The sequence below is a fragment of the Aedes albopictus genome, chromosome 1, assembly GCF_035046485.1.
Source record: "Aedes albopictus strain Foshan chromosome 1, AalbF5, whole genome shotgun sequence".
Taxonomy (NCBI): domain Eukaryota; kingdom Metazoa; phylum Arthropoda; class Insecta; order Diptera; family Culicidae; genus Aedes; species Aedes albopictus.
The window spans coordinates 206,562,796-206,809,936 of NC_085136.1; the positions used below are offsets into that span (position 1 = coordinate 206,562,796).

General features: G+C 39.7%; 1 protein-coding gene and 1 long non-coding RNA gene across 3 annotated transcripts; one reads left to right on the top strand and one right to left on the bottom strand.

The window, feature by feature from the left end:
* Positions 1 to 25,551: 25,551 nt before the first annotated feature.
* LOC109430297 (protein Skeletor, isoforms B/C) lies at positions 25,552 to 241,302 on the top strand. 2 transcript variants are annotated; one of them, XM_029867020.2, is made up of 11 exons: positions 25,552 to 27,526; positions 132,743 to 132,816; positions 132,896 to 133,047; positions 180,566 to 180,677; positions 231,913 to 232,332; positions 232,421 to 232,441; positions 232,515 to 232,878; positions 232,937 to 233,417; positions 233,481 to 233,611; positions 240,511 to 240,680; positions 240,743 to 241,302. In XM_029867020.2, exons 1-11 carry the CDS (start codon positions 27,343 to 27,345, stop codon positions 240,911 to 240,913), a joined length of 2,280 nt encoding a protein of 759 aa, XP_029722880.1. In that variant the 5' UTR covers positions 25,552 to 27,342; the 3' UTR covers positions 240,914 to 241,302. The 2 variants fall into 2 exon arrangements, with proteins under 2 accessions (XP_029722880.1, XP_029722881.1); XM_029867021.2 differs by lacking the exon at positions 232,421 to 232,441 and having other exon boundaries at positions 25,553 to 27,526.
* LOC134286490 (uncharacterized) lies at positions 224,174 to 226,721 on the bottom strand. The gene is made up of 2 exons (XR_009996900.1): positions 224,672 to 226,721; positions 224,174 to 224,533 (listed from the first exon to the last, which is right to left on the bottom strand). It is a non-coding gene; the product is annotated as an uncharacterized LOC134286490 (long non-coding RNA).
* Positions 241,303 to 247,141: the final 5,839 nt, after the last annotated feature.

Consider the following 247,141-nt stretch of genomic DNA (forward strand, 5'->3'; position numbering starts at 1 on the left):
ATCATCAAAGAAAAACGACGCCGCGGGCGTGTAAGAGAGACGACTATAGTGGGGTGGCAAAAGTGGGGAGAGCAATTTTTCCGGGAGGATAGTTCGGAATTTGGGTGAGCACGAGAGTGGATCCACCACCTCATACCGATGCATCGGTGTGGTAATATTAGAGCTTGGGTGGCAAAGGAGCAAATTGTTCATTAGTATTGGTGTGGGGTTGGTTCTAGTGGATGCATGGGGTGAGTTACAGCTCCGTTCTCTAGCTTCAATGTATGGCAACACGTGTGTTTATTTGCTGTTCGAATATGTATGTATATAGAATATAATATCGCAGAGTGTTAGTTCAGTGACGAATGGAAATTAGTAGAGTTATTGGAAACAACAATGGGATGAGACCAAAATCCGTTTTCGCAGTGAAAGGCGACATCATATTTGTAGTAATATAACTTTTGAAGCACACACAAACATACGTAGCACTCTAATAATTCCTATCGAACACCAATTCAACGGTCTATTCAAACGTATGATAGTTGGTAAACTGTCCATCCTGGGCGCTCGCATCGTTTTGGTTCGAGTTCGACGTTTGCCCACAACTGCAATCTAGTTCATATAGGCCAAACTCAGTCCGTTTAGCATTGAGCGAACATGACTTCGTGACTATGAGTTGAAACGAACAATGTTTAAAGTGTTACGTCTGTTTGTCTATGTTTGAAGCGTTGACTTATTACCATTTATTTGATATATTTGGAAAGTTTCATAAATGATTTTTCTACAAGAACCATTGATCGATTTGAAATAAGGGGACAAGGGGCGACCTCTGGGCTTTTTTATCTGAAAGTGGAACTTTTCCCATAGTAAATCCTATGAAAACTTTGAACCGCTTGCGCTAAATAATAGTTTCACCGATTGCGCTGAAATTTTGCACAGTTCATATGGGACCTAAATGGAATCAAAAAAGTCAACTGGAGCGAGAATTTGATGTTTGTCCCATACTAATGGTAGTATTTAAGATAAATACCTTGATATGTTATTCACTTGTTATTTTCTTCTGCTCGGGTACTCTCACAAGAAATTTAACGCTTGAGCGGTGTTGGCACCTTCCTGTGAAAGTAAGATATTTTGAAAACAACAAGGCCATGAAACGACACAATCACAATGCAGTGCCCTATACTAGCTATCCTCGGCAAATTTTGTTTTGCCTACCCAAGAAATAATTATTCATTTAAGAAATCTTTCTCAAAGCAGTGTTATTAAACCATAAGTTGTATTATATTTGGTTTAGTTTTAATCAAACCGTTGTTAAACTCTTGTTAGTCCAGAAATGGAGAATCTGTTAAACTACTACCGTTCTATAGGCATTGTGAAATTTATGTTTATTCAATTCAAAAAACAATGATATGTGATGCTTTTTTGTACAATTGTCTAATACAGGTCGTAGACACTCGTCGTGCAACTAGCTGTTTAGATCATAATAAAAAGTTTTCTACGGCAATTATTCCACTACAATACAATCAAAACATAAGGAACCATTTCTATTTATAGGTTTGATTGAATTGATGCTACAAAAATGTTTCTTAAACGTTTTAATTATTTCTGGATCAACAAATTGGCGAAAATGTATTATTTTTGTTCATTTTTACACAGCAAAAAAAAATCTTGTGATATCACATCACTTTCGCTGCACATCAGTCGCGTCGTAAAAGTGATGTACAAATTACATCCTTTCTACACAGCAAATTAGCCGCCGTAGCTTGATGAAAGTGAGCCTAGCAATCTCTAGAACCGGAACGATTGATGAATCATATATTAGTAAAATATTGGCATGGATTCGTACACTGATCCGTTGATTGTAAGGCATATCCCTTACTTCTCGGCTATTTCACCGAACTAGAAGGTGGGTGATAAAAATGATACTGTTTCTAGGTATCTGCTGGAGTAGGTTTGACACTTTCCGGTGCCAAATACGGTGCACATGGTGAGTGTGATAATTGTTGGAAAACGATGTATCTGAGTAAGATTACGTTCGGAAATGGATACATCGCCAGAAATTACGCGCCTGGAAATTACAAAATTATTTACTGTGTACATGTGTATTTAAATTAATACAATTTCATATGACATATAAATAACAACGCATTTTAAATTACATTTTTATGGAACAACTCACAACAATGACAAGAATCGAACCTGGAACCTTCTCCATAACTGTCGTCTGCATCTGCGCTTCTCCAATCCGGATCACATGAATAGGTAGATTTGAAGCAATATTTAAATATTGAATCAAATACGTTCCCGTTCATGCGTTGTTTAAACATCGCTTATGTTTTTTAATCTACTAATTGTCCAAATCAACATTGAAGCTGATCGATGCACAATGGGAAAAAATAGGTATAAAACGCGAATAAATTCAATATCTCTGCTCGGAGTGGATGGATTTGAATGAAATTTTGACACAAACTGCAAAAAACTCTACAGTTTCAGATAAGGAGGGGGTCATACGCCGCACGATGCTGGAAATCAGTGTTGTTAAACTTTTCAGGAAGCTATGTTCATCTGCCGCGCTACAAAAGCTTAACAGTTCATTTGTATAGCTCACATACATGTTTTGTAAACAGAACGGCTCTTCTAACATTTGTTTGATTTCGAACACACAAACAAGTGAGTTTTGCGTAGTTTGTGTTACTTTTAATGTGTGTCGGAAAAAATTGCCTATCACTCGTGTGAAATCATCCCGGTATTAAGGACAAGGTATTTGGAGTACATTGCTCAAAATTTCTAGAGCACCGTTTTTTAGAACCTGTTTACTACGCCTCTAGCGTAGATGCGCATCGTCCCATCTAATATCTCCATCCACACACACTAGCCCACGCAGGCATGGTACGCTACTTTCGTTCCTGAGGGCGTTGATCGAACGTCATGAGGTGAGGTATTATAGGTAGGTAGAACAATGAAAAGTCATAGCAGAAAAAACAATATCACGTGTAAGTTGTGAACTCTATCCTTCAGTGAAAGCTAAAATTTTGTAATATCTCTAGCTATTATTTAACTAAACACTTCCTTACTGTAGTGCAAATTTAAGCAGGTAATATGAGTGAAATTGAATTATGAATCAAGTTATATTAGGTAAAAGTGAATTCTCTACAGTATTTATAGAACCTGTTGAGCCTGTTGTGGAGTGCTCTAATTGTAAATTATATCTTAAAAGTAAACCTCCATGCAAAGGTAAAATACTATTTAATAAAATCTAATGAAATACTAATGACTAGATTGTTTAGTACGGTACAGATATAATACGGTAAATTTGTGACTAGAACGACTAAGACTAGACACGGACACAATCGACCTTTGTGAACCCACGAACATTCGCACAGCGGGACTAAACGTAAGTCACAAGGGACAAAATACTAATTGAACATTTATCTCAACACTAATGAAACACATATTTATTCTAAGATCAAAACATGAAACTAATGTAAAACATGTATACAATCAATTGCAGGAATATAATAATATCCACTTTAAACGTAAATCCCATACCTCCGGTCGTTTGTGGTATTATTTATTTGGAAACACCCCCTTGTGCTATTATATGTTGGCAAATTCCCAACAGAACCGTTGAACGGATTTGGATTAAAATGCATCACGCTGTTGACAACCACTGAACAACTAGCGTGATGCATTTTCATCCAAATCCGCTCTACGATTCTAAAAACCGGTGCTCTAGAAATTTTGAGCTATGTACTCCTAATACCTTGTCCTTAAATGGATCCTGTTCCCGGTCGAGATTGATTCGATTTTAAGGTTGATACATGGTGAAGGATTGAACCGATGGGAGAACTCCTCGTCGATGCCAGTAATCGCAGCTGCTTCAGCTGCCGTTTTCAGGCTGGTTTCGCTGCCCAGTTTAGTATATAAGGTTAGTACTGATGTTTTCAAAGCGTAATATAATTATTTGTTGCTGCAAGACTCTTATTTTAAATATCACAGGACATCTTTTTGTCCTGAGCAGCTGCGACTTATAATTAGCAACCATGTTGCAAATAATAACATGGCGAACAATGACAAATGAGGGTTACTATAACACTACTAATCAGCAGCTGAACAAAATATTTAAGCTACTGTTGTTAAACTACGTTTCAGCTACTTATTCCACCGTGAATCATATGTGGAATAACGGCTTCTAATTCTAATGTATTGGAAGCAGCTTGTTTTCAAGCATTATTACAACGCTATTAAGCATCGAACAGAAATACTTAAACAACTTTCTTTAAACTTCTGTTTGACTTGTTATTCAATTAACAGTTACATGTTGAACAAAAGTGTTGTTTTCACTGATTGAAATGTTTATTCGTCACTTGATAAACACATTATCTTGTTCAACTATCGGCACTATTGTAGAACATTTGTTAAACTGGCATGCTTATTAATGGTTCTGAATTGTTACTTAAGTAGTGCGGTTTTTGACGTTCCAAATCAAGGTGCCCGTTTGCAATGTATGATGGAGCTTGGAGCATCGTAGCCGTGCGGTTAGGGTCACCAAGCTTCTAACCGCTCCATGCTATGGGGTGAGGGTTCGATTCCCGCACTCCGGGCGATGAAACTTTTCGTGAGGATAGTTTTTTCTCCGTTTCCACTGGTGCATGCTCCGTGTGTCCGTTGTCTGGGGGATTGTCTGAGGGAGCCCCTGAAAATGGTACGAGCCTTGTGTTAGGTAAATAGGCTACGAAGAGGGGAGAGGGATTGGAAAGTAGCCAAAAAATGCTACGTAATATATGGAAGGCCCCCTAGTGTAAAGTTTCATTCAGTTTGTACAGTACAGCCTCTGGCTGAAGACGATGTCCGTGTCTTTAAGGTGAAACATCAAGAAATCCCGTTGCAATTTTGCATACAAACTTTAGAGGCACAAATCTGACGAACGAAGCATCGAACCAAGCCGCACCTTATTATCCTGGCTTTGCTCACTTGCAAAAAGAGGCAGCTTTTCCAAATCGAGCACATTTGTTTACGAATTTTTAAGATTTGTGCTCTTGAAAATGTGAGTAGGGGTCCAAGTCGGCCATTGTGGCAGCCATATTGGTATTCTTTGAAGTTTCTCCTTAACTCCTAAACTACCAAGGGTCCAAAAAAAGTCGGAAGTCCAACTTTGACAAGGCATTTCTCGGCCGTTTTTCAACCGATTTCAAAACTTTTTTTTGCGATGCAACCGGACAGGTTTCAAGATCATCGTCCATTTAAAAAAATATAAAATAGATGCGTCTACCTAAAGTTATTAAGCAAAAGGCACTTCCTAGTTTTTTTGAAGGCGCATTTTTTGCGCACGTTGATCAATAAAACAAAATTTAAAGCGATGACATATGGTTTTTTCGACTCTTAATCATGCGTACAGCTGGAGTGAACACGTTTATGCAAAATAAGTGATTTTTCAGCACACTGATAATTTACCTTACTCAAAAAACTGCTAAAATACCCTATTTTTCACATAAAATAAGCAATAAATCAAAATTCAAAGCGATGACATATAGTTTTTTTGGTCTTAAATTGTTCGTAGGATTGTACTCGACATTTTTGATGAACAATAAAAATGTTCTAATTACACTCTTATTTTGTTTTACCCGGAAAACTACGAAAATTCCATACTTTTTACACAAAGTAGTCAACAAAACTAAATTTAAAACGATAACATGTAGTTTTTTAGCCTTGAAATATTCGTAGCAGTTTGGGGGACATACTTGAAGAATAATAGTGATGTTTTCATTACACTCAAATTTTGATTCACTCAAAAATCAACGAAAGTACCACATTTTTCACGCAAAGTGGTTAACAAAAATGATGGCTTACAATGCAAAGTAGTATTTTACCTTTAAATTATTCGGGAAAGCGTACTGGACGTTCTTGATAAGTAATAGTGACGTTTTCATGACACACTTAATTTATTTTACTCGAAAAACTACAAAAATACCATAATTTTCATACAAAACAGTCAATAAAACAAAATTTAAAGCCATAACATGTAGTTGTATAGCCTTAAATTTTCCGTTACAATGTTCTGGACCTGTTTTTGATAAAATGTTGATGTTTACATTACACTTATATTTTGTTTTAGAAAAAAAAGGTACGAAAATACCACAAAAAAGCGAATAAGCCAAAATTTAAAGTAATGATATGTAGTTATTCAACTTTGAATTTATCGTATTCAGAGATGTCCATATCCTCAGTGTGGGAAAGAGAAATAGAAAATACACCACTCACGCTGTGCATCTGAACAGGAGCCCTTCTCTTATATGTGGATCCACCACTGCGATTCGGATGTGCGCAAGCTTGGTGGGTAGAAATAAATCTCTTAGCTCCCTGAGCACTAGGCCACACAACAGTGCGGCGAGAGCGATTTAAAATTCTCTTCGGTGAAAGTGTAAAAAATCACCCGGGTGCGCGCTCCAGTGAGGTTCTTGCGCCAGAGTGCGCGCTGCGGTGAAACACCGGAGAGTTCTCGCCCCGGCGACACCATGGTGATAATTCGGTGACTGCTGGGTGAAATCACGGGAGAGCGCCGGAGAGCGATGCGCGCGAAAGAGTGAGCCACACTCGATCCCAGGCGGACGAGCAAGAGCACGCACTAGCGCTTGGTCTACCTACCACCCAAAACAAGAGAAACTGGCTTCTTGGTGTGGTGAAAAATGTTCTTATCCCCAGTGTGGTCGATAAACTGACGCCGCAGTGAATCGCTACGGTGAAATGCCATCTCTGATCGTATTAGTTTAGTGGATTTGAATCCTAGTGAATTTTTTATTACACTAATATTTTATTTCACTCGGAATATTAGGAAAATACCACATTTTTCACACAAAGTAGTCAACAAATAAAAATATAAGGCAATGCATTCTGATTTTTTGGCTTGCATTTTTTCGTGTAATGATGAACGTTGAACAATAATACCGCCTTCATGACACTCTTAATTCATTTTACCAAACAAGTTTTTAAAATACCATAATTTTCTTACAAAATAGTCAATAAAACAAAATTTGAAGCAATGACATGTAGTTGTTTAGTCTTAAAATTTTCTGCTGGAATGTACTAGACATGTATTTGATAAAATTTTGACGTTCACATCACATCCGTTTTGTTTTAAATACTAAAAAATCACGAATGTGCCATATTTTTCACACAAAATAGCCAATAACACAAAATTCAAAACAAACTATTACTGACTTTTTTGTACCAGTTTCAGGTTATCTAATACCTGAAAAAAATACAAGGCAAACTGAAAATTCACCAGGGATTTTTTTATTTGAGTCCATTTGCGTCTCCTGTAGTAGCAATCACTAAAAAATGTCTAATGTCTTTATTAGAGAGATTTTCAGCCTTCTTTCATTCCTGTTTCTTGGGATTCCTTTTGAAATTCCTCTCGGAGATTCTTTCGTATTCCTATCAACGTTTTTACCCTAGATTCAAACAGTTCTTTCCGGAAAAAATCCTGAAGAATATTCCAGGATTTCTGAAATCCAAATATTGTCTCCTGAAGACTCACTTGAAGTGCAAATTTTCGGTAATACCAATTCGTGTGGTCAAATTATGAAATTCAAATAACTCAACGTACCTATGTACAGATGGGTAAATTATTTATTAAATTGGGAAAAAATCCACAGCTCAGGTGAGATTTGAACTCACGACCCTTATTCGCTAGACAAGTGCTTTACCAACTAAGCTACCGAGCCAGTTAATGACCCGGCAACTTAGTTGTCATAAGGTTCAATTCTAATCTCATCGATCTATATCATCTTCCCCTAAACCGCAAATATAACCATCTCTGTTGTACATATGTACGAAGAGCGAAAGCGATTTGTTTATTGTTTGAAACTGTTTGCCTATCGTACAGGCAACGCTTCCTCAACCACTTGTAGAGGAAGAACAATGCTACCTGGAAGGCGATCAAATGCGTCGTTCGCATTCTATTTGATACGACGGGTAACTACGTAGAGGTAGATGCTCGAAAACGACGAAAACGAACCCCTAAATAAATTCCGCATGAGTCCTTGATGTTTTTAAAAATATCCCTGAAGGAATCTCTGGAATATTTTTGAAAGATTTTCGAAAAGAACCAACGACAAAATATTTTGAAAGAATCTTTGAAAGATATCATAAAATATAAATGCACCTTTTGAGAAATTTCTGAAAACAAATGTATATAGAAGAGTTTCTGATGCAATACCGTAAAACGGGGTAGCTTTGATAGTTTTTCAGCAAATTTCCCTAATATTATTCCATGTATTTTTCCTGATTTAATAATTTTAAAACAAGTACTGGTGTCTCAGATATAATTGCAATGTAAGGATTGGACAGTTTTAATTTTTTTGGGTGATCAATATAATTTTTTCATATGAGCGAGAATCACATTTTCATTTTGGGGAAACTTTGATAGTGCTCTGACGCACAAATTAAATCCCAAAAAATATTACAGATTGCAACGCAAAGAGTATCAGCATGATGGAAAAGTCGTATGAAACAAGATAGTTTCATCAAAACATGAAGAATTTTATAAAATTATAAATAACAAATTGAGTCAGTACTCCACCTGAGTGAAAATCTGTCAAAAATAATTATCTGTGTAAAAATATATTTTTTTACGGTACATCAACATGTGACTATAAGCAGCGCATAGTAAGTTCTCTTAATTTGAGTTGTTTTTCATTTTTTATAAACAAATTTAGAAAACAACGAGTGTAATTGAAAGATCCTAATTGTTTATCAAACAAGTCTAGTACTTTTTTTACAAATAATTTCATGGCAAAAAAAAACTATAATGCATTGACTCCAATTTTTATTTGATGACTACTTTGTGTGAAAAATGTGGTATTTTCCTAGTATTCCGAGTGAAATAAAATATGAGTGTAATAAAAAAACCACTAAGATTGTTCAAATAAATCCACTAAACTACTACGATAAAATCAAAGTTGAATAACCACATATCATTACTTTAAATGTTGGCTTATTCGCTTTTTTGTGGTATTTTCGTACCTTTTTTTATAAAACAAAATATAAGTGTAATGTAAACATCAACATTTTATCAAAAACAGGTCCAGAACATTGTGACGGAAAATTTAAGGCCATACAACTACATTTTATGGCTTTAAATTTTGTTTTACTGACTGTTATGTATGAAAACTATGGTATTTTTGTAGTTTTTCGAGTAAAATAAATTAAGTGTGTCATGAAAACGTCACTATTACTTATCAAGAACGTCCAGTACGCTTTCCCGAATAATTTAAAGGTAAAATACTACTTTGCATTGTAAGCCATCATTTTTGTTAACCTCTTTGCGTGAAAAATGTGGTACTTTCGTTGATTTTTGAGTGAATCAAAATTAGAGTGTAATGAAAACATCACTATTATTCTTCAAGTATGTCCCCCAAACTGCTACGAACATTTCAAGGCTAAAAAACTACATGTTATCGTTTTAAATTTAGTTTTGTTGACTACTTTGTGTAAAAAGTACGGAATTTTCGTAGTTTTCCGGGTAAAACAAAATAAGAGTGTAATTAGAACATTTTCATTGTTCATCAAAAATGTCGAGTACAATCCTACGAACAATTTGAGACCAAAAAAACTATATGTCATCGCTTTGAATTTTGATTTATTGCTTATTTTATGTGAAAAATAGGGTATTTTAGCAGTTTTTTGAGTAAGGTAAATTATCAGTGTACTAAAAAATCACTTATTTTGCATAAACGTATTCACTCCAGCTGTACGCATGATTTAGAGTCGAAAAAACCATATGTCATCGCTTTAAATTTTGTTTTATTGATCAATGTGCGCAAAAAATGCGCTCTCAAAAAAACTAGGAAGTGCCTTTTGCTTAATAACTTTGGGTAGACGCATCTATTCTATATTTTTTTAAATGGACGATGATCTTGAAACCCGTCCGGTTCCATCGCAAAAAAAAGTTTTGAAATCGGTTGAAAAACGGCCGAGCAATGCCTTGTCAAAGTTGGACTTCCGACTTTTTTTGGACCCTTGGTAGTTCGCGGGAGTTTTTACCCCCTCGGTAGTTTAAGTGTTAAACCAGTTTTCAAAATACATATCTCTATTTTCCCATTTTTTTTGCCTCATAAATCTTCTTTGGGTGAAAACTAACATTACATAACATAACATAACATTACAAAGACCACGCAAATCGGACGTTCCTTAATGCACGGCCCCGCGTATGCAATCACATTTTTTATAGACACAGGCTCAGATTAAGGACTGTGAGGGCCCGAGCGGATGCGGAGGCCCCTTGGTGATGGGCATAAAAATATTTCTTTGTTTTCAAACAGTATTTGAGCAATATGAAACAAAAAGTTGATGTGTAATAACCAAAAAAGGTCATTGTGGGGGCCCCTAAAATGTGGGGGCCCTAGGCCCCTAACCTAATCTAATCTAATCATCATTTCCTCCCCATCCCCGCTGATCGTAAGGACCTGGCTAGGTGTCGTACAAAGAGGTCGTTCAATGAAAAGTCTATCAAACCTCAGGTAGCTTTTCTGGCGCATTAAACGTCTCTATCGACAGTCACCTGGGCTGCAAAACGGTAAGTCGAAAAGGAGAGCGTCCAACATAGCTCTGGTCCTCACAAGTTCCTACCTCATGCTTCCACGAGTCAAGCGATGACAAAGACCGCCAGCTAAGAGTTCGACAATGATTTTTCATAAGGGCCTGACTGACTTGATCGATTTCTCTTCGTCGACTCTCTCGATCGTTAATAACTTGATCAAAACGAACAGAATCATTACTCTTTTTGTTTCTATAGCAAGATGTAGTTATCTCCTTCGCATTTCAATCAAAAAAAATTTGAGAAAACTCAATACACATTCTGTAATAACACAAAGAGAGGATCGATGAAGAGAAATCGAAAATGTCATTTAGACCCTAATGAAGAATCAGTGTCGAGTTGTGTGCTTAGCTGGTAGTGCAGCCTGGGCACTGTTGTCCTTCTGACTTCAGCTAGGTTGAGGAGGTACGTCTTGAGCGTCTGTTCACCAAGGAGGTGCGGCTCAAACAGCGTCTGTACTGGCATCCAGCGGCTGAGTATGAAATGCTTCTCCACCGGAAACTATACCTAAGGTGACAGTCCCACCACGGTGGATAGGGGACCTTAGGCCAACAACCTACTGTCTCCGAAACCCAAAAAAAACCTTACTGAAACCGAAAATGAAATATTACGAACTGATTCAACGGCAACGACTTTTAGCGCGAAACAACGGACAAGAATTGGAACTTGGAATGTATTAACCCTAGCCCAGTAGGGTAAACTGGCACAACTAGCCAATGAGGCATGCCGTATGAAGCTTGAGATTCTAGGACTGAGCGAAGTCCGTCGGCCGAACTTTAGAGAACACAGATTGGCGTCCGGTCAAATTCTGCTATACTCTGATCTGCGAGGTGAACACGCTCCTCGCCACCGTGGAGTTGGTTTCCTGCTCAGCGCTCACGCCCACGCTGCGCTCATGAAGTGGGAACCTATTAATGAGAGGATAATTGTAGCCAGATTCAGAACACGGGTTCGAAACCTTACCATGATCCAATGTTACGAGCCAACCGATGCTTCCGAATTGCAAGACAAAGAGAACTTTTACAGTCAACTGAATGCTGTCGTGGACAAGACTCCGAAAGGTGATATCAAGATCCTCACGGGCGACTTCAACGCGAAGGTTGGTTCCGACAACTCGGACGCCATGGGACGCCATGGTCTCGGAAAAATGAGCGAAAACGGAGAGCTGTTTTCAGAGTTTTGTGGCAACAACGATATGGTGATTGGGGGATCGCTCTTTCCTCATCGACCAGTGCACAAAGTGACATGGGTTTCCCGTGATGGCGTCACGGAAAATCAAATCGGCCACATCTGCATCAACCGAAAATGGAGACGAAGCCTTCTTGATGTGCGGAACAAACGTAGCGCCGACATTGCGTCCGACCATCATCTCCTAATCGGCGAGATCCGACTGCGCATTGCCAGGATCCAGCGACAGGAGGAGAAAATCGGGCCCTTCATCGCCACCGGCGAGAATAATTTGGGTGAGCTACGCACCCGAAGAAAGCAGTGGATCATAGATGATAGGAAGATAGAGGAGCGAAGGAACACCAAAGCCGCGATAGAGCGAGCGAAAACACGAGGAGCCAAAGCCGTAGCCCGTCAGCGCTATTCGGCTCTCGAGAAGGAAGTGAAACGCTCATTTGGACGGGGCAAAAGAGCGTGGGCGGACTCCCTAGCCGACGAAGGCGAGAAAGCCGCAAACACAGGCGACATCCGTCTCCTCTACGATGTCTCACGCCGCCTTAGTGGGACTAAGATGAATGCTACGATGCCAGTTAAAGACACGTCTGGACAAATACTTACCGACCCGGCTGACCAGCTGAAACGCTGGTTCGAACACTTTGGAAGCCTTTTTCAAGTATCGGTCACGCCATCAACACCACAGCATGATCTACCAAGGGTTCGACGCATTACCCGTGTCAACACCGAAGCTCCATCAGTGCAGGTAGGGATGTAGTACCGGTAGTACCGGTACCAAAAATACCGGTATTACCGACCAATTTTTGGTACCGAAATACCGGTACTGACTGAACTTTGGTACCGGTACTTACGGTACAGTAGACGTTCGATAACTGCAACATGTTTACGTTTCACTTAGCGAACGAAATTCGGTAACTGCAACGACTGACAGATGTCAACAAGTTGTCAAACGACAAAAAATAACCGTGAACGTGATCCGACTGTTCATTTGGGCTAACATGGCGCACCATTTTGACGTTTGGCGGTGCGATAACTGCAAATTTGTTGCACTTACCGGACTTGCAGTTAAAAAGCATTGCAGTTAAACCGTTTGCACCGACCGAACGTCTACTGTACCGTGAAATCTCTCCCAAAGTGCTGAAATCCGGTCATTAGTATAGCCAATTTGCAATGGAAATAAACGAAAACATTCAAAACCAAGTACTTTGATAAACACCTATTTCATATCCCTTTCGTGACGAACCAGCACAATTGTGCTGTTGAGCGGTAACAGTTATGCATATTTTTTTCATCTGTTTAGACTTTGTTCCATGCGATGTAAACTGTTTCTATAATGGATCACTAAAATAACTAAAACGGCCGCTATGAAATGAACAGATAGCGCCACCGTAGTCTTGTGTGTTTGACGTAACTCGACTGCTGTCACTGTGTTACAGTCCATATACGGTGGCTCTTTTGTTGTGATGCGGTGAGTAGCGGAAAAGTTGGCTTCAATGATCCATTCAGTTATTACTTATACTTGTTTGTGTGTAAACAAACTTTTGTTTACTTTGCCTGTGAGATTTACCACAACAAGGTAAACAAAAAGTGGACAAAATCCGTAAAACATGAATAAGTTTCATCTGTCGCATATTTTTTATTTCCGATTTATCTAGGTAGTCAAAGCTAGAAATCGAAAGATAAAGAGTAGTTCTTTCAAATGAGGTAAAATAATTGTTGTTTTGTTGAGAAATCTTGCAGTTCTGGAGAGCTAAAGTTGAGCCATTTGTATGGAGATTTCACTTTTTTGCGCTCCGTCACGAAAGGGATATACATATGCAAAGTTTCTGCAAATCTAGCAATGATTGGTTTAATGAATGTTGAATTTTGGATAACGATTTACTAGATTAGAATCAAACTGCTGAAATTTCTTGTTATCTCTTCAGTTTTTAGAATCCATTTGAATGTTCCTCAATGATGCTATATAGAGGAAGAATCAGTCAAATATTATACTGTCTTCACCTACCAGCTAGCTATCTGATTTTGGTACATATAAAGTTGTTCCTTTTCATTTTAGACTGACTGCCTGAAACAGTGCAGAAGCTAAACATTGGCTCCAAAAACAGTTTAATTTCATGTCTAATTGTCTATCTATATATTGTTTAGTTTAGTATTTTATGGTTAGCTTTTGTGACATCCCTGAAAACCGGAATTCACAAATGCCTGAAAAATTGTAGATTGTTTGTGCAAAATAGATTACTTTTCATTTTAGTGAAAAATTTCCAGTACCGATACTTTACCGGTACTACCCAAGGTACTACCGGTACTGCTTACCCCAGTACCGAAATACCGGTACTCACAAAAAGTGGTCGGTACTGCGACCCCTAAGTGCAGGAGATAGAAACAGCCATCCGTAGCATGAAATCGAACAGAGCCCCAGGGGACGATCGCATATCAGCTGAGATGCTCAAAGCTGACCCCGTAGTATCCGCACAACTACTGCATCAATTATTCTACAACATATGAGAAACCGCGACATTTCCGGCCGACTGGATGCAAGGCGTCTTAGTAAAGGTACCCAGAAAGGGTGACCTGACTGTATGCGATAATTGGCGGGGCATCATGTTGCTGTGTATCGTTCTCAAAGTCCTTTGCAAAGTGATCCTTAACCACATACAGGAGAAGATTGACGGAACTCTCCGATGGCAGCAAGCAGGATTCCGTGCCGGACGATCCCGTGTGGACCATATTGTCACGCTCCGTATCATTCTGGAGCAAATCAATGAATTCCAAGAGTCTCTCTACCTGGTGTTCATTGATTACGAAAAACTTTCGACCCTCTCAATGGTGTCAGGCCATTCGGCCGAAGGTCATTAGGCCGAAGGCCATTCGGCCGAAGGTCATTAGGCCGAAGGCCATTCGGCTGAAGGTCATTAGGCCGAATGGTCATTAGGCCGAATGGTCATTAGGCCGAATGGTCATTAGGCCGAATGGTCATTAGGCCGAATGGTCATTAGGCCGAATGGTCATTAGGCCGAATGGTCATTAGGCCGAATGGTCATTAGGCCGAATGGTCATTAGGCCGAATGGTCATTAGGCCGAATGGTCATTAGGCCGAATGGTCATTAGGCCGAATGGTCATTAGGCCGAATGGTCATTAGGCCGAATGGTCATTAGGCCGAATGGTCATTAGGCCGAATGGTCATTAGGCCGAATGGTCATTAGGCCGAATGGTCATTAGGCCGAATGGTCATTAGGCCGAATGGTCATTAGGCCGAATGGTCATTAGGCCGAATGGTCATTAGGCCGAATGGTCATTAGGCCGAATGGTCATTAGGCCGAATGGTCATTAGGCCGAATGGTCATTAGGCCGAATGGTCATTAGGCCGAATGGTCATTAGGCCGAATGGTCATTAGGCCGAATGGTCATTAGGCCGAATGGTCATTAGGCCGAATGGTCATTAGGCCGAATGGTCATTAGGCCGAATGGTCATTAGGCCGAATGGTCATTAGGCCGAATGGTCATTAGGCCGAATGGTCATTAGGCCGAATGGTCATTAGGCCGAATGGTCATTAGGCCGAATGGTCATTAGGCCAAATGGTCATTAGGCCGAATGGTCATTAGGCCGAATGGTCATTAGGCCGAATGGTCATTGGGCCGAATGGTCATTGGGTCTTCTTCTTGCCGTTATGTCCCCACTGAGACAAAGCCTGCTTCTCAGCTTAGTGTTCTATGAACACTGCCACAGTTATTAACTGAGAGCTTCCTCTGCAAATGACCATTTTGCTTGTGTGTATCGTGTGACAGGCACGAAGATTCTTTATTGATGCTGAATCTACTGATATTTTATCCATGAATTTTTCCTTCTTTCAAACATAGGCTGTTCTTTCTAGTATCATTGCTAAAATAGTTTTTGGCGCTGAAACTGCTGATATTCAATTCATAATTTTTTCCTTCTTTAAAACATAGTCTATTTTTCTAATTTCATTGTTAAACTAGTTTTTGGCGAAAATTGTTGGAAAAGGTAAAAACAAAGGCTAACTTTCAATTCGTCCTGATGACCATTCGGCCTAATGACCATTCGGCCTAATGACTATTTGGCCTAATGACCTTCGGCCTAATGACCCAGCATCAGCATTTTCGTGCAGAGTACTGCACAACGGTGTTTTGTCCGATCCCATCCGGGTCGTTGCTGGAGTGAGGCAAGGATGTATACTATCACCGCTACTGTTCGTCATCGTAATCGACGAGATCCTGGTTAATGCGATTGACCGTGAACCAAATCGTGGATTGCTTTGGCAACCCATTACCATGAAGCACCTAAATGACTTCGAACTGGCTGATGACGTTGTTCTCCTAGCTCAACGGCGCTCTGATATGCAGAGCAAGCTCGATGATCTTGCCAATCAGTCCTCAGCGGCAGGTCTTACTATGAACGTCAACAAGACCAAATCGTTGGATGTAAACACGGTCAACCCTCCAGCTTTACGGTAGCTGGGCAATCAGTGGAGAATGTTGAAAGCTTCCAATATCTTGGTAGCTAAATGGCGGTCGATGGCGGTACCAAGATCGACATAGATGCACGGATCAAGAAGGCGAGTGCTGCTTTTGCGAGTTTAAAAAATGTATGGAAAAACAACCAGATTAGTCGGCGTACCAAAATCCGAATTTTCAACTCGAACGTGAAATCTGTGCTGCTATACGCTAGTGAAACATGGTGTGTATCAGTGGAGAACACTCAACGGCTGCAGGTCTTCATCAATAGATGCCTGCGGTATATAATTCGTGCATGGTGGCCTCACAATTGGATCTCCAACGTGGAGCTTCATCGTCGATGGCATTAAAAGCCGATAGCGACAGAAATTTTGGATCAAAAGTGGAGGCGGGTGGGCCACACTCTACGCAGGGGCGGAAAAGTAGAATAACTAGCCACAGAAGTCCAATGTCGCGACTATTCATGTGACTAACATCTAGTTTGCCACGCCCTTACAGCTTCAGCAGCGGTACTAGAAGTGTCAAGTTAAGTTTGTTTACCAAAATGAAAGGTCCTCTACAAGATGGCCTCTTAAAAATAGTAAGTTATTGCAATTAAAGTTATAAAAATAATTAAATGAGAAAAGTGACTACAGCGCCATTGGAGTTCTAGTGTATTTCTATTGGCGGAAACGAAATCTGCAAACAAGCGTTAGACTGAAACCCAGCAGGACATCGCAGCAGAGGCAAACCCAGAGGCTCATGGCGGAGCAGCCTCAATAACGAAATCAAGCAAGTCGACAGAAATTTGACCTGGCCACAGGTCAAGTATCAGGTATCAGAAGGCCGGCTCCAGAGGCACGTTATCCTCCATTTGGGACATTTGTGCCATCGCCAAAATAACAGCCTATTTCATCATCTACCTGAGGGAAAAGGAAGGAAAAAGGATTTGGATGGGGATAGGGACAGGTAGGGAAATAGGAAAAATACCCTGGAAGAGGGTACTAACGCACAAGCGTACCACAATGGGTTCAAACAGCGCCCTGAAAAGGGCACTGTAATAACGCATAAAGCGAAAGAGAGCCTATAGCTCTTTACCACAGCGGGTTAAGAACAACAGAATATCCTGAAGATTCAGGTTTCTGAAGTCAGTTTCACTTAATAAGTGTTTACCGAATACTCGGAAACGCAGTTGCGCGAAAACTGGACAGTTACATATCAAATGATACGAAGTTCCATAATCGGATTCACAGCTATCACAGGCAAATGAATCAGCTTGCTGAATATTCGCCATGTGATAGCTGAGTTGGCAGTGGCCAGTCAATGCTTTGACCAGCATGCTGCAATTCTGCTTAGACAGATTAGTTAGATACTTCGCCACCCGTAGAGATGGCTCAGCACTATACAATTTGGTTTGACGACATGACTCCAAACTATTCCAATATTGTCTGTGTTGAGTGACAGCCCAGGTGTGAATCTGAAGCTTAATCCAACACTTCGATATCGGAATAGCTGGCTCAGGGCCAATGAAGTCATGTGATGCTCCAGAGCGAGCTAACTCATCAGCCAATTCATTTCCAGCGATGGAAGAATGACCAGGTACCCATAGAAGGTGAACAGCGTTTGCTGAATTCAGCTCCTCGATTTGAGTTCGACAAGCGATAACTATCTTCGACCTGGAGTTGACCGAAGCAAGTGCTTTAATAGCAGCCTGGCTATCTGAACAGAAGTATATTACTTTGCCCATTACGTGCTGCTGAAGTGCTGATTGCACTCCGCACATAAGAGCAAAGATTTCGGCCTGAAAAACGGTACAGTGTCTACCAAGTGAATAAGACTGATACAGCCTTAGCTCACGAGAATAAACACCAGCACCTGCTCGACCTTCGAGAAGGGAGCCATCAGTGTAACATACGATGCCGTCTGAAATACTTCTTTCCAGATAACCAGATGTCCACTCATCCCGGGAAGGGAATTTCGTGGAAAATGTCCTATATGGAAAATTACAAGCAATTGTAAGATCACTTGGAGCAAGGACAATTTTGTCCCAATTCACCAAAAGTGGAAACAACGAGGTGTGTGTTGAACTGCGGTTCACAGGAGTTTCCTCTAGTAGACCGAGTACCCGTAACCGGTAAGTGCAAGAAAGGGCTTCTTGTTTGAGATGAATGTGTAGTGGGGCAACGTCAAAGAGAACTTCTAGCGCTGCCGTAGGAGTTGAAGAGAACGCTCCAGACATCGCCATTAAGCACATCCTTTGGAGATGGCCTAATTTTGATTGGACCGTTCTCACTTCACCCTTTTGCCACCACACAAGACATCCATAAGCCAATATTGGCCGAACCACAGTTGTGTAAATCCATTTGATATACTTGGGTTTTAGACCCCAAGTTGTACCAAAAGTACGCCGGCATTGCCCGAAGGCCATACAAGCTTTCTTGATTCTGAACTCAATGTGAGGTGTCCAGGAAAGCTTGGAATCAAGAATGACTCCAACGTACTTTACCTGTTCAGTCACATCGATTTCAGAATCAAAGAGACGCAAAGGTCGAACGCCATTACGGTTTCGCCTTTCCGTGAAAAGAACAATAGATGTTTTACTCGGATTAACCGAAAGGCCATATTGGCGACACCAACCCTCAACTACCTGAAGGGCGTTTTGCATCAGGTCGAAAAGGGTGCTGATGCACATACCAACTAACAATGTTAGGTAGTCGTCGGCAAAACCATAAGTAGGAAAACCGCTATTATTGAGTTGCCTCAATAGCGTATCTGCTACGAGATTCCACAAAAGCGGTGATAAGACTCCCCCTTGGGGGCATCCACAAACACTCAATTTCCTAATCCCTGCTAGACGCAATGTCGAGAAGAGATATCGGTTTTTGAGCATTTGGTGAATCCAATTGGAAATCATTGGAGATATACCATGACTCCGTGCGGCTTCCAATATGGCATCGAAAGGCACGTTGTCAAAGGCACCCTCGATATCTAAGAAAACACCCAAACAAGATTGCTTTTGAGCGAATGCTTTCTCGATATCGTAAACAACCTTGTGTAAAAGAGTCACAGTGGACTTACCAGATTGGTAGGCATGTTGGTTCACATGAAGAGGCACGTTGGCCAGATGAACATCACGGATATGATGATCCACAATGCGTTCTAAGCATTTCAGAAGAAAAGAGGTCAAACTGATAGGTCTGAAACTCTTTGCTTCTTCATACGACGCACGACCCACTTTCGGAATAAACTTTACAGTAATATCCCTCCAGGATTTGGGAATATACCCTGTAGCAAAACTGCAAACAAGTAGTTTTTTCAAAACATGTTTGAAATAATCAAATCCCTTCTGAAGCAAAATAGGATAAATCCCATCTGCCCCAGGAGATTTGAAAGGAGCAAAGCTATTGAGAGCCCACTCAATCGATTCTATAGTTACAATACTCCGAGCCGAAGCTAAAGAATCATAACTACAAGAAAAGACATCAGGATCATCCGAAGATGTAATATCCACACATCCAGGGAAGTGTGTGCTGAATAAGCATTCCAGAACTTCCTCATCAGAGGAAGTCAGATCGCCATTTGGCAAACGAAGTTCGTTCACCCGGAAATCCTTAGATTTCGCAAGGATTTTGTTTAACCGACTGACTTCACTCAAGCTGGAAACATTTGTACAAAGGTTTTTCCAGCCGGATCGTTCAGCAGACCGGAGAGCTTTCCTGTAGGCCTTGCGAGCCGACCTGAAAGCCTCCGAACCAGCCGAACGTCGTCTGTTCCAACTCTTTCTACATTGTTTCCTGAGTTTCGCCAGATCAGAGTTCCACCAAGGGGTTCCTCTTGTGATCTTCACAGACCGTAGAGGGCATGCTTCTTCAAAAGCTTCCATGATGAATGTCGTTGTAGTATCAACGGCATCATCTAAATCACTTGGAGTGTCAATGGATGGTGAATATCCATGAAATTTGGCTGCAACCAAATCAGTATAAAGATCCCAGTTTGTTGACCGAGGATTCCTGAAACGCAATGTTTGCGAAGTAACATTTAAATGTTCAAAAAAGATATAGCGATGGTCAGATAAAGATTCTTCATCTGACACATGCCAATTGGTCAGCTCGTGACTAATTCTGCTAGAGCAAAGCGTTATATCTAACACTTCCTGTCTAGCAGATACCATGAAGGTTGGGCGGTTGCCTATGTTAAGTAATGCAAGATCTGTACTACTTAAGTACTCCATCAAACTGGAGCCTCTCAAGTTAATGTCTGAGCTGCCCCAGATGATATGGTGAGCATTAGCATCACTGCCAACAATTAGCGGAAGGCCTTTTGAAGTGCAGTATGCGATGACTTGTTTGAAAGCATCCGTAGGGGATGGTTCATCATGTGGTAAATACACAGAACAATAGACGTATTTCCTGTTGAGGTTTCCAACAGATACATCAATTGTGATAGCACATACATCTCTGGTGGTTAGTTCAGAGATGAGTGTAGCAACTATTGCGTTGTTGACAAGCACACAGGCGCGAGGCATGACACGCGAGTTTGCCATTTCATGTTTACTGAAAGCGGCAAACACCGGGTTCACAAGGTTTCCTAGATAGAAATTTCCCTTACGAAAGTAAGGTTCTTGTACCAAGGCCACTTGGGCTGTACCATTTTGCATAAGTCTGCAAAGATTGATCGTTGCTGTTCTTTTATGCTGAAGATTGATCTGAGCTATCCTAACCGTAGCCACTACCCAAACTAGGCAAGATTAAACTCTTCGCAACAGCAGCACAACAAAGAACAGCAACAATAAAACCAAATCGGTATCGATTGGAAAACGCCACAGGCGAGGATACACAGAATACACTGTGTAAATCGCATAATGCGAAACCATATAGGTGAAAATTTAAACTAATTAACAACATCTTCATAATCCCGCCCTTATTTAGCCTCAAGTGAGACTAAAGAAGGGCAGCTGATTGTCTCGGAGAAACACAAGGTCCACTGCACCATTGCTCCGGTTAGCGCAGTAAGGGCTACATACTGTGGAGGGCGCCCTGGTACTCCACAGGCTCCGTTAGCGGTTAGGTTTTTATTAGACCCCCCTAGCCATCCATTCCTAGGCACGGTAAGCATAAAGCCGCATCACACCATGAATTAGGGGTCACCTGTTGGTGGATTCTTACCACCGGAACAGGCGGTCCGTAGTGTTATTCTTAGCCAATTGAGACAATCGCTACCGACACTACACAGCTATCTAGGCTGATCGAGAAAAGAAGTTAATATTGATGATCAACTTCATACGGACTCGAACAGCCGACAGCGATGGCTGGCAATCGCCCAGGATGGAAATCTTTCAATTCGGCTCTCTGCACCACCTTGGGTGCCCAGGACTGAAAGTAAGTAAGTAATCGACAGCCACCCCAGGATGTGTACGGTCGTCTATGCTACACAGTTCGAAAAAAAAACCTGTAAAATTATGACGGATCGAATGTAACAAAAGGACCCCGTCATATATGATGGAAATTTTTGTGCGATCTTAAAATTACATTGCAGCTGTTAGAAAATATAAAGTAGAACTGAGCTCCGAGCGAGAATTGAACTCAGATCCTAGGGGTGTGAGTAGCATGCTCGAGCTCTCTCGGCTATTTCAGCTTGAGGAAAAGTGAACAGTCAAAGTTAAACTGCTTCTACCATAATGCACGAATTCCCGACATTCTTCGGCAGCTGCAGGAGTACTGAGAGAGGCAACGGGGAAACCACCACAGCTGCGAGCAGCCGTTCGTTTAGCTGATGACGGAGAGTGGCTGACATGATTTATAGCAGATGCATGCAAATTTAAAGCGAATATGCTTTAAAAACTGTAAACAAGCCGTCTGACCTGCGAGCATTTTTCTGAAGTAAGTTTCAGTTGATCTTCAATTTACGTGCTGTTTAATTTTCATAATTTTTTGCTGTGTATGCTATGCTATGACGAAGCGTGACATGGTTGTACTTACCTTACCGATCAGGTTAAGGCCGGGGTGGCCACATAGTAGCCGTCTCCATTCCACTCGGTCCATGGCTGTTTGTCTCCAGTTCCGCACTTTGCGTAGGGTCCGCAGATCGTCCTCCACTTGGTCGACCCACCTAGCTCGCTGCGCTCCACGTCTTCTAGTACCGGTCGGATGACTCTCGAAAACCATTTTAGTCGGGTTGCTATCCGACATCCTGATGATCCGCCTACCGTAGCCTCCTGATTTTCGCAGTATGGACGATGGTTAGTTCTCTCAGCAGCTGATGCAGCTCGTGGTTCATTTGCCTTTCTCCAAGTCCCTTCTTCCATCTGCACTCCGCCGTAGATGGTACGCAACACCTTCCGTTCTAAAACTCCAAGGGCGCGTTGGTCCTCTGCACGTACACTGAACGGCGGCTTGATTACTATTCTGAGGGTCAATTTAAATACACAACGCCACTAAATTTGTGCAGATTGAGTTTCGTTTCAATTCAACAGAATTATGTTTTCAATTTTACCATGGACTCGATTTTCAATTTAAAAAAAATTCTGTTGGCAACCGGATTCGAACCAAGAACCTTGACATCACCAGGCTCGCACGCTACCACTCGGCTATCGAACCGGATGGTGTAAGAAGAAACAAAACGCACACAAGAAGCGTTGGTGGTTCGATGATCATGTTTTCCCATGGTAAATTTAAAACCATTTTTATGCTTGTCATTACTGCAAGGCGCCTTTCAATGTAGGGTCAATGTTTCGTGCCCATAGAGGACGACCGGTCTAATCAGCGTTTTGTAGATATTAACCTTCGTGTTACGGTGAACTTTATTCGATCGTAGAGTTCTGCGGAGTCCACAGTAAGCACGATTTCCTGCCACAATGCGCCTCTGAATTTCTCTGCTGATGTCATAACCGTCGATATAAATTCGGGATGGCAGACGTGGTGATTCCGCCCTGGAGCCCTTTGCCATCATGTTCTTTATCTTCGACACATTAATGACTAATCCGATTCGCCTGGCTTCATTCTTTAGTCGGATGTACGTTTCCGACATCGTCTCAAATTTGCGAGCAATGAATTCAATATCATCAGCGAAACCAAACAGCTGAACTGACTTCGTAAAAATCGTTCTATTCGTGTTTATCCCCTATCTCCTAATTACACCTTCTAAAGCAATGTTGAACAGCAAGCACGAAAGACCATCACCTTGCCGTAACACCCTCTGCGAGATTCGAAGGGACTCGAGAGTGTCCCTGATACTCGAACTACGCACATCACTCGATCCATCGTCGCCTTGATCAACCGTATCAGTTTATCCGGGAATCCGTATTCGTGCATAATCTGCCATAGCTGTTCTCGATCGATTGTATCATACGCCGATTTGAAATCGATGAACAAGTGGTGTGTGGGCACGTTGTATTCGCGGCATTTCTGCAACACCTGGCGGATGGCGAACATCTGGTCCGTTGTAGCGCGTTCGCCCATAAATCCAGCCTGATATTGCCCACAAACTCTCTTGCAATCGGTGATAGACGGCGGCATAAAATTTGAGAGAGTATCTTGTAGGCAGCGCTCAGTAGTGTGATCGCGCGGTAGTTCCCGCAATCCAACTTGTCGCCCTTTTTGTAAATGGGACACACGATACCTTCCATCCACTCCTCCGGTAATACTTCCTCTTCCCAAATCTTGGTAATGACCCAGTGTAGTGCTCTCACCAATGCTTCTCCACCGTATTTTAGAAGCTCGCTTGGTAGTTGATCTGCTTGATCAGCGGCTTTGTTGTTTTTCAACCGGCCAACCTCTTCCTCAATCTCTTGAAGGTCAGGGGCCGGAAGTCTTCCGTCCTGTGCACATACTCCTAGATCTGTTACCACGCCACCTTCGGTCCTTGCAACGTCCCCATTGAGGTGCTCATCGTAATGCTGCCGCCACCTCTCGACCACCTCACGCTCGCTCGTGAGAATATTCCCGTGATTATCTCGGCACATGTCGGCTTGTGGCATAAAGCCTTTGTGCGGGCAGTTCAGAACATGGTTGTAAACAAGGTAATTATTGGCACATTGATGGATTTTGTTATTGTTTGAATCCTTTAAATCATGTCCTCTCTATCGATTAAATACAACGTCCAGCCTAAATTTGCCCGACGAAAGTTTTAATTTCAAAACAATATGGAAGTTATCGTCATGGCGCTTGATTATTGCGAACAGTGTACGCAGAATACGCCACCGCAAGCGAAAAATAGGCAACAAAGAAGGCAGGGCAACAACGCTTTGTTTTTTTCGTTAGCAGATAATGACAAAATCGCTCCCGAGTTTGTTCACAACAAAAACGGTAGGATTAATTGTCTCGTTCTTTTCACATCGTCATTTTTGCAACTGAAACTCGACTCTGAGGTTTGCAAGAGTCTTAATTTGTCCAAATCCTTATAAATTCGATGACGTGGGACGAAAATTTCAGCAGAAAAGCCAGAATGTCGGCACACGCAAGGCAAGCGATGTTTGTTTTATTGCTCTCATCGCCTGACATGCGTTTGTAGCGGAGCGCTTTTGTTACCAACATGCACCGCTTAGGACAAAGCGTTTATTATTCGGCGTGATCCGTTTTTCGTACGCTGATTGCGAAATGACATGACTAGGTGCGTGACTGCTCGTTTCATTTTGTGACGATGAAAAGGCCTACTTGTTCATCGTCATGGGATGGTCACGACCAATAGCATCTCCACTGCTTCACGCATTCATCCTGGAATTCATCTAGGGATTGCTCCGGGAATTCTTCCAAAGGTCCCTTCCAGAATTCCTGCACGGAATACGTCAATTGACATTTCTTTAAGGTTCACTTTTGTTTCAATGATACACTTTCAAGCAACATTTGAATGAGCCACTTTATCTGTTTGACAAACTAGGGTATGTGTGCCATCAGTAATCTCATGCTCCCATTTTCATCCTATTCGAAAACAAGCGATTACGGCACCAATTGACTCCGTTCTTTTTGTTTTCATGGGTGCTCACTTCTAACAAAAAATACAAAAATAAGAAACAAAACCAACAGCGCTTCAATCTATTGTTTTTCGTGGGATGAAAATGGGAGCCACATGCTTAATAAGGGAACCAATACCCTATTTGAGTCTTTCGTTTCGACTTGGAAAACGTTCTCATTCATCATAGCACTCGGTAGTCTCTCTGCTGGGTCGCGTTGCTTGCGCTGTTGAATATCAATTGGCATTTTCGAAGGTAGTCCGTGACATTTCCCTTTAATATTAAAAAAAGTACGATTTTTCCATGACTTTCTTGTAGAACTGGTCTTGTCGCACAAGTTTTTTATATACCATATTCTCAGGTTCAGCTTCTTAAATGAGCTGTAGGTGGTTGAATTTATGCTGCAGGAAGGAGTGTTTGTTAACTGCATAGGGGTGCACTCTAAAACATTCAAAAACAAAAAAAATAATAAAGCATAAAAACAATATTTTTTTACAATTCTGTTCAAGCTTTGGCGCACCGCGCAAACTACGCCGATACAATCACTGTTTTAAATGAGAGGGAAAGCATTCCACCACATACCATCGACCAACCACACATCCCACAGCGGTTGCGGCCACAAAGAGCACCCCATCCCTGGTGGTGACATGAGAAAATACCGTCAACCATAAACACCAAACCCCCTTTGCCGACCCGGGCGCAAAATCAGAACCGGGATAGGTTTACAGCAAACCACCCTCCTCCGGTGAACTCGTGGGACTTCTGAATGGTTTCCATGCCTTCGATGATGCAACGGGTTGAATGAGGGGGTCACAGCATAGCGTAGCACAGTCAGTCAGTGTTTTCGCTCACTTTCGCTCTGAATCCTCTCCGTCGTCGTCGTCGGGTGGCTGGCTCTCGCGCAAAACTCCGCTTCTTGCAACAACTGTGATAATGGCATGGGGGGACAAGCACCGAGCGAGCGAGCGCGGCTACGCATAACTCCAAACCGCGAACGAGACTCAGTCCGAGACGAGAATCCCTGGCGAAAGCACATTTCCACACGGTTCCCAGAGTCTGCCTGGCCTCGTTGACGATCCGGTAGTGTGTGGTGCAACGTGGGGGCTCCAAAAGTAGCTTTCTCCAAAATAGGAACCCCCAATTTTTTTTTCGGAACGGCCTGCAGTGAACGATTTAGTGTGTGAAAAATCGGTTTTGGGGGCGACCAGTAGAGTCGTCCGGTTTTTTGGCGGGGGCGCCGTGATTTGTTTGGATATATTTGGCGATTTGCTGCTTGGAATTCAACGCACATTACCTTACGGAACAATTTGGATTTTGGTAACACGCGCGCGACGCGGTTGTCAGTGCTACTTTGTGAACATTATTTTTATGCATCCTTGCACTATTGTGCAATCAAGAGTGAAAGTGCTGCAAACTCAGTCAATTCGGTGCATCGTTCAGTAGATTTAAAAAGCTCTGGTGCAATCCTAATAGCACATGAGAATGAAGAGTTCTCACATCAGTAGTTCAAATCCACAAAGAGGAACTGGGCGCGGTGCTATGTCAGTTCTTTAGATCTAATGGATAAGTTTGGGTGATGAATCTGCTAAAATATGATCTGATTTCAAGAAACGAAAAATAGCGGAGTTTAAAATACTAACATTGCTGAATGGTTAAAACAAGTTGTATAAAAATGTCGATTATGTGACAGTGCAGTGAACCAAATGATTTCATTTTCATTTTAGTTTTTTGTTTCGTTTCTACGCAATGGAAGTGATGAAAGTGAAAGCTAGACAATAATCAACTACAACACAATTAAAATGAAGAATCAAAGTCTGTGATATGTCTATGACAATAATCGTGAAAGTGTATAAAAGTAGAATTTTGAATATGTGCATACAAGTTAGCTAGTTCTAATAACCAACCTTCAAACATAAAAGCAGAAATCATTCGACATCAAAGAAAATTCAATTACCAACCAGTATACCAGTGAATTATTGAAAATAATCGGCTCAAAAACCAACGTAGAAAATTTTCCGCGCCCGACAGAACCCCAACTGGATGTGACCGCCATTTTGGAAACGCAAGGATATTTTTCTCCGAAGCCACACACCGAGTTACTCAGCACTCTCGCACACAGTTTTCGTTACTCGGTTCCTGGGGAGGAATCCTCCAACCATATAGCTAAAACCAACGAACGCCATCATGCTAACCATCGAGGAGGAGCAGCAACATCAGCAGCAGCAGCTGGGGAGACCCAGCGAAAAGTTTTGCCAATGGCGCCCCCAGCCACAGAACAACGGTCGGATTATTGGTACTTTCGCTTGGAAAGCAGCCAGGGATTTGGTCCTAGCGGGGCTTGCGGTGGCCCTTCTACTAGTCGCTAATGGTGAGTACCACAACCATTTGTATTATGAGAGTCGGATTGACGATGAACTGTTCAATGATAGTTTTCTAAACTATTCCAACGTTGTATTTCTGAATCAATTGAAATCACTCAAAAAGTAATTATAAAGGAACAAATCCAGAATAGGAAGAATAATTAAATCTAGCGGTTTTGCAAAGGTTGGCCGTTTTTTTAGCACTAATTTGAAAGTTTAGTTTTTCTTAAAAAAAAACATTCTGCTAGGAAGAAAAATCCGAATAAACTAAATTCACTGTACGTAATTCATTGCTTCTTGAGATTTGGCCCTCAAAATTTCTTTTCATGTTGAAATGAGAATCCGACATGTTTGAAGCTCATCTGCGAGCAATCTACATACACTTTTCACTATCCTATATGTTTTTTTAAGAACATCTCACTATTGAATTGCCAAAATAAACTTAGTCTTGTTCATCCTAAGTCCATGTGCAGTTGAGTTGTTGCTAATGCACTGCTAAAGATGCACATGGTATTCTAAGGCAGGGATCTTCAGGCTCTTTGTCTCGCGGTGAACTTTTTGAAAATAAAGGGTGCACTTGTTAAAAAAATTCAAAATATGAAATTCGAAGTTTGTGGGCTTTAGCGGCGTCAGTCGTTTCGGAGTGAGGGTTCGATTCCCGCTTCAGCCGGAGGAAACTTTTCGTCGAACGAAAAATCCTCCACTGGTCCACTGAGTGTTCCGTGTTGTCCGTTGCCTAATGTTAGTGATTGGTTCAGTCTGTGCAACCTCTGGTTGAAGACTGTAAAGTGTCTTTTTTTATTTTGCTAAAAATGGTAATGTGTTTTCCGACGTAAGTATTGGTATTTCTGCACACAGATAAGGTTGTGAAAATGACTTGTAATTTTTAGAAATTTTTGGACAAGGCACACACAATACGCGACGCGACACAAGACAACACTTATCGTTCTTACAATCGTCAAGAAAAGATTTAAAAAAAATACCTTTTGTCGACCGGTTTCGGGCGAGATCTAGCCCATCTTCAGGACAATGTCCGAAGAGACACGATGCGATGGGAGGGTCATCCTCATTCATCAATTGCTTTTTCGACCCTGTGATGAACATGGACTCCCATGCATTCAAATGCGAAGATTTGTTGACACATTTGAGCAGTTTCGCTTCTTTCCAGTTGATGTTGTGATTACTGCTCGCTGTATGAACTGCCACGCTGGATTCGTTTTGTTTGTTTGTGTCAACGACATTCTTATGTTCCCTGATTCTGGTTTTGAATTTCCGGCGTGTCTGACCTATGTAGACAGCTGGACAGTCCCTGCACGGAATTTCATAAATTCCTGACTGCTCATCGGGGTGAACCTTATCCTTCAGATTGCATAGTAGTTCACGTAACGTATTGGCGCTTTTGAGCACTACTTGCAATCCATGTCGTTGAAGCTTAGATTTTATTGGGTTGGTTACTTTAGGGTAGAACGGTAGGCTAATCCTTTTTGTTTGTCCTGCTATTGGCTCCAGCGTTGTTATGTTCTGACGGTGTTTTTTGCGTTTGTGTTTTTGTAGAATTTTGTTCTGTTGTGATGATGATGATGATGATGATTGTGTACCCACCATCAGCGCAAGGATTACCTATGGCTGCAGAGTCATACCGGAACGGAATGATCTACCTGATGGTTTGTTGTAGCAGGGTAAGCTAAATTCACTGGAGACCTTCGGAAAACAACATGATAATTGTTATCTCGTGACAAAGTCTGGCCACCCCACGAACATTTGCCCGGAAACCAGTTCATTTAACTTCCTTAGGCTACCCCTCCAAAATCCCCATATATGTCATGTTCAAATATAAAAAGTAATAATAAGGAACGAACTCACCGGGTAATCCTGACCAGCTGGTTTTCTATGTTTGGCTTTGGTCTCAGCATGCAAACGGTCCAACCATATTAAATATGCACTCGTTCACACCACTCGCTGATTCTCCGATCGTCCATCGAAGAATCCGAAAAAAATACATAAGCGAAAATACCCGACGCACTGAAAAACAATCTCTTGGATACTAGCATTTCCGAACTCGGAATAACGACGAACACGAGCACCACGATGCGGGCAATAATGGTCTCTTGCCACCGAGCCTTGTAGAATTTTGTTCTGTTCTATCCATTAACCTCGGCTGCAGCGTAAATTCGATTTTGTTCTTCCTTGAATTCTACGCTATCCAACGGTTGTAGAGCCGGTAAGCCATAGAATGGAAGGCGGCTTGTTTTTGGGCACCAAAGTGGTTGAAATCGGATGTTATGTACCGGTCTGTGCTAGTTGGTTTGCGATAAATCCCAAGTTTCAGAGTGTTATCCTCGTTTCTACTAATCATCAGATCCAAGAAAGGCAGCTTCCCGTCTACTTCCTTCTCAATCGTGACTTTGATAGTTTCATGTTGTGAATTTAGCATGCTAAGTGTCTGGTCTACGTACCGTTCCTTCACCGGGGCGAAAACATCGTCTACGTAGCGCCACCACACTCGGGGAAAAAGCTTCTGTTTCTGGGCTTCATTTTCTAGATCGCTCATAAACAAATCGGCCAGAAGTGGTGAGAGCTTACTACCCATGCTCAGGCCGAAGGTCTGTTTGTAGTATTTTCCCCGGAAGTTGAAAAAAATTTTGGTTCATACAGACCTTATTGCCTTAGACCTTACCTTAGACCATATCGCATCGTGTCTCTTCGACCTAGCAATCTTGACGATAGAGTAACTTCTCTTCTTTTGGACGTATACGAACAACGTAAGAAACACAACGCAGTCAGTCGGACATTGTCCTGAAGATGGGCTAGATCTCGCCCGAAACCGGTCGACAAAAGGTAATTTTTTTAAATCTTTTCTTGACGATTGTAAGAACGATAAGTGTTGTCTTGTGTCGCGTCGCGTATTGTGTGTGTCGTGTAGTTCTTACGTTAGTGCAACTGTAAAGTAAATTGTGTTTTGGACAAGGCTCTTTGCAAATTCATAGCGAGTCAGAATCCAACTTCCGGTGAACTTAGTGACTGCTGAATAGAAAATTTTCAATGGATTTCTGGCGATAACCTAAACAGATTCCTTTTGAGATGCTTAGTAAAATTTCTTGATATTTTCATGTCCGCAAGATCCTTGGTAGATCTTTTTCGCCATTCCTTGGAAATTTATTATACATTTCACTGTACATTTAATTATAAACTTTATTTGCGGCAGCGATGCGTTGCACTTATTTACTTGAATGTTTCAGATATTTCATTTTTAGAAACAATATTCGTATAAAATTGCTATCTATCACTCACGTTGTTAGTCGATTTATATATTTATCATGTATGTTTCATCAAACTTCTAGCTTTTTCACAATCAAAACAAAATAAAACTCACGATGCACTTGTCAAGGCTTTGCGGTGCACCAAGTGCATTGCGGTACACCATCTGAAAACTCTACTCTATGGGGCCACTTAGACATAAAATGAGGGGCCCAGAATCAAAAGGGTGTAAGTGACCATTTTGTCGTTTTTGTGCTGGACATACCATAAAATTCTTCAGATTTCAAGCTTTCATGATCTTTTTTAAGATTATTTCTACGATGATTGGAAAAATTATAATAAATCAGAGAAAATTGGGTTGATTTTGAAACTCTATACATTTTGTATGGAATGAAAAATTGGTAAAAAAAACTTTGAACCTCATTTACTCGAAAGTGAGTTTTTGTCACTCACACCCCTTTGCTTCTAACCCCCTAAAATATCTTGACATTTGACCCCTCTCTGCTTCCTCGTTGACAAACTTAGACATTGCTAGGATTGCTAGAAAACAAAATGCTGACAACTTAAGTAACAATTTCGTAGTGTCATTGACTTAGCTGTCTCCCAGTTGCAGTTCCTCGTTTTTTTGCTGAGTATTCGCCAGGCTTGTTATCTACGAAAAACTCACTTGATTAGAAGATAATCGAGAAATTGCTGAGAGAAGATGAAATAACGTAATGTAATTCAACTAGGGGGCTGTCCACTTATTATGTAAGGGAATTTTCACGACCTTACGTAATTAATGGAAAGCCTTTAGGGAGACCCAAACAAGTACCTTGAAAGCTGTTTTTAACGTTTTTTTTTTACATGATATTCTCGAAGTTACGCGGCTTATTTACGCAATTTGGTAATTTGTGGAGGGCAAATCGTGTAAAAAAAATCCCTTGGATTTTTTTGTGCGATTTCTCGAAGTTACGCGATTTTTTTTTACACGAACTTTTTTTTTTGCGTGGACGCATCCATCGTGTAAAAACAGAATCGAGTGTACCAGAAAATTTTAAGCTAAAATATACGTTTCACCACCAAAATTAAGGACAATCTCGTAAGAATCCCATGATGACCGCCACAGTGGCTGGTTTTTGTATTTACATACTCATGATTATAAGCGCACAAATCTCATGAGAAACTAAAACAGCACACTGGACATTCTTATTTTATGCTTATCTCACGCGAGCAAGAGCAAAATAAAAATTTTACTACCTTTAGACGTGTACTTCTTAAGATTTGTGCATTTAAGGTACTGGTGCAATCTTGAACTGAGATTCGAAGATGTTTGTCCTTTAATTACCACAAGCGAAACTAGGTCATCGCTCTAGGGGAGGGCAAGGCCACATCGATAGATTTTTTGATACTTAAAAGATACTTTTTGCCTGAATTGTGTGATTTTTTTTTCGAAATGGATTGTTCTGGAGGGAGACCCTATTTACCCCCTCTTTACGCCAATATTAATTACCACCTTTAATTACGTAAAGGTTCCACCTGAACATAAGTTTTACCACCTAAATTTACTGTTTGAGAGCAACTGTGGAATATTACACTAAATTCGCCGTTTTCTACACGATTTTCTCAAAATTACGTGATGTGTGTTTAAATCGATTCTTCTCTACTGGTCGCTATTTCTTTCCGACAGGGCTCAAATTTCTACCAGATATCTCTCTCATCATCTTTGATATCCAAAATATAAAACGGATCCGATAAATAAAATTTCAAAAACTTTTTTCTACGCAACAATTGAAAAAAAAACAAAGGGTGACTGAGGGGCAACCTGTTCAGAATAGAAATTAAAGTTTTACAATGACGAAAAAACATATATCAAGTAAAAAAAGCTTTTAGCAAGTGAGTTTAGAGCCCATATATTACGGTATAACCGAATTTCCTCATTTCCATTAGCGTTTTGACGGAAATCCGATTTTTGACCGATTTTTACCATTTCTTTTTACGAAATTCTTGAAATACTGCCAAGATCTAGTATGATTTCTTCACAAATTTCTTCTTTTATTTGCTAGGAAATTCACGAGAAAATAATATCACATAAATCAGAAAAAAAGTCTCTCTAGAACTCAACCATACTGCTTCTATAAAATTCGGGCCAAAAATCTTAAAATTCAATCCACTTTGATTCCTGCTCTAATAATTCATAATTCATACAGGAGTTCCTTTAAAAAATGCTTACATAATCTAATATTCTTTTTCAGCAGGTTATTAGTTTGTTAAGGTAAATCTAGCTCCAGAATTCGTAGGTTTTGTGCCTTTTGATTCCCACTCCAGGAGAAAACTTCTCGGCAAACGAAAAATTCTTCATTTGAGCGCTGAAACCGTTCAGTATGTACAGTAGCATGGGTCATAGGGGTCGTTTTTTTTTTATTTAATTTCGGATCCTAATTGAATGTAAAAAACTTAAGCGCGATCAGTTATGCCTACACTTTGCGTATCGCGATTGAAATTTGTATGGGATTGTATTTGGGTTAACTAACTTTTTTGCATTTTCATTACAAAAGAATAAAATTATTCTGAAAGTTTGTAATCGATTATGTGAATGTATAGCCTCAGTCTCCTGAAAAACTTTGCCGAAGACCGTGAAGCGATCCGAGTCTTGTGACAAAAGTTATATCCTACGTCTCAGTGTGCTTAACATTTAACATGTAAAGGAATAACATCAACACGCAGAAAAAAGCATGGTAAAATCAAAAATATTCCAGGTAAACTCAAATGAATTGTCAATTTGTTCTGGCAACAAAAATAAAACTGTTTGGAGCAAATCGAACGTCACATTTGAAGCAAATTCAATCCATTTTTGAAACAAACATGTATCTTCTGACTGGTTATGTTAGAAACAAATGTAAATTTTTTTGTTTTTTTTTTTTGTGGCAGGTCGGCCCTACGGAAATATTTGTTTTCCAATTATATTTACAAAATTATTTCCTTCTCTAGGAAAATCCACTCGTGGCACTTTCAATGCCAACATCATGTAGATAACATACGCTCCCGAAATCAATGGGATTTCGTGGAAACTTTTGGTGAAACTTGCCTTTTTTGCAAGAGGAAAACTTGTTTGGTGATGCAGCTGGAACTTGAGAGTTTTGTTTATGTTCTCGACGGCGGATCGGGGGGCTCTTCAATGGGTATTGTAGAAATCAATATGTAATTGAGTTTGTTTAAAAAATTAATATTTTAGTTTTAAATATTTTATCAGTTTACTGAATAAACATGATTTTTTTTGTTTCAAACGAACGAAATTTGTCTCCGTCAATAATAAAATATCACTTTTTGACAAGAACTGCCAAGAGTTTTTTTTCCCACATGCATCGGATCGCTTTGCGGTATTCGACAAAATTTTTTGGCACATCCTGGGCTATACTTTTGCACTATATGGTATAGGACAATTTCGAGCAACGTTCAATAAAAACACAAAACAGCATGTTTTCCTATGTAAAATTTCTTACAAACTTCAATCGCGATGTACAAAATGTAGGCCAAACCAATCATGCACAAATTTTATACAGAGCATCTAAAAAACTTTGATCTGATTGAATCTGATCAATTTTAAATTTTCTCATGCAACGATGAACCGCCCTGTTGTGAAACCTCTCCAACAGAAGCCGCTAGTGTGAAACGTCAAACCCGAAGTAAAACGATGAACGTGCCTCTGGTTTTGAGCTTCAGAGCTTAGAAGATTTAAAATGATCGTTAAAATAATTGCCGATGGAAATGTTGCCAGTGCTATGTCCGTCTATTCACTTATTATGCGAACAGATGCGAACCTGTAGCACACTATGCCACGGGCCTTGGTTCCCTGATTTTTATGTAATTAAAAAAAAAAAACAAATTGATTAGGCAAGAGTAGGCATAGTATCGGATTAGAATGTTCAGGTTAAGAAAATATCCTAAAAACTGAGAAGAGTCGCTGTTTTAAAAGCACTAATCTCAACGGTTTTTTGAACATCATTGCTAAACTTACAGAAATATACTTTTCGTCACAAACCAGCAGAATTGTGCTATTCGTCAATGACAGTTATGCAGAAGTTTTTCAAATGTTTGGTCTTTGTTTTTTTGTGATGAATACTAATTTAATAATTGAGCCATTCCTTAAACTTGTAAGTGTACAAACAAACTGTTTCTTTCGTTATACGAGATTTACCAAAACAAGTTAATCAAAAAGAGAACAATAACCGCAAAGCATGAAAAAAAATGTCTGTCACATTTTTTTTTTGAAAATTGAATTATTGTGAGTTTTCTTGGCCACTGGATTTGAAGATCGATTCGACAGCCTATTTCAAACGCCCTTTTCTACGAACCTCGTTAATTAGATGTCTCCTTGCTACCACTTTTACGCAAACTACCTCGTTTTTTTATGCGACCTTCTGCTGTCATCGTTGAAAAAAGAAAGAGAGCGAAGATGAAATGTGAGTGAGGCAGCAAAAAAAGCACATGCCACTCTGTCACTTTTGATACATTCGGCTGTGAAACCAAGTGTGAAGGCAAAAACGGACGATTTTAGGGACCGTTCGAAGCACGAACGTTCTGAACCGTCGTTTTCGATTAGGGAATACCTGCACAATAAGTACTGTTCCTTTTAATACCAATAACAAATTGCATCCTCGACCTCAACTGTAAGGTCGTCTTCAGTGTCTTGTACTTGACTCGACTACAGGTCGACGGTGTAGTGACATGCCCAAGTTTATCATCATTTTATTTCCTGTTCATCTAGATACGCAAAGCAATAAATCGGGAAATAAAGAGTAGTCTTCCAAATGGGAAGAGAAGTATTGCTTTTTGGAAAGTCTACGAGGTATAGAGAGCCATGAGTCATTGCTTTGGAAATTTTACTTTTTTGTGCTCCGTCCCGAAAGGGTTATCAGCCTGCCAGTCAAGCGTAATACATGAATAAATTTCGCTACAAAAATCTGAATTGTCATTTTAAGCATGTTCTAAGTTGTCCGTGTAGCGTGACTAATTTAACCTCGCAGCGAGGCAATTTGGTCTAATGACTAAGTTTCAATATCGGGTTTCATTGTTCGAATTGGTACAAGATTATTATGCTCTTTTCTGTCCACCAGGCTACAATAGCATTTTTTTACAATTGTTGAACTACAGATGCGTACTCGGGTCTGTATTTTTTATAAAATAACTGCCAAAAATTTGATCATCATAACGATCTATGACGAGTATAGAAAGGTTGCATTTCAACCGATGACGTCCAATTTACTCCAATTTACTTTACTTAAGGAGTTATGTACAGAAGACTGAAACACGAAAGGCTGAAATTATAAAACGCTGAAAAACGAGAGGCTTGAAGTAAAGAGACAATTCAATTCACATCGTCTTCAGCCAGAGGCTGCACAGACTGAACACATTACTTACACTTGACACAGTGTTGTCGACAGAACACCCAGTGGCCCTGTGATGTATTTTTCGTTTGACGAAAAGTTTTCACCGACTGGAGCGGGGATCGAAGCCACACTCCGAGGCTTACGATACATCTAGACGACTGCCGCCGCTAACCGCACGGCCACGAAGCCCACAAAAGGCAGAATAAAATAAAAAAATAACACAGGCAAACAGGCGTAACACTTTAATTATTCCAGACGTATACAGATATAGCGGTCTTTATGAAAATTTTCACGTTGATGCACTACCCAGCAGAGGCATTCGCGAAGTTATTTTTACTTATTTAATGTTTGTCGTTCAATAATCGATCAGTTCTAAGTCATTTATCATCGGGCGAATATGCTTCCAAAGATATGTGGAACTTGACTTGAACGAACAGCTTATGCTCAAAGAAGGAAAAATCCGGAAAGCATATCTAATTTAACTATCATCATTCACTTATTGTATGTCACACACTCAATCCTGAATTGAATGTTCAGAACTTTTTTGACGAATAGAACAGCAGAACTATTTTGGTAGCTTCGGTAATCGGTTTTACTGAGGCTCAGTACACTAACTGTCAAAACCGGGTGAAAAAGGTAAACAATTCAGAATAACTGTATTCAGCTGTTCTATTTTCGTCAAAAATTTACCGAACACGGCATTTCAAATTAAGTGCGTATGTATCATAACCCCATTCGCTAAGCACAATTCTATAACTAGGGACCATCGCAGACAACCAGTAATCGTATAAGATGTTGAATAAGATGATAAAGTGGAGGCTATATGCGTGCATGCCTCCATCTAGGAGCATGTAAAAAGGTACGCATATCGCCTCCACTTTAACATCTTATACAACATGTTATACTATCACTGGTTGACTGGGATATAGCCGATGCGGTAAGCGTAAGGTTATTGATGAAGACCTCACTGAAGGAGACGGCTCGATTGCTCATTTAAAAAGCTGAATCTGAAAATATGCTATATAAAAAACTTGTGCGGCTAGACCAGTTCCACAAGAAAATCCCGGAAAAACGCTGCATCTCCAATATTAAAGGTCAATGTCAACGACTATCTTCGGGACATGCCAATTGATAATCATGATGAATAAATAATGTTTTTGGGCATATTGAAGATTGTAATTTCATATCGTTGATTATGTGGTTGAAGAAAACTAGAAGCCCAGCAATGATGATATGTGCCATATTTATGGGCCCCATCGTCAGAGGAACATCCTAGACAAATTTAAATGAAGTAGGCAGCTCCCCCGAAACCTTAAATTACGCATCACATATTTACGAAAGGCAGTTCTCTGTTTTTTTGGTGAATTCGATAACCCTCCCGGAAAAACCATTGCTGTAATCGATGTAGGCCTGTCCACTTGTTTTTTATATACATATATTCTTCAATTTTCAAGTCCACCCCTTATTTTAATTGGCTTCTAAAATAAACTCACCAGTACAAAATTAAGCTAAACAAAATATGGGTTCTTTAGAGGTATCCAGATTTTTTCATAATCGGATTCTCCGCCCAACAAATAGTCGAAATCCATAAAATTTCAGCTTTGATGCTGCCTGGGAACTTTTTTTTAAATCCATTTAAAATTCGTTTGCAGATTTTTTGTTTACTTTTCTTCAGAATTCGTTCCAGAACACCGCAAGGGGCTGAAGATTAATTACGTAAGGATTTATGGAGGTAAGGGGGGTTTGGATAAGCTTACTAGTCATATAAAAATATTTAATGTTCCATACAAAAAATCCTGCAAGGTGGGGTGAAATTTGCCTTGCGTAATAAATGAACAGCCCCTAATATACACTCCCGATCAAAAGTTTGGGGTCACCCACTCAAAAACATGTCATTTTTTTAGGCCCATATATTCGCCAATTTGCGTCCGATTTCAAAACCCTATGTCTCATTCAAAAGATAATAAGTCAAAGAAACTTTGAACATGATTTAAAAAAAAATTTCAAACAAAATTGCACGAAAACTGAACCCAAAGTTGTCAAATTTTCTAAAAAAAATGAATATAAACTTACGGCAGTGTCGCTGGAAATTGGGTCGACCAAATTTTAAGATGAGAGCGGTAATATGACCCATTTTCTATTAGCTTTCAACTGCTTTTTACAGAAAACAAAAGCTTTCAAGTAAATTAATCCTTGATGTCATCGACTAAAAGTTTGGGGTCACCCCTCAAAATGATGTATCGGCCAAAAGTTTGGGGTCACTATCGTAAAACATGGAAAAGTGATTTGTTGATATCTTTGTCATCTTTCATTCAATTTTAATTCTTCTTGGCTTATTTGAAACAAAATAAATGATACTTACTGCAAAGACATTAAACCACACATATTTGTTGAAATTTACATACTAAAACTTAACGAAAAGTTGCCTCATTTTTTAAATGTGATGAAATGTGTTAACTTTTCATAACATTTTTATATACAAAAATCGTTAAATACGTTAAGTTAAAGACATCAAACGTAAATTTAGTTAATTATCTTTGAAATGAGTCAAAAAAAATTAAAATGGAACTATAGATGACGAAGATATTACCAAATCACTTTTCCATCCCGAGCAGAAGGGCATGCCTTACAAATACCATGCGAAGAACAACATGTGCTCTAATACTCTAATAATGTCATCGACTAAAAGTTTGGGGTCACCCCTCAAAATGATGTATCGGCCAAAAGTTTGGGGTCACTATCGTAAAACATGGAAAAGTGATTTGTTGATATCTTTGTCATCTTTCATTCAATTTTAATTCTTCTTGGCTTATTTGAAACAAAATAAATGATACTTACTGCAAAGACATTGAACCACACATATTTGTTGAAATTTACATACTAAAACTTAACGAAAAGTTGCCTCATTTTTTAAATGTGATGAAATGTGTTAACTTTTCATAACATTTTTATATACAAAAATCGTTAAATACGTTAAGTTAAAGACATCAAACGTAAATTTAGTTAATTATCTTTGAAATGAGTCAAAAAAAATTAAAATGGAACTATAGATGACGAAGATATTACCAAATCACTTTTCCATCCCGAGCAGAAGGGCATGCCTTACAAATACCATGCGAAGAACAACATGTGCTCTAATACTTAAAATTTGTTATTGCTGCGTTATTGTACGAAATGTTATGAGAACACACCAAAATTCAGGTATTCGTTTTTGTTATTTTGCCTCTTATTACCACCTAATGAAGTGCATATCAAGGTATGGTAGTATTTAAGATAAATACATTGATATGTTATTCACTTGTTATTTTCTTCTGCTCTGGATGTTTTACGACAGTGACCCCAAACTTTTGGCTGATACATCATATTGAGGGGTAACCCCAAACTTTTGGTCGATGACATAAAGAGTTAATTTACTTACTTTTTTATTTTTTTTATTTGCTTTTTTCTAGATTTTTTAGCTAAGTTCTGTAAAAAGCAGTTGAAAGTTAATAGAAAATGGGTCATATTACCGCTCTTATCTTAAAATTTGGTTGACGATTTCCAGCGACAAAGCCGTAAGTTTATATTTATTTTTTAGAAAATTTGGCAACTTTGGATTGAGTTTACATACATTTTTTTTTTTTGAAAAAGTTTCTTTTAAATCATGTTAAAAGTTTCATTGACTTATTATCTTTTGAATGAAACGTAGGGTTTTGAAATCGGGCGCAAATTGGCGCAGATATGGGCCTAAAATAATGACATGTTTTCGAGGGGGTGACCCCAAACTTTTGATCGGGAGTGTACGTTTTACGGCATTACCTTCTCTTGAGTCTTATGGTTAAATATTTGCTTCTTTGAGACCAATCCCAACCAATACGAAGTGGTATATGATGTAGAATAGGATGTTAAAGTGGAGGCCATATGCGTACATGCTTCCACTTAGCCGCGTATAAAATGTACGCATATAGCCTACTTTAGCATCTTATTCAACAGCATATGCGATCGTGTGTTGGCTGGGATGTTCTAGAAAGTGAAATGCATCCCAAAAACTAGCTTTCCGGAGGATTTCCGGTTCAAAATTATCGGTAAAAGTGTAGTCGATGTAAATTTGGCGATCTAGGATAGAACTTTTAACATTTCCAACTTTTGCAAAAATAGAGAAAACCAAGTGATAAATAGCCATTTGATATAACTAGATATTTCTAGTCTTTCGTTTCGTATTCTAACCTTCCAGGCGAGGCATCGTTGTAAAATGTATAACACTCTCTGAGAAACTGCGCGGTGAATTTTTAGCCGCGAGTTGACACTTGTCCCCAAAGGTAAAAAAAAGTTTATATGAATTCTCTCATTTAAGTAAATGTCTGCTTAAAATACCAAGACTTTCATAACTTGCAAAAGCGGCTCATGAATTGTTTGCTGAAATGATATAATTCTAAAAGCAAATGTCATTTTCCAAGTTGCAGCCACAAACAACGTCACTGAACATTGGATTCACAAAGTGTTATCATGACATCGGTTGGTTGGATGGAAAGTTTAATTGAATTCATTCATCCCGTTCTTTTGTCGCATTAAACCTCAAACCAAACCAACTAAAGTGCATCGTTATTAAAAATCTTTGAGAAATGGCAAAACTTATGCGCCTGAGCGACGAGCGTCTTTCAGTGCAACACTACTACCTACTAGACACAGCCCTGCACCGGCATGTTACTCCAGCTTAACGTTGCAAACCGTTGAAGCAGTAAGTAGGGTAGATGCACTTGTAGCTTTGTGGCTTTTCTGGAAATTGTTGCACATTTCATGAGGCCGCACAGCATCGATTCATGGATTGATTTTTATACATATTTTGCAGCATGATATCCTCGAGAATTGATAACCGTGTGACATAAGCTCAGCGATTTCGGCAATCCTGGAATTATTCTAGCTTGCATCATTTTGCGATCTTTTGGCTACTCTCGTAAATTTGTCGTATGAAATGATTAAAGTTACGGCTATTGCATAAATTCATAAGACATTTTTAAATTTTAATTCGTAACTTTACTTAGTTGCCAAGACTTCCAAGCAATTATGAAAAAAATAAAATGGTGCTTAACCATTTGGAGACGGAATTTTCGTCTTTCTGGATAGAACCTCGCTGGTCTAGAACACGTTTGTAATGGTCAGTTTTCTTTGCTGGGCTGATGTGACCCATCCGTCTCCAAACGGTTAAGTTAATTCACGATTTTCAACTCATGACTTTATTTACAATTGGCTATTATGTTGTACTATTTTAAATATTGAGTCGAACATACGACTTGACGCTCCGAAGTTTTTTTTTCGATTAATTTTGAACAAAACTATCGTCTATATGATATATTCATTGATTTGGTTTAAAAAGCATCTATCAGCACCGTAGCTACTGGCACGCTAACCCTAGTCCGGCGAAAGAAAGCGAAAACTTGATAACGACGCGGTCAGGCCGGTTTTTGCCGGTAGTATCCGTTCGGCGGCGGCGAGACTTACCTACGGTGTGCTGAAAACACACATTCATTGCGTAATCGCCATCTTTAGATACTTTTCTTTGGTTTGATTCTTTTTTTTGTTTTTGCCAAAGAGAAGGCAGTGCTATAACGAGTTTGGTTTTATAGGCCCAATCAGATATACTGCCATTATTTTTTGCATAAACTTCCATGTAGACAAGAGCTGATGTTGAAGAGTTGAGAATAAAGCTCAAGTTCTTCTGTCTGGTGTTATGCCGGATCAAATAATATTTTTTGGAATTACGTTTCGAAAGTGTTCATTTTTCAATCGGCGAAAAGGCAGCAGGCCTACTTTTCCACACTGAAATATTCTAAGGCACTCCTGTAGAAACCCTTCTTGGGGGCCGTCCATATACCACGTGGACAGAAAATTCATGGTTTTTGACCCCCTCCCCCCTCCCCGTAGACTAGCGTAGACTTTTCATTGACACCTACCCCCCTCTCAAAATGTCCACGTGGACATCCGATTTTTTTTTTACATTTTTTTTTCTAATTAAATGGAAAAGGTGATTTTGAAAAAAAATCGTAAACAATGTCTAAAATATAATTGAAAACTTCATAAAATACGAATATTCTATAGCTTTACATACAGGGGATAGACAAAATGATCGGGACAGGCAAAATTTTCACTTTTAAAAAAATATTCAACTAGCTGTAACTTTTAGAAAAGTGTATCAAATATTCTTAATTTTTTACTGTAAGTTCAGTTGTGTATTAGTGTTCAAAATTTGGGAAAGATCGGGCCATTCTCCACGAAGTTATAAAGATTCTTGAAAAAGGTAAAAAGATCTGATAGCCATATTTGAGCTGTTATATCTCCGGATTCAATGAACCGAATGTAATGAAATTTTGACCACTTATGACTTATATAGTGAGCTATGAAAAACCGTTGACGCACCTTGAAATTCTTAACACGGAAGAAAATTATAACGTTTACATTATTTTTCTAATAAAACACCAAATTATCCAAAACTTCAACATCGTTTCAAAATTCAAGATGTAAATTACAGTTCATTTAATTTCCCTCTAATTGACTTATATATAAATGTGTTTTAAAGGAAAGTAACAACATAGCCGCCAATAAATTGAAAAAGTAATGGAATATATATTAAAAATAGACCAATTTGCTAAGAAATCGTAAAAAAAATAAAATCGCTATAACTTTTTCTCTTGTTAAAAATTTCAAATTACGTCAAATGTTTTCCAGAGTTCATTATATAAGTAATAAATGGTCAAAATTTCATTGCAATCGGTTCATTAAATCCAGAGATAGAGCAGCTCAAAGTTGGCTATCGGATAATTTTACCTTTTTAAGAATCTTTATAACTTGGGCCGATCTTTCCCAAATTTTGACCACTGATACACAACTTATTAATAAACTTACAGTAAAAATTTGAGAATATTAGATGCACTTTTCGAAAAGTTACAGCTAGTTGAGCATTTTTTGAAAAGTGAAAATTTTACCTGTCCCGATCATTTTGTCTATCCCCTGTACTGCCTTTATAAGCATAGTTGTCCCATGTTACTTTTTGACGATTTTGACTTTTTTGCACCAGGCGCTCTATTTACACGTATATTTTCATATAACATCAAAAAATAATATACTTTGTTCGAAGACTCAATGAAAAGCATGTCAAGTCAAATTGTCCCACTGTTGAATTTCTACGCATGTCTGTCCCACAACTAAAATTCTACGCATAACAGTCCCACTATGAAATTTCTACGTAAAACCGATACTTTAAGCGTTTTTTAGTAACTTACTTAACTCAATAGCATGACTATTTCAATACTGCATGGTATAAACTTTTATGTTGGCATTACGCTCCAACTGGAACGAAACTTGTTTTCCAGTTAAACAAAAACTGTCATTTCTTCGCAACTTGCACTTTCAATCTAAACTCAAATATTGCTGCAATGCGCGTTAAGCTCATAAACCAAACATACACATTTTAACTTAATTAAGAGGCTCAAATGTCGTGAAGCATGACGAAGCCGATTCAATATAATGACAAAGAGGTTGCTGAATTGAATGACTAAGTGAGTGAGTGACTTGGTGAGCGAAATTTTGTAAGTGTATGGGTTGATTTGTAAACGAGTAAGATGATAAACGAGTGATTTGATAGGTGAGTTTTGAATGAATGTTTTAATGAGTTATTGAGTAACTTGATAAACAAGTAACCTAGACGCTCAGAGACTTGATGAGTAAGTGAATTCTTGAGTAATCCTAGATAAGCGGCTTTCTGTTTATATGTAAAATAAATGATAGAGCCCAAAAGCATTATATTCTTATTATTGTATTTGTATTAAAAGTGAACATAGTACCGTAACTGCTTGTTTTCGAATAGGATGAATATAGAAACGTATCATTACCAACGGCATTCTGACCCTTCATATTCAAATAAAGATACATGAAGCATGAAGCCTCTAATGGCAAATAACTCCCAATCTTTGCTGGGGCTCTTATTCATATGACCCATACAAGCAGAGGAAGGCATGGAGCAGAATGTTTTGAAAACTTCAGCTGTTGTATTTTAATACATATTTTATTTCAATGATATGTATGTACATATTTCTTGTCATTAAAAATTAATACAAAAGCTTTATCAGTTATATGCTTTGTTGGTTATTAGGCAAAATAGGCCATTAGGCCGGAAAGGTCATTAGGCCGAAAAATTCATTAGGCCGAATAGGTAATTAGGTCGAAAAGGACGTTAGGGCCGAATAATTCAGGTATAGAACAAGGTCATTTCGCCAAGATCTGGCCAAAATACCATTTCGGCCTAAAGACCTTTTCGGCCTAAAGACCTTTTCGACCTAAAGACCTTTTCGTACTGTAAAGACCTTTTCGTACTGTAAAGACCTTTTCGGCCTAAAAACCTTTTCGGCCTAAAGACCTTTTCGGCCTAAAGACCTTTTCGGCCTAAAGACCTTTTCGGCCTAAAGACCTTTTCGGCCTAAAGACCTTTTCGGCCTAAAGACCTTTTCGGCCTAAAGACCTTTTCGGCCTAAAGACCTTTTCGGCCTAAAGACCTTTTCGGCCTAAAGACCTTTTTGGCCTAAAGACCTTTTCGGCCTAAAGACCTTTTCGGCCTAAAGACCTTTTCGGCCTAAAGACCTTTTCGGCCTAAAGACCTTTTCGGCCTAAAGACCTTTTCGGCCTAAAGACCTTTTCGGCCTAAAGACCTTTTCGGCCTAAAGACCTTTTCGGCCTAAAGACCTTTTCGGCCTAAAGACCTTTTCGGCCTAAAGACCTTTTCGGCCTAAAGACCTTTTCGGCCTAAAGACCTTTTCGGCCTAAAGACCTTTTCGGCCTAAAGACCTTTTCGGCCTAAAGACCTTTTCGGCCTAAAGACCTTTTCGGCCTAAAGACCTTTTCGGCCTAAAGACCTTTTCGGCCTAAAGACCTTTTCGGCCTAAAGATCTTTTCGGCCTAAAGACCTTTTCGGCCTAAAGACCTTTTCGGCCTAAAGACCTTTTCGGCCTAAAGACCTTTTCGGCCTAAAGACCTTTTCGGCCTAAAGACCTTTTCGGCCTAAAGACCTTTTCGGCCTAAAGACCTTTTCGGCCTAAAGACCTTTTCGGCCTAAAGACCTTTTCGGCCTAAAGACCTTTTCGGCCTAAAGACCTTTTCGGCCTAAAGACCTTTTCGGCCTAAAGACCTTTTCGGCCTAAAGACCTTTTCGGCCTAAAGACCTTTTCGGCCTAAAGACCTTTTCGGCCTAAAGACCTTTTCGGCCTAAAGACCTTTTCAGCCTAAAGACCTTTTCAGCCTAAAGACCTTTTCGGCCTAAAGACCTTTTCGGCCTAAAGACCTTTTCGGCCTAAATACCTTTTCGGCCTAAAGACCTTTTCGTACTGTAAAGACCTTTTCGTACTGTAAAGACCTTTTCGGCCTAAGGACCTTTTCGGCCTAAAAACCTTTTCGGCCTAAAGACCTTTTCCGGTTTAATGACGTTTTTGGCCTAATGACTTATTTGGCCATATAAATATATAATTTGATGTATGTAACAATATTTTGCGGTCACACGACGTTTTTCCGACCAAACGATTGTTGGTCTGGCGACCTTTTCGACCTAACAACATTTTCGGCCCAATGACCTTTCCGACCTTATAACGTTTTTGGCCTAACGTTCTAATCGCTTATTTCGATAATACTGTATATATTTCGACGTAAACTGCGATGGAAGAGCTATTTAAGTAAAAAAATGAATTCATTTACGTAATGAATTCATTTAAATATCCCCGACTTATTTATTTGATGAAGATTTGTGGCCCAAATGTTCGTTTGATGGAAAGTTTCCTCAGACTGGAATGAGAATCGAAGTCACACTACGTGGATATCAATACGCCTGAATCATGGCTGGCGTTGCTAATAGCACGACCACGAAACCCATACTTTATAACTCACTTACTAGCTCACTAATTCACTTACTAATGCACTCACTCCTACGGAACGGATCTCACATACTCATAAACCAACAAACTCACTTACTCACCATGTCACTCACTGACTCACTAACTCATTTACTTACTATTGCACACACACTCACAAATTTAACAATTCTCTTACCAACACATGAAAATTAACGGGGCAACTCTCTGTAAGCTGTAACTTTCCTAATTCATAACTGACTCGCTCACCAACTCACTTAACCTTGGAGTACCTCACATTCATCCTCTCATCAATTCACTAATCAACTTCTTATTCACCAACTCACTCACCTAGTTCCTACTTACCCGATTATGAAGAAAGTGCTAAAATGTGATGTCACTCTTATGTTGTCTTTCGGCTCCGTTTTGCCTCGAGACATTTGAGCCTTATGCATGAGAGTCTTATAATGTTATAAGAGAAGCTAACATAGTTTGTTGTTAAAAAATATAACAAAAAAAGTACAGAACAGACTACATCGAGCGTGAAAAGAAACGACTAATTATCGTGGGACTGATATGCGTAGAAATTTCGCCAACAGGACTACATTTCTAGGCATAACAGTCCCACTAATCTTTTTTTTTGCTAAAAACACTATATTTTAAAAAAATATTTGATTGGAAATACTTCAGGCATGAAAATATAAGCGATTTCTAACGATACTATGAAAACTTAAATCCGATTTGTTGCACCATTTGGCCAAAAAACATAAAAAACCTGTTTGAAACTTCAATCGCGATTTTCTCAGCTTCAAGTTTTTCAACATGGGACAACTATGCGTAGAACGGCAGTGTAGAATACAAACAAGTAGTACAAAACAGATATCTACAAGTTTTCAACATTGTTTTTAATTCAGCTTAATGTTTGTGAGAGAGTGGGTTCGATTCCCGCTCCAGTTGGTGAAAAATGTTCGTCAAAGGGAAAATTCTTCACTGGGTGTGTTTCGTGTGATGTCTATCGCCTAATGTTAGTGATTGTTAAATGTTCAGTCTGTACAGCCTCTTGTTGAAGACGGTGGTTTTTTAGAATGTTTGTTCAATCTATGATTGTCTGATTGTTTTGTTGAGATAAGGTCATTTCAAATCTTTGATCTTTGTTAAGATATAATTATATTTCTTACAGATTTACAGAAACTAAACTGTATTGTTGAGGTTTAGACTTTAATATCCATAAGAAACATCTTAAATTTTAAAGGAACCTACAAAAAAGTTTTTGAGATAAGCCTGCTAATCCCTACATATATTTTGGAACTTGGAAGTAGTTTAAAAATTTGATACGACACTTCGAGAAATCCATACAGAACTTCAATGAAAATTTTCTTACTGAAACACCAACATTTGCATGGTCTACACTCCATTTTAAATCTCCAGAATATTCCTCGATGAATAAAACCTGAGAAAGAGGAGACTGGCTTCGATTGCGTGCTACTTAATGTCATGGAGGACCTGTCACAAACTGTCACCGAAAACCGAGCTGAACATCGCAAATTGATGGTGTGAATGGCAACATATCCAAAAAATCTTATAAATATTTTACTCCGCTTGTTGCAATTAAAATGATAAAATAATGATGGTCCGTTTTCCTCAACCACAGCAACGAATTCATTATTTTCCCATGCTCTGTCGCAGCGAACTCAATATACAAATCATTTTTGACCAATATTTTATTTTCAAACCATTGTGCGGCACTCAAAGTTGTAAAAAGAAGTAAGAAGAAGAAATGTAAACATTGTGGGTGTCAGTGAGCTGTCTTCTAAGAAGTAACTTACAACTAAAAGACAATATATAATAAAATAAAATGTATGAAAGAACTGTTGAAGAGAATCCCAATATCGACAAATTTGTTTCGTTTGTAGATTCTTGTTTCCTAATTTTTATGTCAATGTTGTCCACGTGGACATTTGACGAACCCCCACCCCCTCCACGTGGACAAGCGTGGACTTTTCGCAAACCCCCTCCCCCCTCCAAGCTGTCCACGTGGTATATGGACGGCCCCTTGGGAGGATTTCCGAAAAAATCTCAGATTTTTTTTTGAAATTTCTGAATATTCTGAAAATTTATGGGAAAATTCCTGAGATCTCTTGTTGATATTCATTAAAAATCGTTAAACTACCAAAGAGTCTCTGGAGATATTTATGAAGGGATTCCCGAAGAAGTTTCATAAGGAATCCATAGAGGAATTTCTAAACGAATCCCTGGAAGAATATCTGAAAGAATCTCACGGAAATTCGTGAAGAATTTTAGCTGAAGTTGCTGAATAAATTCATGGAGGAGTTTCTGGCAACAATCCTTGAGGAATGCTCAGTGGAACTTCTATAAGATTTTCTGCAAGATTTTCCGGAAGAATTCGTGAACGTATTTTAGGAATCCCTGAAAGAAAGTCTGGAGAAACACTTAATTCCTAGAAAAATTTCGTGAGTAATTTACAAAGAAATTTCTGTATAAGTTTAGACAGAGGAATTATTTTTAAAGAAATTTCTGAAATATCAATAAAGAATCCTAGCGAAAAAAAAACTTTGGAAGAGATCATTGAGAAATTTGTGATATGGAGTAATACCTAGAGAAACTCCTGAAGGATTCTCTGAATTAATTTCTGCGAAAATCTTCGAAGGAATAGCTGCTGGAAACACATAAAAAACATGAAAGATCTACGACGATCTACGAAGATGAATCCCTGAAAAAATGATTTGAGGAACCGATGGAGGAATTTTTGAAAGAATTCCTGGATTACTTTATGAGAAGAATTCCTTCAGTTATTTATGGAGGGCTTCAGAAAAGTGTGACAACCCATACACAAATTCCAGAAGTCCAATACAAAAAGTGTGCCATATGGTGGACAAGGGTTGAAAATGGACAATTTTTGTGTGACCTTATATATAGACTTTCCAAGGCATCAATAGATCAATTTACAAAGCTTTTCAATTGAAATTCTTAAGAAAAAATATGGAGAAACTTAAAGCATCCCAGAAGATCACTTATGGAGGAATATTTGGATTTTTTTTCGAAAATCCACGAAGAAATTACTGAAAGAATTCTGAACTCTTGATTTTTATTTTAAAAAATCGCTGTAAACCAGTCCGTGGGTGGTTTTCTTTAAGAAACCTCGGAGAGATTTCTGAAATAATCCACTGAAGAATTTCTAAAAGAATTCCTTATGAAATTTCTGAAGATTCTTCTTGTGGAATTTCTTATTCCTTCAGAAGAAATTTCTGCAAAATTAAGGAAGAAATCCATGAAAAATTTTCTGAAAGAAATCTCAGAACAAGGATCGGAATCGAATCATCCGTCATCAGATTTTTTTTTCTATTAACCCTTATGTGGCCGACAGGGTACCCGGGTACCCAGCGCCCATTTGAATAACACGGTGTAGAAAAAAAGCAAAAAGTTTGTCGGACACATAACGGTTAAAGACGTTTTAACCACAACGCGGGTCATTCGCGTCTGAGTCATCAGATAGGCGATTCAAAGCCTCAATCATTTGGATAAATGAAGTTTAGCCGGTAATCGTAAAGAAGTTACCAATAAAATCGACGGAATCCTCAAAGATCGTCTCAAACGTAATGTTATACAGGGTGTTAGGTTCGTGAGTGCCAACTTTTTAAGGGATGATAGAGGGGGGTCTCCAGTTAGCCTAGTGGTTAAGGCTATGGATCGCCAATGCGGAGACGGCGGGTTCGATTCCCGTTCTGGTCGGGAAAATTTTCTCGACTCCCTGGGCATAGTGTATCATTGTACTTGCCTCACAATATACAAATTCATGCAATGGCTGGCAAAGGAAGTCCTTCAATTAATAACTGTGGAAATGCTCAAAGAACACAAAATTGAAGCGAGGCAGGCCATATCCCAGTGAGGACGTAGAGCCAGAAAGAAGAAGAAGAAGAGGACCATGAATGATGAAAAAATTGTTCTACGCATATGGTCAAATCTCAACCGTTACGCAGTTATTGAACTTTCCATGTTTTTGGCTATCAGTGCCTTAAACTGGCTTTAACTTGAAAATGGTCAAACTTGTCGCAATTTGTTTACCCTTATTCGAAAGATTATTAAATTTTCTATCAAAGGATATCTTTGAATTGATTGGTTCAGTTAAATAGTTATCTAGAGAAAAAAAGCTCACAAGTAGTGTGTTTTAATTTGTTTTTGTCTGAAAGTCTCTTAAATAAAGACAAATCAATCAATTGTTTTTGTCAAATATCTTTGAAAAATGCGTAGTAAATTAAAATTCTCTCGTAGGCAAAGTTGGGACCCTTGCTCTGCTCTACAATTCGTTCTTTGACACCAACTAGCTCTTTTCGTTTTCTTGTAATTTTGATTTAAACCTCGCATTTCAGATCGTAAATTTGCAACTGTACAAGTAAGCACTTTTTTGCACACTGTGCCGCTGAAGCTGACGCACGTTGTCGTCTTGTTTTGCACCGCACATAGCCTTGATCACCTGTCGAACAACAGTTGCGGCGCTTTCCCCATTCATAGTCCTCTCTTAAAAAGTTTGCACTCACGAACCTAACACCCTGTATGTAGGCAAATGTTTTTGTGGACCTCATGAGAGTACTGCCAAGAATTTTATTGATAGTAAAGGTTTACAGAAAAAACTTGCCTAGTACTTAAAGAAAGGAAAATATCTGAGGAAAAATACGCTAAATATTTACAAGAAAATTCAACAAATTGCTCAAACATTGCGATCAGGTTTAATCAGATGGTTCGTCAAGTGCTGGCGATAAAAATAAATATTTTTATTTTCTCATCGGCATAGGAAATTTTGTTTATACTAATAAAAATTCCTTCCTGTCACCCGACTGTCACCGTGGAAAAGTAGAGGTAATCTCGGTCTCTAGTAGCAGCACACGTCATACTAACATTCCTTCCCTTCCTCGATGATCGTAAGGACGTGGCCGGGGCCTTTATTGACTTCATAAAGTTTGAAATTCTCGAAAGTGACCATTGAAAACGGTAAGGTAGGGTATCGCGCCACTTGGGCGGTGGCTTCTATATTCGTCTGTTTTCCACTATAACTCAGTCAATGAACCAGTTGGCTTGAAATGTTGTTCACCTATACCTATCTCACCGCATTCCAAAAATTGTATCAATTGGTTCAAATTTGACTGAGTTATAGCGGAAAACAGACGAAAATAGAAACCACCGCCCGAATGGCGCGATTCCCCACTCCCAAAGCTCCGTTCGTTGGTTGCAATTTCGATAGTTCTGGTCAATCATGGAGTAGCAACGACGAATTGTACGATGCAGGGTCATTAGGCCGAAGGCCATGAGGCCGAATGCCATAAGGCCGACGGCCATAAGGCCGAAGGCCATTAGACCGAAGGCCATTAGACCTAAGGTCATTAGGCCAAATGGTCATTGAGCCGAATGATGATAAGGCCGAATGGTCATCAGAATGAAACCAGTTATGAAACTGGAAACAGATCTGTTTTTTTTTATCTTCTTTGACACTTATTGCCAAAAATTAGGAAAGTGCATCCTATTTTGGGCACTTTTCTGCTATAACTCAGCCAATTCTGAACCAATTGACACAATTTTTGGAACGCGATGAGATACGTAAAGTAACTAGCCGTGTACAAAATTTCAAATCAATTGGTTTGGATTTGACTGAGTTATACCGAAGAGTGCCCAAAATACCGGCCGCTGCCCAAGTGGTTCGCTACCCTATTTCAACAATGAAACTAGAATGAATAGCCTATGTTTAAAAGAAGGAAAAAAAAGTATGATTTGAGCATTCCCGGTCGGTCCAGGAACTTTTCATAAAAGAAATTTCCTTGACTTCCTTGGTTATAGTGTATCTTCGTGCCTGCCACACGATATATTTAGAGTGGGTCAACGTTGTATGGAGAAACTTTTAATTTGATCGTAAGGGGATTAGGGACATAATGGACACCCGGGGCGAAATGGACACTCCTGTTTTTGCCGAAACCGTTGACTTTTATGTAAAACTTTTAATGCATAAGTGTAAAGGAACAAGTCATGGTTCTATTTTACAAAAGAACCATTTATGTTGCTCTAAAATAACCTAAATATGATTGAAATTGATAAATGTTTTTCATATGGTGAAATTCTTATAATTTCGAAGCAGCATCAAATAAGGTATTCCGAGTGTTGGAGTTTGTCCACCATAAAAACAAGTGAATTGTTACCTTATCTACATGTATACGAAAATTTAGCAATGGGTGAAGTATTTTATTTTTGATCAGACTTTACTTAAAATATCAATTTTAATGTTGTAGTCGATTCGGGGCGAAATGAACACTGGCAACTACGAATGGATGTACGCGCATTGCATACTGTTAGGCGTTTTAGAGAGTTTGAAAAAAATCAATCCGATTATTTTAGTCTAAAGCTTATTTAATTAACTTTGATGTTATATAAACTCGTCTAAGATGGAGTATTACATCGTGGTATCGATCTCCGTAGGCAAATTACTTGACTGGTCGATGTAACTAAACAATTAGCATAAATTATGCAAGGGTGTCCATTATGTCCCGATGGGTGTCCATTTCGCCCCGTACCTTTCCTGCCAGGCCTGAAAAACACACGGTTTACAATTCATTATTTCTTCACAATAAAGACATTCTACCTGCTGTAAATGATTGAAAGACGTAGGAAACAAGTTAAAGTTCTAAGTCAACTGATAATATGTTAAGTTTTACACTGTTATTCATGCCTAACGTACTCATTTGCTTAGGGTGTCCATTATGCCACTAATACCCCTATCAACCCGGAACAAAGCTTTTTCAAACTATATTAGCGTCCAAAATAACTGTGCAAAATTTGGGAGCGATTGGTTTCTTCCCCGTATTCCGCTTTGCTATTGAAATTTGTATGAAAATTAGTATGGGAAAACGTACTTTTTTGCATTACACTCATAAGTTGAATTCTTTTGTCTTATACCATGTAACTAATGACGTTAAAGTATAGCCTAGGATATACCAAAAAAACTTTGCCGAAGACCGCAAAGTGATCTGACGCATGTGAAAAAAGTTATACGCCTGGTAACTTAGGCCAAAAATTGAGATTTTATTATTGATGTTATTCCTTTACATGTTAAATGTTAAGCACTACCGGCCAATCTGTACGTTATAACTTTTTTCACAATTGTCGGATCACTTTGCGGTTTTCGGCAAAGTTTTTCGGCATACTAGGCTATACTTTAACGTCATTAGATAGATTGTTTTAGACGAAAAATTTCAATTTATGAGAAAAATGCAGAAAAGCATGTTTTCCCATACAAAATTCCATACAAATTTCAATCGCAAAGCGGAACCAATCGCTCCCAAATTTTGCACAGTTGCTATGAACGCCAAAATGAATCGAAAAGGCTTTGTTCCGAAAAATCGACTTTGTTGACCCAGTCTAAACATGCAACGTGGCCATTGGCAGCGGAAGCTCTTAGGTATGAACTGTGGAAGAGCTCATAGAACACAGAGCTGGGAAGCAGGTTTTGTCCCAGTGAGGACGTAACGGTAAAAATAAGGCCCAATGACCATTCGGCCTAGTGACCATTCGGTCTAATAACCTTCGGCCGAGTGGTCTGACACCGAATTTCACGGTCATCTATGCTAATGCTCGCTCATACTCAGTAGTTCCATGTGATAGAATTGTACGGGCTGGAAAGCAATAAATCCATGAATTTAACAAAGATCGATCCTACCAACACTCACTGATCAACTTAACAAACATTGGTGAACGGGTAGCGCAGTTCCGTAAAAGTGAAGGTGATTTGAATGAAAGGCTGCGATGTGATCGCATTGAACGACCATCCAAAGTCATCCAAAGCAACGGCTCACGTGTTCCTCTTTGTATCGTTTTTTTTCCTCTCTGCCGGCTTTGGTGGTGAGCTGGCGATGACAACATACATACCTAACTACATAGTCAGCTGGACTCCAGTCCAGTCATCGCGCAGACAGTTAGTGCACGAATTGCTAGTTCATCATCGGTGATCGGTTCAAGATGAAGTAGAATGTGTAATTGCACCGTGCTGCTTGCTGCAACCTTGACATCATTTTCAGCGGCATATTTGCGGTTGTGTAGCATCACTCAGAACAGGACAGGAGGTGGGCATTTGTCTATCTCGCACAAGTGCAAACTGCGCAAACATTTGCGGTGAGGCAAGGTAAAAAAGTGTTTGGCGAAGTGCTGGATCCGGGTTTGGGAATTGCAATGTATGCCTTAGTTGAAAAAATAAAACAGCGTAATTCACGAGAGTTTAATGACATTTAGTATAAATTAAGCAACGCCAAGTATGAAAACGACAATTTTCTGGAAAACAATAAACTCCACTGCGAAGGAGCCCTCGGCCGCCATAAAATTTCCATTGAAAGGGAAATGGAAGGTGTCAGACACCGGCTACAACTGCCGGTTATGCGTCGTGCACCCACTCGTGGCTGCTACATAGCTAATAACGATAAGTGAAGCGAAGCGCCGCCGCCAACATCTTGTTGTGTTGTGTGCATAAGCACAATTGGAATTACCGTGAGAAACTCAACATATCAAAAGAAGTGACCTTAATTGTGTATACACATAATTTATAATGGGTTGACGTGGCGTAGACTAAGTTCATTGTTGTTTCTTACTTCTTTTGCAAGTATGTATTGGGTGGAAGCTTAAGACAATAATGGATTTTTTTTAGGGGAACTTTTCGGCTTATTACCTAGACTGTTCTTGATAACCAACTAATAAATGCTAGACAGTTTTTCCTAGTCTACCGTGTTGTATAATTTACATGATATATAATTACATAGTAATGAAGAGATCCCTTCTGGATCAACCAGACATTGAAATTGCACCTATTGACCAGTTAAGTAGAAGCCATTGCTATTCAGAAACGAAACAAAAAACGGTGTCTGTTTTGGAATTTCATTTATTCGAAAGGGAATTCACTGAACAGCGTAAGTAACTGCGTTAGCCATGATTATCTGATTATTAAAATGTTTTATGCAATTCAGTACCATAATTTACATTTTATATAACTCATTTTGGTATCATAATGGCCAATTTTTCCGAACTGGCTCATTCTTCTTCTTCTTCTTTATGGCTCTACGTCTCAATGGGACTTGGCCTGCCTCGCTTCAACTTAGTGTTCTTTGAGCACTGCCACAGTTATTAATTGAAGGGCTTTCTTTGCCAGCCATTGCATGAATTTGTATATTGTGAGGCAAGTACAATGATACACTATGCCCAGGGAGTCGAGAAAATTTTCCCAACTGGAACGGGAATCCATCCCGCCGTCTCCGGAGTGGCGATCCATAGCCTTAACCACTAGGCTAACTGGAGACCCATTATGAACATTATGCAACTCAAATGGGTTGCATTATGAAAAAATCCTTGCATAATAGTTATTTATGTAACGAGTTGCAAAAAGTTGATTTTTTCAGCACGAGTCGTACATTTATCCAACGAAGCTTGCCGAGTTGGATAAATACGAAGAGTGCTGAAAAATCGAGTTTTAAAACGAGTTCCATACAAAATTTTATGCAATGATTTTTTTCATAATGCAACCCATTTGAGTTGCATAATGTTCATAACGCAACTCAAATGAGTTGCATTATGAACATTATACAACTATTTTTCATTATGCAACTCATTTTAGTTGCATAATGAGCCAGTTCGGAAAAATTGGCCATTATGATATCAAAATGAGTTATATAAAATGTAAATTATGATACTGAATTGCATAATAGTTATTTATGCAACAAGTTGCAAAATTATGATTTTTTCAGCACGAGTCGTACATTTATCCAACGAGGCTTACCGAGTTGGATAAATACGACGAGTGCTGAAAAAATCGAGTTTTGCAACGAGTTGCATACAAAATTTTTTGTAATTACGAAAAATACACATTCAGTATGATCTTTTCTCGGTAGGGTCAAGTGGGGTAAAATGCCATTTTTCAAACTTTCATCGTTTTCAATGATAATTAGCCTCATTTGTTAGGCTTTCAAAGTGGTAACAGCAACTAGACAATATTTGCTCGATATTTCAGCAAAACTAGTCACTAAACTATTGCATTTTCATAGATTTTTAGCGATTTTAAAAACTGATTCGTAAAACGGAAGTGGTGCAAAACGACCATCTGCCATGGGGTAAGATGCCACTTCATGAAAACATTCAAAAATTGCGTCCATCAGTTTTCGGGCATTTCCGACTCCTTTCCACCCTCTGTCCAGCTTTTTCGGTATACTCAATAAATGGAGTGTTACCCCCCTCCCCGCAAAACGATGATCGTAATATTTGAATGACCCCTAACATGGAAATCGTAGAAATCAACAACCATGCGTCTCCATGTGTGCCTCAATCTCGTTGGAAACACTTGGCTGGTAACAAAATCACCAGAAAACCTTAATTGCAAGCACGTAAAACCGGAAGTTGCCAATTTTCATTGAGAAATGAAAAGAATTTTCGTGGGTTTGGTGGCGTAGCTTCTAGAAGAATATTCGATGCAAACATATCTTGACACCATTCACCTATAGTAATGAACTAGTCCCATTCATGAATGATTTTATGAGTTGGGCCATTTTACCCCATCTTGGCATTTTGGGCTTTGTTCCCCTACACAAACATGCATCAGGAGGAACCACGTGCGACCATCCATGCTCGGCAGTTTTTTTTGTATCAGGTACATAGGCTATGGTATGGTGTAGCCTGTGAACGAGAACCCGTTGTCAAACAATAGTGTGTGTGTGATCAATGTTACCCCAAATCAACAAAATCAAAAATTAGATTAAAAAGCCTATTTAAACATGTTTAAAAGTTTTACAGTACTTTTTTGAGTAGCTTATCACATAATCAGAGAGCCAGTACTTGTTTTAAAAGCATAAAACATGTAACATTTGCTTTAACAAGAAAATTATTCAAGAAAGATCGAAAATTCTGATCAATGTTACCCCGGATTACGATAAATGTAAAATCAGCTGGAAGAACTTCTTGAAGAATCTCTTTAGATTTTCTAGAGGACTTTCTGAAGAAATTCCAGAGAAAGCATTCGGTGAAGGTTCTGAAAAACAAAAACCAAGAAGCTTGTGAAGGAATTACCGGCGGAATTTATTTTGAATCTGTTTAGGAATATCTGCAGAAATGGAACTTTTGAAAGAATAGTTGGAGGAATATCTAAAGAAACTCCAGGAGGAGTTTCTTGAGATTTATTTAGATGAATTTCTAGCATAAACAAAAAAAAATCCTAGAAATTCTTAATGAATTCTTTCTGAAACTCATCCAATAATTTCTCAAAGAATATTGTTCAAACAGTTATTCTTATGAAACTCTTTTTATCAGTTTAGCAAGAATTTATCCAAAGATATCTCCAGCTTTTCATAAAACTTGGATTTTTTTTTTCTTATGATGCGAAAAACTAAGACCGACTGCAAGCCATTTCATCGAGAATTGTACATAAAAGAAACGCTTATAAGCTTATATTTTATAGCTTATAAGCTTGGGTGTTTATTATAAAGAGTTGTTGACCAGATTCGGAATAATCTTCTTAATAATGTATTTGAAATTGGTCAAGCGATTAAAAATATATCGGGGCCTTAAGTTATTTTTTTTTTTTGTAAAAAGAAGAAAAAAAAATAAAAATAAACTCATATAGGGGAACTTAGGTATTTTCGGCCGTTTTGTTCTCTTCGTCATGGATTTTATTTTAATCTGTCGATCTCAAAATTGGCCTCACATCCTTCCCAACCAAGCTGAGTTATGTGCCCAAATTTCAGGCAATTTGGACCCCAAAAACCCCCCATGACGAAAAGCACAAAATGTTTTGCAAGTTTATTCAAAAATAAATGTTTATGAGAGATTTATGAAAAAGAATTAAAATTAGTTTTAAATTGAAAAAGTTAGTTTCGGCACACTTGTTCAAGTGTGCAAAAGTAGGCCATTTTGCTGCCTTTTCGCCGATTGAAAAGTAAACACTTTCGAAACGTAATTCCAATAGTTATTTATGTAACGAGTTGCAAAAAGTTGATTTTTTCATAATGCAACCCATTTGAGTTGCATAATGTTCATAATGCAACTCAAATGAGTTGCATTATGAATATTATACAACTATTTTTCATTATGCAACTCATTTCAGTTGCATAATGAACCAGTTCGGAAAAATTGGCCATTATAATACCAAAATGAGTTATATAAAATATAAATTATGATACTGAATTGCATAATAGTTATTTATGCAACAAGTTGCAAAATTATGATTTTTTCAGCACGAGTCGTACATTTATCCAACGAGGCTTACCGAGTTGGATAAATACGACGAGTGCTGAAAAAATCGAGTTTTGCAACGAGTTGCATACAAAATTTTTTGTAATTACGAAAAATACACATTCAGTATGATCTTTTCTCGGTAGGGTCAAGTGGGGTAAAATGCCATTTTTCAAACTTTCATCGTTTTCAATGATAATTAGCCTCATTTGTTAGGCTTTCAAAGTGGTAACAGCAACTAGACAATATTTGCTCGATATTTCAGCAAAACTAGTCACTAAACTATTGCATTTTCATAGATTTTTAGCGATTTTAAAAACTGATTCGTAAAACGGAAGTGGTGCAAAACGACCATCTGCCATGGGGTAAGATGCCACTTCATGAAAACATTCAAAAATTGCGTCCATCAGTTTTCGGGCATTTCCGACTCCTTTCCACCCTCTGTCCAGCTTTTTCGGTATACTCAATAAATGGAGTGTTACCCCCCTCCCCGCAAAACGATGATCGTAATATTTGAATGACCCCTAACATGGAAATCGTAGAAATCAACAACCATGCGTCTCCATGTGTGCCTCAATCTCGTTGGAAACACTTGGCTGGTAACAAAATCACCAGAAAACCTTAATTGCAAGCACGTAAAACCGGAAGTTGCCAATTTTCATTGAGAAATGAAAAGAATTTTCGTGGGTTTGGTGGCGTAGCTTCTAGAAGAATATTCGATGCAAACATATCTTGACACCATTCACCTATAGTAATGAACTAGTCCCATTCATGAATGATTTTATGAGTTGGGCCATTTTACCCCATCTTGGCATTTTTGGCTTTGTTCCCCTACACAAACATGCATCAGGAGGAACCACGTGCGACCATCCATGCTCGGCAGTTTTTTTTGTATCAGGTACATAGGCTATGGTATGGTGTAGCCTGTGAACGAGAACCCGTTGTCAAACAATAGTGTGTGTGAGGTTCGGAAAAAGTCGGAAAAGTAGGTTCAGCAGCTGCTTTTTCACTCGATTTGCAGTTCGGTTAGGAATAAAAACCGTCCAAATTGGGATTCCAGCTGGTCAATTAATGTAATAGCAAGTGAATCTACGAAAGACACGGAAGTTTGAAAAAGTGTGAGCTGGCGAAGGTGCCGAAAAGTGCTACTTTTCAGCACTCTTAAGAGCAGTGCTGAAATAGTAGTTTACGCAACAAGGTGCAGAATGAAGATTTTTACAGCACGAGTCGTACATTTATCCAACGAGGCTTGCCGAGTTGGATAATTACGATGAGTGCTGTAAAAATCGAGTTCTGCACCGAGTTGCGTACAACGTTTTATGCAATTTCATAAATTAGCACTTGGGGGATAGTTTTTTACAATTTTTTTCATCAAACTGCACACTGATGTTTATATCCATGTTTACGAAAGACTGATCATAGCAGGTTATGCTGTGCAGTTGTCACAAACTTTCAAACTTGCGTCCAGAAAGCATCAAGAAGTTGATCAAAACTGAAAACAGTGCTGTAATGGTTCATTACGCAACGCCAATGGTTCATTACAGCACTGTTGATTTGGTGTGGGAACGTAGGCCTTTTCCTGTCAGATTTGCGTGAGGTAAAACAGCCTATTACGATGGGAAATTGCAAAAAAAATCATTTCGTCATATCTAAATTCAATCACCTACAGCTCATTTTAGAAGCTGAACCTGAGAATATGATATATGAAAAACTTGTGCGGCTAGACCAGTTCTTCAAGAAAGTCACGAAAAAACCGCCATTTTTCAAATATTTAAGGTAAATGTCACGGACAAGGGGGAGTCGCTGAGCACATCTTTACTTGCGCCAATTATTTTCAGTGTGCCACCGGGTATTGAATTGTGCCTCAGTGTGCCCCGAAGTGCCACTGCTTGATGATTCAGATTTTGCTTAGCAACTACCAAGACAACCAACTGTTTGTTTTTATTTTGCAGGTCAAATGGACATGGTTGCCTAGTTTTTCACCCAAACTCAAGTGTCAAAATTGTGCCACAGAGTGCCTCGGTGTGCCACACAGCGTATAAGACGGTGTGCTTGGCACCTCTTGGCACAATGTTCCAAGCGACTAGCCCCTTGGTCACGGACTACCTTCGAAAAATGCCAATGATATTCACGGTGAATATCATTTGGCATTTTTTAAAGATAGTCCGTGACATTTACCTTAAATATTCGAAAAATAGCGGTTTTTCCGTGACTTTCTTGCAGAACTGGTCTAGCCGCACAAGTTTTTCATATACCATTTTCTGAGGTTCAGCTTCTAAAATGAGCTATAGGTGGTTGAATTTAGATATCCTCCTCTCCTCTTGTTGGCGTAACGTCCTCACTGGGACAAAGCCTGCTTCTCAGCTTAGTGTTCAATGAGCACTTCCACAGTTTTTAACTGAGAGCTTCCTCTGCCAATGACCATTTTGCATGTGTATATCGTGTGGCAGGCACGAAGATACTCTATGCCCAAGGAAGTCAAGGAAATTTCCTTTACGAAAAGATCCTGGACCGACCGGGAATCGAACCCGTCACCCTCAGCATGGTCATGCTGAATACCCGTGCGTTTACCGCCTCGGCTATATGGGCCCTTAGAATTTAGATATGACGAAATGAAATTTTCAGCACTGCTTAAGAGTGTCGAAAAGTAGTACTTCTCGGCACACTTGCATCACTAGTAAAAAGTATGCCATTTCTGCACACTTCAGGCAATTGAAAAGTGAAACAACGTAATTACAAAAAATATTGTATGGAACTCGTTGCAAAACTCGATTTTTTCAGCACTCTTCGTATTTATCCAACTCGGCAAGCCTCGTTGGATAAGAGATCGCAGCAGTCCGCGAGCGCGTGCGGGTGTTTAAATTTTGCGCTGTCATTTTTTTCGCTTCCGCGAGTTTTTGATTTAAGGGCTGTTATAAGAATAATTAATGAAGAAAATGTCAATTAGTTCCGTGGTCGAGAGATAAATCGTCGTAGGGGATTCTGGGGTAATACGCACCACTTAAGGAAGATGCGTCCAAATGCATATAAAAAGGCAATAATTTATTGGTTTAATGCATACATTCATTGCATATACTTTCATTCTAAGAGAAACCAAACAAAATTTCAGCCTTAATACAGTTCAGCTCTTGAAAATAAAGTTTTTTGTAAAGACTAACATCACGGCTTCGTATGTTTATGCGGGGCAGTATGCACCCTTGCTCGGGGTAAAATGCACTACAACAATGGGGCAGGATGCACTCAAACAAAGGGGCAAGACGCACCACAACATTGAGGCAAGATGCACCGTCGAGTTTAGAAATCTTTTTACTTCTTAGACAAAATGCATGTTTTATAAGGTTTTAAGACAAACAATAGCTCAATTTTGTTTGCGATTACTTACAGAGCACTCATAGATATGATTACAGCTTGTTTTCTATAGGTGCGTTTTGCCCCAACCAATGGAGTGCATATTGCCCCAATCAATAGCAAAAAATAAAATAGTTTAAAACATATAATTTACGTAGATTACTGTTTAAGTTATTTTTCCTATGCTTAGCATTGCCCTCAATGAACTGAATAAACACAACAGCATTAGATGTTTGGTCGATTTTTACCATCAAATCATTCGACAAACGATCGGGAAAATTACATCAGAATCGTGCTTTTCAATTTTATTCATTTTTCTCACTAATTACGTAACGCAGATGTGTAAAATTTTCCAGATGCTCATTTATTAAGACGTTCTATTAGACTGATAAGGTTTCAAAGCTCTAAAACCGATAATCCCTGAAAAACAAAGAGGGTGCGTTTTGCCTCGACATTGCGTATTACCCCAGATGCCCCTACATGGTTGCATCGTGCCATGGCTCTGGCTCTACCGAACTAAAATGGGATACCGGTAACGAAATCTGCCGAAAGTGTGCTTCGCAACCGCACATCCGGGAAGTGTTCCACAGTGATTCAACCGTCCGTGACAAAATGAAGAGTGCTTCTGGACCAATTCTGGACATCCACTGCTCTTGGTCTACCTGTGTGCCTGAACGTTGCCCAACCGCATCCTTTGGAGTACCCTGCCACTAACTACACCTAGAACAACACCCATATCCCCTTGACACCTCCCAAGTAACACCGAAAACATAATCCGAAATAGCAAAATATTTACTTTGTCCTACAGCAGTTGTTATGAAGTTTCTCGAAACATATTATGTCATGGATATGTCGTTTTCATGATACCTAAAACTTATACACAGTGATCTTCTATGTAGAAGTCTTATTAAAGAATATATTTTGTTTTCTCAAACAAACGTTGCATGTTGTTATCGATTATGTTGGGTATGTTCTATTTGAGTACACTTTGTTTGTTACCATACATACTTAGTATGTTCTATATGTCATATTAGAGTAACATTTGCAGTTTCTTGTTTAAGACTTGTTTTCAATCATGTTTAGACAAAACATAATATGTTTCGTATGTTTATAATTAGTCGAATTTTGGTTTTCTGCAGTATGATAGAAAACATGTGTAACATGAACTTAATTCATTTTTTTGAACAGGGACATGCTACACTACCGATCATAGAAATGTAGAATCGATTTTTATTTCCTACTTAAAAAATATACTCCTGACAGAATCTTTGCTATGAATACCTATATAAAAAAAAATGACAAGAATATATGTTACCACAACATATATAATTTTCTATAAGGGCCGATTTTACCGAGCATAATGCTCTTTGAGCCACTTCAATGTATGAACTATGATAATTATTTGATACTTGATATTTGTTGTCTTTCCAAATTGTGACAGATATCAAACCGTTCAAATACCAAACCAAACATGAGAACCAACAACAACCACAACAAAATTATCCACAAAAACAATTTTGACTCATATCTCAAAACATGTATCATGCCATGCCACAGACTGCCATTTAATTTTATTTCTAGATTATTAAATATTCATCATATATTCTATTATGTTTCAATAATTTGTGATATGTATGTATAAACTTGACAAATTCTTGAGAAAAATAAAGCATGTTTGAGTTTTTGTGTTAAAATAAGATGAATGCTATTAATTTATTTTGATGCAAAATTCTTCAAAAATACTGATTTATAAGGCGCATTAATTTTATCGGGGTACAATAGTCTATTTCACCGTAAAAAATGATTGGCATTAAAATGTATTACCACAGTATGGCAATTAGGCGTTAAAGTGGCTTGATATAATTATTGACGCACGTCGATTTTCACAGTTGTCGATTTTTATTATTGACATTTTGAAACTTAATTATTTACAGTAATAAAACATCTTGACTGCCAAGGCACTGTTTTCTAGAATTTGTTGAAAATATATAATGGAAAACATACTAAGATACATAATTAAGTATGCTCAGATTCATATAGAACATGAATATGACATCACAAAGATGTTGCGCAGGCTCCACCTTCTGCGCTTTTTCAGTCGTATAGCAGTCTGCAAATCGGTTTTATTGCTTCAAACCAAAACTTTGTAACTGGTCATATTGGAGTCGAAATAATTTCTATAAGACATGTTGTGTTACTTGGGCTAGGCCTGAGAGGTCGTAGAACTTTCTACGTCTTTCTTAGGTGTCTAACTAACCATCCTTCCATATTCCTCAGCAGTCGCAAGGACGAGGCCAGGACAACTCTCGACTGTTGGAGAATTGTGTCAGTCTTGTCGAGAAGTCAGAGATAAGTCTCCAATCTTTGTTTTTTTGGTATCCGACGGGAAGGAGGCAATCCTCATAACTATGGTCTAGGGTTGTACTGCCTACGAAACTTGTGCGACTTGCTTAATGCTAATGTTTACTTTTTCAGTGGTAACCAGGTAAATGATTAAACCATAACAATTTCTCATACGCTTTTTCGCCAAGGAAAGCACCCCATTAAACCCTATCCAATTTCCAACTCCAGATATCTATGAAGTGGGTCAAGTTCTTGGACACATTCTGAGTAGATATCTAACCAACATTTCCTCCCCATCCCCGCTGATCGTAAGGACCTGGCCAGGTGTCGAGAGTTCGTTAAATGAAAGGTTTGTCAAGTCCCAGGCAACTTTTCTGGCGCATTAAACGTCTCTATCGACAGCCACCCCAGGATGTGTACGGTCGGCTATGCTATGCTATGCTATGCTATGCTAACTCGGCAAGCCTCGTTGGATAAATGTTCGACTCGTGCTGAAAAAGCAACTTTTTGCAACTCGTTACATAAATAACTATTATTAAATTGAGAATTTCATAATCAAAGATTGTTTTGGTGATCCTAGAAGGAATACACACGACTAGCCAAAATAAGCAATATGTTTCTATGTCGGTTAGTTCTTCTTTCAATGCAGAAACCAAGTATTGGCCCAGTTTATTTGAATTTCCCACAAAATATAGTCTAAAAGCTTTTATTTAAGATAATATGTAGTGCCTTACATAGGTTTGGTGATAATTGTTTAATCAATAATTGTCCTTAACCTTCCGTAACTCTCGCGATTGTCCACCATCACCGCTGAACACAAAAAGCAAGATTTTTTCAACTAGGGTAAAAACACTACACTTCGTCCCCTAAAATTCTGTTCTAATCTTCGCCACTTCATACATAAAAAATGGAATTTGTATGGAGGGGGCGAAGACTAGAGCAGTGGCGAAGTCTAGTGCTTTTACCCTACTTACTGTGTTTCAGTCCTGGGCACTCACGGTGGCGCAGAGGGCCGTATTGAAAGATCTCTATCCTGTATACTGTGCTGTGTAGTGTGTTTCAATGAGACCGATCATTTTCTCAGGGAGACCCTTGCGCCTGAGGGCTTCCCACATGTTTTCGTGATTGAGACGGTCGTAAGTTTTTCGTAATCAATGAACACAAGGTAGAGAGACTCTTGGAATTCATTGATTTGCTCCAGGATGATACGAAGCGTGACAATATGGTCCACACAGGATCGTCCGGCACGGAATCCGTCGGAGGTTTGCGTCAACTTTCTCCTGTATCCAGTTAAGGATCACTTTGCGGAGGACTTTGAGAACTATACACTGTAACATGATGCCCCGCAAATTATCGCATACAGTCAGGTCACCCTTTTTGGGTAACTTTACTAAGACGCCTTGCATCCAGTCGGCCGGAAATGTCGCGGTTTCCCATATGTTGCAGAATAAATGTTGCAGTAGTTGTGCGGCGGATACTACGGGGCCAGCTTTGTGCATCTTAGCTGATATGCGATCGATCCCTTGGGCCATTGGCGTAGCTAGCTTTCTCTTTTATCTCGCTCACTCTCCTAAACAAACACGGGAAAGAGAAGGATGAAAGAGGGGGCACAGGCCCCCTCTTGCATTCCACTCTTTCTTGTGTTTGTTTAGGAAAGTGAGTGAGAAGAAAGAAAAAGCTAGCTACGCCAATGCCTGGGGCCCTGTTCGATTTCATGCTACGGATGGCTGTTTCTAAAGTGCCCCACACAATGCATACGTTTGCGTTTGCGTGACAGTAGTTTGACACATTTCCCATGGGAAAACTGTCAGAAAAACGCAAACCTCGACGGAACGGACGCTATGTGTTCCAGGCTTAACTCCTGCAGTGATGGAGCTTCGGTGTTGACACGGGTAATGCGTCGAACCCTTGGTGGATCGTGCTGAGGTGTTGATAGCGTGGCCGACACTTGAAAAGGTTTTCCAAAGTGCTCGAGCCAGCGTTTCTACTGGTCGGCCGGGTCGGTCAGTAACTGTCCTGACGTGTTTTTCACGGGCATCGTAGCATTCATCTTAGTCCCACTAAGACGACGTAAAACATCGTAGAGGAGACGGATGTCGCCGGTGTTTGCGGCTTTCTCGCCTTCGTCCCGTCTACATGAGCGTTTCACTTCCTTCTCGAGAGCTGAATAGCGGTGACGGGCTACGGCTTTGGCTCCTCGTGTTTTCGCTCGCTCTATCGCGGCTCTGGATATCCAATCTAGAGGTTTGGTATCTTGAGAGATTTGTCTTGTAAGAGTTTGCACTAAAATCTGGTTACATGATATCTGATCCAGACAAGTTACAACTGATCTAGATCACTTTTAGCTTTTTATAGAAGCGTCCTACAAGAAAACTTTCTTCTGCAAAGTTGTTCATTCTGCTATTTTTGACATTTCTTCCGAGGACACTTATACTGTAAAATGCACACAAAAGGCACAGTGGGGTACACATATTGATATCACCTTTCGGAATCTTGTCCACGACAGCATTGAGTTGACTGTAAAAGTTCTCTTTGTCTTGCAATTCGGCAGCATTGGTTGGCGCGTGTTCTGAATCTGGCTACAATTATCCTCTCACTAATAGATTCCCACCTTATGGGCGCTGCGTGGGCGTGAGCGCTGAGCAGGAAACCAACTCCACGGTGGCGAGGAGCGTGTTCACCTCGTAGGCCAGAGTATAGCAGAATTTGACCCGACGCCAATCCGTGTTCTCCAAAGTTCGGTCAACGGACTTCGCTCAGTCCTAGGATCTCAAGCTTCATAGGGGCCGTCCATATACCACGTGGACAGCTTGGAGGGGGGAGGGGGTTAGCAAAAAGTCCACGCTTGTCCACAGAGAGGGGGTGGGGGTTCGTCAAATGTCCACGTGGACAACATTATTATATAAATTAGAAAACAAGAATCAACAAACGCAACACATTATGTCGCATTATTGATGAGATTCTCTTCAACAGTTCTTTCATACATTTTATTTTATTATACATAAAAATTATGGTACTGATTCACAGACTAATTTGTTTTAAATTAAAAAAAGGAGGTGTAGACCATGCAAATGTTGGTGTTTCAGTCAGAAAATTTTCTTTGAAGTTCTGTATGATTTGTTCTAAGTTTCATATGATTTTTTTTTAAGCTACTTCAAAGTTTCAAAATACATGTAGGGATTTGCAGGCTTATTTCAAAAACTTTTTTTTGTAGGTTCCTTTAAAATTTAAGATGTTTCTAATGGATATTGAAGTCTAAGCCTCACCAATACAATTTAGTTGCTGTAAATTTTGGTTTTTGTAAGAATCTAAGAAATACAATCTTATCTCAACAAAAAACAAAGATTTAAAATTACCTTATCTCAACAAAACAATCAGACAATCATAGATTGAATTAATATTCTAAAAAATACCGTCTTCAACCAGAGGCTGCACAGACTAAACATTGAACAATCACTAACATTAGGCGATATACATTACACGAAAAACACCCAATGAAGAATTTCCGTTTGACGAAAATTTTTAATCAACTGGAGCAAGAATCGAACCCACACTCTCACAAACATTAAGCTGTATTAAAAACAATGTTGAAAACTTGTAGGTACCTATTTTGTGCCACTTGTTTGTATTCTGTGTAAAGTTATAGAATATTTGTATTTTAGAAAGTTTTCAATTATACATGATTTACGAAAAAAATTTAAAAAAAAAACTTTTCAAAATCACTTTTTCTATTTTTTTAGAATTGTGAAAAAAAAAAATTCTGATGTCCTCGTGGACAATGGGGGAGGGGGGTAGGGGTCAATGAAAAATCCACGTTTGTCCACGGGGAGGGGGGTGGGAGTCAAAAACCATGAATTTTCTGTCCACGTGGTATATGGACGGCCCCATACGGCATGCCACATTGGCTAGTTGTGCCAGTTTACCCTGCTGGGCGAGGGTTAATACATTCCAAGTTTCAATTCTTGTCCGTTGTTTCGCGCTAAAAGTTGTTGCCGTTGAATCGGTTCGTAATCTTTCATTTTCGGTTTCTGTAACGGTTTTTCGGAAACAGTAGGTTTTTGGCCTAAGGTCCCCTATCCACCGGCTGCCACCTTACGTGTAGTCTCCGGTGGAGGAGCATTTCTTACTCAGCCGCTGGGTGCCAGAACAGACGCTGTTTAAGTCGCACCGTTCCTTGGTGAACAGACGCTCGAGACGTACCTCCTCAATCTAGCTAAAGTCAGAGGGACAACAGTGCCCAGGCTACACTACCAGCTGAGCACACAGCTCTTAGCTGGCGATCTTTGTCATCGCATGAACCGTGGAAGCATGAGGTTAGAACTTGTGAGGACCAGAGCTATGTTAGACACTCTCCTTTTCGACTCACCGTTTTGCAGCCCAAATGTTCGACTGGTGTTGTAAAAATCATATTTTTGCGGTTCATTGCATAAACAATTAACTATTTTTTCATAATCTGGTGGTGAACTTTTCCCCATCGATCAATTTGTGTAAGGACAAGCTACCACAAATGACACGTCTTTTCGCACTTAATCACATGTAACAATTTGAGGTTTGCCTGATTCTAATGCCTGAATCGATCTACTTGAATTTGATTCAGAATCAATTATATGTACTACAAAATCACTACTCTATGTTCAAGTTTTCAACAAAACTCTAGGAGGCTCTAGGGAATATTACCCCCACCCCATTAAAACTAGGAATAATTTTCCTTTCTATGATACGAGCTAATAATAACTTTTATCGCAATCACTGTATCAACATTCAACAAACGGTCTTCCGTGAATTACCGTAACAAAGTGCTTACAAAACTGGGGAGAAATCGATCGTCCATCCACGTTCAGAGGTAAGATGAATCCATCCTAGCTGTCTGCCTTGTCGAGATGAAGCGACGACGACTCGACGTAGAACGGTGGGGTGCTGACTGCGATTTTTATTTATGACTTAATTTGAATACGAGCATGGTTATCAGAGAGCGCACGTGGCTCATCGCATGGGGAAATGATTCAAACCGAGCAAGGAAGGGTGGAACGGACTCACCGAAAGATGGTTCAAATTTAGTCGGCATCGCGTTCAATTCGGAAAATTGACGGGGGTGGGTCCCCTTTTGGAAAATTTGGGAAGTTCATAAAATGCTATGAAAAGGGATGTATCACGTAATAATAATCTCGACCGTCGTCGTCGGCGACCGTGCGATCAACGGAGATATTCCGGGGAAGATAGTGACATTATTGTTTATTATCATCAATGTCGTCTGCAGCACAGAAGCGGCTTCCCCCGGTAATCTCTTGCTTCCCTGCTTGGTTGTTTGATGGATTTCAATGGTGTGTACATTGTGCAATTACATAAAAGCAAATTGATAGGTAATGATATGTGTGCGGGACAAGGAGAAATGTGCGGTGGATGTCCTTGCACGGTATTTATAAACATTTCGGAAAAGCATGACACATGGATTAAAAGCCAGTTTCTGCAATAATTCTGACACGAAAACACGTCTAGTCTAGTCTACACATACAAAGCCACTTATTGAAAGAAACCTGGAAAATGATAGAACCGATTACTTTTACCATTGTTCTTGTCTTAATTAATGTTTACAGTGCATCAGAAATGCATTACGAGCATTAAAGCGGCCAGGCCTAGTGTGCAGCGGTATTGGTTTGACAATAAAGCTATTGGGTGGGGACATCTCGTACCAACCGCTCAGCTTTTGTAAAATCGGTGACGATGCTAAGAAGGTTAATGTCACCCCTTCAGTAGGTCGGCTCTAGAGGCACGTTCTCCTCCATTTGGGAAATTTGTGCCATACAATGTCACCCCTTGGTCCTATGCTTCCTGTTGTTAAAAGTAGACCACTTAGACCAATAAACCCTAGAATATTAGTTTGCTAATCCATATAATCGGGATATTGGCAGCAGAAAGCGACCATTGGCATTTTTTAGTAAAATGAATAAATTGTTCATCTTCGCACATCTTCGGCTTAAATATAAAAAGTTTAACTTTCAAAGTAGTTCCTACAAGCTTACTTATAAACCTTTCGAATGACATACCAGACGTAAAAAAGTTGATTGTAAAACTATTAAATGATGCCACTTTAAAACAACGTATCATATTCAAGCTAATATTTGTACATATCGTTATACATTATAAATGACCGTTTCATCTAAATAAATGAATGATGCGCCCGTTCGACAATGGATGTGTTCGATTGCTGTATGAACAACTTTATTGTTTATTGATGGATTAATAAACAATAATTATACTTAACTATCACGCCGAGGACCTGGGATCGAATCCCACTCCCGACAAACTCACAAAATGTGATTTCTTTTTTTGGAAGGGAAGTAAAGCGTGGGTCCCGAGATGAACTAGCCTAGGGCAAAAATCTCGTTAATACAGATAAAAAAAAAACAAAACAATAATTATGTGTAAAAGTTGTGAAAACCCATTCACTACTCTGGGAGTTATAATGTCATGAAATTAAAAAAAAAAACATGGAAAAGTGTAAAAAGAAGCCCCTCACGACGACGGTATACAAACCGTTCCATACAAAAAAAAAGTTTCGCAAACTTTCGCTTCGTAACTATTTCTATGTCTTTCTCCTTACCTGGGATACATTGAATTCAAATTCGACTGCTACAAGCTGCTATTCTGCAATTCCAATCAAGTTGTTGACGATAATTGAGTTATTCCAACATAAAATCACCCTATTGTTCATTAAACACCTCTGAGGAAACATTTGCTCGTCATGGCCGCTTTTCTCGGTAGATCAATCATATTAGAATCTAAATCTGGTCTTGGACCTTTTAGCAAAGCGTGTTTTTTACGTATTGGAATCTACTTTGTAAATTGGATCACATATTCTTATACACAGATAAATGCCCTTGTAATTTGAAGCTGCGTAACTGTTATGTTGAAAAAAATATTTATTTAAATTTCTAAAACCCCTCAAGTAACACTAGTTTACAGCATTTTTGAACTCGGTAAGCTGATGATTATTTTTGGTGTAGAATCATGCTCTGAGTTCGAAAACGCGAAGGAAAAAAATTACAGTAGAGAGGGATTTTTTTCGACTTTCCATACAAGGTTAATTTTTGTTCTATTTTTAAGCAAAGTCGTTCACTTCACACATCTCATTCTCCGTAATCAATGCTCCGATTGAGCTAAACGCAAGATATTTGAATTTTATTAAATTCCATATTTTAAAAAGTTGTAAAACTCGATATTGAGCTAAAACTCAAAAACTGTTCTACTTTAAATTTTTTGAAACACGGTTTCGAAATCAGCGCTAAATTATGCTTCAAAAATTTTGGTTCAACAGTTTTTTGACAGCTCGAAATGACATTTAGGGTATTTCAACATTCTTCTATTAGTTTTAAATTGAAAGATTGAAATTTGTTACGATTTTCATGGTGTAAATCCGAAGAGCAGAATTTTCTTGCTCTCAATAACGACAGCCTGATTGTAGATACAATGGCTTATATTTCATGGAGTTCTTGGAAGATCTGTACCATCTATACAGTTCAATACAATACTCTATTTACTTGTTAGAAGGGTCATTGGTCTGTGTCGTATAGAGTAATCATGCGTAGTACACTAGTTTCGCTTGTTGGTTCTGTACCTACATTTCAGGAACTGTTGGGACAACCGGGAACATCCGTGGTACTCAAAACAGTAAAACTGTGGTAGAAATCTTCAAAACATATACCTGCCTTGCACCTTCACTTGCACTCTGAAATAAAATAAAAAGATTAATGGCGGTGGGCGATTATTGCGCTTAGCATGAAAAATTTTAGTTTCACACTTTTACCGATCTGTCAGTCCGTTGTGCGCAAGGGTGAATCTCATATCATGGGCAGTATCCATATTTGCATTACTTAAAACATACCCAACCGGTATCAACCTCGTGCGATCAGTACAAGACAGAATGCAACAAATAATGGCACAATCAATCGAATCAGCTACTATTCCAGAAAATATTGTTTTATTTCCGTTTCATTAAAACAATCTCGAAAGGGACCATAATGAGTTAACTTACCTTTCCACGCAAGTTATCAAAAACAACGATCAGCCGGTGGACGTGCATCGATGTTTGTTTTGGTCGCAGACAATTGAAAAGTGCTGCGTGTAGCTTCAGCGCACAACGACGTCGTCTGCTTGCTTGCTCCTGATTGGCTGCGCACAACTGGAGTGGAGCTGCGCGTAACTTTCACAACGCCCGGCGCGTAAATTTCACAACGAAAGAAAAACTATACAAAATATTCGCAATAGTGTCTTTACAAAAAAAAATCGAGATGAACTAGCCTACACACTAATTTTAGAGTTGCTTGTTCAGCTGTTCTATTTACCGATTATTCGGATTACCGAAGTTCAGCACAGTTAATTTTTACCGAACGTTCGGTAAGCATTACCAATGATTCGGTAGAGTTCACCGAGCGTTCGGTAATTTTTTGTCGAACTTCGATAGTGTTTTGCTGAACATTTGTTAACCTGAACTTTTACCGATAATAGAACAGCTGAATACGGTACTTTATTTTAAGTGTATAGGGCTAAAAATATCGTTAATATAGACAAAAAAATAAAGGTTATTGAACGCCTCCACAAGAGTAAAAAAAATAAAGTTGTCTGAAACGATCTCACCAAATTGTACGGAAACTGAAACTCCAAAATCATCCGAGCTGTTCGCTAGCCTCGTAATAGTTATTTATGTAACGAGTTGCAAAAAGTTGACTTTTTCCGCACGAGTCGTACATTTATCCAACGAGGCTTGCCGAGTTGGATAAATACGAAGAGTGCTGAAAAAATCGAGTTTTGCAACGAGTTACATACAAAATTTTATGCAATGATTTTTTCATAATGCAACTCATTTGAGTTGCATAATGTTCATAATGCAACTCAAATGAGTTACATTATGAACATTATGCAATTATTTTTCATAATGCGACTCATTTCAGTTGCATAATGAACCAGTTCGAAAAAAATAATCATTATGATACCGAAATGAGTTATATAAAATAGAAATTATAATACTGAATTGCATAAAATATCTTATGCAATTGAGTATCATAATTTCAATTTTATACTACTCATTTCAGTATCATAATGACCTATTTTTCCGAGTTGCATAATGAAAAAAAGTTGCATAATGTTCATAATGCAACCCATTTGAGTTGCATTATGAACATTATGCAACTAAAATGGATTGCATAATAAAAAAATATCATTGCATAAAATGTTGTATGGAACTCGTTGCAAAATTTGATTTTTCAGCACTCTTCGTATTTATAAATATACGACTCATGCTGAAAAAGCCAACTTTTTGCAACTTGTTACATAAATAACTATATCAGGGATTCACAAGATAATTGAAATGTCAATGTTTTAAACTGTTAAATTTTCACTTAAAACATTCAGTCTAATAAAAACCTAACTGCTAACGGAGCGTGCTAACGCCCTCCACAGTATTTTGGCCTTACTGCGCTAACCGGAGCAATGCAATGGTCGATCTGAGGCAAAGCACCCACCAGAAGATTGAACTATTCTTGATTCCAAGCTTTCCTAGACACTTCGCATTGAGTTCAGAATCAGGAAAGCTTGTATGGCCTTTGAGCATAATGCCGGCGAAGCTTTGGTACAACTTGGCTAAGGGATCGTCCATAAATGACGAAGCATTTTAGGAAAGAAGGGAGAGTCCTAGAAATTGCTACGAGCCATGTATTAGGTATGGGAAAATAGGCTTCGACGAGGGAGGGGTGTTGAAAAATGCTACGTCATTTATGGACGGCCCCTAATGACGTCAACATATTTCTGAACTCTTGCAATTTTTTATAGCTTCAAAAATTGATCTCCGTGCCAAAACTTTTCAAATGGGTAGTAATAATATACGATGCAAAATATCCGGCCAAACTAGAGTATTTAAAATAAAGAAAAAACATATCTTTGACTGTTCAACCATTTTTCGAACGTTTTTGTCATCATAAAATTAACACCATAAAACAATTTCTCTAGCGTGATTACTCTTCCTTCACTAAAAGGTAATTCATCATTGAACCGTCAATTAACGACCGGTTCCAATTAGCTAACACCCGCAACTCACCATGCAAAACTGTTCCACCCCTCGAGAATTATTTTCCCCCAACACGAAACCGGGGAAGCAGGCGTGATGGAATCGGGTAACTCACCCCAAATATCACATTCCATAGTGGTATGTAGTAGCATGAAACCATCAACCATCATGATGGAGGGAAAGCGCAAGAAAAAAAAATCACCGGAACCTATATTTTCCTGTTGCGGAAAACACTTCATTAAAAGTTATTAGTTTGGTGGCACATCATATTTTGCTGGCTGCGATGCGACTTTGTGTGACTCTGTGCGGTATGTACGAAGTCACGACCCCTATTTCGTAGACTGATCCCTTCACCTCCTCGGTACCATATCTGCCGGGCAAAACTGCAAGAAAGCAGAATGTAATAAATAAACCGTGAAGCAAAAGTTGATTGTGCAGTACATTTCCAAGGGATAAGAGAAATAGGGTGGCGGCGAGTGAACGATGATGTGTTCCTCGAACGTGCGATTACTTCATCGGGGACAATTTCGGGAAGATTGTGTGCAAATCTACTTCGTTGAGCAGTCTACGAATTTTCTATTTAGGTGAGTGATCCCGGGTAAACTTATATTTGACTCAGCTTGAATTTCCTATAAACGTCGGCGGTATTGATTTATCTGTTCACTTGCGTCACCCGTCGGTAGGGTAGCAGCCTCCACAATCTGCATCCAAATTACTACAAAAGCAGACTATTTATTGTACTCATGGAATTCATAATTGAGTGCGTTCTAGGATATGGAATGTAAGCAACATTTCCTTCAGTTACTGATAATATCCTCTTTCAATCGAGTCGCTATCCTGCCTTCCGATTTTCACGTTGTGGATGATGGATGGTTCTCTCTGCAACTGATGAAGCTCGTGGTTCAATCGCCATTTCAAAGTCGGTACCGTCTTTCATCCGCACTCCGCCGTAGATGGTACGCACCTTCCGTTCGAAAACTCCACGGGCGCATAGAGTCCATGTTTCATGCCCATAGAGGACTACCGGTCTAATCAGCGTTTCATAGATAATTAACTTCGTGTGACGGCGAACTTTGTTCGATCGTAGAGTTCTGCAGAGTCCAAAGTAAGCTCGATTTCCTGCCACAATTGGCTCTAAATTTCTCTGCTTATGACGTTGTCGGCGGTCACCAGTAAACTCAAGTACGCGAATTCTTCAACCGCCTCGATTTCATCACCGTCGATAGAAATTCGGGGTGACGGGCTCCAAGAGCCCATTGTCATCATGTACTATGTACTTTGTCTTCGACACATGAATGGCTAATCCGATTCGCCTGGCTTTATTCTTTAGATGGATGTACGTTTTCGCCATCGTTTCAAATTTGCGAGCTATAATATCAATATCATCAGTGAAACCAAGCAGCTGAACGGACTTCATGTAAATCGTTTTATTCGTTTTTATCCCCGCTTTACTTATTAAACCTTCTAACGCAATGTTGAAAAGCAAGCACGAAAGACCACCTTGCCGTAATCCTCTGCGAGATTCGAAGGGACTCGAGAGTTTCACTGACACTCGAACTACGCACACAACTCGATCCATCGTCGCCTTGATAAATCGTATCAGTTTATCCAGGAATCCGTATTCGTACATAATCTGTTAAAGCCGCGACTGACGACCACTCTGATGGGGCTACCACTTTGGATGTAGCTGGGCGTGACAGGAGCAATGGACCTTGTGTTTCTTCCTTCTTTAGTCTCAAACTTGAGGCTAAATAAGGACGGGGTTATTAAGATGTTGGGTATATGCACCATTCCTTGGCCTAATTTGCAAGCCGCCTTGACAATTTTGACCATAACTCATGAATTAACCCGTTTCGGTCCTAGTTGGGAATTTAATTTCAAAAAATCACTGTAACTTCATTTCCCAACCGAATTTTACAAAATTTTGAACGAAGATCGCGCTACACCTCAAGTTGTATGGAAAAATATTAAAATGGTATTTTGGTCCTTAAGGTCTGAGTTATTGAAGAGGTTATATAGGTCAAATCGGGTCAAAAATGGACCAACTTCCTTTTAACCCATGATTACTTGTAAAAAACATCTGCAATATGATTGCAAACATGTTCAATTATCTTTTTATTATTACAGACGCATAGTTTGAGTAAATTGGGATTGTCTGGTTTTGGTTCCGGATGTTCCGGGTCGCGTTTGGGGTGCGTCCGGAGGACACTTCTCACACGTTCCCTACACATGACATTTTTTCTCGCATAATTCTAAAAACAGGCTTATCATGATTCATTCTTCATAATTTTGTATAGGGTGGGTGTACCAATTATGGCTCTACCTAAGGAAAGCTATTTATACAAAAATAACGAGAAGACCAACGAATGTTATCAAAAAGTTAAAAGACAGCTAAGTTTCCATATTTTACAGGAAAAATATAGAAACGGAGCCAAAACTACTTTTAGTATTTATTACAGCGTGTGCCAAAGATAGGAACCCTGTACTAGTTATGGTTACATTTTTAAACTTCGGTTCCTTTTCGCACTATTTGCATGCATTCCTTATGGTGCTTGCCATAACTGGTACACTATGGCGAAAAAGGGTGCAAGGAAGCCGAAATTTTAAGGAAAATTATTTATTTCTACCATGATTTGAGGAAAATGTTGAGTTTAAATGAGTGCGACTATCTTTTGTAAACGTGATCTGTTGTTAGCAAAATTTTTATTGCTGATTTACATCGTTAAAGGGCGAAAATCAACTATGGCGAATAATTGGTACTATAGCCATAATTGGTACACTTTACTTAGTATGTTGAAGGAATATTCAAAGGTTTTTTTTTTTACATAGTGGCCGCCATCCCGGATGTTCCGGGAACCTGGAGCCACCCGGGAAGTGGCCATTTTCCAAATTGTTATGAAACATGGATTGCGACATATCAATCTTCATGATTTTGCAAAACAAGTGTGCTAGAGTAGAATTCAGAGATTTTTGGACATATTGGCCACCATCCCGGATGTTCCGGGAACCTGGGACCACCCGGGGAAGTGGCCATTTTCCAAACAGTTATGAAACATGGCTTGCAACATATCAATCTTCATGATTTTGCAAAACAATTATGTTAGAGGAGAATTTAGACGTTTTTGGGCATATTGGCCAGAATTCCGGATGTTCCGGGAACCTGGAAACACCCAGGAAGTGGCCATTTTCCAAACAGTTATGAAACAGTTATGCGACATATCAATCTTCATGATTTTGCAAAACAAGTATGTTAGAGGAGGATTCAGAGGTTTTTGGACATATTGGCCACAATTCCGGATGTTCCGGGAACCTGAAATCACCCGGGGAAGTGGCTATTTTCCAAATTGTTATGAAACATGGCTTGCGACATATCAATCTTCATGGTTTTGCAAAACAAATATGGTAGAGGAGAATTTAAAGGTTTTTGGATATATTGTCCACCATCTTGGATGTTCCGTGAACCTGGAACCATCTGGGGAAGTGGCCAATTTCCAAACAATTATGAAACAAGGCATGCGACATATCAATCTTCATGATTTTGCAAAACAAGTATGTTAGAGTAGGATTTAGAGGGTTTTGGACATATTGACCACCATCTTGGATGTTCCGGGAATCTGGAACCACCCAGAGTAGTGGTCATTTCCCCAAACAGTTATGAAACATGGCTTGCGACATATCAATCTTCATGATTTTGCAAAATAAGTATGGTAGAGGAGAATTTAGAGGTTTTTGTACATATTGGCCACAATTCCGGATGTTCCTGGAACCTGGAACCACCTGGGGAAGTGGCCATTTTCCAAACAAATATGAAACAAGGCATGCGACATATCAATCCTCATGATTTTGCAAAACAAGTACGTTAGAGGAGGGTTTAGAGGTTTTTGGACACATTGGCCACAATTCCGTATGTACCGGGAACCTGGAACCACCCGGGGAAGTGGCCATTTTCCAAACAGTTATGAAGCATGGCTTGCGACATATCAATCTTCATGATTTTGCCAAACAAGTATGTTAGAGGGGAATTCAGAGGTTTTTGGACGTATTGGCCACCATCCCGGATGTTCCTGAAACCTGGAACAACCCGGGAAAAGTGGCCATTTTCCAAACAGTTATGAAACCAGGCTTGCGACATATCAATCTTGATGATTTTGCAAAACAAATATGTTAGAAGAGAATTCAGAGGTTTTTGGACATATTGGCCACCATCTTGGATGTTCCGGGAATCTGGAACCACCCAGAGTAGTGGCCATTTCCCCAAATAGTTATGCAACATGGCTTGCGACATATCAGTCTTCATGATTGTAAAACAAGTATGTTAGAGTAGAATTCGAAGATTTTTGGAAGTATTGGCCACAATTTCGGATGTTCCGGGAACCTGGAACCACCCGGGGAAGTGGCCATTTCCATAACAATTATGAAACATGGCTTGCGACATTTCAATCTTCATGATTTTGCCAAACAAGTATGTAAGAGTGGAGTTCAGAGGTTTTTGGACATATTGGCAACCATATCTGGATGTTCCGGGAAAATGGCCACTTTCTTGGATGGATGCAAGTTCCCAGATCATCCGGAGTATTATCCAATATGTCCACAACCATCTGAATTCTCCTCTAACCTACATAATTTGCTAAATCATGAAGATTGATATGTCGCAAGCCATGTTGCATAATTTAATGGGGCATGGTCACTTTCCCGGGTGGTCCCCGGTTACCAGAATATTCAAGATAGTTGCCAATATGTCCAAATCCCTCTGAATTCTACTCTAACATACTTGATTTGCAAAATCCCGAAGATTGATATGTCGCAAGCCATGTTTCATAACAATTTGGAAAATGGCCACTTCCCCGGCTGGTTCCAGGTTTCCGGAACATCCAGGATGGCGGCCAATATGTTCAACAATCTCTGAGATCTACTCTAACTTACTTGTTTTGCAACATTATGAAGATTGATATGTCACAAGCCTTGTTTCATAACTGTTTGGGGAAATGGCCAGGTTCCCGGAACATCCGAAATTGTGGCCAATATGTCCAAAAACCTTTGAATTCTACTCTAACATATTTGTTTTGAAAAATCATGAAGATTGATATGTCGCAAGCCTTGTTTCATTATTGCTTGGGAAATGGCCACTTCCCCGGCTGGTTCCAAGTTCCCGGAACATCCGGGATGGTGACCAATATGACCAAAAGCGTCTGAATTCTACTCTAACATACTTGTTTGTCAAAAACATGAAGATTGATATGTCGCAAGCCATGTTTCATAACTGTTTGGAAAATGGCCACTTCCCCGGGTGGTCCCAGGTTCCCGGAACATCCGGGATGGCGGCCACTATGTCAAAAAAAACCTTTGAATATTGCTTCAACATACCAAGTATACAAAATTATGAAGAATGAATCATGATAAGCCTGTTTTTAGAATTATGCGAGAAAAAATGTCATGTGTAGGGAACGTGTGAGAAGTGTCCTCCGGACGCACCCCAAACGCGACCCGGAACATCCGGAACCAAAACCAGACAATCCCAATTTACTCAAACTATGCGTCTGTAATAATAAAAAGATAATTGAACATGTTTGCAATCATATTGCATATGTTTTTTACAAGTAATCATGGATTAAAAGGAAGTTGGTCCATTTTTGACCCAATTTGACCCATATAACCCCTTCAATAACTCAGACCCCAAGGACCATTTTAATATTTTTCCATACAACTAGAGGTGTAGCGCGATCTTCGTTCAAAATTTCGTAAAAATCGGTTGAGAAATGAAGTCACAGTAATTTTTTGAAATTAAATTCCCAACTAGGACCGAAACGGGTTAATAGCACTAGAAATAATATGTTGACCCTACTACACACTCTAGGCAATGCATGTTTCACCAATTGGAAGTAAACTAACATGAATATTCAAGAATTTACTTAATTAAGTTGAAAAGATCTGATACGATGGTATGCAACGTTGGTCTATGGTACAAAAATTGGCCTATTAGTGGATACAACGTTGGCCTATTGCTTTCTATGCACTAGAACCACTTATTATCTCATTTTTTCAATATTTCTGCTGGAGTATTATCTCTGTTTGTTCACCAATCTTACTTGTAAATTACATTTTCGGAACCAAATTTCCAAAAAACTGTAAATAAATTACTTAAACTAAAGTTCTTTCTTAGTTTATTAACGAAAGCAACGCAACCCTATTATTGTGTTATATTTTTACAGTCACCGTACACAAAATCTTTCTTCCTGTTCGTTCTTTCTGGTTCTTACGCAATCAATGTTGTTGACGTCACTTTATCGGTGTTATTGACGTCACTTTACTGATGGGCCAAGATTTGGATACATAGCGAAAAAAATGTCCTCAATATTCGACCAACATTCAATTTGTAAAATATTTATTATTCGTTGAAAACAAATATACAAGTACAAAATAGCGTGTTTGCCCGTCGCATTAAATGTTCAGTTATTGAAAAGTCAGTTCGAAAAGTTCCAGAATCATGCCATTAATGATCATGTGTATAGACTACCCACTAAGCCGAAGAATCATGGCGTCTACAAAAGTTAAACAAAGTGACATTTTCATTCAATATGAATGCTACAAAGTGCTAAAATTGAAACGAAATGTTACAGTTGTTTGGCGCATAGCTTTTCAGATATCCAGTTATGCGTGTTTGTTTGAGCTTTTGGTTAACGTTGAGATAGGCCGAACGAGGGGACTATGCCAACGAAGCATCCCGATACCCTTGTTAATTAATTTCAGTTTCCATTATGTGATTTACATAGTGAATTCTGTGTATCCTCGCCTTTGGCGTTTTCCAACCGATGCCGATCTGGGTTTATTGTTGCTGTTCTTTATTGTGCTGTGATTGTAAGGAGTATGATCTTTCCTAGTTTGGGTAGTGGCTACGGTTAGGATAGCTCAGATCAATCTTCAGCATAAAAGAACACCAATGATCAATATTTTCAGACTTGTGCAAAATGGTACATCCCAAGTGGCCTTGGCACAAGAACCTTACTTTCGTAAGGGGAAATTCTATCTTTGAAACTTTGTGAACCCGGTGTTTCAGTAAAAATGAAATGGCAGACTCGCGTGTCATGCCTCGAGCCTGTGTGCCTGTTAAAAACGTTGTTTTTAATGCCTCGAGCCTGTGTGCCTGTTGTTGCTACTCTCATCTCTGAACTAACCACCAGAGATGTATGTGCTATCACAATTGATGTATCTGTTGGAAACCTCAACAGGAAATACGTCTATTGTTCGGTTTATTTACCGCATGATGAACCATCCCCAACGGATGATTTTGAGCAAGTCATCACATACAGCACTTAAAAAAGCCTTCCGCTAATTGTTGACAGTGATGCTAATATCATCTGAGGCAGCTCAGACATTAACTTGAGAGGCTCCAGTTTGATGAAGTACTTAGGAGGTACAGATCATTGATAGGCAACCGCCCAACTTTCATGGTATTCATGTGTCAGATGAAGATTCTTTATCTCGCCCTTGAACTGACCATCGCTACATCTTTTTGTACACTTGAATTGAATGTTACTTCGCAAACATTGCGTTTTAGGAATCCGCAAACATTGCGTTTCAGGAATCGCAAACATTGCGTTTCAGGAACCCACGGTCAACAAACTGGGATCTCTTTAGTGATTTGGTTGTTCCCAAATTTCATGATGCCATTAATACTACAACGACCTCCATCATGGAAGCTTTTGAAGAAGCCTGCCCACTACGGCCTTTGAAGACCACAAGAGGAGCTTTGATCTGGCGAAACTCAGGGAACAGTGTAAAAAGAGTTGGAACAAACGACGACATTCGGCTGGTCCGGAGGCTTTCAGGTCGACTCGCAAGTTGTAGGCCCGGTCTTAGTGAACGATCCGGCTGGAAAAAACTTTGTGCAAATGTTGCCAGTTTGAGAGAAGTCATTGGGTTAAAGAAAATCCTTGCAAAATCTAAGGAATTCCGAGTGAATGAACTTCGTTTGCCAAATGGCTATTTCACTACCTCTGGTGAGGAAGTTCTGGTTTGCTTTTTCAGCACACACTTCCCCGGATGTGTGGATATTACATCATCGGATAAACCAGATGTCTTTTCTTGTACTTATGATTATCTGGTTTCGGCGCGGAATATTGTGACTAACGAGTGAGTGGGAACAAAACAGCTTTGCTCCTCTCAAATCTCCTGGAGCAGATGGGATAAATCAAATTTTGCTTGTGATGTTCATCTGGCCAACGTGCCTCTTCATGTGAACCAATATGCCTACAAATATGGTCTCGACTCTTATATATCGACTCTTTTACACAAGGTTGTTTACGGTGTCGAGTAAGCATTCGCTCAAAAACAATCTTGTTTGGGTGTTTTCTTAGATATCGAGGGTGCCTTTCGATGCCATTTTGAAAGCCGCACGGAGTCATGGTATATCGCTAATGATTTTCAATTGGATTCACCAAATGCTCAAAAACCGATATCTCGACATTGCGTCTAGTAGCGATTAGGAAATTGAGTGTCTGTGAATGCCCCCAAGGGGGAATCTTATTACCACTTTTGTGGAATCTCGTAGCAGATACGCTATTGAGGTAATTCAATAATAGCGGTTTTTCTACTTATGGTTTTCCGACGACTACCTAATATTGTTAGTTGGTATGTGCATCAGCACCCTTTTCGACCTGATGCGAAGCGCCCTTCAGGTAGTTGAGGGTTGGTGTCGCCAATATGGCTTCTCGATTAATACGAATAAAACTTCTATTGTTCTTTTCACGGCAAGCAGAAACCGACCTTTGCGTCTCTTTGATTCTGAAATCGATGTGACTAAACAGGAAAATTACGTTGGAGTTATTCTTGATTCCAAGCTATCCTGCACACTTCACATTGAGCTCAGAATCAGGAAAGCTTGTGAGGCTTTCCGGCAATGCCGGCGAACCTTTGGTACAACTTGGGGTCTAAAACCCAAGTATATCAAATGGATTTACACAACTGTTGATCGACCAATTTTTTCCTATAAATGTTTTGTGTGGTGGCAAAAGGACGAAATGAGAACGATCCAATCAAAAAAAGGCCATCTCCAAAGGATGTGCTTAATGGCGATGTCTCGAAGTTCTCTTTGACGTTGCCCCACTACACATTCATCTCAAACAAGAAGCACTCTCTTGCACTTACCGGCTACGGGTACCCGGTTTACTAGAGGAAACTCCTGTGAACGCACATCAATCCAATTTTGGTGAATTGGGACAATGTTGTCCTTGCTCCAGGCTTGGCTGCAGGTGATCTTACAGTTGTGGAAAAGTGGACACCTGGATATCTTACTTACCTTACCGATCAGGCTAAGGCCGGGATGGTTTCTGCTGTACATAGTAGCCGTCTCCATTCCACTCGGTCCATGGATGTTTGTCTCCAGTTCCGCACTCTGCGTAGGGTCCGCAGATCGTCCTCCACTTGGTCGACCCACCTAGCTCGCTGCGCTCCACGTCTTCTTGTACCTGGATATCTGGAGATAAGTATTTCAGACGGCATCGTATGTTGAACTGATGACTCCCTTTTCGAAGGTCGAGTCGGAGCTTGTGTCTACATTCGTGAGCTACAGTGACCGGCACAAAAAATATCCATCATATAGTGATTACAGTTTCTAATAAAAACTACATGCAAAAGTTCTGCTATTTGAAGTAGTTTGCTGAATCTGGAACATCTCTCACGAATTTTGGAATAGTTTGTATTGACATTTCCATAGGGATCACAGATAATAGTTGAATATGTAATGGACACATTCAACCGTGACGTTACAACGTTTTGAGGCCTTCTCTGTCAGATTTTCCACTAGGGATAACTTTTAAATTCGACCGTAAACCCTCAAATATTTTTACATATTTGGGTTCCTTGTATAATTTCTAATAAGTTTAATCTGTTTAACAGTTATTTTTTATTCGAAAAGTATGTTAAAAATGGCAATTAGTAGCGTCACGTTACAATGTTGTTACGTTGATACGTTACAATGTTACGACGAGTGCTGTAAAAATCGAGTTCTGGACCGAGTTGCGTACAACGTTTTTTGCAATTTTATAAATTGCCGCTTGAGGATAGTTTTTAACAAAACTTTTCCATCAAACTGCACACTGATGCTCATAGCCATGTTTAAATCAAGGTTGCAACCATTCATTTACAAAGATTTACATTCATTTTCTATTGTCTCAGTTCAGGAGCATGCTATCGAAAAACAATGCATGGATGAATTTAACCTTGTAGTTTTATCTGAAAGTTTGCCGAATAACATTGGGGTCGCACACGCATCCCAAAGTCGTGAGCGAGCTGTGAAGGCAACTTTCCACAGCGTGAATGAAATTTACATTCACCGCGTGGAGAGTTGCCTTCACAGCTCGCTCACGACTTTGGTATACGTTTGCGACCCCAATATTATTCGGCAAACTTTTAGATAAAACTACAAGGTTAAATTCATCCATAAATTGTTTTTCGATAGCATGCTTCTGAACTGAGATAATAGCAAATGAATGTAAATTTTTGCAAATGAATGGTCGCAACCTTGGTTTAAATAAGTCGGATCATAGCAGGTTACCCGAGCAAAGTTTCATAACAATCGGATAACATAATGTGTTATCGGATATCAAAAATAATTTACTAAATTTGTTCTCATTTTGACTGAATAAGCAGGCAACATAACAAACATGATAACAACCAAGTCTACCCGTGATATCATTGAAATATCTCATTGTGTTATCATCAAAGGCACCCTGATAACAACTTCTGTAAATCATTCCATTGTATCCAATTGAAAACTCATTTTGTTATCAGAAAGATATTTGCAACGGGTCATTGATAACTAACTTCCGCTGTTGTTGTCGTCGATGATGCCCCCAGTTTGACAGGTATGGTAGCATGAATAATCAAGTTGATAACTCAAAATTGTAACATGAGTTCTGGAGCGAACACTAGTTATCAGTTTGTTACTGATCAGTTATTGTGCTTTGCTCGGGTATACTGTGCAGTTGTCACAATTTTTCAAACCTGCGTCCAGAAAGCATCAAGAAGTTGATCAAATCTGAAAACAGTGCTGTAATTATTCATTACGCAACGCAAATCAGTGCTGTAACAAACCATTACAGCACTGTAAATTTGATATGGGACAGTAGGCTTTTTCCTGGCACATCTGCGTGAGGTACAACAGCCTATTACGATAAAAAATTGCAAAAAAAAAAACAAATTACAGTGTATATTGGTTCACCAGACCTCCCTATTGCCAGGTGACGCAAATCTCTTTCGTTCCATAAAACATTTTCCAAATTTCCATATTAAATTTTTAATGTCTCACCATTCTTTGCAACTGTGAGGTGACACAACACACAAGGATGTGTTAGGTGTTTTATGTATGCTTACTGTTACATGTATCTATGCAACCGCAAGTTATTTGTCAAAATAGGACACACAGCATCATATATTTTTGCAACAATTCAGGAGTTCCACAAGGCAGCAATTTAGGCCCCCTTTTATTTGCTACCTTTTTCAATGGCGTTGTTTACTCCCTCGAGGCTGTAAACTAGTATACGCTGATGATTTGGAACTGTACCTTCAAATACGTTCTGATGAAGACTGTCAACAGCTACAATGTTTACTTGACTTGTTTGCTTCATGGTGTGTTCGTAACCTTTTAATTGTTAGTATTTCTAAATGTTCAATGTCAGTTTTAGCCGTAAGTGAACTGTCATTGAATTTCCGTATAGCATACATAATCAGCAATTGACGAGTGTAACGGAAATAATGTACTTAGGCGTAATTCTTTACAAAAAGTTGACTTTCCAGAATCAATATATCCACATTACAGTCAGGTTTTTTTACGCGGGGGATACGTACCGCGTAAAAAAAACTCAGTTCAAAATTCGAAAAACCGCGTAAAAAAAGTCTCACCATTTCTCGACGAATCATGCAAAAATAAGACGATGAATTTTTTTTTATATGGAGTTTTTGCGTAAATGAAAACCGCGTAAAAAAAGACCTGACTGTATTGCAAAAGCTAATAAGAAGCTAGGATTCATCATGCGTGGTGCTAACCAATTTCGCGACCCGTATTGTTTGAGAGCACTTTATTATGCACTTGTCCACTCTATACTGGATACAAACCCAGTTGTGTGGAGCCCACATGCAGTGGCGTAGCAAGGGGGGTGCGATGGGTGCGGTCCGCACCAGGCCCCCGAATTCAGGGGGCTTCCAAATCAAGGAAGGTTTCTAACACTAGTTTGAATAAAATTCTTAAAATAGCGAAAGTTTCCTATAAGTATAAGTTAAGTACTTCGCAGAACTGCTGATAGGTATGTGGGGCCCTTTTGTGATTATCAAGAGTTTTTGGAATGGGGCACATAGATGGCCCCAAAATTACAAGAAAAATGTGTTATAAATTAAAATGGGATTTTGGAGGTAAAATTTGGAAGTAAAATTCATGAGCATTGTGAAAACGCCCCTGATACCCTAATAACAGGACCAAATATAGTTGTTGGCTAAGCTTAAGGTAGCAGCTAAAATTCAAGGGCCGCATTTATGAAAATTATGATCTCATGGAAAGTATTAATGATGAATTTCTGAGATCATGCTTGATCAGGTATGGCTCCTGAATAATTCCTAGTGAGATTTTCTAAAGGAATTTCGGAGGAATTCCCGGAAGGATCCTTGTAGAAATGCTTGCAGGAATTTTTGGAGGCATTTTTAAAGGAATCCTCGAAGAATCTTCTAGATGAACTTTAAGATGTATTCGGAAAGTCTCATTGAGTATGAAGTAGTAGTAGAAGTACTAGAAGTACTATGTGGAATTACGTAGAATTACTGAAGAAATTTTAAATGCAAAGGGATTTTTGGAAGAATTAATTATGAAATGACTATATTATTTTTCAAAGAAATCAATAGCATAAACCCCCAAGAATTCCTCTCAAATTCGTTGATGCATACCAAAAAACAATTTTAAAGATATTTATAGATTTTTGTGGGGAAATTTCTGCAGGAAGCCTTGGGGGAATTTCTTTAACAACCCTTGAGTGAATTGGTGCAGGAATCGTTTGGGGATGAATGTGTTCGCCCTTGATTATCTGAAGAAAGCTTTGAGAAATCTCTGAAAAAAAAATTGTAACGTAGCTTGAAAAAAATCCTTGGAAAAAAATATGAAGTCTTTACTGGAATTTCTTATAGGATTCATGAACGAATTGCGAAAAAGGAATTGAATAAAATGCCTTATGAATCTTTGGACGATTTCATACAGCAATTATTGGAAGAGTTTCTGAAGAAATCTTTTTAATGCTTGAGCAATGCTTCGTAGGAAATCCTTGAAAGGAATTTAAGAAAAACTATTTGAGGCATTTCAAAAAGAACCCTTGCAGAAATTTCTGAAAACAATTCTTGATGGAATTCCTAAAGGATTTCTCTGGGAAATTTGCTCAAGGGATCATGTGGGGTAGCCCCAAAGGAATCGTTTCTTGAAATCTTAAAAAAAAACTCTTTACTGAAGAAGGTGCTTCAGAAACACTTGGAGGAGTTCCCGAAGCAATCGCTGTAGCAACTATCGAAGTACATCTTGGAGGAATTTGTAAAGAAGTTCTTGAAGTGATTCCTAGATGAATCGTAAACGATATCTAAGAAAAAGTTCTTGTAGTTTCTCATTTGGAACAAATGTTTGATGAAATCGATAGAAAAAATCGTGAAGGAGATCCGGATGAAATTGGTGTTATCGCTAAGTAAATCTTTAATGGTATCAATAGGTGAAAACCTTGGAAGACTATCTAAAGAATTTATTGATAGAATTTCAATAACATGTCTTGGACGAATTTCTGTGAGAATTCTTGAAAAAAATCTTGCATTTGTTCATTAGATTTTTCATTCGGAAATTTCTTTTGGATCCTTTTCAGTAATTATTATGGAAAACCGTGCAGGAATTCCCTTAAAGAATATCTTTGAAAATTTACTTGGAAACTGCTTCGACAGATACTCCGAAAATTTTCTCAGGAAATTGGTTTGAGAGTTGTTTTTTTCTGTATTCATTCTTCATTATTTTAAAAGAAATTCTTTGGCATTTCATTTGAACATTGTCTCAGCTATCTTATGATTTCCGGCAACGCAGTCTTTATTATATTAAACGAAATTTAAGCTATCTGCCCGACGTTTCGACACTGGATTGGTGTCATCTTCAGGGGGTAAATATTCGTTTCGTTATATGTCCAATGTTTAGTCTAACGGTAACTGTCGTGGTTGTTGGTTTTAGGTACATACTTTCTGAACTCAAACTGTAAAAATTATTCTTTTTTCTCGCACAACTTGTATCGGCAATGACACAAATTTTCATGAATTTTTTAGCCCGGAAACCTATTTAAAAATCAATTTGAAGTTTGTATGGGAGCGATTTGTCGAGTCACCCCTCGTCGGACTTTGTACCGAGCGGAGCTGTCAAGCAGTTGCCCAGCTGTCAAAAGGTGATTTGAATCAATCTTTTTGAAATTGATTTTTGGTATCAAAACAAAGTTCTAAAAATCTGAGGAAATCATAGAGGCTTAGAAAAAGGTGCTCTTTTGTTTAAACATATAAAATCATTGAACTTTTCCAAATTTAAAATCTCAATTCCTTTGGTAGCAAGTTACAAGTTTCATTTCTGTTACAAGTTTCACTGAAAATTCCTACGGAAATTCTTTTGAGAAATTGTTAGGCAAATCTTTTGTAAACTTTTTTAATCAGTTCTCGGCAATGCCTCAGCAATGCCTTCGCAAACTTCTTCAGAGTTTTTTTTTGCAAAGCCTTTGGAAATCCTTCTAGCCATTTTTATTGGATTTTATCCTAAATTTCCTATAAGATTATTGTAGGGATTTTCTTGGACATTTTTTTTTAAATCTATTTCGGCAATTCCTTTGAAATTTGGTTCGGTAATTCATTCGGAAATTTCTTGTCAATAATATTCGAAATTGATTAAGGTTTTCATTTTTGAAAATATCTACGGCATTACTTTAGAAGTTTCACCGGCAGTCCCTTTGCCAATATACCTAACAATTACTTTTGTAATTCTTTGAATAGTTCCTTTCGACCCATATAGCCGAGGCGGTAAACGCACGGGTATTCAGCATGACCATGCTGAGGGTGACGGGTTCGATTCCCGGTCGGTCCAGGATCTTTTCGTAAAGGAAATTTCCTTGACTTCCTTGGGCATAGAGTATCTTCGTGCCTGCCACACGATATACGCATGCAAAATGGTCATTGGCAGAGGAAGCTCTCAGTTAATAACTGTGGAAGTGCTCATAGAACACTAAGCTGAGAAGCAGGCTTTGTCCCAATAAGGACGTTACGCCAAGAAGAGAGAGAGAGAGAGAGATAGTTCCTTTCGAAATTCATTCGGCAAGTACTTTGAAAATTCCTTAGTTAATTAAACGAAATTTAAGCTATCTGCCCGACGTTTCGACACTGGATTGGTGTCATCTTCAGGGGGTAAATATTCGTTTCGTTTTATGTCCAATGTTTAGTCTAACGGTAACTGTCGTGGTTGTTGGTTTTAGGTACATACTTTCTGAACTCAAACTGTAAAAATTATTCTTTTTTCTCGCACAACTTGTATCGGCAATGACACAAATTTTCATGAATTTTTTAGCCCGGAAACCTATTTAAAAATCAATTTGAAGTTTGTATGGGAGCGATTTGTCGAGTCACCCCTCGTCGGACTTTGTACCGAGCGGAGCTGTCAAGCAGTTGCCCAGCTGTCAAAAGGTGATTTGAATCAATCTTTTTGAAATTGATTTTTGGTATCAAAACAAAGTTCTAAAAATCTGAGAAAATCATAGAGGCTTAGAAAAAGGTGCTCTTTTGTTTAAACATATAAAATCATTGACGCGAGTCGCTAGTCATCAGTCGTGGTTTCTGTGCCGGTCGGGTTTTTTTTGTTGGTTTATCGAGTCGATTATTGAAAATAATATTTCCGTGTCGTGCATCCGATAGTGTGGAGTGTGATTTAGCGAAGTTAAGTGAAGGATAGTGCGAAAAGTCTATTTGAATAGGAAAATTTTCAATTTCTGAATCCACTCGATGTGAGATTTGAAATCGGCCATATTTTTTCTCCTTAGTGATACGTTTTCTGCGTTGAAGGTGTTGCGCGTTCTATAGAGGTAATCACGTTCAAATGTATGCGTGCCTTTTTTGTAGATGTAGTTGTGAAACTGCGAGGAAAATATTTGCACTCTTGCCCCGGACGTTAGTTTTATCATTATTTACCCGTTTTACCCAATTCGATTGGGTAATATTTGCATATGCAATCTGAATAGCCTTTCAATCGGCGTGCACTTTTGTGTGAGGAAAAATTTGCGTTAGTGTTCGTGTGTTGAAATGTCACTTATCTCTATACGAAGTACCTACGTGTGTCTAGATGTGTGTAGTGTAGTGTTGCGTGGAAACAAGTACAGTGCATGAATAGCCTTCGCTTATGTGTGCCTATGTGTGCAAGCATCTGCTGCGAGCAGCTGCTTACCGCTTTGCGTGTATGGTCGAGCGATGACTGCTGAAAAAAGGCAGGTGCTGGGTTGCGGCGCGGGTGCGAACGTGACAGTGCGAAACAAAGCAATGTGGACTTACGGGAAAAAACTATAGTAGGGGATATGTGGGAAGTGCCGTGCAAGGTTTGTGTGGGGTGGCGTTCATTCTGTTATTGCGGTATGGTGGTCTCCAGAGCTCAGGCGCTGCTGCAAAAGCAACCTTGATTATCTTCGAAAAGCAGTATGGTGGCAAGTGGTGGTGTGTGTAAATAGTGAAGTGAACATGATAAAGTTGTTTTGAAAATCATTGAAAATCTAGTGATGTGTGCTAGTGTTAGTTTAACCGATATGACGTCAGTTGTTGCAGTGCAACGGAGATGTGACGCAGACAAGGGCTGCCAGTTCAACAAAACTTTTGAAGAAGAAAATATTTTTCAAAAAAAAAGAAAATAGCGGTTGTTTCTTCTATATCATTAAGTGACATAAATTTACGTTAAGTTCCCGATATTGGATCTGTCAAGGCGAAGACAGATTTGATGCGATCAGATCAGTATGTAAACGTTTCTTCAGTGGCAGTCAGCCGCCCCATACCAGAGGATTACGGGTGAGATTGTTCTGATTATACATATTTATTACAACAACTAAATAAGCGTTAGTTCCAAAGAGACATCTTGGGATCAGAGATTGTGCCTGTACTGTACTGCCTATTTGGTAACGATAATACATGCATGTGGGGCGTGTTGTGGGTAAGCGTGAGAGTGACTTCGAGATGGACGTGCCTTGGGTGGGTGGATCACTGAATCTCCAATGGAGCGAGCGGTATCCTTCCGGCTCCCGGGCTTAATGTATCTGCAAACAACTTAAAAACAACATTGCAGAGGGCTTTCTTACGTTACATTACTGCCACACATACACACACAGCGGGAGCTAATCGATAACTTCTACTCAGCGGTAGATAACTGTATTGCGCTTTTAAATTTTTCTTTGTTTTCTGCATGAATTTTTATCGAGTATGATTTCTCTATTTTTATAATCATTACACATCGTATTTTTTTTATTCATTAAATGCATTTTAGGTAATTTAGATGGGAGGCGTCCAGGCGTCGATCATTAAGTCTGATGTATTAAGGATTGAACTGTATTGTGCATCCTGAAAACTTCATTTTATTTATTTATCTTCTATTTTCTTTGCTAAACTTTATAACAAATAAATTACACGTTTAAGCCTAGTTGCCAAAAAAAGAAACATTATTCCAGGACGGTTGGTTGAATGAAATTACTCTTGCAATTTTCAATTTTGATCAAAATATTTGATAGCAACCAGACTTCAAGGTAGATTTGTTTTTTTTTATCCAAAGGATCCAAACATCAAAAGTTCGGAATCAATATAAAAAACCCAGATTAATCCACCTAGTGGTGATAGTGCCTTTCTCGTCGAATATGTACTCAAGATTTTTCCGTCGCCATAAGCCGAAGTGTTTCTGAATTCTGAGAATTCTCTAGTACGGAATAAATCTCATTTACTTCTTTTGTCACATTGCTCGTTGACTCGTCAATGAGGGTGGGGGTGGAGTTGATAAATAAGGAATGTATTTGATGGAAAAATACTCAATTAAGCAAAACTGCTTAACTCATCGGATTTGATAAGATATTTTCTGGAAGACTATAATTTCACATTAAAATAAAAAAAATATATTGGTTTATTTAATTGTGCCCTTCCTCTAAATGTTAAATTCCGATCAAAATTTCCAAGGGGGACCCCTCTTGACTTAAGAGAAAATCGAAATTTGTGTCAGACTTATTCAGAAAAGCAATAATTTTATCAAAGTCATAATCGAAGTTGGAAACTTATTGATGGCTCTTATTCCGACGCTATGTTAAACGTATAGGCAGAGCTGAAAATATCAAACCTCTCAGTTGACTGCTTGACCACCTTCACTAGCACTGGATACCGATCATTACGAAGATATTTTGGAGATTTTTTTTCTGCACACTTTAGCCACAGACAAACAGATGTCTTACTCTACATACCCATCGTTTCCCTTTGTAACTGATTATTCAAATATTCCGTAGTTCGCAAATCGCTCGCTCAAAGCGCTCGCAACGTTTTTGCTCCTGTTTGACGTTTGGTCACTACCGCCATCTACTCAGTAGATTTGCGAACCACAGCGTAATTAGCATTGGGCGATTATGTTTTCGTGACGATGATTTTTATCGCCTTTTGTTTCAAGTGATACGTCTGTTTGTCTGTGCTTTAGCCTATCCCCGACGCGAATGCCTACTATGGTAAAGTGCCGTAAATAAATAATAAAAATAATAATAATAACTGAAGGACAATGTATTTGGAGTACATAGCTCAAATTTTCTAGAGCACCGTCTTTGATGCATTTTCAGCCATATCATTTCAAAGGTTCTAAAAAACGGTGCTCTTTAAAATTTGAACTATGAACTCCAAATACCTATATTTTATTATCATTGGTCATAAGATTCATGAAAAATTTGACAAAAAAGTGCAAGCAAGCGAAATTTCCCATACCCATTCAAATTTCAACCGTGTTACAGAGCGCGAGGGCTCAACCAGATGCATCAAAATTGTTTGCAGTAATTTTAGACGCAAAAGGGGACTGGTGCTATAAAATTTCAATTTTTCCATACAACGCTGATCCATCCTACTGTATAATGACGCCTCAGGAATCTAAAATTGTGTGATTTGACAAGATCGCTTAAATTGTTATCAAGATTTTGTTTTTTACACATATTAATCACTTGCATCGATTTTGTTCACCTTCGTAATTTCAGTGTTGCATCCATTCCTGATTCTGCTACACTGCCGGTAATCTTAGGCGTGGTCAGAGCCTATTTTCTTGCTGCTTGTTTATCGAACATATTTGATGATTTGATGTTTCGCATGCACGGGATTGGTTCAGTTTTTTATTGGTCACTTCCGACGGGACACCTGAAACCGGTTCCGGAACACAACCGGTTCAGATATGGTCTGACACTATTTTCCTGCTTACCGTTCATCTGGTTATCGAAAAAGCCGCTCTTTGATGTGCCGCATGCAATGGTTTGGTTCACGTTTTTAATTGGCCAATTCCGGCGGGACACCTGAGACCGGTTCCGGAACACAACCGGTTCGGATACGGTCTGATACAATTTTCCCGCTTACCGTGCATCTGGTTATAGAAAAAGCCGCTCTTTGATGTGTCACATGCCTGGGTTTGGTTCACTTTTTTAATTGGCCACTTCCAGCAGGACATCCGGAACCGGTTCCGGAACACTACCGGTTCAAACATGGTCTTAAATTATTTTCCTGCTTACCATTGAACTGGTTATCGAAAAAGCCGCTATTTGACGTGTCGCATGCGTGGGTTATGTTCACTTTCTTATTTGGCCACTTCCGGTGGGACACCGGAACCGGTTCCGGAACACAACCTTTTCAGATATAGTCTGCGACTATTTTCCTACTTCCCGTTCATCAGATAATCGAAAATTCCGTGGTTTGATGGGTCGCATGCATGGGTTTGTTGCATTTTCATATCTGGCCCCTTCCTGGGGTACCGGTCCGGAACACCTAAATGGCCATAACTCCGGAACGGCTGGACCGATCTGAACCATTTTCAATAGGAAACAATGGGACAATGTACCCCGTCGAATGAACCATCGGTCGTTGAAATCGGTTCATATTTACTATCTAAAAATGAGGTGACCTTTTTGTACACATACACACACACACACATACATACACACACACACACACACACATACATACACACAGACATCATCTCAACTCGTCGAGCTGAGTCGATTGGTATATAACACTTGACACCTCCGGGGGCTCTATCAAATTTTCGTTTTTGGAGTGAACATATAGCCTTTCGGTACACCTTGGTGTACGAGAAAGGCAAAAATGCTTTTACAGTCCACGACGAGTCGGGTATAATATACATTTTATAGTTTTACATTGATATAAGTAATTCCTATCAATATGCTCACTATTTATTGGCAAATAGTAATAGATGATCATGGGCAACCTAACTGTAGTTTCTTATCGGGCAACACCCGATTTTGGCAACCATTTTTTTTTTACCGATTTTGGCAACAAAAAATTTTGACCGAAAAACCGTTTGTATTTGAAAATATATTTACACTTTGGCCCTCTTTTTCTTTGAAAAATCAAAATTCATTAAATTTTTCAAAATCGACAATTTTACAAATCATGACTTAATTTATAAACGTCACCTACAGGGATCGTTTTATGGCTTGTGAATAGTCCATGTTTAAAATATAACCCAGATTGACGCATAAAAGTTGAAAATAATTCAAAAAAATAACTGATTTTGGCAGCACCCCAATTTGGCAACATAAAATTCACCTCGTCTTGCCAAAATCGGTAAGAAACTGTATTAGATATTATTAATGTATTGATTGTTTTATTTGTATTCAGCTTCAACCATTTGATATTTGTATTTGTATTTGTATTTATTAGATTTGACATAAGCCTGGCAGTTATAAACTATTTTTCAGGTCAAGGAAAGTAGTATTACGCTTAATACTAATATCATACATTCTTTAGTGACCGTCAGTCACAGTAGACGCGTTTTTAATTCGGTCCGAGCCGCGCGCTTAACGTTGTTGTTTTTTTATATTTATTTATTTGTGCATACCCGCGCGTATCGTTTTGTGTGCCGTTCAATTAATTAGTCAATATGAGCTGTGAAATTTGCGCCCAAGACTCTGTCGTCGATTCCGTAATGTGGACCTGCGTGGGATGTTCGCGCATATTTCACCCATCCTGCTTGGGCTTAACTACTCAACGCATCTCATTGCGAAAAAAGGAGAAAAAAGTGGACGCACAGTCTTTTGTTCTGCCTTGCTGCAGTTCGTGTCAAACACTTGTATCACTAAATTTTGAAATCCACTCGCTAGTGAAGCAGCAGGCGCAGCTAGCTGAATCCGTGCATAACAACACAGAGGTTACTCACCGTCTCAGTCAGCAAAACAAAGTTGACGTGTTACACGACGCAGTCGATCGCATGGAGGGGTTGCTCATCGACATAAAGAAAAAGTTGTCGATGCAAACTTTAAATGGAAATAAAGGTGCCATAGCCGCTGATGGACTTGGAGATTTAAAAGATCTTCTAACTTCCCTCGTTAACTCATCAATAGAAGAAACTAAGCGGCGAGTTGAAGATTATTTAACAAATATTACCAACGATTTGTCGCATGAACTTAAGACTATATGCAGCGAAGTACAAAATTTAAGCAGCCTGACTATAGAGATGGCTGCTCATTGCAACGAGCATAACTCAAGCCAGTTGCAAGCCGCACAAACGGTTGAAAGCGACGTTTTGAAGGAAGTAAAGTCGCTTGCTAGAGCAATTAATACATTGGACACCAATATCTGCAATGCACGCTTTTCTTCATCGACGAAACCCCCTAGTTTGATGGACGAATTAGCTCAAACTTCGGTGGAAATGGATCTGGCCCAATCACAAAATGCTGAAAAATTTGGTTGGCGCAAGCTAGGTTCCAAAAACGTCTGGCGATCTGACTGGACAGATTATGATGCTCGTCAGCAGCGTCGCGAAAACCAGCAAAAAGCAAAAGATAAGGCCAGAAGACGAAGAAAGGCTAGAAGACAGCGGCACAGCAGTTCGGTATATTCAAACGGTAATGCACGACCCAATTTAAGCGATAAAAAGGATTACAATCACTTGAGCACTAGCAAAAATTCTAAAATGAGCAAAGACAAAAGGGAAAACACTCCCAGCTGCAGTTACTACAATTACAACAACGACAGCGTTCGCCAACCAGCTACTACGTTTCTACCTCCGGATAAGGATTTACTCGCAGCTGCAAAAGTTACATTCTCCAAGCCACCAGTTAAAAAACAACATGGGATTAGGTTTCAAAAGGGTGAAACGCTGAATCCATATCCGGTTGATGACCAGTTTCCACAAACAAGCCCGACACCCACTTCAAATTGGACATTTGGACCCGCCTTGAGGAATTCTTTCTCCCAGCACTGCACCTCGTGTTCCTGTGAACGTTCGTGTTTTCCCACAATCTGACGCACTCATCAGAGGCAGACCAAGACGAGCCGGACACAGCTGGTAATAAATCGTTATTAATAATTGATACTAATCATGAATTTGACAAACTACCATCGGTTACTACAAATTCATCTGCCACTGAAATCCTGATCTATTGTCAGAATTTTAATCGTATGAGTAGTGCACCAAAAATTAATGCAATATATAATAATATATTAAGTTCAAATTTTTCAGTCATACTGGGCACTGAAACTAGTTGGAACGATGGGATTAAAAATGAAGAAGCTTTTGGTAGCAACTTTAACGTGTTCAGATGTGACCGTGATTTAGTTTTAACCAAAAGACAATCTGGCGGAGGAGTAGTAGTCGCAATTTCTACCAAATATAATTCAGAACAAATAATTTCGCCTAAATTTAAGGAGTTTGAACATGTGTGGGTTAAAGCTCATATTAATGAGGAAACTCACATTTTCGCTTCAGTATATTTTCCACCTGATCTAGCATGTAAATCAACATATGAGAAGTTCTTTGAAGCAGCTGATAAAATTGTATCTCAGCTTCCTCCTGAATATAAAGTACATGTATACGGAGACTTCAATCAGCGCGGTGCAGACTTTATTCCTGATGCAGAAAATGAGAGTATTCTTCTGCCAGTCGTTGGTGATAATGACACATTACAATTTATTTTTGAGAAAATTGCCAACTTGGGACTTAATCAAATAAATCACGTAAAAAATGGACAAAACTGTTTCTTGGATTTTTTACTTACAAATATACATGAAGATTTCTGTGTGACTGAATCTCTTGATCCTTTATGGAAAAATGAAATATTTCATACGGCAATTGAGTACTCTGTATTTGTACATAATAATTGTAACCCCTTTGACTGTGAATTCGAGAATGTATTGGATTTTAATAAAGCAAACTTTGACAACATTAAGGCTAAGTTAAATAGGGCTAACTGGCAATCCGTTTTAAGAAGTCAGACAAATATTGATTGCGCTGTGGATGTCTTTTATAAAATTTTATCAGATATTATTAAAGAAGAAGTTCCACTCATGAAAAAGCGACGCAATTACAACTCCAAAAATCCTGTTTGGTTTACCAAACAAATTCTAAATTTAAGGAATCGAAAGCAAAAGGCTCATAAAACCTACAGAAAATGCGAAAATCAAGATAATTTGGCGAAGTATTTGAATATCTGCAATCAACTAAATACAGCAATTTCTTCCGCTGTTTCAGATTATAACGAAAAAACCGAAAGTGAAATCAAATCCTGTCCAAAAAACTTTTTCAATTATGTAAAGTCTAAACTTAAGTCAACAAGCTTTCCCTTCAAAATGACATTAGACGAGAAAGATGGAGATAATTCAGAGGATATTTGCACTCTATTTGCATCATTCTTTCAAGAAACCTACACAAATCATACTGACAACGATCGTGACTTTGAATATTTTTCATGTTTCCCTGATTTTCCAAATGATGTAGGTGTTAGTCACATTAACGTTAAAGATATTTTAGATAAATTAAATGATCTAGACACCACAAAAGGATCAGGTCCAGATGGAATTCCACCATCATTCTTAAAACCATTAGCAATAGAACTTACGACTCCATTATTTTGGTTATTCAACATGTCGCTGGAAGCTGGAAAATTCCCGCTGGAGTGGAAAAAATCTTTTTTGATACCAATCTATAAGTCTGGTAAAAAATCCGATGTTCGAAATTATCGTGGAATTGCAATCATTTCATGCATTCCAAAACTTTTCGAATGCATCATTAACAAAAATATTTTCTCTCAGATCAAAAATAGAATAACTATTGCCCAACATGGTTTCTTTAAAGGTCGCTCAACGGCTACAAATCTGCTGGAATTTGTCAATTACTCTTTAAATGCAATGGATAATGGTAATCGTGTTGAAGCACTTTACACTGATTTTAGCAAAGCATTCGATAGACTGGATATTCCTATGTTGATTTTCAAGCTCGCAAAAATGGGAATTTCGACTAGGCTCCTCGGCTGGATTGAGTCGTATTTGACTGATCGCCAACAGATAGTTCGATTCAATGATAAAAAATCAAAACCAATCAAGGTCACATCTGGTGTTCCCCAAGGTTCACACTTGGGACCCCTGCTTTTCATTTTATACGTTAACGATATTTCTTTTATACTACATAAACTGAAAATTCTCATATATGCTGACGACATGAAACTGTTCTTAGAAATTAGAAATAAAGATGATGTCCATACATTTATAAATGAAATACAAATCTTCCACATATGGTGCTCTAAAAGTTTGCTGAAATTAAATGTTAAAAAATGCAATCATATAACTTACAGCAGAAAACGAGGTGTATCAGATGTTTCAATAAAGTTAGGTAACCAAAATGTTGAAAAATGTGATAAATTAAGAGACTTAGGAATTATTTTAGACTCGAAATTAACGTTTGTCGAACATTATAATACAATTATTCACAGAGCAAGCAATATGCTCGCATTTATAAAACGTTTTGGCTATCACTTTCAAGATCCATACACTATAAAAACATTGTACATTGCTTACGTTAGGTCAATATTAGAGTATTGTAGTGTTGTTTGGTCTCCTTACATGAAAAAATATGAAGAACGTATAGAGTCGGTACAGAAGCAATTTCTTTTATATGCGCTGCGTAAGTTAGGATGGACAGTTTTTCCTCTTCCTTCATACGAAGCTCGTTGTATGTTGATCAACATTCAGACGTTGAAAGAACGACGAGACTATGCTATGGTTTCATTTGTTATGGATATTGTTTCACAGAGAGCTGATTCACCTGAATTATTATCCAAATTGAATTTTTATGCTCCCAGCCGGCATTTGCGAGATAGGAACTTGTTCTCAGTGGAACGTCATCATGCAGATTATGCTAAATATGGACCGATAAATCAAATGATGTCCACTTATAATCGACATTGTGAAACAATTGACGTGAATATGTCTCGAACGCAGTTAAAGAAATATTTCCATAACATTCGAAATGGTAGAAGTTAAGCAATATAGTGCAATTTTTCTATATGTTACCATTATTTGTGAAATGATTATAAAAAAGGATTAGATGGAAGAACAATAACATATTATTGTAAAAAGATTTTCACTAAAAATATTAATGTATATGTTAAGTTGACGATGTATTTTAAATGGTCTACATTTGATTGACGGCAAATAAATAAATATCAAAACGAAGTTATCAGAATAATGTTCGGCCATAGACAATGGTTTGCGTCATAATATTTTTCACATTCAAGTTTTATTTACTGTTATTTATAGATAATACCGAACCTCTCAAAGACGGTGATATTTAGCAAAAACGAGAGCTTCCCCAGGTTCAGCGGTTTTTGTGAGACTAGAGTTTGCGTTGGGTGTTAGTCATTACTGAGTGTGGCTGGAATGTGTTATCCCGAACAAAGCTGCTGTGCATGTAGATTGAAAAAGCATCGTATTATTCATCATCGTACTAGGTTTCACCTATGTATCATTTCTTATTTTTCATAGGTTTTCAGTTGGAGCTGCTTGATTTTCAACATATATTTCGTTTCATATTCATTTTATTGTTCTCCTCAGTATTATCCGTAATACACTCTATTTTATTTTCATTATATTACTCTTTGTTGTATCAAATATTACCATTGGCAATGTATACCATATATGTATGTAAGTGATTTATATGGAGCACTAGCTGGCCCGGCAAACCTTGTCTTGCCGTCTTGTGGAGGTTTGACAACTGTTAAGCTCAAAATAGCACCGCACTCTAGATTGGTTTCATTTAGATCGTGTTGATTTCTTTCCCAGCTCATGAAAAATCTGTAATTTGTAAATTTTCTTACTTTTCCAGTTTATTTTCGTATTTTTTTAATATTTATAAACACAGCCACCATGAATACGAATCGAACCATGCAATGGCACAAATTTCCCAAATGGAGGAGAACGTGCCTCTAGAGCCGACCTACTGATACCATGCAAGAGTCAAGCTGATCGGTTCACCCGTTCGTGAGTTTTGTTGCCTCAAAGAAACTTTAAACTCATTTTTATATATATAGATTAGGACATCATTGAAGTTGAAATTTTTCGACACAATTTATTGCCAGCCGGAGTGAAGTGAGAGGATATTATCATATTTATGTAGATGGGTTTTTTTCATCCCAACGGTTGCAATTGATTTGACGAGCTTTTTTAGTAACATATCATCTCGTAGAAAGTTTAACAAGTAAATAATAAAAACGCAATATGGCAAAGTTCAATATTATTCAGTTGAATCATACTGTTGGAGTTATATTACTCATTTTTTATAATATCATAGTAAATAATATTATTGAATGTGTAAATGTATGTGGTTGGGAGGGGACATCATGGAAGGACATCGAAGGTTATTAAAGTTCAACAGTTATATTGAATTTGACGTGCTTTTCTGCTAACAAACCATCCCGTAGCAGAGCTATTATTCACCCTGTTGGATCATATTACTGTAAGGAGATTTTTCCACAGGTTTTACGTCTTTGTCTTATTAAATATTACATTAAGGATACAGACAAACATGCAGACAGATTTGTTGGTTGTTATTTCATATATTTTTCTTATACATTCTCTAGGGTTCTAAGGTCAATCAATACTACTACCAAGGTCGATCGTAATAATACTTCTCGTCCGCAATTACTATTTCTTATAATGACCTACCTTTTGTAAGTTTCCTATATTATATCTTATTTCATTATGTATATTCTATTAGCTTTCATTACATTACATTCTTTCATTACATTATACTACATTATATTCAATTATCTGATTATCATTATACTAATGTTCTACCCTACCATCTAGGTCGTGATGTGACTCGTCAGCGAACAACACTCATTCCCAAAATCTACAAATTGATACCTTATTTCGTGTCACTACATTACATTTCATTACATTATATGTCTTCATTATTTTTTACAGATTATACCATATTCCAATATTACACATATTTCATAATAATAAATTATACCATTGACGATATAAAACTATATGGGGTTGGGAGGATGCATCACGGCATCATTGAAGTTGTAACTGTACGACGGAGTAGAAGCCAGGACGTAAAATGCCTCGTCACCGAAAAATATTCATTTACTTCATCTATAATTGATATCTTATTCCATTTTGCTATATTATATTAAATTTTGTTATTATATTTTATTGATTATATCATATTTCAAGATTATATTTCATCATAAATTTTCATTAAATATTATATTTAAATCGTTATATAACCATACATCTACCTATATGGGGTTGGGAGGGTGCATCAGGGCATCATTGAAGTTGAAACTGTACGACGGAGTGGATTGCCAGCCGTAGTGTGGTGAGAAGTAACTATAACATCCTTGTAGATGGGTTCTTCTATCCCAACAGTTGCAATGGATTTGACGCGCCCTTCTTGTAACAAACCATCCCGTAGAAAGCTTGACAAGTAATGTAAATTTCATTATTCATCCCTTTGGATCATACTGTTGGAAGGAGATTCTCTTAAACCCGCGGATTTCGCGTAAGTGTCTCTACTTACGGGTCTGCCACACCCCCTTTTGGCCCTTCATACAGCGGTATGTGAAGTCAGGGTGGTAATGAAATTGATCTTTACTGTTAGGTGGAACTGCATGCAGAGCAAGACTCAAGCTAGGATGGTGGCTACCTACATACATACATACATACATATAAAATCATTGAACTTTTCCAAATTTAAAATCTCAATTCCTTTGGTAGCAAGTTACAAGTTTCATTTCTGTTACAAGTTTCACTGAAAATTCCTACGGAAATTCTTTTGAGAAATTGTTAGGCAAATCTTTTGTAAACTTTTTTAATCAGTTCTCGGCAATGCCTCAGCAATGCCTTCGCAAACTTCTTCAGAGTTTTTTTTGCAAAGCCTTTGGAAATCCTTCTAGCCATTTTCATTGGATTTTATCCTGAATTTCCTATAAGATTATTGTAGGGATTTTCTTGGACATTTTTTTTTAAATCTATTTCGGCAATTCCTTTGAAATTTGGTTCGGTAATTCATTCGGAAATTTCTTGTCAATAATATTCGAAATTGATTAAGGTTTTCATTTTTGAAAATATCTACGGCATTACTTTAGAAGTTTCACCGGCAGTCCCTTTGCCAATATACCTAACAATTACTTTTGTAATTCTTTGAATAGTTCCTTTCGACCCATATAGCCGAGGCGGTAAACGCACGGGTATTCAGCATGACCATGCTGAGGGTGACGGGTTCGATTCCCGGTCGGTCCAGGATCTTTTCGTAAAGGAAATTTCCTTGACTTCCTTGGGCATAGAGTATCTTCGTGCCTGCCACACGATATACACATGCAAAATGGTCATTGGCAGAGGAAGCTCTCAGTTAATAACTGTGGAAGTGCTCATAGAACACTAAGCTGAGAAGCAGGCTTTGTCCCAATAAGGACGTTACGCCAAGAAGAGAGAGAGAGAGAGTTCCTTTCGAAATTCATTCGGCAAGTACTTTGAAAATTCCTTAGTTAATTCGTTTAAAATTGAGGCGGCAATTTTAGAAAATTTCTCTAGTAGTTCCACGGAAAATTCTTTTAGTTATTCCTCTGGAAATTTCATTTGATAATTCCTTACGGAATTCCGTCTATTGTTACTTTAGAAATTCTATGAGATACGCTCTTGGGAATTAAAAAAATCAAGCATTAACAATGGAACGGCCTAAGAAAATCTAATAAAAAATACTCTAGGAATTTCCAAACATCCAATGAAGTTTACAAATAATTTCCTAAGCAGAATCGCAAAAATGTTTGAAGGCATACCAGTAGATTTTTTTGGGGGAATTTCTGTGAGAATGCTTGAAAAATCCTCCATTTTTTATTTGAATCAGTTGGATTGTTGGAGAAATCGCAAAAGAATTATTGGATAAACTAATAAAGAAATGTTTGGAAAAACTCCTGAAGGAAGTTTGAGAAGAATTTCAAAAGGCCTCTTTGAAGGAATTCCTTAAGAATATTGAATAAAACCTTGGTAGAATTCTCAAAACGATCCCTGGAAAAAGCCCAAAAGAAATCCTCTGCAGGGTTCTTGGAGAAATTATTTAATAAATTAAGCAAGGAATGCTTCATCCGATTTATGAAACATTCGCAGAGGTTCCTAACAAGATCTTTGAAGAAACTCCAAAAGACTTTTTTGAAGAAATATTTAAGAAATCATTGGAAAAAAAAATCCATGGGAATTCTTGAAGCGATTCCTGAAGAATTGGATTGGAAGATAGATATCCTATTTGAAGTCTTAAACTTGCATTAATCACTTTAAAGATGCCTCTAGGCATTCTTAAAGAGTTCCTGAAGAAAGTGGCGAAACAGTCTTAAGAGGATTCCTTGGAGAAACTTTTGAAGAAATTATTTGATTTTATCTTATCAAATCAGGAATCTGTTCCTTTACTTTTTACTATATAAGCATATACGCTCCTGTTTTCATCCTACTGAAAACATAGAAATTAAGCGCTTGTTTGTTAGAAGTGGCATGAATGATAACAAAAATTATGTAATCAATCGGTGCCGTTATCGCTTTGTTTTCGAATAAAACGAATTTAGAATTGTAAGGTTAGTAAGGCACGTTGACCCTACCAGGAATCCTTGGAGATTGTTTTAACTATTTTGCGGAAGAATTTCTGAAGAAATAATAAATAAAAATAAACCCTAGCGAAATTTTTGACTGAGATGGCTTGATGGAAATTTAGAATGGTTTTTCAAAAGGTTTTTCGAAAAAAACTTTTTTGGAAGATTTCCTAGAGGTATGCAAGCAAAAATTCTTGAAGGAATCCTTGGGGAAACTCCTACAGTAGATGGATTTTTCAGAATTCGTGGGAAGATATCTAGAAGGATTTTTTGAAGAAAATCCTACAGAAGACTCTCTAAGATTTTTTTTAGAGGAACTCCTGTAGGGATCCTTGGAGATTTTTTTTAATTATTATCTAATGGATTCTTTGTAAATTTCTTGGAGGATTTCTAGGATGAATCTTCTAATGAAACTTTAGAGAAATTCCTTGAGGAATCCTTGCAGATTTTTTTTTTTTTAAAGCGTTGCAGTAATTCTTGAAGGAATTTTTGAAGAAACGTCAAGAAAAGTAATGAATGCTTGCGGAAACGCTAATATAAACTAGTGTATAAATCTATCGAGAAATGCTTGACTTCCGTGGAAAAATCATTTAAGGGATATTTAGAGGATCTCCTGAAAGAAACTATTAAGAAATGTTTGAAGAAATTGTAGAAGGACTTCTCTTTCGAATTCCGGAATTCTAATGTAATTTCTTGGAAAAATATCTGGTTCGAAAAAACATTGGAAATTTTTTTGTAGTGATTTTTTTCTAGAATAACATAAGATTTCTTTGATCTTATAGATAAATCCTCAGAGATATTATTGATAGGATCCTTGGTGGACTTCCTGAACAAATGTTTCGAGAAATACTCGATGAAGCCTTTGCAAGAATCTTGGAATCATTTTAGAGTTAGAAGGATAGACTTAACACTGTAAAATATATACATCTATAATTTTCATGGGGCCCACAAATTTGGTTCCGCACTGGGCCCCAAATTCCTAGCTACGCCACTGCCCACATGCTAACAACTGGATTACAAGGATAGAAGCTGTCCAATTAAAATTTGTCAGATATGCTTTGAGATTTCTTCTTTAGAGCAATAGTTCCGAACTTCCTCCTTATATTGATCGCTGTCAGCTTTTAGGGATGGAACCGTTGTTCAAAAGGCGACAGGACCAAAAGGCTATTTTCGTCGGTCTTGTTATGTGAAATTGATGCTCCAAAGATTTTAGCAATGACTAGGATATATGCTGTTGAAAGACCGCTATGGAGTCGAGATGTTTTGCACCTACCTTTCCGCCATACTATTTCCCAACTAACAAAACCTCCATTCTGTGGCTACCGCGGAGGGTCCAGTAGTACATACAACCTCTAGTAGCAACGGAAGCCAGTAGCATTCCTTCCCTTGCTCGGTAGACCGTAAGGACGTGACCAACGCCGTTATTGACCTAAGAAAGTTTGAGCTCTCGGTATGTGTACATTAAGGATGCTGGGCTAATCCCAAGCCCCATCTGTTGGTTCTCTGTGCAATTCAGCTAGCAAACTCTGGCCAATCACGGAGTTGCAACTACGAAGTGTACGATCACCAATGCGCAATGTAACTATTGTAATAGCTGTAGATGTCAACGGCTAAACTCCGAGATCAGCAAAGTGTGACAACCCATGCAAAAAATTCAAAGGTCTCATGCATAAAATGTGACATACAGGGGAGGGGGTTAAAAATTGACAACTTTTGCGTATTAATTAACGTTCCCTAATGCTTATTTAAGTTTGCCTTCTACCTGTATGAACAATTATCGATTCAAATGTTATTCAAAACATCTGATATCTCAATAAGTTCATATTTTTGTGGATGAAATCTGTCCGAAAGCAGTGGATTTTCAACTTTCATGTGTTGAATTCAGCATTGCTGTTCGTAACATGGATTATTGGTTTACTATTTATGGTACATTGTCGTCACAAAACCTTTTCCCATTTCCAAAAATCCTGAAAGCTGTTGTCTATTTGCCGTACTGGCGGGTGCCGTTGTTGACATACAGTCAAATCAAATGAAAAAGCAATCGATCAAATAACAACAACCCTCTGGAGAGAATAGGCATTAGGCACGTCGGTCGGTCGTGGGATCGGAGGTGAGGAGCAGCTTATTGCTCTCAAAACCCACGACGGCGTCGTATGTACGTCCTATTTCTTGACGATGCGATGCTCTGATTTCCGTAGGCGCATTATCGATGGCATTATATTTACTGGTAGCGCGGGTAGTGAATTGCTGGTGCTGGCTCCGTGCTCTGGAAACCCCAATATGGACCGAGACGATGACGTTGAAAGATCTTTGGCAAATATTTATAGACATTCGATCGGGACACTTTGCAGTACCTAGTAGCGAATGAATATTGCGTTGTTGGGTCAAGTATCCGGTGTCTATTTGCACGACTTTAATATCGGATGTGCACTTGTATATTGATTTTCGTTCCAGACAGGTTCGGATGGAACGTTACTAGGGGATGAGTATCTTGACTTAATCCTATGCCCTTGTATTCATCATATTTCGAAAATAGTCAATATTGGGTACCGTTTTCCTGTACACAATACTTTTTAAGTCAAATAACATTGTTGCGATGATCAGTTACAGGCACAGACTTTTGGATGCTCTGTATAGTTTACTAGAATAAAGTGGAGAATGCTTTAGGCTAAAATTAAGTGTTGTGTTATGAAGAGTTGTATTAAAGTTTTATTAGACCATCAAGCCCAACGATATCACTGAAAAAAAATGGGATTACGTATATTGGAGAAATTATACATTTTCCGAGATTATTCTAGAATATTTGAATGTATATTAATATGCTGAAAAGTTTCCTCAAATCATATTTAAGGCATGTATGCATTGTGTAGCCACCATAGATTCTAACGTTTGCCTCGATGAAAGCCTGTTGAAGATTGATATATACACACGCATTTGCTATTTACATCTAACAGGCTCGAGCCCAAGTTAAAACTTAACTTTCAGTTTTCTCCCAGAAAGTCTCTAAACTCATTGATTATCTCACGCCATCCATGTTGTCGTCGTCATTTTGTCATCAGACTTGTAAGCAAACTGTTTTGAAAGTTCATTGAACGACTTAAAAAGTACCATTCACCCGATTCCACGCCATTATGTAACAACACCACAACAGCCAGCGTGCTCGTTTGACAGGCTCTCCAGCCGCACCCGTTCAGAGTTCAGCTAAGATAGATAGGTACCTACTTTAATTCAAAATCGGTCCACTTGGTCTTTGGTGTGATGCCAATCTCGCCAGACCGTCGAAGGTTTGTTAGCCTAGGTACAAGCGGTTCAGTTAATGATCACACCGTCTGCACCGAACCCGTAGGCGCACTTAGCTCAAACTCAGACGTATGAGACTAGGCGGAATATAGGTATATCTAAAACGTCTGGCGCATAGAAAGTGAAAGCACACGCAACCTGAAGGGTTACGGTACGTTTTTGTTCGACCACCTTAAGGGAGGTGCGTTCAAAAGGGAAGTGGGTTCATAATGCATGATGTTTGTGCGTATTATGTAATGCAAGAATGTTTTGTAATGTGTCTCTTGATTGGAGGTTTGGCTCAATTGATTTTTTTGTTGAGTAGGCATAACAAACCATTTATTTAACATTCAGTCGAATCTAATTTCCATTGATTGGATGGAGTGCGCTGAACGCTTTGGAGATGATTTAAGGATTCGCCTTTATTTGCTAGTTCATAACTAAACTTTATTTTCACTAAGGTACTATGAAAGCGAAACCATTCAAGCTTATTGTTTACAAAAACCATGCTTCTTTCATTTCTGAATTGATGACTTATTTTTTTAACATCCTTTCCTTATCCACACTGGGAAAAAAATCTTCATTCCTTCTATGTGTCCGGGACATGGATTTTTGCAATGGGGGTAAACAAATGTTTTCCATTAGTGCGACTCATACTTTTGATGAGGCACCATACAGTAGCGACTCATACAATTTAGAGCACATACTATTCATGTGCTAATTTGCCTGCGTAATCAAGTATTGGTTGCATATACTTTGAATGTGGTTTGGCACATGGATATTTGCCATTAAGTATGAGGCAATTTTCCTGAGTGCAGTGTTGATTAGAAATCCTCTACATAGAGATAAGCGGAAGTTACATATGTCGATTCGGCAACGCTGTTCATTTTGTTTACATCAGCTGCCAACACTTGTTGCAAAGCTAGATGTTCAAACATTGTGCGTGACTTCGTAGTGGTTCAAGTTGTTTTGTTTACATTTTCTAATTATAATAGATTTTTTTTTCAAAATTTTGAAAAAAAATAGCGGAGCAGTCGATGAAATCTGAAATTTATTGTAAAATGTTAGGCTAAACATATCGGCAGAACTGAAGCAAGAAGCAGCAATGAAAGCTTTTTCGAGAAGTGCAGCAACTAAAGTTTCGTCATAAGCTTGAGCTTTTGAAAGCAGAATTAATTAAATTCTATCTTTTTACTAAACTTACATATACCGTAAATTTCTCGATATTAAAAATAAATAATTTTAATTTATTTAGCTCGGATTGCAACCGTTCAATCGACGCCTTCTTACGAACGATCAGCCTGTTCATTTGGCTCACACTTTGACAGTTCTTTCTGCACGATTGGCTTACAATGGCCGCCTCCGCAGATCTCTATAATGTAGGATTACTAGTGTTGATGATTCCACTGCATGATCGTCATCAACCACATACATGCCGCAAATCTTAAGATGTTTGCTCCTTTCACCTTGCTGTCCCCATTATTTTGTTTGTTGTTACATATATTTCTTTTCCGGAAATTGCACATGGTGGACACTAGAAATCCTCTACATAGAGATTAGCGGAAGTTACATATGTCGATTCGGCAACCCTGTTGGTTTTGTTTACAACAGCTGACACTTGCCAGCAGCTAGATGTTCAAAATTTGTGCGTGACTTTGTAGTGGTTCACGTTGTTTTATTTACGTTTGTTAATTGTAGCCGAACTTTTTTCCCCAAAATTATGAAAAAATAGCAGCGCAATCGAAGAAATCTGAAATGCATTGCATTGTGTTGCGCTGATAATATCGGCAGAAGTGAAGCAAGCAGCAGCAATTAAAGGATTAAACTTTTTTTTCCAGAAGAGCAGTGACAAAAGCTTTTTCATGAACATGAGCTCTAGAAAGCGAATTATTTAAATATTATCTTCCTACCAAATTTACATATGCCATCAATTTCTTGATAACAACAATAAAAATTTATATTTTGTTAATTTTTGATTGTAATACCGTTCAAACAACGCCTTCCTACAAACGATAAACATGTTCATTTGGCTCACGCTTTGACGGCTCTCTCTCTCTGCTCGATTGGCTCACAATGGCCGCCTCCGCAGATCTCTATAATGTAGGATTACTAGTGGACACTGGCGCAGTCTTATGCAGCGCGCCATTAACAGTTGCTTAAAACCTCTGCATATAGTTAAGATCCATGGTGTCTCGGGCTCCATAATTACACGTTTTACGAGCTACCGTTTTGTCTTTCTCATACAGTCATTGCACAATTATGGGTCACTCTGTCACAATTATTAGTAAGTTAGCTCAGCACCCTAATAAACCAACACAATAAACGGACCGTAATGTAGACGGTTTAACAATACCGCATACTGTTCGAACTACATCCCGAATGGGTACTTAAGCAAATCTTATGATTATCGTTTGTGTGGGCATACTATCTAAATGCAATTGACTCATTATTGGGGGTGACCCATAATTGTTCTATGACTTTACATCAAAGTGTACTGAAAGGCTATATATTCACTTAAAAAACGAAGACTCAGTGAGTCAAGTAACATAGACAAATCATATCAGTTCGACGAATAGAGATGATGTCTGTAAGTGTGTATGTATGTATGTCTGTGGGCAAAAAAGGTTCACTCATCCTTAAGACATTTTCTATTGGACCGGAACTTCATCGCATTGTTTGCTATTAAAAATAGTGCGGATCGGTCAAGACGTTCCGTAATTATGGCCATTTTAGTGATCCACACCAGTTATTCGCATACAAATCCTATAAGTCATTTTGGCCAAATTTCATTTTAGCGATATGGTGTCTTCAGCAAAGTTGTTCGGCTATTTATGTTGAAAAAGTTTTCCAAAGCCTACTATTCATGAAATATTAGCTGATTTATAATATACCTACCTAATATCGATATTTTTCATTAAAATACGTTTATAAAAAAATTAAATGCTAATATAATAAAAAAAGTAATAAAATAAAGCATATATCAAGGAAATTGATTGAAAAAAAACGAAATATGCATTGATTAGAAAGTTCCCGAAAATGAGGCAAAATGTATATAAGACGTTTTTGCAGTCGGGCAAGTTTTTTCATCGGCAATCAACTAAAAAATACATAAGCTTTCATGTAAATTTTTTTCACAGACATGATGTTTGATGTTTTTTTTTAAATAGCGTTCAAAGTTTACTGTTTTGTGTGAATTAGTACAACATTTGTGCAAATATATTACTACGTTTTAAGATGCCAAGTGAATCATGAGAAGTGTGGATGCAATCTAGTCACAGGCAGGGATGGCATTCCGAGCTGAAAATGTGCACAATGCAGCTCATTTTCATATTATAACCGCGCACACTTACACTCACACTGAGGAGCATGCCATCCCTGGTCACAGGTCTAGTTATTTTTAAGCTTTAAACAAATTGTTTAACACAAAATTGTCCAAAACGCTAATAAAAGTTGCCCTGAGTTTATTATTGCTTTTCTCACTGAAAATTTTCGATGCTTCGTTGAATTTCATGACGTTTTCTTCCAGCGATGGCTTCCGCGATACAGTAAACCGCTAAGCTCCACACTAACACAGCAAGAAATCTGTCAATATTTACTTAATACACGTGCATTTTCAGCGAAATGCTCTATTTGCATGAAAACAATCCACTCTCAGAACTAACAGATGACCGCCGTCAAATATCAGGAATACCAACTGTCCGGCGACTGCTGTCATGTCTCTGTGTCGCCGAATCTGGCGCTGGGTCTTCGGCGCGGAAACCCAAAGGTGGGAATAAAATTTTGGGGTTTGCGCGCAATATATTCTGATTTATCGACCGTATTCTATTAATAACTTAATGATTTTGGTGGCTATATCGGTCTTTTTCTACTCTTACTTTAAGGGAGTAGAGATCAAAGTGGATAATGAAATGATAGATATGATAGAATTAGCTCGCTACCAAGTGTGAAAATTTTATAGAAGGTGAAATTAGGCTAGTAGGCCATGTATTGAACGAATACATCGAATGCGTGAAACTTCTGCCGTGCGACCTGTGCTTTTAAACAGATCGGCTTGGTTGGTAGTTCATACCACCTTACCAAGACTGGCAAAAGTTTCAGGCACCCGACTGCCTATGTATTGTTCTGTTTTCATCTTAAATTCTAGCGATCTGAAGCTTTTTTTGGCATTGGAATTGGCATCTTACAACGTAGTAATATATCTGCACAAATGTTGTACTAATTCACACAAAACAGTAAACTTTGAACGCTATTTAAAAAAAAACATCAAACATCATGTCTGTGAAAAAAATTATATGAAAGCTTATGTATTTTTTAGATGATTGCCGATGAAAAAACTTGCCCGAACTTACCCTACTGTAAAAACATCCTATATACATTTTGCCTCATTTTCGGGAACTTTCTATAAAAAAAATCAATGCATATTTCGTTTTTTCAACCAATTGCTTTGATATATGCTTTATTTTATTATTTTTCATAATTATTACTCGAAAACGGACATTAAATTTGTTTAGAAACGTATTTTAATGAAAAATATCGATATTTGGTAGGTATTTTATGAAATGGCCAATATCTCATGACTAGTAGGCTTTAAAAATTTGACGTCTTCGGCAAACTTTTTCAGCATAAATAGCCGAACTATATTTCCGAAGACACCATATCGCTAAAATGAAATTTGGCTAAACTGATTTATAAGACTTTAATGCGAATAACGTAAGAAAAATTGGCTACCGTTCAGAATATCGACCTTGTTCATAGAAATATTTTATCTAAAGACACCAAATGTGGATCTCGACGAGCTAGAGGTTTTTTCCGTGTTTTGTCAGTCCTGCTCCAGTGTGCACCGGTGATCTGGTCATATATAAAACTGAAGCAAATTGTATCATGCGACACATCCAATTGCGCCGAATTTAGCAAACTTTAGCGTGGTTGCCGAATTTTATGCGGAAATCATCAATGGAAACCACAAAACCACGATATCAACCAAAAATTCAAGATGGCGACTTAAAATCCAACTAGATGAAGCACCTGTTTTAAGGAGTTTAGTCTCTTAAGCCTTGCAATATGGGTAAATTTGGTATGAAGAAGATTTCCAGAGTCCAGAAATGATTACCAGCATATCCAAGATGTCGACCCAAAATTCAAGATGGCGACCCAAAATCCAATTTGCGGCTCAAAATTCAAGATGTCAGCTATTTATAGAGTTTTCGGCTCAAAATCCATGCAATGTGAGTATATTTGGTAGGTAGAAAATGTTATTCATTGTTATTTCATTTATTTAGTTCAACATCAAATTCATGATAACACTGAATCAATTTAGGGAGAAACAGAGAGAAAATGTGCGGCGTCCAAATATGTCAACCAAAATATCTAAGATGATGGTCCGAAACTCAAGATGGTAGCTGTAGTAAAAAGTGCTTCTAAAACCATGCATTTTGTGTATATTTGGTATGGAGAAAATGTCCGGAGTACAAAAATGGCGACCAGAATATCCAAGATGACGAACCAAAATCCAAGTTGGCGGCTCAAAATTCAAGATGGCGGTTGTAATATGGATTTTAAGCCTCTAAACTCATGCAATTTGGGTATATTTGGTAAGAGGAAGATGTCCGAAGTTAAAAAAAAATGGTGACCAGAAGATGGCGGCTCAAAATGAAAGATGGCCGGGGCCCGTAGCGTAGTGTCCACACGTTCACTTCACAAGTGGATGTTCTTGGGTTTGATCCCAGCCCTGGCACCAATTTTTCGTAAGTTGCTCTTCCCCCGAATGCGGCTGACACCGACCCTCTTCTGAACATATACTCTAACGGACCCGGAAACATGGATATATCGGCTAACGGCAACTCATAATGGACGATTGGGGAATCGGACTGCATAAGGAACAAGAGCCACACATCAACATCGTGCTCATCATTCTACAAAGTGCCCTAGTGGACAAAAGTTACAGCTCTAGTGGGTTAAGTGGTTAAAGAATAAAAAAATGCAAGATAGCGGCCAACAATTCGATATGAAAGCTGACTTAAGGAATTTTAGGTTCTAATGCCATTTAATATGGAAATAATAGGCATGGGGACCAAAATATCCAAGAAGGCGACCCAAAATTCAAGATGACAGCAGTTTTAAAGAGTTTTGGGCCCTGAAACCATAAAGTATAGAGATAATTTGGTTTGATAGGGATCATTTTTATTCATTTAATTATTTATTGATTTATTTATATGACGAATACTAGCTAAGTAAGGTACAACCTTTTAAATTATAGCAATCGGAATTCAACATTATGTATATATCACTATTTTAACCTAACTAAGCAAACTAATTCCTTCTACATTTGGTAAAAGGAAAACTTATAGAGCCCAAAAATGGCGACTAAAGCATCCAAGACGGTGACCAAAACAATCAAAATGGTGGCAGTTTTGAGCAATTTTAGGCTCTAATACCATTTGATATGGGTACACAGTAATGTTCAGATTTTAACATTGTGTTTGCGCGACAAAGCTTAATTTTTAAATAATTTCCTTACATTTGAATATAACTCTCCCTACTCTATTTTAAGATGAATACTTTAAGCGCGATTTGCTGCACCTAAAGTATAGAAAACGCACAGAGATGTTATAATTGAAAGTAATTAAATTGGATTTTGCAAATATATAGAAGCAGCATTAGCTTAATATGATGCTGCACCGATCGATGAAATCGAAGAAAACTTTATTATTCCGCGCGTCGTTTCATACGAACAAATTATAGGTGTTTAAGAATATCAACGAAAACAGAAGCCAGTTAACCGACATGATTGCTTTTATCATGAACAGGATTTTTATCAAATGGATAAAAGTGCGATATTCATCAACATGTCACTTGAGTTTGATTGAGATGGTTTCTCGAATGCCCGAGAAAGGCACCCGAGAAAGGCACCTAGGTGGATTAATTAGGGGTATTTTGTTTCGCTTCTGCTCTTGCAGCTCTGTAATGTACATACGTCATTGAGCCGGGTTCAGCCACTAGCGACTCACCACGACATTCTTCTCATTCGTTGCTCGTTGCCTCTCCTCACCGAACCAACCACGACGTTGACGTCGTTGATGTGAAGACAAGTCTTCAATTTGAAGACATTTGCACTTTTGTAAAGTAATTTATTATTGAAAAGGCATTTAGAAGGCATTTCTAGACCAACATGTAAAAAGAACGTAGGCATCTTATTTACTTACCTTACCGGTCAGACTAAGGCCTGAGTGTCGTTGCAAAAAAATGTGTTTGCAACTCATTCCAACATTCGATTTTTACAGTGCTGTAAAATCCTTCTTTTTGCAACTTATTGCATTAATAACTATTGATGAACAATTTGACATTTTCATGAATTCCTACAAGGGGGCGTCCATAAATGACGTAGCTTTTTTAAGCGATTTTTAATACTCCCTCCCCTCTCGTAGCATTTCGTCACAAATTCGGATACTCCCCTATAAATGACGTAGCTTGTTAAACACCCCCCCCCCCCTCAGCAAAAGTTTTATGTTAAAAAGCAAAAAAAAACTAAACTTAGTTCGGATATCAATTTTAACTTGTATGTTTAACGAATAATGAATAATGAAAAAAACAACAAAAGCAAAATCACATTGTCGACTGCCAGGTTCGAATCGCCGACATCAAGACCATAGGTGCAACCAGTGGAGATTTTCAGCGAAGCTAGTGACTCAATAAACCAATCGTTCTGCTTGATGCCGAAGAACAGGAAGTTGAAGCTCCCAATGTAGGTAACCTGTATTGCAATCTGTAAACTGTAATCTGTTAGAAATATCAAGTTGGTTTCGTTTGAGGGATCCTGCAGGAGTTTCTTCTAAAATTCTTTTAGTAGCTGATTCTGCAATTCCTCAAGAAGCTTCTTTTGGGACTCCCTTTTTTGAGAATTCCTCCCTTTAAAATTCCTCAAGCACTTCCTTCAGAGATCACTTCAAGAATTCCTTCCGGAGTTTCTTCTTAGATTCCACTAAAAGTTCCTTCTGATATTTCTCCGGGAGTTTTTTTAAAGTTTTTTTTTAGGTTTATCCATGGTTTCCTTCAGGAGTTCTTTCAAAGTTTTCTTCTGCTCTCCACCAGCAGTTTCTTCTGACATCTCTTCAGGGATTTTAACCGGAATTTCTTCCATCGGAACTTCTTTCTGGGTTTCCTAACGAAGTTCCTTTCGGGATTCCTCCAGGAGTTCCTTCATGGTTTCCTTCAGGAATTCTCTTAGATATTCATTCCGAGACCTTTGCAAGAAAATCATCCGGCATTCTTCAAAACCCCTTCACGAGTTGTTTCTGGGATTCCTCCAGGAGTTTTTTTTTCGGATTTCTTCAGGAATTCCTTCCTGGAATCTTTCGGGATTCCTCGAGAACTTCCTTCTAGAATTTATCTAGGATTGTTTTTCCCGGGACTCCTCCGGGATTTTTTTCCGGTACCCCTCCATTCACTCCTTCCAGGATTCCTCCAAGATCTCTTAGAATTCCGCGAGGAATCCCTTTACAGATTCCTCCCATTTTTTTCCTTCTTCCCCTGGGAAATTAAGCCACTCTGTCCAATTAGCTGAACTTTCTCTGTGGCTGAAGTTTTGTGGCATTCTCCCCATAGTTCCTTCAGGAATACCTCCAGGATTCTTTCTTAGATTTCACCAGGAGTTCTATCTGGATATTTTCCGGGATTCCACAAAAGTTATTTTTGGGATTCCTTCAGAAATTACTTCCGGGATTCCATCTAAAAAAATTTCCGTGTTTTCTACAGAAATTGAACCAGGAGTTTCTTCTAAGACTCTGCAAATAGCTCCTTCTGGCATTCTTCCAGGAGTTTATTTCTCCAAAAGTTCCATCTGGAATTGCTCCAGGAACTCCACGGTTTTTTTTTTGAATTTCTCTATGATTTCTTTTCAAGATTCCTCCAAGAGTTCCTTCTGAAATTCTTCTGGAAGTTCCTTCAGGGATTCCTTCTGAGATTTCTGTGGAATTTCTGTGGAAATGTTATCCTTTTACTGTTGAGGAAACCTATAAAGAACATCATGAGAAATTCCTTACAAAGCTTCTAGAGGAGCTCTTTAAGAAATTGTTGGAGGAATTCTTCGAGGAAGTCCTGAAGAAATTGTATAAGGAACTTCTGAAATAATGCCATAATGCCAAAACTTAGATTTTTTTTTCCTTTGCAACCTTAGCGGTGTGCAGGGCCCTATAGCAAGCAGCAATCTATTGTTTTTTTTCTTTATAAACAATACATTATTCTTTACGCAAGATTCCAATACCATTTTCTCAGATACAGTTGTTGCGTCCGATAGCTGCATGTCTCATGAAAAAAAGCTAGTATTCATGTAAATTATTTGTTATTTACATTACATCATGCCATATATTTTTTCATTGATTTAGTGGTTAATAATAATACTCAATGCAAGTAAAAAATTTATGAATTATGAAATACTTTTTTTTTAAATGCTTAGTAGAAAGCTATGTAGCATATCATGAACCCCTACCCCCCTATCGTCACACTTCGTCACAAAATCACAAACGCCCCCCTCCCCTCTAAAAAGTTACGTCATTTATGGACGACCCCCAAAACTTGAACTGGATATTTCCACCGAAGATCCTTCTGAAATCTCTAGTTACTTTAGGAATTAGCATTTAAGTTAAAATACACGTTAATAAAAACTAAAAAAAATACACCAGACATTAAGAGTTTTCTTAACAGTTCATCCGAGAGTTGTTCAAGGTTTTCTAACTATTTCAGTGCTTTTCAGAGTGTCCTACAAAATATCTCTATGCCTTTAAATGGGATTTCATCGGGAGTTTATATAGGGATTTGAATGTTAATCTTTCAGGGGCATATCATGAGATTCCTTAAGGGATTTTTTGAGAATTCCTTCTGGATATCATTAGAGAGCTTCTTCAGAAATTCCTCCAAGGTGTAAGATATTGGGGTCAATATGGCCCAATCAGGCACGATGCACTTTAACTGCGGTAGCGTGATGCGCCTATTCTAACATCCTAGGAGAGGTAAGTGTTACTGAATGTGCTACTTCAATGACTCCGACGAAAATTCATAAAAGTGAAATGGGACTCCATCGGCAGTTTTTGGGATATTTTAACAGGAATCCTATAAATATTCTTTCAGTGATATATCAAAGGAATCTCCAAAGGAGGAAATTTTAAGAGCTTCATCTGAAGTACCTTAAGAAGTTCCTCCAATTAGTTCTTCCAGAGATTGTCTTCAAAAGTTTTTTACAGAAGCTTCTCAAAGTTTCCCCAGAAAGTTCTGAAGTTCTTCCAGAAAGAAGAGCTCTCCATAGAATCCTTAAAAAATCCGAAAGCTTCTCGAGAAGTTTGTTCGGGATTTTCTCCAGGAATCCCTGGGAATAATGTTCCAATTTTTCAGTTATTCTTCATACTTATGAAGTACTTTTTATCAAAACTCCGAAGAGGTTCTAAGGGATGTCCACCAGAAGTTTCTCAAGTATAAATTTAATATGATACAGCGAGGAGCACAATGATCTTCATATAAATTCCTAATATCAAGCATTTCTTTAGAAACTCAATCAGGTGTTTACAAAGGAATTGTTGTAAAAACTTCCTCATGGTTTCTTTCACAAATTTTTTTTCAGAGTTTTCTTGAGGATTGCGTTCGAAAATTCCTCCAGAAGTGTCTTTCAGAAACTCTTTTGGAAATTTTTCCTGAATTGTCAGCTGGAGTTTTCCTTAATCATTCATCCGATTTCCTTCAAAAATTCATTTAGTAGAAGAATTACATCGAGAACGAGTGTAATTCAAAAATTGGTACCTTGGAGCCTTTGACAAAACTCTTGAAGGAACTCCTAAGAGAATTCGCGAAGGAACTTAAACAAATACCGAAGGATTGCCCGCAGGAACGCTTCAAGTGAAATTCATTGCGAATTTTTAAGATTTTTTTTTTTTCTAAATCAACTCGTAGAGAAAGTAACTAAAGTAAATCTTGGACAAATTTCTAACAAATTCGGCCTGAAGAAACCTTTTGGTAAATTGTTTTTACCTAGAGAATTTCGGCTTGCAGTCTGACAAATTGCGTTGATTAATTGGCACATTTCCAAAACAGGGAGAGCCTGTGTTTTGAAGCAGCAGTCAATGATTGTAGGGTTGGCTACGTCAAATCTGTGCTGCTGTTATATACAGTGTTCCATCAATGCAGTCTTCTGTGATAATAGCTGTATCTCTGGATCATTGTATGAGAGTCCAGCTGAGAGCTCCCTATCCCACGTGTTTATCAACGTTTGGTGGCCATACATTTTCGTTCGTAGTTGGTTCTTGGTCATACCAATATAGCAACCGGAGCAGTCTCACCACTCCACAAACGCTGAACCGTCGTACCGATACGGAAGACATTAGCACTATCTACAGCTTTCAAATCGCATCGGTAGACGATCTCCGGAGAGAAAACAGACGTACAGGTAGATCAAGCAACCAATACTCAGGGCGCAAAATTTTCGAGCAGACGAGCTGAAGTTCACCGTGCGGCAATTTTCATTCACTTGCCTGCATATTCATATTCAGCTGCTCGATACTCGTTGGTCAACTCAATGAAAGTCAATGAATATTTGTAAACATCTTACAAAGTGTTAAATTGCTGATAAAATATTAACGTTTCGATCACATTTAATGGTGCTTTACACAAATCTTTTCCCATTTGATTGTTGTGGAGTGTTTTTGGAAGGAATCGTAGCCATTAACGTAGGTAATTATGGACTCTCGATCGGCTTCATATTCAATGACTACGAATTGACTGACTGTGTGAAGAGCGAGAGCGAAAATGAATTTGTTTGTTTTGAATATTCAGTGCAGAATCATTCAAATTCGTGCTGTTTTCAGTCAATGACTATGAACATTTTGCACCCTGACCAATACAATGATGCGAGACACACAGCACAAGATCACACCGTCGGCAGTACACACGGATAAACAGCTGATTAATAGAGGCGACCATCTGCACTGGCAGGTAGTACCCGTGCGCCAGCTAGGGATTTCCCAAATCCGATCGCAACGAATGGCCCAAACGTGTACCAGACGGTGTGACCCTTTTCAACCCGACAGTTTTAAACTTGTACAAAATTGTGTAACTTGTGGATTAGCGTATCGAGTGAGTTTGTGTAATGTAATTTTATGTGTTTAGTGTTAATTTGTGTCAATTTTAATAGAATATTTAGGCCCTGAAGATGGTCCTATAGCCGGACCAAAACGTCGGTGATGATAAATAACACTAGTTTACAGCATTTTGAACTCTGTAAGCTGATGATCATTTTTGGTGTAGAATCATGCCCTGAGTTCGAAAACGCGAAAGAAAAAAATTACAGTAGAGCGGAATTTTTTTCGACTTTCCAATTCAGAGATGCATTTTGAACGCTCATGAGCTGTGAGCGTGCCGAAAATGTTCACTGGTTGCTCTTACGTTCGTGTTCCCATTTTTGATCATAATCTAGGCAACTAGATTGCTCACGGAACGGTGTTCAAAATTGACAGCTCAGATCGTTAGCCAAATAGTTCTTGAAATTTGATGACGCCGCGTTTGCACTTGAATCCCAGTCACTCCTTCTCCCCAATGGTTCTATGAATGCCCAATCGTTTCGCCATGTCTCTTCAACATTTTAATTTAGATATTTTATGTCCCATAATTTTTTTTCACCTAGTCCAACGAAATGTCTTATGTGTGGTAATAAATGTCGTTGTGTGGGATTCTGGGTGGCCAAGATAAGGGGTACCTTAATTACACCAGCTCAGAAACGAACCGAATCCTGGACACACGCCATGTCGTGGCGGGTATACACCAGACTATTAATAAACTTGAGTAATCACCGTGCAATATATAATAATTGGGTTGCATTGGCTTTTCTCGGTGACAGGTAATATTAAAACAGCGTTTTATACGTTACGCGTTTCGGCCTACTATTCTTCAGCCTTCCTCAGACGCAACATGCTGAATGCGACCTTACAGCTTGGTCTGTGACAGACCAAGCTGTAAGGTCGCATTCAGCATGTTGCGTCTGAGGAAGGCTGAAGAATAGTAGGCCGAAACGCGTAACGTATAAAACGCTGTTTTAATATTACCTGTCACCGGGAAAAGCCAATGCAACCCAATTATTATATACACCAGACTAGCAAGACGCTTTTACGGTAAAAATTGTTGTCTAGAAACTGGCTCATATAACTGGCCGGTATAATGAGCCATTTGTATTTAGAGCAGGACGAAAAGCGGAAGGAAGCCTCTAAGAAGTGGCCAGACCTGACTATTTTCAATCTTTTATAGAGAATTAGCCACTATTACTAATCTCTGTGAGATTTTGCATCCAACGGTGTTTCAAACAACTGATGAAAGAAAAGCTCCACGACCGACAGGCGCGTCCTAGCGATGATGATCGGATGACTGCAAAGGTCACAAATCTGTTGCTATTAGCTACACAGTGCACTGTGTTCAAACACCCACTAGGCTTTGAACTTGAACACGGCTCACGTGAGCACAGCTCCTGAACAGAACATGAACAGAACGCGTTCAAATGCATGCTTTCCATACAAAGTTGATGATTTGAAATCAATTTTTGTTCTATTTTTAAGCAAAGTCGCTCACTTCAAACATCTCATTCTCCGTAATCAATGCTCCGATTGAGCTGAATTTTTTACTGTAACTCGCCTACATATGATATGTCAAACAAACGTCGAGAAAGAATTTTTAAGTTGGTTTTTTCTTATTGAAAAAAAATACATTTCTTCAAAAAATTCTTGAGTTTCATCAATCTGACGCAAAACCTGTATTTGCATGATCGAATGGTATTATATTCAGCTTTTAATTTATGGAAAAAGATTTAAAATTGGTTGAACAAAACGTAATATATTTGAATTTTAGTAAATTACATATTTTGAAACGTTGCAAAACTCGATATTGAGCTAAAACTCAAAAACTGTTCTACTTAAAATTTTTTGAAGGTTGGTTTCAAAATCAGCACTAAATTGTGCTTCAAAAATTTTGGTCGTTGACAGAAGTTCACGACTTTCGTTTTATTTTGCAAACTTGTGTAATTAATCAATGCAAATTGTCAGACTGCAAGCCGAAATTCTCTAGGAAAAATCAACAATTTTTTTGGTTCTAGTAGGAAATTTGTAAAAGATTCTTGGAAAATCTCCTGGAGGAAGCTGTGTCTTGAATACCTAAACAAAACCCTAGAGACATTTTTGTTGGGACGTCTTGAGAAATTCCTCACTTTTCCAAAGAAACTCTAGCAGGAATTCATAAGAGAACCTGGTGGATTTATGAGGCAACACTTTAAAATTCCCAAAGAAGCTTCTGAAGACTTCCTTCTAAAACTTTTGAAAAAAAAAACTTTATGTTTTTCCATAGCGATACAGCATTCTATCGATGCATGCCAGGAGAGAGGGTGGTTGTTTGAGCCGCACCTTTTTGGTGAACAGATACTCGAGCTCCAAACATTGAAATTTTAAATACAACTAGAACTATTTGTCTCAATACAACTATATTAGCATTATCATTTTAGCATTAACATTAACCCTCGAGCAGTCGCGTCTTTGACTACCTGTATTTTTCATGGTGCGTGTACTCTGTACACGACGCGACCGCCCCCGGGTTAAGCGAGTCGTACAAATTCGTAGGTGGTACAGTCCTAGACCGCTGTTATGAGGGTTGCCTCCTTCCCGTCCGAACCAAATCACAAAGATTTGGGACTAATCTCTGACTGTTAGACAAGATTGACGCAATCCTCCAATGGTCGTGAACTGTCCTGGCCACGTCCTTGCGACTACTGAGGAAATTAGACTTATTCTATTCATCAGTGTCAAAAGTTACCAATCGGGCAAAGAACTTCGACCTGCACCGTAACAGAAAAAAAATATCTATAACGAAATTGTCAAAGTATAACGATACATCTGAACCCCAAAAAGAAATCCGCTTCCTTCCGAACCGGAGAGGAGAATTATGCTTCTCTATACAGAGAGGTATATCACCATCTGCACGGACGATAAGAAAAACGACACTGCACTAAACAGCCATAAAACCTCATCATTGTGATCGCTTTCTTCTTTTTCCCCTTTTTGGCTCAAGTCTCTCACCCACCTTTCGTCTAATTTCCCCCATCTTAACCCCCCTTCCCCAGCATTCTCCTGCTGGCCCACATCGCATAATAGGATTTTATCTGGCAGCGTGAACCGTTTTCGTCTCATTTCCATTATCGTTGTTATCATCATCATTAAAATCATCTTTCTCGGCTTCTTATTTTCCCATCCGATTCTCGACGGTTGGTGATGCTGCTGCACCGAATAGGGGAACAAAGCCCAAAATGCCAAGATGGGGTAAAATTGCCCAACTCATAAAATCATTCCTCGATGTGATTTGACCATTACTATAGGTGAATGGTGTTAAGAATCTTAACTTAACTTAAGATATGTTTACATAATTAATACATATGTTTACATACTTAAGATATGTTTACATAAAACATTCTTCTAGAAGCTAAGCCGCCATACCAATGGAAAATCTTTCGATTTCCCAATCAACTTCCGGTGTTTCGTCCTTGCAATTAAGGTTTTCAGGTGATTTTATTACCAGCCAAGTGTTTCCAAGCAGATTGAGACACACATGGAGGCGCATGATTGTTGATGTCTACGCTTTTCATGTAAGGGGTCATTCAAATATGAAGACCATCGTTTAGCGGGGAGATGGTGACACTCCATGTATTGAACATACGAAAATAGCGGACCAGAGGAGCAAAGGGAGTCAGAAATGCCCGAAAAATGATGGACGTAATTTTTGAACGTTTTCGTGAAGTGGCATCTTACTCTATGGCAGGTGGCCTTTTTGCACCACTTCCGTTTTACGAGCCAGTTTTTGAAATCGCTATAAATCGATGAAAATGTAATAGTTTAGTGAAAATTTTTGCTGAAGTATCGAGCAAATATTGTCTAGTTGCTGTTAACACTTTGAAAGCCTAGTAAATGAAGCTATTTATTATTGAAAACGATGAAAGTTTGAAAAATGGCATATTACCCCACTTTCCCCTACGAATGGCGCGGCGGCGGCAGTTGACGACCGACGTTCATGACGATGACTGTGATGATGAGTGTGGGTGGGAGCGGTATCCTTTCGTCGTTAGTGTCACCTATAGGTTGCTACTGCTGCTGCTTTTGGTAGTGTTGTGTTGTTCAGTGTTGGATGCAGGAGGATTTTTTTCCACTCGAGCACCCTAAACTTGAAGCTTTAACGGACGGTGTAGTAGCAATGTGTCTGAATGCTTATTCTGCTTGACAATGAAGCCGAAAACGAAATATGAGATGATGATTTCTGAATTTCCTACATTTAATTTATTGATGATGCTCGTGAGTACAATTTGAGGTGAAATGTTCAAATGTACAAATATAGACTGTTTCAGAAATTATAAATACACTAACGATTAACTGCCATTTCAATTTGAACATAATGTCCAAAAAAGTTTCTTCTAGCTCTTATAGTAAACATGCTAACGAAGCAAATAATACCAATTTTGTTGATGTTTCTGGTAAAAGTTAAAAAATAGGGCTCTGTAAACTAGATGATTAAAATTTGAAGTTGCACAAAGTGGTCAAAAAATGTAGCATAGTAGAAAAGAAAAAAAACCTGACAGATAAAATATTTAATTTCCAAACACAATAAAAATGGCTGTATCGATAATAAAAGATATTTTTCGAATGGTAAGAGTAATTTTTACTGGAATATTTGATCAAGAACCACCATTACGGGCCTTCTCAATACAAAATTTTTTGTTTCAAATTTCTCAACAACACCAGTAGCAACAAACGTTAAGCAAACGAATGTCTTAATTACTGCTTACTGCATTCGTTTTTATGGTATGACAAGCTTTGCCATCTGAAGGATCGAATGAGCTGAAGAAATAAGTTTGTTTAGATTAAATGCGTCCAGGAAAGCTAAGAAACTGTGTGGTAGTTCTTATGTTCCGTAGAAAACCTTAAAAAATAAGAAACTTGATCTCCGAAAAAATGTTGTGGGTATGCCTTTATAGATTTTTCCCAAATTTTGATCATGGCATTACTTAGACAACTTGTTGAGAGAGCGAATGTGATAAAAATTTAGATATTTTTTGGTATTTGATGATTAATAATGTTGAAATCATTAAAAAACACCTTTGTGCAAATGCAAATTTGAAAAATTAAGTTATTTGTTAGAGAACTCGACTGTTCTTTAAAATATCAAGACAATTGAAAGGAAATATAAAAATATGGAGTACAATATGCTATGCTCTGAAACAAGTTGGTAGAATTCATAAGAACAGCTCATTTAATTGAATAAACAAAGTGTATTCATAATTTTTGAAACAGTCTATATTGTTCTACACTTCATTGCATATGTACGAAAACTCTAATGTTAATGTTAACTGTGGACCGAATGTAAACCCCAGCCCGTAACATCCACAAGGTTAACCCACTTCGTCTAAGTATACTATGTATACCATCTGCGGTATGTTTATGTTTTTGTTGTTGTTCTGTTTTTGTTGTTTTTTTAGAATAAGAAAATTTGTTGATCAAATACCCAAGAGGTGGTTCCTCGGGTTATTTGGATTTCGACCCACTAAAAACTCATTCTCTCTCTTCCTTACCTTCTCGGAACGCCCGTAAAGGATGACTTCAAGAAGGGGGAGTGGGGCCGAACATGAGTACACTCTACCACCAGCTACCGTCATTGTTTACGTCCAGCGTAACGACCACGCATTAGCGGATTCCTGTTCGCTTCTTGTGGAACGCTATGTCGGTCGTTTTTGTCGACCCTTCCGTCAGCCGAACTGGTTACCCCGAAGGCCAGAGTCATCGGGTTTCTCGGTATATTTAGACCATCAGTCTCGACAGAATGATCCGTTCCAAAAGTTTTCCGGCGGTGTCCAGAAGGCAGATAGGTCTGTATGCCGACGGTTCGCCAGGTGGCTTCCCGGGTTTGGACAGAAGAACCAATCTTTGCCTTTTCCACCACTCCGAAAATTCGCCTCTGTCTAGGCACATCTGCATAGCCATTCTGAACATCTCAGAGCTAGCCTCGATGGCCGTCTTGATGGCTACTGTCGGGATACCGTCCGGACCCGGAGCCTTGTTCAACTTAAGCGACGTCGCTATCGCAATGAGCTCGTCGTTCGTTACCGGAACGACCTCGCTTTGGCCGGTTGGTATCGTGGCGTGGGAACGACGCTTCCACGATCTTCTGCAGCATCTCGAGGGAGCGTTCTGGAGGTGCTGACGCGCCCTTCATTTTGGCCACGACTACTCTGTAGGCATCACCCCAAAAGTTCGTGTTGGCTGCCTTGTAGGGATTTTCGATGCACGCCCGCTTACGCGCCCTAATCTCCTTGTTCAATGCAAATTTAGCCGTCCTGTAGGCCTCACTTCGTTCCATTCTACCCTCATCGATGCGAGCTCTTCCCGAGCAGAAGAAAATAACAAGTGAATATCATATCAAGATATTTATTCTAAATCATACCATACCTTGGTATGCCCTTCATTAGGTGGGAATAAGAAGCAAAATAACAAAAACGAATACCAAAATATTGTATATATAACACCTTGAAAATAACAAGTCTTATTATTTCAATAATGAATGCATACCTAATATTTCAAGAACTGTATTTGTTATTCCAAAGTTATTGAATAACAAACTAATAACATTTCTTGTTATTTAATGTTTTTTATATTTGTTGACTTCATGGTGTAATAGCAAATCTTTTTCTTCTGTTATTTGCACGGCCAAACTAACAAATACTACATCAATACCAAACTCTGCTCAAATACCTCCAACTGTTATTGTGATGTTCTCATAACATTTCGTAGAATAACGCACCAATAACAATTTTAGGTATTAGAGCACATGTTGCTCTTCGCATGGTATTTGTAAGGTATGTCCTTCTGCTCGGATTTGCATCCTCCTTCTAGCTATTAGGCAGGATGCGCGTAGTTCTGCGATTTCTAGACACCACCGGTATAGGGGGATTAGGGGCATAATGGACACCCGGGGCGAAATGGACACCCCTGTTTTTGCCGAAACCGTTGACTTTTATGTTAAACTTTCAATTCATAAGTGTAAATGAACAAGTCATTGTTCTATTTTTCACAAGTACCCTTTATATTCCTTCAAAATAACCAAAATATCATTGAAATTGAAGTATGTTTTTCATATGGTGGATTTCTTATAATTTCGAAGCAGCAGCAAATAAGGTATTACGAGTGATTGAGTGTGTCCACCATACAAACAAGTGAATTGTTAGCTTATCAACATGTATGCGTAGGTTTAGCAATGGATGAAGCATTATATTTTTGATCAGAACACACTGAAAATAACAATTTCAATGTTGTTGTCTATTCGGGGCGAAATGAACACTGGCAATTCTGAATGGATGTACGGGCGTTGCATACTGTTAGGCGTTTTAGAGAGTTTGAAAATATTCAATTCGATTATTTTAGTCTAAAATTTATTTAATTAACTTTGAAGTTATGTAAACTCCTCTATGATGGAGTATTATATCTGTGGTATTGATCTCCATTGGCAAATTACTTAACTGGTCGATATTCTCAAAGATACAGCATAAAATATGCAGGGGTGTCCATTATGCCCCGATGGGTGTCCATTTCGCCCCGTACCTTTGCTGCCAGCCCCAAAAAACACACGGTTTTCAATTCATTATTTCTTCACAATAATGACATTCTACAAACTGCAAATGATTGAAATACGTAGGAAACAAGTTATAGTTGTAAGCCAACTAAAAATATGTGAAGTTTTTTACTGTTATACAGGCCTAACATACTCATTTGCTTAGGGTGTCCATTATGCCCCTAATCCCCCTACCGGTTTCCATCCATTTCTGAGTAGCGCGCGCCTAAGCATCGTGGCATCGCGCGCACGGCTTAGAGTTCCAACTAGATCTTCACTGGACAGATCGTCGGTATTATCCTCCATAAGCAGTCTTTCGACAAATGACGCCTTGTCGAAGCGCGAGGACAGCCATCCTCGATGACTGTCGATGACCTTTTCGGCTGTGTCCTCCTTCCACCATGTTCCACCCTATATCGTACCACCAAGTGGTCACTGTGACTCCAGAAGGTCACGTCAATGGTGGATTCTGCACCGTTCCTACTGTAGGTCATTTTTTCACCTAGTTTCGCGACATCCACATTCAGTCTCTCCATGTATACGAGTAGTGACCAGCCTTTCATGTTAGTCAATCGGCTACCCCACTTGATCGCGTTGAAATCTCCGCCGATGACCACAGGACTCATTCCTACTAGCGCGTTTGTTACCGCAGCCAGCATTGCCGAGAACTGATCCATCGGCCATCTGGATGGGACATAACAACTACAGTAATACACCCGGGTGCAGCCCATTGGCCATTGATCTTCGCTACTGCAAAACCTTCGTGCGACTTGGAAAATATTTCCTGGATCGGAAAACGATCGGTTGTACAGATCGCCGTTCCAGAGTTATCCGCTACCCATTTCCCGTTATCGGGGGGTTGCGGCAGGGGTCAGCTAGCAAGGCGATGTCTGTAATTGACTCCGAAGCTGGCTGCCACAGCAACTGCTGTGCAGCTTCACAGTGGTTCAGGTTTAGTTGTGTAACCTGCATTATCGTTTAGAACTTCGACCTGCTCGCGTGCCTGGGCATTTAGGCCCGCCCGTCGTGTGGCCTTTGTTTGCCGTACAAATCAAGCATTCCAGTGCCGAGTTGCACTCCCTGGCGAAATGACCATCTACTTCCTGCAGCGTTTTTTTTCTGAAGGGGCCTTCACATGCCCACGATTTGTGTCCTTGTTTCAAACACGCTTCAGGTTCGCACATGCTGAGCGGGTACACTGACCAGTGACCAGCTTTGCTTGAAAGTGTACCCTTTGATCCTGCCGACTGCAGTGGCTTTGTTTACCACCTAATCTGCGTGCCTGCCGGACCCATTCGCAGGCGGATTGATGCACTTGATTCATCTATCTCGCACTGCTGTTTAAGTGCGGCTGTGAGCTCTTGTGCGTCGGTGATCTCGTCCAGCTTAGAAGAAAATATACAAAAATAAAAATTTAAAAAATAAACTGGAGAGTCGCTTCCGTCGACTTCACTTTTCTCACAACCTTCTTTTTTCCGATCGTAATCCAAGGGTTCTCTTTGCCTTGGTCCGGTTGGCCATCGTTCCTCTTAGGTTTGGTCTCTTGAGGCTTGCTTCCCTGCTTCTTGAGCGTTTCGCAACCGACTTGGCAACTTGCCTACTCACACGGCTCGTTCCCTTCTTTCTCTTCGACTTTTCGCCCGTCTCTTCCAGACGCTTATTGAGCCTCGTCTCCTCTGCAGGTTTCGACTAGTAATCCTACATTATAGAGATCTGCGGAGGCGGCCATTGTGAGCCAATCGTGCAGAGAGAACTGTCAAAGTGTGAGCCAAATGAACATGCTTATCGTTCGTAGGAAGGCGTCGTTTGAACGGTATTGCAATCGGAACTAAATTAATTAAAATTATTTATTTTTAATACCGAGATATTGGCGGCATATGTATGTTTAGTAAAAAGATAAAAAAAAAATATTAATTCTGCTTTCAAAAGCTCATGCTTATGACGACACTTTTGTTGCTGAACTTGTCGAAAAAACTTCCATTGCTGTAACTTCCGCTCATCTCTATGTATAGGATTTCTAGTTAAAACCAGTGCATGCACTGTTTTCTCGCACGTCGCGCGGCAAAACGCTTTCCGCTTCGCGTCGTTCCGCGCGCACTCTGGCATGCTATGATTGTTTTCCCTAGTAATCCTACATCATAGAGATCTGTGGAGGCGGCCATTGTGAGCCAATCGTGCAGAGAGAACTGTCAAAGTGTGAGCCAAATGAACATGCTTATCGTTCGTAGGAAGGCGTCGTTTGAACGGTATTGCAATCGGAACTAAATAAATTAAAATTATTTATTTTTAATATCGAGATATTGGCAGCATATGTATGTTTAGTAAAAAGATAAAAATTTATTAATTCTGCTTTCAAAAGCTCATGCTTATGACGATACTTTTGTTGCTGAACTTGTCGATAAAACTTCCATTGCTGCTTCTTGCTTCACTTCTGCCGATATGATTAGCGTAACACTTTTGCAATGAATTTCAGATTTCTTCGATTGCTCCGCTATTTCAACAAAATTTTGAAAAAAATCTACCATAATTAGAAAATGTAAATGTAGTTCCTGTTGCGGTTCAGCGCCCACGTGAGGACCGCACCAGTCATCTTCGCTTCCTCGGCCAGTGCTGCGCCGCGTCGTGATCTTCCTGTTGAACCTCCTACCATCTGCTCGCTGGTGGGTGCTCCAGCCCCTCGTAGTGGAAATCTCGAGTGGCGATCAAAGTCCTCGCGTGAACGGGCTCAACACCGTTCCCTCTGCCTCTCCACTCTCGATCACATTGTTGTTCATGGGTTTAGTAGTAGTCATCATTTCCGTTGGGTCCCCCTTAGAGCTGCTGTCCCTCACAGCAAATGAAGTAGTCGCCGTTGATCCTGGTGGTTACCTATGCAAGCAGGGAGGCCGCCCCTGGATTCCTGTCCCTGCTGCCCTGTCCTTTGCTTCCAGGTATCTCCTGGAACAGGTTTGTTGACACTTTCCGGTGCCAACATAGGTGTACATGGTTAGTGTGATAATTATTGGGAAATGATGTAACCGAGAGAAATAACTTTCGAAAATGGATCCATCGCCAGAAATTACGCGCCTGGATATTACGAAATTATTTGCTGTGTGTAACTGCTGCTTTCTTTGTTTGCCATGTTCTTTGTTTCTCTTTTTCTTCAGCGCGGATCTGCAGCTCCAAGTCCATTTTTCGTTGCTTGGAAATCATTTCCTCCTCTAACTCCCCATGCTGCTGCTTCTGCTTTTATTTTAGCGCTCACACATTTGCTTCCACGCTAGACGGCGCTAGGTGAGAGTTGACGATAAGGTCATCGCCATTGTTGTCGCTTCGTTTTGTTTTGTTTAGTATCCGTCCCAATTATTTTCATGGCTGTCCCGCATTGCCGGTCACTAAACTGCACATTTGCATCCTATATTTGCCTTTTAAAACTTCATCTTTGTTAAGAGCCTCCACAGACCCTCAATTTGAAATTGTAAGGCATGAATTTCTTAAACAAAACTAAGCCACCCTGAAGTACAGTGTTCTACAGCACTTCCCTCAATGACAAACTTCAAGTTTTATCAAATTTACAAATGACTGCACATTATGATGTGGTATATTCTGTTGCCTACTACAGTGTACCCATGGATAAAACATAACACTGAGCAATAAGTTCAACTTGTCTAAGACGTTTCTTCACCGAATTCAGATGCAGTACCTTTACACTTTAGAATCATCACTTGCGAGTCGATACTCCCACATTTTGCTGACATATTGGCTGCCGTTGATAGAACAACCTAGTTTCCAGAGGGAAAAATAACGAGTTGTACTCCTCTGAGCGTGCTGCCTCTTATGGACCTAAATTCCCCATTTTCCTCTACACTCTCCATACACTAACAAAAGAATCCAACAAAAGCCAACGAATATATAAGGGTGATAGGGAAGAGTAGCAATATCATTTATAGATCTAGTTATTAAAAATTATCCTCCCTATATTGCCTCCAAGCATCAGTTATACGCTTGTTTATCAATCCCTCCTCCAGTGGCTGCAGCTTATAGTTGGAGATTTGTATGCCGTTCGTTGGTTGCTAGGACGATACCGTCCCATCATCATCTGCAACTTCTTTGCCAACAAAGTAGTAAGAGGGTATAACCTACGTGATTCACGCATCATCGCCTTCGGATTCGGAGCTACGGTGGTGGTGGGTGGCTCTCGATTTAGGGCTTCATTTTTTTATACCGCACAGTCTGTATGAAACGCACTAACCCAGCACGTAAAACGGTCACTCGAATAAGTTGGCAACGTGCTCGGGACATGGTTTAGCAATTTATAAGGGCTCGGTTCCTGCCAATTTTTCATCTTATATTGCAAAGTGTTCTCAGAGTGTGTACTGCTCATTGGAGTATTTAGGCCATAAAGTTGGCCGATAGGCGAACAAGCCCATTTTGATGAGCTTTCCAGCTCGTAGAGCAGATTATTCAAAAATAAAAGCATGATTCCACTAGTTAATTCTCGTTTTCTAGCTTTTTTAAGAGTACTTTCCTTGTAGTTCATTGAAGGCTTTATTTCAATTATAATTGTAATTGCAAAAAAAAAAAACTTATTAACCAGTATGATAAACGAGCGGAGCGAACAAAAACTTTAAGAAGGTACAAAAAAAAACTAAAATAATCCAATAATCTAAGAAACTTAAATTGATTATAATGATAATAGAACAAAGACTTGAATACAGCTATGTCTACAAACAGAAAAACAATCCGATCAAACGTAACCTTCAAAAGAGATCCCTTTAAAATGGAAATTCAATATCAGCCACACAAATATCACCCTATGGACGGACAGTCACTCAGCCAGCTCCCGATTTGAAATAATACAAAGCATTCAATCACTTTCCCGGAGTCATAGGAATGAAATCAACTGTGCAACTCTACACACGCTGATACAGATGTTTATGTGTACAGAAGCAGGAGTGCACTTGAGTAGTAGGAAGCATACTCAATTCCTAAAATCGATAAGATTCAAAAGCTTCCCTGGAGGCCATGTGCCTTTCACTTGGACGCTGGAAATGAATACACCTTCCTCCGTCACCGCGTTTCGCTCGGATATGGTTTCCTTCGAAGGATTTAAAAGCGTGATGTTTTTCAGTATTTGAAGATTAGCACTGTCGATGGGTTTGAAAGATTGTAGTTGCTAGCTGACAACGAATAGCTGCTGAGGACTATAGCTCTGAACTTTATTTTGTAGAGTTTATTTGATTTGCATCGTACTACATTTAGTAAAGTTCATATCACAATATAACTTTGAGAATCTTTAAGAACGACGCATGTGGTAGCATTCTTCATCTTGGCGTAGCGTTCAAACAGGGACAAACTTCTCAGCTCAGAGTTCCATATGTAATGAGTAAACTAGAGTACCTTATTGCAATCAAATGTAGTTCCATACAATAGTTAGTGATGTAAGTAATATGAATCATGGTTGTGAATTGCATCACGTCACTGAGTTATAAACCCGAATCTGTCGGAATTGTTGTCAACATTATTTAAGTTCTACTGACATCCCTCTATAGCTTTAATTAATATACATTGATAAACAACAGCAACAAAAACAAGCTGTAACCCATTATACTGACAATGCTTATTTCTCTTATCCTTCCAGTGGAATCCCGAGCACCCGATCACTACTACGGACGCGAAATCGGACATTTCGCCACATTCGGCCACAATGTTGAGGTATAGAGAGCATTTGAAAACATAAACAACTCAACATCAGTATTCGCGTCACAAACTATATGTATTTCGCGTTCCACAGGGTCGAGTGTTTGCCGTCGACGAGTCAACACTGTACGTCAAAGGATTCTACTACGACGGCAGTGCCCCGGACGCCTTCTTCTGGGTAGGCAATTCACCCCGTCCTAGCCCCGAGGGCTACATCATCCCCTATCCGGAGGAGTACACCGGACGGTAAGTTTTCATTTGGGATTACAACCCGACTAGACTGAGCTTCTACATCAACCTATGCAAACACGTACTACAGCTACAGAGCAGACAGACGATCATCATCCGCTTTGTCTGGTCGTTAGCCTCCGGTGGGTGGGGAGATTCAAGGTACATAGTTGTTTGAAAAAAGGTTTTTTGGTGAGAGGACCTGTCAAAGATAATTTATTTATCTTTCTTAGGACCGAGGGTGCCAATAGGGTAGGGAGGGATGAATTTAAAGCTGGTTTTATGCAAATAAGTAATGACATACTGCATTGCACAGGGAGCTACGGGCGCTTAATCTTTGTCATTCATGTCGTGGATCTCAATTATAAAACGAGGAGGGACGGCAAGGGGATTGTGAATATTGAGATGATGTTCTTTAATCTGCACTATATACCTTACCGAACCAATTTTACAATTTTCTTCTTTTTTGATGTTACAGACTTCCGCACCGAAATAAAGCTGCATTCGTATATCGACTTCCTACACAAAATCATTCTCTGAAATATAGTTAAAAATTAAAATTTTCAAATTAAAAAAAAAGGATCATTTGCCAATTGTTGAAAACTTCGCAGAATTGAGCAGTTTCAGGCGGATGTACAGTTCTGCTACCGTTCTAAATGTTCTGGCGAGAATGTCCATGTCGTCCGCAAATTGACACAAATTGGCTGGGTTTTGTGAGAATCGCTCCCCGGCTGTTGAGCCCGGCTCGTCATATTACACCTTCCAGAGTGATGTTGAAGGGTGGGCATGACAGCCCGTCACCTTGTCGCAGTCCTCGGCGAGATTCGAAGGAACTGAATAGTTCACCCGAAACTCTCACGCAGTTTCGCACACCGTCCATCGTCGCTTTGGGCAGTTTGGTCAGCTTCAGACCCAAGCAACCAAAAGTTCGGATAAAATATGTAACTAATGGGGCCTCCCCCTATGCGGCATCTACAACTGCCTCAGGGTCGGCATATGCGCTTGACCAGTCGCGACCAAGAAAACACTTGAAGTACCGAATTGCAAACACTTCTCACACTTTATTCTAACTTTTGTGCACAAGGTACCTTTATTTCCTCCCACTTTCTTACAGCCTATCTCCTACCTTAACTTCCTATCTTCTTCTTCTTCCCTTTTACGGTCGGCGGGGCCCCTTCTTCCTTTCCGCAACCACTTTAAACACTTTCCTTCCTCGTCGCTGGCTCGTTCCTCTCGTCCTTCGACACTACGACGGCTTCCTTCCTCTTCCTCGTTTGCTTTCGTTCGTGGCCTAACTGCCAATGGCGGCACTCACTCATAGGCGACCTACTTCTGCAGTCTCGGGTGTAGGATTCGAGAACTGCGGTTGACTGAGAGGTGGTAGGACCACGCAAGGGTCTCGGTCGATTACGCGCACTCTACGGACTTCACCAAGGTAAAACACAAGGGGTCCTGCGTGCGGTTTGGAAACGAATGAGTGGCGCATTAGTGATGGGAACGATTGGGGTTCTGGTCAATGGGTTGATTACCTGGATATTTTCCAATCTTCAGCTTCTTCCACTATCGTTAACTTCAACTATTTTTTCTTTACTTCTTTCGAACTTCAACTTAAATCTCCGGATAATTTCTTGAATCTCGTCTATGCTCTTCGAGTTTTGGCTTGCAAATGATGTCGAGCAATGGTGCTTTTCCAATCCAGACTCCCCGACCGAAGGTTTCCCGCTATGACAAAATTCGCCCTATCATGGCTCCTTATACGCCACCTCTCATGGCCGCCTTATCCTTGAGCCAGCGATGTCTGGTGGCGAGTAGCGGAACTATGTGGTGTGGCTGCTAGCTGTCCGGTGAGCGGTGGGTGGTATTTGGTGATGCTCAGCGGACTTTCAAACATCTTCTTGGTATCAACATTTAAAACGAAACACTACACCGCGAAAATCTCACGAATCTCGGACAGTTAGACACATCACTGGTTACAAGTAGCATGTTTGGGCTTAATCAGCTGTTCGAAGGAAGATGAATAGCATTCTATTCAGCTCACTTTTTAAGTAATTAACCGAACTTGAGTTCACCAAAAGTACACTTATGTCGCTGAAAGGAACGCTATTCAGCTTAAAAATAAGCTTCGAAAAAATGAAAAAAAAATTTGTTAAGTCCTCAAAAGTAATTTATTATTAAGAGACATTAGGTAATGTGGAATCCAAATTGACTAATACCTTGAAATAATTTTTGATGTTTTTTACTTACTGAGATTTGAACTCGGGGTCTCCTCGTTGCAAGGATGGAAGAAAATCACTTCTAATGATAAATGATACACCATACGAACAATCAAAGATAGCCGTTGCTCTTGCGGTAGAATGATACGACACCCTCGCACTGTGCTCGTATCACAGAGCAATCAAACATCTGATGCACGCTTTATCGCGGGATCTATCGGATCATGTTACAAGTCGCGATAAACTTTATTCATCACAATTATGGTTACTTTTGCACCCGGAACCAAAATTCATGATCTGGAATATTGCATTCATATGCAAATCGTGAAGCTTCAGTAATAAGAATGCACAAAAAGAGAACGAAAATCGAAATTTATCTTTTCTACCTCATGATAACGATCGCGACACATTTGGGATCCTATCATGATCACTAGATTTCCATCCTTGCCTCGTTGAAAGCCGGTGCCTAACCACTACTGCATGTATGTGTTGTTAAGCACTGTGGGATTTTACTCAATGTGCTGATATCATATAGTAGAGCTCAATCAGGTTCGCCTGTGAACTTTTTCTGAACTTTCTGAATACTTTTTGAAGTCGGAAGTTCGAAAGAAGTTCACGTGGAACTTCTTGTGAACTTACACAGTTTGACATTTTCAGTTTGTTGTGGTTTGCAGTGCAAAGCAATAAATTAGGGCCAGTGTATCGACTTTAAGAAAAGATTATAAGTTTTCAGCTTTGTTTCCAGTGACTACGATTGCGTCGATTACCGGCGCGCTGCAGCGACAAGTGGGACGGGGTTGGAAACATCCAGCAAAGCTGGAAAAAAAATGTACAGCCAAAAAAACTCCGGCGGAATCCGAGGTTAAAGAGTTGTCTGCTGCGGGGGCAGCCTTTGAGCCACACAATACGGATGATTTGCGTTGATAACAAGTAAGTACGTTAAAATATTATAGTGAAACAAAGTGTACTTGTGAAATTAACACAAGCTGTGGCTGCTGCGCTCGATTTCCGAGTGATTTAATTGAATGAGAACTTCTCCCCGGCCCCGAAGTTCAAGTGAAGTTCATTTTTGGTACGGTTAATATTTATCCGAACTTTGAGTAATAAGTTCAAAACAAGTTCGAAACAAGTTCGGAACGAATGATTTCAAGTTGTTGGAATATGTCCAAATGAATTATATTTGAGTTTTAAAGGCACGCAAAAGTTCAACATGAGTTCGGTTAATATTTGATTGAACTATGTTTTTAAGTTTAACATAAGCTCTTTCTGAACCTTTTTCCAACTTTAATGTCGTTTTGAAGAGATGTCAAAAGCTTGTTCATGTACTTCCAAGTTCATAAACAATACATGAGTAACTTTTTGGAGAATTAAGTTCAACGAAACCGGAATTGAACCAAACTTGAACGTCTGAGTTCGTTCTTCCAGTGGAAACTGAACTTTTGGTTGCTTGAGGAGGAAATTCGTTTTCGTCCATGATTTTCATTAGCTCTGTACGGTCTATACCGTTGTATGCCGCTTTGAAGTCGATGAACAGGTGATACGTTGGTACCTGGTATTCCCGGCATTTCTGGAAGATTTGTCGTACGGTGAAGATCTGGTCCGTTGCCGACCGATCGTCGATGAAACCGGCTTGATAACTTTCCACAAACTCATTCGTTTTAGGTGATAGACGACGGAAGATTATCTGGGATAGCACTTTGTAGGCTGCATTCAAAATAGTGATCGCTCTGAAGTTCTCATATTCCAAATAGTCGCCTTTCTTATGAATGGGGCAGATTACCCCTTCCTTCCACTCCTCCGGTAGCTGTTCGGTTTACCAGATCCTGGCTATAAACCTGGCATCCTGGCTTCCCTCAGTGTGGGAGTTTGCTCATTTCGGTCCTCTGCTGCGTTGGTGTAAATGTAGTAATGGAACTGCATCGGTTGGTGGTTGGACTAAGAATGGTCTATTTATCTCGTGTTGTCAGTACATTTACTATTACATGGTTGCTTAGATGCTACATTATCTCCCTTTGTCAATAGTTTTTAGCATATTATTTAGACAGTTATAAACGATTTTAAACATTAAGACTAAGTTGTTTGATGTGGGCTGCAAAACGGTGAGTCGATAAGGAAAGCGTCCAATATAGCTCTGGTCCTCACAAGTTCCTACCTCATGCTTCCACGGGTCAAACGATGACAAAGACCGCCAGCTAAGAGTTGTGTGCTTAGCTGGTAGCGCAGCCTGGGCACTGTTGTCCTTCTGACTTCAGCTAGATTGAGGAGGTACGATCCGAGTGTCTGTTCACCAAGGAGGTGCGGCTCAAACAGCGTCTGTTCTGGCATCCAGCGGCTGAGTAAGAAACGCTGCACCACGCCCAGCTAGATCCAAGGTGGTAGCCCCATCAGCGTGGTCGTCCCAGTGTTGGTTGGGACGTTAAACAGAACTGGCACGATGGCCCTCCGGCGAGACAGGAGTGTTGGCGTAGGCCCAATAAGCCACCCGTAAAAATCCCCATTGCGAATAACATAGGAGAAAATACGACTCGATACAATCGGCAAAGACCCACGCGACGAAATAAGGACTACGATTGGAAACTTGGAACATGGAATTGCAAGTCACTAGGTTTCGCAGGATGTGACAGGATAATCTACGACGAACTACATCCCCGCAACTTCGACATCGTGGCGTTGCAGGAACTTTGTTGGACTGGACAGAAAGTGTGGAAAAGCGGGCATCGAGCGGCTACCTTCTACCAAAGCTGTGGCACCACCAATGAACTGGGAACAGGATTTATAGTGTTGGGCAAGATGCGACAACGCGTGATCGGGTGGCAGCCGATCAACGCAAGGATGTGCTTGTTGAGAGTTAAGGGCCGTTTCTTCAACTACAGCATCATCAACGTCCACTGCCCACACGAAGGGAGACCCGATGACGAGAAAGAAGCGTTCTACGCGCAGTTAGAGCAAACATACGATGGTTGCTCGCCGCGTGACGTGAAAATCGTTGTCGGCGACATGAACGCGCAGGTAGGAAGGGAGGAAATGTACAGACCGGTAATCGGGCGAAACAGCCTGCACGCCGTATCGAATGATAACGGCCAGCGATGCGTAAACTTTGCAGCCTCCCGTGGTATGGTAGTCCGAAGCACCTTCTTTCCCCGCAAAGATATCCACAAAGCCACCTGGAGATCACCCGACCACCAAACAGAAAACCAAATCGACCACGTTCTAATCGACGGTAAATTCTTCTCGGATATAACCAACGTCCGCACATACCGCAGTGCGAATATAGATTCGGATCACTACTTAGTCGCTGTATGCATGCGCTCAAAACTTTCGACAGTTATCACCACGCGTCGAAGTCGAACGCCGCGGCTCAACATCGAGCAACTTCGTAACGTAGAAGTGGCTCAAGACTACGCGCAGCAGTTAGCAGTGGCCCTACCAACGGAAGAGCAGCTTGGCGCAGCTACACTTGAAGATGGCTGGAGGGACATACGATCCGCCATAGGTAGTACCTCGGCTACAGCACTAGGCTTCGTGACTCCGAATCACAGAAACGACTGGTACGACGGCGAATGTGAACAGTTGAAAAACGAGAAGAATGCAGCATGGGCGAGAATGCTGCAACACCGTACGAGAGCGAATGAGGCACGTTACAAACAGGCGCGGAACAGGCAGAACTCAGTCTTCCGGATGAAGAAGCGCCAGCAGGAAGAACGAGATCGCGAAGCGATGGAAGAGCTGTACCGCGCTAAGGACACACGAAAGTTCTACGAGAAGCTGAACCGCTCGCGCAGAGGCTTTGTGCCACAAGCCGACATGTGCCGAGATAATCACGGGAATATTCTCACGAGCGAGCGTGAGGTGGTCGAGAGGTGGCGGCAGCATTACGATGAGCACCTCAATGGCGACGTTGCAAGTACCGAAGGTGGCGTGGTAACAGATCTAGGAGTATGTGCACAGGACGAAAGACTTCCGGCCCCTGACCTTCAAGAGATTGAGGAGGAGGTTGGCCGGTTGAAAAACAACAAAGCCGCTGGAGCAGATCAGCTACCAAGCGAGCTTCTAAAATACGGTGGAGAAGCACTGGTAAGAGCACTACACTGGGTCATTACCAAGATTTGGGAGGAGGAAGTATTACCGGAGGAATGGATGGAAGGTATCGTGTGTCCCATCTACAAAAAGGGCGACAAGTTGGATTGCGGGAACTACCGCGCGATCACACTACTGAGCGCTGCCTACAAGATACTCTCTCAAATTTTATGCCGCCGTCTATCACCGATTGCAAGAGAGTTTGTGGGGCAATATCAGGCTGGATTTATGGGCGAACGCGCTACAACGGACCAGATGTTCGCCATCCGCCAGGTGTTGCAGAAATGCCGCGAATACAACGTGCCCACACACCACTTGTTCATCGATTTCAAATCGGCGTATGATACAATCGATCGAGAACAGCTATGGCAGATTATGCACGAATACGGATTCCCGGATAAACTGATACGGTTGATCAAGGCGACGATGGATCGAGTGATGTGCGTAGTTCGAGTATCAGGGACACTCTCGAGTCCCTTCGAATCTCGCAGAGGGTTACGGCAAGGTGATGGTCTTTCGTGCTTGCTGTTCAACATTGCTTTGGAGGGTGTAATAAGAAGAGCGGGGATAAACACGAGTGGGACGATTTTCACGAAGTCCGTTCAGCTGCTTGGTTTCGCCGATGATATTGATATTATTGCTCGTAAATTTGAGACGATGGCGGAAACGTACATCCGACTAAAGAGGGAAGCCAGGCGAATCGGATTAGTCATTAATGTGTCGAAGACAAAGTACATGATGGCAAAGGGCTCCAGGGAGGAATCACCGCGCCCGCCACCCCGAATTCATATCGACGGTGATGAAATCGAGGCGGTTGAAGAATTCGTGTACTTGGGCTCACTGGTGACCGACGACAACGACACCAGCAGAGAAATTCAGAGGCGCATTGTGGCAGAAAATCGTGCCTACTTTGGACTCCGCAGAACTCTACGATCGAATAAAGTTCGCCGTAACACGAAGTTAACCATCTACAAAACGCTGATTAGACCGGTCGTCCTCTATGGGCACGAAACATGGACCCTACGTGCAGAGGACCAACGCGCCCTTGGAGTTTTCGAACGGAAGGTGTTGCGTACCATCTACGGCGGAGTGCAGATGGAAGACGGGACCTGGAGAAGGCGAATGAACCACGAGCTGCATCAGCTGCTGGGAGAACCAACCATCGTCCATACCGCGAAAATCGGGAGGCTACGGTGGGCGGGTCACGTCATCAGGATGTCGGATAGCAACCCGACTAAAATGGTTCTCGAGAGTCATCCGACCGGTACAAGACGACGTGGAGCGCAGCGAGCTAGGTGGGTCGACCAAGTGGAGGACGATCTGCGGACCCTACGCAGAGTGCGGAACTGGAGACAAACAGCCATGGACCGAGTGGAATGGAGGCGGCTACTATGTACAGCAGAGGCCATCCCGGCCTTAGCCTGACCGGTAAGGTAAGTAAGTTGTTTGATGTTCAACTTTTCTATTTATCATTTTGATAAAATAGAATAAATAATTCAAGACAATTGATTTTTTTATAAACCATTACATAAATCGTTATTTTAAAATCAATTTCTATTTCTTGAAGTATTGTTTCAATGCACATTGGTCGGGCTTCATACAAAGGGGCGGCCAAAACTCTCAAAAAACGGAATTGATATTTTTAAACTTTTTTTCACCTTATAACAAAGATAATGTATTGTAGTTTTATGATTCTTAATTAAAAGCATACCAGCTTTTAATTTTCACTGACATTTTCACTGCCAAAGTGGCCTAAGTCATAAATTTGAAAAATGAATTATTCGAAAAAAGTAAAATAATAATATTTTGAGAATGGAATATATATTTTATGTTAACCAGCATATGAAAGCTTGTTATTGGACTGTTTGAATGCACGTATGATGCAAAATTAATATGTCACAAAACTTTTCAAATTTTCATATATTGTACCTTAGGAATTTTGATAATTTTTAAGTTAAAAAACGGTTCGTGTCGTCACGTGTCGCCGCAATTTCGAATAGTACATCTTAAACATGATGCTTAGGGCTGCATAAAAACGTTTAAACTTTTTGCAGAAATTTGCAGTTTTTCAAATTAGAGCTATTTAAAAAAGTCATATTTTTCCATATATTTTACGTTATTTTTCCATTTTTGACTGAAATAAAATTTATCTTCCCACATTTTCCACAAGTTTTGAACAAACTTGATTGGATTTGATCAAAAGATGATCATTTAATTAAATTCAAATTGGCTTTTTAACCAAATATGTTAAAAATGTGGGGTTTACTGATTTTTACCGTTTTTGAAATTATTGAAGTTACGTAATTTTTGAATACCCCTTTTTAAACAATAAAAATACTATATAACATATCTAGACAACCTATAACTTCGATTAAACACATAAAAAGAGTTTTGGCCGAACTTTATCTTTTTCCGACCATTGTGCAATGTTCTGAAGTATAGTAAATGGTTGAGAAGTTGCAATTTGTAAAGGGATGGTTGTTTCCTGTCTTATGTTATTAACTTCATGATAAAATAAGTTTACAATAGACTGTCTAGTATTTTCCTTTTCTTTTATGTAAAGTTTGTCTCAATGTTGAATTTCTAATATTTCTGAAAATATTTGTTTTTCATCAGGAATCATGTGTGTTCTGTGAATGTGTTATAAACACATGGAGATCATTTTCCATTTCTTTTCTTAAATAGCGCTAATCTATATAGTTTTCAAAAGGTTTGGATTTCACCTAATTTAAACAACCATCAAATACAAAAATAAATTAATTCAATGCTCTATACAAATTCTGTAATCTCGATATACTAAAATGGTCAAATAATAACTTATTTTATAGTTTCGAGATGTATAGTGTTCAGCTGCACAGCACTTAATAGTATGACGTCCATTAACCTGGAAACTCCTTGTGTCTTTCCTGCTGATGAGAATTCGAATTCACCAAGTTATAAAATTGGTTGGATTTAGTTTGCAGCAAATAGTGAGTTCAAACGACAAATCTAAATTGGCTTACTGATTGATCATTTGCTAAAAAGTTGTTCTTTAGACCTTAATTTACCTACTTGACTGGAGATGGTCATCGGAGCTTTGGAAATTCGACTCCTTGGGAGATTAATCAATCTCATTCAAAATTTCATTATCCGGATTGTAGTAGTTTGTAAATTACATCACAAGTTGATTGGTTATTCTGAATGAATCTGGGTCAAAGAGTGTTCTAGAAATTGTCTGTTATCTACCATGCATCAATGTAGCTATGCTTCAATCTGCTTATATGCTTGCATAGCAACGCTTTTTTTCGTGTATAAACAAATAAAGAGGTTAGACATCTAACTTCTTCTGGAATGACTTCCGTAGCATTCCGAATATCTTATCCTGCTTGGTCTCTGTTGCATCCATTCCATTACTAATGGATTTCTATGAGCAACCCAAACTTATCTGCTTGATTTCTGTTGCACCCATTTCATAACGCTGAATTTCTATGGGCAACTCAAACTTTCCTGCTTTGAAACATTTCCCGTTTCAGATGCATTCCTTTGATACAACTTCCAGGTTCCGAAGCTCTGAATCATTCAGACATCGTACTGCATCCTGAATTTCTAGTTGCAACATATATTGGCTACACCTGCACCTGGGTATAACTGGTCATGAGAAATAATCTCTACCTTTCAACCAAAGATCACATACCTTACCACGTTATCTTAGAAAAAAAAAACACGATTTGAACGGATTTGAATTCACGCCGTAATTCTTGAATACGTTACTTCCATAGTGTTCCATCTTCCTTTTCTCCAAACTGGGTTACTTCCAAACGCACAGACATTATCAATTGCATAGTTTTTTTTTTCCTTGAATCCAAGGCCTTCGTTCTTCCAACAAATGAAAACCGCATCCCTGTCCGTGTCCGCTTTATCAGATCAGTTTGAAATCCGCATCCGTAGTCGCCAAATGTAGTAATGGAACTGCATCGGTTAGTGGTTGGACTAAGAATGATCTATTTATCTCGTGTTGTCAGTACATTTACTATTACATGGTTGCTTAGATGCTACAGTCGTTCCCTTCGTTGTCGTGATATCTCGTGCCTACGTCCTCCACGCCATTCAGGGACTCGTTAGAGTGCTGCTTCCACCTTTCGATCACCTCACAACCGTCCGTCAAGAGGCCTCCGTCCTTATCCGTGCATATTTCGGCTCGTGGCACGAAGCTGTTGCGGGACTTGTTGAGCTTTTCGTAGAACTTCCGTGTTTCATGGGAACGGCTCAGCAGTTCCATTTCCTCGCACTCCGTTTCTTCCAAGCGGAGGCGGGTGCTTCCACCGCTGTTTGTAGCGTTCCACGTTCTGCCTGGTTTCTTGCTGCAGCATTACCGCCCGTGCTGCGTTCTTCTCCTCCAAAATCGATCTACCCTCTTTGTCGAACCATTCGTTTCGTTGACTCCTTTCTACGTACCCGATGGTGCTCTCGGTTACGTCGGGCTGCTGGCTGCTCTTATTGTTCTCCAGCAGTCCTCTAGAGGGGCCATATCAAGCTCGCCCTCGTCTGACAACGCTGTTTCGCGATTCTGCGCGTATACTGAGGCGACATCTGGTTGCTTCAGTCTCTAAAGATTTTACAGCAGCGGTCACCGGTACCGTACAATTATGATGACGGAAAACTTTGGGCGCAGATTGACCATCACCTGAAGTGGTCGGAGACGATGTTGGCGCCATGATAGGTCCTGACGTCTATAATGTCGGAGAAGTACCGTCCATCAATCAGAACGTGGTCGATTTGTGATTCCGTCTTCTGCGGTGATCTCCTTGTGTAACGATAAGGGAGGCTGTGTTGGAAAAAGGTGCTTCATATGGTCATGTTTTTGGAGGCGGCGAAATCAATGAGTCGTAGGTCGCTTGTTCCTCCTCCTGGCCTACCTGAGCGTTCAGGACACTGATCTTTACGTCTTGGCTTGGGCAGCGTTCGTACTCGCATTCGAGCTGCGCGTAAAATGCGTCTTTGTCATCATCAGTGCTGCCGGAGTGAGATCTATGCACATTTATTAAGCTGAAGTTGCTGAAGAATCGGCCCTTGATCTTCAACCTACACATTCTTTCGTCGATCAGCCTCCAACCGATCACGCGTCTCTGCATGTCGCCCATCACTATAAAAGCTGTTCCCAGCTCACGTGTGTTGCCGCAACTCTGGTAGATGGTATGATACCTCTAAACTTTCGCACCATTGATCCTACCCAACACACCTCAGTGCTACGATTCCGAACTCGCGGTTCTTCAGTAGATCGGCAAGTATACGGGTTCTCTCAATGAAGTTGAGAGCTCAGCAGTTCCACATGCCGAGTTTCCAATCGCAAGTCCTTTTTGTTCGCTGAGATCGTTGGTCTCGGTTCGTAAATATTATTCTGTTGCTGATTTTCCGTTATAATGTTTTTTTTTTTTGCGGCTGGCTCGTAGGCCCTGACACCAGCCCCATACTTTCTGGAGGACCAGAAAACACGTTCTACAGGAATTGTTATAACTTTGGTAATTAGTGCTATTTTTTTTATTCTCAGACTGATTTTACATAATTAATATTGCAATAATGTATAACGTAAAATTAGAATAAAAAAAAATGTTACATACTTTTACAAAAATTCAAACTTTTCCTTATTTTTACGAAACTTAACATACACTCTTAAAAAATTGGGAATTTATACGCGACGTAAACCATCAACGTATGTGAAGAAACAGTTTCACAAAAATGCTAATACTGTTTCTTGGTGCACTTTGATTGTTACCATCCAACAAATCTTCGAACTGCTCCTTTCACCTGGCTGTCAGAAAATTTCCTTCCCGGTCATTACACATGGCGTGTGTTGGCGCGTACAATTGACAGAGGCATAAAACTTCTCCATGTCATTCCTATCGTTGCTTTCCTGATCTTTAGAAATCATATTCGCTCGCATCGTTTCAACCATCTGTTTTGCGTTTGTTCACAACCACCATGCAATTATGATTTAGATTATGATTTTGCAGCATTATTTGTCTGACTGCAAATTGTTCTACATGTTACGTCTGTTTATCTATGCCTTTACCCTATTCTTCCGCATTCAACAAGCATGTCTTTCCTATAAATATTACCCAAAAAATAAGGGGTACGGTATGACGCCGATCAGAGAGCACTAGTAGCTCGAGTGAACATCCGGTGTGGCTTAACGGATATCAAGGCCTTAGATTCGCACTCACGAGGGTTTCCTCTGGCACGTCTCCAATCACCAAGCACGTCTTCCGTCTTCTGGAGGAGAAAACCAACTTCGTTGTTCCAGCAACGCGCATCGCATCGTGCCTTGAGCACCAAACCGTCTGCCGCGCTGTCGCGCCTCGAGGTGAAAACATAGCAATAATAATTTTAAACGAATTTTCCTACCGGCGACGGACGCACCCGGCACGTGGCATCAACAATGAAGTGCATTAGGCACATTCCAGTTCCAATTTCCCGGTTCCTTTTTGGCTGCAGCTCGGCAACCCTAGGGGGAATTGCCTGCCGCACATCATAGCAACAATCGTTAAGCCTCCCTTGTCATCATGCTCCTCTGGCCTTCGACTGTCGTCGGTCGCAAACTGATGACAAAGACATTCATTTATCGCATGGCCAAAAGGATTTACCGGTTCCAATCCCCCTCCTGTGCTGGCTGATGGCTTCGTTTGAAAGGTGAGGATCATGAGGCAGGCGGCACGTTTTGCTCCATTATTGAATGAATCACCGCCGCTCGTTGTCCTTGGGTACCGGAGTCCTGTGTCAGGGGGCGGAAGAATATTTATCGATTTCTAGCCATGTTGAGAAACATATAGAAAAAAAATACATTACTTTTAAGTAAGTTACAACAAGTACCGTCAGTAGGGGTTACATTGTGCCAAAATTGACAACTCTTAATCTTTTTTTTCTCCCCTGTTGGGGAGAACTGCGTCAAATGGGCTGAACTTTTGTGGCATGTCCCGTTTTGATATTCGCATCTAGCCAGCTAATTACCATGTGTCAAGTAATCAGCTACTGCCACGACGCGTCGTCTCCCAGTCAGGTGCAATGGAATTGATAAACTCCAAGACCTTCCCAGGTTCTGCAGACCAGATCTCACTGCGCCTGCGTTGCAAGCAACCACTATTTAGAAATCTTTGCCTGGGCGAGTATAAAGCACCACAACTGCAAAACAGATGTTCCGAGGTTTCACGTTCCGTATTACAGAAACGACAGATATCACTCTGAATATGGCCAATATTTTTCAAGTGATACCTGCTCGGGCAGTGTCCAGTTACTAGACCAGTGTATGTACATAGAGCTGTCTTGTCAATTCCTTTTCTGCTTCTAATTGCACGTACTCGTGCAAAAGTAACAGATTGAAAATCGCATCTAAAGCTTTTGATGGAGTGCTTCTCATCGCTCCTGTAACAGCAATGGACGCAAGACGTTGAATTTTCGCAAGCTTTGATTGCGTGGTAGCCTCTTTTGTTTTTGGCCACCAGACAAACGAAGCATACCTCACTTTTGGGCGGATTATGGCAGTATAAATCCACATTATCATTTTTGGTTTCAAGCCCCACTTCCTGCCAATAGTTTTGGAGACTAACCAGAACGCACTTGTTGCCTTACCGATCACGGACTCAATTTGAGCATTTCAGTTCAGTTTAGCATCCAGTATCAAACCTAAGTATTTGACTCGATCACTAGGATGAATTTGTATCCCTCCAAGCCGAAAAGCTTTTAGGTTGATCTTCCTTCTCCTAGTGAAAGGGACAATTACGACTTTTGACGGGCTGATGCTAAGGCCCTCCTTAGTACACCATGAATGTGTATAGTTTAGGGCCCCTTGCATTCTCTCCGAAACAGTTTCGTCATACTTTCCTCTCACTATTATGACTATATCGTCTGCATTGCCCACAACTTCGAAACCTTTTTCCTTCAAGCTTCTTAGAAGTTCGTCTACAACAGTGGTCACCAAACTGCGGCCCGCGGGCCGCATGCGGCCCTCGACCTGGTTTGGTGCGGCCCGCGAACTAATTTTGAAATGTATAAGAAAATGGCCCACTTATAGATTTTACAAAGCGAATCAGAAATTTCACCATTTTTAAAATTTTCATGGGATTGAATATTACCTACTGAAATTTTACCAATATCATAGAGGAGTTTTTTGAAGAAGTAAGATTTTCGTTAACTTTAACTTTTTACTTTAAAAGACATTTTCGAATTTTGATCCGAAGATATTCGTAAATGTTGTTAAGAACGATGTTTTCCGCTTAAAAAATGAATTTAGGCTAAATTTCACAGATTCTTTGCCATGAATTTTGGACTTGTGGCAGAGCTCGTCATTACTAGTTTGTTCAAATTGCCGAAAATAAAATTAAAATAATTTTTATTTTATTTCAATCGGCGAAAAACTTCCTTGTATTCGATATACTTTAACTTCTACACATTGTCATGAAAAAAGAAAATCACGTCTGAAGGATTTTCTTCATTGGCTTCTAAAGGAATTACGCAAGAAAAACTAAAAAAAAAAAACATCAAAGATTTCCACACAAGTATCTCCAGGCAATTTTCGGAATTTTTCCGAGAACCCTGAAATCCCTACAAATTCGGAAATTTGTCTGAACTGTTAAACATATCATAAAAACATGTACGTGTTCATGTCTAGGACTTCCACAATTCTGCACTTGAAATCTGCGCTATAAGTACTAATAAGCTGTAAGTTTATTCATGATATTCTTAAAGAATTCGATATTGTTCTAGTCAGCGTTGCTATTGCTTATTTTACGTATGACTTTTAAGTAACTAGTCTGAAATAAACAAAACCTAGATGTTACGGTCTTAAAACATCTGATTTCATTTCCTTACGATTTTCAGGATTTTTCAAGTGAAATACAATTTCCTGATAACCAGGTTGTTTAGTTATTTGCTCCTGTTCAATATTTGAAAAAAAAATCAAACACTTGGATTGTGTTGAATCCTGAAAATTGTTGAAAATTGAATGACTTGCGGCCCGCAGCCTTGTATCAAAATTCAATTTTGGCCCGCAAAGACAGTTAAGCTGAGGATCACTGGTCTACAACTAAGGATTACATTAGTGGTGAGAGGACTCCTCCTTGAGGACAACCTTTCATTGCCCTTACTGTTATAGAAGAACTTCCCAGCTCAGAGGTGATTTCTCATTTTGCAAGCACAGTATAAATCCAATGTATGATACATTGGTCGAAGTTTTTGTTCTCCATGGCACGCTTCATAGATGAAGGCATTATCAAATGCTCCTTCTATGTCTAAAAAGGCGCATAGAGCTATTTCTTTTGCTGAAAATTTTTGATAAAATCCTTCAAAACCTTTTCCATAGCCTTCAACAAAACTAAAGAAAGACTAATTGGCCTATATGCTTTGGGATGCGTCTTGTCTCGCTTCCCCTTTTTTGGTATAAAGATAACTTTTACAAGTCTCCATTTTGATGGAACGTAATTCAATCTTAAACTGGCCTTGACCATCTCAATTAGTGATGGAACCAACACCGCTTCTCCATTTTGAATCAGTGCTGGAAATATTCCATCAACTTCTGCAGATTTAAAAGGCTGAAAAGATCCAATAGCATTTTCCACTCTGGCCTTCGTGAAGATTTCATCAGCTAAATCTGAGGTGGTGTTTATTGTACTAGTTGACTCCGAAGAGTTTATACTAGGACATCCTTCACCTTCCATCTCTCCCCGATCGCTCGTCGCAATCGGACGTGTCGCGCTTTCGCTGTGTTTCAAGTTATTTAAGTGGAGTTTTTTTCTTCACCGCCGTGAAGTTTTTTTATATCTTTTTCGCATCCCACTAGAAGCGAAAGATTTGCATAGATCGCGTGTGCAGAGAGTAGCTGGTTCTAGCAACGCTAGTTCCAGACTATACATCACTGGTTCCGCGACGCAAAAATTGCATCAGCATCAGCGTCGTCATAAATCTCCAAAAGGTTCAGCCGAACCCAAATCGACAGGCCAAGCAGTCACCCCATACACCGAGCGAGTAGGTACGGACGGACGGACGACAATAGCAACCCGTATCGAATACCCGCCGGCGTACATTCACACAACCGTGTGTCTACGAGACGGGTATTGTTTCGACTTTCTGCAAGCTCATCGTGTTGTGCTAGCTGTGGGTAAATATTCCGTTTTAGTCTTTTCTGCCGCACTCATACACAGTGGTACAAATTGTTGTTTTGGAGTTGATCTTTTTTATGATTATTTCATCGATTACAAATTGAATTTTGCCGCTCTATTGTTTCCCAGTCCACCGTCTAGCTGGCAGTGATAACTTTCTTTTTGATGGTACAGTAGTTCCTCCCGGTTCACGGATCATTTTCATCGCATTATTTTTAGTACCTTTTTTTTTGAGTTGCTATCCTTCTTTTTCTTTGTTTTTTTTTTCTAATATTTTCTCAAACTATATTAGTATTTAAGTAGGTACACACAGTTGAATTGTTTTTTTTTTTTTTTTTAAGTTGCTATCCTTTCGCTCTTATTTTCTTTTTTTTCTTTTTCTTGCCCTTTTTCTCAACATTTTGAGTATTTTTTTTTATTTTTTTTTTGGTTTGACTCCCTTTCGGTCTGCTTTGGATTTATTTTCGCTTTTTTCGGCTTGGTTGTTTTTCTCGACGTACGGCTACTGATTGCATTCAGGTAGGACCACGTCTTCGAATTAGAGGTTGTTTTTTTTAGTTGCTATCCTTCTCTTTCTTTGATTTTTTTTTCTTTTTTTTTATATTTTCCTATACTATATTAGTACTTAAGTAGGTATACGTATTTGAATTGTTCTTTTAGTTGCTATCTCTTTCCTTCATTTTTTTTCTTCGGTTTTCCCGGTTCAACTTTATATTGTATTTGAACATCTGGTTTTGGTTAATTTTGTTCTTTTATTGTTTTTTACCACCATTGTGTGGTATAAGTTGTAGTCCATATTCAGTTGATATTAGTTGATATCATTATTGGTTTCCCTGCGGTAGAATAAAGTAGACCCGCATGGAAACAAATGACACCGATGGGGGTTCGTCGGATCTCGTAATTTCATCCGATGACGAGACGGTCCCTGGTTTGTCCACTAACTCAATAGTGCAAACTCAGAACTCTGATACCATGGAGACTGGCGATAATCAAAATGATCCAGGGGTTTCTCAAGTACTCCGTTGTGCTGTTTCTTCCGGAATTGTTCCAATTAGTTCTTTGGTGAATGAAACACGGTCCCAGCCCATGGTGAAAAATCTCTTGGTTACAAATTTTTGTCCGCCTGGCAATTCATCTCAACCCCCTGTATTCTCATCTATCCCTGGATCTTCGCCTAACCTGGCGAGCCCCCGCCCTAAAGTTTACCCACCCGGATCGAAGGGTCCCTTTCTGGTTTTCTTTCGGCCCAAACCGAATGGAAAAAAGTTAAATAAATTACAAATCGAAAAAGATCTGGCAAAATCGTTTCGAAGCATCCTTGAGATAGACTCACCCAGCCGCGATAAATTGCGTGTCACTGTTAGTGATCGCGAAGAAGCGAACAGGATTGTTGCCTTTGAGCTTTTTTTGAGGGAGTACAAAACTTATCTTCCCAGTCACGAGATAGAGTGTTACGGAGTGGTCACCGAAGATAATTTAACTCGTGGCGCCATCATGTCTGGAGCTGGCGGGTTTAAAAATCGTGCCGTCCCGCTAGTTCCGGTACTTGATGCCGTACAAATGAACAAGGTACATCCTGACGGCACAAAAACGTCGTCCAACTCATACCGGGTGACCTTTTCCGGCTCCGCTTTACCGAGCGTTCTCGTGATTGGGCTCCTTCGATTACCTGTTCGCCTCTACGAACCGAAGGTAATGCACTGTGAAAAATGCCAGCAGTTGGGCCACACCGCACTTTACTGTAACAACAAACCGCGTTGCAGTATGTGCGGTGATCAACATGCGGAGGGCTCCTGCAATATGGAGCCAAAATGTGCCACTTGTGGCGAATCTCCTCCCCACGAGCTCAGTGCATGCCCGAAGTACGTAGAGCGGGAGAAACGCGACATAAACTCACTTAAACAGCGATCGAGGCGATCTTATGCAGAAATGCTGAAAAAGATCGCCCCGGTTGCTGTCTCATCAGCCCATCCTATTACCAGCAACAATATTTTCGCATCCCTGCCGGCAGATGATCAAGGCTCTGACTCTGAGGAAGGCGTGGAGTACAATATAATTGAAACAGGAACGAAAAGGAGACGAGCTGTTGCAAAACGGCACATGCAACAGCAAGTTTCTCAAAACGCTCCTGTTACTCAACCAGCTCAGCGAAACCCTCTGGCAAAGTCAAGAAGTAGCGGAAGTACCAAAAAGGTTTCACCTCCAGGCTTTAAATTTTCATCTGGAGACTTTCCGTCACTTCCGGGAGCATCTAAAACCCCAGTTGCCCCAGTTTTTCGCCCAGAAAACCAACAAACGAGTGATCAGGAACGTCGACAGAATCCTGTCGACCCTTCCGGAAAATTGACTCTTTCTGGGATAGTGGATATCATCTTCGAAACGTTGAATGTCTCCCCCGTTATAAGAAGTTTGATAGTCATGGCACTTCCTTTTGTCAGACCTCTTCTGAAGCAACTGACTTCAAAATGGCCGATTCTTGATTCTTTCATATCTTTCGATGGCTAATTTGTCCAGTGAGGTCGGAGATATGGTAGAAGTCCTACAGTGGAATTGTAGAAGCTTAATTAAAAACATGGATGCTTTCAAATTTTTAGTTCACAAAACACGTTGTGACATATTTGCTCTTAGTGAAACATGGCTAACTTCCGATAAAGATGTCTCTTTCCACGATTTTAATATTATTCGTTGTGATCGAGGGGATGGATATGGAGGGGTGATCTTGGGGATCAAAAAGCTCCATTCCTTTTATAGAATTGATTTCCCCCCGATGAACGACACTGAAATAGTTGCATGTCATGTTACTATACAGGGTAAAAGTTTCAGTGTAGCCAGTGTGTACATACCGCCCAGCGCTAGAGTATCTCGAAGAGATCTTGCGGAAATATGCTGTGCTATGCCTGCGCCTTGGTTGATCCTAGGAGATTTTAATGCACACGGAACAGCCTGGGGGTCTTCGAAGGACGACAATCGCGCAACCCTGATATATGACCTCTGCGACTATTTCAACTTGACAATTTTGAACTCTGGGGAAGCAACGCGAATTAAACCTCCAGATCCTCCAAGCATGTTAGACCTCTCAATATGTTCGAATTCACTATCATTGGATTGCACGTGGAATGTAATTCAAGATCCCCATGGTAGTGATCATCTGCCAATCAAAATTTCAGTTACCAATGATTCGTGTCAGGCTCGCCAGATCGACGTCGCGTATGACCTCACGAAGCATATTGACTGGGGTAAATATGCTGAGTTGGTCGCCGAAGGCGAGCAGTCGGTTGACGTTCTTCCACCGCAGGAAGAATACCAATTCTTGTCCGGGTTAATCGTCGAAAGTGCTCTTCAAGCGCAGCGTAGACCGGTTCCGGGAACTTCAATACGGCGAAGACCCCCCACACTGTGGTGGGATGAAGAATGTACCGGAGCCTATCGCGAAAGATCCGCCGCGTTTAAGATTTACCGGAAGCGCGGTACACGGGAGAACTACGAGCGGTATTCCTCTCTTCACAACAAATTCACGAACCTCGTGAAAGCGAAGAAACGTGGTTATTGGAGGAATTTCGTGAACGGCTTATCGCGGGAGACGTCAATGCGAACTCTCTGGACTGTGGGAAGGAGAATGCGCAACGCGGTATCCGTAAATGAGGATCGAGAAAGCTCGCCTCGATGGATTTTCGATTTCGCAAAGAAAGTCTGTCCGGATTCGGTTCAAGTACAAGCGAATACTCGTCGTTTTCCACCCGAAAGGAATGCAATGGATTCACCCTTTTCAATGCTAGAATTCTCACTCGCGCTTCTGTCATGTAACAACTCTGCCCCAGGAATGGATAGAATAAAGTTCAACTTGCTCAAAAGCCTTCCAGACGTCGCGAAAAGGCGCTTGTTGAATTTGTTCAATCTATTCTTGGAAAGCAACACTGTTCCGGATGACTGGAGACGAGTGAGGGTTATTGCCATTCAAAAGCCCGGGAAGCCCGCGTCGGATCACAACTCGTACCGTCCTATTGCGATGTTGTCGTGCTTACGGAAGCTGCTAGAGAAGATGATTCTCCATCGGCTCGACACATGGGTTGAATCGAACGGCCTTCTTTCAGATACTCAATTCGGTTTCCGCAGAGGCAAGGGAACGAGCGATTGTCTGGCGCTGCTTTCTACAGAAATTCAACTGGCCTACGCTCAAAAAGAGCAAATGGGTTCAGTATTTTTGGATATTAAGGGGGCTTTTGATGCAGTTTGCGTTGACGTCCTTTCAGACAAACTCCACGAGTGTGGGCTTTCTCCGATTTTAAACAACTACTTGTACAATTTGTTGTCTGAGAAGCACATGTTTTTCTCTCATGGAACCTCGGCAACTTCACGAATTAGCTATATGGGTCTCCCCCAGGGCTCATGCTTAAGCCCCCTTCTTTATAACTTTTACGTCAGAGATATCGACGAATGTCTCGTGGAAAATTGCACGCTACGACAGCTTGCGGACGACGCCGTGGTTTCTATCACCGGACCAGAGGCGGAAGATCTGCAAGGACCACTGCAAGATACCTTAGACAATTTGTCTGCTTGGGCTGTAAAGCTGGGTATCGAATTCTCTCCGGAGAAAACTGAGTTAGTTGTCTTTTCTAGGAAGCGTGATCCAGCAGATCTAGAGCTTCAATTTTTGGGTAGGGAACTCTCTCAAGGTATTTCACATATGTATCTGGGGGTCTGGTTCGACTCTAAAGGCACCTGGGGAAAGCACATTAATTATCTGTATCAGAAGTGCCAACAACGAATCAACTTTATGCGTACCCTCACTGGAACATGGTGGGGAGCCCATCCAGAAGATCTGATAAAGCTTTATCGTACAACGATATTGTCGGTTCTTGAATACGGTAGCTTTTGCTTTCAGTCCGCCGCGAAAACACACATACTGAAGCTAGAGCGTATCCAGTATCGTTGTCTTCGGATCGCGTTAGGCTGCATGAACTCGACGCACACAATGAGTTTGGAGGTACTAGCAGCAGTACTCCCTTTATCAGATCGTTTCGTAGAATTGTCGTTAAGGTTCCTCATCCGCTGTGAGGTGCTGAATCCATTGGTAATTGAAAACTTTGAAAAGCTGATCGAACGACTTCATCAAACAAAATTTATGACAGTGTACTACTCGTACATGACTCTGGAGGTTCACCCTTCATTGAATGTTCCCAACCGCGATTGCTTCCCAGACTTCTCCAATTCCACTATAGGTTTTGATCTGACCATGATGCAAGAAATCCGTGGAATCCCAGATCCGCTCCGATCGGAGCACATTCCAAAAATTTTTGCAAGCAAGTTTGGTCATATCAGTTGCAACAGAATGTTTTTCACTGACGGGTCAAAAACAAATGATTCCACTGGATTTGGTGTATTTAATGAGCTTCATAGCGCCGCCCATAAACTTCAAAGTCCTTGCTCAGTATATGTCGCAGAATTAGCGGCTATACACTACGCATTAGAGCGAATCGCCTCTCTTCCCTCTGATCAATACTTCATTTTCACGGATAGCCTCAGTTCAATTGAGGCTATTCGCTCAATGAGGCCGGTAAAGCACTCCACGTATTTCCTAAGCGAAATACGATCATTTTTGAGTGCTCTATCGAATCAAGCATATGACATCACCTTGGTTTGGGTCCCTTCGCATTGCTCGATCCCGGGCAATGAGAAAGCGGACTCACTCGCCAAGGTGGGCGCTATGGAAGGCGATATTTATGACCGTCATATCGTCTTCAATGATTTTTTTTCGATTGCTCGTCAGCATGCCTTGGTCAGTTGGCAACAAAAATGGGATGCAGGGGAATTGGGCAGGTGGTTACATTCAATTCTCCCACAGGTATCGAAGACGGCGTGGTTCAAGGGGTTGGACATGGGTCAAGATTTTATCAAGATAATGTGTCGACTTATGTCCAATCACTACTCTCTGGGCTCGCACTTCTATCGAATAGGGCTCACAGATAGCAATCGCTGTAACTGTGGTGTAGGCTATCAAGATATCAACCATGTTGTGTGGGAATGCCCCGAATACGGTATTGCCAGATCCGATTTATGTGCATCCCTCAGGGCCCGAGGGAAACCAGAAAAGGAAGACATTAGAGATGTGTTGGGTAAACTTGATCTTGAGTACATGAAGCTTGTGTACGACTTCTTGAAACAAGCTGAAGTTTTCGTTTGAAACCCCCGTCTTGTTGATCCACTTGTCCACCTCGTGTCTTTGTTTGATACCCAAACTTGTTGTTCCACTTGTCCACCTCGTGTCCCTTCGAAAATCGTTTGTTTGTATCGTTACAGGTTGTTTGTCTACTCTACGCAGCAATACACCACACCATGCTGCCACGTGTCAACGAAAAGCCCCCATCATCCTATCCTTTCCTCAAATATTTTTGTTCCCCCTAACCTCGACCAAACCGCGAGTTTTACGGTTCCCCAAAACTAACATAGTTTATAAGTCAAAAACATGAAATTGTAAAAAGTTTTAACTGAATTCGGCTCCGTTATGCCTGTTGGCGCATGAGCCTTAAATAAATGATTAAGTAAAAAAAAAAAATCCTTCACCTTCCAGAGATATAGTATCATTGGAATCCACACTTAGAACCGAACCTGGAAAATGGGTTTCCATCATTAAATCCAAAGTTTCACGAGGAGTTTTGGTAAAAGCTCCATCGTCGGGCTTCAGGTTTCCCAATTCATATGAATGATCTTTTGCTAGCGTTTTCTGTAGTCTGGCAACTACAGGAGTGCTGTTTGGGGCCATTCATAAACCACGTAGACTTTTTGGGTGGAGGGGGGGGTCTGGCCAAAGTCTACGCTCCATACAAATTTCAAAATTTTTGTATGGACAAAAGTCTACGAGGGGGGAGGGGGGGTGGGTCTGAGATTGCCAAATTTTGGTCTACGTGGTTTATGAATAGCCCCTTTATGTTTTCACGTGTCAGCATCCTAGATTTTCTTTTCGATTTTCGTATTTCGTCGTTGTAATCAGTCAGGGCTTTCCTGTACTTAGTCCAATCTTTTGTTTGTTTCGCTCTATTTAACATTTTTTGAGAAAATTTTCTAAGGCGATCCAGTTTAAAGTTCCACCATGGCACGTCTCTAGTAGAAGACGATTGTATGGTGGGACAACTTTTGTTAAAGGAATTGATGATACTTTCATTTACCTTTTGAGAAAATGATTCTAACTTTTGGGTTGAATCTCATCCTTCATAAGTAACAGTATTTAAGCAGCAATCCTTTCAAATCTGGTCGGCACGTTCACATTGGCGTAGCTAGCTTTTTCTTTTTTCTTACTCACTCTCCTGAACAAACACGAGAAAAAGCGGGATGCAAGAGGGGGCCTGTGCCCCCTCTTTCATCCTTCTCTTTCTCGTGTTTGTTTAGGAGATTGAGTGAGAAAAAAGAAAAAGCTGGCTACGCCTACGCCGATGCACGTTCATTTTTACTACAAAAAATAATGTCTCAAAGTTATCCCTCAGTCTGGATGCTACTCCAAGTGGTAATACAAAAACAATAGTTTTGAGCGAAAATAATCATATGTTTCTAACATTGAAGCCAATATTGCTTTGCTTACAATTTATTTCCTTAGTATATTTTGTGTTATATCTCAACCTCAGCTTCTCAACTGCTTTTTTGAAATTGCATTAGGGGCCTGTCCATAAACTACGTAGACCCTTAGGAGAGGGCGGAGGGAAGGTTGGTCTGAGATTGCCAAAAATGAGTCTACGTAGTTTATGGACAGCGCCTAGGTACCTACACCGTGTGTTCAGCATTTCACAAATTTTGTTCGTTTCGTGAAAAATCACGGTTATTTAATATCAAGAAGTTTAACAATATGACCAAAAACAGATTTATTATGCACCGCCAATCAATGCCAATCAACATCACCGATCCATCAGACAGTTCTGGCTTGGAGAGATACTTTTTGAATATCATCCCCACGCGTGTAATTATATTCATAATGTTTCGAGTACAATAAAAATCCATCCTAATGACCATATCCCAGTCTCCCTCTGGTCTGGTATCACCCAAAAACCACCCCGCGCGCTAAAGTATTGCAGACAGGGACTTTTGAACAAATCGGCATTAAAATTCATCTCACCGACTGCGGATGGTTACGCCTTTTCATCAGGTTGTTCCACTCCCGTTCCATGTCTCGGCTCCCTGAGATGCTCGTTAACTAAATTAGATCAAAAAGTGCTAAGCCCGGAAAAATGCACCCCTCGTTTTTACGGAGTGACGATACATTTACTACGGCAGACTCGTAAGCCGTAGGGTTTTCCCTACGCTAGCTCTCTGTTTCAGTTTTAGCAGCAGCAGACGGTACGATGATGGGGGAGGATCCCTGTTAGTCGTTTGAAGTGTTGAGCGTGCTTGTATCTCTTCCGGTAATATAAATTGATTTTATGTGATTTGATAAATTTAATAGAAATACGATCCCTACCATTACGAACGTCCATTGGATAATGATATCCTTCTGCTAAGTTGTTTTGATACGTTTGCATAATGAACATGCAAATTACGTGTTCGTTTTGCGATAATCTGTGAAAAGTGGAAGTTTATCTTGAAGATTTTTTTATTTGAAGAAGTCTGTTTTGTTATTTTCCACCGGTTTATCCCACCGATAAGTCTTACCACGTTCCTAGAGGTTCACCCACGACCAGGACATTGCATCGATAAATACTGGCACGTTCTGCGATGAAATAGGATAATAGCGTGATTATGCAATAATGATAATTGTTAATGACAGTGATAAAATAATGAGTCGTTGCTTTCTCGCGTTTCCATTATCGTCGCTAAAAGAATCCTGCCCTGTCCACTACCTACAGGCATCCAATCAATAGCTGTCAGTACGATGGGACGGCATGTCATGAATATTAATGGATTACGGAAAATTGTTGGTCAAATGAAGTTTGCCATCTACCGTGCAGGGATAGTAATGCACGATGATAATCTATTGCAATGAGATAATTGAGTTGAGGATTTTTACCCTTCACCTGAAGATAGGAAATCACTTCACATTTCACATGTATAAATGGACTTTGGGTGAAAAACCTACATGGTAAGTCTACCATCTCAGAATACGAGTTCTGATCAAGTAACCGTGCCCGTGCGTATCTGCATGAGTATAAGCGATGGACATAAGGCTCAATTGAGAATGGTAAATGTTCCAAAACTAAAAAAGCACTTTTCCCAAAATGATCCACTCATCGAAGAAAATAAGAATATCCGATTGTTTATTTAGTAAATTATGACAATCGGGCCCGCTGGTTTTGTTCACTTTTTCGTTATTCTGGAGAAAAGTGCTTGTTCAGTTTTGGATAATAGGGAAGTGGAACCATCTCGGCAGGGGTCCCATTTTGGGTACTTTTCTGCTATAACTCAGCCAATTCTGAACCAATTGACACAATTTTTGGAACGCGATTAGATACGTATAGTATCTAGTCGTGTACAAAATTTCAATTCAATTGGTTTGGAATTGACTGAGTTATGGCGAAGAGTGCCCAAAATACCGGCCGCTGCCCAAGTGGTTCGCTACCCTATGCGTTTCTCATTGGAGCCATAACGCTATTCAATTCATTTCGTTTACTTCATTCAATATCTTAACATAGATAAGACTGAGTCCACAATATTACGCCACACATTTCGGTTCGCTACCAAAAATGAAGGATTACGAACTGATTCAACGACAACGACTTTTAGCGCGAAACAACGGGCAAGAATTGGAACTTGGAATGGATTAACCCTAGCCCAGCAGGATAAACTTGGAACAACTAGCCAATGAGGCATGCCGTATGAAGCATGAGATCCTAGGATTGAGCAAAGTCCGTTGGCCAAACTTTGGAGAACACAGATTGGCGTCGGGTCAAATTTTGCTATACTCTGGCCAACGAGGTGAACAAGCTCCTTGCCACCATGGAATACTTTTCCTGCTCAGCGCTCACGCCTTCGCTGCGCTAATGAAGTGGGATGCTACCGAATTGCAAAAGTAAGAGAACTTTTACTTTACAGCCAACTAAATGCTGTCGCGGATAAAATTCCGAAAGGTGATATCAAGATCCTCATGGGCGACTTCAACGCGAAGGTTGGTTCCGACAACTCCGACTATGAGCACGTCATGGGGAGGCATGGTCACGAAGAAATGAGCAAGAACGGAGAGTTGTTTGCAGAGTTTTGTAGCAACAATGACATGATGATTGAGGGATCGCTCTTTCCTCGTCGACCAGTGCAACTCATGTCACTTGGGTTTCCCGTGATGGCGTTACGGAAAATCAAATCAACCACCTCTGCATCAGCCGAAAATGGAGAAGGTGCCTTCTTTATGTGCGGAACAAACGTAGGGCCGACATTGTGTCCGACCATCATCTCCTAATCGGCGAGATCCGGCTGCGCATTGTTAGCAGACAAGCAGAAAATCGGGCGCCCGACTGAAAGACGCAGCGTTGTAAAGGTCTTTCGTCGATAATCTAGAGGACCGTGCTGCGGATATTCCGGAAGGGGGGAGCGTAGAATATCAATGGAGCGTCATTGCGAACGCCTTCATCGCCAACGGCGAGAATAATTTGGATGAGCTACGCACCAGGAGAAATCAGTGGATCACAGATGATACCTGGAGGAAGATAAAGGAGCGAAGGAACGCCAGAGCCGCGATAGAGCGAGCGAATACACGAGGAGCCAAAGCCGTAGCCCGTCAGCGTTATTCTCGAGAAGGAAGTGAAACGCTCATGTAGACGGGACAATCGAGCGTGGGCGGACTCCCTGCCCGACGAAAGTGAGAAAGCCGCAAACACCGGTGACATCTGTCTTCTCTACGATGTCTCACGTCGCCTTAGTGGGACCAAGATGTATGCTACGATGCAGGGCGCAAAATTTTCGAGCAGACGAGCTGAAGTTCACCGTGCGGCAATTTTCATTCACTTGCTTGCATATTCATATTCAGCTGCTCTATACTTGTTTGTCAGCTGAATGTAAGTCAAGGAATATTTGTAAACATCTTACAAAGTGTTAAATTGCTGATAAAATATTAACGTTTCGATTACATTCAACGGTGCTTTACACAAATCTTTTCCCATTTGATTGTTGTGGAGTGTTTTTGGAAGGAATCGTAGCCATAAACGTAGGTAATTATGAAGATATTTCTCGATCGGCTTCATATTCAATGACTACGAATTGAATGACTGTATGAAGAGGACGAGCGAAAATGAATTTGTTTGTTTTGAATATTCAATGCAGAATCATTCAAATTCGTACTGTTTTCAGTCAATGACTATGAATATTTTGCACCCTGCTACGATGCCCGTGTAAGATACGTCTGGACAGTTACGGGTCGGTCAGTTGAAATGCTGGTTCGAGCACTTTGGAAACTCTTTTGAAGTGGCGGCCACGCCATCAACACCTCAGCATGATCCGACACATTACCCGTGTTAACACCGAAGCTCCATCAGTGCAGGAGATAGAAACAGCCATTCGTAGCATGAAATCGAACAGGGCCCCAGGGGCATGCGCGTAGCTACAGCGCACTTGGCCTCTCAGCTCCAATGTCGTGCTCGCTTGCTATGCAGTACAGTCAGCGTGCTTGACATTGGAGCTGAGGGGTCAAATGCCCTATAGTTAAGCGTATGCCCAGGGGTCGATCGCATATCAGCTGAGATGCTCAAAGCTGACTCCGTAGTATCCGCACAACTACTGCATCAATTATTTTGCAACATATGGGAAACTGTGACATTTCCAGCCGACTGGATGCAAGGCGTCTTAGTAAAGATACCCACAAAGGGTGACCTGACTGTATGCGATAAATGGCGGGGCATCATGTTACCGTGTATCTTTCTCAAAGTCCTCTGCAAAGTGATCCTTAACAGGATACCGGAAAAGATTGACGCAACTCTCCGACGGCAGCAAGCAGGATTCCCTGCCGGATGATCCTGTGTGGACCATATTGTCATGATCCGTATCATTCTGGAGCAAATCAATGAGTTCCAAGAGTCTCTCTACCTGGTGTTCATTGATAACGAAAAAGCTTTCGACCGTCTCAATCACGGAAACATGTGGGAGGCCCTCAGGCGCAAGGGTCTCCCTGAGAAAATCATCGGCCTCATTGAAGCACAATACAAGGCATTTTCGTGCAGAGTGGAGCACGTAAATGACTTCGAATTGGCTGATGACATTGCACTCCTAGCTCAACGGCGCTCTGATATGCAAAGCAAGCTCGATGATCTTGCCAATCGCTCCACAGCGGCAGGTCTTACCATCAACATCAACAAGGCCAAATAGTTGGATGTAAACACGGTAAACCCTTCCAGCTTTACGATAGCTGGGCAACCAGTGGAGAATGTTGAAAGCTTCCAATATCTTGGTAGCCAAATGGCGGCCTATGGTGGCACCAAGATCGACATAGGTGCACGGATCACGAAGGTGAGGGCTGCTTTTGCGTGTTTAAAAAATGTAAAATGTAAATGTAAAAATGTAAAAAATGTGTATGAAAAAAAAACAGACCAGTCGAATTTTTAACTTGAACGTAAAATCTGTGCTGCTATACGCCAGTGAAACCTGATGTGTATCAGTGGAGAACACGCAGTTCCATCGTCGATGTCATCAAAAGCCGATAGCGACAGAAATTTTGGAGCAAAAGTGGAGGTGGGTCGGCCATACCCTACGCAGGGGCGGATACGAATTCTGCAAACAAGCGTTAGACTGAAACCCAGCAGGACATCTCAGCAGAGGCAGACCCAGAGGCTCATGGCGGCGCAGCCTCAGCAACGAAATCAGGCAAGTCGACACAAATTTGACCTGGCCACATGTCAAGGCGATGGCTGGCAACTGCCCAGGATGGAAATTTTTCAATTCAGCCCTCTGCACCACCGCGGGTGCTCAGGACTGAAAGTAAGTAAGTAGTATTAAAAAAACCCGATTTAATCCACCTATGGTGAAAACCAGAACCCTTCTTACACTTATTAAAACTATTGTTGTATTATTTGTATTAAACATATTAACTTTGTGTAATTGACCAAAAGTTCTAGAAAATATTGTGGATTTGGCATCTAGTGGATTGGTTTCCAAAATAGCATCATGGACCATGGACTTAACTACCAGAAATGTCAGACACCTTCTTCTGTGAAATTTTTAAAAAATAGCTATCATATTCTGGAATATTCTATCTTTTGTTAACTGCCAAAAGATCTTGAATCGATTAACAAATGGATAAGAAAATCAGCGAGATACACTTTGTCTAATATCTCTTAATCAATCGAATAAATTAGCTCCGAAGTACTTGGTATTCATGGTTATGGTGTAAAAACGACAAAAATGATATATCTACTAAGTTAATCAGTTTTGGCATTAGCTAGTTATCTTGGCTGTCTGGTTCTTGCACTGTTCCCACAATATATAAATTCAAAGCTTTCATTTACCATATTGTTAGTTTTCATAAAACTCCTGTGTATTTGTACAGTCCGGATTCGCTGGTTGGGTCACGACTGCGCCCCGATTAGCGAATCGTGTTCGTTCGTTGGGGCAACTGACAACTGATCAAAATGCTCTAGACACTCGCAAGTGACGAGAAATACGTCACGAAACACTCACATATTTGCACAAAGGTTCTGTATATAGGAGCTGCGATGCGACGGCGGTCAGACGTCAAACTCGTTTTGACATTGATTTTGACATTGACAGTGCTTTTTAGTTGGGGTTTGCCCCAACCAGCGAACATTCAACCATCGAGACAGCCCATCTAACGAGCCACCAACGAACGAATCGGCACTGTAATTTGTTATTTACAATTTTGTTGAAATCAATAACCTGCTAGTATACACTTTGTATGAGGTCAGCATTATTTATTGAAAAAAAATTTCCCATAGACTGGTCAAAAACAAATGCAAGATAACAAGTGAATATAATAATAAAAAAAAAAGAATTTATTGAAATACTCTTCGTAAAATATCCAAGTAATCAAATGTCGAATCGGAATAAAATTTCAGGGCCTTATACAAGGATATTGTAGCTTTCATTTGGTGCTTAGAGAACCCAAATTGGTTGACAAACGGCTGAGATATTTATTATGGTACCCTTGGTCAAAAATCTCTAAAAAAGTTAACCTGTATTACTCCCAAGTAGTCTTTGAAAGATATCTCGGTAACCAAATGACCAATCCTAAAGAAATTGTATAGGGTTCTACTAGAATGTTGTAGCTTTCATTTGGTGCCAGGATAACCGAAATCGGTTGACAGACGGCTAAGATATTTATTATGATACTTTTGGTCAAAAATCTCAAAAGGTTTAGTTGTATAAATCCTAAGTATACTCTTCGAAAGATATCTCTGTAACTAAATGTCCAATCGAAATAAAATTTCCTGGCGATCTACTAGGATGCTGTAGCTTTCATTTGGTGCCAAGAGAACCCAAATCGATTGACAAACGGTTGAAATATTTATTATGATACACTTGGTCAAAAATCTTAAAAAGTTTAGAAGTATGACTCATAAGTACTCTTCGAGAGATATCTAGGTAACCAAACGTCCAATCGAAAAAAAAATTCAATACCCAACTAACAATCACTCATTTAACAGGCACCATTATGACGAATTAATTCAGCATAATGTTTAATAACATTTGAATTATTTTCACGTATAACCTATGTTCGGGTTTTGTTCACACAAATTTGGAGAAGTTATAAAGCATCATGTTGTGCACCAACTTAATGTTTTGTTGTTCAAAGCGTTTTACAAATGACAAGAAAGTTGTTATTAAGCTTTGGCAAAAATGACTGAAAATAAATAAAATGCAAAAATGTTGAACTCTCACGAGAGTAACACGTGAGAACACCTATTATGAAATAAGAATTACATATAGAATTACCTAAATCCGGATTAGAACTCGAGACCTGTAGATTACCAGCCGCATGCCTTCCTATCTGCGCCATCCTAGAGATGGTGAGATGCAGCACCCAAAGCAAAACATAATCTTCCCATGACTCAATAATGATCACTCCTGAACTTGTGTTCAGCAGTGGTGAATTAGCACAGCACGTGGTAATCAACTGAACAACGCCTTATACTCAACAGCTGTTCAACCCAAAACACGTGTTTTCCATTCTGATTTCGCTGTCAGCATTTTTATCGCACGGTGAGAAAACTTGTATCGAATGCGGCCAAAAAGTGTTGGTCCTTATTGAAGATATTGTTTCCAGACGAACTAATTGCGATATGAATATTTTTTTTATTTTTATTATTAAATATCGATCTTTAAAAATGTAAGACAATATGTGGTGCGGTATGGTCTTGGACAAGGTGCATTCACAGCATCTGTTCAGGTAATCTACTAATGCTCAGTCGAAGATCCGTTCAGCATTTTGTTTATTTATGCTTTTGTCATGGAATCTTGATATTATGTTCAATAAATAGTGCATAAGGATGTTTAGGGATACTTGAAATGTATCGATTTCTGAATGCTGTTTGGTTATCTGGGTGACTGTAGGAACAATATTCAGTAAACACGACAGAACTGAAATGTCAAATGCATCGATTCAAGCGTCTCGTACAATCGAACTGCTGCGGAAGTTAAAAAATATAATAATTCATGTGCAAGATATCTTGTTACAGACTAATAATAATAAATAAATGGCTCACTTTTACGTTGATTACGTCTCTTGGCACTCAATGTTAAACTACATAATTGTATTCTGTTATATTTTATGTGATTCGTTTAAAATATTGGTTCTTTAATAACTTGGTTGTCTATACAGTTTTAGCCATGATTTATCCCATAATCCGAACAAAGTTCCGAGTCAAACTATGACGGGCTGAAGGCGTTTATTTGACAAGTGAAAAGCACATTGTTCAGGAGCATATGCTTATCGATACATCAGCTTAATAAGATGCAGACAAATGTTTTGTTAAACTCTTTTGTTAAGGAATCAATGCTTGTCGAATAAATTTGTTGTTAAACTTTTGAAAAGTGTTTTAATTTATCATTGTTGATACCGATGAGGAAAGTCGAACATTGACTATTTTCTCAATTGGAAAACCATTTAAACAGTAATGTGTAGAGCATAATTTTAGTTCAGATATCATTACCATTATTAAGCAACAATTCAGCAAGCTTGCTTGTTTGTGACTTGCAATTGTTAGTTGGGTAGCGTTCTACTAGGATGTAGTAGCTTTCATTTGCTTCCAAGAGAACTCAAATCGGTTGACAGACGGCTGAGAAACGTGCGTGACTTTTTTTTGTAACGCACATACATACACACACACATACACACATACACACACACACACACACACACACACACACACACACACACACATACAGACATTTGCTCAGTTCGTCGAGCTGAGTTCATTGGTATATGAGACTCGGCCCTCCGGGCCTCGGATCGAAAGTCGGTTTTTCGAGCGATATTTATACCCTTCTTATGGGTGTAAGAAGGGTAAAAATGAAAGAAACACTGCTATTATTTTGAGCAATTTAATATAGCGTTGAACTTTTTTCACAAGCTTCGAATATTATCAGGTTTTGTTATTATTAAATTCACTATAATTGTAGTTCGCTTCGAATGAGTGTAATCAGTTTCGTACCTTTTAAATCCGCCATAAAATTGCTTATCCTTTGACAGATACGCGTATTTTGACTACCACTTGTAATCTTGCTCAGTGTCAGTTATCCACTATAGTTCGCTGTTAAATTTTCAATTCAATCGATCACAGAAGAAAAAAGTTACCTCATCATATATAACCCCTTAAGGCGCATATACGGCTGATTGTCATTTAATAACCTGCTGTAAAGGTGTTGTTCAACTGCTTATTGGTAATCTGGGTCGCACTGCGGGTCCTCTTTAATGGCGTAACCAGGGTTGTTAACAGTCATCGGAGCTGAAGCATAATCACTGACGACAACGGGTAATAAAAAGTCAGGGTCACTGATTCAGCAGCTCTTGAATATTTTTCTTCAAACACCGTCAATCAGTTTACTGGTCGCAACGAAAAAGTTTTGCCGTTTCTCCTTATTGGCATTTTCGTTGAGCTGCTTGCATCGCCCTGTTCGAACGAACGAGTAATCAGCCTCACGGGAATGGCCGATCAGAAAAAAAAATGCAAAAATGGAACCCGGAATCAAACCAAAAACTTTCGGATTGGCAGCACGCCAAGCATACCAACAGAGCTAATTGAACAGCTCGGAAGGACCAAAGCTAATTCGTCTATAAAAGCTTGACTGGTTCACCTTTCGTCTGCAGTCGGATCCCATGTGACAAATGCATGTTCGTTTTTCGTAGTTGCAAAAGGAGACAAAAGAAAATGACGAAAACTATAGCTCCCTGTTTTATTTTCGGTTCATCCTCGTCGTGGTTTATTTGTCGGTCGCTGATAATGATGAAAGTGACGGAGTTTTATTTGGTGACGAACTTTTTTAGTTTTTCGTCGTTGGTCGGTGACGAAACAGATGGTTACCAACCCTGGGCGTAACAAGGGATAGACAAAATGATCGGGACAGACAAAATGTTCACTTTTCAAAAAGCTCAAATTTTTACTGTAAGCTAGTCAGTTAGTTATCTATCAACGATCCAAATTTGGGAACAATCCTGCTATACTACATGAAGTTCTAGAAAAAGGCATAATTATCCCAAAAGCCAATTTTGAACTGTTATATCTCCGGATTCAATGAACCGAATGCAATGAAATTTTGAGCGTTGATGACTAATATAATGAGCTTTAAAAACAATTGGCTTAACTAAAAATTGTTAACGCGGAAAAAACGGGAGACATCTATAAGGAGCTTTACGTTAAAACGCAGTAGGCAGGCAGTACAACGTTTGCTAGGACAGCTAGTTATAAATAAACGATCAAAATTTCATTGCATCTAGTTCATTGAATCCGGAGATACATATAACAGTTCGAATCTGGCTATCGGATAATTATAACTTTTTAGTGAATCTTTCTAACTTCATGAAGAATGACCCGATCTTTTCCAAATTTAGACCACTGACACACAGCTAGTTGATGAACAGTACAGTACAATAGATCAAACAGTACACCACAATAGATCATATTAATGGTCGCAGTGGTACTATGTCCCCAACAGGAAAAAAACTGGACTTTTTAGATTTGTTGGTGCACTTTTCGAAAAGTTACAGCTACTTGACCATTATTTGGAAAATGTGAATTTTGCCTTTGTCGTTCATTTTGTCTATCCCCTGTATCTATTTGTATTTGGTACTTTTGAATTGTTTTACGTTATTCTCTGTATATAATACTTCACTATACAGTCTGTGAAATAGTATTTAGGAAGAACTTCTGTAATCTTTTCAAGTGAACCCCTCTGGATCGTCCAGTAGTCCGCAGTTTAAGATGAACCTGACTACAGAAGAAAATAGAAACAAGGAAAAAATCTTACTTTAGGCAGAGTGTACCAGTTATCGTCATAGTGGTTATTTGAGATAATTCCAAATTTTCCATCCTTTCAAGAGTTTTGATGACAAGATGCGTTTAAATTCTTGCTACTTAAACTTTAGTTATAGGTCAAAGCTTGAAAAGTTTCTCAATTTCAATTATGATCAAATAGGGAACCACTATGGCCATAACTGGTACAATTATCCTAAATGTTCCTTGTTATCTACACTTCCACTACTTTTCCGATCACTCATAAACTTCTCAAATTCCCGTACCTTTTACGACAGTTCGATCCACAGTCGTGCTGTTACGCCACGCCATAAACGCCAAATGATGGTTTCCATTTCAGATGACACCCTCTCGTCTGCCTTTCGGTTCGAAGCTTTGCACCCCAATCGATCATTATTTAATGAAGTGTAATCTCCGAGATAGATATTCATTTCGTTCCGCTTGTTTTCACGCACAGATTATGCTCCGGTTTGTTCCAGATTCGATGTGTGTAGCTCCCTTTAGGTTTCTTTTCTCAATTTCCCAGAAGGGGATGAAGGCATTTGCTACCTACAACTTGTTTCGTTTGAAAATTTCCACTTGACGCATCATTCAGAATATGTTTCAGTAAGAGCCTGCCGTTGCGTATAAATTCCTAACTGAAACCTCAGCAACCAAAAGACAAAACCAAAAGCATGTAAGCCACGTTACAGCAGTGCCCTCGCTGAAAAAAGGGTGAAATTCAACAGTCGTCACTCATCACAGTAATGATGGTACACATAAATCGATACTTTCGATTCACACAATGGGAAAACTGAATTGAGTATCAATATCGGGGTGTAGGAAGAATGGAAAATCGAAATACAGAAATGATTGATATTATGCGGTGGTGAAAAATAATAGTTATTTATGTAACGAGTTGCAAAAAGTTGATTTTTTCAGCACGAGTTGTACATTTATCCAACGAGGCTTGCCGAGTTGGATAAATACAAAGAGTGCTGAAAAAATCGAGTTTTGCAATGAGTTCCATACAAAATTTTATGCAATGATTTTTTTCATAATGCAACCCATTTGCGTTGCATAATGTTCATAATGCAACTCAAATGGGTTGCATTATGAACATTATACAACTATTTTTCATTATGCAACTCATTACAGTTGCATAATGAACCAGTTCGGAAAAATTGGCCATTATGATATCAAAATGAGTTATATAAAATATAATTTATGTTACTGAATTGCATAAACAAAATAAAAACATCGATTCACTGATTTTTTTTACTCAAACTGTTACAGCATAATCAAAAACAAATTATAGTCGACCATTTCACAAAAAAAAATATGACATGTGCTACGAAATGAAAGAGTTGGAAATACTTTTGACTTTCCAGATGATATACAAATGCAGAAATTACACTTTAAATATAACTTTAATTATTACCTACAGTATCGGACAATAAAAATGCACCAAAGCCGTTTTCCCATACAAACTAGTCAACTTTGGGTTGCCATATCTCAGTTATGTCTCAACCGATTGTTTTCATTTTTCTGTGACGAACTACAAAACATTTCAATTTTCGAAAACTATTGAAAAAGTTCAGTGATAACTATTGATATAAAAGTTACAGATAGGTTGAATTTTGACAATAAAAATGCACCAAGACGAAAAATTATGTAGCCAAAAATGCTGAAGTCAAATCACTATGGTGTTTTCGGTAAATATGTTTCTTGTGTGATGACCAATAAATTTGCTGAAGACACCATAGCTATCTGACTTCAGCATTTCAGGCTACACATTTTTTTGTCTTGGTGCATTTTTATTGTCAAAATTTAACCTATCTGTAACTTTTGTATCAATAGCTATCACTGAACTTTTTTAATAGTTTTAGAAAATCGAAATGTTTTGTAGTTCGTCACAGGAAAATGAAAACAATCGGTTGAGACATAACTGAGATATGGCAACCCAAAGTTGACTAGTTTGTATGGGAAAACGGCTTTGGTGCATTTTTATTGTCCGATACTGTATGTCATAACCTAGCACAATCAACTGAAGCACAGGTCATGCTTAAAAATATAATGTTGAATTAAAAAAAAACACCAAACATCTAGCTGACATGGGAAACGCGTGAAACGAAGATTGACTGCTGCATCAAATCGGCAGCACACGGGAGATCAATCTGAAAATAAGCTAGGGGGAACTCGCGGTAGCCGTGTAGGATTTCTCCCTTTTTAGCACGCACGCATCAAAAACTTCTCCAACGCTTCCTATTTCCTCGTCCCATCGACAATGCTGCCGGCATCATCGGTGAGATGTTTGTTGTTGGGAAGGATTTCGCTGGTTACACTTTCCAAAATCCCGTCGGGTTTATTTCCTTTCGTAACTACTGCTTTACGATAATACTCGACAATCTGTTCATTATGAGGAACGGCAGTAGGGATTTTTAGAACGAAATGTTAGACCGTCACTCAAGCGTAATGCTGGGTGTTGATTCGTTTGGATTAGAGAATACCTACCCCTCAAAGCTAGGTTCTTGGAAGTTTTTTTTGATATGAAATGAAATGTTAAGGAAATCATTTTCATCGCCAAATAATCTAGCTCAAATAAGCAGCAATTCAAGTTGCTATTGGTTGGCCCACAATTTTCTCTGTAGTTCAAGTACGATCCGGGAGGCCGTGGAAGTAACGGAATCCCACTTGTCCGCCCCGTACAATCCTTTCAACAATGTTGTCCGGAGTTATATCTCCACCGCATATCTTCTGTATAGTCGAGCTTTGCTCCACGAAGCATGGGCATTCAAAGAGCACATGCTCTGCGGTCTCGTCTTAGTCTGCGTATTCCGGACATGCGAGGAGCCTGCATGTCCGAATCTGTGCATATACCACCTAAAGCACCCATGGCCTGACAGAAATTGTGTCAAGGGAAAGTCCGCCTCGCCATGGGGCCTGTTCGTCCATTTAGACACGGTTAGTATGAGCCTGTGTGTCCATCTACCCTTGCTGGAGGAATTCCATTCCCTATGCCACTTCAATATCGACGATGTTCTGGCGATCAGTTTCGCGCCTCTTATGTCGCGTCGATCGAAGTACTTATCGTCATCTGCCACCACTAGTACTATGCGCATCATGCCCGCTAGCACGCATACCGTATCCTTTGAGACCGTGTGGTATGCGCTTACCACCACCCTAAGGCACATCAGTCTGTGGGTACTCTCGAGTCACTTCACGTTTCGATTGACCACTAGCGCATTCGACCATGCAGCGGCGCCATACAATAGTATTGTAACCGCTAGTGTCGCGAGCAGCTTACGATTATTCGAGACTACTGCCGAGCTATTTGACAATACCATTAACGCCATGCTTGGCCTTTTGCAAGCTCTTCCACGTGGCTTCCGAATTTCAGCTTATCGTCGGTCATGACTCCCAATTGCTTCAGTGAGCGCTTAGAGTTAATCGTGCACCCGCCCGTTGTGACCACTGCTTGCTGTTCAGACTTACCTCCACCACCACCGACGGGTCGCCATGTTTGGGCAGTAGAACCAATCTTTGCCTTTTCCACCTCTTCGGAAATTCGCCTCTGTCTAGGCACATCTGCATCGCCATTTTGAACGTGTCAGGATTAGCCTCGATGAAGACGGCCATCTGTTGCTACTGTTGGGATAACGTCCGGACCCGGAGCCTTGTTCAACTTAAGCGACTTCGCTATTGCGATGAGTTCGTCGTTCGTCACCGGTTTGGCCATAGGGGACGGGGGTCCATGGTCTTGTATCATGGCGCGGGAACAACGTTTCCACGATCTTCTGCAGCATCTCGGGGGAGTGTCCCAAGGGGCCAACGTTCGCAACATCCACGTTCAGTTTAGCCATAGCCTAGCTTCTCTCCCCAAGCAACACACTAGTCATATAAGAGTTACGGCAGATTTTGGTTGTACAGTAGTTAACTTGACGTTATTCTAGCGTTGTGTTAGAATAACGTAAAATTAACTTCTATACAACTAAAACTTGAGCTGCCGTAACTCTTATAAGACATGCGTGTTACTTGGGTCGTTAGTCAAACGGCCACCCTACTCAATCGCCCAGGCATTGAAGTCTCCACCGATTACCACAGGACTACAGGACTGTACAGATCACCGCTAGCTTGGCCTTATCCGTTACCCAGCTCCCGTTATCGGGGGGGATGCGATAAGGGTCCGATAATAGTGCGCAATGTTGCTATTTTTCACCGGTTGAATGCTCATCACTGCTCATCATTTGTATTTTAATCGCGCGCGGTTATGCTGTGCTTCGATCATCGATGACCAGGAGCAAAGATATGGAAAGATAGACGTAATGAAAATCACAACACGCTTGTTTGTTCGGCTCAGCCATACCGAATGGGATAGATAGACACGATGCGGCCTTGAGAGCTTGCGGTGCACCCAGAAAAAGCATCCGAATATACCGACACAAACGTGCACACTTACAAAGCCAACTATGTCTCGTGATGAGCCCTTCAAGCGATGAAAAGAACGGTTTTGACTACAAGACGTCCGCTCAACGGCGAGAGAGAATCACCAACACCGCTGATCGGTGTCGCTCCTAATCGTATGCTATTCGTTCGGGCGATCGCACCGATGATGTGATGGAAAGAAACCTTTCGCTCGCTGTTGACAAAGACTCAAGTTTTCTCGCCTATAGGCATGTTTTCACAAAATAGCAAGGATGGTAATGCGATGACTGTACTTGACTCCGAGACTGACTGCCACAGCAACTGTTGTGCGGCTTCACAGTGGTTCAGGTTTAGCTGTGTCACCTCCGTGCCCGGACATTTAGACCCGCCCGTCGTGTGCCCCTTGCTCGTCATGTGAATCAGGTTTTATGGTGCCTGGCCTTTCACTCCGCACTTCCTGTAGAGTTTGCTCCTGTCGGGGCCTTTACACGCCCACGACTTGTGTCCTTGCTTGAAGCACTTGAAACACGCCTCTGGTGACTCGTAGATGCTGAGCGGGCACACTGACCAGCCTACTCTGATCTTGCCGACCACAGTCGCCTTGTTCACCTTCTGTACAGAGAGCTTGATCGTGGCGATCTGCGTGCCTGCCGGACCAGGCTGATCGATGCACTTGGTGCATCTACGTCGCATTGCTGCTTAAGTGCGGCTGCGAGTTCCTCTGCATCGGTGATCTTGTCCAGGTTTTTACACTGGAGAGTTACCTCCGCCGTAAGGGCTCCCACCTGCCCTTTTTCGGTGTGTTTCTTGGCCGCCTCCTTCTTCAGCACTAGTATCATCTCCCCAGTCCTAGTGCGCCGGTTGGTTGTTTTTTACATCACGCACCCAGCGGTGAGAGACGATTTTCGGCTTAAGGCTATGGATCGCCAATCCGGAGACGGCGGGTTCGATTCCCGTTCCGGTCGGGAAAATTTTCTCGATTCCCTGGGCATAGTGTATCATTGTGCTTGCCTCACAAGATACAAATTCATGCAATGGCAGGCAAAGAAAGCCCTCCAATTAATAACTGTGGAAGTGCTCAAAGAACACTAAGTTGGAGAGAGGCAGGCCAAGTTCCAGTGGGAACGTAGAGCCACACAGAAGAAGAAGAAGGCCCGCAGCACCTATGTGTATGTATCCGCCTCAGTTTTCGCGCTTGCGGTTGCTTTCATTTTTCTCAATTTCTTCTTCTTTCCAACCGTAACCCAAGGGTTGTCCTTCCCTTGGTCTGGTTGGCCACAGTTTCTCTTAGGGTCGGCCTTCTGGGGCTTGGTTTCCCAGCCCCATGCCCGTTTTGCTACCGACTTGGGAGCCTGGTTGCTCGCGCTGGGCGTCCCTTTCTTCCTTTTCGGCTTTACCTCTTGTAGACGCTTCTTGTTCCCCGCGGGCGACGTATCCTCGACTGGATTCGGCCATGCAGCTCGAGCCGCAGGGCGGATTAATTTCTCCGCTACGGTTCCGGCTAGCTGCATGGTCTCATTCACTATTCTCGCGTTGTCAGCAAAGAGGAAGCTGTCCGTTTGATTTTAGTGGATCGCTCTTCGCTGCTCGCATTCCGCTCTTCAACCAGGAGATCGTACTCCTTCTTGGACAGAGCTAGCGATTTGCAGAGCTTCAGCCGGCCCTCTTTCAGGTCCTTCAGGTGATGTTAGTCCGCCCGCTAGTGAAGTCGATCAGCTCGTCCACCTGTTCAGTAGTAGTTTCTGTTGGCTCCACCTTTAGAGCCGCTATCCCTCATTGCAGTAGTCGCCAATGATCCTGGTGGTTATTTATGCAAACAGGCCACCCAAGAGTTGGCACAGGCCCTTATGGGGACTGAGCTCAGAGCCGCATCAGCGCTAATCAGGAGTGTTCATCTGAACCTACTTCCACCCAGTTAGTTGCCTAAGCAGGGTACAGGGTAGCAGTACGGAAAAGTGAAAGCCCAAACAATATCTACAGCAAAAAGTAGTCAACGGAAAAGTAGTTTAATTTGGGGACCGCACACGAATAACGTTACGCTTTTAGGGAGGAGGAGGAGTTTTGCAGAACATGACGACCCTTACAAAAAAAAATGAGGTTCCATACAAAAAGTGTGACATAGGAATGAGGGGGGTTGTAGGGGGGGGGGGGGTGGTGTAATAAGGTCGATTTTTGCATGATATAATTTGTATATCACCCCTTATTCAAAGGATAAAATGGAAAACTCAACAGTAAAATGCTTTCCAAGAGAATTTCGTGAATCTTCCTGGAGAAAATTCTTCGAATCAGGAATACTGCTTGTCGTTGGAAGATTCGAAAGTTCGCTTGTCGGGAGTTTGTTTAGTTAGCGCGAAAGGTTCGAAAGTTTGCTACCCGGAAGCTTGTTAGGCGGCGAGAAAACTACATAGTGAGTGCGAAATATTCGGAAGTTCGCTTGCCGGAAGTTGATTCGCCGGCGTGAATAGTCAGGCCGGGGTGGCCACTGCAGTACATAGTAGCCGTATCCATTCCACTCGGTCCATGGCTGTTTGTCTCCAGTTCCGCACTCTGCGTAGGGTCCGCAGATCGTCCTCCACTTGGTCGACCCACTTCGCTCGCAGTGCTCTACGTCTTCTTGTACCGGTCGGATGACTCTCGAGAACCATTTTAGTCGGGTTGCTATCCGACATCCTGATGACGTGACCCGCCCACCGTAGCCTCCCGATTTTCACGGTATGGACGATGGTTGGTTCTCTCAGCAACTTATGCAGCTCGTGGTTCATTCGCCTTCTTTAAGTCCCGTCTTCCATCTGCACTCCACCGTGGTACGCAACACCATTTGTCACACGATAACCAAAATCATGTTGTATACCAAGTCTACGATCTATACAAATTTTGGAAATATTGGGCGGATAAAAGTCTACGAAGGGAGAGAGGGGTTTGACATGGCCAAAAATGAGTCTACGTAATTTATGGACAACACCTATTTTGAACTGAAATTATCCAGATGAACTAATACCACAAGTTCGTTTACCAGAGAGCATCAATCTTCAACTTAGTATTTTTATTTTAAATATCGTATACATACATACATACATACAAGACTTCCCACGACACGAATGATCTATATTTAAATCAACTCCACATGGTTACGTATTCTGGGAAGCTGAAAAATCAACCTTTGAAGAGCAGTGCATAAATATCGCATAAATTTTCATACTCCTGTCCTTCTGGGGATGCTTTGCTTATCCGCACTGGATTTTCCGCAATATATTCTCGTTTCTTGCTAGGGACTTGAGAAGAAATAAACCCCGGCTTTCCAGGAACAAGAATAGTGACAATAAGCGCTCACAGACGATTGCTTTATACATCCCCGATCTAATCTATTTCATTTAGGGCTTTACCTCCTACGGTTGCACGCTGTGTTTTGCTGCGATTACGTATCGCAAAAATGTCCAAAGTGCTACAGGGAATGGCAAATGGGACGCGTTTGCCAGCTACTGTATTAGTTTGTAGCACATCGAAAGCAAAATGACATTTACGGGGATTAAAGACCCCTAATGTTACCACACTCACATTTTGTCACGTTCATTCCCTCCGTAGGGATGGATGAATATTCTTATTTCAAGGCAACGAATTCCCGTCAATGCAGAGCACGGTGTAGACGGCATATATATTGCGGTGTATTCAAGGACAGTAACCTCCTGGTTTGAGACGCACTTTATCTACACGGCATCCATTTATTGTGGTATCGAAATCTATGAGGTATGTATCTACGATTGTCACATATTAAATGGAGTTGAATTTGTTCGTGTTAGTTGGGTCAACTTTGAGGTAGCAAAACTAACAATCACCTTAATTTATTTCACGAATACTGAGCAATCGTGACGGTTGGCGCATAAATGAGCTTACGACCATGCGTCTCCATATTATAAATAGCCGATAGAGACGTTAAAGATTTGTATTTCTACGATTTCCAGCAACACGGTATCGTCCAAAGTGCCCTAAATCTAAGTATGGATATCTTTAGAAAAGATGTAAAAATATCAGCATCTTTTATTAATGAATTTTGAAATAATATTCATGTCCATTCTTGAACAATTGAAAAGAGATCATATGTAAGTCTCGCATTCCTCTAGCTCGGATGGTGCTGCTTGTACACCAATAAAACGGCTCTACCTTATTTGGCATAATGCCATTTAGCATAACGCCGTTTGGCATAATGACATTTGGCATAAAGGCCATTTGGCATAATGGCCATTTGGCATAATGCCATTTGGCATAACACGAAGAACAGCCTTCTTGGTAAGAATGTGTATAATATTTGTTATGCCAAATGGCCATTATGCCAAATGGCCGTTATGCCAAATGGCTTTTATGCCAAATGGCATTATTCCAAACGGCATTATGCCAAATGGCGTTATGCCAAATGGGGTAGAGCCCAATAAAACAATCCTATGTTCTTTCGGCTCCCACCAGAGCATAGAAAGAAGCATGAATGAGCAAATGGATGGTGAGCACGCTGCTTGATGACGACAATCATTACATTTTATAAGTTAATTAAATTTGTGTGAATCGTGCTGATGGCGGCTGTAGTGACAGGATAAGAAGACTGATGGCGTCTAACACAGATCTTTAATGTGTTTTTGAGAATGCCAACTAGAGGGGCGTTGGGCTTCAAGAAACAAAAGATGTCTTGTGGCGTTAGAGAAAAAAAATTGGAAGACAATTTGTGAGACGAACATATGTCCAAAGAATGATATTTCTTATTAATGTAATTGGAATGCATCAGGAGGGTAATTAACAAGTACAAAACTGATTACACTCAATCGAAGAGGGTATTCTGCTTGTCGGTACAAACGTTATTGCTTCTAAAATTTTGCAGTGACATCGGAACGGTGGTTAGAATATAAACAGGGTTTTATTTTCTGCAAATATTAAAGTCTCTTTAAACAAATTCAATTTAACGCCATTGACCACAGGTCAAACAGATATGCAATCATCCAAAGTATTTGAAACTCTCCAGGGATATTTACCTCAACTGCTTTAATATTTCGCCTATCGATACGTTCCTAACTACCCTTAGAATCATCTCACCGCAGCTCTTACAAGTTTGAAATGGTCCTGTTTACAAATCGCCTACGTAGCAGAAAAAAAAATCAAATAAAGAACAGTAACCTACAAAATGCATCCCTCTTCTCTCTTACTTTTTCTTGCAACCAACCACCATTCGCCTCATCAAATGCGTTGTGCACTAAAATGCCCATGAATAAATAGGTCCAGTAGGGGAGAGTAGTCAATAGCAGAACGGCTGCGGCTGGAGCAGATGCTGCAGATTGCTTTAAAATCATGGCCAAACGTAGCACCTTTTTCCAAAACAGCCACCATTACCGTTACACCTGGAGATCATCACATCAGATGGAATAGCAAATCGACCACGATCTGATTGACGGACGGCACTTCTCCGACATTATCGACGTCAGGTCCTATCGTGGGTCTTACATCGACTCCGACCACTATCTGGTGATGGTCATACTGCGCCTAAAACTCTCCGTCATCAACAATATACGGTACCGGCGACCGCCACGGTACAACCAAGAGCAACTGAAGCAACCGAATGTCACCTCAACATACGCGCAGAATTGCCAGATGAGGGCGAACTCGATGTGGCTCCTCTAGAGGACTGCTGGAGAACAGTAAAAGCAGCCATCAACGACGCTACCGAGAGCGAAACGAATGGCTTGACAAGGAGTGTGAAGCGATTTTGGAGGAGAACGGCGAATCACGAAACGACCACGACAACGGAGGGAACGACTACGTCAATGCAGCAGAGGACAGAAATGAGCGAACTCCCACGCTGAGGGCAGTTAAGGATGGTATTCACCAGCTCAAAATCAACAAAGCAGCTGGTAAGGATGGTATCGCAGCTGAACTCTTCAAGATGGTCCCATAAAGTTGGCCACCTATATGCACCGGTTGATAGTCAGGATCTGGGAAACCGAACAGCTACCGGAGAAAGAAAGAGGTAATTTTCCCGACTCACAAGAGAGGCGACCATTTAGAATGTGAAAACTTCAGAGCGATCACCATTTTGGATGCTGCCTACAAAGTGCTATCCCAGATCATCTTCCGTCGTCAGTCACGTAAAACTAATGAGTTCGTGCGAAGTTATCAAGTTAACTTTATCGACGGCCACTCGACAACGGACCAGATCTTCACCGTACGGCAAACCCTCCAGAAATGCCGTGAATACCAGGTCACAACGAATCACCTGTTCATTGACTTCAAAGCGACATACGACAATATCGACCGCACATAGCTTCGGAAAATCATGAACAAAAACGGCTTTCCTGGGAAGCTGACTAGACTGATCAAAGCAACGATGGACGGTAAGAGTTTCGGGTTAATTATCCAGTTCATTCGAATCTCGTCGGGGACTGCGACAAAGTGACGGACTCTCATGCCTACTCTTCAACATCGCACTGAAAGGTGTCATGCGACGAGCCGGGCTCTACAGCCGGGGTACGATTTTCACAAAATTCGGTCAATTCGGCGTGCTTTACGGACAACATGGACATTATCGCCAGAACATTTGGAACGGAGGCAGAACTGTACACCCGCCTGAAACGCGAAGCAGCAAAGGTCGAACTGATTGTGAATGGGTCAGTAACAAAGTACATGCTGACAGGAGGAACCGAACACGGCCGGGTCCATCTAGGTAGTAATGTCACGACAGACGGGGATACACCTTCGAGGTGGTGGAGGAATTCGTCTACCTCGTATGCTTACTGACGGCTGTTCGTGAAATACGAAGGCGCGTCATCAAAAGATTCACCTCGCACCAAATGCACCATGTACAAAACGCTAAAATGAGCGCAGGTCCTCTATGGACACGAGACATGGACCATGCTCGAGGAGAACCTGTAAGCACTCTGAGTTTTTAAGCGACGCGTGCTAAGGACCAGACCAGAAGGTGGCCAAAGCCGAAAGGATACGGTGGGCAGGGCATGTCGCAAGAATGCCAGATAACAACCCTGCAAAGTTGGTGTTCACGACTGATTCGAGTGTGGAGCATGTCTGGCGAGCATTGGGCGGCTATGAACCAAGTATTGTGTAGAGCGAACTACTGTTGATTATGTGCTATACTAATTGTGACGTTGGGCAATTAAATGTAGATCAAAACGTATCCCACTATTGATCTACCCTCCCCTATACTCATAGGTTGGAAAAGAAAAGGATTCACAGTCACATAAAGGCAAAATGAGGAAAACACAAGCCAGCCCGCGCCACCGACGGATAGCGATGATGGTGGTGAAGCGCAATGCGAAAAGGGGTAAAAACCAATTGTCTAAAAAGCATATTCTGAGCCGTGTGGGTTTTTTCAATACCACTTGATGATGAGCGGTAGTATACTATAGCGACCATAAGTATAGAGAGCTACCATAGCTGATGGCGGTGCGAGGCAAAAAGCCGGAAAATAGACAGCGAATTCCATATTAAGAATCAAGCCAAATCCAGGATTGGGGGTTGACGACGATGCAAGGGATGCTGCTTGAAAAGCAAATGACGAACATTAAATTTTGCTTACTTTTTAAATAGCCTTGGCTTCACATCCTTGGCGTACTCCGGCGTGTGTATCTAGGTATCTGGGTAAATGCACGTGAGTGGACCACAAGGCTTTGTTCGTTAGGCTATAATTGTGTGGTTTTGTTATTTAAGATTGTTAAAATAAATTGGTTTCTGTCGGGTTCTTCTTACACCTAATGTAATGCAAAGAAGTATTCAACTCTAATGAACCGTGACTTAAGGCTCAAGCATTCGTCATCATTTTTCGGAAAATAAAAAAGCAGTTTTCTCGCTGCAAATCAAAACAAGGATCATGAAAATATATTCACTGCATTATATTCCTCATGTACAGTACAGTGAATATATTTTCATAGCAAAAACTTTTGTTTTGAACGAAAAAACTGCTTTCAAATGTTTGATAATGACGATGATTTCAATGACGAAAAGTTCAACGTTAAACTTATTTATCTTATCCGTAGTTAGGAGTTGTGTTGAAATTTCACATTATTTTACGTCAAGAGAAACGCTAGATTAATTGTTTAAAGAGTTTGAAATAATTAGTTTTTTTTTGTAAAATTCGAGGTAATAATACAAGATTGGAAGTATTTTGCCACGGAAAAATAAGTAAGTTAAACTAAACCTCCTACTTTTTCTATGACTGACCTAGAACACTATTTACAATCATGAACACTATTTACAATCGACTGCATATATATTTGGGTTGTACCACTTTATAATATATGTTTTATTTAGATTGACACTTTTGTTTTCTTATTTATTTCAGAGAGCCTCCATCGTTGGGCAAACACGAAAACTCAGATATAATACTGAAGTTGCCAATGGGTAAACGAATTCGTGACATTCGTTGGTTGTCGGTGTGGTGCAGAAGATTCACGGTAAGGTTATACAATAGAATCAGATTGCTTTACGTTCGATTTTGCACGACATTGAAAAGATAAGGAACTAAAAAAATCCAAACTTTAGGGGAGACTGAGGAGACTTGATCCCTGGGGAGACTTGTCCCCCCATATTTGTTCGGAATCAAAAACATTTTTCTTCTAGCATAATTTTTCCAAAACTACTCCTGGACAAACGACTATGTTTTGGCTACAAGTGATTTCGATTGTACATTGCATCATTTTTTAACGGCTGATGGTTTGTTTTCAGTCCTTCAAAAATTTTTTACACGATTCTGAAAAATCTCAATAACTTTGTGAAAATTGAACCAAATCGTGTCAAAATTCCACAGCACATAGTTTAAATAAAGTACTTTCAAACTTATTTATCCAAATGAGGTTGTTGATAACATATTTTAATTAATTCAGCTTAGTATACACAACAGTGACATGGGCAGACTTGATCCCTCGAGGATTACACACACATTATACATATGAAAAATAAAATTCTATTCGGAAGCCTCTATTCACTTGGAATTCTAGTCTATTCAACGATAAAATGTGTTAGATAATTATAACTTTAGTACAAACCAAGAAAAGGGGGATCAAGTCTCCCCATTTTTAAAATACGGCATATCCTTAAAAATTTAAATCTTGAATATGCAGTGTTTTAGCATATTCATCGAAAATACAAGAAAACTCGAAAAGAAAATTAATAGGAAGATTCTGGAATTATTTTCCCTTTAAATAAACCATGTGATCAAAGGGGGATCAAGTGTCACCCATTTTTGAAAAATACATCATAAGACATGCCTCCATAAAAACACAGTTTTGAAAACTTTAACAATAATTTAAAGGCCTTCTGTTGTGTATTAACTTGCATTAGATGTTTACCTGCCATTTTTTACGGTAATCGGATCTAGTTTTGTGTTTTTTCTTGAAGTTTCAGGTAAATTAAGAAAAAGAGATCAAGTCTTCCCAGTCTCCCCTACTTAAAGTTTCGGCATTTCCAAAACACATTAATACATAAAAAATTGTGCAAATCGCTATTTAATGGACAAAAACAGCTGACAACCATAAAAAATTATTGGGTACGATATTTAAATATCATGTGTGTGGTGTGTACTTTATGGTACTCTACTGAAGAGTCTACATATGTCCAAGGAAGTCAAGAATATTTTCGTTACGAGACGATCCTGGACCGTCCTGGAATCGGGTCACGCTCAGCATTGTCTTGTTGAATACACGCACATTCATCACCTCGACTATATGGGTTACCTATTGTTTCCGGAATATGTTTTAAATTACTATCGCCATTCTGAATTAGCGGCCTTAACGACCACCAAGCACCAAGTACCGAGAGTAAGCGGGTGTTTATTTATCCTTTAAATATAGAGTAATCAATACCTTGGTGAAAACATACAATTATTTTCTTCGGTTAGAGGCATAGGGTCTGGGACCATTTGGGCAGAAGCACCTATTTTGGGCACTTGCTGCTATAACTCAGTCAATTTTCAACCGATTGACTTGATTTTTGAGACACGGTCAGTTAGGCACAGCATCTAGCCATGTACAAAAATTCAAGTCAATCGGTTTGGAATTGACTGAGTTGTAGCAGCAAGTGCCTAAAATAGGTGCTCCTGCCCAAATGGTCCCAGACCCTACAATTCATAATTCTTAAAATATGGCGATGGCAGTCCTCGTCGACTGTTCGCAGCATTCGTTTCTCTTACGCTCACACTCAACCACTGACACAAAATCACTTTTGTCACAAATATCCCGATGTGAGCTTTCCGTTTCAGTGGTTTTGCGGTTGTCCCAGGCCAGGGGCACTCGAGCAAACACACATAATCGGCTCACAGAGACCAAAGACTTCAGCTACAATTCCCCATACCACTTGCCGAACATGAAACAAAACTTAAACGACAAAAAATACGGAACAAATAAATATGGCACCTACCAACTCATCGGAATGAATAAAATAGCTTTCAGCTTTTTTTTATGCTCATATAAAGTGTATACTAGCAAAATTTGACTGAGTTATAGTGGAAAACAGACGAATATAGAAGCCACCGCCCAAGTGGCGCGATTCCCTAGGATATTTTTCCATGAAATTCATTTATTGTTTATCGTCCCCCCCTTGACGAATCAACGAGTACGGTGACAAAAGAAGAAAATGAGTTTTTTTCCGGCCTTATTGAAGACAATAATTTCTAAAATTTCGTGTAACAAATAACATTTCATTATTTCATTCAATTATTCAAAAATCTTCAGAATTCTTCAAATCTTCAATTGTATGATTCGTGATTTGGCAATTCCTTCAGAACTTTCTATGGCACATGAGTTGGCTTTATATATTTTCATCATTTCTAAAGGCGGTACGGAATTTGTTTTGCCTTCATTTTGAGAATTTCGTAAGCATTTTTTTTATTGGTTTTAGTTTTTAGTTTTTAGTTCTCTTGATAATTTTCTTTGCATTTATTTTGGCTATTTTATTTTCTGGAACTTATTAAAAAAATCTCTCCGGTAATCACTATGAGAGTCCCTACGGCAATATTTTCAGTTATAAATTCAGCAATGGTTATGTGAATTTCTTCACTAATTTCCTAGGAAACTTCTACAGAAAATCATGTGGAGTTTCTACAATATTTTTTTGGTGTATATTTTCTGTAAACTCTTTGGGAATGCTTACATTAATAACTTTCACAATTCCGTCAACAATTTTATTGTGTATGTTTCAATAATCCCATTTGTAGAAAGAATTCAAAAAATAAAACCTTAGTGAATTTCCTCTGCACTTCCTATGAATATTTTTTTTAACAATTCCTTGGGAAATAGCCATAGAAATTCCTACGACAATTTCTTTGAAAATTCCTTCGGAAGTTCCTTCAGTAATTGTTTCGCAGAGACGAATGCCCTAGTCACTCTCAATAAAAAAAAATCAGCTATTGCTTCAGGAATTTCTTTGGAAACGTCCTTGCGGATTTTTTTTTTTAACTTTTCCGACAACTCCATTGGAATCTTTTCCCGAAGTGTAGAATTAGCTGCAAGTTAAAATACACAAAAATAAAATTAAAAGAATTTTTTTTCGAAATTCCATTACGTATTCTTTTAGAAATTTTCATAGGTATGCTTCGGCAATTAACTTGGAAATTTCTCCGTAAACATCTATGGCAATACCCTCGGCAATTCCATTGCACATTTCTCAGGCAGTTTTTTGAAAATTTCTTCAGGTTTTTCAAGAAACCGCTCATATAAAAATCCCTTTGGAAATTGATTTGGAAACTTCATCTTTAGATTCATTTGGGAAGCGCATTTTTTTCGTGAATTCCTTTAAAAAATTCCTCCACGATTGCCAATGGATAATTTATGAATTTGCAAATAAACTATAGGATAAATTTCCAAAGAAATGACCGACGGAATTTCCAAAGAATATTGCGAAAGAATTTTGCAAAAAATTCCCAACGTACTTACTTGTGAAATTTCAAAATAGATGGCCGCTAGAATTTATAATTAGGATACCGTAAAAGCTACCTATGAAATTGAAAAAAAACGTTTAAAGGAATTACCGGAGGATTTTCCAAGCAAAATGTCGTATGAATTTTTAAAGCAATAGTCGAAGGAGTTCCCGAAGGATTCGCTATATAAATTTCGTTAGAAGTATCAAAGCAACTCAGAAACAAATTGATGAAGAAATTTTCAAAGATTTTTTAAAATTTACCGGCAATTTTAGAGATGAATTTGTGAAAAAAATCCCATTCTGGTGGGATTCGAAAGCACGACTGGCGCTTTAACCATCTGAGCTATAGAAAAGGAAATGATTCTGCAGAATAGAAAGCCAAACTGACTCCGAGCTCACACCGTGAAGGGGATGTTCATCTCTCCTTCGGCTTAGATTTCAATCTTCAACACACTCAAGTATGTGCCCACTAACTGCAAGTGAGAGCGAATTGTTCTACTGAAGCCGAGACTTACACTCGCACTCCGCATATCTAGCAACCAGCAGTGGCCTGGTGTCTAATTTAGTAGGTATGCGTCGAGAGCTCGACGCGGTCTACAATAAATAATAAACCATGTAAACGCCAACTATTACTTATATTGAGAAATTCAGAATTGGCCAGAATTCATAATAATCACGGTCGGCTGGATGGTGCATAGTCGGCTATTTTATTCTCCATTTCAATCGGGTTTTTAAATTTTGAAAAATGTTACGATTTTTTATTCTATACTACCTGTCCCGGCAAACGTCGTACTGCCTGCCAACTGTGTTTTTTGACACGTAGCTTCATAGAAAAGTGCCCCGCGAAGTCATTTGTATGGGAGCCCCCCTTTTCAGAGGAAGTAGGGTTCTCACACTATGAACCTTCCCCGGCCGCATGCCCCCCTGCATACAAAATTTTACGCCGATCGGTTCAGTAGTTTCCGAATGCATAAGAGTCAGACAGACAAACAGACAGAAATTCATTTTTATATGTAGGAGGATTAGGGGCATAATGGACACCCGGGGCGAAATGGACACCCCTGTTTTTGCCGAAACCGTTGACTTTTATGTAAAACTTGTAATGTATGAGTGTAAAGGAACAAGTCATGGTTCTATTTTTCAAATGTACCATTTATATTGCTCCAAAATAACCAAAATATCATTGAAATTGAAATATGTTTTTCATGTGGTGCAGTTCTTATAATTTCGAAGCAGCATCAAATAAGGTATTACGAGTGTGTCCACCATAAAAACAAGTGAATTGTTACCTTACCTACATGTGTACGAAGATGTAGTAATGGATGAAGTATTCTATTTTAGACCAGAATTTACTCAAAACAGCAATTTTAATGTTGTAGTCCACGGGTTCCCAACCGGTGGTCCGCGACCCCCTAGGGGGCCGTGAAGCCAGTCCAGGGGGCCGCGATGTTACCAAAACAATTGTTAAATTTTTATTCTATTTTGTGCAAATTATACCAATTTTCAATTTTGCATACCGCCACCCCCAAAAGCCACAGTTTGAGTAACAAATTTTCTGTATAAAACGCCTTCAGTAGAAATTTGTTTCCGCTGCGCCGCTATTTTTCAGCTACGACTCAAATTGAATGTCCATGACATTCTTTTTTTTCGCGAAATGGGATTGTCGAATAAAAAAACGTATTACACTAGTTTACAAAATAAAACGAAAGTCGTGAATTTCTGTCAACGACCAAAATTTTTGAAGCATAATTTAGCGCTGATTTCGAAAACGCGCTTCAAAAAATTTAAAGTAGAACAGTTTTTGAGTTTTAGCTCAATATCGAGTTTTACAACTTTTTAAAATATGGAATTTACTAAAATTCAAATATCTTGCGTTTTGTTCAACCAATTTTAAATCTTTTTCCATAAATTAGAAGCTGAATATAATACCATTCGATCATCTAAATGCAGGATTTGCGTCAGATTGATAAAATTCAAGATATTGGCGAGTTTTGGGAATGATCTCCTTAAATTTTAGCAAAATTACCAAAAATATGTGAAGAAGTGTATTTTTTTCCAATAAGAAAAAAACAATTTAAAAATTATTTCTCAACGTTTTTTTGACAGAGCATATGTAGGTGAGATACAGTAAAACAATCAGCTCAATCGGAGCATTGATTACGGAGAATGAGGTGTGTGAAGTGAGCGACTTTGCTTAAAAATAGAACATAAATCGATTTCAAATCATTTGGAAAGTCGAAATTTCCGCTCTTCTGTATTTTTTTTCCTTCGCGTTTTCGAACTCAGGGCATGATTCTACACCAGAAACGATCATCAGCATACCGAGTTCAAAAATGCTGTTAACTAGTGTTATTGATCGTCGAAAATCCACAGTAAATTTCTGGCTAGGTCACTGTACCCAAAAAAACTCGGTATCGTTCATTTAATTCATATTTTTTCTAAAAAAAAAAATATTGGGCCCCAGATGCTTTGACAATAGGACAGATCGGTGAAGTACTAGATTTGTAGTAATGAGCTGAATTTTAGTATGGTGAGAAGGTCAATTCTCCGTTTCTGCAATGAAATGGTGCAAAAAGCGTGGGTATTATGATTTCTTGCCTAATTTGATGCTGTTTGAGCAAAAGTTTGGGTGACTGTGTTGTTGTTTTCTCCATTTCTTGCAACATAAACAACATAGTTATCCAAAGTTTTGCTCAAACAGCATCAAATTAGGCAAGGAATCATAATACCCACGCTTTTTGCACCATTTCTTTGTAGAAACGGAGAATTGACCTTCTCACCATACTAAAATTCAGCTCATTACTACAATTTTAGTACTACACCGAACGTGCCCCATTCTTAAAGGGTGCCGGCTGTTCGGGCTCTAAAGAAGTTGATCATCAATATTAATTTCTATTCCCGATCAGCCTAGATAGCCGTGTAGTGGCGGTAGCAGTTCCCTCAACTGGCTAAGAATATCACTACGGATTGCCTGATCCGGTGGTAAAAGTCCACCAAACAAGCGACCCCTAATTCATGGTGTTAAGCGTACCGTGCCTAGGAATGAATGGTTAGGGGGGTCTAATAAAAACTTAACCGTGAACGGAGCCTGTGGAGTACCAGGGCCCCCTCCACAGTATGTTGCCCTTACTGTGTTAAACGGAGCAATGACGCAGTGGACCTTATTTGTCTCCGGAATAATCGGCCACTTTTCTTACGTCTCAATTCCGAGGCTTAATAAAAGTGGGTAAATGAATTTTTTTTTTATGACAGGAATTAAGTTCGTACAGGTAAACCTTCATCACGCAAAAGGTGCTTCTGCTGTGTTGAGTCGAAGGTTTGAAAAAGAAGGACTAGAAGTGGCGCTTATTCAAGAGCCATGGTCCAATAAACGAAAGATTCTTGGAGTTCTGACACAAAATACTAAACTATTTTATGATGAGCAACAAGATTCACCCAGAACCGCTGTCTTAGTACGCAAAACGTTAAAATGCTATCCTATTACAGAGTTTATCAGAAAGGACATTGTTGCGGTCATGGTAGAGGTACCAACCACTAGGGGTAAAACTGAGATCGCTGTGGCTTCAGCTTACTTTCCTGGTGATGTTCCTGAGGCACCTCCTCCTGAGATCGCATCATTTGTCCAATTCTGTAAAGAAAACAACAAATCGTTTATCATTGGCTGTGACGCCAATGCACATCACACGGTTTGGGGTAGTACGGATATTAACAGTCGAGGTGAGTCACTATTAGAATATCTGTCTTCGAACAATATAGACATTTGCAATAATGGTGATAAACCTACTTTCTCAAATGTAATCAGACAAGAGGTCTTGGATCTAACACTGTGCAATGCTGCAATCTTTGACAAGATCACAAACTGGCACGTGTCAGATGAGATTTCTCTATCTGATCATAAACACATAATCTTCAATTGGAGTGGTGGAGATTATTCTAGAACCGCATTTAGAAATCCCAGGAGGACAAACTGGGATCAATATGTAGAATTGTTGAATACGCATTCATTTACAATGGGAGAAACTATTGATTCAACCCAAAAGTTAGAATCATTTTCTCAAAGGGTAAATGAAAGTATCATCAATTCCTTTAACAGAAGTTGTCCCACCATACAATCGTCTTCTACTAGAGACGTGCCATGGTGGAACTTTAAACTGGATCGCCTTAGAAAATTTTCTCGTAAAATGTTCAATAGAGCGAAACAAACGGGAGATTGGACTCAGTACAGGAAAGCCCTGACTGATTACAACAACGAAATACGAAAATCGAAAAGAAAATCTTGGATGCTGACATGTGAAAACATAAACAGCACTCCTGTAGTTGCAAGACTACAGAAAACGCTTGCAAAAGATCATTCAAATGAATTAGGAAACCTGAAGCGCGACGATGGAGCTTTTACCAAAACTCCTCGTGAAACATTGGATTTAATGATGGAAACCCATTTTCCAGGTTCGGTTCCAAGTGTGGATTCCAATGATACTATATCTCTGGAAGGTGAAGGATGTCCTAGTATAAACTCATCGGAGTCAACTAGTACAATAAACACCGCCTCAGATTTAGCTGATGAAATCTTCACGAAGGCCAGAGTGGAAAATGCAATTAGATCTTTTCAGCCTTTTAAATCTGCAGGAGTTGATGGAATATTTCCAGCACTGATTCAAAATGGAGAAGCGGTGTTGGTACCATCACTAATTGAGATGTTCAAGGCTAGTTTAAGATTGAATTACGTTCCATCAAAATGGAGACTTGTAAAAGTTATCTTTATACCAAAAAAGGGGAAGCGAGACAAGACGCATCCCAAAGCATACAGGCCAATTAGTCTTTCTTCAGTTTTGTTGAAGACTATGGAAAAGGTTTTGAAGGATTTTATCAATTCTTCTTACATAAAAGAGCATCCCCTATCTGACTTCCAGTTTGCTTATCAATCTGGTAAGTCAACGGTTACGGCACTTCATTCGCTAGTAACAAAGGTGGAAAAAACGTTTTCAGCAAAAGAAATAGCTCTATGCGCCTTTTTAGACATAGAAGGAGCATTTGATAATGCCTCCTATTCATCTATGAAGCGTGCCATGGAGAACAAAAACTTCGACCAATATATCAAACATTGGATTTATACTGTGCTTGCAAAAAGAGAAATCACCTCTGAGCTGGGAAGTTCTTCTATAACAGTAAGGGCAACGAAAGGTTGCCCTCAAGGAGGAGTCCTCTCACCACTAATGTGGTCCTTGGTTGTAGACGATCTTCTAAGAAGCTTGAAGGAAAAAGGTTTCGAAGTTGTGGGCTTTGCAGACGATATAGTCATAATAGTGAGAGGAAAGTATGACGAAACTGTTTCGGAGAGAATGCAAAGGGCTCTAAACTATACACATTCATGGTGTATTAAGGAGGGCCTTAGCATCAACCCGTCAAAAGTCGTAATTGTCCCTTTCACTAGGAGAAGGTGTAACACGCCAGCCTGCGAGTTTGTCGGGTTTAAAGTAAGGTGGCTTATGCGCCACTCCTTTCGGAGACCACCTACCAGTTTATGGATTGCCCGGCCGTTGAGACCCCCAGGGAATGGGTCTAATTACTCCCGATCAAAGATACAAACGAGTCGGCTGACGTCAGACTTCGGAAGACAATTCAAGGAAAAAGGAAAAGGATTTTATTTCTTCAAGACGAGGAAACGAGACGGTAATAATATAGTAAGATCGCTACGTTTTCATCACTGGCTGACTTAACCAACCCTCGAACTATCCAACAGAAAATTAGAGAGTTATCTCGGTTATTTCGGGGAACCGCCCCAGTAAAATAAATAACAGAAAATAAATTAAACAACGACCGATATTAACATGCTAAACCTTCACGGAACTTTATTGACGACTGTCCTCTATCATCAGGGTAGTTTTATCCACCCGCAACGCCTAAAAGTATTCCCACACTCAATACATTAGAACGGCATAGACACAAAACATTCATTTAACATTTTTATTCTCTCTCCATGGACTCTCTTCTCTTCTCTAGCCTAGGCCTGCCTTTTGCTTTCCCTCTACCTACTTTCTTCCTAACCTGTCGTGGTGACGAGTACTCTTACGTGCAAGTGCGGTTCATCCGGGAAGGTGTGCGTGTGTGTGCGTGCTCAGAGTGTGGCTACCGGCGCAAAAGCGGGTACTACGGTGGGCCACGTGATTCGAAAAATTACGCTATCTACTTCATATAGCTTCGATAGCGGGAAAATGAGCCATGCGCATGGACTTATTCTAATCATGCATGATTTCTACTCACGGTTTGACCATTTACTCTTCGTTGCGTACGCTTGGAGGTCTGCTTCCGATGATCTACCCACGGCGGTCACTCATCGAGCATGAACTCGCCGCTGGGGATCGCGCGTCGAGGGGTGTCGAGATGGACGCTGCTGCAGAAAACCTCCGGTCTGTGTGTTGGCCGACGGGGGCGGCCGTCGCGGCGCCGCCGATGAACTGCTTCGACGGTTGGCGCAATTTGCTGATGAACTTGGGTGTCTCTAACCTTCGCCTAGGGCGCGATTGACGGACGCTGGCCCTCTTCCGGTTTCCGCACCTCCGGGAAAAACCTCGTAGCTGACGGTGGGGTCAGAAGCGATCCTAGCTTGAGGTGTGACGTGTTCGGTCTTAAAGACGGCTACAGACCTAGTTGGGGAGCACGTGGTGTCATACGACGACCAAATTAACACACATAAAATACACGCAAATTTCACACACGGTTTACCTGCACAAAACTAATCCAACGCACAATCTACTTTTTCTCGACAACTTTGCACAAACTTGACTGCACTATTAGCTAAAGGGAAAGACTTAATTAGTTACAATGAAGACAAAGCATGTTCACAAGAAAGACCTTCAAATACACGTCACGGCGCGACACTTAAAAACGATCACTCCTGCCTCTTCCACTAGCCAGAACGAAGTGCTTGATCAAAGTCCTAGATGCCTCAGATAAGTCGCGAAATGCAATTACCACCATCAGGTTTGAAATATTTCCCGAGAGAATACCACAGATTTTCGTTTCCACGCTCGCGAAATATTCAAGGTCAGGGGGAGGAGGGTGGTCTGCATCGAAAGTCTTTCGTCATACGACTCGTCTATCTCTCCGACCCAAGAGAGAGTCAACCCATTCGGCAAAGTTCAACATCCTTTGAATGCAACTTTAGGGGGGTCAATGCACAGCGCCGAGCGCGCAATTTCGCAAAAAGTGTTAGCACTATGCCTTTTGGACTGCAGGTCACATGTGCGTGTTGGCTGTAGTGGGAACTCATTTAACTTGTCCATCTTAAGAGGTGCTACTCGTGAACTCGGAAGAATGTTCATGCGGAAAGGTTAATAATGTCTTTTAGACTGGTTCAATATTTTATTAATAATTAAAGAGATTATTTTATAGAAGATTACGAAAAACACTAAATGAACAAACTACATATGTATACCCGTTACATCATTCCCCACTAAAAGTACGAAAATTTGATTGGCATTGGAATGGAGATTACAATCACCAATCAAATTTTCGTAGGCAAAACAATGAACACAAAGTCTAATTACATATTTACAAATTGCAAGAGCTTAAGAAACATTGAATTAAATTTTCGGGGTCATATAGATTCATCATCAACCGAAGTTGACTCCATCTCTGCTTACAGCACAGATTCTATTACGGAACCTGTCTGCTACTGACTATCAACGACAATTTTGTCTCCAGTCTCCAGCGAAAACGAATTCAAATAATCCATCACTACTTACAATAATTTAAACTAACTGGAAACCTCGAAATGGCAAGAAAACGGCAATAAGAAAAAGTTTGAGGAAATTTGGTTTATTGTTGTTGCTGCTGCTGATGATTCCAAACACGCAAAATCGGAAAAATACATGAAACTGAAACAACATTTAAAAGGCATCTGCTCAATGTGGTCGACGAACATTGAGAGAGCTCACGCGGAAAACTGACACGAAACGATACATTATCTTCTACACCAGGACTAACGCCGATTAACGAAGACAATGTACACGAAAATCTCCATCGAAATGGACGTAAACCGATGGGTCTGAATTGCAATCTCTAGCCCAACCCGAAGCGAGCACGCGAGATTCAACTCTTTCCCACCATAAATGACTGCTTCAACTCACGATTTGCTTCCACGGATAATGATCCGCCATAATCGCTTATCGTAACATTGAAACGCAAAGTATCTTCTTAAAAGAATTTTTAAACGCCGAGCTTTACTCGACAACAAAATTCTTAAAGAAATTAAACATTAAAACATTGACAAAAAAAAAATTCCATTCACACACCCCTCGCATTCAAACTCAAAATGAACGAAGTTCATCGTTTCATTCATCACTCACTCATACACACGTAGCAGTTTATCACACATACCAAGTCATCAACAACGAAAGAGAAACGTCAAAACAGACCGACGGCACAGAAGGTGGCTCGCGATCGAAAAAAAGTGCGTGAAAACGTGAAATAGTGGACGAAAAGTGAAAAGTTTTCGTGTTTCGGGTGCATTACGGTGCAAAAGTACGTGATGTGGAGCTTGTGGAAGGCATCCCGTACCCGCTGGGAGAATATTTAGGAGAGTATAGCGATAATGATCGTTCCAACATTAGATGTAAGTTGTTTGTTTATGTTTTTCTTTCGCAGTTGGACCGACCCCAGCAGGACACTGAGGGACGAGGACGGTTACAGGGGACGATAGGACGGAGGAAACAGTTAACTGAGGATGGAAGGACGTGGTCTGGGCACTATAACGGGATCTGAAAGGACGGAAAATACGAAATGGCAAACTTGAGAACAATTGAGGTCTACTACATAACAACAAAGAAAACTGACTACAAAACGGTAAGAAATCGTACTAATCTACAGAAATAACAATTTATTGCAACCAATTCATACTATACTTCACTTTTAGGCACAATATCAAAGGACGAAATAAATAAATAAATAACGCAAATGGAAACGCGATGGAAATAAATAACAATCAACGGAAAGATTGGAAAATCCTAGCTAAATCTACTATTTACAAGGATGACGTATCGCCAAACGAACAACAACGATATTGTGAGTGATTTTATGATTTACTCTTAACAATTAGGCTAATTACTAATATTACATCTAAGAATTAGGGAACTAGGCATACTAACTACTAACTTTTTACATATTTACAATGCTTACGCCACGTAAGTCGGGTCGTAAGACTTGAAACAGTACCCTGTCGGTGTTTTCGTAAACGCGCGGTTTTGTAGTCACTTCAGAAAAGTGGTTCATAGCTGATGTTGACAAATTCGGTACCCTCAAGTGTTCGGTTCGTTCGAAAACTCCCCTCCCACGAGTCCGTCGAATGTTGCCTGATGATGTTGTTAACCCGAAGGTGTTTTTGCTCATCGTAATCTGTGGTTGCTTCTAGGAGGTTCGTTGATTCAACAGCTCTCACTAGAAGGGACATAGCTTGAAAATCCATACCACTTATCGGTTTGGACGAGTTGGCATCTTCTTCAGCTTATTTGCGAAGTAGACCCCTAAACGTTTGCCATTCAAGTCCTCCAGTTCATAGGTGTTGGTTCCCAAAACCTTACGAACAACTGCTGGTTCGTATTTTGGAGCCAACTTCCTGCAGAATCCCTGCCCCTTATTAGAAAGGTCGAAAGTCTGCTTCAGAACGTTTTCGCCCACTGTGTAGGTAGGGCAGTTAGGGTTCGACCTCAGGTTGTACGTCTTGGAGTGCTTGATGTAGGCGGCCGATAAGTTTTGCTTCACTTGATCAAAAAGTTTTCGTCTCCGATCGGTTATAGTTTTGTCATTGTCGGTTGCCGTCGTGTGGTTGTCTCTGATTCGCGCATATTCGGACCCATCTGACACTTTGTTTCGGCCGAATACTACGAAGTAGGGACTGTGCTTGGTTGAGTCATGAACCGCGTTTCTGATCGCGTCTGCGATCTCCTGCAGATTGTCCGCCCAATGGTTGTGTTCCCCTTTCAGAGTCGCGCGAATGGCGGTTGTTATAACCCGGTTAACCCTCTCGGTATTATTAACCTGCGGGTGGTAAGCCGGCGTTAACCAGTGGGAAACATTGTACGTCCTGAGCAGCTCTTTAAATTGTTTTGACACAAATTGCGTGCCGTTGTCCGTCAGCACGATTTCCGGGATTCCAAACAGACGAAATACCATGTTCTCCAGGAACTCCACTAACGAATGCGCTTTCGCTTCCCTGAATGGTTGTACGAGAATGAATTTACTAAACACATCGGTTGCAACCAACAGACAGGTGTGTCTGCCTTTCCCGGACGGTGGCAATGGCCCGACGTAGTCGAGTGTCACGAATTGCCAGGGATACTCAACAGGTTTCTGGGACCCCATAGGCGGAGTAACATTGGTGTTTCCAGCCTTGCTGGTCTGGCATTTTAAACATCCTCGACAGTACCTGCGAACCTCCTCGTTCATCTTGGGCCAAAAATATCGTTGCTTCACAGTAGCTAGCGTCTTCTCAAATCCTAGATGAGCCTTCTCGTGTTCCTTTTTAACTATTTCCTTCCGCTGTGCCGCATTTGGAACCAGTTTCCATGCAAACCTCGGATCGGTTTCTCTGCTTTGGGTTTTCGTGTATCGGTAGACTTGACCATCGATTACACGAAAATCTGTGTGTTTTCCTGGATCTGACTGGATTTTGTCGATAAGGTCCTCATACTCAAAATCTGGTTCAGACAACGTGAGTGCGTCGATTTCTACTGAGCGAGACAAGCAGTCCGCTGTTATGTTTGCTTTTCCTTTCCGGTACTCCAGGTCAAAATCGTATGCCTGGATACGAAGAGCCCATCGAAGTAACTTGGCATTACCGGTTTCTGTGCCAACGTTGAAAAGCCATAGTAAACTCCGAGCATCCGTTACCACGCGAAACTTTGCCCCATCTACATAATGACGGAAGTGCTGTATGGCCGAGATCACTCCTAGGCACTCCTTCTCTACAGCAGAATAGCGACGTTGGGTTCGATTCAGCTTTTTACTAAAGTAGCTTATGACCTTAGTTTCGCCATCTTGTTCTTGCACTAGGGCGGCGCCTATGGCCCTGTCTGAAGCGTCTGACTCGATGGTAAACATCCGAGAGAAGTCTGGGTTACCCAATATCGGAGCCGATGTGAGAACAGACTTAAGTTCACGAAATCCTTCCTCGGCTTCTTTCGTCCATTTAAACTTTTTGTTTTCCTTCGTCAAAAGGTCGGTTATCGGGGCCGTAATAGCGCTGTAGTTTTTAATAAAGCGTTGGTAAAAACCCGCTAGACCCATCAACCTTCGGATGTCTTCCTGGGTTTTTGGTTGAGCGTAGTCGAGTATGGGTTGTATACGGGACGCGTCGATGGCCACTCCGTGCTCGTTGAGAAGGTACCCCAAGTATACAACTTGCTTCCTACAAAACCTGGACTTCTCAATGGATATCGTTAGTCCTGCACTCCGTAACCGTTCCGCGACAATCTTCAGCAGCCTTAAATGCTCCTCAAAGCTGTTCGACGCAATCACTATATCGTCTAGATAGACAAAGACGTAAGGTTCTAGGTCAAAGCCTATCGCTTTGTCCATCAACCTAGACATAGTGAATGGAGCATTCATTAATCCGAAAGGAAGTACTTTGAACCGAAATACTCCTTTCGCCGTACGGAAAGCTGTGAAGTTGCGACTCTCTTGCTTCAAGGGTATCTGGAAGTAAGCGTCTTTCAGATCAATGACGGTAAAGTATTTTGCTTTCCCCAATTGTCGGAATATGTCTTGCATATTCCGCATTGGGTACGAATCCTTCACGGTCATTTTATTGATCTTCCGCGAATCTAAACACACCCTTACTTTGCCATTCTTCTTGAGAACTGGTACTAAAGGGTTAGTCCATTCGCTGTAGCATTCTTCTATCGCATCTAACTTTTTGAACCGCTCTACTTCCTCATCAATGGCCTGTTGGATGTACGGAGAACATTTGTACATAGGCGTTACTCTAGGTTTTGCTCCATCCTTGAGAATTATCTCATGTTCTATCAGGTTGGTCCTCCCTAGCTTTCCTTCACCTGTTAGCCCGAACTGTTTGACCACATCTGAGAGTTTCCGTCTTTGCTCTACTGTCAGTACGTGTTCCGTTTCTATCTCGTCAACGTTCGGTGTAGAATCCGTAGGTCCTTCATAGACCGGAATGTCTAGTGTGTCATCTTCTTCCGTTGCTTCCACCTTCGGGAGGTCGCCTGAAGGCTCTATCGTGAAGCAAACTGCTGAACTGGTGCGATGTTCTACGGTTTCGATTTCTTCGAGTCCCTGACCTAGATCAATCATTGGCCTGATGCCAAAAGACTCCCAAAAGTCGGCCCCTAATATTAAATGTCGCGAAATTTCAGGGACAACCAGAGTTGGCACGACCTTGGTAAGTCCTTTATAGGACAAAGGTAAATTGACGTACCCTAAGCATCCGTGTACCGAACCATCGGCTGTGGTTACGCGGATCGCTGCAGGTTGAATTACAAGATTATACCTATGAACAATATCTAGGGAGTTTAAAATACTGATCCCCGCTCCCGAGTCCAGTAGAGCTTCTAATTCTGACTCGAAGATTTTCACCCTAATGTGAGGACACTTTGAATTTTTAATCTTAACGTGGTAAATCTGTGAAAATGGATTGTAGGTTGTATTTGGTTTTGCTAATTTGGGAATGTCGGCTTCCTGCGGGATGAACGAATTCCCGGCGTCGCACCCCATTACTCGTTTCCCTGCTGGCCATGGTTTTGTCCTTCTCCTAGTCTGGAACACCGTTCGCAACTGCGGATGGTCCTACCCAGGTTTCCGCATCCATAGCAAAACACCACCTTAGGTCTCTGACACTGTCTCCAGCTATGTCCCTGCTCCTGACAGTTCCAGCAATTGAGCTGCTGCAGTTCAGGAGCTGTCTGACGAGGAGTTGTGATCTGTTGACCCCTTGGAGCATCTCGTTGATTCCTCTGTCTCAAGGCTCTGTTGTTCCGACTATCAATCGCGTTTATCGATGCCGATTGATCGCTATCGTAGTCACTATATTCGGCCTCGATTTGGTGGACTGGTCGGCGCATCGGCACTTCGCCGGTCTGTTGTTGAAGTTGAGGGTCGGCCGCATCGATCCGATGATTCAACCGTATCAGATGTTGAAGATCCTTTACCTCGACCAGTGATATTTTAGTCCGGTAGTGTTGGCGCATATTGTCCCACACTACCTCAAACTTCCTTCGCTTCGATAACGGACGAGACAACAGCCTATCCAACTTTTCAATCTCCGAAACGAAGGCTATGAATGTTTCCCCTCGAAGCTGTTTCCGTTCATGGATCTTCGACCTGATCCCTTGATCCATGTTAGGGTTTCCGAATCTGTAGGTTATGGACGTCTCGAACTGTTGCCACGAGTTCAGTTCATCCACAAATGTGAAGAACCAATCTGACGCTGGTCCTTCCAGCAACATGTGCACGTCCCGTAAAAGGATTTCTCTGGGAATCCCTTCTCTGTCAGCCAGCTTTTTGGCCTTGTACAAGAAGTTTTCCACAGAGACGGACCTTTGATCTCCGGAAAAACGAAGCTTCCATTTTTCAATTCGGTTTTGGTGCGCCTGTCTGTAGCTGAAACCCATCCGAGCAGTTCCACGAGGAAACCTGGAAGAATCACTGTAACGGTTTTCCGAGAAATTGTCCAGTTCACTTTCAACTGGCCCTGAAAGTCTTCCCCGTCTATCTACGCAGCGTGTCCTTTCTCGATGGTTGATATCCCGCGACCCTGGAAAGAACCTTTGACCTTCGTACTGCTGTCCATTTGTCATCGGCGGGTGCCTCCGCTCATCGTCCTCGCTACTAGTGTCCTGTTCGGTGTCGCGGTGTAGGTTCAACGGTTGAGGTTGATCCCAGCCTTGGTTTGTCGGATGTGAATGTCCTGGTGCGACTTTACTTGGACTGTGCGCATAATTGAGCTGAGTCGGTGGAGCTGGAAGCTGGTAACGTCTGTCCAACGGCAGATGCTGCTGTCCGTTGACCGGAGCTAATTTAGACGGTTCCGTATTCGGTTGATACGAAGTCCCAGGAGTATCGTACCGGTACCCACCTGGCTGCGCTGCATTGGCTTCTAACAGTTTAGCGGTTAACTCTGCCAAAGTTCGCTTCATCTCTAGCCATTCTGTACGGCTGATCGTAACTTCTGAAGGGTTATCGAACTTCTCCATTGGTTCTTTAGGTTTTGTCCCTGTATGCTTCTCGTTGTCCGCCGTTGGCGAAGCTTTGTTCTTCTCGCTTCCCTGATCAGACGTTTCCGACCTTGATCTGTGACCGCCTACAGCACCTTCTGTACCCGAGATTATAGTGTTAATTTGACCTACAATAGGGTTTTGGGGTGGCCCAAACTGATAATGTTTCATTATCGCTTCAATCCTTTGGCACAGTTCTCTTCGCATTCTCTTTTCTTCCTCCCCAAAAGCCTTACTCCATTTTGCCCGATACCAATAATGCAAAACCCTGGATTCGTATTTCAGTTCCACTTTTTTCTCAAGCGCTTTCTCGAGTGTATCGATCCTGCCTTGAATATGTTCAATTTCTGCCGTTATTGAGAGAGGCGATTGGTAAGATCTTCCCTCTTTCAAATCCTCTTTAAATAAACTTCTCAAATGCCTTTGCTTTCCAGCCAAATCGAGTGCAAAAACATCTTGTTCTTGATTGCGAATAAGGAGCTCATAATCGATCTCTTCCTGATTGAGATCTTCAGCTCGTGGGAGTATGCGAATCATTTTGAGTATGTAGTTGTTCTATTTTTTTAATGTAATTCGTAATTATATAAAGAAATTATTCAAAATGCATGAAACAGTCAAATACATTTACTCGAAGAAAAAAAAACTTCACAAATAAATAATAAATAATAATAAATACTGACGGGACACTATTTTATATAAATTATATTCACAAATACAGAATAATTTAAACAACGAGTAGCTACAGGACCAAATAAATAATTATTAAATACAAAAATGAAAAAAACGTGCAATTTACTATAGAATTGAGAAACACCTACAAATTACAACTAAATGTTCCGACTGAAAATACGCTTCTACAGAAAATATGAAAATAATATATACACGATCAAAAGCCTTGTTTTGTTGGGCGCCAAATGTAACACGCCAGCCTGCGAGTTTGTCGGGTTTAAAGTAAGGTGGCTTATGCGCCACTCCTTTCGGAGACCACCTACCAGTTTATGGATTGCCCGGCCGTTGAGACCCCCAGGGAATGGGTCTAATTACTCCCGATCAAAGATACAAACGAGTCGGCTGACGTCAGACTTCGGAAGACAATTCAAGGAAAAAGGAAAAGGATTTTATTTCTTCAAGACGAGGAAACGAGACGGTAATAATATAGTAAGATCGCTACGTTTTCATCACTGGCTGACTTAACCAACCCTCGAACTATCCAACAGAAAATTAGAGAGTTATCTCGGTTATTTCGGGGAACCGCCCCAGTAAAATAAATAACAGAAAATAAATTAAACAACGACCGATATTAACATGCTAAACCTTCACGGAACTTTATTGACGACTGTCCTCTATCATCAGGGTAGTTTTATCCACCCGCAACGCCTAAAAGTATTCCCACACTCAATACATTAGAACGGCATAGACACAAAACATTCATTTAACATTTTTATTCTCTCTCCATGGACTCTCTTCTCTTCTCTAGCCTAGGCCTGCCTTTTGCTTTCCCTCTACCTACTTTCTTCCTAACCTGTCGTGGTGACGAGTACTCTTACGTGCAAGTGCGGTTCATCCGGGAAGGTGTGCGTGTGTGTGCGTGCTCAGAGTGTGGCTACCGGCGCAAAAGCGGGTACTACGGTGGGCCACGTGATTCGAAAAATTACGCTATCTACTTCATATAGCTTCGATAGCGGGAAAATGAGCCATGCGCATGGACTTATTCTAATCATGCATGATTTCTACTCACGGTTTGACCATTTACTCTTCGTTGCGTACGCTTGGAGGTCTGCTTCCGATGATCTACCCACGGCGGTCACTCATCGAGCATGAACTCGCCGCTGGGGATCGCGCGTCGAGGGGTGTCGAGATGGACGCTGCTGCAGAAAACCTCCGGTCTGTGTGTTGGCCGACGGGGGCGGCCGTCGCGGCGCCGCCGATGAACTGCTTCGACGGTTGGCGCAATTTGCTGATGAACTTGGGTGTCTCTAACCTTCGCCTAGGGCGCGATTGACGGACGCTGGCCCTCTTCCGGTTTCCGCACCTCCGGGAAAAACCTCGTAGCTGACGGTGGGGTCAGAAGCGATCCTAGCTTGAGGTGTGACGTGTTCGGTCTTAAAGACGGCTACAGACCTAGTTGGGGAGCACGTGGTGTCATACGACGACCAAATTAACACACATAAAATACACGCAAATTTCACACACGGTTTACCTGCACAAAACTAATCCAACGCACAATCTACTTTTTCTCGACAACTTTGCACAAACTTGACTGCACTATTAGCTAAAGGGAAAGACTTAATTAGTTACAATGAAGACAAAGCATGTTCACAAGAAAGACCTTCAAATACACGTCACGGCGCGACACTTAAAAACGATCACTCCTGCCTCTTCCACTAGCCAGAACGAAGTGGTTGATCAAAGTCCTAGATGCCTCAGATAAGTCGCGAAATGCAATTACCACCATCAGGTCTGAAATATTTCCCGAGAGAATACCACAGATTTTCGTTTCCACGCTCGCGAAATATTCAAGGTCAGGGGGAGGAGGGTGGTCTGCATCGAAAGTCTTTCGTCATACGACTCGTCTATCTCTCCGACCCAAGAGAGAGTCAACCCATTCGGCAAAGTTCAACATCCTTTGAATGCAACTTTAGGGGGGTCAATGCACAGCGCCGAGCGCGCAATTTCGCAAAAAGTGTTAGCACTATGCCTTTTGGACTGCAGGTCACATGTGCGTGTTGGCTGTAGTGGGAACTCATTTAACTTGTCCATCTTAAGAGGTGCTACTCGTGAACTCGGAAGAATGTTCATGCGGAAAGGTTAATAATGTCTTTTAGACTGGTTCAATATTTTATTAATAATTAAAGAGATTATTTTATAGAAGATTACGAAAAACACTAAATGAACAAACTACATATGTATACCCGTTACAAAGGAAGATCAACCTAAAAGCTTTTCGGCTTGGAGGGATACAAATTCATCCTAGTGATCGAGTCAAATACTTAGGTTTGATACTGGATGCTAAACTGAACTGGAATGCTCAAATTGAGTCCGTGATCGGTAAGGCAACAAGTGCGTTCTGGTTATGCTCCAAAACTATTGGCAGGAAGTGGGGCTTGAAACCAAAAATGATAATGTGGATTTATACTGCCATAATCCGCCCAAAAGTGACGTATGCTTCGTTTGTCTGGTGGCCAAAAACAAAAGAGGCTACCACGCAATCAAAGCTTGCGAAAATTCAACGTCTTGCGTCCATTGCTGTTACAGGAGCGATGCAAAGCACACCATCAAAAGCTTTAGATGCGATTCTCAATCTGCTACCCTTGCACGAATACGTGCAATTAGAAGCAGAAAAGGAATTGCTGAGACTTGAACGAGTTGAAAAGTTTATGCCAGGTGATCTTGTAGGTCACCTGAGCATTTCACAATATTTCCAAAATAGGCCAGTAATGAAAATGATTAAAGACTGGATGAAACCTGTGGAGAACCATGATGTTCCTTACAAGTTGCACGAAACAACTCGTGCAGATTGGGAAGTCGGAGGTCCCACTGTTCGTCAAGGATCAATCAAATTCTATACAGATGGCTCAAAAGTTGGAATAAAAACGGGAGCAGGAATCTACGGCCCTGGAATACAAATTTCAGTGGCGATGGGACACTATCCTACGGTGTTTCAAGCAGAGATTCTTGCTATTTTGAAATGCACAAACATCTGCCTTGAGAGAAAATACAGATATGCAAATATTTGTATTTTCTCAGATAGTCAAGCTGCACTAAAAGCATTGTGCGCTTACAAATGTACTTCAAAGCTTGTCTGGGAATGCATTCTTTCACTGCGCAGGCTGTGCCAAGGGAATTCAGTAAACTTATACTGGGTTCCAGGTCACTGTGGCATTGAAGGGAATGAAATGGCAGACGAGCTTGCTAAAAATGGTTCCAATTTACAGTTTGCTGGCCCAGAACCATTCTGTGGTATATCAAACTGTACAATTAAAATGGATCTGAAACGCTGGGCTGAGCAGAGGGTGATATCCAATTGGATGGACGTCAAAAATTGCAATCAGTCAAAACGATTTATAACACCAAATGCTTATAAAACCAAAAAGCTCTTAGAGCTCAACAAGAGAGCTCTATGTACATACACTGGCCTAGTAACTGGACACTGCCCGAGCAGGTATCACTTGAAAAATATAGGCCATATTCAGAGTGATATCTGTCGTTTCTGTAATATGGAACGTGAAACCTCGGAACATCTGCTTTGCAGTTGTGGTGCTTTATACACGCGCAGGCAAAGATTTCTAAATAGTGGTTGCTTGCAACCCAGTGAGATCTGGTCTGCAAAACCTGGGAAGGTCTTGGAGTTTATCAATTCCATTGCACCTGACTGGGAGACGACGCGTCGTGGCAGTAGCTGATTACTTGACACATGGTAATTAGCTGGCTAGATGCGAATATCAAAACGGGACATGCCACAAAAGTTCAGCCTATTGGACGCAGTGGCTTAATTTCCCCAACAGGGGAGGAAAAAAAAAAAAAAAAAAAAAAAGGGGGCCGTCACCTCAAAAAGGTTGGGAACCCCTGTTGTAGTCGATTCGGGGCGAAATGAACACTGGCAATTACGATTGGATGCACGCGCATTGCATACTGTTAGGCGTTTCAGAAAGTTTGGAAAAAATCAATCCGATTATTTTAGCTTTAAGTTTATTTAATTAACTTTGATGTTATGTAAACTCGTCTAAGATAGAGTATTATATCTGTGGTATAGATCTCCGTAGGCAAATTACTTAACTGGTCGATGTAACCAAAAAGATTGCATAAAATATGCAGGGGTGCCCATTATGCCCCGATGGGTGTCCATTTCGCCCCGTACCTTTCCTGCCAACCCTGAAAAACACGCGGTTTACAATTCATTATTTCTTCACAATAAAGACATTTTATCTGCTGTAAATGATTGAAAGAAGTAGGAACCAAGTTAAAGTTGTAAGTCAACTGATAATATGTTAAGTTTTACTCTGTTATATAGGCCTAACGTACTTATTTGCTTAGGGTGTCCATTATGCCCCTAATCCCCCTATAGACAAGAGAGCACCTTTTTCTGAGCCACAATGTTTTTTTTTTTTTCAGATTTTTAGAATTTTATTTTGATACTTAAAATAAGTTTCAAAGATATTTTGAAATTATCTTTTGACAGTTGGGCAACTGCTTGACCCGAGGGGTGATTCGACAAATCGCTCCCATACAAACTTCAAATTGATTTTCAAATTGGTTCCCGGGCACAAATTCATGAAGAAACAATATGTAATATGTAATATGTAATTATTTCAACACCGCTTAAGAAGCCAATTGCTCAAGCACGTTGGTCTCCAGTTACCTTAGTGGTCAAGGCTATGGACCGCCAATCCAGAGACGGCGGGTAAGATTCCCGTTCTAGACGGGATTTTTTTGTTGACTTTCTGGACGCCTCACAATATACAAATTAATGCAATGGCAGGCAAATTAAGAGCTGTGGAAGTGCTCAAAGAAAACTAAGTTGAAGTGAGGTAGGCTATGTTCCTGTAGTGGGAACGTAGATCCATACCGAAAAAGAAGAAGAAGTTGCATATGAACGAGTGTCTACCCAGTGAAGAATAAGTTACTATTTTAGATTATGTGTTATTATAAATGCTTGTAACCTTGTAACCCCTTCTGTTAGGGTTGTACTTTTTCAACGGCGCGGTGCGTCACAAAAGGCTGCATAAGCAAGAACAACTCTGTTCTAATATCACTTAACAGGTATGAAAGGCAATGAAAGCTTTTTGAAATAATTTCTATTTGCACAAAAACACGCAGTAAGGGTTAGTTGATTTCTAGATTCATTTTAACACAATTTAACAACATTAAGTAGAATGCTTTTGGAGGTTTTTGTATTTGCTAAATCATTTTTTTTATCGAATCACTTGCGCTTGTCTCAACGTATGTCTTTCGATTTAAAAAGCCTCCATCATCACATAATTTTGGAAACATAAACTTCCCGCTATGAGAAATGTTTATTACATCCCTCTGCATCCTTGAACCGCCGGGCACAAAATGTTGGAATTTATATCAGTCCCACAAATCATGGGCAATCTCCGGGAAGCGCAGACGCACTGGGGCGCACCGAGGAAAACAGTGTCGTCCTTTTTCCACCCATCCGGCTCTGCTCCATCCTTCCACCCCCCAAAAGGCGAACAACAGAGGGAAGGGGAAGCAGTGAGAGAAAATTTAAATCGTTATCAAAGCAAGAAGACTCTTTTGACCACGCGACGCTTGCTACATTAGCTACTCCACAGTACACCGGCAAGACAATGAAGTTGAGCACTAAAATGCTCTTCTCAGCATGGAAAGTTGTGAAAGAACTGCCGCCATGGTATGGCCAAAATGAAATGAGAACAAAACACGCTATTTCTAGAGCAAAAGAGCGCAATTTGCCATGATTTCTCTTTTATGTTTAGCGTCTGTGAGGTGGCGCGCGATGATACACATGTGGATGTACCGTGATTTCGGGTGAAATTGATCACTTTTCACAGTTTTTGGCTTCTAATTTTTGAATAGTTATCGATATAGTCAAACTCAATGCTTTAAAACAAGTACTACCACGGGTATCATCAGTCAATAAGGTTGAAACTTTTACTTTTACTTTTCCTACTTAATCATTTTATTGCAATAAATATCATTTAAAATAAAAAATCAGAAATTTTAGTTTCGGGGTGAAATTGATCAGTCAGTGAAAAGTCTTTGTAAGTGCCGAAAATAATTTTTCCATTTGAATTAATTTCCCCAGAATGCGAAAAGCTTTGTAAAACTCATACAAGTTTAGTAAATTCTTAATTGTTTAGGTTTAAAGTTTAATAAATCTAAAGAAAACGCCTAAAGGTATGCAATTTTTATATTAAACAAGTCATTACTTTAGCAAAAGTTCAATTTTTTGCATAAATATCAATATTTATAGAACTTTTGATGACGAAATCGCGTTTAGCGAACACTTGGCAGCTACAAACATTCATTCGAATATTTATTACATGTGCCATACAGCTACGGCAACAAAAGTTTGAACGTGTCTTTGCAAATCACAAAACACGCAATTTCGGATAATATTAAATTTAATACAGAAATATGTGACTAATTAGCTGTAAAACATGTAAACTCATCATTCAATAATCCTTGAGCCAGATGATGGTCATTTTTTACAAATTGTTTTAAGTTCAAAGCTTTATTTTTGACAAATAAAAATTGCCCCTCACGTCGATCAATTTCACCCCACTGATCAATTTCACCCGAAATCACGGTACCTAGGTTGATTTTTGGGGGGGGGAGTAGTGTTTCGGAACGGTTTGCGAATGGTGTAAGGAGGCGTTTATAAACTATGTAGACCTTACTAAACGTTACTAAAGGTTTCCTGAAGGAGCTTAGGTGTTTATGGAAGAATTTGTGGAGGAATTTTTGAAAAACTTTTCATCTCGGATGAACTCCTGGAGTAATTTTTGGACGATTTCCCGAAGGTTTCGGGAGAAATTCTTTGTGGATTTTCTAAAGAAATTCCTTGAGAGCTTCTTGGAAAAAAAATTCCTGAAGAAACTCTTGGAGGAATTTCTGGAGGAATGTTTGGAGAATTTCTAAGCGAAAGTCTATGAGGAATTCCTGGAGAAATTGTTGGAGGAATTCATAGAGAGATTCTTTGAGGAATTCTTAGCAGAATTTTTAGAGTGATATCTGGAGAAATTCTTGAAGAAATTCTTGGTGGAATTCTTGAAGGAATTCTTGGAGAAATTCCTGAAGGGATTCTTGTAGGAATATCTGGTAGAATACTTGGAGGAGCTCCTGAAAGAATTTTCGAGAAATTTTAAAAAAATCCTAGAAGAATTCTTCCAGGATTTCTTTGATTAATACCTGGGAAGATTATTTGATGAATTCTTGACGAAAGTCTTGGAAGAATTCCTGAAGGATTTTTTGGAGGAGCTACACCGATAAAGTAAAGCAGCGTTTCTCATTCTATGAGTCGCGACCCACTAGTAGGTCGCGGGCTGATTTTTGATGGGTCACGGAGGGTTAGGCGATATTGTAATAAATGTATTAATTAACTTTTGTCAAATGATATTGTAAGCCATTTTCTAATGTACAAACACTATCTTGGAGAATCGGAAGAATTATTTCTAGAGGTTGGGTTTCTCCTTGACCTTCAGCCGTTAGAATTAAAAAAAAACAAATCAAAATACCAAAATTTAGCAAAAAAATCCCAATTTCTACAAGGAACCATAGAAATGTTGGTAATGTTTTTTTTTTTACTGCACCTCGGTAATGCTTCATTTTGGTAAAATTCTGTTGAACTTTTACAGAAATTAGAATTAAATAGAAGTAAATAAATCTGACCACCCAGCAGTAGCCGTTCGCCGCAAATACAGAATACCATTTCCAGCTCAATCTGTGTGATTGATTGAAGATTTTTTGCATGACAGAAAACGATACAAAATGCTTGATTTTAATTCATCCATTTCAAAGAAAATTTTGGAAGACCTCGTGTTAATTCTTTGTTTTCTAAAATGTGTGATGGAGCATCTGAACTTTGTGGTTTTCTGTAGTGTTGCATTAAACCGAGGCGGTTAAATTTGCATTAGAAACTTGCCAACACATCTCAAAATATTGATACAAAGAGTTTAGCTCTCTTTATGGGAAAGACAGCAATAACAAAAACCGAACCATCTCCCGAAGACGCAATCGTGGTCAAGCGCATTCATTCGACATTTTTATTTTATACCGTAGTTTGATTGCTTGTGTTGCGAATGTTGAAGACAAAGGCAGCCGAATATCGACGAAAAGGTGTCAAAGACTGTGATCGCTAACTAGACTGTCAATCTTTTTGAAAATTTGGACCACTCCAATTTTCATGCACATTGGAAAGAGAGCCTTATTATTAGGAACAACTTTGTAGAAGACCATATTTGTCCAAAAAATCATTTGAAGACGCTGAATGCATCTTTCCTCGTAAATCTGGTTCGTGAACCACTGTGCAGTCTAAGGGAAATCATTTTTATAAAAATAACCCATAAAACTATGAAAACTACCAATGTTTCAAATGAAAGGTTTCAATCTATGCTTTATAGGAAAAATGCATAAATCAAGCTAATACCTGGCAAAATAGAAGCACTTCGTCAGTTTTGACCAAACATATCCGCAATGATTTCTATTTTGGTCAATCACGTGTATTTCTTATGGGAGTTACCAAAACAGACATATGGGAGCTGATTGTTTACCCCTGGTAGGATATTGGGGTCAATATGACCCAGATAGGTACGCTGAACGTACACTGCACTATCGTAATGCGAAGAGTCTAACACCTTAGGAGGGTCAAGGATTTTTTTTTGCATTTTTTTAAATTCTATGGCTTTCACTGCTTTAATCATCATAATGTATTGTATTAGGATCTAATAGTAAAAAATATTTTTTGCTGGTTTAGATCGCAACAGGCTGAATAATGCACTATGGCCAAAACACCCTAATGGCCTAAACTGATGCTTCTACCGTAAATGTTATTTTTCACACCGTTTCGAGTAACATTTAACAATTTCATTTTTTTTTTCTTAATATTTTTTTTTAATTTGCGGTGGCTTAAGTATGGTTGGATGTAGGAAAAAAATATGCATAGCTTTTTTCATTGGAACCCATACATATAATCTGTTTTAGATTTAAACAAATCCCAATAAACGTTTTGTTAAACAATCAACGATAAAATCACAGTCCGAGAAAAAAATAGTTAAAAGCATTATGTTCTCCAAATGCATCATACTTTAAACTCATTGCACAATGGGTCCAGAGCCGTATTTACGAAGACAAAAATGTTTGTGCCTAAACCATAAGCATAGTGTCTTTGGGAAACTTTCTTCTTTTGTTTCGACGTTTTTTCTCATTATTGTGAAATCAGGGTGGCCCCTCTAGTTTCGCTGATCCAAACATCTGCTTTTTAATAGTTTTATGTACGTTCACAAAATGTTCTACAAAGTTGTAAAAGAACTTATTTGGAGCAAGTTTGCCGAAGAAACTATTATTCTATCTCTTATGATTCCTAACTTATATTTAAAAAAAAAAAATCATGGTAGGGTGATCCATAAATTTCAGTTTTCCTGAAATAACTTTTAATGCGTTCGTTTCTCGTAAACACTTTGTTTCGAGCACTTTTAGAACTATAAACGACGCATATTTTTTCCAAAGAGCTCAAAGTTCTAACTCTCATAGTTAAAAAGATATTGGCATTTTTCTTCGAAAAATCACTTTTTTCTTAAATGTCATATCTCAAAAAGGAGCAAATGGATTTTCAATCTCCCGGTTGCATTGGAAAGATCGTACTCTGTTCTATTTATGGTAAAAAAAAACTGTAGGTACCTTTTTTGTTTAAAGCTTTTTATTGAATTTTGAAAATACGATTTTTTCATGGAAAAGCAGTTGTAACTTTGAAAATCGATGAGATACAACCTTCGACAAAATTGTGAGTTTTTGGCTGCTATAAAAGTGCCCAGAACAAAGTATTGCGAAAAAAAATCAACACATAAAATTATATTGAGTAAAAACAGATTTTCACATGAAAAATGACACATTTCAAGCAAATTCAACTCGTCTTTGTTAGATAGATCAAAGTAGCTTGGTAAATGGTCATCCATTTCATTGTAGAACCAATGTTTATTGATAAGATATTGTAAATCATGTAACTTTGATAGGCTTTTACGTTAACATAAACATATACTAGTGATCGACATTTTCACTATCCATACATTGAAGTGATGAAATTGAAATTAAATTGATGGAAATCAGCTCAAAATCACATTTTAAGTTGAGTTCATTGATGAATTATATATTATGAGCAAATTAAAACATTTTCGACATGGTTACTTCGATCTATTTAACAGAGACTAGTCGAGTTTGCTGAAATTGTTCCGCTTTCCATATGATTATCTGTTTTTACTCAATATAATTTTATGTGTTGATTTTTTCGCAATACTTTGTTCTGGGCACTTTTATAGCAGCCAAAAACTCACAATTTTGTCGAAGACGCCAAGTTTGTATCTCATCGATTTTCAAAGTTACAACTGCTTTTCCATGAAAAAAATCGTATATTCAAAATTCAATAAAAAGCTTTAAACAAAACCCAAGCAACACGACTTGTTGCTAATTCAGTAACAGCAACCTTAGTGAAACTTATTCACTGTCCGTATTACGGACGACAGAACACAATTGCTTCTTCTTTGAAACCCAAAAAGCGCAGATTCTTAATTCTTATGCAACATAAACGAGGAGGAATGATAAAAAAATGTGAAAAGATTTTGTCCAGACTCAAACCATGGACATCAGAAGTATTATCTACTCACCTTACATACTACACCAAAAGCTCTGTGAGAGAATCGATGCTCAACACACCATAAAAGCTACTGAAGTTACTTGCACCTTCTTTGTCACAAGTTAGAGAACTGTCAAAATGAAAAGACGCTCAAGTTTTCTGTAACGCATATGGAACCTAATCTGAACAAATAAACCAGAGTTAGATGTTTCATGCATGTTACATAACACATTTAATGTAAGCTGACTGTATTATCACTTGCTAGCAATATGTAAGCTCCGCCTCCACGAATCGATGTCAAACACGTGGTAATTTGTGATTTCTATGAAACAAAGTCGCAACTTTACGAATTTCGGAGTATAAATGCAACTCAACTGACAAGATGGAAGTTTCGTGTGCTTCTAGTGCAACTCATTTGGACCAAAGTATAGAAAGCCACAATCTGCATTATGTTGCAGGTGCTGCTTGGGAAAAGGTACCAACAGTTTTTTCACCATAAATAGAACAGAGTACGATCTTTCCAATGCAACCGGGAGATTGAAAATCTATTTGCTCCTTTTTGAGATATGACATTTAAAAAAAAAAAAAAAAAAGAAGAAAAATGCCAATATCTTTTTAACTATGAGAGTTAGAACTTTGAGCTCTTTGGAAAAAATATGCGTCGTCGATAGTTCTAAAAGTGCTCGGAACAAAGTATTTACGAGAAACGAATGCATTAAAAGTTATTTCAAGAAAACTGAAATTCATGGATCACCCAAACATGAATCTTTTAAAAAATTATAAGTTAGAATAATGGTTTCTTCGGCAAACTTGCTCCAAATAAGTTCTTTTACAACTTAGTAGAACATTTTGTGAACGTCCATAAAACTATTAAAAAGCAGATGTTTGGATCAGCGAAACTAGAGGGGCCACCCTAATTTCACAATAATGAGAAAAAAGGTCGAAAAAAAAGAAGAAAGTTTCCCAAAGACACTATATATCTAAATCTTATGGTTTAGGCACAAACATTTTTGTCTTCGTAAATACGGCTCTGGACCCATTGTGCATTGAAATAGATGCCTATTTATAAAATAAATTTAACACTATAGGGCTAGTGTTGTTTCCGTCTTACTCAATTATCCAACAATGACTTGCGTAACGCCGATCCTTCGGACGGAGCTACTCCGAGGGCAAGAGGGTGAAATATCAATGAATGTCAGCTGCACTTTAGCTGATTTGTGATTCAACACTTTAGGATATCGGCCGTAATTTTCGTTGAATTGTACTCTCAAGTGGTTGGATGTCATTCTCAGATGAACTTGTAGGAAGTTGTCACGTCCAATTTGCGTGACGTAAATAAGAGTGCTATTTATGGCGTTGAGATGAAATGATTCATCCCAGAGTTATAGTCGATTGAGATGAAATGTGATGCTTATAATGTGGACGTTATAAACACCATTCACTTTTTAAACACACCTTTCTTCGGCTAAGAGTCAAATTAAAATAATAATAATTATAACTAATTAAACTAACACAACAATAAAATTGACCCAATCCAACATTATCATAAGAAAATTTTATGGCGGGAGTGTATTGTTGGAAAGAGATTGCTTTTTCCTTCGAGGTGGGTACCACATACACATTTTTTGGGAAAATGCATTTCCAGCCTAAAGCTAAGTTTCCAGATCCCAAGTAGAGCGCTCAAGTAAAATTCCTCCTTTTTCCGCAAGTAATTTTGACAACTGATCTATATGGGGAGAAATGTTACTTTTCCTTACGATATGATAACACGGACTATATTACCGCGCCGAAGTGACAGCTTCATTTGATTTGCACGGGAAGCGTTACTGGCGTTACACTTGCCATCTGCGAACCGCTCAAGTAATTTTGAAGCGGAATCATTACTTGATCATTACTTGTCCTATATTTTTGCACAGTACGTTCGAAGTGGAAACCAGCCATAAAACACGATATTTTTTACTGTGTCTTTATTTCAGAGACTTTCAGCCCTTGGCTGGTTCGTCTCTATTTTTTTAGTTTGAATGAGATTTTGTTGAAGCGTTGGATTTCATGAATCATTAATACATAATCAGTTTTCCTCACCTAACAAATGAAAAGGACATGTGAAAAAAAAATAATTTTCATCACATTGGATTGAAATGATGTGTTTGAAGATATTCAAAGGTACATATTTGGAAGAATTAGAGAAAAAAAATAGGTATGTATAATCGCGGATCTTTGTTCGATTTCATATAATTTCAATTTTTCATAAACCTTATCCTTCGATTTTTTTTTTTCTATTGTTTTTCGGTAGAAAGCTGGCATCCAGCCTCAAAATTTTCCAAGTAGTCCAGAGTAGTCGACAGGGTGAATGTACAAATGTGACGAGACTAGCACTGCTGTCTAGTAAATTAATTCAATAAAATTAGTAATTGATGATATCATAATATCATCAGATATTTTTTGCATTGGCTATAGGAAATACAAAAAAGACATCTATTAGTTTGCCTTTTTTTGCCAAATCACATGTATCACTGTTCCTAAAGCCTTGGAAAAAATTAAGAAAAATAATTCTTTAAAGTTAGTTTTAATACTTTTTCATAATCTTTTAGTCAAAATAGTTTGAGATAAATTTCCACAGCCACTAATCACTAATGACACATTCTACCGTGACGTTACAACGTTTTTTCGCATTCGTAGTCAGATTTTCTACTATAACTCATGAAAACGAGCGTAAACCTCAAACTATTTTTTCATATTCGGATTCCTTGTAAAATTTCTGATATATTTGACCTATTGAACCTTTAGTTTTCATTGGAAAAACGTGTTCAAAATGCGTATTTGTAGCGTGACATTACAACGCGCTAGAATCCGACCCTCTCTAACGCGCTACCAGCATCTTAAAAAATCTGCTCGGATTTTCATGATATTCTGATTTTTTTTTTCACCATTGAAATTTATTGGTTTGTTCTTCAATTCAATGGAATAAAACATTTAAATTTTGGATTTGATTTTGGATAATCGACTTTTACATTTCGTGACGTTACAACGCCCGTTCAGTTTCAAACAGGGTTCTGCTCGCGTTGTAACGTCACAAAAATGCACATCATTTTAGAACCAGAATATTCAGCCAAAATTGCCCGAATTTGTGAATATATTATTGAATTATTTTCACTGCTCCAAGAGCAACTTTATTCTATTGAAAATCCGTTTTGTGATAAATGGCTCGGAAAGCCAAGTTATTGCTACCAGCAGTATGAAAACTCCTTCATGAAGGTAAATGGTACCCATCTTCGGCCTAGTACCACCCATATTCATCTAATTTTGTCCCAAAGACTAAACCGTTGATATTCATTACTTCGCACCGCCAGATTTTTAGGTTTTGCAGCATAAAACCAATCACGCCGTTGAATTAAACATTTTTTTCAATAATTTATGCAATGTTATTGATTCAATTAAAAACGCTTCAAGATGTGCGAGCAGTTATTGAACCAAAGACATACCTGAGGATCTGCATACCAATTGGGGACATCAATTTCTTTTTTCAAAATTTCAACTACCACTAGTCAGTTAGAAACTTGAACCAAACGGCTTTTAAACTGAAAATTCTTGACAAGATAAATAACTTTTCCAAAGACATCAACATTCTAAAATTTTAAAGTCTATGTAATTAGAGTCCTGAGATATATGAGTTTCAATTTCGTAGGTGTTACGTTTGTTTGTCGGTGATTCTTGTTATATCAAAAATAAATGTAACACTGACGTAATATCCATCCCATATATTTCAAGATCCTAACTATTTAGACAGTTGGTGTCCTCGACAAAATTGTTTGGCTGGTCAAGAACTTTCAATTGATGGGCCGTATGATTTCAAATCCTTCCACTAGGATGCGCTATAGGGCATACACATTTTTAGTTTTACTTATCTCAGGATCGTGATTATTTGGAAAGATGGTTGCTTCATTAAAGTTGTTTGGTAGATCAAGGACTTTCAGTTTAATAGCCGTATGGTATTAATTTCTGCCACACAGTTGGTGGTAGTTGCAAATTTTCAAAAGCATGCCAATTTTATTAATTACACAAAACACATTCAACAAACCGTAACTTTTTATAAAATATATCAAAAATTCTCAAATCTTGACTGATAGTTCCTCATCTTGTTATCTGTAATTTCTACAAATTTGGACTTGATTAATTAGCTCTACACAAAGATGGAGCGCTTTAAGCAGAATCATATTTTTAACAGTTGTTCTATTAACTCTTATATCTTAGGAATAAGTGAATCAAATCAAATTAAATTTTGAAAGTTAAGAATTATATATTGATCTTTGATTACTATTTCATTTGAATACAATATGCCCAAAGTGAAAAAAGTTGCAGTTTGTAGAATACTTTTCAAGAAATTCTAATCCCTTTTCTGCTTTTGCAAAATGGAAACTAACGTCTTCCAGTGGCAAAATTTCGCATCTATTGGTAAATCAACTGCAAGTCCTTTACTTACCAAACAACTTTGCCGAAGAAATCGTATTTCTATGTAATAGGGATCCTGAGATGCATGAAATTTAAAATTTGTAAGTTCTCTAGCGCCGCCTGTTGGTGGAACTTTAAATCCAACTATCCATCAACTGTAAGTCTTTGATCAACTTAATAACTTTGCTATTTCGTCAGTGTTTCGTCTGTTGGCCACTGATATCACAGAAATTTTCGGTTTGAGTGGTATTTGATTACGATTAAAAAAATTACAATATCACAGTACAATTACATCGTAGATTTTGGCCAAACACCATCTCCCCCGTCCTTTAAAAGTCTACGTAATTTATGAACGGGCAATGGTACACAATTTATAAACTATATCTTGGAAAAGAGCTCATACACAACGAGAACGAAACTGTTTTGAATATAGCTACGTTTGTCCAATTCAGAAGCCGTCCAAGCCAGAAAGATTTGGTCTTTTCCACAGAACTTTTTTTCGTGACGTTACAACGCAAACTTCAACCAGGTGAAACTCAGGCTTCCGTGAACCGATTTTTTTTAATCTCATTTGAAAGATCTTTTCGAGTACAAAGAGCATGCGAAATTTCATAGTTGTAACGTTTTCCGTATTTGAATAAAATTTAAAAATGTTGATTTTTCGTGACGTTACAACGCAATAAATACCCATACTATGATCAGTCATATTTCAGAGTTGTAAAGTCTTCCGATTAAAAATCTTTTTATGCTAAAAATCTACATACATTTATCTACAAATGATGGAAGACTTTTGAAAAATCAGTGTGTTGGTGTTTAAAATACGACAGTTTGGATGAAAAGTGTGCCTGAATGACTTAAAATCTCAATTTTAATGTTTATCTTAATCGTCGTTCAATTTATATTTATTGTCATACTAATATCATGTCGAATACATTTTTGGATGGCAAAAGTAATGTAGAATGTGATAGAAATGTCAAATATGCCATAACTCAACTTTGAAAAATTGGAATTGATGACACGGGGCCCGTAAAATGTGTTTAATATAGTTGTTCACCCTTCGCTACTGAAATCTAAACCGAAGTACTTCAATTCTTTTGTTTAAAACAATTCAGAACGAAATAGGTCAATTTGCTATGCACCATAATGCCATTTATGTTTGCTTGTCCGCGAACGGAAAGATTCTTCGACTCTAGATATTATGTTGGATGATGACCATTATCACAGAATAAATACTACCGAATGGCTTGGAACGTAGCACAAAAAAAATGCAATGAACAAAACGACCGGCGCCTTTCCGACCCACTCGAAAAAGTGCATAACAGAGACTGGTTGCTACAAGTAAAGTGACGGTTCGAAACGCGCGCTACTTTGGAAACCAGTAAAATGTGACAGTCAACATTTTAACAATTTTAAACTTTCTCGTCCAGGTGAGTCATGTTGTGATGCAGTTTTTGTATCTCTAATTTACTGAATAAATAAAACATGTTCCAGATTGTTGATTTTGAGTCCAAAATGCATCCAAAAAAATCCAATTTCCCCCATATAGAGGAAAATAAGTCAAATTTACAACCACACAAAAATTACTACATGTGTTCTTTCTTTTATCCAAACAGGCTCTAATTAATATTTCTTATTAAAGTTATCTTGACAAGGGAAGTGGAAAATCTTTGGATAAGGTGCACCGGGGCAAGTTGAAACGATTGGAGTAAGATGAAACAGCGGATTAACATCATGTTATTTAATGATAGTAAACAATTTGAATGACATAACACCTTCTTTTTGAATCAAATAATCTTGTGACGAGAAATAAATTTCACAATTGTATTGAAATATATTTTAAACTTCGCGTTTCATCTTGTTCCACCCGTTTCTACTTGCCCCGGTGTATTTTATCAAAACTAAAATCACAGACAAACAGACGTCTCACTAAACCTATTTCCCATCGTTTCTTTTTTTAACGGACCATTTAAATATTCTGTAGCTCGCAAATCTCTCGCTCATGGCACTCGCATAGTTTATGCACCTGCTTGACGTTTGCTCACTATCGTCATCTACTCAGTGGGCTTGCGAAACACAGCGTAAACAGCATTGGGCGACTATACTTTTGTGACGATGATTTTAATCGCATTCTGTTCCAAGTGATACGATTGTTTGTCTGTGCTAAAATGCAGTGACATTGATGTAAAAAATTACCATTTTATAGAGAAAGTTCTAAAAAGGGGCAATCAATCATATCAACATTCAAAAAGTACCTATGTTTTAAAAAATTGTGAAGCATTGTTGATAAATATTCAAAATTTTATTCAATTCGGTTTACTGGTTCTAAAGATATGACTTAAAAATTAGATGTCTAAAAAATAGTATTTTGCGACTTACGAGAATAATCCAGCTTCGCGAAAGATTAACAATCGGGCTCAAGTTTGTACTAATGATACATTAAATTTGAGAATTTTTGATGTACATACTCTATGAAAAGTTACAGTATGTTGAACTTATTTGTGAGAGAAAAATAAGTTGTCTATCCCAAACATTGTTAGCAACCCCCTGTAAATAACAAATCTTTCGGTAATCTGCATGAATGAAATTTCAATTTTTCAGTACATACAAATGATTACAAACTCTTCGGTCAGACTAGTCAGCTGGACAGCTGCCGCATCTGTCTCCACCGGTTTTTCCAAATTGTCTCTATAATTTCTCCACGAGTTCATTCTAGGACTCCTCAGGGAGCTCCTTCAGAGATTCTTCCAGAGTTTTATTCATGATTTCTTCAGAAGCTCCCCTTGGGAGTCTTCCAGGAGTATTTATTATCATTTCTAAAAAAATGCAAAATATTTAACTAGGATTCCTGCAGCAGTTCTTTCCGGTAACCCCTTCTGGGATTCCTTTAGGACTTTCAAAAATACCCCATCCGATATGGGATTCCCCCAGAGATTTCTTCTGAGATTCTTTCTGGGATAGGTAAAGGAAATTCTTCCATGGTTCCTCCAGAAACGTATTGCAGGATTCCTCCAGGAGTTTATGCTGGGATTCCACAGGGAGTGTAATCAGAGATGTCATAAGGTTTATTCAGTATTTTACATAAGTTTTTTTAGATGAAGTTTCTTATGAAAATTCTAAATAGGTTTCTTTTAGGTTTCCTCCAGTGGTTGTTTCCGAAATTCGTCCAGGAACTCCTTCTGGGAATTCCCTAAGAATGCCTTCCAGTATTCCCCCGGAATACTCGTCCAAGAAATCTTTCCGAGATTCTATCAGGAGTTTATTTAGTTTTAGTTCTTTCCGGAGTTAGTTTTGGAATGCTTCTATAAATTCCTTCATGGATTTGAATAGGTGTTGCCATTCGAATTCCTCAAGGAGTTCTTTCTAAGTTTACCGAAATTGCTCCTTCTGAAATTTCCACAAAAAATCTTTCAGCATACAGAAAATCATTCTGGGATTTCTCCATTAACCCTCGAGCGATCACGTGTATAACACGTCGAAAAAATCTCGCTTTTTGTACTCAGCATTAGCGTGGTGCTGACGGAGTTGGACTTCCAAGAGCTCCTTCACCGGTTCCTCCCATAGCAATTTGTGGAATTACTTCATGATTTTTTTTTTCTGAGACTTCAGCAGGAGTTTCTTCTGGAAACCCTCCAGGAATTTCGCCCGGGATTCCTCTAGAAGTCCCTTTCACAGTTTTTCCATAAGTTTTTTTAATAAAATTCCTACAATTCCTCGAGGATTTTCCGAAAAAAAATCTCAATGAATTCTTCCATAAGTTCCTTCTGGCGTTCCTCAAATAGATCCAACAGGTGTTACATTTCTCTAGAAATTCCTCGTGGGAATCCTAGCAAAAGCTGCTGAAAACATTCCAAAATGAAATAAATGAAATAAAGAATCTTAGAAACTACTCCAAGATTTAAAAAAAAAAAATTAGTGCAAGTGCAAAAATTCTAAGCTACTGCACTATTTGAACGAAGTCTGTATTTCCCACTGCAGCTCGATACTCAGCAAACGATGGCACCGACAAAACGGGCTGGTGCGGTCATTCTGGCCTGTATCCACTCTCTCTAGGCTAGACTCTATGGCAAAAATCAGAAGGAGGAACTTTTGTGAGTAATTATGAAGCGTAAATATAAAAGAAAACTTTCTCTACAATAATGGCCACTACGGCTACGACGTGGCCTCTCGGTTGTCGTAAAGGACTTCAATGGGCACATTCATACTTTTTCGTACGAGACGAGGGTCGAGCAAACGGAATAAGGCTTCTCCGATTGTGATAGAAAATTTAAAATTTCAAAGGGATTATTATTTTGGAACTTTAGTGTTTCGACATCATTTCTTATGTTTTGAACAGTAGTTTGCCATCCTTGTTGATGTCTACAGTGTAGTTTAACTCTAGCACCGAGCTTGCACGGGATCTGCGTCGGTCTTGAGTCCTCTAGTTTCCTCGAACTCTTAGGGGGTTTCAGATATTTATCCACCGCATCCACGTCCGTCTATGAAGTCGCCTACCTCTAACTGAGTCCCTGGTGAATATCCTACTCGTTCTTTTTATTTTCTGCATTCGCTCTCTGTGGACAGCCCCCTACCCGGATAAAAACTAACCATAGGGTGTATGGTGAAAACCAATCCTGCACCATACAGTGTACCAGCTACAATAAAGTGTATTGTAATGAAATGGTTCGCTATACTATACATTTACATTGGATTTTTATGTAACAATATATTATACTGTTTTTCTTACGTACGTTTGAACCATTCACTTTTCCGAAACATTATTTTTCCGTGAATTTTTAATTATTTCTGGTGTTCGATTTGAATAGATCGTATGTTTGCTGTGATTCCTATGCAGATTCGACCTATTCAAATCGAACACCAGATTTATTCAGTTTAAGATTTTTTCCGTGCTTTGTTTTGTTGATGTTTGTGACTTTTTTGATGCAAAGGAAAGGAAAGAAAAAACAGTGAATAAGTTGAAACATCAATTTAACCTTTTGGAATCGATTTTTTTCGCCGCTGTTGACGCAACCTCGCTGGTGTCGAACACGTTTGTTATGCTCGGTTTCATCGCCGGGGTCATATATGACCCCTCCGGCTCCAAAGGGTTAATGCCAATAACATGTTTAAATCAGTGGTAAACCAGATGTCCTAAGAACTGCATTTCCAAGCAGGGGTCCAAGAGATATGGCGGGCTCGAGGGCGGGCTAGGTGTGTAGAGTGCGATGAGAGAAATACGAATGCAATGTAGGCCAACCCGATGCAGGTCAGAGAGATGCAGGTCAGATTACCGTAAATCAGTAGATGAGTTCAACACTTCAACACTATTCTTTCTGTATTTGCATTTAGGGGAGTTTTCTCCTCTTCTCTCATGTGAACTTGCCTTCGACCACAATTGAATCAAATGCGGTTGACAAACTTTATCTTTGACGTAGAGCCATCTTTAACATATGGACTGGACTGAATACTGAAATGACTTTTAATATAGGTTCGTCTGCGGGTTCGCTTTTTAACCTAACTTATATTTGAATCGAACTTGACAGTTATCTCATGAGTTGTTATGTATTTCAAATTTTAGTCAAACTGGTGCCTCAATATTGCAATAACGGTTAAGCACGCTGTAATGATACTTATGTACCTCGTCACCCACTTCATGCAACTACATTAGTGGTCTAATAACACTTAGCGCGTTCGGCATAGTTCTATCATGCCGCTCAAAGTGTTGCCACAAATAATGCTTAGTTTGCGAAACCCGGTTATCTGGCTGGTGGGGAATGGGAGCCTAAGCTTCAACTGTTAATGCAATCAGAGACTACTCAGACTTAGACGTGGGCGATCCTATATATGAAAGGTTATCCAAAACGCTCTGGGAATTCCCAAAGAGCATTCTAATAAATCTAATAAGCCTAAGATGCCATTAACAGGAGGAAAATGGCAAGATAATATAACAATATATGGTTTATGTAATGTAAAACAATTCAACATAACAAAAGAGAACCATTCCAAAACCATTTGATTAAATGTATAACCAGTAGTGAAATTACAATTAAAAACAATTTATTTACGGTACATTTTATTGTTTGAAACCATTCATGTACCATACAATGTACGGTATATTTAAACCCACGTATCAGTTTTTTGAACAATTCATTAACAATAAAATGTATGGTTTTGCAAAAAAATATATATGGAGAAAAATATTTTTTTATATTGTTACGATACTTAACAACCTGTATAATATATTGTAAAAATCTTATTTACAATTCACGGTATGGTATCCAACATTACATCTGATTGTTTTTGTATTTTTATTTTTACAGTGGAGTCTATTGTAAAAATATGGTTCTAAATAGTACTGTTACAATATAACGTTCGGTTTTTCTACTGTATTTTTTATTCGGGTAGAATCTGCAGTATTTCATTTGTTTCATAATGTGAGTATACGTCACAAATCATTGCAGATCTTTAAGATTTATTTCATTTATTTAGTTCATCGTCAAATTCATGATAACATTGAATCAACTATCGATTTGCTGCTGCAGCTCTCCAACGTCGATCACGCCCAATGCTCGTCAGATGACGCTCCACCTGGTCTGCTTATCGTGCTCTTTACGCTCCACGCCTACGAACCGGATGATTAGCAAACACGAACTTTGCAGGGTTGTAGTCCGGCATTCTGGCAACGTGCCTTGCTCACAGTATCCATCCAGCCTCGGCCACTTGCAGGATGGTGGTTTGACTTTATAATGCAGCGGGCTCGTGGTTTATCCTTCGCCGCCACACATCATTCTCCTGCAAGCCGCCGAAGATCGTCCTTATGCGGCGCTGGAAAACTCCGAGTGCTAGCAGGTTAAGGTGGCCCACAAAAAATTCGAAAAATGCCAAGTCTTACCTTCTAGATCAGTTGTTTTGGACTCCCAGAAGCTACGTTCAAAAATTGAGCAAAATCAATTAAGCCTAAGGGGGCGCTCAAAACGCTTTATGTTTGTATGGGAAAACTTGGCCAAATGTATGCAGAAATTTTAAGTTTTCGAATTTTGCCGCTAGGTGGCGCTGTAAGCGTTCAATAATCAAACCCTTTGGTATTATTGTAGTTGACTATATGCCAAACAACTTTGTCGAAGACCGCAAAATGATCCAACGTCTGTGAAAAAAGTTATACCCTAAGTAAAGTGAGGATAAACTTTATTGTTGTTTTTCCAATACATGTAAAAGGAATATGTAATATCAATAATGAAATCTCAATACTTTGCCTCACTATGCCTAGGGCATAACTTTTTTCACAGCCGTCGGATCACTTCGCGGTCTTCGACAAAGTTCTTTGGCATATAGTCACCTACAACAATACAAAGGGGTTTATTTATTGAACGCTTACAGCGCCACCTAGCGGAAAAATTCGAAAATTTCAAATTTCTGCATACAAACTTCAAGCGTTTTGAGCGCCCCCTTAAGCTCAACCGATTTTGTTTAAATTTTGAACGTAGCTTCTGGGAGTCCAAAACAACTGATTTAGGAGGTAAGACTTGGCATTTTTCGAAATTTTTGTTTTTCATATAAGTGTGGGCCACCCTATTGCAGGTCCTCATCGAGCATAGTCTATGTATCGTGTCCGTCGAGGACCACCGGTCTTGTTAGCGTCTTGTACAGGTTCATTTGGTGCAGGGTAAAACTTTTTTGACCGCAGAGTCTTGTGGAGTCCGTAATAGGCACGACTTCCATTATTGATATAGCACCTTCGTATTTCACCGCTCACGTTATGGTCAGCCGTTAGCAAGAAATCGAGGTAGACGAATTCTTCTACCACCTCGAAAGTATCCCCGTCTATCGTGACATTGCTGTCAAAGCTTGTCCTGTCTCGTTCAGTCCCACCTATCAGCATTAGCTTTGTTTTAGTCGCATTCAACTGCGGCATTTTCTGCTTTACGTTTCAGGTAGGTGTACACTGTACAGTTCTGCCACCGTTCCAAATGTTCTAGCAATGATATCCATGTCATCCGCAAAACAGACATATTGATCAGATTTCGTGAAGATCGTCTCGGCTGTTGAGCCCAACTCGTCACATAACACCTTCCAGGGCCATATCGTATACCGCCTTGAAGTCGATGAACAGGTGATGCGTTGGGATCTAGTATTCATATATCATTTTTAGAGAATTTGCTGTACAGTGAAGATCTAGTCCATTGTCCACTGGCCGATGATTTGGGATAGTAGGGTCCGGGACCATTTGGGCAGGAGCACCTATTTTGGGCACTTGCTGCTATAACTCGGTCAATTTTGAACCGATTGACTTGATTTTTGAAACACGATCGGATACGCACAGTATCTAGCCATGTACAAAAATTCAAGTCAATCGGTTTAAAATTGACTGAATTATAGCAGCAAGTGCCCAAAATAGGTGCTCCTTCCCAAATGGTCCCAGACCATGGTTATCGCTCGAAAGTTCTCACACATTAACTTGTTGCTTTTCTTGTGGATGTGACAGATTACCCGAGCAGAGTCTAACAACAAAATGATAGCAAATCGAAAACTCGATTTGTATGCAGCAAATTGATATCACATTTTGATATCAGTTGGTCTTGACTATGTTTGATTTCAAACGTAGATTTCGTTTTGCTGTCACTCTCAACTATTATAAAAATAAGTTTTTAAGTTACTTCAAAACTTCTAGGCAACTTTGTATAATAATTTCAAGGATTGTGTAATTATTAGTGTAATTATCTTATGGCTATGACTATGTTTGATTTCAAACGTAGATTTCGTTTTGCTGTCACTCTCAACTATTATAAAAATAAGTTTTTAAGTTACTTCAAAACTTCTAGGCAACTTTGTATAATAATTTCAAGGATTGTGTAACCATTAGTGTAATTATCTTATGGCATTTAGGATTATATATCAATCGAAAAAACCCTATATCTAACGATTATTCTATTTTTTCGTACTGATATCAAAAACAGTAATCAATTTGCTATCACTGATAGCAGGAATTGTTTTCAACTTGCTGTTACGGGAACATTTTTCTGCTCTCATTTTTGATGTTTTAACCGTTAAAACGACCAAAACGACAACAACCTGAGTTATCACAATTTGCAATATCACAACAACAAAGTTTGTTTTCAATTTGCTCTCAGACTTTGCTCGGGTATCCCTACCTCCCACTTCTCCGATAGCTGTTTGGTTTCCCATATCTTGACTACTAACCGGTTCAGACAGGAGGCCAACTTTTCCGGGCCCATCTTAATGAGTTCTGCTGCGGTGCGATATCATGCTACCAGAAGCTTTGTTGATTTTAAGCTGGTGAGTGGCATCCTTAACTTCCCTAAGCGTGGGAGTTGGTTCATTCCCGTCCTCTGCTGCACCAACATAGTCGTTTCTCCCAGCGCTTTGATCCCCATGCCTACATTCTCTTCACCATTCAAGTGCTCGTCGAAGGGCTGCTTCTCGGTTTTGATCACCTGACGTTTGTCCGTCAGCAGGCTCCCGTTCTTATCCCTTGCAGATTTCGGCTTGCGGCACGAAGCGTTTGCGAAATACGTTGAGATTCTGGTTGAACTTCCGTTTTTCTTGTGAACGGCACAGTGGTTCCTTTTCCTCGCACTCCACTTCTTCCAGGTGACACTTTTTTTCTGGAAGAGAGTAGTGTGCGGTAGTTCGGCAGCAGCAAAGCTTCGCGCGCTCGCTTTGCTAGATTTTTGCGATTTTTTTTCCTCTTCCCTCTGCGGGGCTCCGACGACGGGACGCCAAGCAGTCAGTAGTGTGCGGTAGTTCGGCAGCAGCAAAGTTTCGCGCGCTCGCTTTGCTAGATTTTTGCGATTTTTTTTTCCTCTTCCCTCTGCGGGGCTCCGACGACGGGATGCCAAGCAGTCAGTAGTGTGCGGTAGTTCGGCAGCAGCAAAGTTTCGCGCGCTCGCTTTGCTAGATTTTTGCGATTTTTTTTTCTTCTCTGCGGGGCTCCGACGACGGGACGCCAAGCAGTCAGTAGTGTGCGGTAGTTCGGCAGCAGCAAAGCTTCGCGCGCTCGCTTTGCTAGATTTTTGCGATTTTTTTTCCTCTTCCCTCTGCGGGGCTCCGACGACGGGACGCCAAGCAGTCAGTAGTGTGCGGTAGTTCGGCAGCAGCAAAGTTTCGCGCGCTCGCTTTGCTAGATTTTTGCGATTTTTTTTTTCTTCTCTGCGGGGCTCCGACGACGGGACGCCAAGCAGTCAGTAGTGTGCGGTAGTTCGGCAGCAGCAAAGTTTCGCGCGCTCGCTTTGCTAGATTTTTGCGATTTTTTTTTTCTTCTCTGCGGGGCACCGACGACGGGACGGGGGTGCCGGTGTCGCGCGCTTTTGCTTCGGTCATTCGATTTTTCTTTTTCCCTATTCGGAAATGAGCATTTCGTTGTGTCGCGTCTTTTGTAGCAACACTGAACGATCACCTGACGTGGGTGATCAGTTGTTTGCTTCTCATATGAAGTGAACAATAGTGCGTCAGCTTGCATGTTCGGTCGTGTCATTTGCAGTAAAATATTTGGCGACTAGCTACCGCGGTTCGATTCGAAATATGAAGTGAGCACCTGACGTGGGTGATCGATTGTTTGCTTTCCGAGTGAAGCGAATAATAGCGTGTTAGATTGCATATTAAGCGACCACCTGATGCGGGTGGTCGATTGTTTGCTTTCCGCGTAAAGCAAACAATAGCGCGGCAACCAGCATGACACGAAGGTCATATTACTTATCAAAGTGAATCCAGACCCAACGATACCTTTCCTACTAACAAACACTCCTTCCTGCAGCCTTTGGTGGAGTCGCAGCGGTAAACGCGGGCCTTCACTTAACAAAGGTTGTTACTAATATTCCTTCCCTCTTCCAACCTGACTGCAAGGACGTGGCCGGCGCCGTTATTGTACCGTTAAAGAGAGTCTCTGAAGCGTGCACAGTGAGAATATTGACCACTCCCAGCCAATTATTCAGTTGATTCATTGTGCAACTGTCATTGATTCGGGTCAATCACGGAATAGCAACCATAGATGTGTGCAGTCAGTCTAAGCTAAGCTAAGTGACACTTTTTTTCTGGAAGAGGCGGGTATTCTGATTTCGCTTTTGCCTGTATTGCTCCACGTTCATGTCGGGTTATTTACTGCAGCATTATTATCGCCCTCGCTGTGTTCTTCTCGTCGAACCAATCGTTTCGTCGACTCCGCTCTACGTACTGCGTGTATGCGGTATTGACATCCGTTTCCTTTAGTAACTCTAGATCATACTGGGGCAGCCACCGGTACTGTACATTGTTAATAACGGAGAGTTTTGTACGCAGTTCACGCTCTATTATCAGGTAGTGGCCAGAGTCGATGTTAGCGCCACGTTAGGTCATGACGACGATAATGTTGGAGAAGTGCCGTCCATTAATCAGAAGGTGGTCGATTTTCGATTCCGTTTGCTACGGCATTCTCTAGGTGTAATGATAAGAAAGGTTATGCTGGAAGAAGGTGCTACGAATGACCAATGACCATGTTTTTGGAGGTGGCGAAATCAACGAGGCGTAGGCCATTTTCGTTCGTCAGTTGGTGAGCGCTGAACTTTCCAATCCAAAATGCGTCTTTGCCATCATCAGTGCTTCCGGAGTAAGGGCTGTGTAAGTTTATTATGCTGATGTTGGTGAATCGGCCCTCTCCATATGAGTGAACCCAGAACTCTTCGCTGCGCTCGTCTATACCTAACTCCTACGAACGGTTGGAAGCTACACTAATCAATGGTGAAGTATTTTGCCAGTGATAGATACAGTGACCGGCACAAAAAGAAGATCCACCATATAGTAAACACAGTTTCTAATAAAAACTACATGCAAAAATGATAAAATATACCTTTCAATGAATGCACTTCATCCATTTTAAAATCTTTTAGTAATCTATGATGAAAAATGTTTGGTTTTTGAAGAATACTGTGATTTCTGATAAGAATTGAAAATTGGGTATGACAGAAAAAAAGATCCACATAGCAATTAATTCCGAAACTTCAAAATTTCGCCAAATTATCTCACTTTTTGTCTCTTGGTGTATGTTGTTGTGAAGTTTTTGACATATGAAATTTATTTTGACAAGAATTTTATCAATTTTAGGGTGATATGGGGCGAATTTATTCCACATGGTGTTATCATGGGTCAAATATCCCTAAACCACAGAAACTATATGTCAGCATTAATTAATGCTATTATTCTAAAATTTAACAATAATTCAGCTTGCAGAAATGCAGGGATGTACTTCTTTTGACAATTTTTATGAGTTTTGGTCGACCAATGCAAAGAAATTCATGTGTTGTGACCTTTATTAAGGATTTTTCGGTAACTCAAAACACTTTCACTTTTGTGTATCGCAATGATCACCTCCATCTGCTTGTGATACAGCTTGCTAGAGGTGAATTCTATCATATACTCTTAGATAATAACAGGTTTTCAACGTATCACAAGTGATACGAGCGGTGTATATTCATAATGATAACTTTTCACGTCAAATTCGACTGTCACTTTAACCCTCTAATACCCAATCCCGCCTTTAGACGGGGTATAGTTTGAGCATTTTTGTAATTTTTGTTTCGTGAAAAATCTTTTTTTTTATATTTTTGGCTGATATTCAGGACTGTTCTATATATCTCAAAATGGTTTTTGGTATTAAGCGTATTTACATTTTTTAAAAATCATTGAAAAATTGATGTTTTAGTTACCTTTTAGAAGTCATTGTTTATGTTGTATTGAATCGCTACAATTAACATATTTTTAATTTTTCCCAAATCATTCTATCCTTGTTTAATAGTTTAAGGCAGTGATTCCCAAAGTGGGCGAAATCGCCCCCTAGGGGGCGAAAACGATATCAAAGGGGGCGAAAATTGTAAAATAAGAAATTGGGGGGCCAAAAATCCAACAAGGGGGCGATTCTCCAAAAACCATTTCATTTAGAGATATTGTAGGTATTTTTTGACAGTTCGGTCTCTACGTCAAGAGTAGTTTTTGTCATTAGAATTGTCCGAATCTTGGTCGAATAATTCAGCTCGATTGGAAATTTTTTTATGTCAATTTTGGATTCAACAGGCTTAATCTATCAACCCAATGACGCAAAGAAGACAGTTACCAATAAATAGAATAAGTTCCCCTTCAAGGGGTTATAATTGTTTATAGAAAAAATCATTTTGAAAATTGAATCTCAACCAAAGTCCAATTATTTCGGAGAATTTGATCATGTTCTTTTTTTGAGTCATCAGCCATTCAGTTGAAGCTATTCAGTTCTTTTCTAAAATAACAATTTTTGGCTTTTTTTGAAACATCAAATAACATCTGATTTAAAATAATAAATCTACTGAATGCACTTAATACTTAATACATGTTTGAAATTTTAACATTTACATATGTAGTGAGAAAGCATGTTACACTTTTGTTATCTGATATTTTTTTTGAAAATGAAGTAATAATGAAAATTTGCAACAAAATGATTTTATAGATTCTTTATGTATCAAGAAATACGAAACTTGTCTGTCCTTGATTTGTATCAGGTGTGAATTCAAAACGCGATTTTTTTCTTAAAGCTTTCATATATTTCAGGATATAGGAAAACTATGGAAGTATTTTGATTTTACCAGAGTTTTTCAAAGAATTTTAAACAAAATTCTGAACTTAATGATTTTATTCCAGGTTTGATTTTACAAATTTCTCGCTATTCGAAGTTGATATTCAAGATGACATTTTACGCCTACATATTTGGTAAAATTGCTGATATTTGCCACTCTACTTGAAAGGTTTTTGTTTTGTTATTTGGCATATTTATTACAGATTATCTAATTTTCGGTAAAGTTTCAATCTTTGCCGAACTATTGAAGTTTTTGTCAGCAAAACCAAGACGACTTACAAAGCTGAATCCATACTTTCAATCTTCTTTCTTCGATATTTGAAAAAAATTATATTGAGTTACATTTTCTTAAAATTCTCCAAAAATATAAATTTAATATAAAGTTATTTAGTCACTATTCTGTTTTATGAATTATAGACTGGAAGTTGAATGAAAATGTAATGATTTTTTTTGGCGTGTCAAAACATTTTCAAAAAATCAAAAAAATACAGTGAAAATTAAAAAATTTTGTTCCAGTAACCTACGAAATAGACAGAATTTGTAGATTTTAATACAATTTCAAAATTTTGAATCTTATTTAAAAAAAATGCAAACTTAGGGGGGCTAAAATATTTTTCAACAGCTTCAAGGGGGCGATTGCTCCGACAAGTTTGGGAACCTTTGGTTTAAGGGAATGCACTCTAAAATTATTTTCCATAAAATTACACGGAAAATAAAATTTTATGTGAAAAAAATTTAAAATAATAATATTTCAACAATAATCATAAAATCTCAAAATGTTTTCATCTCAAAAAATCCGTTCCCCAAATTGGCTTCCAGGAAAAATATAAAAGTGTGGGGATGTTCAAAAATAAAAATTAGAAAAATCAAAAACTGAAATTCACGAAATCGAGAATTAAAAAGAATCATCTTCCAAAACATGTTTAAATCGATTTTAGATGACGAAAAATGATATTTAGATCAAAATCAAAAATTTGGGTATTAGAGGGTTAATATGCCCATTCTCAAAATTGAATATTTTCAAAAAATAAAGCATCAGATCATCTAGATGTCTTTGGAAATTGTTTACGTTAGAATGCAAGGAAAATATGTGCCGAAGACACCAACATGATTTTACGCTAGTAATGCTTGCAATCACTCATTTTATGTGTGCGCTTAATTTAATTCCATTGTGATTTAATGTTAAAACTTTTAACTTTAACTTAAAAGTTAACATTTTGAATATACACCGTTTGTATCACTTGTGATACGTTGAAAATTTGTTATTATCTAAGTGTATATGATAGAATTCACCTCTAGCAAGCTGTATCACAAGCAGATGGAGGTGATCATTGCGATAAACAAACGTGAGAGTGTTTTGAATTATCAAAAACTCCTTAATAAAGGTCACGATACATGAATTTCTTTGCATTGATCGACCAAAACCCATAAACATTGTCAAAAAAAAGTACATCCCTGCATGTCTGCAAGCTGAATTATTGTTATATTGTAGAATAATAGCATTCATTAATGCTTACATATAGTTTCTGTGGTTTAGGGATAATTGACCCATGATACACACCATGTAGAATAAATTCACCCCATATCACCCTAAAATTGATAAAACTCTTGTCAAAATAAATTTTATTTGTCAAAAACATCACAACAACATACACCAAGAAGCAAAAAGTGAGATAATTTGGCGAAATTTTGAAGTTTCAGAATTAATTGCTATATGTGGATCTTTTTTTCTGTCATACCCAATTTTTAAGCAATTTTCTCAATTTTATCAGATATCACACACAGTAAATAATTTTGTAATATCCAAGCGCGTAATTTTTGGCGATGTATCCATTTTCGAACGTAATTTCATTCGGTTACATTGTTTTCCAACATTTATCACACTCACCATGTACATCCTTGTTGACACCGGAAAGTGTCAACAAACCCATTCCAGCAGATACCTAGAAACAGTATCTTAATTATCATCTACCTTCTAACTCGGTGAAATGGCCGAGAGGCAAGGAATATGCCTCACAATCAACGGATGTCTGTTCGAATCCATGCCATTATTTTACTTATATATGATTCATTCATCGTTCCGGTTCTAGCGATTGCTAGACCCACTTTCTAGCTGGGCGGCTAATTTGCTGCGTGGAAGGAATGTAATTTTGTACATCATATTTACGACGCGACTGATGTGCAGCGAAAATGATGTGATATCACAAGATTTTTTTTGCTGTGCAGTATTCTTCAAAAACCAAACATTTTTCAACACAGATTACTAAAACAATGTAAAATGGATGAAGTGCATTCATTGAAAGGTATATTCTATCATTTTTGCATGTAGTTTTCATTAGAAACTGTGTTTACTAAATGGTGGATCTTTTTTTGTGCCGGTCACTGTATGTAGAGATGAATCTCCTTTGAATTCCATCAAAAAATCTCCAAATTCATAAAAAATGGCTTTTCCAACATAATTTTTTTAAGGGCCCGTGGCGCAGTGATCCACACGTTCGCTTCATAAGCGGATGGTCATGGGTTCGATCCCAGCCCCGGCACTTGCAATTGTTCGTCAGTTGCTCTTCCACCCGAGAGCAGCTGACACCTGACCCTCTTCGGAGCATATAGCTTCAACGGACCCGGAATTTGGATATCGGCGAACCGCAACTCATAATGGACGACCTCCAATTGGACTGGAAAAGGAACAGCAGCCCACAACATCATCGTGCTCACCATTCTACCGTGGACAGGGTAGAGAAATGGAAGCAGCACAAAGGCACCAGTTCGATACATGTAGCAGAATTAGAATAGAATACACTTAGGCGATATACAAAGCGTAAGTGCAGCGTCCAATTGGAATCGCTCACGTAGTGCCCTAGTGGACAAAAGAGCTGTAAATTAGGTTAATAGAATAAGAATTTAAAAAAACATAAATTTTTAAAATATGTTCACCAGATGTTCCCTAGCAATTCTGATCAAAGAATTTTCGGAACACCGTCAGAAATATAGGGTATCGGGATGCTTCGTTGGCATAGTCCCCTCGTTCGGCCTATCTCAATGTAAACCAAAAACTCAAACAAACACGCATAACTGGATATCGGAAAAGCTATGCGCCAAACAACTGTAACATTTCGTTTCAATTTTAGCACTTTGGAACATTAAAATTGAATGAAAACGTCACTTTGTTTAGCTATTGAAGACGCAATGATTCTTCGGCTTAGTGGACAGTATATACACATTATCATAAATGGCATGATTCTGGAACATTTCGAAATGACTTTTCAATAACTGAACATTTGATGCGACGGTCAAAGACGCTATTTTGAACTTGTGTATTTGTTTTCAACGAATAATAACTATTTTACAAATTGAATGTGGGCCGAATATTGAGGACATTTTTTTCACTATGTACCCAAATCTTGGCCCATTAGTAAAGTGAAGTCAAAAACAGCGATAAAAAGACGTCAACAGCATTTCTTGCGAAAGAACCAGAAAGAACAAACAGGAAGAAAAATTTGTTGTGCGGTGACTGTAAAAATATAACACAATAATAGGGTTGCGTCGTATTCGTTACTAAATTAAGAAAGAACTTTAGTTAAAGTAATTTATTTATAGTTTTTTGAAAATTTGGCTCCGAAAATATAATTTAAAAGTAAGATTGGTGAACAAACAGAGATAATACTTCAGCAGAAATATTTAAAAAATGAGATAATTAGTGGATCTAGTGCATGGATAGCAATAGGCCAACATTGTATCCACTAATAGGCCAATGTTTGTACCATAGACCAACGTTGCATACCATCGCATCGAATCTTTTCAACTTGATTAAGTAAAATCTTGAATATTTACGAAAGTTTACTTCCAATTGGTGAAACATGCATTGCCTTGAGTGTGTAATAGGGTCGACATATTATTTCTAGTGCTATTAATTCATGAGTTATGGTCAAAATTGTCAAGGCGGCTTGCAAATTAGGCCAAGGAATGGTACATATACCCTATCAGAATAAATACCCCATCGTGTTTTAAAAATGTGCAAGTCTTTGAAAAAAACTTTCATAAATTGCACTAAATGGTTCGTCAAAAACGAAAAAATTCTTTAGACACCACTAGAACTCTCAATAGGGTGTTAACCAAAAGCACTCCCAAGGGTTTCTGAAAAGATTTTGAGGAATTTTTTGTTGATGTATTAATATCAGTGAAACTTATCTTCTCCATTCCAGGTCGATTTCGGTGAAGTATTCATCCCACCGGGCTTGGACGTACCGAAGCCACGTGTACTGCCGGAATTCAAACGGCTCGCCCATGGGCTCCGCTCGAGTAACATCAGCATTCTGGACGCAAAAACATTCTACATCCCAAACCTCCACTACGACGGGGCCGGGCCTGATGCGTACTTTTGGGTGGGCAATGGCTCCGAACCGAACATCATGGGTATCAAAGTTCCTAATGAGGTGGGCTCGCTGGAACCACTGCGAGGCTACCAAGGCGAAGATATTGAGATTCAACTGCCCGGTAACCTGACCGTATACGACATCGATTGGCTGGCCGTGTGGTGCGTCGAATATCGGCACAACTTTGGGCATGTCTACATTCCGAAGGACCTGGACATTCCGCCAGCGCTTGGCCAAACAAAAATAGCGGTAAGTTGGGTTTTCATGGTGGGGGAGGATGTGGTGGTGGTTGCTTGTAGTGATTAACAATAGTAAACTGAATTCTAACAAATTGCAGCCGCCTTGGTGGTATAAGCCGGTAAGCACAAGTTTTGCTTGTCTATAAGAAATTGATTGAACTACTGGAAACTGAATCTGAATTATGCTTACAGACTACATCATCTACTATTCCAACGGTGACCTCGTTCGGACATCCAACGGCGACTTCCAAACCATCTGTCAATTGTAAAGAGCTACTGCTAGGTAGATTGAACGTTATGTGGCAGATTGTAGGAGAATACGTTGAACTTGAACTGATTGGCAGAATCGACGAGGACCAGTATATGGCATTTGGTATATCTGGCAGGAATGGACAGCCACAGATGGTCGGTTCGGACGTGATTGTGGCATTCTATGATCGTAAGCTACGGAAGTTCCGTGCGGAAGATTACTACTTGTCGGCCCTATCCCAGTGCGATGGCAAACATGGAGCATGTCCAGATGAGCGGATAGGCGGTCGAAATGACGCTGAGCTAAGTAAGTTGGCTAAAGTTGAAAGATTTAACGTACATTCCTAATTATTCTCTTTTTGAAGTTTCTGGAGATCGCCGTCAAGGTGTAACGAAAATAAAGTATCGTCGTCTTCTACACACCAACGAAGCAGCTAGTGATCAACCTTATCCAACCGATCGGCAGATATCGGTGGTAGCGGCCATTGGTCCACTAAATTCTCTAAGTGAAGTGAATGCTCACAACTTTAGAGACGTTACGGTGCAGGACATCCAGATCAACTTTTCTTCCACTAATGATCACACGTGCACCGATGCTTTGGATAGTGTAATTGATCCCAAAGGACCAAAAATATGGACCAAACGAATCATTAGCCGAGAATCGCTCATCAAAGCAAGGATCGGTCCAACCGGTGGAAAACGGGGTTACACTCCGATGACGGGTCACCCCTCTTGGGGAATCGCATGGTACCTGAACGATATGCTCATTCCAGAAGTGTATGTAGAACGAGGCAAAACTTATACATTTATTGTGGAAGGCGGTGATGATCAAACCCAACCAGCCAAGTAAGGAACAAGTTATGTAATTACCCTTAGATGATTACATTGCCGATCTACTTTATTCCACAGATTTCATCCATTTTACATTACCGACTCGCCTGAGGGTGGATTCGGACAGAATACTGCAACGCAACAAGAGAGAGAAACTGTATTTGCTGGTGTTGCCTATGACAAGGACCGCAATCCTTATCCTACTGCAGGTATGTGATTGGTAGACTTTTTCAAGAAATCATTTGGGCCAAAATAACATGTTTTAAGGACAAACGTCTTGAAATCCCGCTTCAATAATGCATTGGAACTTCAGACGCACAAATCTCAAGAAGCGAGCTTCAAACAACAGTGAATTTTGTTATTCTGTTCTTGCTCACTTGTAATAAGCTTAAAATCAGAAGATGAAGTGCGCTGGTTTTGTTTACGAAGAGGTTTGTGCGCTCAAAATCGTGAGTAGGTGCCGAAGTCGGCCATTGTGGCGGCCATTTTGGGATTCTAACAAGTCTGTCCTTAACACAGCACTATAAAAGCGTACGAGAGACTGGGTCACGCTATGTCTGAACTAGCAGATTATAAAAATTGAATGTACATCGGGGTTCTTTCCACAGAATGTCAGAATTCATGCTATATTATCATATGCAGAAGCTTTTAAAATATTTCGTCGGGGAAAATTTGATTTTTTCAACTTTTTAGCTGTTTTTCATACTAATTTGCATGAAATTCTCATTTTCGGCCAATTTCTCTCCCATACAAAATGTATGGAAAAATTTTCACCGACAGAATATTTTGAAACCTTCTGCAAATGAAAATATAGCTTGAATAGTGATGTTTGGTGGAGAGAAACCCGATGTACATTCAAATTTTATAATCTGCTGGTTCGGACATGGCGTGTGGGTAGGCTTTATCCCTTTTTCTTGATTTCCAGTAACTCTAATGAAAACACAAAACTAAATCCTATTTTTGCACAGAATGGCAAGCAAACATCTATTGCAAGTTCACAAACAACAGAAGGGCTTAAATTTATTGCTAAAGTTTTTAAAACTGGTGTTATATGGGGGCGCGTCTTATGATGTATTTTACAAAAATGGGTGACTTATGATCCACTTTTAAGTACATGGTCAATTTAAAGAGGAAACAACTTGCAAGACTTAATATTCATTTTTTTTTCAATTGTTTTATATTTTCGATATAATTTTCTTCCGTGTTAAGAATTTTAAGTTAAGTCAACGGTTTTTCATAGCTCATTATATAAGTCATAAATTTGGACCATTGATATACAACTAGTTGATGAACTTACAGTAAAAATTTGAGAATATTTGATGCACTTTTCAAAAAGTTACAGCTAGTTGAACATTTTTTGAAAAAGAGAAATTTTTACCTGTTCCGATCATTTTGTCTATCCCCTGTACTAGAATTCCAAGTTATTAGAGGGTTCCGAATATTTAGACTGTTTTTGCCTTTCTCGTACACTAAGTGTACTGGAAAGGCTATATGTTCACTCCAAAAATGACTTTTTGATAGAAGGCCCGGAGGGTAGAGTCACATATACCAATCAACTCAGCTCGACGAATTAAGATGATGTCTGTGTGTGTGTGTGTGTGTATGTGTGTGTGTATGTGTGTATGTGTGTGGACAAAAAAACTCACATCACTTTTTGGCAGTAAACCTCAACCGATTTTAATGACCAATGGTTTATTCGACGCCGAATCTGGTCCCATTGTTTCCTATTGAAAATGGTTCGGATCGGTCCAGCCGTTCCGGAGTTATGGCCATTTAGGTGTTCCAGACCGGTACCCCTGGAAGGGACCAGACATATAAATTGAACATAACCCATACATGCGACACATCAAACAGCGGCAATTTCGATAACCTGATGAATGGTTAGCAGGAAAACAGTATCAGACCATCCTGTTCCGGGGGTCCCGATGAAAGTAGCCAAATAGAAAATTGAACATAATTCATTCATGCGACACGTCAAACAGCGGCATTTTCGGTAACCTGATGAACGGTTAGCAGGAAAATAGTATTCGACCATATCTTAACCGGCAGTATTCTGGAACCGGTTCCGGATGTCCCGCCGGAAATGATCAAATACAAATGTGAACCAAATTCATGCATACGACATATCAGAGCTCGGCTTTTTTGATAACCTAATGAAAGGTTGGCAAGAAAGTAGTCTTCGACCATATCTGAACCGGTAGTGTTCCGGAACCGGTTCCGGATGTCTCACCGGAAACGTTCAAATATAATAGTGAACCACCCAAGAAACAGAAGTAGCTGAATAACAGTTTCTTAAGCTAAAGTTTGTTTAAGAGTGGTTTGTTCCACTCTTATACAGCAAAAATGTTTGTTGGGCAATCCCCTTCATGCGACACATCAAACAGCGGCTTTTCGATAACCTGATGAACGGTTAGCAAGAAAATAGTCTCAAACCATATCTTAACCGGTCTTGTTCCGGAACCGTTTCCGGGTGTTCCACCGGAAATGGCCTTATATAAAAGAGAACCAATCCAATGCATACGATACAACAAATAACGGCGTTTTCGATAATCTGATGACTGGTTATCAAGGAAGTATGCTAAGATCACATTAGGGAATACCGGTAGTGCCGGGACTAGTTCCGGGTGTCCCCCCGAAAGCGGCCAAATATGAAATTGAGGCAAACCTGTGCATGCGACACAACATGGCGCGGCTTTTTCGATAACCTTACGAACTTTAGCAAGCCAATAGGTTTAGGCTATATAGGGTGTTAGGTTCGTGAATGCAAACTTTTCAAGGAGTGATAGAGGATCGTAAATGGTGAAAACAATTTTCCACGCATACAGTCAAATCTCAACCGTTACATAATAATTAAACTGGCAATAACTTGAAAATGGTCATACTTATCGCAGCTTTTTAACCATCATTCGAAAGATTATTAAATTATCTACCAAAATGGATCTTTGAATCTATTGGCTTAGTTAAATGACTTAGTTTTTTAAAGCAAATAAGCTCGAAAGTAGTGTTTTTTATTTGTTTTTGTAAATTATTTTTGAAAAAAAAAATGCGCAATAAATTTGAATTTTCACTTAGGCAAATTTGTGGCCCCTTTTCCGTTCTACAATTCGTTCTTTGACATCAAACGTCTAGCTTCTCTCGTGTTCTTGTAAATCAGAATTAAACATCGTATTTCAGATCATGAATTTGCAATGTAAAGATAAGCATTTTTGCACACTGTGCCGCTGGAGTTAGCGCACGCTGGTGTCTCGTTTTACACCGCGCACACAGTCTTGGAATAAAAGGACAACGCCGCCGATGCGCGGTGAAAAAAAATAAAAGTTTTGCAATCACGAACCTAACACCCTGTATTAGAGACTATCGGTAGTGTTCCGGAACCGGTTTCGAGTGTCCCGACGGAAGTAGCCAAATCTGAAAGGGCACCAAACCCATGCATGCGGCACCTCAAATCACGCTATGGGCTACTGTGCACAATTTGGGCTCTTAAGGAGGTAAAATTTTACATGAATCGTATCAAGCGTATAAGTGTTCTCAGGATCGACTCATGTCGACGTAAAGATCATGAGTACATATTCAACGAGAAAGGCACTATCACCGCTAGGTGGATTAATCTGGGTTTTTTTTTTTCATACATTTAATGTGTGTGCAATCCTCGAGCGATTAAGTTTCCCCAAGTCAATATAGTATATACTAAGCTGCATTGCTTAAAATATTTTTATTAAAACCTATTTTGAATATAAATAAAAATGGAATGGTGTTTGTATGTCACGAATAGGCTCGGGAACGGGTGAACGGAAGCAAATAATTTTTTAACTGTTGCATTTGTGCAGGACTCCAACGTGTTCGTGCGAAAAAATAATTGGAAAAAGTGTCCGGTAAGGCAAGAAAAACAGGAAATTCTGGACATCCGTTTTGAGCGGTAACTTTCTATGGAGCTGAATGTCAAAAAACACAGTAGGCAGGCAGTACGTCATTTGCCGGGACAGCTAGTTTTGGATAAATACGTTTGATAGTATTTTATTTCAACTATGTGCTGTGAATTTTTTACAAAATTTGATTAAATTTTCACAAAGGTATTGAGATTTTCCAGAATCACCTAGAAGATTACTGAAGAACTGAAAACAAAGCATCACCCGTTAAAAAAATTATGCAAGGCATGGTACACAAATTACGTAACGCTGAAATTGGCTATTTCAAACCCCCTCCCTCCCCCTTTGTAAGGCTTTTTGTATGAAAACCTAAACATTTTTGTATGGGTTGTAACGCCACACTGGACACCCCACCCCCTCCCCCTATAGTGTTACGTAATTTGTGTACGATGGCCAATGCACAATCTAAATCCCTTGTAGCTAAAACATAGTCTTTTGTCCAGACGTAGCGTTTTGGAATGCGTAAACTACTACATCGTGCAGAATGAAGATTTATACAGCAGGAGTCGTACATTTATCCAACGCGGCTTGTCGAGTTTGTCCGTAGGTCTCCGTTAAGGAAAAGTGAGGAGTCAGGAGCAGGAGCCAGCACCAGCGTGGGAGCATCGATTTATTCCCCGGCTAGCCTGCCGGGGGAGATAGGAGACGGATCGTGATTGATGAGGGCCAAAATGAGATGGGCCTAGAGATGGGCTGTCTGCAATAGAGGTGGCTGAGCAGCAGCTTGGCAAGATCATCGGCTTTGCGTCCACGAAGTCCAACATTAGCAAGGACCTTAAAACGGTCCTGTTGCGACTTCGTAAGTCGATGGACGATACCAAGCCAGATCACGAGAGACTCGTGAAAACTGCAGCAACGGCAGAACCGGCGAAAGCAAAGGTTGCGACTTCTACCCAGGCGAAGGCCTTCTCAGGAAGCCTAAAAGTTGTGGTGGTTGCGACAGCTTTTGATAAGCACTCGCAAAAGCGTGTGAGGCAGCCGTCAGGTGAGGAGCTGTCTGGCGGTGCTCGCAAGGCTAGGTGGATACTAACCCCGTCAGTAATGCCGGTAAGTCGGACCTCAGCCAGGTGTCCCGGACAGCTGGGAAGGGTGTGCATGAAAATGCTGGCCCGTCTCGGATGGAAGGGAACAGGGGGTTGCGACCGTAGTTAGGCCCTCAGCAACCACAGAGTAGGGCAAACCAAAAGGTAGGACTCCTCTTGGACGAAAGTTGAGCGGAAGAGGAAGAAGAAAAACTGCTTCTTGAGGAGGTCAGGGACGCCAAACCAAGAAGGCATAAGAGAGCAGGTGCCAAACGCGTGAACGGCGATGCGCTCGTCATCAAGACCGAACAGTCTGAGTACTAGGACGTCTTGAGGATGAAGTGAAGCGATGCCAAGCTCATGGATCTGGGAGCCGGCATGCGCAGTATTAGACGTAAGCGCGACAAGGAACGCAAGGGCGCCACCTACAAAAATCTGGCGGTAGAGGTCCTTGGCGAAGGGGTCGAGGTGAGGGCTCGTGCAGCAGAAGCGACTCTGATGGTGAAGAACATAGACGAGGTCACTGAAGCGGAAGAGCTAGTCACGGCACTGCGACAACAATGCAAGGAGCAGGTGACCACCGTAAGTAACAGCTACGGAAAGTAACCGACAGCGACACAGGCAGCCTTGGTACAGCTACCTGTGGCGGACGTAAATATTTCGATAAAGTAGGGAAGATCAAGGGGGCTGGTCAGTATGCCATCTGACCTTTCATGTGCCACCGGAGGATTGCTTTAGGTGTATGCAACCAGGACACAAGTCATAAGACTGCAAATGCACTAGTCCACCGAAATGACTGATTTATTAAGGGAAATCCGTGAACAACAGGCATTCAACGGGTGTCCCAAGGTGCCCGGCCTTCAGAAAAGCCGTAATGAACAATTCATTGTGCAGGTAACGCAGCTGAACCACTGTGACGCAACTTAGCAACTACTTTGTCAGGCGGTTCCAAGTACCCGCTGGCAACGGCAATCAGGTCTCCGATGGGTCCAGAAAAATGATGGCGATATGGACGACGGCTAAATACCCCATCCAGGAGTTGATGTCTACTAACTATGAGGGCTTCGTTGTCGCCAAACTAAACGGAGTCTTCTTCTGTAGCTGTTAGGCGCCTCCGCGGTGGTTGATCGGGCTGTTCACGTGACGACCGTGGGTGACTTTAATGCCTGTGTCGTGCAATGGGGAAGCCGTTTCACCACAGACAAACAGACGTAACTCTTAAAGGAAATTGCACAACAACTTTTGCCCGGTGTCTTTTTCATGAGCACACTGCCACCTGTTAGTAGAACCGCCCGAGACACTGTCGGCCATGTAATTTTCGTTTGCATCATTCAGCAACGTGTACACTGGCAAACGTCAAAGCGATCGAATACTAGCGCCTCTGGTGGAAGGATCGCGCAAATCAAATGAAATTTGAATTGATCGTTAAATGCATGTGCCAAGCCGTTTAGAAGAGTGTTACGTCTGTTTGTCTGTGATTTCACGAACCAGCGGGGTCAGATCCTGCTAGAGACAATGGTTATATTAGATGCCGACTTGGCTGATGTCGGTACCAAGAGTACCTTTAGTCTGAGCGGTGCGGACTCGTTTATTGACGTTACTTTTTGTAGCCCTGGCCTAACAAGTAGAGGGGAGTAGACGATAGCTACACTCACAGCGATTACCTGACGGTTCGCTACACTATCGGCTACAACAACAGCAGGCAGTGGGTAGAGGAATGTAACGAGTTGAAAAGTTAACTATTTCAGTCCGAGTCGTACATTTATCCAACGAGGCCTGCCGTTGGTTCTCAAGCGAAATTTAGAACTGGAGTGCTAGTCCGAACTGTTCACAGGTTTGCATACCCTCCATTCTGGCATTGGTCAATCTTATAAGAACTTCCCGGGAAAGCCATTTTTAGGTCAATTACTTCTGCCCAGAAAAGAACTATTTTCAATGCAAATGATTTCTTGTGTTGCTACCCAAGTAACCATTAGCAGGATATTTCGCCTTTTTCGGCTTATATAACTATGGTAGGCTAATACAGAGCATATCAGCCCCTTAATAGCAATAAATCGACATGTAAGGCGAAATAACTATGTTTTTGGTTACTTGGGTAGAGTTGTAGGTACATATAACAGCATTGCAATTCCAAAACTTATAACTATCTATTATTTACAGTTGGCCATTATTGTGAGTGGAAACACAAAACCGTGGACAAGTCGGAGCAAATCGAAACCTTTGAAGAATTTATGACCACGTTGAAACTGGAGTGCGATAACCCCGACGGACAGCCAGGATACCTGAACTGGACCGTGCCATTCGATGCTCCAGACATGGTATACTATCAGGTAGGTCGATTAAGATAGCTTTTGTCTGAAGAATTCACGATTTTCTATTCGATATCTTCCAGTGCTACACCCACCGGAACCTGGGCTGGAAGATCCACGTCGTCAACGAGGGAATGTCGTTAGAGATCAACGGTTCGCATGGTGTGTCCTTGGTAAGTTCTTTCAGCATACCTCTGCTGGCACTGACCGTGTGTACTAGCTTACTGATGATGCGACGGCGTCTGTTGTTCTGATAGTAACTTCCCTAATTGGTAAACCTTCCTAGGGATTTGAGTTCAGCATTGTTGTACATTGTTTTTCTTTCCATTGCAAAGCCTGCAACGATTATAGAAAGGTAGGAAGTAACTAATATAGCTAATGAATTAAATCTAGTACACTTGGTAGCGTTCCAGCGGAGGTTAATTCCATATCCATAGCGGCGCTTGATGGCTTGAGTTGGCAACACGGAGGGAAACAGATCAAAAACAATTTTGTGTTCAATTACTCTATCTACATAGATTTACAGAAACATTAAATTTATGTAAAATAACACATTTGAACTAATTTGGGTACGGAATATCTATTCATAACAAATATCAATGACGAATATTATTTTTAAAATCTAATGCTGTTCTTATTTACGTTTGGAGATAAAACAAAAGAAAAATGCTGTATCAATACAAACACAGAATAGTATGGAACAAGCTCACCTATTATCTTCTTCAAAATTGGGGTGCTACAGTCAAACCAGCTTATGCAACAATGCAAGAAAGCTAAAAGATACAACAATTATCACAGTCGTCCAAACTATTAATTTTTATGCACCACATTTCCAAAAAATCTTTTAATTTATATAGGGTGATGATGGGTATTATCGGCAGCTTTGTTCTCTTCGTCATGAGGGGTTTTTGTCGACCAAATTTTTCAGAAACTTGGTCATATAATTCAGCTTGATTGGGAAGGATTTGAGGCCAACTCTGAGTTCTACACCTTTAAAAAAACCCTTGACGAAGAGAACAAAACTGCCGAAAATACACAATTTCCCCTATGACATATTAGGATTTATTTAGAACATTGCAATTAAACCACAGACAAACAGACGTAACACCTTGAACGATTTTCATGGAAATCCATCGCCCAGTTCACACTACCATCACCTGGTGGAAAAGTTGCTCGAATCACTGTGTTGTGCAATATCGTCAATAGAAGGCGCTAGTGTGAAACGTCAAACGCATAGAAAAACGATGCGCGCACCTCTGGTTGTGAAAGCCACAACTATGAAAATTTAAAATGATCGTTATAAGCGTGGTCGATGGAAATTCCGCAAGTGTTACGTCTGTTTGTCTGTGATTAAACGATCTTATGATTGGTTATTCAAAGTCTTATACCAATTGGGTCTCAACAACGTCTATACTTTTTTTTAACAAAACATCGTTTGTCACGTTATCTTTAAAAGTTTGAATTTACTATGATACTTCATCACTTTTTGCTGAAGCATCTATTTGTTATGCATAGAAATTCTGACCTTCACCCTATTCAAATTATAACTAATCGAAGTAATATCTATATCCGTCCATCTGTAAATCAGCATAGTGACACATTACCATCGTAACACTAATGTCGTACCGAAAGATAATCAGATCTGTGCTATATAACCCGCCGTGTGCCAAATTTAATCCATTATCCGTTTATGATGGAACATACTAAGAACAAATTTACACAAAATCACAACCATGCGATATCGCTTGAAAAACATATCTTTCGTGAATGATTGAGGACGAGTTTTGCGTGAAGCTTGCGCGTGCGTACGTGTGCATATCAGCACACCTACATTCTTAGGTTATAAGCCAAATCTAATGTTCACAAAAAACAATATGGTGAAACTGCTGCTCAGCATGCACATCGGCGAAAGCTGACCTTAAAGGGGAGCGTGCTTACAAGTGCTAGAGCTCTAAGTAAAAAAAAAAATAATCAAAATCTGATATCTGGCAAATGACATAGCTTTTGTCACACAGATATAGCACGGAAACTGACATCGAATGTTACTATATCTGTTCATTTGTTTTTATTATATACAATCTATGGTTTTACTACATATGCTATTTGAAAAAATAAATAGCAAATACGCTGCTATGTCCTTGAAAATTCTTTGGTCATTAGAAAATCAATTATAACAATATATCAATACTGGCCGTATTTTCGTCAGAAATAAGATGGGATAGGATCAATAAGGCCCGAAACAGAAAACTTGAGACAATAAGCAGAAATCAATTCATAAGACAATTTGAAAAAAGTGAATAATGACTCAAATTCAAATTAAAGCTGCATAAGAAAATGCAGTGACAACGTAAACATGTAAGTGACAATAAGACATAAGAACTATAATCGTATTTTTGCGACAAAAAGTAAAAATGACAATAATAAAATAATGTTTCAGATTTAAGTGTTTTTGAAATTTCACTACTTAGATAGATTAAGAAATCGTTATACACATTTAGAAACAATGCGCCCAACTTTTACGACATGTATTTCATTTTTAACTTAAATGTATTTTTTAAATTAACACTTATAAGCATTTCATCAGTTGAGATGATTTTAAAAAAAAAAAGAAAAACATAAAGTTAATTGTTATGAAACACACATGTTACGCTCCGAAAATATATTTTTTCTAAACCAACAATCCAGAAGACCGTGTGTAACAAATTCCGTAAATTTCTCCATTCGATGTAGAAGAGCGCTCACAGACAAACAGTCGTACCACTAAGAACAATTTTCAGTCACATAAACTCGTTACAAAATCATAACCACCAAATGCTAATCATGTTGTATTTGGTCGTACACTCAGCCAAATAACCTTAACATTCCCATAAGGCCCAACTTATGAAACGGCCTTCAAATAATTCATAATGATTCGGATGAATTTCATAAGGTCACTCTATGACGTAAAATCGTCTCACAGCTTGGCTTTTATTCATGTTTAGCAACATGGAATTTTCAAGCGTCGGTAGCCGTGTGGATAAAACACGGGCTCGGTGATCCCGACGTTCATGGATCGAATCCAGTCTGCATCATTTCAAATTTTTTTTGATCTTTTCATAAGTCTATCTTATGAAATTTGTCATAGCAAGCACGATCAATTTTCATAAGGTATTCTTACGTCATCTATAAGAATTAATTATAGCAAATTTTCATAAGGTATTTCGATGAATTTCGCTAGTTTTTTTCGCTGAGTGTACGGTCACTCGCGTATATTGTGCAATCGGTTTGTGTGTTCCCATAGTAACTCATACACTAAACATTACAGAAAATTGATTTGATTGATTTGTCTTAATTAGAGAGACTTTCAGCCCTTGGCTGGTTCGTCTCTCCATTACAGAAAAGTGAAAATTCAGGGTTTTCTTTTCACACATCTAACCAAACGAACATAAGGGAGCATCTCACATCTTGATTTTGTTTACATCTGTTACATAGGGTGTTTTGTAACGTTAGGCTAGATTTGTTATTTCTTTTAGACATTAGTTCTCTTAAATCAGTACTGAGCGAACATCCTGTAAAATCTTAGTGTGTATCTATTGAAAGTAATTGAATAAGAAAAAATGTAATCCTTAATAAGAATAATTTAAAAAAACGCGAAAAACCACTCTGTAAATTTACTCAAGCGAAACTCAAAAATAGGCTGGCGTAATGCAATTCATTCCATTTACAACATGAACTAACACGCATGAATAAAAATCAAGTTACATTACTTAATCAAAGGAGTTTTACGATAAATGAAATGATAATGCGATGTGTTGTAAAGGTTCAAAGAAAGGGAAAAAGTATCGAAAAATCTACTTGTAAATTAATGCATTGATGCAACCACAAGCTTTCTCGCCAAATGTTTTGTACATTATATACACAAATACACCGGGACCGGACTACCGAAATGCACACGTGTATCAGTGAGTTTCTGCAAGAGCCTACAAACGAAACGACAATAAAAAAAAAGCATATGCGTTTACGTTCGTCAAGTACAAACGGATGTGAATCTCGACTGTCACGTTTTTACTATCGAGTTACTATATTAAGTGATTGTGACATTTTGTGACGTTCAGAAAAAAAAAACAGCAAATTAATAAGTGTTGTAAATAAAAGAAAAAGTTGACTAGTGAATTTCTGGTACGGCAAAGACGAACAAAGGCCGGTATGAAATCAACAAATAAGATTGGTATGCGAAGACTCATTTAACGATAGTTTTAAGGTAGAACACACCGCAATTTAAAGATGTTCGCAATAATGTCTGACTTGGTCGAAAAGACAATATTAAATCCAACACTTTAAACAAGCGATCTCCGTCATAATCTGCACTTTTTCCATCTTTTTGTAAAATTACAGGTTGGCTCTAGTAGACAAGCTAGTATGCAATGTAATAGATTACACTACCGTCTATCCCCATTATTGGTTTGAACGACACCTCATGCAAACCAACGGGTTCAATTTTTAATTTGAACTTATAGTAACCATGTGGGCAACGAAAAACACACTGATGTCAATCCTTTTAGCTGTTTGTTTTGATTCTGCGTTCCGTTTCAACCCGTTCCATGAGCAGATTGATGTTTGAACGATTTTTAGCTTGAACGATGTGCAGATTAGCGGGGATCAAATTAAAAAGTGTTCAGATTAGATGCGGTCAAACCAACGAGGGTAGACGGTACAAGGTAAAAGTCCTTCAATATGAGCCATTTTACGAAACGTTTCGGATCAGCTGATCGCTCATTTCATGAATGAAAATTTGACAGTAGGTTGCGCCCAAGCCCGTGAGTGTTAATATCAATATTAACATTGTTGTCGTTTCGTAAAATAGACTATACAAGGTAAAAGACTTCTACAGTGGTTTTCAAACCTTTTGGCTCGCGGTTCACTTTTTCGAAACAAATTGCTTCGCGATGTACCTGATAGCAATTCTCAAAGCACAACATATCAAATTTTCCAAAAAAGAACTATCGCTTTATTTCAATATAACTCCCAGGGGCCTAGTTCAAATATTTTTGACGTAGGACTACGTCTCTCTTTTCTATCCGGGTGTCATTCTAAATTTTCAGAAATCGGCCGCGTTACGTTTGAAGTGGAGATTTTGAGCGTTAATAACTCAGCCATTTCTTGTTGAATTTCCAAAATTTTGGCTCCAATCGATTGGAAATCTTTACACCAATTATGTCCAATATTAACATTTGCTGATTTTCAATAACAAACTATTGAAAAATTGGGAAAAGTGAACCCATGTTTTTTTCCAGCCAATCACAATCAAGCACATTTTGGATGCTCCCGTCGGATATAAAAGCTACTGCTTCTTCGCATCTTCCCCCATTCTGTCGCGTGCGTTCGGTCGGATTGGACGTGTTTCTGCTACGACAATAATTGTTTGCGATATCCGATCTAGCAAATTCATTCGGTGGCGAGTTTTTCTCGCGTCTCGAACCCCAGTATGGGTGAGTCGGCGGTTGGTCCGCCGGTGAACCTGGCAAAACGATCCAAGAAGGATGGGAATCAAAACAGCGGTGCTCCGAAGCATTCCGCCAATCTTTCTCCATCGTCCAGCCGGACAAGTAAGAAGAAGAAGAAGGTGGATTCAACAGACGCTACGCCGATTGAATAACTACCCGCCTATCTACGTCCCAGGCAAAGACCCGGCGTTTCTGCGGCCCCTGCTATTCGAGCGAGATGAACCTGCCACCTGCACATTCCGGCTGTCAAGCTAATTTCGAGTCGAAAGCCTGCTACCACCGGGCTTTTTTTGTTTTTTTTTTTTCCTTCTAAACCATAGGGGGATAATCTGCTCAACAGACACCCTAACAGAAGGTTAGGGTAGTGTAGGTCTGAGGCCGTCTTCTACAACAAAAGTAAAAGCCGGGACTAGTCTCTCCTCGTACCCACTAAACCATTCCTGTGGTCGCCAAACCCTACGTCTCTCCGGAACCACCAAGAAGGTATTGCTTCAGAGAGGGGCTAGTGCACATCGCATCCTCAAGGTTAGCTGCGTAGCCTAGCAGCAACGAACATCGATGACTCGCTCTGGAGAGTCCATCACGGTAGCATGCTTGCGCTTAGCCAGTTTCCCGAGTGGTCCTCGCCACTCCCTTTGTCCTCGGAAGGCGGGCAGGGTCAACCCCGCCCGCGCCCTACTGCTGAGCGGACATCAAGAACTGATGCCCACGTGCAACCCGATCTGACCTGCCCGTAAGGAAGGGTATCACTACCCTTCAGGCCCTATCAGATGCACCCGTAGGTTGCAGACAGCAGGATCTCACCTACCCCGACCCTTGCCGGAGACCCCTTTCCAACCGCGGGCTCGGATCCAACCCAGTAGACCGACGCCACGACAGCACCGCTACCGGGACTTTCTCTCCGCGGCCACTTAATCGCGACTACTGCGCTGTGTTGCTAATGACAAGGAGATAGATGCGCATTATTTCCGAAATGATTCAGAAAACCTCGTGAGTCGG

Coding starts and splice junctions, on each gene's coding strand:
- LOC109430297 (XM_029867020.2), top strand. CDS start 27,343: ATGCTAACCATCGAGGAGGAGCAGCAACATCAGCAGCAGCAGCTGGGG. Junction 233,612..240,510: donor CAATCCTTATCCTACTGCAG/GTATGTGATTGG, acceptor TATTATTTACAG/TTGGCCATTATTGTGAGTGG. Junction 240,681..240,742: donor CAGACATGGTATACTATCAG/GTAGGTCGATTA, acceptor GATATCTTCCAG/TGCTACACCCACCGGAACCT.